The sequence below is a fragment of the Leucopleurus acutus genome (genome assembly GCF_964270905.1).
Source record: "Leucopleurus acutus genome assembly, chromosome: 1".
Lineage (NCBI taxonomy): Eukaryota > Metazoa > Chordata > Mammalia > Artiodactyla > Delphinidae > Leucopleurus > Leucopleurus acutus.
This window is the reverse complement of record NC_139142.1, coordinates 67,136,734-67,425,091: the sequence shown is the minus strand read 5'-3', so window position 1 is coordinate 67,425,091 and position 288,358 is coordinate 67,136,734. Positions and strand designations below refer to the sequence as shown.

Genomic DNA, 288,358 nt, shown 5'->3' with positions numbered 1-288,358 from the left:
ATCCCAACTGACAACAGAATAAAGCAAATTCTAAGTCAACTAAGCAAAAAAGTGTCACTGCAAACAGAAAGAACTTTGCAAACTGAAGCAACATTTCATATGGCTCCTGAACCTAAATTTCCAAAGTTTCAACAGGAAAAAAAAAATGTGCATGTATGTTGGGGGGCAAGTATTGAAAAATGAAACAACTTACTGTTTACAACATGATGTTACTATTTCACTGTGTGCATTAAGGTAAATTTACTATTGTAGGAAGTTCTTGCACAAGAGGATGAAAATTGCTCTAACTATTTAAGTAAGTTTTAGGAAATTACCAAAATTCCATTTATCTGACCTCTAGACTGCTCAGCTTACTGTCATTAGAATAATGAATAATTAGAATTTAGGAATTCTTTGATTATCTGATAGGATTTGCAAAACTTTTTTCTTTAGTGGAAACCTAATTACTAACAATAATTACTATTTATCTTTATCTGTCTTTAGCATTTTTACATTGTACATCTGTGAGAGGAAGTTCATAGAGAAGTGGAAGGGCATAGGTCCATGATAAGACGATTCATTGAGCTACACTGGGAATGGAGAATTTCAGAAGATTTCTTCTCAGACTGAAGTCCTTTGGGCAAACTCTCCCCTCAGTCAATTGTCAAGACATCATGGAAACTTTCCTGAGTCTTGAGTTGTCCCTGAGATTCTGGTTCTGGGAGAAATTTCCTCTCCAAACCTTTCCATCCACCAGGAGCTATATATAAGTTGAGTTTTCAGTTGAGGTAAAGGAAAAATTCAGCTTTTTCTGCCTTCCTGTGTAGGGAAAAAATCCAGTTCTTCTCTACTGTGTCTTTCTTTCCTGTGTGTTTCCTTTAATACTCACACAGAACACACACTTCTGATACTTCTGGTCAACAAATATGTGAAGGTTTTTCCCCACACCAAGCAATTCTCTGTGACACCAGCTGGATATCGTACAATTTAACTCAATTCTGACACTGTCCACTTGGATAGTGTCAGATCCCACAGGTTAAGTAAGAGCTCAGTCCTATAAGACTGCCCCTGCCCCATACACTCACATATACACTTCAGATACCAGTCACAAGCCCAGGTTGTCATCTTTGCTTCTGACCAACTGGCTATAGATCAGAGGTTTCAAAGACCCCCTCCTTGGGTTGGATTAATTTGCTAGAGTGGCTCACAGAACTCAGGGAAACACTTACTTATGTTTATCATTTTATTAAGGGATTTGATAACAGATACAGATGAACAGCCAGATGAAGAGATACATAGGGCAAGGTCTGGGAGGGTCCAAGTGCAAGAGTGTCTGTCCCTGAGGGGGTGGGGGTGTCACCCTCCCTGTGTGGATGTGTTCACCAACCTGGAAGCTCTCCAAACCCCATACTTTTGGTATTTATGGCAGCTTCATCACATAGACATGATCAATCACTAACTCCATTTTCAGCCCTTATCCTATCTCAAGAGAATGGGTGCAGGGCTGAAAATTCTAAGCTTCTAATCATGGCTTGGTCTTTTCAGTGACCCTACCTCATCCAGGAGCCATCCAGGAGCCCACTCAGAGTCATGTCATTAGAACAAAAGGCACTCCTATCACCCAGGAAATTACAAGGGTTTCAGGAGCTCTGTGTCAGGAACAGAGGTCAAAGAACAATATTAGAATAAGAGCTGCTCTTAGTGTTTTTATCATTTAGGAAATTAGAAGGATTTCAGGAGTTCTGTATGAGGAACCAGAGGCAGAGACCAATATATATTTTCTATTATCTCACAGTTGGAGACGGCCTGGCCATTAGCCTGGGAATCCAATTCACATAGTACATGAGCAGCAATTTTGACTGTTCCCAAACTCTCATGGATTAGTCTCAGTCTTAATCTATGTTCTCACCTGCTCTGAGCTGGACTCCTCCTTCTCACATGTATTTGTGCTACATCTCAAATTCTTCTACTTATGTTTCTAAGTAATATAGTTTCACCAGTATAGAATTTATAGTGACCACTTGGTGACCTTTAGATATGAATAAAATTGTTCATTTGAAGGGCCTCATAGAACCAAAAGGCAACAAAATACCAAAGTGCCAAAGGTCTCCATGTTTTCATTGGTATAAGGAAGGATTCTGAGGGAATTTAGATTCCAGAATTTATTTCAAGAATTTATTAAGAGATTCCTTGGCCAAGGCAAAAGAAAAATTTGAAAAAATTAAAACTAGCTGTCCTCAAGACATTCCAAATCTCAACTTGAAGTGATGACTTTTATCCCACTGGTCTTCCTTCATCCTGTGCTCCTGCATATATCATTCTGTCCCTATCTCTCTTTCTGACCTACTTCCCTTCCTGTCTGGTCAGCCAGTAACACCCAAATCTCAATTACCTCTTAAAACTAAACCTCCCTCAGAACAGGAAAATCCCTCAGGGTTGATTATATATTCTGCTAATATTTTAAATGGAGAGCCATTGTCAAAGACTTCCCAAAGCCTAGTCTAGATGGAGAGAAACATACAGAGGAATTTAGTGTAGTTTTGGGAATATAGACTTCCTAGCTCCTAGATCTGTAACAAGTGGCTCCTATATTTGTGAAAACCTCAGATGCACAGGATGGAAAAGGTAGAATGGGAAGACCCTGAGGGTAACTTAAGGACTCTAAACTTCTCAACTTCATAGATAACCCAAGAAGTTTAGAAAATCTGTAGATGTTAGAGAAGACTTTTTGGAGACTCTCAAAAGCATTACATGTAAAACTAGATTGGACTCTAATTCAGTCCTGTAAGCAAAGTAAGGGTGAGTCCATTGAAGAGTGCTGGTGTAACTCTCAAGAAGGTCCCTTGGTGGCACCAGATGTTCTCAATTTGAACCTTACAAAATTTTTCCATGAAATTATCCACCACAGTTAGGACAAAATTTACTGTGTAATTCAGCAGTTAATGATGGGGGCTGAGACTCAGCCAGATGGAGGTCTGACTTCCATGTCTGCCACTTATTAGAAGTGTGACTGGGGACAACATCTCACCTTTTCTCTCTGTCTTTCAAGACACTACTAAGACTCTGTCAAGGGAGTGATCACCCTTCCTACAGTAAACTCAGCTGTGTTTTATTAAGAGGCTATTTTGGTTGTATTTGAGGGGAGCTAACCTTCAAGTACCTTAAAGCTTTTTAGTTTGTTTTAGTAAAATAGAAGTATGATGACACAGCAGAAGATCCTGAGCCATGCCTAAGCATTAGATTGGTAATGTTCATGCATAAACAAGATAGATATAATTCAATTTAAAGCTAGAATTGAAAATTCCTCATTTAAAAAAAGAGTACGCAGTAGAATTAAATCAACATGTTTACCAATTGTCCCCCAGATAATATGGATATTGTATTCTAGAAGTAGTAATTTTAGATGCTAAGCAAAATTATTTTTAAGTGTGATGTAAAGGCTTCTCACTCATGAGTCAGCTCATGTAATTATTACAGGAAAGTAAATGGATGAATACATAAACAGCCACAATGAACTAAACACTACAGGTAGCATAACAATAGTGCTTCAATATCCTAAAGTAGACAGTATGTGAAAATAGACATTTCCTTTTATGTTGCCCACTTTTCTTTAGAAGATGCTTATTCACAAAAATTTTCTTGGAAAGTAAGTAGGAAATATTTTCTTTGATATTTGGACCAAGAGCTTCCAGTTCCTCTTGAGAAGTGAGCTAGTCACCAGTCAACCCTGGAAAAACTAAAGAAGCCAGAAGAATAGGAAAACTAGTAAAAATAAGAGGAAGAAAATGAAGCCATGAGAAATCCTAGGATAGACTGAAGGTAGTTGTCAACAGAGTAAGGAAAGGTGATGAGAGCCTGTGGCAGAAAGTGGCAAGGAGGCCCTGAAAGGAAAGGTTAGAATTAAGTATCAAACAAACTCAGCCAGGAAGAGGAACATGTATCCTAGAGGAAACTCACTGAGTACTCTAGTGAGGGAGAAAAGTCAGGGGTTTTAAATGCTAGGAAGGGGAGAGGGAAGACAGTTTATGGCTGTTAAGCTAATTAAGGATTGAAAAGAATCTCTGAGTCTGTAAACTGTAGGGGAGGAAAAACAACGTTTCCTCTACCCTTCTAATTTCTTGGCTGAGACATCGCTCCAAAATAAAAGAGAGATTAACAGGAGAGAGCCCACAGAAGTTTAATGCCAGGTATACCTCTGTATGTAGACACCCAGGAAAACTGAATAGCTCCCTGAAATGGCCCAAACCACCACCTTAAATACCTTCTTCAACTAAAGACAAAAGAAGATGTTGGGGGCGGGGGTGGAGGGGGAGGGAGGCTAGTTATGGGAGGTTACCAAGAAAAGCACAGTAAACAAGGGAGTGGTTGGTATGCATATTTAAGTCTCTGCCTTACCCATTGCTAAGAGTTTCTGGAAATGTAGTCATCCTCTTCTTCCTGGTAGGAAGATATTCTTACAAATAGGGACTTCCTTATGAATATAAATTTTCCCTCACAAAAGGGCAACTTCTACTCTGTTTTCAGAACTTTCCTATGTCTGCTGTTTTGTAAAAATAATCAGCTTAAAATAATCTTTATGCCAAAGAAGATATTTTGGAGTGGCATATTCTGTTCCCCTTCAATACAATTGATTAAATAAGCCCCACTGTTTATTAGGAAAGTGTCTTCAGTCAGACCTAGTCATGGGGGGAGGAGAGTGACACACAGTGTTCATGGTCCTTAATCAGATTCAGCTGGTTAGAACCAATCATAAAGAAACACAACAGTCAAATTAACAGGAGAAAAACAATTTAAATTATGTATGGGATCCTCACAAATATATGAGACCCCAAAAGTCAGCCAGGCAATGGAGCGCACACCATCCTGAGCTAAGAAAAGGGATAGAGGTCTAGGACTTCAAAGGGGAGGAAGGGAATTCACAGGAAGATGAGAAGAGGAAATGTTTGATTAAAAAGTTTGCCCTGCCTTGCAGATGAATCTCTCAAATGAAGGGTGACCTCTGCTCTCTTCCCGGCACAGACCCCCTTCCAATATAAATTTTCCTTACAAAAGGGTAACTTGACTCTGTTTTCAGAGATTCTCCTGTGTCTTCAATTTCTCAAAATAATCAGCTCAGAATAATTCTTATGCCGAAGAGGCATATTTTGGAGTGTCATATTCTACTCCCCTTCAGCTCAAAGGCCAGAATATCTAGACACCTAAGGAGATCAACCACTATAATAAAAGTCAACAAAGCGGAGATATTGGAACAGACATAACAAGAATATAAAATAAAGATAATAAATAGACTTAAAAAGATAAGGTTATAAAATAATATAAAAAGATAAGATTATAAATAATATAAAACAGAAACAAGAAGTTTTTTTTTTAAAAAACTGCACCAGTGCCTTAAAAGTGAACACTAGAGGTTTGCCAAAAATATGACCAACATTAGCTCCTTAAAGATCAATTCCATTTTAGGGAATACAGACATAGCACGTTATTTTACTTTTTATCTAGTCACACTGTGGTGTTATGGATAATTTAGTTGAGAGATAAAATTTTAAAACTACTAGAATTGTGGGTCACAGACAGGATTGAGAAATTCTGTTTAGATTATTTTTGCTTCCCACTCCTTCTATATCTTGGAGTGAAGGGAGGGAGGGAGGGAGGGAGGGAGGGAAGAAGAAAAGGGAAGGAAAGGAGGGAGGGAGGAAGGAAAGACAAAGAATGTCACCTGCCACTTCAGTAAACAAAGGATGTTGTGGCCATATAGCCATCAATCACTGCAGCCACCCCTGAAGGTGCACCCTGAGGGGAACTCAGGATGGAGAAAAACAGGATACTGGCCCTAGGTAGTTAAGGTGCATATCAAAGGAATACTTTCAATAAGCCCAGACTCTTGCATCTTCCCATACATAGAAAAATGCTTAAATTCATTAACTTGAGATGTCTGATTTTCTTTAATTAGCACTCATCTTTTGATGTTTGACTACCCGTTTTTTTTCTGTTTTTTTTTTTTTTTTTTTTTGCAAAAACTCCTATATATCCTTGTTCCTCCCTTATCTCTTTGGAACAGTCCCTCAGAGCTATCTGAGAGGCTGTATCGAAGGCTTACATTCTCAGTAAGTTTGCCGAATAACACATAATTCTCAACTTTTAGGTTGTGTTTTCTTTTTTTCAGTCAACAGAAGGAAGGGAGGGAGGGAAAAAAAAAGAAAAGTCTTGCTGACATCTATCTGAAAAATAGACCCGAGAATCAAAATATGTTTTCTGTATTTTCTATATTGAAAGCATATTGCTTTTATAAGAGAATGAAACTTTATTTTTAGAAAAGAATCAGTGTTTCTTCTTCCTTGGAAATGAGAGAGACCATTTAGTTGTAACAGTCCATTGATCACAGATTTTATCTAAACCTGCTGCCACTACAAATCAATGCTAAGTGAGCAATAGGTAATGTTTCCCCATGCCCATATTTGATTTCTACGATTACATTCATCTAAACCAATATTCACACACTGCAATGCACCAATGTAAGGAAGCCTTTGTTTTTTTGTTTTATTTTTTGAATTGAACTCTCAATTTGTGCTCCACTCTGCATAAATGATCCATAGGAAAACCACCCAACACTTTTATACATAATTTCCTTTAAAATGTGATTTGAAATGACTATAATTTTTATCAGTGGAAAATGCCAGTAGGATTGCATAAGGAAAATCCAGAGACATGTAACAAATCAAGAGTGTTAAGTAGGAAAAACTGTACGTGTAATGACTCTGAAATATGATACAAATAAAAACCTAATTCTGTTCAGGAATCTTTCTTTAAAGAACTTCTGATTCCCATACAAATAATTTGGATGATGATAAAGCAACACTAAACTCCTAACCTTCTCTTTCCATGCTCCAATCTGGGCCTCTTTCAGCGTTCCCCATCTTAGTGACTGACATCATCTCTTCAAGGATAGAAGTCATCTGTGACTCCCTCCTTCAGCCCCATATCCAATCCATCCTCAAGTCCTGTGGGTTTGCCTCTGGGATCTCTTTCAAATCTTCCATTATTGCCTCTCTCCACTGCCCCCATTCTAGAGCAAGCTGTTACCATCTCTGGCTTGGACTACTGCAGTAATCTAAATTGTCTCCTGGGATCCACTGGCTCATTCTTCAACCTATTCTCCAAAGTGCAATCAAAGAGGATTTTTTTCTGATTCCAGTCTGATATAACCCACCTCCCCTAATCTTGCTGTCAAAAATTGTGTTTAAAATAAACATTTAGGCTAAGAAATTAAAAGTTAAGTATTTCCTTTCCAGGCAAAAAACACCTTCAAGTTAAGAAATCCACTGGAAGGTGGAGTGGAATCAGAAGCACCATAAAGAACTCATGATGTTCATACTAATTAAGCATTGAAAACTAGCTCTCTGGATTGAATAAAATGAGTCTATAGGTCTTTAGGTAGTTGGTTAAAACAAATGAGTTCCATTCATTGTTTATTAATCAGGAAAGAGTCTTCTGTTAAGTCCAGAAAGGGTCTGATACCCTAGGGGTATCTCAAGTTCATGGCCTTTTCAGCTTCACCCAGTTAGAACAGCTATAATCAAACAGTCAGTTTTAATATCTCTCATGAAAGTATTGCTATTTGAGGAAAAAGTTCTTTTTATATTACTCCTTCATTCCCACTCCCAATATTTCAGTCTTCCCATTATTCTATAATTTGATCCTTTTTACTTCTCCAGCCTAATCATGATCCTCTTTAAGCCCTGATCACACTGGCCTTGTCTCCTCTGTTTCTCAAATACCTTGTGCTTCCTCTTTCTGTGCTGGTAAATACTGTTCCCACCATCCCAGTACCCTTTTAACTTAATTAATTTGGCATTCTTAAGATCTTGAGATCTTAAGATCTACGCTGAACTGTCATTTTCTTCCGGAAGTGTTCCCTGGCCCTCCAGTGCAGGTGAGACTCTTTCATTTCACACCTGCCAACAAAACTTGTTTTTTTTTCTTCAGGACATTTATCTCAGTTGATTTGATTCATAGGTTTAGTTCATTAATGTCTGTCTCCTCTCCTTGACTAAAAGTTACCTGACATCATAGACTGTATTTCCTTTTGCTCACCATTGTATCCACCAGTATCTTCAATATGCCAAACAGAATTGGTGCTTAAAAATTTAGTGCTCTATTTACAATAGCCAAGACATGAAAGCAACCTAAATGTCCATCGACAGATGAATGGATAAAGAAGATGTGGTATATATAATATATATATATATATATATATAATATAAAATGGATTAAAATTTAAGTCTTTAATCCATTTTGAATTTAATTTTATGCATGTGTGAGAGCATAGTCCAGTTTGATTCTTTTGCATGTAGCTGTCCAGTTTTTCCCAATACCATTTATTGAAGAGGCTGTCATTTCCCCATTGTATATTCTTGCCTCTGTTGTTCTAGATTAACTGACCATAAGTGTGGGTTCATTTCTGGGCTCTCCATTCTGTTCCATTGATCTATGTGTCTGTCTTTGTGCCAGTACCATACTGTTTTGATTACTGTAGTTTTGTAATATAGTTTGAAATCAGGGAACATGATTCCTCCAGATTTGTTCTTCTTTCTCAAGACTATTTTGGCTATTTGGGTTCTTTTATGTTTCCATATAAATTTTAGAATTATTTCTTCTAATTCTGTGAAGACTACCATTGGTATTTTGATAGTTTTTGCATTGAATTTGTAGATTGCCTTTGGTAGTATGGTCATTTTAACAGTATTAATTCTTCCAATCCATGAATACGGTATATTTTTCCATGTTTGTGTCCCCTTTGGTTTCTTTCATCAGTGTCTTATAGTTTTCTGAGTATAGGTCTTTTACCTCCTTAGTTAGATTTACTCCTAGGAATTTTTTTTTTAATGTGACTGTAAATGGGATTGTTTTCTTAATTTCCCCTTCTGATGGTTTGGTTTTAGTGTATAAAAATGCAACAGACTTCAGTATATTAATTTTGTTTCCTGAAACTGTATGAAATTAATTGATGAGCTCTAGTAGTTTTTTGATGATGTCCTTAGGATTTTCTATTTGTAGTATCATATCGTGTACAGTGACAGTTTTACTTCTACCTGTCCAATTTGGGTTCCTTTTATTTCTTTTCCTTGTTTGATTGTGGTGGCTAAGACTTCCAATATTAGTGGACATCCTTGTCTTGTTCCTGATCCCTTGACTTGTTCCTGATCTTAGAGGAAAATCTTTTAGCTTTTCACCCATGTGTATTATGTTAGCTCTGGGCTTGTTATATGTGACCTTTATTATGGTGAGGTATATTCCCTCTATACCCACTTTGGTGTATACCCAATGTGGTGTATCACATTGATTGATGGTTCAAATATTGAACCATCCTTGTATCCCTGGGGTAAATCCCATCTGATCATGGTGTATGATCATTTTAATGTATTGTTAGATTTGGTTTGCTAATATTTTGTTGAGGATTTTTGCATGTGTGTTCATCAGTGATACTGGCCTATAATTTTCTTTTTTGTGATATCTTTGTCTGGTTTTCTTTTTTGTGATATCTTTGTCTGGTATCAAGGTAATGCTGGCCTCATGGAATGAGTTTGGAAGTGTTCCTTCCTCTGCAATTTTTTTGGCATAGTTTGAGAAGGATAGTTATTAACTCTTCTCTAAATGTTTGGTAGAATTCACCTCTGAAGTCATCTGGTCCTGAACTTTTGTTTGTTGGGAGCTTTTTTATTATGATTCTATTTCATGACTGGTAATTGTTTCTGTTTCTTCCTGGCTTAGTTTTGGGAGATTGTACATTTTTAGAAAGTTGTCCATTTCTTCTAGGTTTTCCATTTTATTGACAAACAGTTGTTTGCAGTAATTTCTTATGATCCTTTGTATTTCTGTGGTGTTGGTTATAACACCTCCTTTTTCATTTCTGATTTTGTTGATTTGGGCTCTCTCTCTCTCTTTTGTTTTGATGAATATGGCTAAAGGTTTATCAATTTTTTTATGTTTTTAAGGAGCTATCTCTTAGTTTCATTGATTTTTTTTCTCGTTTTTTTTTGTCTGTATCACTTATTTCTGTTCTGATCTTTATAATTTCGTTTCTTCTACTAACTGTGGGTTCTGTTTGTTCTTTTTTTTTTCTAATTCCTTTAGGTGTAAAGTTACGTTGTTTATTTGAGATTTTTCTTGTTTCCTTAGGTAAGCACATATCACTATAAACTTCTCTCTTAGAACTGCTTTTGCTGTGTCCCATAGATTTTGGATTGTCATGTTTTCATTTTCATTTGTCTCCAGGTATTTTTTGATTTATTCTTTGATTTCTTCAGTGATCCATTGTTTGGTAGCATATTGTTTAGCCTCTGCATGTTTGTGTTTTCTGTAGTTTTGTCCTTGTGGTTGATCTGTAACGTTATAGCATTATAGTCAGAAAAGGTGCTCAATATGATTTCAGTTTTCTTAAATTTATTGGTACTTGTTTTGTGGTCTAGAATGTGGTCTATCCTGGAGACTGTTTCACGTGCACTTGAATGTGTATTCTTCTGCTTTTAGATGGAATGTTCTATAAATATATATCTATTAAGTCCATCTATTGTAATGTGTCATTAGGGATTGTGTTTCCTTATTGATTTTCTCTCTAGATGACCTGTCCATTAATGTAAGTGGGGTGTTAAAGTCCCCTGCTATTAGCGTGCTGCTGTCAATTTCTCTCTTTATATCTGTTAATATTTGCTTTATGTATTTAGGTGCTCCTATGTTGGGTGCACATATATATATACAACTGTAGTATCTTCTTCTTGGATTGATCACATGATCATTATGTAGTGTCCTTCTTTGTCTCTTGTTACTGTCTTTGTTTTAAAGTCTATTTTGTCTGATATAAGTATTGCTACTCTGGCTTTCTTCTTTTTTCCATTTGCATTTCCTTTGTCTTTAAATATGTTTTCTGCTTCTTTCTCTCTCTTCTTCTTCTTCTGGTGCCCCTGTAATGCAAATGTTAGTACTCTCTTTTTTTTTTTTTTGCGGTATGCGGGCCTCTCACTGTTGTGGCCTCTCCCATTGTGGAGCACAGGCACCAGAGGCACAGGCTCAGCAGCCATGGATCACGAGCCCAGCCGCTCCATGGCATGTGGGATCCTCCTGGACCGGGGCACGAACCCACGTCCCCTGCATCGGCAGGCGGACTCCCAACCACTGAACCACCAGGGAAGCCCAAATGTTAGTACTCTTGATGCTGTCGCAGAGGTCTCTTAAACTGTCCTCATTTTTTTAAATTCTTTTTTCTTTTCTCTGTTCAACTTAAGTGATTTTCATTACTCTGCCTTCTAGCTTGGTGATCCATTCCTTTGTATCATCTAATCTACTGTTGATTCCTTCTAGTGTATTTTTTTAATTTCAGTTATTGTATTCTTCATCTCTGTTTGGCTCTTTCTATTTTCTAACTTTTAAAAAAAATCTTCTAATTTCTCACTCTATTCATCCAATATTCTCCCAAGTTATTTGAACATCTTTATGATCATTACCTTGAACTCTTTATTGTGTAGATTGCTTATTTCCACTTCACTTAGTTCTTCTTCTGATGTTTTATCTTGTTCCTTCATTTTAAACATATTTCTCTGTCTCCTAATTTGCTGTTTTTATTCCTATGTATTTAGTAATTTAGTTATATTTCCCCTCCTTGGAGAAGTGGCTTGTTGTAGAAGATTTCCTATGTGTCCTAGCAGCACAATAGCCTCTGATCATCAAAGCTGTATGCTCTAGGGATGCCCCCTATGTGAGCTGCATGGGTCCTTCTTTTGTGGCAGGCTGAATACTGTGAGCGGTCTGGTATGCATGACTGGCCCCTGGTCTAATTGCTTGCCAGACCTTGCCTTGTGAGACAGCTGATGGCTGCTAGTGGGTGGGTCCAGGTCATGGGGTGGCTGGCTGTAGAGCCCAGAGGGGTCCCAGGACTAGCGTTGGCCCAATAGTAAGTGGGTCCAGGTTCTAGGGTGGGTGGTTGTCAGGGCAAGGGTCCTAGATCTAGTGTCAGCCTGCTGATGGGCAGGGCTTGTTCCTGACATGGCTGGCTGTGGGACCTGGGATGTCCCAAAGCTGGTGTCAGCCCACTGATCAGTGGGGCTGGATCTTGGGGGGGCTGGCTGAGGGGTCCAAAGTGTCTCAGAGCTGGTGTCAGCCTGCTGGTGGGCCCAAGGTTCCTGGGGCTAGTGCCTGCCCACAGGTGGGTAAGGCTGGTGCCTGGGCTACTGCCCACCCACTGGTGGATGGAGCTGGGTCCTGCCATCTCTGGCTGCAAGGCCCTAGGGGTCCCAGGACTAGTGCCAGCACACTTGTGTGTACAGGTGGGTCATGGTTCCTTTAGTGGGCAGGACTGCATCCCAGGGTGCTGTGGGCTCAGGGGGTGTTAAGGCAGCCAGCCTGCTGGTAGGTGGGGCTGTGTCCCCACCCAGCTAGTTGCTTGGATTGGCCTGAGGCATCCTAGTACTGGTGCAACAGGCTGGTAAGCAGGGCCGAATGCTGGCACTAATAAGCTAGAGGGACGATTCCAAAATGGTGCTTGCCAGGACCAGTGTCTTCATGATAGAACAAACTCCCCAAAACAGCTGCCACCAGTGTCTGTGTCCCTAGCTTGAGTTCCAGTTACCTCCAGGAGGCTCTCCAAGATCAGCAGGTGAGTCTGACCCAGGCTCTTTTCAAATTACTACTTCTGCCCTGGGTCCTGAAGCATGTGAGATTTTGTGTATACTCTTTAAGAGTGGAGACTCTAGGGACTTCCTTGGTGGTCCAGTGGTTAAGAATCCGCCTTCCAATGCAGGGGATGTGGGTTCAATCCCTGGTCGTGAAACTAAGATCCCACATGCCACGGGGCAACTAAGCCTGCACGCTCTAGAGCCCATGCACCACAACTAGAGAGCCCGCACGCTCTGGAGCCTGTGCGCCACAACAAGAGAGAAGACTGCGTGCCACAATGAAGAGCCTGCACACTACAACGAAAGATCCCACACGCTGCAACAAAGATCCCACATACCTCAACTAAGACCCGATGCAGCCAAATAAATAAATAAACAAATAAATATTTAAAAAGAGAAAGAAAAGAGTAGAGTCTCTATTTCCCATACCCTCTGGCTCTCCTGAAAGTAAGCGCCACGTCTTCTGGAGGATCATCTTTTCAGTGCAGGACCCCTGAGCTGGGGAGCCCGATGTGGGGTTTGGACCTCTTGTTCCTTGGGAAGAACATCTGCAATTGTAATTATCCTCCCGTTTGTGGATCAACTGCCTCAGGGTATGGGTCTTGACTATACTGTGTCTCTGCCCCTCCTATCCATCTCACTGTGGTTCCTTCTTTATATATTTAGTTGTAGAAGATCTTTTCTGCTAGATTCCAGTCTTTCTCATCAATTAGTTGCTCTGTAAATAGTTGTAATTTTGGTGTGCCTATGGGAAGAGGTGAGCTCAGGGTCTTCCTACTCTGACATCTTGGCTGCATCCCTTCATTTATTTTCCTAAAGCTGCCATTAACTTGGGATCTTAAGAAGTCGTTCTTAGACTATTCCACCACCTACACTACCTGATGTCATCTTTCCAAGTCCTGTTCCCAAGCACAGGGTGGTTATATTTAAGTCTAAGTATAGACTTAAGTCTAAGTACCAGCCTAAATTCCCAATTGTGTTATTTTTCATCAGTTGACTTCACAACTTTAGTGTTAATTAAATGTAGCTGTTTTTGTCCTTGTGCCTTTTGTTTCTAAAAGCTTTAGCTTTTTAAACTTATTTATTTATTTTTGGCTGCATTGGGTCTTTGTTGCTGTGCACGGGCTTTCTCTAGTTGCAGCGAGCAGGGGCTACTCTTTGTTGTGGAGTGCAGGCTTCTCACTGCGGTGGCTTCTTTTGTTGCGGAACATGGGCTCCAGGTGCATGGGCTTCAGTAATGTGGCACACAGGCTCAGTAGTTGTAGCTCATGGGCTAAGAGCACAGGCTCAGTAGTTGTGGTGCACAGGCTTAGTTGCTCCGTGGCATGTGGGATCTTCCCAGACCAGGGTTTGAACCCATGTCCCCTGCACTGGCAGACGGATTCTCAACCACTGCGCCACCAGGGAAGTCCCTAGTTTTTTGTGTTTCTTTTAAACCAAAGCAAGCCCATTCTCTAAAAACAGTTTTATGTAAATATGCTTTCATTAATGTAATGATTATCTGATACAAATGGACTTAAGAGGGAAAAAGGATGCCTGAAGGTTTATAAAGCACTAATAACACTAAAACAATTATAAAATAATTGAAGCTCAAAATTCTGTTTGAGTTTATGGAGTAGTTCTTTACAACCAGAATTGTGTTGTAACAGGAGGAAATTAAAGTATACACTTTATTAAGCTGTCATCTTCCAGTACTTACTATCATTATAGTTTGTCACATTTTAGAAACTGCATTATTGTTACACATGAGAAATTAAACTGAAGCTTATTCCAACTCCCTCCTAAATGACGTCTTAGTCCATTTGGGCTGCTATAACAAAATACCATGCTAGGTAGCTTATAAGCAACAGAAATTTATTTCTCGGTTCTGGAGAATGGAAGTCTGAAAACAGGTTGCTAGCATGGTCAAGTGAGGGCCCTATTCTGGGTTGCAGACTTCTTGTTTCCTTGCATGACTGAAGGGGCAAGGGAGCTCTATGAGGTCTCTCTTATAAGAGCACTGATCCAAGTCGTGAGAGCTCTACCCTAATGACCTAAGCATCTCCCAGAGTTCCCACCTCCTAATACCATCACACTGTGCATTAAGATTTCAACATATGAATAGGGAGAGGGACACAGATGTTGAGAACATAGCAGACAGTGAAGGAAAACAGCATGCAAAGACAAAGAGAAAAGATGAGATAGACAAGAGCTCGGAAGCTAGAAAGAAAATGGATGATGATACTGATTTAGCAGGCCAAAGACAGTATAAACTTAAGATTGGAGGAGTAAGCCCATAAGCAGCAAGTTGGTTCTGACTCTCCCTCAGAACCCCTGATAGGCTTGGGAATTAGAAGCACCTGGAACTTTGCAAGTGGTACAGTATAAGGCTAAGGACTAGAGAATCTGTTGAAGGATAAGTAGCAATGAGATTCCCAGATCTCCTCCCCAAGGAGCAAGATGAGTTCCTCTCTCCCACCCTGGCAGAAATTATTCTCTGGGGAAGTTAAAGCTAGAAAACTCCAGTCTTGGGTCATCAGAAACTGCTAAGGGCAGAGATGCCATAAGTAAATCAGAGAAATTAACTAAAAGTCCACACACAAAATTGTAAAACCCATAACTCCCCTCCCCCACTTGACTCCCAGAACATTGGCAGCAAACTTTATAGCCTCCACCACGAGAAATTGGAAGTGACCAGCCCTATAGAAACTGTCTCTTAAGGGCCCCTCAAAGAAAGGGTCAATGCACACCCTACTGTCTTACTCCAGTCAGCAAACACCAACAACAAAATTTAGAACATCCTGTCAACATTAGAGTGCATCCTTCTCATGTGGACAACCAAGGAGCATTTGTCCAAATTCTATGACTCTTTCAAGGCCCTCTCAAATGTTTTTTTCTCTTTCTCCATGAGGTTTTCCCTGAGCCATCAATTTAATGTGACATTAACTATAATCTACCTTGCTATGTAGTTATTCTGTTTCAACACTTCTCAGATGAGTGCAGGTACATGTCCCTATATCGTTACCTCCTAAACAGTAACTTAGATAGCCCTGTTTTCCTCAAACTTAACATGTCCAAAACTGAACCCATTATTCTGCCTTCCAAACCCAAGTTCCCTCTCTCACCAAGTGACACTTCCATCTACCCCATTACCCTTGTCAGAAACCTAGCCTCTCATCTACTTCTTCATAATCTTTCAACAAATTCTGCTCATTCTACTTTCTATATGTATCTCAAATACATCTCTCTATCTCCAGTCCCTTACTGAAAATACTTCAGTGGCTCCCCATCTCACTTAGAATAAAATCCGAACTTCTTAAAAAGCCTGATGATACCCTGCACAATCTGGTTTCTGCCTTGCTTTTCAGCTTCAAAGACCCCACACTCTCTTTAGAAACAGAAACTTTGCAAGACTTCTTCCCTCTACTCAGAATGTTTTCCCTCCTACTCCTCTGGCTAACTGCTACTCATCCCTTAAGTCTCAGAGAGGACTTGCCCCACCAGAGTATATCAGGTACACCTATTATCCTTTTGCACGGCACCCCATACTTTCTCTTTATAGCATTTATCTTTTGTAGCTAATATGTATACTGTAAGATTATTTATTTAATATCTACCTCATCTATGACTCTGCAAACTCCATGAAAGTAGGACTATAGGTGTTTTGCTTGTTATTGTATTCCCAGCACAGAGCATAGTCTATAATAGGCTCTCAAACATTTGTTGAATAAACAAGTGACTATTCATTGAATGAATTGATGATTTGTAATTTACTTGAAAGCCCAGTGCCTGGTGAGTACAGGAATGGAAAAAAATCATCAAGCAGGAGAGACTTTATCAAAATAGAATCTTTGCTGCATGGCAACAGAATGGATATGAAAAACAAAAGAAGAATGAAATATGGATCTTAGGTCCTCTGATGACTCAGATATAAGTGGGCTGGGGAAAGGACAGGGCCACTGAAATAAGTAGGAAAATTAGAAAGAGGTGTTGTTTGGATAAGGAGATAGTGAATTTAGACATGTTGAGTTAGAGGAGCTAATTTCATCTAGGTTGAAACTGTAAGCAAGTAATTAGCAATATAGATCTCTAACTCTGAAAAGAGTCTGAGATTAGAGATACATCCATTTTGGAGTCATTTTATTGGTGTCAAATACTCCATCTACAGTTCTTTCGAGCAGATATATACTCTCAGTGCATCCTGGACTTAACTTTTGTATATCTTCTCACACTTGCAGTAGCTTGTTCAGTGCTGGTCTTCCCCCCACTCAGCTATAAGTTCCATAAAGACAATATTGCTCTTTTCTTAGGAAAGACCCACTAGACTTCCAACAGTGTAGGGACTCTGGGAACAGAGTAATCGGGAAAGGCAGACCTCAAGTTGTTGAATGGAGAAATGCCCCTTTTCTCCAATGGCAGTGATGGCAACCACACTAGAAAAATTTCTGTCTCACAGTGGCCCAGCACTGTTCCACCAAAGCAATGAACAAATTATTTTAAAGAATTTAGTTGGCTTATAGACAGTTGTAATTAAAATTTGTGGTTCTCATTCGAGTAGCTTCTCTCTGCAACTTGCACTTACAACTGCAACATGCACTTCTACTAAATATCTACCTCAATCTACCCTAATATGAAATAGATTATCCCACTATCTCAGGTATGTTATGGATGTAAATTTGCCACTTTTGAAAGTGCTTTAAAGCTTTGAGATACAATCTGATGTGCAGAATCCTAGAAGGCTTAGACTTTGAAAATATCCACCCATAGAGGTCTGCTGAGATCTTCTCCCTCCATTTCTTACTTAAAAAGATTTATATCTTGTCAAGGTCATTAAAATTGGTTCTGAAATTCGAGTTGCAGACTATTTGATTGTGTTATATGGATACAGCTCAAAGAACTTCCACAGAAGTTCCCCAGGGGACAACAGACAGTCTTTATGATTAATACATCTGCTATTTACAGATAATATGGTAACACTGTGACCTTATTTTTTTTTTACGAACTTAAAAAAATATTAATTAGTGTATTTATTTTTGGCTACATTGGGTATTCGTTGCTGCACGCGGGCTCTCTCTAGCTGCGGCGGGCGGGGGCTACCCCTCGTCACAGCATGTGGGCTTGTCATTGCAGTGGCCTCTCTTGTTGCAGAACACGGGTTCCAGGCGTGCGGGCTTCAGTAGTTGTGGCTCGAGGGCTCAATAGTTGTGGCACGTGGGCGTAGCGGTCGTGGCACAGGGGCTCAGTTGCTCCGCGGCATGTGGAACCCTCCCGGACCAGAGCTCGAACCCGTGTCCCCTGCATTGGCAGGCGGACTCCCAACCACTGCGCCACTAGGGAAGTCCCGACCTTATTTTTAAATTATTTATTTTGATGAAAACATATCAACATTATCTCCCTTTATTAATGATTCTGCTCCTTGACTTCAATGAAATTCACTGAAACATGTGCTTGAAGCATACAGGCACTTAACAAGTATTTCCTAAAATGAACTGAGAAGTACTGTGTTACATCATTCCCCATTAATGGGAGATAAAGTAGTACGGAGCCTGCCTTTAAACAAAAATCCAAGATTCCTACCATTAACAGTAATACAGTGCCAATCTACTCCTCATTCTGTTTTACTTTTTGTGAAGTATACTATATTTTTAGGTGAAACCTAAAAATCAATGTTGAAAAACTAAATTATATGCCTACATTATATAAATTATTATATGCCTATTTATATAAATTATGTAATTGTTCATACGGTGGGTTATTACAGAATATTACCAATTCATTATTTACAATAAACTTCTTTTCCGAAGAGTTATATAAAACACACATGGAATTACTCCATCTTTAGTTTTTCCCCCCACAGTATAAATCATTTTTCTCTGCCTAAAATGTAACTATCTCTCTAGCAGGTTAATCCCAGGTGGTTTAGCAACTGCAATTACTACATTTAAATATTCCGCATATCTGTCAAGATTTAAAAGAATTCCGTGGTGTCAGTTTAAATATAAATATATATAATTCTAGTTAATCATCACTTAAGGCAGTTTTGAAAACCACGTTACTTACTGCTGCAAATTTCAATGTTATATTGTGTATGTTGTGCAGTTTGCTATATTGCAACTCTCTCTATTGATTTATTGGTTAAGAAAATGTCCATACTGATTCTGCCAGGCATAAGTGTTCTCTTTATACAGAAAATACATAGTTTCTCACCGAGGTAAACTTGTCAGACTCATTTCATCTAATCGTTGAAGAGAAAAGAACACCAGAAAAATCACTTTGTGCTTTACATAGTGCTCAGAGTGAGGTGGGAAATCTCATATAAATACAGTATTTCAAGAAAATGCTAGCAAAACATATTACAGGCTTTTCATTTGTTTCCTCTGCTTCTAAAGGAAAGCTTTATATTTACCAGTGACCATACTAAAGGTCAATAGCTTTCATTCTTCTTTTGCCTTTTAATGTAAGTGCAGATTTTGTGCATTTTGTAATTTCATCTTATACACAGCTTCAATGACCCTGCAATGAAAATCAAGCATTTTGATGGTATAGTAACTACAGCTACATAATTTTACACTGGGATGGGTTATAGGCTTGCTATATTTACCTTTAAGTTACATTTGTTCATGTGTCTGTATTTATTTATCCTACTTGAATAGCCCTTACGGTGAAGATAAAAGTGTAATTATTTTCACAACTATGAAAGATTCAGGGTGCCAGAACCTAATATCCTAGTGCCCAGCAACCAGTGAATAACACTTCAAGGCTTTTAATCTCCATGACAACCTACCTTGCGTTCTTCAATAAAATACCACTTTGCATGCATACAAACATATTCTTTATGCACACAGTCTACTTGTTAATAAATATCACCTGCATAAACACCAAAAAATAACCCTTCCTTTTAAATAACTCTGAGTTCTCCCTATAAAACTAATTAATTGAACTGAGAAAGAACTTAATTTATATCTTTACATCTATAGCACACCCACACAATAAGCCACCAAAAGATTTTCTGAAATAGATGTTGAAACTGATACCTTCTTCGATGTGAAATGCTACAGAGACACTACCCCCAGAAGCCTCTTGGGTGTTGTATCAGTAATACTTTCTTGTCGTGAGTAGGTAATTTCACTTTAGAGCTAGCTGTTGCTGATGTTCTAGCATGGGGAGAAATATGCTTCTATAGACTTAGGATTTTCTGTTTATTCTCTCAATTGTTAAAGACAACTCTTTAAATTTTAGGGTAAGACTGACAGGTTTGTTGATTGCTCTGGTTCTTTTTTTTTTTCTTTAATTGTTTTGGTTCTTGATGTCTCCTTTAGGGCACAGTTTTTGTTCACTTTGCTCCCTATTAGTTTTTTACAATCAAGAATAGATCAGGAAGAAGTGGAAGAGAAAACCTGAAACTTTCAAGGGGTGATTTCCTCTGCCCACGTTACTTAAAGGTGTCAGGGTGAAAGATAAAGTAGTATCTAAAATGAGATTTGAGTGTCTCTGTTGATTTGGTTTATCCACATCTCATTTTTCAACAGAAACAGAACTGGTTTATTGCATAAAACCTTACTTTTTAAAAAAAATTAGAATTCTAAGGAGGCTTCTGCAAAGATCTTTGAAATCAGAGAAACTGATACTCACAATGTGCAGGCCATTGAAAGTTCTGACCAAGATAGATCACAATTTTTTTTTTTTTTTTTTTTTTTTTTTTTTTGCTGTACATGGGCCTCTCACTGTTGTGGCCTCTCCCGTTGCGGAGCACAGGCTCCAGACGCGCGGGCTCAGCGGCCATGGCTCACGGGCCCAGCCGCTCTATGGCATGTGGGATCTTCCCGGACCGGGGCACGAACCCGTGTCCCCTGCATTGGCAGGCAGACTCCCAACCACTGCGCCACCAGGGAAGCCTGATAGATCACAATTTACTTTTTAGATGATGCTCTGCTTTCTTATGAAAATTATTTCTCCTTTCATGTCTCTGTTTCCTTTTTTAAATGGTTTCTTTACTCTCTTGCTTACTTAGCAGACTAAGGTGCTGTTAATTACTGTACAGATCATATAAAACTCTTAGTATATTCAGAAAAAATATTTTGAATATAATAACCCCTATCTAAAGAAAACACTTTAAAAGATACTATAGTCTCAGCTTCTCTAAACTAAGATGATGTGGAAGCAAAGTCTAACCATGGCTCCTCCTGTCTAGATAATTTCAAATAGGTTGTGCTCATCATGTCCATGAACCACTCATTTTGCCTTTACCTGCACAGGATGACATGTCTATTTTGCTGTCTTTTCTACCACAATGGCAGTATCTTCAGTATCCTGAAAGCTCACTCTACTCATTATCTCACTACTCATTATCTCCAACAGCCAGTGCAGAATCACAAAAGCAGTTATGCAAATACTCTAACAAACTCTAACAACCATTTTATTAAAATAAATCAATTCATTGTTTTCTTTGGATTTTACAAAACAACCAATTTCTGTAATATTTCTTGTTTTACAGTATAACTGGATTGTTTTTCCTGAATTGACTGATGATTTTGGCATATAAAAAGACTTTCAAGTGTAGGAATTATTATATGTTAATGGCAGACAACCAGGCCACCTGTTTTTTCAGGGTTCTGAGAGCTTAGACAAATAGGCACACTTTATAAAATATCATGAATCTAGTATTGTTGGGATTTGGGTAGGTCTCTAACAATGGTGGCTTTTTTGTTTACATGACAGCACCTTCAACTGGTCTTTGACCTCCTTGAGAGTCAGCACTGTGTCTTAGTTCAAAACAGTGTCTACCACGTGAACATATACATCACAAATGTCTGTTTAATCTAACCAGATTAAATTCCAAGTGAAATCATTTTCAAGCACAACATTCTCATCATTAGGTTCTGGCACATTTCTTGCTTGGTATTGAGTTAGAAGTCTGCATTTAGAATTAAAATTGGTCCACTTAAGCAATTTCCAATCGCTTTGATTAGTGCATTAAAGCTGAGTATCAACATTTCTATTTTTGTGTCTTTAAATATTGCTATGAATAGTAATAATGCATCCTCAGCAATAGTCTCTCTTTCCCTGACACTACCGTGGTGAGAAAAGCACTACATGGTAAGACCCAGTAACTCTGAGTGAGAAGAAAATACCAGTTCTCTCACTATTTTTAAGTGAATGTAATTCTTACAAAAATATGTCCACCAAAAAAAGGTTTTATAGGCACAAAAGCCTGAAAGAAACTACGAAAATACCATGTGATTTACCTTCTGCCTTCAGGAAAAACAAAACCAAAACCAAAAACCCAGCATTCTATTATCTGAAAAGTCGTCAAAGAAGGAGGCTATAGGTAATTAATTTCATCACACATTCTAGTGATTCGAAACACTAATATGTAACTCAAATTGCAAATAAAGCTAAAACATAAGCTTACCTTTCCTGGTTTAACCCTCACTAAAACTAGTAAGATTTCTTAGGTAAGGAACAAAATAATTCTGAGGTCTCTTTGTGGCTTTGTTTATAGTGAGCCAAAGAATTGAGAGCTGCAATTGCTCTTCTCATGCCAGAATTTGCTACCGAATCAGCCAGCAATTTAATGTTTTCATTTCCAGTGAGCCATTCACCAAGGTCACTTGAGATTGAGTTTTACCAAAATGAGTGATGTATAAAGGCAGCCCTGCCCCAACTCTTGAATCTCTATGGACTTTCTAGTTGTTGTTTATAGAACCAACTGACTACCCTTTCAGCTCATATGGAGATGCTGGTTGCCTGTACTGGTAAGTAGACTCTCTAAAGCTAAAGCCCTGATTTTTTTTTTTTTTTAATATTTTGGCCAAGCTGCTCGGCATGCTGGGATCTCAGTTCCTCGACCAGGGATCAAACCCGCGTCCCCTGCAGTGGAAGTGCGGAGTCTCAATCATTGGACCACCAGGGAAGTCCCAGGCCCTGGTTTTTAATGTTGCCAATTTTCATGATGTAAATGCGCCCACTACAGGCAGATTTCAAGCTACCAGCATGATATCACTGAACAGGAAGTTGAGAAGAGATGCACATAATCTGCTCCTTTGATCCAGGAAAAGCAGTTCCAGCACATCACAACTGGTTGCTGAGTATGTTTTAGGGATTTTTTTGGTCTGATTATAAAGATAATTGACACACAACATTGTAAAGCAATTATACTCCGATAAAAAAAAAAAAGCAAACAGAAGCTGTTGGAAAGGCCTATTTGCTTACAGAAATTTCCAGAGAGAAAAAAGTGAGGCCTTTGTTTGCTATTCTTTTCAAATACATACATCATTCGTCATTCAAACTCGGAATCAAATAGACACAAATATATTTTCAGATAAACCACCTCCTCTCCAAACTCTTGCTACTGGTACTATTAGAAAATCAGGAGTCAAACAGATTTGTATAACACAGTATCTCTCACTGTTCAACCTTGCTATTTAATCTCAGAAATTTAAACAATTCAGATAATGAAAAAAAAATTTAAAAATTAAAAAAATAAAGATAATTGGCATGCTAAATTGGAAATGATTAATAGTAAAAAGAAATGGAGGAAATAGCCTAGAATTCTAAAAGTCAGAGATACTAATTAGTATGGTATGTGGTACCAGCACCTACTACAAGTAACCCTTATGTGGAATTCTAGAATATCTGGGTTTATTTCAGTATACCTTTCTGGAAACCATAGAAATTTCAGTATATGTTCAAACTGGAGTCATTCCTAATGGGAACATCAGAAAAAGAAGGATTTGGAACTCAAAAGGAAAATTAAACATATTGGCTAAGAATTAGTACATGATTTAGCAATGAATTCTTAGCTAGCTAAAGCTGGAAGAAAATAAACTCAGAAATTAGAACTGTATTCCTGCATCTGTTAGCTCAAGGGAACTGAGGATGAAGGAAGAGCTGAAGGCATGTGCTTTGGCAAGATATCATTAAGCCAACCATCAGATAACCTTGTATATTGAGGAAGAGGTTTAAAAAATAACCAGCTAAGCTGAATTAATTAAATAATAATGGCCCAAAGATTTTTCCATCTCAAACATCCAAATAGCTATGGATCTCTTTTGGTGTCAACCAAAAACATGACCCTAGAAGTGGGAGTTGACAGTTCTGAGTCATAATATCACAAAGGCATTAAGCACCGAAAAATTTAATGCTGCTTATTATGCATATTATCTGCAACATAGTACTAATTTACACGTATTTTTAAAAGAACGTAGAAGGAAGGCGATCTGGAAGAGCAAGAATGGTAATAAAAACATTATTACAAATTCAAGATATGTAAAATGAAATTGATTTCCTTATTTATGGTACTTTTTAAAAATATTTTTAAAAATGAAATTCAGAAGCATTTACAGATGATTCTATGGCATAACCTATAATTAAGTTTCACTATGGAGATTTTCAAAAACTTAATTTTTATCGTTGAACATTGCTTTTACATATTTGCCTTAAAATATACTCTTTCTTTACTCATATGCTTTTATTAGTGAAGTGATTCATTGATTATAGAGTATCTCTCTAGATTTATATAGGTTGATCCTGGCCCATTTTTATAAATAAACATTATTATTGAAGTATAACATGCATAGAGAAGAGTATACAAATCACAAGTGTCAGTTCCATGATTTACCACAAAGTAAACATCCATATGAATGGCATCCAGATCAAGAAATGAGAAGTTTATTCAGCATTTCAGAAGTCCCCTTGGTTGCCCTCATCCAGCCCTATTCCCACCCTCTTCCCAAAAAATAATCACCATACAGACAACAAACATTATTTTTTCATGTTACTGGCTTTTCATTCAGTATTTTTTGTGAGGGACATCCATATTGTTGTACATAGAAAATTTTCATTTTCATTGCTGTGTAGTATTCCATTGAATACTCTTTCTATCACTGTTTTTACCCAACATATGTTTTATGCTTATAGGTTGCCTGGTATGTATTTTTTCCATCCTTTCCTTGCAATTTATTTCTGTCTTTTTCTAAAGGCTTATCTCTTATAGACAGTATATAATAGTATGTTGCTTTTTTTAACCAGTCTGACAATCTTGGCTTTTTAATTGGAGTATTTAGCCCAATAATGATATTTAATGCTAGACCTGAATCCAACAATATTTAGTATAATTATTCATATGCTTGAACTTAGATGGATCATTCTGCTATTTGTTTTCCAGATATAACTCTATTTCTAGGAATATGCATCTTTAACTCACCACATCCTATTTAGAGTCAATATTATACTATTTCATGTAAAATATGGGAATCTTGCAACAGTATATTTCCATTTGCCCTCTTATCCTTTGTGCTATAGTTGTTATAAAAGGCAATAATACAGAAAGCAATATTATAATTTTTGCTTTTAATGTCTTTTAAAATTTTTATTTATTTTTATTATTATTTTATTTTATTTTATTTTATTTTTTTGCAGTACGCAGGCCTCTCACTGTTGTGGCCTCTCCCATTGTGGAGCACAGGCTCCGGATGTGCAGGCTCAGAGGCCATGGCTCACGGGCCCGGCTGCTCCGTGGCATGTGGGATCTTCCTGGACCAGGGCACAAACCCATGTCCCCTGCATCGGCAGGCAGACTCTCAACCACTGAGCCACCAGTGAAGCCCTTAATGTCTTTTTTTAAAAAGAAAATACATGTAGCCTTTTATATATAGTCAAATATTTATCATTTCTAATGCTCTTCATCTGTTCCTGAACATACAAGTTACAATTGTGTCATTTCCCTTCAAGCTAAAGAACTTCCTTTAGCAGTGCTTATAATGCAGTCTTATGGTAGCAAATTCTCTGTTTTTGTTTATCTTCAAATGTCTTTATTTCACCTTCATTTTTGGTGGATAGTTTCTCTAGATTTAGAATTCTTAGCTGAGCCTTTTTCTTTTTCTTATTTCAGTGCTTTTAAGATGTTGTTCTATTGTCAGCTGACCTCAGTTGTTACAGATAAGAAGGTAATGAAGTAAGAATGCTTATTGTTGTAAAACATGCTTAATGTTGTTTCCCTGAATATAATATATTGTTTTTCTCTGGCTACCTTCAAGATTTCTCTTAATCTTTGGAGTTCATCAGTTTAACTATGATGTGCCTTGGTATGGTTTTCTTTGTAATAATTCTTTATGGGGCTTGTTGTCTCTTGGATCTGCATGTTCATGTTCATGTTTTTTTTAATTTTGTAAGTTTCAACCATTAAGTCTCCAAAGTGTTTTTTTGTTAGTGTTTTTTCTGATTCATTTTCAATTCTCACCTTCTGGGACTTCAATTCCACGTATACTAGACCTCTTGATCCTGTCCCACTCTCTCCGAGACTCTATTCATTTTCCTTTAATATTTTGTTTTCCCCTAATTGTTTCCAAATTAATAACTTCTATTGCTCTATCTTCAAGTTTACTTACTGTTTTTTTTCTGCTATCTCTAATATGTTGTTAATCTTATCCAGTGAATTTTTTATTTTAGTTAATGTATTTTTCAGTTCTATAATTTTTAATTTAGTTTTTTTTTTTTTTGGTTTCTAGCTCTCTGCTAAAATTTCCCATTGTTAATTCATAATATTTTCCTTTAAATTTGTATTTATTTATAATAGCAATTTTAAAATCTTTATTTTTTAAGTATCTGAATCATTTGGGGACTAGATTTTAATAAGTGCTTTTTGTCCTAACCATGGATCACATTTTCCTATATCTTTGCATATATTGTGTTTTTTATTGTATACTGGACATTATGACAGCCATGTTGTAAAGACTCTGGATTCAGTTATATTCCTCTGAAAAGTATTAATTTTGTTCTGACAGGTAGTTAACTTGGCTAGACTTAAAATCCAAACTGTATTTCCCTTATATGGGCAGCAACTAGAATCTCTTCCCAAGTCTTTTATCTTCCAGCTGTTGCTTTTTCACCAGGCTTACCAGGGTCTCTCTGAGGCAGGTACAGTTTAGTGGTCAAACAAGAGTTTGGGTGAAATTTATACACAGATTATGAGATTCATTTTCTCTGTAGCTCCCTCTCTTCCAGGATCTTCCCCCTGAATTTTCCAGCCTAGAACTCTATTCTTTTTTATCCCAAGCCAGTAACTTTCTGTTACCCAGAACCTGGTGCAGATTGGGATGTACTCTCAGGCAAAAAGGTGCATACTTACAAATCTCACTGATTGCAGTTCTATCTTTCAAGGATAGATGCCCTCTAGTATCTGAGTGCTTTGTTGTTCCCCAGTGCTTTCAAACAGTTAGGGGTTTTATTATATTATGTATATAGTATAATTGTTATCTGCAAGAAGGTTATTCTGGCTGAGTTACTCTGCCATTTCTAAAAGCCTACATCTAATATATTTTCTTACATTCTGTTTTTTTCAGTTAATATACAATTTGTCTTTTTGCAAGGCTATTTACGGTGTGATGTGCTTATATTCTCTGATAGGTATATTCATCATATCTGTCGGTTATTTGAATTCAGATCCTTTAATGTGATCTTCACGTAAGAAATGTGAAGCTCTCAAGTCATAACATTTTTCTCTAAAGTCAGCTCAGTCTGTAAAACCTGGTAAAGCATTATTAGAAGGTAAAAAAATCACTCATTTTATGTTATAAAGCCAAATTGAGTCTTTCAATGAATTCAACTTTTAGCAATATACTTTTTTGATTTAAAAAAATTTATTAAGGTATAGTTGATTTACAATGTTATATTAGATGTACAACATTGTGATTCAAAATTTTATAGGTTATACTCCATTTAAACTTATTATAAAATATTGGCTATATTCCAAATGCTGTACAATATATCCTTGTTGCTTATTTATTTTATACATAATTACTTTGTATCTGCTAATCCCCTACCCCTACCTTGCCCTTCCCCCATTCCCTCTCCCCAATGGTAACCACTAGTTCTCTTATCTATTAGTCTGTTTCTGTTTTGTTATATATAGTCTTTTGTTTTATTTTTTAGATTCCACACATAAGTGATAACCTACATTTTTTGTCTTTCTCTGTCTGACTTATTTCACTAAGCATAATACCCTCTAAGTTCATCCATGTTGTTGCAGATGGCACAATTTTATTCTTTTTTATAGCTGAGTAGTATTCCATTGTATGTATAAACTACACCTTCTTTATCCATTCATCTGTTGGTGGACATTTGGGTTGCTTCCATATCTTGGCTATTGTAAATAATACTGCTATGAACATTGGGGTGCATGTATCTTTTCAAATTAGTGTTTTCATTTTCATCAGATATATACCCAGGAGTGGAATTGCTGGGTCATTTGTTAGTTCTGTTTTGGTTTTTTTGAAGAATCTCCACACTGTTTTCTGCAGGGGCTGCACCAATTTACATTCCCACCATCAGTGTATGAGGGTTCCCTTTTCTCCACATCCTCACCAACTCTTGTTATTTGTGGTCTTTTTGATGATAACCATTCTGACAGGTATGAGGTGATATTGTTGTGGTTTTGATTTGCATTTCTCTGATTATTAGCAATGTTGAGCATCTTTTCATGTGCCTGTTGGACATTTGGGGTTTTTTTTGTTTTGTTCTAAGTAATTAATTTATTTTTTATTATTTATTTGGCAGTGTCAGGTCTTAGTTGCAGCACATGGGATCTTCATTGCAGCACGTGGGATCTTTCATTGCAGCATGCAGGCTCTTCATTGCAGCATACAGGCCTCTCTCTAGTTGTGGTGTGCAGGTTTAGTTGCCCCACGGCATGTGGGATCTTAGTTGTCTGACCAGGAATTGAACCTGCTTCCCTTAAATTGGTAGGTGGATTCTTAACCACTGGACCACCAGGGTAGTCCCCTGTTGGGCATTTGTGTGTCTTGTTTGTCTATTCAGGTCTTCTTTCCATTTTTTAATCAGGTTATTTGTTTTTTTGATATTGAATTATATGAGCTGTTTATGTCTTTTGAATATTAACCCATTATGAGTTGTATCATTTGCAAATGTTCTCCCCCATTCGGTAGGTTGTCTTTTCATTTTGTTGATGGTTTCCTTTGCTGTGCAATGCTTTGAAGTTTAATTAGGTCCCATTTTTGTTTATTTTTGTTTCTGTTTCCTTTGCCTTAAGAGATAGATCCAAAATAATATTGCTAAGATTTATGTGGTAGAGTGTTCTGCCTGTTTTTTTCTAGGATTTTATGGTTTCAGGTCTTACATTTAGGTCTTTAATCCATTTTGAGTTTATTTTTCTAAGATGTGAGATAATGTTCTAATCTCATTATTTTACATGTAGCCATCCAGTTTTTCCAGCACCTCTTGCTGAAGAGACTGTCTTTTCTCTATTGTATGTTCTTGCCTCCTTTGTTGTAGATTAATTAACCATAAGTGCATGAGTTTATTTCTGGACTGGGCTCTCTATTCTGTTCCACTGATGTATGTGTCTGTTTTTGTGCCAATACCATACTGTTTTGATGACTCTAGCTTTGTAGTATAGCCTGAAGTCAGGGTGCATACCTCCGGCTCTGTTTTTTCTTTTTCCTCAAGATCATTTTGGCTATTTGGGGTCTTAAATGTTTCCATACAAAGTAATATAATTTAATTATTTAATTCATTAAATAATAGTATGTTTATAGTCACAATCAGTAACTAAACCATTTCCTTGTTTTTCTCATTAAAATTTTTTTTCATTCCTCTGATTTTAAAAAATTGGTTTTTGTTCTTCTACTCCATAAATTTATGGAGAAGTGTTGTGTTTTTCTGCTTTACTTTTACAGTCCTCAGCCAGTTTGGGCTTAAAAACATTCAGTAGTGTTTTACAGTTTTTGTGGGAACAAGTTCACCTTTCCACAGATCACACTGAAGTTTGTTCAAGGAAGATTTAGCTAAAGTTTCTTCATTCAGTTATTCATCAAATGTTTATTATATTTAAGGCACTGTGTGAGGCACAAGGGATACTAGAATAAATAAGACACCATCCAGATCCTCCAAAGGCTCATAGTCTATTAGGAAAGATAGAGAAGTAATTTAAAATAGCAACAAATTAAAATGAGTGCTACTGGTGATAAATATAAGAAGAAATTATAAATTCACAGGAAGGATTTAATTAGGCTTAGAGTGATCTAGAAAGTCTACTTAAGGATCAACAATAGTACATGAGTTTGAAAGATGACTGTGCTTGCCAGAAGCAAGAGCTCAAGGAAAAAACATCACAGATCCAGGGCACTGCAAGTACTTTATCATAACGGAACACAGTAAGGAAGTGCAGACTAGCAGAAAATGAGACTAGAAGAGTAGATGGGGCCAAAAAAAAAATAATAATAATGCCCTTGTGAATTATACTTGATATACAAGTATTATCTCTGAATTTTATTCTGTGGATTATGGGAAGTCAGTGCAAAATTTTAAGCAGGAGTAATGATCATATCTGAGTTTTTGAAATATCATTCCGGCTGCAGAGAGGAGAAGGATTATGTCAGAGGTTGGCAAACTTTATCTATAGAGGGCCAGATCATAAATATTTTGGGCTTTGTGGGCCAGGCAGTCTCTGTCACAACTACTCAGCTGTGCTGCTGTAGCATAAAAACAACAGTAAACAACAGGTAAATAAATAAGGATAGCTGTGTTCCAATAAAATACTTTTTTCAAAAACGGGTAACAGACTGGATTTGGCCCATGAGCTATATAGTTTGCCAATCCGTGAATTAGATGATTTGTCCCAAAGCAACAAGATCAGTTAGGAAGTGATTGCAGTAATCCAAAGAGTGATAATGAGAGCTTGAACTGAAGCAGTGGATATGAAATTGCAGAGAAGGACGTGATTCCAGAAACATTAAGAAGATAGAAATGTCAGACTTGATAACAAATTGGATGTTGTGGCTGAGGGGGCAGAAGTCGGGGAGGACTCCAGAGTTTATAGTTTTAGTGATTGGAAAGATCATGTTGCCACCAATAAAAATGGAAAAAATAAAAGGTCAGGAGATTCAGTGATGCAAAGATTTCACCAGGTCATGAGTTATAGTTTTTTTAATTGTTGCAATACAATAAGTATTTTTAATCACAAAATATGTAATAAACATGTTTAATATAAAATTATATTTTTTCCACTTAATCTGTAGACTATTCTGTTCTAGGAAATTAAGTCTGCTCACTTAAGCTGTAAATGAACTCTCTCCCCAGTCCTGTATGACTTAGGTTCCCTTGATAAACAGAAAACTTTAGACTCTCTTGGCCTAACTTTTTCTTTTCATACTGTTTGAGATAAAGAATACTTCTAGCAGTTTCAAATCTACTAAAAACGTGTGAAAACACTTTCTCCTACACCTTGTAGGCCCTGTTTACACAAAATGCTGAATTGATGGACCATAAATCTCACCCAGTTGGCAGTTCCCAAGTTCCTATATAACACACTTGATCTCTATTGCTTTAGTATGAATGAGTATCAGATCATGTGAGAGGAGAATATGTGTGGTGTAAAAACTCAGAGGATAGGGGCTTCCCTGGTGGCACAGTGGGTAAGCATCCTCCTGCCAATGCAGGGAACATGGGTTTGATCCCTGGTCCGGGAAGATCCCACATGCTGCAGAGCAACTAAGCCTGTGCGCCAGAACTACTGAGCCTGCGCTCTTGAGCCTGTGCGCCACAACTACTGAAGCCCATGCACCCTAGAGCCCGCACACTGCAGCTACTGAGCCAATGTGCTGCAACTACTGAAGCCCGCGTACCTAGAACCCATGCTCTGCAACAAGAGAAGCCACGGCAATGAGAAGCTCACGCACCGCAACGAAGAGTAGCCCCAGCTCACCACAACTAGAGAAAGCCCACGCGCAGCAATGAAGACCCAATGCAGCCAAAAAAAGAAATACAAATTTTTTAAAAAATTGAAAATAGTACACTTGGTATTAAGAGGGATATGAAAATAAAGTAATAATAGTGTTTTAAAAAATAAATAAAAACACAGAGGATAAAACTCAGAAAGAAATAAAGCTCTGGAAAATAAATCATTACCCTATGTATCCTACTTATAGTGATTGTAATTTATAGAAGTCAGTTGTCAGTAACTATAAAGCCAGCTGGTATTATGTCCATCCTCGTTTCTTCTCTTGCTTTTCTTTTTTCTGTTCTCTGTTAGTTCTTTCTTATTTCTCTTTTGCCATACCTTTCTTCTCCTTTTCAAGTTTCACTCTCTCTCTTTTCATCTTCTCATCATCTTCCTTATTTCTAGTCCTATTTTTAGCTCCCTTTCTTCATCTAGTCAAACACATGTTTTTGTGAGGAACTATCACAACTTTTTTTAAAGTTAACCTTCATTAACTAAGCCTTCCTTTTAAACTGGAGAGAGACAAAGACAGATTGATGGAGAGAATTGTTTTCTGATTTTTTAAACCTAAACCATGCTATATAATGAGAATATACAAAAGAATACTACTTTAAGTCATTTTATGAGTAGTATATAAGGGATACATCCAGGGTTGGTGGTGCCTAAAGCTAAATAGTACAAAATTAAGTATGAGAGTAAATAATTACTTTTAACAAAAGCAATCAAAACAGACTGAAAAATTTTTAAAGATTACAAATACTATATACATCTCAAATACCAGAAAAATAATGTAATATTTTTGTGAATTAACTATGTGACACACCTCTATGATAATTTCCCACCCCCCATCCTTTGGCTTCATATTCTTCGACTCCTTCTTCAAATGGCAATGAGTTTACAATATTCCCTGTAGAAAGAATAATAGTCCAGCTACAAGTTTGTGCCCTAAAACAGGAACATGAAATAAGTCCTATCTCATGCAATTCCTATTAATAAAGAACAAAATGAGTAGTACATTTGCAACTGCCTCTGCTCCATTATCAAATACGTTCCTGACAAGAGAAAAACTCCATTTTGATTGGAGTCTGATTGGAGTGAGTAACAAATCCTATAACTTTTCACATATGATGATTGGAGGAATTTTCCTAAGATCAGTTCTAGTCGATACATTTCCAGCATACTTGTCCTCCACTACCCACATATTACTGGTGGAAGCCTTCCATGATAATTCCAAGCAGAGGGGAAATGTTGCAGGCTTAGAGAAAGGGCACGGAAGGACTCTGAACAGTGCTTACTCATCTAATTAATATTTCAAAGAAAGTTGATAGCAAGAAATTGTACTGTCCTGATGATTTACTGAAAATAGTTTACCAGGAGCAACACGCTACTGAGAATCTACTAAACTTCTCAAAAAGCAAACCATTTTCATTCTGAGGAAGGTTTTATTTTTTACATTTTTTTAGAAACTGCTTTTTTTCCATCAACCTATTTCCATTTTAAGAGTTTGTAGAAGAACAGCTTAAGACCACTCAGTGGCTATTACTACTCACTCAGTGGCCTGAGCAATGGGAGCTGCAGACCAGTCTTCAGTGGGGAACTGCTGAGTAGGCACAGAGGGCACCTGCACACCTTCAGACCAGTCTGCCACTTCAGGTTGGGCAGCAGTGAACTCAGGAGCTAGAGCGGTCCATTCACCCTGAAATTCCTCCTTGGTCACAGTCTTCTCAGCTGCCATCTGCTCTTCCTTTTCAATCTCTTCAGGATCTCTGTAGAAGTAGAGATCAGACATGACCTCCCATGGTTGTTCACAGAAGATGGTGCCACGCATGCGCAGAACTTCCCGGGCAAGCATCCACCACATCAAGCCCACTGAGTGAGCTCCCTTGTTGTTGCATGGGATGGCAATGTCCACATAACACAGAGGAGAGTCTGTGTTACACAGAGCAATGGTAGGCAGGTTAACGTAAGAGGCCTCTGTGAGAGGCTGGTGGTCAGCCCTGGGATCAGTAATCACCAGAAATCTTGGCTCCCGGAAGGCTTCCTGGATATGGTTCGTGAAGTTTCCAGGAGTGAAGCGGCCAGCAATAGGAGTGGCTCCAATGGCAGCAGCAAACTTCAGCGCAGCTCACTCACCAGTATTCCTGGAGGATACGACACTGACATCAGCTAGGTTTTCAATGGCAACAATGGCATGAGCTGCCAACAGAAGCTTCTCCCAGGTTCTCTTCAGATTTATGATGTAGATGCCATCACTTTTCCTTTTGTAGATGTACTGTTCCATTTGGAAGTCAAGGTTGGTGCTACCTAAGTGGGTTTCTGCTGCAAGGAATATGAAGACATCCTCCTCCTTCATTTGCAGGACATCAAGGGCTCCAAACATTGTGAACGTTTCCATTTAAGTTACGACGGGAATCCAGAACAATGCCGTATGGACCCCTGTCTGGGTAGTGGGGAAAGGAACAAGTTTTTGTTTTTAGTGGTGTTCTGATGTCAGCAAGATTTGGGAAAACAGTCTCCAGTAATTCCAGGTTAACAAACTTTGCCTATTTCCCCCCTTTCCTTTGAAAATCCTGCTGACAGGTAACAATTATCAATTAGTGCACACCAAACTCTAAATAACTGAGAAGAGCATTTCTCAGTCTGTGTTCCTTGGAACACTAGTTTCCAGCAATGTTAGTCGTGTTATATGAAATGCTGCACGCTCTCTCTTCTTTGAGTGTCAAGACATATTTGTATGTTAAAGACTCAGTGAATTTTGCATAGATAAACCTATTTAATATTGTTTAACGAAGTTTTTCCCAAATGTGTATGACTGTGGAATCACACACACACACACACACACACACACACACACACACACACACACTTACTTGTGGGGTTAGGGGGGCAGTTAGTGAAATAGCTAAAAGAGTATTCTGTAGTTTGGAAAATGCCCTCTCCCAAAGAAATCAAAACCAGAGCTAAAAGAATGAGACTTCAAGCCTAGAATTTTAGGCGAATGGAGACAGTAGGCATTTTATAGCTCCTAAAATCATATCAGTAGGCAGTCATTTGTCATTATTCAATATAAAAACCCTGATCAAGGCTATTGCTATGTCAGTAATTGTAAAAGGATATGTCCAGTAGTTCAGTCCATCTGATTTCCCAGGCCTTGTAAATATCTCCTTCAATGTGGTACACAGAAAAGCTGTAGCAGATTGGGCATATTTTGAGCCACAGGCAAAATATTCTAAGTTCAAGCATTTATTGAATTTTACTTGCCAGTTTTCATGGCATGTGTGATATTTTTAGCTGACTAGTGATAGTCATTCAATCCAACAATATTACGCATTTTATATGAGAAATGAGCTAGTATATTGACAAAGACTCTCTCCTTGACCAAACTTTAGTCAGGCTCCCCAGAACTCTCTTCTTATATAGGTCTAGACCTTTGGACTTCCCTGTCTATCTTTATATCACCCAATTTTAGCAAAAACCCTGTTTAGTCAGTTTTGCAGGAATCTCCACCCTCAATATCTGATCAAATTCCTTATTCTGCCATCTTCCCCCAGGGGATATCTGATCACCCTGGCCTACCTTCAGCAAGAATCCTATCAAGTCAGTTTAGCCAAAATTCTCCCTTACCTTGATGTTTCCTCTAAGTAATTTTCCATCTACTGACCCCCACCCTGCTCCTTGGTTATAAATCTCCACTTCCGCATATTGTTTTTAGAATTGAGCCCAGTTCTATATTGCGGTCTCTTTTCCCATATTGCAGTAGTTCCTGAATAAAATCTGTTTCTACTGCGTTAAGTACTCTCCATCTCTGGTTTTTCCTTGACAATATGCAAGATTGTAATCATTAATTTGCAGCAAAAAGTAAAGAACACTTGCATTAACTTGGGAAGGCCTTATTAAAAGTACTAGAGTATGTTGAAAAATTAGACTGACAGCTTTGAAACACAAAGTCCTCTGTTTATCCATAAAACAGCTATATGATTGCCACCAGCAATTCTAAGCTTCCTTTATGAGTGAACCTCTGTCTGCCCCTTTAGAGAGTGAGAAAAGGGCTCAGACTCCAGACCCGTTCAATTTTTGGCTCCTCTGCTCAGACTGCCAATTAGAGCATCTTGTGATATGGACATCTGTCCACTGGACTGAGACCAGCTCATTTCACAAAGCAGTTGTCAAATGATAGCAACTTTCTGTGACAACCTGTGTTGGATTCAGACCCATGCCCTTGGAGGTTATGTGGCTTCCTCTCTTATCTCTAAATCCTTTAAATGCCCAGAACTTAGGCACACTAATTTTCAAAGCTAACTAACTATAAAATCAGAGTCATCCTCATTTCCCTTAATTCATGGAAATTTTACTGGTGCTTGCATTTATTGTAGAAAAATGATCTCCTAAGCAAATTTTTATTCTTGAAAATCTTGGCATTATTTCAAGTCATTTTGAAAGAAATGTATATGTTTAACATTGTTTCAGTGAGTGCTTTTTGAGCACCTACTACCTGTTAGGCAGTGTGAAAATGCTACCAGTTTCCCTTTTTGTTCCTGAATATATCTACTGAATAGCTGAGAAATTCATTTTAGCTCTTCACTATGACTAGTTTTTTTGTTTTTCTTTTGTTTGTTTTTGTTTTTAATTTAGTACAGTGCAGGATAAGAGGAGCAAAAAGTTTTATAAGGGGAAAGGTAATGTTTGAAATTATATTAGTTTGAATTTAGTTTAGTTCCTCAACTATATATAATTACTTTGAAGAGGAAAAATCATAAGAATAACTTTATTGTTATATTTTTGCCAGTGGGTGTGTGAAGTGATTTAACTTACAGGTAATGATTATGTAATTGTATTGATACAGGGCATACAGCCTACCAAGCTTAGTGAGTCATCCAAACTGACAAGAGGAGGTGTAAAAATTCTGCCTGCTTCTTTTCTGTTTCATATCCCTGTCTTTACAAAGGAGAGAAGTCTTTCTCACAAGTGAGGGAGGGCAGTGGTAAGTGAGGCATCAAAGCTCCAAGATCACAGATATAAATGCATCAAGACAATGTGTCAATTTCTTGTGGTATAATTTAAAAATTAATTGGGTGGTGGTGAAACTACCCAGCCCAAATGATGACTGTGCTGTAAGAGATACAATTCAAATGGCTGTCAAAAGCTACCTACCATTCAGAAATGAAGTTCTAAACTTTACAGAGCGGAATTAAGAGATAAATTAATCTCACTGAACTGTTCCATGTTGTTTGTCCCTGTTTTACCTCTTTAGGACACATTTGTTGCATAAACCCAACCATTTATTTGGACAGGAAAAAGCAACACAAAATATGAAGGTCTAGTGATAGCACTGTATCCTGAGGTAATTAAAATTTCTATTTTTGCAGCCAATGGCCCCTGTAGCCATAGCTGATTAAAAGTACAAAAATTTAGATCTGGAGAATAATTGTGCCAAGGACAATGCTTGACCAAATGTAATTAGCTGAATTTAGATAAATTCTCAATCTGGCTTTCTCTAACTTGAATAGAAAAATCACACACTTCATTGAACATGAATAGATTTGAAAATGAACATTTGGATTATATGTGAGGATATTTTTCCCAGAACAATAGGCCCAAGATTTTTCGATATGCTAAGTGGAAACTCTCTGTTGACCCAAAGACTAGATCAGCCTTCTGTTTTTACTCTGTAGTTCTATTTGCTGATTTTTGTTAATATTTATCATAAGAGAAATAGGAGGCAAGGGAAAGCAGGAGAATAACAAATCCAGTTAAATCCTTACTCTTTGTTTTTTCAGTGCTTCTTGTTCTTTTTCCTAGAGAGAATTAGCGATAAATGGTATGGTATTATATTTGCTCAGATAGCAATACAAAAATGCCTATTTCCATCATTTTCAGTAATAGACTTTCAAGCTATATTTTCCTCAAACTTGATCCTCATTATTCCAGTAATATTTAAGCTATTAATTTCTCCAGAGAGTGCTTTTTGAAAATGGTAAATTATAAGACAAATCCCCAAATTACATTTTCTTTAATTTACAGTATTGTTCAAGCTCTACTGTTAGCATAAATGAATAGTCTGAGCTGCAGTCTGAAATAAAGCCTTGCACGTTAAACAGTTGGCTTGGAAACGGAAACATTAAGAATATGATTGAAATTTTTTACAGAAGATGAAATAACAGCATGCGTAAAAGCTCATTTATGATAATTCTAACATTTCTGCTAGAGTTATATAAAAGTAACAACATTTACCAAAAGAAAAAAAAAAAAGGAAGAAAGAAAGAAAGGTGAATGGTTTCACTTCTAACCAATTGCAGTGATATCAATTTTGCCCTTAGTGAAAAGTGATTTTCACAGTTATATACATTTCATTTTTTTCTAAGTTGTAAGTTTACCCTCTTGAAGGAAGAAAAAAGGCTTTTCAAAACAGAAGTCAATTGAAGCAAAAGTTGTCGTGTTTGATGTCTAAAATGCAGTCATATTACAAACACGCTAAAGTAGCAATAAATACAGTCAAAGAACATGTTACCCTGAAAGACATTGAGGTCTACAAAGGTCTAGAAACATCAGTAAATTTATCTTATTATAAAAAGACATTAATTATGCTAATGTGCAATGAAATCATGTGAAATTTCTCTCAGAATCTAAAGGTATATATATCTATCTATCTATATATCTATAGATAGATATATATATATAATTTTTTTTTAATTTTTATTTTTTGCAGTACGCGGGCCTCTCACTGTTGTGGCCTCTCCCGTTGCGGAGCACAGGCTCCGGACGCGCAGGCTCAGAAGCCATGGCTCATGGACCCAGCCTCTCCGCGGCATGTGGGATCTTCCCGGACCGGGGCGCGAACCCGTGTCCCCTGCACCGGCAGGCGGACTCTCAACCACTGCGCCACCAGGGAAGCCCTAAAGGTATATTTTAAATCACTTATTTAGGCAATCTCGTTTCACCCTAGTAGTTATATCTGTTTGCTTTATTTTTGTTTTTCCTTTGTTAGGGGTGGGGTCTTGAGAAAGGAAGATAGAAAATACTTTTTATAAAATTATGAAGAAAGCTGGTCTTTTTAAAGATATTGATAATCTGATGAATTGCCAATGATAACCATCTGAGGTCTAAGCAAGCATTTGTAATTCTTCAAGTGAAAAACTTTAAATTCACTCAGAGACTAAGAAAATCACTTCCTCCATCTAGTGGTAACTGATTGCAATTTCTCCCTAATTCTAAAACACATTTCAGCTTCTTAAAAATGTCATTTTGTTCTTATACCCATGCTTGTGTCAGATCATTGTATTTATGCGGAAAATTAAGCTAAATTTTGTTAGTTTTCTGAAAGACTTTACTACCGTCTGAAGAGATGTGGCATTACTATCTGCAATATTTCACCCTTAAGCCAAAATAAGTAAAGCATAGTCCCTGTTTACAATGTAGTCAGGGAGACCTGACATATATGTATAAAGCGGGGGGGGGGGGATGGATAAAAGAGAGCACTTACTAATTATCAAATGAGTGATAAAGGCAGATACTATTGTACAAGAACTCTGAGGAAGGTGTGGTTTTTGATGGTCACCATTGATTGGAAAAGGCTTTTCATCATGGGATGACGGAATACATGGAACTGAAATGGCCTTTAAAGAGATGGTAGGAATTACATAACCAGTTAATAGGCAAATTTTAAGGGTTTTGAACAGAAAACTGACATATTGAGCTTTGGGAAGATCCTCTGGCATTCGTGTGTAGGATAGTTTGATGTGGGCAGAGAACTTATTATATATATTTGAACCCATATTTTCCCCCAGCACAAGCAATACTAAGACATCTGCTGCCCTGGTTACATGGTACTTTGTTCCTCACCTCTCTGGGCATATAATACTTCCTTATGAGATGTTATAAGTCTAGAATTAGCTCTATGATAATTTAGACTCATATAAGTGTTCCCTTCAAAAAATATTCATAAGCATGTCTAAAATGTAGGTTTAGTAAGTATATCTTCCTCAACACTGATGTCCATTCCAACTGCATTTATATTTGGGATTCAGACCTCACAATGATAGTAGTAATCATTAAAATTTCCATTTGTTGAGGATAATATGCCAGGCACTAAGTTAGGTGCATTTGTTCAGTGAATACTTACTGAGTGCTTATTATGTGCCAGGTAGTTTGTTAGTAATTCTTAGGATAATCTAATGAGTTAGTTATATTCCTCCAATTTTACAGATGAGAAAACTAAAGATTAAAGGGGTTAAGTATCATTCCCATAGTTGATAGCTAGTATATCTTTGATTTCAACCCAGATCTCTCTGATTCAGTAAGATGTGTCAGAGGTGGAACTGAAGAAGTATTTGGCCAGGATGCAAGATTTCTGAATGTCTGTATCTCATTCTTTCATAGCAATACCTTTCTTTTCCCTCCCCTTCCCTCCATCCAAACTACCCTAGCCCCCTTGCAAGGGTTATAGACACAGAGTCCAAAGCCAGGTAAATGTGACTTCCTTATTACTATAAAACTTTTGTCCAAAGCCTCAGAGTATGAACTAAGCAGGAACCAGTAACCACATCCCTTTTCATAGCTTGGTGTTTCTCAAACTCTCTTCTCCTAAGAAACAGTTTAAAAGATGTTATTTCATTTGCCATATTAAAGTATCCTGTGACCAAAAATATCATGGAATTACTGAATTGTATATTTTCCTCTTGGTGTTTAAAAATACACATTAACAGATTAAGAACTGAGAAGTGCCACAGGAAAACAAAGATTGGGTAAGCCTGCTAGAGACAGTTTTTCTCAAATTTGTTTGACCAAGAATTCTCCTACCATAAAACTAATAACACACTGCAGAACAGTGTCCCATGGCCCAGCTATCACAATGACAGACTTAAGCAAGCTAAAAATATGCTAAAAATTAATCCCCTCCAATCTTCCACTGGAATTAATGTAGCTCCTTCAGCACCTATAAAATTGAATTTCTCTGACCCCAAACATTTCATGTGCTCACTTTTCGTAAATGCCAGTGATGCAGCATGGTGCATAAAGAATATGATTGCAAGCCTCACACTCACAAAAAAAATTACAAAACATACTTCCAGAATAAATATGACCACTGCTTCAGCAATTTACAGTGCAAGAATCAATTACTTTTAAATAGCATTCCCCAAACAAAACCAATGCAATCAAATCAGGAAATACTGAATTCTAGAACCATGTGATTCTTAACCAGCCATAAACTATAACAAAGAAAACAGAAGAGAGGAAAAGAAAAAAAGCTTCTTGGTTTCAGCTTCACTAGGATGCCAGTCAATCCATGTCACTTGTCTCAAGTCTCCCATCTGTGAACTTAAATTTCACTTGGGAGAAAGAGCCCATGAGGTTAACTCTGACCCTAGAATTCCATATCCTGAGGGGAAAGGGGAGCAGATGGGAAATGTATCATTTATGCACACTGCTGCACTGCTACTCTCAGAGAGTACTTGAAACACTCCTGTTTTCTTTCAAATTTTAGAAATTGCATTTTGGGCACTACCACTCATGAAGTCTTCTCTGAAGCCCCATTCTCCACCTACCATCTATCCTGTATTATCGAAAACCTCAAATTTTCTCTTTCTACCTCTCCTTGGTCCCTGCATTCCTAGCACCCGAGTCTGAATTGACAGTGGTCTCCCTCTAGGAAACAGCTTCTGTGCTTTCTTATGAGCAAAGAGCACCACATTTATATCATGCAGTTCACACAGTCCTAATCTCCCGTACTTCCTCCTGTGTTTCTTCTCCTCAGTGAGATCCCACAATATGATGGCCTAGGGCTGCCAAGATTCTGCTGCCCCTGCCTTCTCCTCTTAAATTCCTCAGGCCAGTCCTTCCATCTTCCTAGCAGAGGAAGCCCTTTTTTTCCCCCACATTTGCCCCAGCTGAAAAGAATCGTTCAACAGTTTTCTGAACTGGACCTGCTGGTGGTGATGCAGCTTAAAGGGTCTACTGATATATAATATCCATGTGCTCATAATACAACCTAGACCTGAATTGCTGTTTTCACCTGAAGTCCATAACAGAAGTCATCTGGAGAAAGCAGATAGATCCCCCAAAAATGAAAGAGAGAAACCTAAGACGAACTTCACGCTTTCAAGCTTATGAAAATATTTGTCAAGTTGCCTGGACAAACAAACATCTTTGTGGTGAGAAACTCTAGAAGGCATTTATCATGAGAGTATTTTTATTTACCATTACTTGGCAACTAATGAACAGTGCTTTGATTCTTATTTTGTAGGAAATACAAGAAGAGCTGATGAGGTTCTCAGCTTTAAAAGACATGGTCTCCCACCTTCCATAATTTATTTTGATACTTATATGTGTCCTACAGTATTTGCTGCTAACACTACATGATGAGTAGCAAGCTCGAAGTTACAATAAATTATGCATAATGTAGTCTCTTGGAAGGTCTATAAATACAGTGTGAAGTGTTCAGCTTGTTATTTGATGCAACATCTGAAATCAGATTGCTTTGATACAAATGTTTATCTCAATATTATAATTGTGGCATGAATTCTGAATTTATTTTGTTTGTAAAGAACATTTTATTAATTAGTTACACTAGTCTCAAGGGTATTCAATTTTTCTAAAGACATCAGTGTCAAAACTTCTGCAAATATAAAATAATAACTCATTTTTAAAAGAAGAGAAGTTTTATTAAGTGATTTTAAAAATACCATTTGGAGAATGTAAGTACTCCCAGGGGGTATATTTTCTAAACATTTCTAGGCATTGAGGAATTTACTAATTTTATTATTTATTGTTTCTCATTATCATCCCTTGTAATTTCTTTTGACAAAATCAGAGTACAAGGATCTTATCTTTGTGTTCAGTTGTTATGAACTAATGTATCTAAGAACTTTTCCTTTATGTTCTGATAAAATTATCTGTAATTCTTGCTTCTCTTCCATTCATATATATTGTCAAACTATTGATTGGGATGAATCTTTGTATAGGACAATATTACCTTCATTTGTTCCCATTTAAGGGTATGACTTTCAAGAATGAAATTGAACTTTATGTATGAAATTTATTTGAGACTGAATTTAAGGTAAGATTCTTTCAACAGATTTGGGTTTTCCTCTAAAAAATATCTGTGGGGACTATAACCTAGAAGCACTTGTAAAAAAAATTCTCACCTTGGATTTTGGGGGTGAGGGCACATAGATAGTAGGAATTCCTGCTCCACAACCCCACTCTCAAGATCCCTTGTGTCAGTTCAGGTCTTCCAAAAATCAAATGCCCAAACAGGATTAGACACATAAGAAATTTATGGGAAAAACAAACAAAAACGCCTGGGGGATGAGAACAGGGGTAAATAGGGAGAGCCTTCAGAACATATTATCAGAAGATTTCAGATTATAGTGTCATTCTGAGAAAGCCTTGGCCAAACCAATGGTGTGTCCCTGAGCAACAGTTGTCCTTAGAGGAGTCCCATGTTTGGCAGAAATAGCTCAGCTCTAGTACCGCTGCCAAGCTCAGTCACTGACTAAAAGCACCTCTTCGGGAGTGAGACCTCATCATATATGCCACAGTGGATCCAAAGGTACAGCAGGTGGAGGCTGTAAGTCAGCTAAGCACCCAAACAACAGATTCTCTTGAAGGGAGATCTGAGAGGTGCACCTCCACGGGCACCTCACAAGTGCCGGGGAGAGTATTTTTCTTATTTCATCATGATGGTGTCTCCTTAATTTGAATGGAAGAGCAACTATGCCACCTTCAGAAATTTTAGAGTTGTCCTCTCAGCATTATCATGGGAGCCCAATGAGGTCCCCATAACGGATGTGAAAAATCAAGAAATGAAACATAAACAGGAGCTGTCTTCAAAAGTCTGTGCTCAACCCGGAGGCCAGTTCATGATATTGGTGAAAGCAGGGGAAGACAGAGACAATGCTATAGGGCAGATGTAGGTGGTTACCACCACGTGCTAGGACACATGAAACAGCTAGGAATGATCATTGAACCAGGAAGGAACAATGTGAAGCTAGATTTCCAGCTAGTTAGATAAGCTCCAATTGTAAGTCTCTTGTTTGAATATTATTTTATGAACCAGGCTGTGGGCTAGGAAAACTTGGGCTACACATAGTTTTAAATGGAAACCTGTCATTTCCTCTTCAACGTCCCACTCAAGGACCTAGTATATAATACATAGAACTGAAGAGATTACATCACACACCCACACAAAACAAAGCATACAAAACGTATCCTGACCACTGTATCTTCTATCTCATTCAATGGCATAATCATCATAATCATTATTTAGTCACCCAGCTAGAAAACTAAGAAGTATCCTTCTCTCTTTCACTTTTACTTTGCATAATTTAATCAAGTTATCAAATCTTATTAATTCTGCCATAAAAACTCTTTTGTCTGCTCTCTCTTCCTCTTACACCTCTAATTACAACATTTTCCTGTGTAAAAACCTCATATAGCTCCATAATGCAGGTAGGACACACTTCAACATTCTTTATATGGCATGAAGAGTCACAACCCAACATAAACCTCACTTTTCTACATTGACCATCCAACACTCATCCTTCATTCATTTATTCAGCAAATATTTCTTAAGTGCCTACTCCGTACCAAGGATGTATATTAGCCGCAGAGTCATCTGAATTTTCCATTCTCTTAGTCATGGTCTTTCATGCTTCTATGTCATTGCACGTGATGTTTCTGATGCCCCTGACTTCACACTCTCAATCATTCAGGACCTAACTTAAATGCCACATCCTCTGTGAAGCTTTCCATGACTCCCTTATGGTATGTTACTCCCTCTTCTGTGCTTCTTTATATATTTGTATATAACTTAATACAACACTTATTACAATAGAATATTCAACTACACAATGTTTATTAAGTGTCAACTATGTTGCAGGAACAGTGTTAGACACTGATAATATGTGAGTGAGACATGGGCCCTTCTATTGAAGACCTCAGGATCTGTTTGTCTGTTTTTTCTTCATTTGACAATGAGCTCCAACAGGACTTACACTTCTTGGTTCCTGAAATATGACAAGGATTCAGCCATTTGTTGGGGAAACAAATTATCAAGTTTGGTTCTGATGCTTTTTTTTTTAACCTTATATTTCACATGCTTTTGTTCCAAAACTATGTTCTCTTAAAGCCAGGCAAAGAAACTTTGTCCTTTCAAGGCCTAGAGATATTATTTAGGACATCCAGTCTGCCAACTCAGTTTGCCTCAGAGTGTGATTTGACATTCTTCCTATCAAAAAGTGGTGACTAATTCTCCACCTCTTGAATATGGGCCGGCCTTACAAACTTGCTTCTAATGAATAGAAGGCAGCAGAAGGCATGCTGCCTGACTTCTGAGGCTAGGTTAGAAAAGGTGATATCGTTTCCACCTGGTTCATTCTTGGAACCCAGCCACCATTGGGATGCTGGCTCTTAGAACTAAGCCACCACTCTGTGAGGAAGCCAGGTAGCTACATGGAAAGATCACATGTAAGCATTCTGACCACAACTGCAGCCAAGGACCCTTGCTGACAGACAGCCTCAAATGCCAGATGTGAGTGACCCAGCCTTAGATGATTCCAGCCCTCTTAGGTGATGCCAAGGGAAGCAGAGAAGATCTGAACTGATGAGCCCTGCCAAAATGACAGGTTTGTGAGCAAAAACAAATGTCATTATTTTAAGGGCGATATTTATTAGGGTAGCAGTGGATAACTGTAATGACAAATAAATTGCAACCCAAATGCTAAGAGAAGCTCCTCAGAGAAGCTGCCAAATGGATACAAAGGCCACTTTGCAGAGCTGCAAACCCAGAAAGCTACAAAGTTTCATGGGTTCAGTTACTTTTTAAATATGCACTTGAATTATATTACCAGCAGAGCACAAGATACATAGCATTGATCTAAAGCTTTTCAATGTCATGTTATTTATCTTTGTAACAAGTCTCCCTGCTTCTTCTCTTGACCTCCATGCACTCTATTCTCAACACAGCAGCCAAAGTTTTATGTTTAAAACATTAGTCATATAATGTCCCTTTCCTGCTCCAAACCCTTCAGTAGCTTTCCATCTCACACAAAATAAAATTCATATCATTATTATAGCCAAAAAGTCTACATAATCTGACCCTCCAGCTACTTCATCTCCTCCAGCTCTGTCTCATTCACTCTATTTCAGCCAGTTGACACCCTTCCTATCCCTACAGCACACCAAGCACATTTCTGTCTCAGGGTATCATTCCCTCACTTTATTCGTATCTGTTTAAATGTCATTTTATTAGAGAGGACGTCAAGGATCTCTCAATTTAAAATAAAACTCCCTCCTTTCTGTTAATTTGCTTTGTTGTATTTTTCTTCACTGCACTTACCATTATCTGGCATATGACCTGTATATGTTTACTTGTTTATTTTGTGTCTCCTTCCACTAGAACATGAGCTCCATGAGAATAGGGACTTTGTTTACTACTCTGTCCTCAGGGCTTAGAACAATACCTGGCACTTAATAATCATTGTTGATTATATGAATGAATGAATATTTTTAAAGAGGAGAGCCAAGACACAAATGGCTTTGAATCATGAATTATTAGATTTTGCTCAGGCAAGATTCCATTTATGCTCAGATCATTAGTAAATGATGTTAGTCATATGACTTATATTTCTGTTTATAGAAACACAAGGACTTGTAAAGTGATTTTCCTAGGAAACATTGACTATGAATTACATATATGAGATGAAAAAAATCACATACCTAAAAGACATAGCTTGAAAAAGCTGAGGTGTAGAAAAATTAATTGGCACTATTTCAGAGGATATAATAGGAAATGTTTTTTCATTTATTTTATCTATCGTAAATTTGTTCAAAGATGCTTTAACTGTACTATAGTTAAAGGCTGAAGAGACACAAGTAATGGACAGTTCATGGAAACAACTTATAATGCTGTGATCATTGTTGACATTGTTTTACGCATTTCCAGAACTCTTCATCTCTGTGCATAGATCCAAATTTCCATCTGGTATCATGCTCATGTTCTTTCTGTCTGGGAGAAGTTCCTTTAACGTTTCTTTCTTTTTTTTTTTTTTTTTTTTTTTTTTTGCGGTACGCGGGCCTCTCACCGCTGCGGTCTCTCCCGCTGTGGAGCACAGGCTCCGGACGCGCAGGCTCAGCGGCCATGGCTCACGGGCCCAGCCGCTCCGCGGCATGTGGGATCCTCCCAGACCGGGGCACGAACCCGTGTCCCCTGCATCGGCAGGCGGACTCCCAACCACTGCGCCACCAGGGAAGCCCCCTTTAACGCTTCTTATAGTTAAAGTCTGAAAAAGTTTTGAAATATCTTTATTTCTTTTTCACTTTCGAAAAGGTTTTCATGGGTATAGAACTCTGGGTTGACTGTTTTTGTTTTTCTTTCAGTACTTAAAATATGTTGCTCCATTGACCTCTGGCATGTGTAGTTTCTGTGGAGAAGTAAAAAGACAGAAATAGATGTGTCATGCTTACAGTAAGCAAACAAACAAAAAAGCTATAGTGGCTATATTAATATATTTATAGCATACAGAGCAAACTTCAAAACAAAGATTACCAGAGATATAGAAGACTATATCTTAAAGATAAAAGGGTCAATCATAAAGATGATATAACAATCCTAAACATGTATGCTATACCTAGTAAAGAGTTTCGAAATAAATGAAGGAAAAACTGATAGACCAGCAAGGAGAAATAGATAAATTCACAATAACAGAGGTTTCAATACCCTAGTCTCAATAGAAAGTGTACACAGAAAATAAGTAAAGATATGGAAGACTTGAACAATATAATCAACTGACTTGACCTAATTGATTTTATAAAAACATTACCAAAGAACTGCAGAGTACATATTCTTTACAAGTACACATGGAACATTTATTAAGACAGACCAAATTCTGGGGCATGATAAAAATCTCAATGAATTTTAAATGATTCAAGTCATACAAAGTATATTCTCTGACCACAGTGGAATTTAATTAGAAATTAATAACAGATGGTACTTCCCTGGTGGTCCAGTAGTTAAGACTCTGTGCTCCCAGTGCAAGGGGCCTGGGTTCAATCCCTGGTTAGAGAACTAGATCCTGCATGCCACAACTAAGAGCCTGCAGGCTCCAACTAAAAGATCCCACAGGCCACAACTAAAGAGCCCACATGCTGCAACTAAAAAGGATACTGCATCCACAACAAAGATTCCACGTGCAGCAACAAAGATATCACGTACCACAACTAAGACCTAGCGCAGCCAAATAAATAAATAAATAAATAAATATTTCTTAAAAAAGAAATTAATAACAGAATAAGATTTCTGGAAACCCCCCAAATATTGAAAATTAAATAGCATAATTCTAAATAACCCATGGTCAAAGGATAAATCAAAAAAGAAATTAGAAAATATTTTGAATTGAATGAAAATGAAAACATACGTATCAAATTTTGTGGGAAGCCATTAAAACAGTACATGGGGAGACGTTTATAAAACTAAACAACCATGTTAAAAAAAGAGAAATGTCTCAAATGGCCTCAATATCTACCTTAAGAAGCTAAAAAGGGAGATCAAAGAAACACAAAGTAAGCAGAAGAAAGGAAATAATAAAGAAAAGAGCTGAAATTAATGAAATAATAACAGAAAAACAATGGAGAATGAAACAAAAAATGATTATTTAAGAAGATCAATAAAATTAACAAACCTCTAGCAAGACTGACAAATAGAAGAAAGAACATACATTTTACCAGTATCAGGATTATCTTTATGTTACATCACTAAAGATACTACATATATGTAAAGAAATGTTATGAACAACACTATGAAATAAATTTGACAATTTAGACAAAATGGACAAATTCCTTGAAAAATACAAACTACCAAAACTTATTCAAGAAGAGATAAATAGCCCCAAATTATCCCATATTTATTAAAGAAACTGAATTTGAGGTTGAAAATCTTCCCAGAAACAAAACTTCAAAGCCCATCACTGGTAAATTCTATCAAATATTTTAGAAGAATTAATACCAATTCTATAAAAACTTTCATAAAATTGAAAAGAAGGGCGTATTCCAGAATCATTCTATCAGAGGCCAACATTACCCTGATGCCAAATCTAACAAAGACATTACAAGGAAAGGAAACTGAAAAGGCCAATATGCCTCATGACCATAGATGTAAAAATTCTAAATAAAATTTTAGCAAATTAAATTAAACAATATATAAAAGAATTATTCAAGTAAGGTTTTTCCTAGGAATGCAATGTTGTTTTAACATTCAAAAATCAATCTAATTCAGTATATTAATAAATTTAAGAAGAAAACCATTCTGTCATCTAAAGAGATCATGAGGAGGCATTTGATGAAATCAAACATACATTCCTGAGCAAAACTATCAGTGAGGGCTTCCCTGGTGGCGCAGTGGTTGAGAGTCCGCCTGCCGATGCAGGGGACACGGCTTCGTGCCCCGGTCCGCGAGGATCCCACATGCCGCGGAGCGGCTGGGCCTGTGAGCCGTGGCCGCCGAGCCTACATGTCCAGAGCCTGTGCTCTTCAATAGGAGAGGCCGCAGCAGTGAGAGGCCCGCGTCCCACAAAAAAAAAAAAAACCTAACAGCAAATTAGGAATAAAGGAGAACTTCCATAACCTGATAAAAAGCATCTACCAAAAAAAGGTCATCTAACATCATATTTAATGGTGAGAGACTGAATGCTTTTTGCAGGATACAAAATTGATACATAAAAAAAATTATATCTCTAAACACTAGAAATAAACAATTGGAAATTAAAATAAAAACAATACCATTTATACTAACACCAAAAAATATGAAATACTAAGGGGAAAATCTGAAAAGAAGTGCAAAACTTGTACACTGAAAACTATAAAACGTTGTGAGATGTATTTAGTATCTAACACCCACATATGTAGAGATATCTACAGTGTTCTGTGTTCATAGTCAGAAGACTCAATATTGTTAATATGTCTACTCTCCTCAGTTTGATCTATAAATTTAATGCAATCTCAACCAAAATTCCAACAGGCTTTTTTTGTAGCTACTAGCAAGCTTATTCTAAAATTCATGTGGAGGGACTTCCCTGGTGGTCCAGTGATAAAGAGTCCTTCCAATGCAGGGAACGGGGGTTAAATCCCTGGTCTGGGAACTAAGATCCCACACGCCACGGGCAACTAAGCCCGCATGCCACAACTACTGAGCTCGGGCGCCTCAATGAGAGAGTCCGCATGCCGCAAGACCACAGAGCCCACGGCCTCTGCACACTGCACGCCACAACTACAGAGCCCACGAGCCCTGGAGCCCACGTGCCACAACTAAAGAGAGAAAACTCGCACACCACACCTAGAAAGAAACCTGCGCACCACAACAAAGAGCCCACGCTGCAACGAAAGATCCCACACGCCTCAATGAAGACCTGATGCAGCCAAAAAAATAGAGAAAATTAATTAATTACAATTAAATTAAATTAATGTGGAAATGAAAAGATCAAGCAAGAATGGCCAAAACAACTTTGTGAAAAAAAGAACAAAGTTGGAGAACCAAAGCTGCAGTAATAAAGAGAGTATGGTACTGACATCAAAATAGATCAATGGAATGGAATACAGAGTCCAGAATTAGAACCATATATGTATTGAAAACTGATTTTTGACAAAGCTACAAAGGCAATTCTGTGGAGAAAGGATAGTCTTTTACTGGAACAATTGAATATCAATATACAAAAAAATGAAATTCAGTTCATATTTCTCACCATATATAAAAGCTAGCTAGGGCTTCCCTGGTGGCGCAGTGGTTGAGAGTCTGCCTGCCAATGCAGGGGACATGGGTTCATGCCCCGGTCCAGGAGGATCCCACATGCCGCGGAGTGGCTGGACCCGTGAGCCATGGCCGCTGAGCCTGTGCGTCCGGAGCCTGTGCTCTGCAACAAGAGAGGCCACAACAGTGAGAGGCCCACGTACCGCAAAAAAAAAAAAAAAAAAAAAGCTAGCTAAAAAATGGATTACAGAAAAAATGTAAAACCTAAAACTATAAAATTTCTAGAAGAAAACATCGAAAAGAAGTTAGTGACCTTGGGTTAGACAAAGATTACTTTGATACAACACCAAAAGCACAATCTACAAAAAAAAAAAATTGATGAAGTGGACAAGATCAAATTTTAGAATTCTGCTTTTCAAAAGACACTGCTAGGACTTCCCTGGTGGTACAGTGTTTAAGAATCCGCCTGCCAAAGCAAGGGACACGGATTGGAGCCCTGGTCCAGGAAGATCACACCTGCCGCAGAGTAACTAAGTCCGTGTGCCACAACTACTGAGCCTGTGCTCTAGAGCACACAAGCCACAACTACTGAAGCCCGAGTGCCACAACTGCTGAAGCCCACGTGCCCATGCCCTGCAACAGGAGAGACCACCGCAATGAGAAGCCCGCGCACCGCAAGGAAAATTAGCCCCCGCTCGCTGCAGCTAGAGAAAGCCCACGCGCAGCAACGAAGACCCAACACAGCCAAAAAATAAATAAATAATAATGAAGTTAGAAAAAAAAAATGAAGCTTAGAAGCATAGCATTAAAAAAAAAAAAGGCACTGCTAAGGGACTTCCCTGGTGGTCCAGTGGTTAAGACTCGACGCTTCCAGTGCAGGGAGCGTGGGTTTGATCCCTGGTCAGGAAACTAAGATCCCACATGCCACATGGCACAGTGAAAAAATAAAAACAGAAAAACAAAAATAAAATAAAAAGACATTGCTAAGAGAATTAAAAGGCAAGTTATATCCTGGGAGAAAATATTTGAAAATTATACATCTGATAAATATAAGTTCAGAATATATAAAGAGCTCTTAAAACTCAGCAATAAGAAAATAAGCAACTCAATAAAAATGGATGAAAGATTTGAGCATATGCTTAATCAAAGGAAGAACATACATGGAAAGATGATCCACATTATTAGTTATTAGAAGTGAAGTTCAATACCACAATGAGATGCCATTACACACCTATTAGAATGACTAAGCTTTTAAAAGACTGGAGTAATTGGAGCTTTCAGTCTACACACCTACTATAATAGGTAATATTTAAAAGCTTGATCATACCACGTGTTGATAAAAATATGGAAGAACTGAAACTCTCATACATTGCTGATGAAATGTAAAAAAATACTGCCATTTTTCAAAATTTAAAAAGTTAAACATACACCTACAATATCCTAGGTATTTATTTTACAGAATGAAATCTTCTGTCCATACTCGTGACTTGCACATAAATGTTATAGCAACTATATTTCTAATAGCCAAAAACTGGAAAAACATAAATGCCTGTCAGTAGGGTAAATTGTATATACAGCGGAATATGCAAAAACAAAAGAAAACAAAAAAAATAAACCGTGGATGCATCTCCAAATAATTATGCTGAGTGAAAGAAACCATACAAAAAAAGAGTGCATACTCTATGAATCCATTCTTATAAAATTCTAGAAAACATAAAAAATCTGTAGTGACAGGAAGCAGATCTTCAGTGCGTTGAGACAGGGTAGGACAGTAGAACAGGGAGGAACAGAAGGGAGGGATTACAAAAGGGTATAAGAGGAAACTTTGGGGATGGTGGATATGCCCCTGCTGTGTTAATACCTTGATTGTGGTGATGGTTTCACAAGTGTATATATAATATGTACAGTTTATTGTATGTCAATTATACCTCAATAAAGCTGTTAAAAATGGATTTAACAAGACAAATAATAGCTTGGATTTTTTTTTAAATTTTCCAGATTTACTGAAATATAACTGACAGAAAATGCTTGCATGTTATTTAAAGAAATACTCTTTTAAAATGTATTTTAGTTACATATAGTTGATTTACAATGTTGTGTTAATTTCTAATGTACAGCAAAGTTATTCAGATATACATATATATTTTTTTCATATTCTTTTCCATTATGATTTATCACAGGATATTGAATATATTTCCCTGTGCTATACAGTAAGACCTTGTTGTTTATCCATCCTTATATAATAATGTGCCTCTGCTAACCCCAAACTCCCACTCCATCCCTCCTCCATCTACATTCCCCCTTGGCAACCACAAGTCTGTTCTCTATGTCTGTGAGTCTGTTTCTGTTTCATGGTAAGTTCATTTGTGTCATATTTTAGATTCTACATATAAGTGATATAATATGGTATTTGTCTTTCTCTTTCTGACTTACTTTACTTAGAATGATAATCTCTAGGTCCATCCATGTTGCTGCAAATGGCATTATTTCATTCTTTTTTATGGTTGAGTAGTATTCCATTGTATATATATACCACATCTTGTTTATCCATTCATCTGTTGATATACATTTAGGTTGTTTCCATGTCTTGGCTATTGTAAATAGTGCTGCTATGAACATTAGGGTGCATGTATCTTTTCAAAGTAGTTTTCTCTGGATATATGCTCAGGAGTGGAATTGCAGAATCATATGGAAACTCTATTTTTAGTTTTTTGAGGAACCTCCATACTGTTCTCCATAGTGGCTGCACCAATTTACATTCCCACCAGTAGTGTAGGAGGGTTTCCTTTTCTCCACACCCTCTCCAGCATTTGTTATTTGTGAACTTTTTAATCATGGCCATTCTGACCAGTGTGAGGTGGTGCCTCATTGTAGTTTTGATTTGCATTTCTCTAATAATCAGTGATGTTAAGCATCTTTTCATGTGCCTTTTAGTCATCTGTGTATTTTATTTAGAGATATGTCTATTTAGGTCTTCTTCCCATTTTTCCATTGGGTTGTTTGTTTTTTTGTTATTGAGTTGTATAAGCTGTTTGTATATTTTGGAAATTAAGCCCTTGTCAGTCACATCATTTGCAAATATTTTCTCCCAGTTTGTAGATTGTCTTTTCATTTTTTATAGTTTCCTTTGCTGTACAAGAGCTTGTAAGTTTGATTAGGTCCCATTTGTTTATTTTTGCTTTTACTTCTATTGCTTTGTGAGACTGACCTAAGAAAATATTGATACATTTTATGTCAGAGAATGTTTTGCCTATGTTCTCTTCTAAGAGTTTTATGGTGTCATGTCTTATATTTAAGTCTTTAAGCCATTCTGAGTTTATTTTTGTGTATGGTGTGAGAGTGCATTCTAAAGTCATTGATTTATATGCGGTTGTCCAAATTTTCCAACATCACTTGCTGAAGAGACTGTCTTTTCTCCATTGTATATTCCTGCCTCCTTTGTTGGAGATTAATTGACTGTAGGTGTGGGGGTTTACTTCTGGGTGCTCTATTCTGTTCCACTGATCCATATGTCTGTTTTTGTGCCAATATCACACTGTTTTGGTTACTGTAGCGTTATATTATGGTCTGAAGTCTGGGAAGGTTATGCCTCTTGCTTTGTTCTTTTTCCTCAGGTTTTCCTTAGCAATTCTGGGTCTTTTATGGTTCCATATAAATTTTAGGATTATTTGTTCCAGTTCTGTGAAAAATGTCATAGGTAATTTGATAGGGATCACATTAAGTCTGTAGATTGCTTTGGGTAGTATGGCCATTTTAACAGTATTAATTCTTCCAATCCAAGGTCATGGGATATCTTTCCATTTCTTTGAATCATCATCAATTTCTTTTATTAACATTTTCTAGTTCTCAGCATATAAGTCCTTTACCACCTTTGTCAGTTTTATTCCTATATATTTTTTGATGTGATTTTAAAAGGGGTTTGTTTTTTTTTTTACATTCCCTTTCTGATATTTCATTGTTAGTGTAAAGACATGCAACTGATTTCTATACGTTAATCTTGTATCCTGCGACTTTGCTGAATTTGTTTATCAGTTCTAGTAGATTTTGTGTGGAGTCTTTAGGGTTTTCTATATGTAGTATCATGTCAACTGCATATGACAATTTTATCTCTTCCCTTCCAATTTGGATCTTTTATTTTAAAGAAATATTTTTTAAAAGGATTTTAAAGGGATTGAAGATGGAATTTCTGAAATTAAGGTAATTAAAATGTGTTTGACAAAATAATAGTTATAAATATATGTTTATTATGTAATATAAATATTTATATAAATATATGTATAGATATAATATAAATGTTTATTGTATTCTATTATTTGTTTATTTTAAATTTTATGATTTATTTCTTTTCATTATATTGCCAGCCCACTAACAGAAAATCATGAACATTAATAATTAAAAGTTTATCTTTGATTTCTTCCTTTCAGTCATGCCAAAATAATAACTTTACACATTTAAAAATGTTTGTTGTAATGAGCAATATATTTCAAGGAGGTTATAATATGTTTTCTTTAGCAGTTATCTCTTAGTCCTAAATCATTTCAGTTGACAATGTGCTAGAAACACTTGTGCTATGTGAGGTCAAGGGCTATGGCCTATTTCAGTTACACCTATTAGGTAGAATGAGATTGAGAAATGGCAAGAGTCCAGGCCCTCAAACACCCTACTCCCGTTATGTCACAGCTGCACTTCATTGCCAAACTCCCCAGGGATGAATATGCAGAGAGGATGATACCAGGCAAATATATACTTTTTGCTCCATGAGCCTTTTGCTACAAACTCAAAGTCCTCAGTTGAGATGGGCATGCCCCACTGATGTCTTCCTTTGCCTAGGCTAGAAGCAGACTGTTTGACATTGTGATTTATAGTAAGAAATATATATAGATATATATATATATTTGGTGTTCCTCCTGTTTCTTGCATAGAGCTCCTAAAATCCTTAGAGTTCTCTAAGTGATGAAAGCTAAAAGGTATCTTTTGTTATCTTAAAGAGGTGACTTTCAGACCCCCACCTAAGGATGAGGACTGACTGCCAGGAAATCCAAGTATATGATTAGCGGAAAGGGGAGAGGCACTGGAGATTGAATGGATTGATGCCTATGTAAAAAAAGCATCCATAAAAACCCAAAATGATAAGGTTTGGACAGCTTTCCAGTTGGTGAACACAGAGATTCCCAGAGAGTGGCACCTGGGGAAGCATGGAAGTTCTGAGCCCTTTTCCTCATACCTTGCCTTATGCATATCTTCGATCTGGCTGTTCCTGAGTTACCACCTTTTATATAAAACAATAATCTAGTGAGTAAACAGGTGCCCTGAGTTCTGTGAGCCACAGGAACCTCTGATTTATAACCAGCTGGGCAGAAGCACAGGTGAAAACCTGGACTTGGAACTAGTGTCTGAAGTTGGTGGAGGAGGACAGTATTAAGGAACTGAGCCCTTAATCTGTGGAAACCAATGCTCTCTTCACGTAGATAGTGTCAGAATTGAATTGAATTGCAGGACACCCACCTGGATCTGAGAGTTGCTTGGTAGTGTTGGAAACCACCACCACCACATACACACGCACATTGGAATTGGGTCCAGAACCTTTAGACCCCTTTGGACATCCTTTATGTCTCATTTTACATCCTCCTGGCTCACTTTTTGGTTCCAAAACTGTTGCCACAACAAACTGTAGGAAGGCGTAGCCTGGCAGCTCCTTGTCTGGGCTGCAGCAAGGGTCTCTTTCTTTCTATGAGACTTTTCTTCTGTCACCACGTAGGATGCCTTTGGAAGCCCTCTCAGCCATTCTGGCACACCTGAAAGAACCCTTGATAAATAGGAGGACAGGAGTTTGAGAATAAATACCCTCCTCTTCTATCTCTCCAGCAGGTAATTTTAAGGCACATTCTCCACAGTTCTTATCTCACCTGCCACATGATGGAGAGAGAAAAATCTCAGAGAAACTACAGCTCAGGAAAAACTTAGGTGGAGTAAGAAATGAAGTTGAGGAAGAGGAGAAGAGCCTGGCATTCTCTCTAGGCTACACACAAACTTTACACATCTTCATAACCCTCCAATGTTCAGCTGAATGCAGCTGGTTAATAGCTGTGTTGAAAAAATGAGTATGTGTACTACAGTAGGGGAAAAGTAAAGAAATACTTTTCTGGCATATATTTGACTAAATTCCTATGGATAATATAATGTATTAGCACTAGAAAAATCAGCTTTAAAATTTTCATTTAAAATCAGGAGCCTTAAAATCCTGCAGCCTGTGAAAGGAAAATCACATTCACAGAAAAATAGATAAGATGAAAAGGGAGAGGGCTATGTACCAGATGAAGGACCAATATAAAACCCCAGAAAAACAACTAAATGAAGTGGAGATAGGCAACCTTCTGGAAAAAGAATTCAGAAAAATGATAGTGAAGATGATCCAGGACCTCAGAAAAAGAATGGAGACAAAGATCGAGAAGATGCAAGAAATGTTTAACAAAGACCTAGAAGAATTAAAGAACAAACAAACAGAGATGAACAATACAATAACTGAAATGAAAACTACACTAGAAGGAATCAATAGCAGAATAACTGAGGCAGAAGAACGGATAAGTGACATGGAAGACAGAATGGTGGAATTCACTGCTGCGGAACAGAATAAAGAAAAAAGAATGAAAAGAAATGAAGACAGCCTAAGAGACCTCTGGGACAACATTAAACACAACAACATTCACATTATAGCGGTCCCAGAAGGAGAAGAGAGAGAGAAAGGACCCAAGAAAATATTTGAAGAGATTATAGTCAAAAACTTCCCTAACATGGGAAAGGAAATAGCCACACAAGTCCAGGAAGCGCAGTGGGTCCCATACAGGATAAACCCAAGGAGAAACACGCCAAGACACATAGTAATCAAATTGGCAAAAAGTAAAGACAAAGACAAATTATTAAGGGAAAAACGACAAATAACATACATGGGAACTCCCATAAGGTTAACAGCTGATTTCTCAGCAGAAACTCTACAAGCCAGAAGGGAGTGGCATGATATACTTAAAGTGATGAAAGGGAAGGACCTACAACCAAGATTGCTCTATCCCGCAAGCATCTCGTTCAGATTCGATGAAAAAATCAAAAGCTATACAGACAGGCAAAAGCTAAGAGAATTCAGTGCCACCAAACCAGCTCTACAACAAATGCTAAAAGAGCTTCTGTAAGTGGGAAACACGAGAGAAGAAAAGGACCTACAAAAACAAACCCAAAACAGTTAAGAAAATGGTAATAGGAACATACATATTGATAATTACCTTAAATGTGAATGGATTAAATGCTCCACCAAAAGACACAGGCTTGCTGAATGGATACAAAAACAAGACCCATCTATATGATGTCTATAAGAGACACACTTCAGACCTAGGGACACATACAGACTGAAAGTGAGGGGATGGAAAAAGATATTCCATGCAAATGGAAATCAAAAGAAAGCTGGAGTAGCAATACTCATATCAGATAAAATAGACTTTAAAATAAAGAATGTTACAAGAGACAAGGAAGGACACTACATAATGATCAAGGGATCAATCCAAGAAGAAGATATAACAATTATAATTATATATGCACCCAACAGAGGAGCACCTCAATACATAAGGCAACTGCTAACAGCTGTAAAAGAGGAAATTGACAGTAACACATTAACAGTGGGGGACTTTAACACCTCACTTACACCAATGGACAGATCATCCAAACAGAAAATTAATAAGGAAACACAAGCTTTATATGACACAATAGACCAGATAGATTTCATTGATATTTATAGGACATTCCATCCAAAAACAGCAGATTACACTTTCTTCTCAAGTGCACATGGAATATTCTCCAGGATAGATCACATCTTAGGTCACAAATCAATCCTCAGTAAATTTAAGAAAATTGAAATCATATCAAGCATCTTTTCTGACCACAACACTATGAGATTAGAAATGAATTACAGGGAAAAAAATGTAAAAAACACAAACACATGGAGGGTAAACAATACGGTATTAAATAACCAAGAGATCACTGAAGATATCAAAGAGGAAATCAAAAAATACCTAGAGACAAATGACAATGAAAACATGATGATCCAAAACCTATGGGATGCAACAAAAGAGGGACATTTATATCTATACAAGCCTACCTCAAGAAACAAGAAAAGTCTCAAATAAACAATCTAACCTTACACCTAAAGGAACTAGAGAAAGAAGAACAAACAAAACCCAAAGTTAGCATAAAGAAAGAAATCATAAAGATCAGAGCAGAAATAAATGAAACAGAAACAAAGCAAACAATAGCAAAGATCAATGAAACTAAAAGCTGGTTCATTGAGAAGACAAACAAAATTGATAAACCATTAGCCAGACTCATCAGGAAAAAGAGGGAGAGGATTCAAATCAATAAAATTAGAAATGAAAAAGGAGAAGTTACAACAGACACCACAGAAATACAGAACATCCTAAGAGACTACTACAAGCAACTCTATGCCAATAAAATGGACAACCTGGAGGAAATGAACAAATTCTTACAAAGGTATAACCTTCCAAGACTGAACCAGGAAGAAATAGAAAATATGAACAGATCAATCACAAGTAATGAAATTGAAACTGTGATTAAAAATCTTCCAACATGGACTTCCCTGGTGGCACACTGGTTAAGAATCCTCCTATCAATGCAGGGGACAAGGGTTCGAGCCCTGGTGCAGGAAGATCCCACATGCCGCAGAGCAACTAAGCACATGTGCCACGACTACGGAGCCTGCGCTCTAGAGCCTGCGAGCCACAACTACTGAGCCCTCATGCCACAACTACTGAAGCCCACGCACCTAGAGCCCATGTGCCACAACAAGAGAAGCCACTGCAATGAGAAGCCCACACACCACAATGAAGAATAGCCCTCGCTCACCACAACTAAAGAAAGCCTGCGCGCAGCAATGAAAACCCAACGCAGCCAAAAATAAACAAATAAATAAATTTATTAAAAAAAAATCTTCCAACAAACAAAAGTCCAGGACCAGATGGCTTCACAGGGGAATTCTATCAAACATTTAGAGAAGAGCTAACACCCATCCTTCTCAAACTCTTACAGAAAATTGAGGAGGAAGACACACTCCCAAACTCATTCTATGAGGCCACCATCACCTTGATACCAAAACCAGACAAAGATACTACAAATAAAGAAAATTACAGACCAATATCACTGATGAATATAGAAGCAAAAATCCTCAACAAAATACTAGCAAACAGAATCCAACAACACATTAAAAGGATCATACACCATGATCAAGTGGGATTTAGCCCAGGGATGCAAGGATTCTTCAATATACACAAATCAATCAGTGCGATACACCATATTAACAAATTGAAGAATAAAAACCATATGATCATCTCAATAGATGCAGAAAAAGCTTTTGACAAAATTCAACACCCATTTATGATAAAAACCCTACAGAAAGTGGGCATAGAGGGAACCTACCTCAACATAATAAAGGCCATATAAAAGAAACCCACAGCAAACATCATTCTCAATGGTGAAAAACTGAAAGCATTTCCTCTAAGATCAGGAACAAGACAAGGATGTCCACTCTCACCACCATTATTCAACATAGTTTTGGAAGTCCTAGCCATGGCAACCAGAGAAGAAAAAGAAATAAAAGGAATACAGATTGGAAGAGAAGCAGTAAACCTGTCAGTTTGCAGATGACATGATACTCTACATAGAGAATCCTAAAGATGCCACCAAAAAACTACTAGAGATAATCAATGAATTTGGTAAAGGTGCAGGATACAAAATTAATGCACAGAAATCTCTTGCATTCCTATACACTAATGATGAAAAATATGAAAGAGAAATTAAGGAAACACTCCCATTTACCATTGCAACAAAAAAAATAAAATACCTAGGAATAAACCTACCTAGGGAGACAAAAGACCTGTATGCAGAAAACTATAAGACACTGATGAAAGAAATTAAAGGTGATACCAACAGATGGAGAGATATACCATGTTCTTAGATTGGAAGAATCAATATTGTGAAAATGACTATACTACCCAAAGCAATCTACAGATTCAGTGAAATCCCTATCAAATTACCAATGGCATTTTTTACGGAGCTAGAACAAAAAAATCTTAAAATTTGTATGGAAACACAAAAGACCCCAAATAGCCAATGTGGTCTTGAGGGAAAAAAATGGAGTGGAGGAATCAGACTCCCTGACTTCAGACTATACTACAAAGCTACAGTAATCAAGACAATATGGCACTGGCACAAAAAACAGAAACATAGATCAATAGAACAAGATAGAAAGCCCAGAGATAAACCCACGCACCTATGGTCAACTAATCTATGACAAAGGAGACAAGGATATACGATGGAGAAAAGACAGTCTCTTCAATAAGTGGTGCTGGGAAAACTGGACAACTGCATGTAAAAGACTGAAATTAGAACACTTCCTAACACCATACACAAAAATAAACTCAAAATGGATTAGAGTCCTAAAAGTAAGGTCGGACACTATAAAACTCTTAGAGGAAAACATAGGAAGAAGATGAACACTCTTTGACATAAATCACAGCCAGATCTTTTTTGATCCACCTCCTCAAGTAATGGAAGTAAAAACAAAAATAAATAAATGGGACCTAATGAAACTTAAAAGCTTTTACACAGCAAAGGAAACCATAAACAAGATGAAAAGACAACCTCAGAATGGGAGAAAGTATTTGCAAACGAATCAATGGACAAAGGATTAATCTCCAAAATATATAAACAGCTCATGCAGCTCAATATTAAAAAAACAAACAGCCTAATCTAAAAATGGGCAGAAGACCTAAATAGACACTTCTCCAAAGAAGACATACGGATGGCCAAGAAGCACATGAAAAGCTGCTCAACATCACTAATTATTAGAGAAATGCAAATCAAAACTACAGTGAGTTATCACCTCATACCAGTTAGAATGGGCATCATCAGAAAATCCACAAACAACAAATGCTGGAGAGGGTGTGGAGAAAAGGGAACCCTCTGGCATTGTTGGTGGGAATGTAAATTGATACAGCCACTATGGGGAACAGTATGGAGGTTCCTTAAAAAACTAAAAATAGAATTACCATATGAGCCAGCAATCCCACTACTGGGCATATACCCAGAGAAAACCATAATTCAAAAAGACACATGCACCCCAATGTTCATTGCAGCACTATTTACAATAGCCAGCTCATGGAAGCAACCTAAATGCCCATCGACAGACAAATGGATAAAAACGATGTGGTACATATATACAGTGGAATATTACTCAGCCATAAAAAAGAATGAAATTGGGTCATTTGTTTAGACGTGGATGGATCTGGAGAGTGTCATACAGAGTGAAGTAAGTCAGAAAGAGAAAAACAAATTTCATATATTAACGCATATATGTGGAACCTAGAAAATGGTACAGATGAACCAGTTTGCAGGGCAGAAATTGAGACACAGATGTAGAGAACAAACGTATGGACACCAAGGGGGGAAAGTGGCAGGGGGGTGTGAGGGGTGGTGGTGTGATGAATTGGACGATTGGGATTGACGTGTATACACTGATGTGTATAAAATTGATGACTAATAAGAACCTGCTGTATTAAAATTTTTTTAATAAAAAAATATTAGGAACCTTAGATGCAAGAGGGAGGAGATATGGGGATGTATGTATATGTATAACTGATTCACTTTGTTATACAGCAGAAACTAACACACCATTGTAAAGCAATTGTACTACAATAAAGATGTTAAAATAATAATAAATATATGGGAGCAGATATTCAAGGAAAAAAAATTAGGAGCCTTGAAAAACACCATGTGTAGTATTTGGCTTCTGATCAGAATTTTTATTGGAATAGGCCTATTATTCTACAATGAAAATTTTTACTTACATCTTCTTTTTGCAAACAAAACGCTAGCAAGAGTTAGCATGGGTTGATTGGAGGCAAGAGAAGGAAAGCAGGAGGGAACCTGAATAAATGCTGGCAAGGACTTCCCTCCTGCTGATTTTACTATTTTCAAAAGGCAGATGAGGAAGTATGGAATTTATTTAGTGGAATGTTTGATAGTTTTTAAAGAGCTTACTTTCAGTTTAAAAACATTGACCAGGGCTATTGACATTAATTTACTTGAATAGATAGAAACATACTGAAACTTTTATTCCAGAATGTTATAAACAATAAATTTCATGTATATTTATTGCAAAATCTACCAAATTGTAATTCTTTACAGTGTATTGTTCACCTAAATTTTCACTGTCATAAAGTCATAGCACATTAAGAGTCTGGAATGCCTGGTATAAATATTTACTAAATGAATTAGAATCAGGAGTAGTTTCCCAACCATTCTGACTCCCTCCAATTCCACCAGGGCTTCTCCATCTATACCATCACACCCAGAGGGACTCTAGGAGGTAAAGGACCCCATCTTCCAATACAGGAAGGAGCTTACTGGTGTTTTGTTAACAAGAGGTAAGTGTTCATTCAATGCATTAAATTGGATCCTCAACAAAGTCTCAGGGCAGAAGTAGGTGTCCTGAGGAGGTGGCAAGGGGCCTTGGAAGGGATCAAGTATATCTATATATTTTAGTCTCTTATTTTTGATTTGGCACTAATTATGTACGTCTATCCTTTCAGGACCCTAATATTTTATTCTTAAGAGACGTAGCTGAAGTCTTAAAAATAATAAAACTTGCATTGATTTCTGCTATTACAGTTTTAGTTTTCCCCCAAGGTAATAAAGATAACACTGTCAACTAGATAGAGAACAAGTTGGGAAGTTCAAGAAAGAAAGAAAAGCACACGGAAAGAATGGATAGGTCAGAGAATCATAAAATCTTAGTGTTGGAAGATGCTGTACAATAGTGGTTCCTAACTACTGGTCAGTGGGCCAATGCAGAAGAGTGAGAGAGTTTTTACCAACCTTTGGTTAATGAGAGAGAGAGGGAAAGAAACAGAAGGAGAGCATAAAGAGGCGTCTCTATTTAGAAGGTTTCTTTTCAGGAAATCACAATATCTTAAAAAATGGATTATAGTGATTTTTGAGCAAATCTGTAAATATACTGTCATTACACTGTTTACCTAACATGAGTAAATTTTACAGCATATGAATTACTTTTAAAAATAAAGATAATTTTAAAAGTTAAAATAAAAAGAAGCAAAGACTGATAAATTCAAGAGTTTGCTAAGCACTGACAAAGTAGAGAAATGCATTGTTCTGCTGTCTGGAGAGATGAGTGGATTTTGAAGAGTTAATTTAGGTTTTTAGAGACATATTGACTAATAAAGAGACCCCCACTTGCACTAGCTTTGCTGGAATGCTCTTCCCATTCTTCCACCCACCCCCACCTCCATCTTCACAAGGCTGGCTCTTCTTTATCATTTCTATCTCTGGTTTAATATCACCTTTTCATAAAAGTCTTCTCTGACTGCTTAAACCAGACTAGCTACCCATTCATTCTCTATCACATACTATATTTTAATTCTTGCACTGCTGTTTTAACTATCTAATGCATTTGTGATTTTAAAAGATATCTATTGGTTTTAAAAATTGAAACCGTATACAGCCATAAGTTACCATCTACATAAATATGACTTTACTATTCTGCCGTCTTCACTAACAAAACTTTGTTCCTCCATCTTCATTGACATGGTTTATTTTTTCAGGAAACTCTTATCCAAAAAGATAAAAGTTACAAAGAATATTTGTATAGTGGCTTTATTGAGATATAATTTACATACCATAAAATTCACCCTTGCTAGATCTATAATGCAGTAGCAGTTATATTTATAGACTTGTACAAAAATCACAATCTAATTTTAGGATGTTTTGGTCACTCCAGAAAGAAACCTTGTGCCCAGTCAATCTCCCTCTCCTCGTGACAGCCTTAGGCAACCACTAATCACTTTCTGTCTCTATAGATTGACCTATTCTGGACATTTCATGTAAATGGATTCATATAGTATATGATCTTTCGTGTCTACCTTCTTTCATTAAAGATAATGTCTTTGAGGCTCATCCATGTTGCAGCATGTATCAGTGCTTCATTCCTTTTAATTGCTAAATAGTATTCTTTGCGTGGATATACTAAATTTTGTTTATCCATTCACCAGCTGATGGACATTTGTATTGTTTTTACCTTTTCGCTATTATGAATAATATTGCTATGAACATTTGTGTAAAAGTTTCTATGTGAGCATATAATCTCACTTCTCTTACAGAAATTCCTAGTAGAATTGTCAGTAACTCTGTTTAACACTGTAGGAAACTGCCAAACTGTTTTCCATAAAGCTGCACCATTTTACATTCCCACCAGCAATGCATGAGAGTTCTCATTTCTCCACGTTTGCCAACACTTGTTATTTTCTATTTGTTTGTTTGTTTGTTTCATTATCACTATTCTAGTGGCTATATTTCTTGTGGTATCTTTTGTGGTTTTAATCAACATTTCCCTGCTCCCTGATATTGAGCATTCTTTCATGAGCTTAATGGCCATTTGTGTATCTTCTTTGGAGAACTGTTTGTTCAAATCTTTTGTCCATCTTTTAGTTGGTTTGTCTTTTTATTGTTGAGTTATAAGTTCTTAATATATTCTGGATACAAGTCCCTTATCAAATTATATGATTTATAAATATTTTATTCTAGTTTGTGGGCTTGTCTTTTACCTTTCTTGTGGTATTCTTTGAAGTGCAAATGTTTTTAATAATGATGAAGTTCAGTTTATCAAATTTTTCTTTTATCACTTGTGCTTTGATGTTGAATCTAAGAAATCATTGCCTAACCTAGGTAATTTTATAAGTTTAAATTTCTAATTATTTGTTGCTAGTATATAAAAATACAATTCATTTTTGTGTACGGATCTTATGTGCAAAGATCTTGTTAAATTCATGTATTAGCTCTAGTTGCTTATTTATAGATGCCTTCAGAACTTTAGGCAATCATGTCATCTGCAAACAAAGTTTTACTTCTTTCTTTTCTATCTAAATGCCTTTTATTTTTCTTTAAAGCCCTTCTTCTTAATATTAGTTTTTGTGCGTTTAGTCACTTGGTATGAATCTAACACCTGGCTGCAATTTACTCGTGAATTGACTAAAGTATACAATCTTCCTGACTCTTAGGTTTGTACGCATTTTCCTTTGCGAGACACTCAGCTTTCCTTGGCACCAGTTTATTGTAATGAATCAGTTGGTTTCCTGGGCAACTGGACTCAATCATTATGTGAATATTTACATGGTAAACAACATAATAGGCCAGACAGCCATAAATCTAAAATCCCCCATCATACTGTCCCTATGATAGGAATGGAGTTTTGTATCTTTGCTGAAACAATTGGGGTGCTTTCATAGGAGTTAGCTTTTGTAGTCAATTGTTTACAGAAAAAGAACTTCAAAGAGCTCTAGGAGCAAGGAGTCTACTACCTCTTTTTTGCTTTAGATCTATCTCAGCATCTTAGCACTACAAAACAAATAGCATTGCTTGGTACCAGACCATGAGTGATGCCAAAATGTTACCACAGTATTTGACAGTTCTTCTGGGTATTTTGCCAGAAGACAGATCATCAAGTGGCCCTCAATGACTGGTATAGGGTTTGTGGTACAGAAGCCTATGGGCTTTTACCTAATAAATGGACAGGCATTGTACCTTGGTAAAATGATGTCAGACATCATTTGGGGTTCATTTTAGACATCAATACTGCCTCTTGGAAAAGGAAATCTTTAGATAACAATTAAATGAAGAGAAAAACTGGGGCTTAATTTGAGATCCAAACCCTATCTAATCAAGAGGAATTCTGGACTGCTTTCTTTTCACCTCAATTCTCTTGAATATGTGCTTTAAAAAAGGCCAGAGAATTGGGAGGATTTTACATGCTATGAGTTGGAGAATAGTGAAAGTATTAGACAATGCCATCTGGACTATTGAACTCCTCACTTGAGAGGTTCATAAAATTGGACAGGCAGTACTTCAGAATAGAGCCACACAGATATGATATTGGCTTCTCAAGGGGAAACAAGTGCTGTTTCAAGGGAAGAATGTTGTGCTTACATGCTTACAGATATCTCTTGAATCTTTAATATTACAAAAATGATCAAGGAAATAAACGTACAAATCTGTGATATCTTCACATTAGGGATGAGATCTAGTCTCTTGGGTTAACTGTGGCACTTTTGATTCTTGATGAGAAGTGGACTTCAAGCACTGATCATGTGTTTGTCCGTGATGTAGAGTTCATATGTGTTGTCTGCAATGTGTTAAATGATGCTGCATAGCCAATGTGTCATCAAATGATTCAATAAATAATCATGCTAAAACAAAACAAAAACAACAGGGAACCCAGGTATTTATGGAGATTGAAAAACCAAAATCACACCAGAAACCTAATTTGCATGCATGACACCTCAAATAGAGTGGAAAGTGTGGACTGATATGTCCCCAAATGTGAATGCTCTTCCCTTCAGCTTAGACTGAAAATGACCACAAGGGGGGGATATTGAGAGCAGGAACCGTCTACCCAGCTTACTGTCTACATTAATATGACTTCACTAATATAACTTAACTTTTCCACTGTCTTCTTCAACTTGATTTTACAATTTCAGGCATCTCTTGCCCAGGAAGACAAATATTACAAATGACTTTAATTTTGTTTCAGAAACTTGCCAGAAAAATACATCTAAGTGAAATCAAACTCGTCAAATTTTCAGTAAATAGCATCAAATAACTATTAACCCACCAAATCTATTTGAAACCCTTGCTTCAACATCATCGCCTTGCTTTATCCACCAGTCTTAAACTGTTACATTATGATCCTTACCGAATCTTAACCAAGTCTCCTCATCTCCATTAAAAGACCTCCTTTTTTGTTGTTTTAATATTTATTTATTTATTTATTTATTTGGCTGTGCCAGGTCTCAGTTGCAGCATGCAGGATCTTCCTTGCGGCGTGCGGAATCTTTTAGTTGCGGCACGTGTAATCTAGTTCCCTGACCAGGTATCAAACCTGGGGCCCCTGCGTTGGGAGCACGGAGTCTTAACTGCTGGACCACCAGGGAAGTCTGAAAGACCTCCTTTAACACATCTCTAAAACCTCTTGCTCTCTTCCTGTGGAGATGGAATGAAGACTCAGTCAAGGTTGTGCCCTCCCTTACTATGGTAAAAATAAATCCAGTTTTGTCCTATCAACTAGTTGTTTTGCAATATTTGAGGAGAGCCTTTCAACAGTTTGAGCATAGTCTTTCTCTTTCACTATTATGTATCCATGGCAGTAGAGGCCTTGCCTTGCTTGTTCATTCTGAACCTACAATGCCTAGAATAGGCCCAGCAAATAGGGGAGCTGACTACTGTATACATTGTTCATTTATATACTCATATTACTGTACTTGGGAATTAATGGGAATTTTTTAGAATAGTGTTTACTATACTTAATCTTAACCTTCTGTGCTAAATTTAAAACCTAATTCTCTTATAAAATATGATTTCACCAGATTGAATTTCTGCTAAATGATAAGCATATCGAAGTGTGGTCTTCTTAATTCTTTACAACTTTTTTGATGGTAAAATACCCTATATTTTGTAAAAAATATGCTCCTGATAATGATGGAAGAAGTTTCTTAATGTTCTTACTTGGTGTTATAGGTGGAATCATATGCCCCCGAGAATGATGTGTTGGGGTCCTAACTCCCCATACCTCAGAATGTGACTTCATTTGGAGCTAGGGTCTTTACAGAGGTAATCAAATTAAAATGAGATCATTCGTGTGGGGCCAGATCCAACATACCAAGTGTCCTTATAAAAAGGGGAAATTTGGACACAAACAAGCACACAGGGAGAATGCCATTTGAAGATGAAGCAGAGGTGCTTTCACAAACCAAGGAATGCAAAGAGAGCCAACAAATCACCAGAAAAAGGGGTATAGTCATAGAAAAGATTCTTCCTCACAGCCCTCAGAAGAAACCAACTCTGGCAACACCTTGATTTCAGATTTCTAGCTACCAGAACTGTAAGACAATTAATTTCTGTCATCTGAGCCACTCAGTGTATGGTACTTTGTGAACCGCAGCCCTAGGAAACTCATAACACTTGGAAAAATAAGGAGTGTTGGCTCTCAAAATTTGGGAAAGACTTACTGCTTCTTTTTAGCTTATGTTTATTGGCCCTAAAAATCGAAAGCCTAGAAATTATGCTTTAGATATTATGTAATTCTTCAGCTCTCAAACTTTTTAGATTTCTTTTTGCTTTCGTAAACTGGGGGCCCCAAAAGTTTTTTGCTTATGTGGTTTACACCTAATGACATTTACCATATTAGAAATTTTAAAATGGGTATTTAATTCATTTAATAATAGTAGTAAACCCATTACATTAATATAAATATTTTTATCTTCCAGAACAAAAATAATTTAGTGAGAAGCATGACATTGTTTTATATTTATGCATTAATGTATGACTTAATAAAAATAATTAGATCCTTATATCAGTTATTGCATTCAATCTGTCACAATATTACACCACAGGTAGCCTCCAGAAAACTCGACTGTACACTTATGACAAAATTCAAGTGAAAAGAAGCAAAAAGTCTTAGCATTATTATGTAAATGGTTTGATCTCATGGACCACATTTTAAGAATTGCTCTAACCTGGTACTGAAATCTTCTCTGTACTAATATTAATAATGCTTTTACCTATATATAGATTGCTATTTATATACCTCATGGTAATCACAAACCAAAAATCTGCAATAGATACAAGCACAAAAAAGAGAAAGGAATCCAAACATAACACTAATGATAGTCATGAAATTGCGAGGGAAGAGAACAAAAGAAGAAAGGAGCAAAAAAGGACTACAAAAACAATTAACAAAATGGCAATAAGTTTATACCTATCAATAATTACTTTAATTGTAAATGGATTAATGCTCCAATCAAAAGCACAGAGTGGCTGAATGGATACAAAAACAAGATCTATATACATGCTGCCTACAAGAAGCTCACTTCAAATCTAAAGACACACACAGACTGAAAATGAGGGGATGGAATAAGGTTTTCCATGAAAATGGAAACAAAAGAAAGCCACAGTAGCAATACTTATACAGACAAAACAGACTTTAAAACAAAGACTGTAACAAGAGACAAAGAAGGGCATTACATAATGATCAAGGGATCAATACAAGAAGAAGATATAACAATTGTAAATATATATGCACCCAACATAGGAGCACCTAAATGCACAAAGCAAATATTAACAGACATAAAGGGAGAAATTGACAGTAACACAATAATATTAGGGTACTTTAACATCCAAGGCAATCTACAGATTCAGTGTAATCCTTATCAAAATACCAATGGCATTTTTCACAGAAGTAGAACAAATAATTCTAAAATTTGTATGGAAACAAAAGACCCTGAATAGCCAAAACAATCTTGAGAAAGAAGAACACAACTGGAGGCATCTTGCTTCCTGATTTCAAACTAGACTACAAAGCTACAGTAATCAAAACAGTATGGTACTGACACCAAAACAGACACATAGACCAGTAGAACAGAATAGAGAGCCCAGAAATAAACCCACTTGCTATGGTCAGTTAACCTACAACAAAGAAAGCAAAAATATAGAATGGGGAAATATAGTCCCTTCAATAAGTAGCACTGGGAAAACTGGACAGCTACATGTAAAAGAATGAGATTAGAACATTTTCTCACACCATTTGCAAATATAAACTCAAAATGGATTAAAGACCTAAATGTAAGACTGGAAACCATAAAATTCCTGGAAGAAAATATAGGCATAACACTCTGACATAAATCATAGCAATATTTTTGGGTCTGTCTCCTAAGGCAAAGGAAACAAAAACAAAAATAAACAAATGGGACCTAATTAAACATAAAAGCTTTTGCTCAACAAAGGAAACAAATGAAAAGACAACCTACTGAATGGGAGAAAATATTTGCAAATGATATGACCAATAAAGGGCTAATATCCAAAATATATAAACAACTCATACAACTCAATATAAAAAAATTAAACAACCTGATTTAAATATGGGTAGAAGACCTGAATAGACAAAGAGGACATACAAACGGCCAATAGGCACACGCAATGATGCACAACATCTCTATCATCAGAGAAGTGCAATCAAAACCACAAAGAGGGGCTTCCCTGGTGGCGCAGTGGTTGGCAGTCCTCCTGCCGATGCAGGGGACGCAGGTTCATGCCCCAGTCCGGGAGGATCCCACATGCTGCGGAGCAGCTGGGCCCGTGGGCCATGGCCGCTGAGCCTGCGCGTCCGGAGCCTGTACTCCGCGGCGGGAGAGGCCACAACAGTGAGAGGCTCACGTACCGCAGAAAAAAAAAAAAAAAAAACCACAAAGAGATATCACCTCACATCTGTCAGAATGGCTATCATCAAAAAGACCACAAATAATAAATGTTGGCGAGGATATGTAGAAACGGGAAACCTCTTACACTGTTGGTGGGAATGTAAACTGTTTCAGCCCCTATGGAAACCATATGGGGGTTCCTCAAAAAACTAAAACAGAACTACTCAGGATGTATGGATCAAAATATTGTGAAGGAAAAAGAGCAGGCTTTATATACAAACAAGCTGGAATTAAAATATCAGTTCTGCCTACTGTGGCCTTGGGCAAATTACTTAGTCAAATTAAATCCTGGTTTCATCACCTATTATATTAGTCAGGATTATGTAAATCAACTTTTGGATAGTTTTAGCACAGTGTTTGGAATACAGAGAGTATTGAACAAATGTTAGTTCCCTTTCTCTTTTCCAATTTCCTTTTGTTAGTTTACATTTACAAGAAATCTGATTGCCATTTATGATCACTGTCCACATACTGAAATTTAATATCTGTTACTGTACAAATATCAAAGAAGACACAAGCCACTTCTGAGATACTAGAGTTGCAAACTGAAATTAGTGAAAAGAGGAGGACGTAGCGAACATAACATGACTCCCCCAAATTCTCACTATCTACTTGAGCTGCAGATATAGCTTGTTAAAGCTAATCTATTATTAGCTCTGTATATGAACGTGGTTAAAATTTTCAGGTTAGCTGCAAAGGTGGAAAGTAGAGAGTGAGTCACTGAGGAATTTACTGTAGGCACTGAAGGGAAGAAGAAAGGAGTGAGGCTAAGATCCACTTGGGAGGAGAGTCCTGGGTGACTCTAAAGTGGACCACCAGCCAAAAGGAACTGGACGTGGAATGCCACATGCCACCAAGGGGAGAAGGAAGGGTAAGTTGACTGTATGTTTTGCCTAATCATAATTATCATTAAAAATATTCTCTCATTTAAAGTTCACAACATTGCTCATAAAAAAGAATGAAATAATGCCATTTGCAACAACATGGATGGAACTAGAGATTATCACACTAAGTGAAGTAGGTCAGACAAAGACAAATATCATATGATATAGCTTATATGTGGAATCTAAAATATGATACAAATAAACTTATTTACAAAACAGAAACAGACTGACAAACATAGAATACAAATTTACAGTTACCAAAGGGAAAAGGTGGGGGAGGGATAAATTAGAAGTTTGGGATTAAAATATACACACTACTATATATAGAATCGATAACCAGTAAGGACCTACTGTATAGCACAGGGAACTATACTCAGTATTTTGTAATAACCTGTAAGGGAAAAGAATCTGAAAAGGAATATATATACGTGTGTGTGTGTATGTACGTATAACTGAATCACTGTGCTGTACACCTGAAACTAACACGATATTGTAAATCAACTGTATTTCAATAAAAATTTAAAAAAATAAAGTTCACAACAAAACTGTGATTATGATTTACATTTTTTTTAACCAATAGTGATGCTCAGAGGGTCAGGTTGGGTTCTTCATACTTAGCTTGCAGGTAATACTGTTAGCATTTAAATCCCAGCCTGTCTAGATCTAAAGTCCAGGCTCTTAACATTGTACTCTGGTGTCCTTGAAGAATTTTCCCTAAAGAACAGCCATAAAGGTCTAAGCCAAACTTTAAGCAATTGCCTGCTTCCTAAATGGTAATTCTATGTCCTGGACTTTTGTGAGAATTTGGTCTTTTTCCACCTTCATCAGGATATGCTGGTGAGAATCGGGCTCATTATAACTGAATCACTTTATCGCCACACTTGAGAAGTCATTTTCCTAGAGTATTCTGGCAGGGATTAAAAAATCAAACTACACAAAATAAACTGAAAACAATTTTGATTGCCAGCAATTGTATTCAAGAATTTTTAAGATTCACTTGAAACATGTTGTTCATGACTTGATTTTTTTTCTGGGTGGCATTACCAACGTGTATGCTTACATTTGGAGTTACTCTTAACTGGAAAGAGGCTCTGATTTCTGTGTAAACACTTCAGGCCAAAAGACAGCAATTAAGAAAAGCAATCCGGACAATCATTTGTTTGAAACACCAACGTGGAGAGGAGGAAAGTTAAAATAAACATATCATACCTTAGACCTATATTGGAACACCATGTTTCATATTGGCTACAGGCAATCTTTGAGCCCTTTTTGCTAAAAATCATGTAGTTACCCAGCAGGAACGGTATCATTCCAAACACTGCTGTTAATAAACCTGCTTATTATCCAAACAACCCTGAAACAAGAGACCTGAAATTGATGTTTTGGGTGGTGCTTCCTGCTGCCAGGAGGTGGTGTGTTTGATTTAAAAGACACTGAACCAGGGTTAGATTAAAAATTTAGATCAAAACATTCATGTGAATGGGACATTGAGAAAAAGAATTCTGTTTGGTAGCAAACAACAACCCACGTTTCCTAAAATCTTTTTTTTTTTTTTTTTTTTGCGGTATGCGGACCTCTCGCTGCTGTGGCCTCTCCCGTCGCGGAGCACAGGTTCTGGACGCGCAAGCCCAGCAGCCATGGCTCACAGGCCCAGCCGCTCCACGACATGCGGCATCCTCCCAGCCCGGGGCACGAACCCGCATCCCCTGCATTGGCAGGCGGACCCTCAACCACTGCGCCACCAGGGAAGCCCCCTAAAATCTATTTTGATTCAAGTTCAAAATTGATGTAAAAATACTGGTCAGGCAAACTAATATAAGGAACATTTTAGTATACACTGTGAAAACTCCATTCAGAAATTTATTAACACTGCTGATAGCATAGAATATGCTTGACAAATACTTCTTGATCATGGAGCCATACACTAATAATGGTCATATGCTTATTTTGTACAGTATTCTCATTATGACCTGTTCACGAGGTGATCAGTTACATCGACTAATTTGCTTTGCAACCGTGGGATGAAAGCTCTGTAGCACTAATGCCATAATTATAGATGTTAAATATATTCCAAAGTATTCAAATACTTTGCTGAGAAATAGAGAAGAAAGCTTAAGGAATAGACAAGGAGAGTGAGAATAGAGAGGGTAAGAAAAAAATTCATTAGAGGAGGAAGTGAAAAAAACAAATCTGAGGTAAATATGGAAGCAGTGACAAGATCATGGTAGAGTAGGAATAATTAAAGTTGGGGGAAAGATAATTACTTCTATTTCATGCTTTCAAATGTTTGTTAGAAGTTGGTGAAATAGAATTTTGGGAACAGAGTCCCATGGTAGCCTGTATTCTTAGAAGGGAAAAATTGTGACATATTTTAAACTGTGCTGACCAGTATGGTAGCCATTACCCATGTGTGGCTAATGAACACTTGAAATATGGCTAGTACAAATTGAGATGGGCTATAAATGTAAAATATATACCAATTTCAAGACTTAGTACAAAAAAATGTAAAATGTCTCAATAATCTATTTGATTGCATGTTAAAATGATAACATTATAGACATATTGGGTTAAATAAAATATATTACTTCAATTAACTTCACCTATTTCTTTCAATTTTTTTAAATATGACTACTAGAAAATTGCAAACTATATATGTGGCTAACACTCGTATTGGGCAGTGATGGTCTAAAGAATTGCTGAGGAGAGACTAGATGGACTCTATTCTAGAGCTCCTGAAAGGAGAAACAGTCACCTTGCCTACCTATTGTTTTTACCCCTGTCCTTTAGATGTTTTAGCACCATTGCACATAGTAGACTAGTAAGTGGAACAGAGAAAAACTGGCATGTAAGGGACAGGAGTAGGAGGGAGTAGGGAAGCTATTTGTTGCTCCCCTTGCATAGCCTCCAAAAGAAGTACTTTTTTGTAAGGCAGTATATTGACATTAGACTTAAGTCTATAATGATATATTAAAAGATATTGAAGAAAGATGTGTGAAAGCAAAAGTGGGAAACATAAAAGTGTTTTTACAAGTTTGCTCACTTCCTCAACATCTACCAACAGTCCCCTCCCTGGCCCCCTCCCCCCTCCCAACACACACCCACATTCCATTTCTAGGTCAAGTATCATGAGAACCTGACTAGGCTGCTAATTAGACTTTTTGAATGCTCCCTTTTATTTTATTTTATTTTATTTATTTATTTATTTATTTATTTTTTCCGGACGCGCAGGCTCAGTGGCCATGGCTCACGGGCCCAGCCGCTTTGCGGTATGTGGGATCTTAAGATCTTAAAAGTTCTTAAGTCTGGATTTACTCAGGCTCCTTGAAATAGTCAGTGGGTATTTATTGCAGATCTTCTTTGTTCATGAAATACTGTCACATTACTTGAATACTGATTGTATTCAAATTCACCTGCACTCATTCTCAGTAAAAAAGGGAATAACAGTTTAAATATGCAAATAACTTGATATTCCATTCAATAAACACTAGCCCTAGGCAATTTATACATTAAGCCTGACCAGTCCTAGGAGAAAAATATGTCAATGACTTTAAGGCGCTCTCTATTGCTGAGGAGAAATTAATCTCATTAGACTGATTGATGGCAGGGCTGCTGGGTGATGATAACTTTGTCAACATTTTGGTGGAAGAAACTAAAGAATTCATTAAGGGTCCTAAAGAAGGACTGACTAAAAAAAAAAGAGGACAAACATTAAAAAAAAACCAAAACAAAACCTGCTTATATAGTCATATTTTAAAAATCATATACCTAGGCCTTCCCTGGTGGCGCAGTGGTTAAGAATCCGCCTGCCAAGGCAGGGCACATGGGTTCGAGCCCTGGGCAGGGAAGATCCCACATGCCGTGGAGCAACGAAGCCCGTGTGCCACAACTACTGAGTCTGTGCTCTAGAGCCCGCGAGCCACAATTTCTGAGCCCACGTGTCACAACTACTGAAGCCAGCGCGCCTAGAGCCCGTGCTCCACAACAAGAGAAGCCACCGCATGAGAAGCCCGCGCACCACAATGAAGAGTAGCCTCCGCTTGCCGCAACCAGGGGAAAGCCCGTGCGCAGCAACAAAGACCCAACACAGCCAAAAATAAAATAAATAAAAATTTAAAAAAAATCATGTATCTATCTATTCTATCTATATATACTATACATATTTTTATGATTGTTTGGGGAGTTTTTCAAGGGCAATTTGAGTACATTTAACTTTTTTTTTTTTTTTGGCTGCACTGTGCAGCTAGCAGGATGTTAGTTCCCCGACCAGGGATTGAACCCTGGCCATGGCAGTGAAAGCTCCCAGTCTGGACCACTAGGGAATTCCCTGCGTACATTTAACTTTTTATTGTTTTGTTTTGTTTTTGCAGTACGCGCGCCTCTCACTGTTGTGGCCTCTCCCGTTGCGGAGCACAGGCTCCGGATGCGCAGGCTCATTGGCCACGGCTCACGGGCCCAGCCGCTTGGCGGCATGTGGGATCCTCCTGGACCGGGGCACGAAGCCGTGTCCCCTGTATCGGCAGGCGGACTCTCAACCACTGCGCCACCAAGGAAGCCCACATTTAACTTTTGCTTGCAGATTAACTTGAGAATTTAATTCCTGTGAAGGATGGAACTTAATGGAACTTAAGAATTATGAAAAATATAGGAAAATATATGACATAGTTTCTGCCTTCAAGGAACTTGAAACAGCAATATATTTAATGGGGCAGTATTAAAAATGTGGGACATTAAATAATACAGCATATTATGAATGACAAAATGTGTGGTCAAACCATTACTATATAACTGCTGAATGAATTGATGAATGAATGAATGGACACAGATTATTCAAACATTATACATTTCCACATTTATTAAACCTGATTCTTCATCTAGAATATACTCAATTTCTAGCAGTCTTTTAAAAGCAATTAAAATTGCAAGAGTAAAACATGCTTATTTTAAAAATTCAGCTGGTTATAAAGCAAAAGTTTCTTCCCATCCCCATTCACCAATCTGACTCCCACAGGTAACATTTTACAGTTTATGTATCCAAATTTTGTATGCCATACACATACACATACTTTAAAAGGATGCTATATATATATATATATATATATATGTATGTATAGTCTTTCTGAAGCTGATTTTCAATTGAGTACCTACTGATCTACATCATTATTTTTAGTGCCTGCAGTGTCAGTATATCAGCTACTAAATTATCATAACTTACAGTATTTAATCATTTCCTTATTGGTAAACACGTAGGTTATTTTCTACTTTCCACTGTTAAAAACAGTACATCACTTAATAGCTTTACACACCCTTATGTCAGATTATCTATAAAATAAATTCCCAGAAATCTAGTGAATCTTTCAAATTTCCCTTTGATAGAGTCTGAAGATGTTGTGTTATGGCTTGGTTTGAACTGATCAGTTTAGGTCAATCAATGCTTTTAGATGTGAGGATGATCTGGTGGTAACGTCAAGATCAGGGTTAGAGAGGTTTTTTTGTTCGTTTGTTTTTGCCTAACAACATGTTGTCCTTCCTTTCCTTTCTGTAGACTTTTCGGATCAAGGATACATTGTGTGGTCCTTGGCAAAGGAAAATGACACTGTTGTCCCAAGAATCTCATAGGACAACCACATAGTAATCTTGTAAAATGGTCTGTCAGAGGGGGAAAAAAATTTTGCCGCTTTCTAACACATATCCTCAAAAATGTTATTTGGGACCAGGAACTTTTCCGACCACTCCATTTTCAATCTGTTGCTGGAATAAGGTGATTGGCGCACTTGGCTTTTTGTTTCCCTCAAACGGGGGAAGGAAAGAGGTTAAAAGTCCTGACTGTGCCGCGACAGGTCTCTGGAGACCCAAAGAAACCCCGTACTAAGTATGCGGAGGGTTCGTTTCTTCCTTCCGGCTGTAGCTCGTGTTTAGGCGACGGCGGAGGGGTAAAAACGTCCGCGCTCGGTTAGTGCTTTTATTTTCTCCTTTCCTGGAAGTGAAGAAAATTCAGCATGTCTCGATCCATTTAAGAAACAAGAGGAGCCTCTCACGAGCCACCCGGCAGCAACACCAACCCCGCTCCCGCATTTCTCTCTGGACCTAAGTAGGGAGAGAGACAAAAGAAACAGAACGGAAAAAGACCGAGCAGAGAGGAGACCCCGCGGAATAAAAGCGCGGGGGTGCCTCTCCCTTCCCCAACTCCCGCGTCGCCGCGGGCCCCGCCTTTCAGGGGGCGGAGCTGAGCCCTCCTTCCGGGTTGCAGGCGGAAGTGGACGAATTTGAATTGTGTGGGCCGTTGGATGGGGCAGTTCCCGGATGGCGTGTGGCGCAGCGCGAGAAGGGAAAAGTGACACAGCCGCTCTGGAACTTCTGCCCAGCGCGCCTCGGTGAGTGGATGGCGGACGGGAAGGAACTGAGTATTCCAGGGGGAGAAGCGGAACTGTCGGATGGCACAGGGGGTCGGGAGGCGGCACAGTATAGCGGGGGCCTCGGAGTGCCTTTGGGGGTGTCGGGTGGGGGGGCCGGACGTGGGGACTTTGAGAAGTCGGGGCAGACGGTTGGTGCATACATGCCAACCCTATAGAGTACTGACGATTCAGAAGCCAGACCGCCCCCGAGATTAAACGTTCTTTAATCTCTGACTTTCTGGTAATCGCAGTTCAGTATTCACGCTAATTCGTTTCGAACGCTGAAGCTTCAAAAGTAGTTATTGAGAAACCTTTACCGTAAGCAAAAGAATCTTTCTTTATTAAAGATGGAAGGTTGGGGGCAGGTTTAGAATGAAGAGATGCTCTGTAGGGATCCGAGTTCCTCCTAAGAGGAGTAGTCTTTATTACTCTGGACCGCAGGGAATTGACAGTCTTTGAAATGCCTGGTGGGGATTTAAACTGAAATCTGAGTATCCTTTGTGTTCAAAACCCGGGTATTTTTCTTTCACGGTTGTCATTTTTCAGGTAACGCAAAAATCCGAGACTCTTGCTCATTTAAACTGGACATGTTGTAACAGCGGTGATTAACAGGGGTCTTAGTTTGCTAACAATAGGGATGAGGTTTAGTGCCACAGACCTGCCTTTTCACCCCCTTCATTCATTGTTCAACTGGGTTATTGGGGAGTCATTTTGAAGGTACTCTACTAATGTTTCCAGCATTGGGTTTTCTCTGTTTCGGTTTTTTGTTTTGTTTTTAATGACTAACTACCTCAGATGTCAAACTCTAACCTTCTAACAAAGTCCTGCGTTCTGGAATAATTTAAATGTGTACCCTACATGTAAACTATAAGTGAGCATTTAAGTGTGTAGAAATTTTATATCTTGCCTTATTGAAAACTTGCAGAGTAATTTTGTTGCTTTATAGGATCAAATATTTTATGCTTCTTTTAAGATTTTAACACCAGGGTATCTTACCATATAAATGTATAAATTTCTTTTTAAAAGTAGGACTTAATAATATTCAGAATAAAGATTCCTTCATCCATGCTGACTACTCCTACTCTCCCATCCCTGGTAATGAACTTTTGTTTCGTTATTAGCCAGGAAAAATAAATTTAAATATTCAGTAGTTATCGTTAAAAATTTAAACATTTTGTGTAGGACTGCAGTAAAGATATAAGCTATACTTTGTTAAGCTTTGCTTATTCAAACCTTAAGGTTCTGTTTATTTCATATAAGCTACCAGCAAATGGTAATTTCCAAAAAAAGTTAGTCTCTACATTTTAATCTGTTCCTTTTCCTTACCTGGACTCTTTGGATTTTTGCTCTATCTACCTAAGTCAGTGAGTTTCAACTTTTATTGTGCACACATTACCTTGTAGGGTTTGTCAAGTGCTGATTCCTGTATTTCCGGTCTCAGAGATTCTGATCCCATAGGTCTGGAGGATGGAGTTCTGTAAATTTAACTTGAAGGTTAGAAAACTTGACCAGAATTTTTAAAACACTGACTTGATCTTTCCTAGAGAGGCATTGTAATATGTTGGTTAAGGGCATGAAACTGGACCGAGATTGCTTGCATTTGAATTTCATCTCCATGACTTGGTAGTTGCCTGACCCTAAGGAAGCTGCTTAACCTTTCAATGCTTCAGATTCCCTCAACTATAGTGGAGATAATAACAATACCTATCTTGTAGGGCTGTTGGGAGAATCAAATGAATCAGTACTTATTAAAATCTTAGAATAGAGTGTGACACATAGTAAATGATACATGTATCTCCTATTATATTGAGTAAGCATTGTGCAGTATTTACATACATTATCTCATTAATCTTCACAAATAACACTGAGATATGTACTGGAATTTTCACATAAGAAAACTGAGGCTAAGAGGGGTTCTGTAAATTTGTTCTCACACAGCTAGTAAAATGTTTGAACTGGGGTCAAAAACTAGATTTAGTTAGAAAATTTATAACTCTTACTGATTGATTGATTGTAATGCTTCCTGCCTCTATCTGCAATCTCTCCTTCCAAATATTTCTCTATAAAAATCTGATAGCTTCCCATTGTCTACCATATATATTTCAAATTTTTTAGCTTTTCCTTTTTTTTTTCTTTTTTACAAAGCTCTTCTCAATCTGGTTCCACCCTCTGTTTTTAAGAATCATCTTCACGGGGGCTTCCCTGGTGGTGCAGTGGTTGAGAGTCTGCCTGCCGATGCAGGGGACACGGGTTCGTGCCCCGGTCCGGGAAGATCCCACATGCCGCGGAGCAGCTAGGCCCCTGAGCCATGTCCGCTGAGCCTGCGCGTCCGGAGCCTGTGCTCCGCAATGGGAGAGGCCACAGCAGTGAGAGGCCCGCGTACCGCAAAAAAAAAAAAAAAGAATCATCTTCATAATTTTCCACCATTTTTTTCCAACCTGTGATGTTCTGTCATACTACCACAATTCTCCAAATCTATCCTCTGTCATGTTTATGCATATTTAGCCATTGACCTTTTTTATTTCTCCTTAAAATTTTATCCAGTGGGTTTCACATACTTTCCTAGACTTCCCCCAGTAGAGTGCTTCTTCCTCAGTGCAGTTTAGTTGTAAACAAAATAGCACTAGACTGAGTGCTCCCATCTTCTTTGTCTCTGTATCTGCAATTCTAGGTGCAGAACAGTAATTAAGTATCCTTACAGTCTGAAACTGTGTGTGTTCAGGGAGTGTAACAGTTTTAACACATTGTATCTTATTAAGCTGAAAAAGTTAAAAATTAAAAGATGACAATATAATTCTGTGTAGGTTAGTAGAGGGATTTTAGTGATAGCACATAGTTTGTAAATTTCTCAACTATGGAAAAATAAGTATTGAAATTGTAGGCTCAGAAGACATGTCATATGGGAAAAAATTTAGAGCAGTATTTACTAATATTCACAGAACTCCAAAGGCTTTATACATATTTGTCACTTCACCTTTACAGCCGTTTTATTATTATCCCTATATTAAGGTGAAGAAACTGAAGCACTGAAAGATTTAGTAACTCTAAAAAAAAGCTTTTTTTTGTCTGTTTGTTTTTGGGGTTTTTTGCATTTAATTTCCTGTGCAGGATTTTTTTTATTATTATAAGAATGATATATGTTAAGTGTAATTTAAGAATTAACTTTATAACAGAGAATTAGCCTCATTTGTCCATGAGTGTTCACTTCTACAGTAATTCAATTCTCTCTCTCTCTATATATATATATATATTTTTTGTTGTTGTTTGTTTGTTTGTTTTGGCCACGCCACACAGCATGTGGGATCTTAGTTCCCTGACCAGGGGTCGAACCCGCACCCCCTGCAGTGGAAGTACGGAGTCTTAACCACTGGACTGTCAGGGAAGTCCCAACATTAATTCAATTCTAAATTAAGGAAATACTGGGAAATTAAAACCAGAAAAGTTTGCCTTTCCTTTTCAGTTTGAACAGTTAAGACGGTTACCTGACCTCCTTGCCCACAACCTTTTCTTTAAAAACCTGCCAACGTTGTAGGCACATCATTCTAAGGACCAGTGGGCAGTGGGTAAGGGGTTGGACTAAGGAGCAGATGATCCTAATATGCTCTCATCCCACATACCTTCTCCAGCCAAAGTAGCACCATGTATTTGAATCAGAGCTGAATATCTGATGCAGGCTAAACCATTCACATTGTTTCTTCTTGAATTTGGAATTGTGATACCAAGAAACTATTGGTAACCAAGCTGGAAAGGTCTTTATGTGCTGAGATGACAACGGAATGATGAAGAAACATGAATAGTGGGCATAGGGAGCCAATATATAGAGAGGGAGGGAGGGAAAACCTATTTCTGGAGGACTAGCTATAAAGTAAGTCAATATAAACTTATAACTTGCTTTTCCTTTTTCTTAAGACTATATTTTTATTTTTTATTTTTTAAGACAAAACATATAACTTTTGAATATTTTTTTATAAACACATTTTACATGAAGCAAAAAAGTTTAGGGCTTCCCTGGTGGCGCAGTGGTTGAAAGTCCGCCTGCCGATGCAGGGGACACGGGTTCGTGCCCTGGTTCGGGAAGATCCCACAGGCCGCGGAGCGGCTGGGCCTGTGAGCCATGGCCGCTGAGCCTGCGCGTCTGGAGCCTGTGCTCCGCAACGGGAGAGGCCACAACAGTGAGAGGCCCACGTACCGAAAAAAAAAAAAAAAGATGGACAGAAAAGTTTATTCATAACTGTATTAACTAATTAGGGTTTTCAACTTTTTTTTTTAAATTAATATTTATTGGAGGGCTTCCCTGGTGGCGCAGTGGTTGAGAGTCCGCCTGCCGATGCAGGGGACACGGGTTCGTGCCCCGGTTCGGGAAGATCCCACATGCCGCGGAGCGGCTGGACCTGTGAGCCATGGCCGCTGAGCCTGCGCGTCCGGAGCTTGTGCTCCGCAACGGGAGGGGCCACAACAGCGAGAGCCCCACGTACCACAAAAAAATATATATATATTGGAGTATAGTTGCTTTATAATGTGTGCTAGCTTCTGCCATACAACAAAGTGAATCAGCTATATATACGTATATCCCCTCTTTTTTGGAGTTCCTTCCCATTTAGGTCTCCACAGAGCATTGAGTAGAGTTCCCTGAGCTGTACAGTGGGTTCTCATTAGTTATCTATTTTATACATAGTATCAATAGTGTATTTATCGCAATCCCGATGTCCCAATTCATCCCACCCCCTTTCTTTCCCCCCTTGGTGTCCATATGTTTGTCCTCTACATCTTTGTCTCCATTTCTGCTTTGCTAATAAGAAGGAGTATATTTTTAAAGGAGCAGTTTTAGGTTCACAGCAAAATTGAGGGGAAGATGGTAGAGATTTCCCGTGTACCCCACCCCCACACATGCATAACCTCTCCCATTATCAACATCCCACGCTAGGGTGGTACATTTGTTATAACTGATGAGCTTACATTGACACAAGGTAATCACTCAAAGTCTATAGTTTAAATTCTAGTTCACTCTGGGTGTTATACATTCTATGGGTTTGGACAAATGAATGATGACATATATCTATTATTATGGTATCATACACAGTATTTTCACTGTTCTAAAAATCGTATGTGCTTCACCTACTAATCCCTCCTTTGCCCTTTGTAACCACTGATCTTTTTACTGTCTCCATAGTTTTGCCTCTTCCAGAATATCATATAGGTGGAATCATACAGTATGTAGCCTTTTCATATTGGCTTCTTTAACTTAGTAATATATGCATTTAGGTTTCCTCCTTGTCTTTTCATGGCTTGATAGCTTTTTTTTTTCTTAGCACTGAATAATATTTCATTGTCTGGGTGTACCATAGTTTGTTTATCTGTTCATCTACTGAAGGACATCTTAGGTGCTTCCAGGTTTTGGCAATTATGAATAAAGATGCTGTAAACATGTGTGAAGGTTTTGATGTGGACATAAGTTTTTACCGCCTTTGGGTAAACACCAAGGTGCCTGATTGCGTAACTGAGGTAAATCCTGCTTGGTCGTGGTATATAATTCTTTTTATACATTGTTGAATTTGATTTGCTAATATTTTATTGTGGCATCTATGTTCCTGAGAGATATGATCTGTGATTTTTTTTTTTTTTCTTGTGATGTTTTTGTCCGGTTTTGGTATTAGGGGAATGCTGGCCTAATGGAATGAGTTAGGAAGTAGTCCCTCTCCTTCTATCTTCTAAAGAGGTCATAGAGAATTGGTGTAATTTCTTCCTTAAATGTTTGGTAGAATTTTCCAGTGAACCCATCTGGGCCTAGTGCTCTCTGTTTTGAAAGATTATTAATTATTGATTCAGTTTCTTTGATGCAGATATATTCAGATTGTTTATTTTCATTGTGTGAATTTTGGCAAAAAATGTGTCTTTCAAGGAATTGGTCCATTTTATCTAGATTATCAAATTTGTGGGCGGGGAGTTGTTCACAGTATTCCTTTATTATACTTTTTGTTGTTTTCTTTGGCCATGCTGCGCAGTTTATGGGATCTTAGTTCCCCAACCAGGGATGGAACCGGTGGCCCTGCAGTGGAAGCACGGAGTCCTAACTACTGGACCGCCAGGGAATTCCCTCCTTTATTATACTTTTAATATCCATAGGATCTGTAGTGATATCACTTTTTTCAAATTAATTTCTTTTGGAGTATAGTTGATTTACAATGTTGTGTTAGTTTCTGCTGTACAGCAAAGTGGATAAGTTATACATATATCCACTCTTTTTTAGATTCTATTCCCATGTAGGTCATTACAGAGTACCGAGTAGAGTTCCCTGTGCTATACAGTAGGTTCTTATTATCTATTTTATATGTAGAAGTGGGTATATGTCAATCCCAATCTCCCAATTTATCCCTTCCCCCCTTCCCCCTTGGTAACCATCTGTTTGTTTTCTACATTTGTGATTCTATTTCTTTTTTGTAAATAGGTTCATTCGTACCATTTTTTTAGATTCCACATGTAAGCGAGTGATATCATTTTTTTTGTTTCTGATATTCAGAAGTTGTGTCCTCATTTTTTCTTAGCTTGGCTGGAGGTTTACTGATCTTTCTATAGAACCAGCATTTGGTCTTGTTGATTTTTCTCTATTGATTTCTTATTTTCATTTTCATTGACTTCTGCTCTAATTCTTTTTACTTCTTTTCTTCTTAATTTGGATTTAATTTGCTCTTCTTTTTCTAGTTTCCTAAGGTAGAAACTTAGCTGATTGATTTCTTTTTTTTTTTTTTTTTTTTGCGGTACGCGGGCCTCTCACTGTTGTGGCCTCTCCCATTGCAGAGCACAGGCTCCGGACGCGCAGGCTCAGCGGCCATGGCTCACGGGCCCAGCCGCTCCGCGGCATGTGGGATCTTCCCGGATCGGGGCACGAACCCATGTCCCCTGTATCGGCAGGCGGACTCTCAACCACTGCGCCACCAGGGAAGCCCTAAATCTGTCTTTTAATTGGTGCATTTAGACCATTGACGTTCAAAATGATTATTGATATAGTTAGATTAATAACTACCATATTTGTTACTGTTTTCTATTTGTTACCCTTGTTCTTTGTTCCTATATCTGTCTCTACTCTTTTTCTGTCTTTCATAATTTTTTTTTAAACAGGATCTGTCTTTTCATTTATTTATTTTTATTTATTTATTTATTTTTGGCTGCATTGGGTCTTCGTTGTGGCATGTGGGATCTTTGTTGCAGCATGCAGGATCTTTTTTTTTTTTTTTTTTGCGGTATGCAGGCCTCTCACTGCTGTGGCCTCTCCCATGGCAGAGCACAGGCTCCGGACACGCAGGCCCAGCGGCCATGGCTCACGGGACCAGCCGCTCTGTGGCATGTGGGATCTTCCCGGACCGGGGCACGAACCCGTGTCCCCTGCATCGGCAGGCGGACTCTCAACCACTGCGCCACCAGGGAAGCCCAAGAATCTTTTTTTGTTGTTGCGGCACGTGGGCTCTTCGTTGCAGTGTGTGGGCTTCTCTCTAGTTGTGGCCTGTGGGTTTTCTCTCTCTAGTTGTGGTGCACGGGCTCCAGAGCGTGTGGGTTCTATAGGTTGCGGTACGTGGGCTCTCTAGTTGAGGTGCGCATGCTCAGTAGTTGTGGTGTGCATGGGCTTAGTTGCCCCGCGGCATGTGGGATCTTAGTTCCCCGACAAGGGATCGAACCTGTGTCCCCTGCATTTGAAGGCGGATTCTTTACCACTGGACAACCAGGGAAGTCCCTGCTTTTTGTGATTTTAACTGAGCATTTTATATGATTTTCTCTCCTTAAGATATCAGTTATACTCTTTTAACTTTTTTTAGTGGTTGCCCTAGAGTTTGCAGTACACAACTAATACATAATCAAATACATTGGTGCTATTGTTATTTTGAATAGACTCTTAACTCATTATTAAGAATAAAAAAAAACCAGTTTATTTTACCTTTACTTATTCTTTGCCTGATACTTTATGTAGATCTGAATTTCTGATCTATATCATTTTTTTCCTCTCTCAAGAACATTTAACATTTCTCGCAAGGCAGGTCTACTGGCAAAATATTCCATCAGTTTTTGTTTGAGGAAGTCTTTATTTCTCTTACATTTCTGAAAGGTAATTTCACAGGATACAGAACTCTGGGTTGGTTTTTCTCCTCCCTCCCACCCCCCAATGCTTTAAATATTTCACTCCACTCTCTTTTTGCTTGCATTGTTTCTGAGAAGTTGGATATAATTCCTGCCTTTGTTCCTCTATAGGTAAGATTTTTTTTTCCCCTGTAGCTTTTTTCAGGATTTTTTTCTTTACCATTGATTTTCTGTAGTTTGAAATGATAGACCTAGGTGTAGTTTTTTGGCAGTTATCCTGCTTGGTTTTCTGGAACTTTCTGGATCTGTGGTTTGGTGCCTGACATTAATTTGTTATTGTTTCAAATATTTCTCCTGTTCCTTTCTCTCTTCTGGTATTCCTAGAACACTTTTGTTACACTGTCTGTGGTTGTCTTACAGTCCTTGGATATTCTGTTGTTTTTTTCAGTTTTTGTCCTCTTTGCTTTTTAGTTTTCAAAGTTTCTGTCGAGTTATCTTTAAGTTCAGAGGTCTCTCCTCAGCCTTGTCCCATCTACTAGTAATCCTATCAAACAATTCTTCATTTCCATTAGTATTTTTGATCTCTAGCATTTCTTTCTTAGAATTTCCATTTCTCTGCTTACATTGCCTGTCTGGTCTTGTGTATTGTCTACTTTATCCATTAGTGCCCTTAGCATATTAATCATAATTTCAAATTCCTGTTCTGATAAATCCAACATCCCTGCCATGTTTGGTTCTGATGTTTGCTCTGCCTTTTCAAATTGTGCTTTTTGCTCTTTGATATGTCTTGTAGGTTTTTTCTTGATAGCCAGACATGAGGTACTGAGTAAAAGGAATTGTTGTAAATAAGCCATTAGTACCACGGTGGTAAGGTGTGGAAGAAGGGGAAGTGTTTTATAGTCCTGTGATTTAAGTCTCAGTCTTTTTGTGAGCCTATGCCTCTGGACTTTGAAGTTTACAAGTATCTCAGCTTTTTTCTCCCCTCTTATGTGGGATGGCTACATTATGCTGGAGTTGGGTGTTTCCTTTTCCTGGGTCATTCAGGCTCTGATAATACCCCAGCAGCTTAGGCTCTGGTTAACTAGTTTCTCTTGAGGGCAGGCCTTATTAAGAAGAACAGAGTGCTTTGATGTATTTCAAAATGGCACCTTTTCCCCTCCCCTTGCCAAAATCACAAGGGGATTTTTCTCTGATATTTACTGTGGACCCTCGTTGAGTTCCTGGTGATAAATCTCACAGTATTGTGAGAGGCCCCATGATTGGATGCCCCTTGAGTTTTTAACTCTCAAAGTTTTCCACACTGAGCCTCCAGCAATCAATTAGTCAATTATAGTTCAGGTTTTCCCACTGCAGTGCTGGATCCAACAGCAGTTTCAGCTGGTAACTGCTCAGGTAAGCTGTGACTCCCTGTATTCACCTTTCTCTTCAGTCTTGGAGGCAGTGGCTTGCTGTGTCCTCCCTTCTTACAGATCCAAGAAGTGTTGTTGGTTTTTCAGTCTTTTCAGCTCTTGCTGTTAGGATGGAGGGGTGACTTACAAGCTTCTTACCTGGTGCTTTTCCTTTTAATTTAAATAAATATTTTTATTTTTTAATGGTGGTTGTTAACTTTTAAACATCTGTCTGGTAATATAATAGTATAGAATAAAATTAACCCATTTTAAGAGTATATAGTTCAGTGGGTTTTAGTAATTGTATTTCATTATATGAATATTTCACAATTTGTTTTATCAGTTGTCTGTTGATGGGCATTTAGGTTGTTTATGTTTTTGGCTATTACAGGTAAAGCAACTATGGACATTTGTGTACAGTGAACATATGCCTTTATTTCTCTTGGTTGCATCATATGGTAGATGTCCATTTAACTTTTTTATTGTAATAAAATTCACATTCATAAAATTAACCATTTTGAAGTATACAATTCAGTGCCATTTAGTACATTCACAGTGTTGGGCTCACCTCTATCTAGTTCCAAAACATTTTCATCACCCCAAAAGGAAAACTCATACCCATTAGGCAGTCACTTCGCATTTCCCATTTCACCATCCCTAGAAACCACAAATCTGCTTTATGTCTCTATGGATTTACCTATTCTAGATATTTCATATAAGTGTGATTATAAAATATCTGACCTTTGTTTCTGGCTTCTTTTACTTAGTATGTTTTTAGGTTCATCCATGTTGTCGCGTAAATCAGTACTACATATTTTTTAATAGCAGAATAATATTCTATTGTATGGATATACCACATTTTGTATATCTGTTAATCAGTTGACAGATGAGTTGTATCAGTTTTTTAACTATTGTGAATATGCTGTTATGAACATCTTTGTACAAGTTTTTGTTTGAATACCTGTTTTCAAATCTTTTCAGTAAGTACAGGTTTCCGCAGCCATCTGAAAGTAGAACATTCCTGTGGAACCTTTTGTAGGCTGAAATGGCATAGAGTGAAGAAGTAATTATCTTTTTTTATAAAGGTGAAAATCTTTTTTTTGATTTCTTTGGTTAGCAAAAACAGGTATTAACATAGGCCTTTTGTAAAAGTGAAGTGGCATAAAGGGAGCTTTCGACAAGTGGGGAATACCTGTACTTAGTGTGATTGTTGGGTGATGTGGCAACTCTCTGATGTGTTGAGCAACTGCCAAACTGTTGGTCCATAGTAGCTGTACCATTTTACGTTCCCATTAGCAATGTATGAGGGTTCCAATTTCTCCATATCCTTTGCAGTGCTTATTTTCCTTTTTTAAAAAAATTATCATCACCTTAGCAGGCATCAAGTGGTATTCTCATTGTTGTTTTCATTTGCATATCCCTCAGGAGTAATGATGTTGAGCATTTTTTCATGTGCTTGTTGACCATTTAAATATTTTCTTTGGAGAAATGTCTATTCAGATCCTTTCCCTATTTTTAAGTTCTGTTATTTGTCTTTTTGTTGTTGAATTCTAATAGTTTCTTACATATTCTGGATATTAGATCCTTATCAAGTATATGATTTTCAAATATTTTCTTCCATTTTGGGGATTGTGTTTTCACTGTCTTGATTACGTAGTCCAGCTTATTTATTTATTTATTTATTTGCTGCTATGATTTTGGTGTCATACATAAGGAACTGTTGCCAAATCCAGGGTCATGAAGATTTACATAATACTATGTTTTCTTTTAAGATTTTTATAGTTTGGACTCTTACATACTAAATCTTGGATCCATTTTGAGTTAATTTTTGTATCTAGTGTGAGGTAGAGGTCCAACTTTATTCCTTTACTTGAGGCTGCCCACTTGTCACAGCACCATTTGTTGAGGAGACTCTTCTTTCTCCATTGAATGGTTTTGACATCCTTGTTGAAAATTAATTGATCGTATATGTATGCGTTTATTTCTTGACTCGTAAGTTTTTCTCTGTGTTTTTCCTTATGCCAGTCCCATCCCACCTTTTTTAAATTACTGTAGTTTTGTAGTAAGTTTTCAAATGGGAAGTATGATTCATTCAACTTTTTCTTCTTACATTGTTTTGACTATTCAAGGTCTCTTGTAATTTCTTATGAACTTTAGGATCAGGTTTTCCATTTCTACAAAAATGGCCATTGGATTTTGATAAGGATTACATTGAATCTGTAGATTGCTTTGGGGAGTATGGCCATCTTAACAATATTAAGTCTTTCAACCATGAACGGAGTTCTTTCCATTTATTTGGGTTCTTTAATTTCTTTTTGCAATATTTAATGGCTTTCAGTGTACAAATTCTTGCACCTCTTTGTTACATCTATTCCTAAGTAGTTCATTCTTTTTGATGGTATTGTAAACGAAATGGATTTCTTAATTTTCTTTATGGATTGTTCTTTGCTATCATGTAGAAATTTGTCTGATTTTTTGTGTGTTGACCTTGCATCCTGCCACTTTGCTGAATTTGTTTATTAACTCACAGTGTTTTATGAATTCATTAGGATTTCCTGCATATAAGATCATGGCTTCTGCAAGAAGAGCTGCTTCTTGCTTTAAGTTTGGATGCCTTTTATTTCTTTTCTTGCCTAATTGTTCTGGCTAGAACTTCAAGTACAATGTTGAATAGATATGGTGAGAGTGAACATCATTGTTTTGCTCTGGATCTTAATGTGGAAAGTTTTCAGTTTTTCACCATTGAGTTTGATGTTAGCTGGGTTTTTCAAAGATGCTCTTTATCATGCTGGGGAAGTTGCCTTCTATTCCTTCTATTCCTAGTATTTTTTATCATGAAAGAGTGTTGGATTTTGTCAAATGACTAGTCTAGCTAAAGGTTTGTCAATTTAGTTCATCTTTTTAAGGAACCAACTTTTGATTTTACTCTCTTGTTTTTCTTTTCTTTACATTTATCTCCACTCTAATCTTTATGAATTCCTTCCTTCTACTAGGTTTGGTTTTAGTTTGCTCTTCTTTTTCTAGCTCCTTGAGGTATAAAGTTAAGTTATTGATTTGGGATCTTCTATTTCAGTGTCTACATTACAGATATAAATTTCCCTCTGATCACTTTTCGCTGTATACTGTAGATTTTTAGTATGTTATGTTCTCATTTTCATTGGTCTCTAAGTATTTTCTAATTTCCCTGTGGTTTTTTCTTCCCTCTTTTTCTTGTTTAAGATTGTGTTGTTTAATCCCTACATTTTTTTTTTAATCCCTACATTTTTGAGAATTTTTCAGTGTTCCTTCTTTCATTTGCTTGTTGGCCATGTCCTATTTCTTTTCTGAAGTGTATGTTCAACTCCCAAGCTCATTTTTTGAGGCCAACATTACCCTGATACCAAAGCCAGCTAAAGACACTACAAGAAAAGAAAACTATAGGCCAATATCCCTGATGAGTATAGATGCAGAAATTCTCAGCAAAACACTAGCAAACTAAATTCAGCAGCACATTAGAAGGATTATACATCATGATCAACCAGGATTTATCCCTGTGTGCACACTAATGGAAGGAGAAATAAAAATCAAAGTCATCTCAAAAGGTGCAGGAAAAACGTTTAACAAAATTTAACATCGCTTCATGATAAAAATTCTCAACCAATTGGGTATAGAAGGGATGTACCTCAACATTATAAGGGCCGTACATGACAAGCCCACAGCTAACATCATACTCAACAGTAAAAGGTTGAAAACTTTTCCTGTAAGATCAGGAACAAGATAGGGTACCCACTCTCTCCACTCCTATTCAGTATAGTACTGGAAGTCCTAGCCAGGGCAGCCAGGCAAGAAAAAGGCATCCATGTCGGAAAAGAGGAAGTAAAAATGTCTGTTTGCAGATGACATGACCTTATTTATTGAAAATCCTAAGGATCCTACGAAAAAAACTGTTAGAACAGCCACCCAGCTAGAATGAGAGGGAGTTTGGCTTACTTTATTGTGTTAGTTATCTATTGCTGTGTAACAAATCACTCCAAAACTTGGTGCCTTAAAACAACAGACATTTATTATCTGACAGTTTCTGTGGGTCAGAAATTCGGGAGCAGCTTAGCTGTGTGGTTCTGCCTTGGGGTGTCCCATGAAGTTGCTCTCAGGCTGTCAGCCAGGCTGCAGTCTTATGAAGGCCTGAGTGGGGTTGGACAATTTACTTCTAAAACAGCTCACTCGTGTGACATGGGTAAATGCCTCAGTTCTTTGCCAAGTAGACATCTCCAAGGAGAACCTTAAAAGAAAGCCTTTATGATGTGGCAGCCAGCTTCCACCAGTGCAGGTGATCATGACAGAGAGCAAGGAGGAAGTTATAATGCCTTTTATGACCTAGTTACACTTTATCATTTCTGCCAGGCTTTTTGGTGGAAGTTACTAAGCACAGCCACAGTCAAGGCGAAGGAAATCAGGCTCCACCTTTTGAAGGGGGAGGAGTATCAAACTGAGTGTCACTGACCAAGTGGAGGTAAGCAGTGCAAGAGACTCAGAATACCTCTTGATAGTGGCTTCCTGGAGCTTTCTTCATTGAATTATTAATGATTTCTCAAGGAAGAGGGGAATGCTTTGATATTATTTCTAAGACCAAGACTGTTGTTAAGACTTGGGCTGTTATTGAGATATATACTTACCTAGCATTGTTTTCCTTCTTCCACTTAGGAAGTCTTAAAATTCATGTACTGGAAAGAAAAAAAATGATAAAATCCAACTAAAAATATGTGAATTTTTTTTTCCTGAAGTTTTGTTTTGGAGACTCTTGATTGAAATAAAGAAATTCATCACCAGGATTTAGCAACAGAAGTTTTATTTCAGATGCTGTGGATTAGTAAGAAAGCTGATGTGAACCAGTCAAAAATATGAATTTTGTAATATCTTTAGAACATTATCTGATTCGGGGATAACTTTTTTTTCCTTTTAATTAATTAATTTAATTTATTTATTTTTGGCTGCTATGGGTCTTTGTTGCTGTGCGCAGGCTTTCTCTAGTTGTGGAGAGCGGGGGCTACTCTTCATTGTGGTGTGCGGGCTTCTCATTGCGGTGGCTTCTCTTGTTGCGGAGTATGGGCTCTAGGTGCGTGGGCTCCGTAGTTGTGGCTCTCAGGCTCTAGAGCACAGACTCAGTAGTTGTGGTGCACAGGCTTAGTTGCTCCAGGGTATGTGGGATCTTCCCAGACAAGGACTTGAACCCACGTCCCCTGCATTGGCAGGTGGACTCCTAACCACTACACTACCAGGGAAGCCCTCAAGGGTAACTTTTAATTTGATGTAATCTTTTTTAAAAAAATTAATTTATTTATATTTTTGGCTGCGTTGGGTTTTTGTTGCGGTGCGTGGGCTTCTCACTGTGGTGGCCTCCTCCACTGTGGAGCACAGGCTCCAGGCGCATGGGCTTCAGTAGTTGCAGCACGCAGGCCCAGCAGCTGTGGCTCGCGGGCTCCAGAGCGCAGGCTGAGCAGCTGTAGCACATGGGCCCAGCCGCTCCGTGGCATGTGGGATCCTTCCGGACTAGGGCCTGAACCCGAGTCCCCTGCACTGGCAGGGGGACTCCCAACCACTGCGCCACCAGGGAAGTCCCTAATTTGATATAATCTTAAACTTAGAAAAAAGTTATATGAATAGTGAAAGGAACTCCTATATACCCTTTAAACAGGTTCACCGATTATTTATGTTTTGTGACATTTGCCGTATTCTTTCACCTCTCCTAGCCTAGTCAGCCTAAAACCACCGGGGATAAATCTGTAATCTGATAAAGTTAGGTTTGTTGACTCATTGCAGTGAGAGAGGTCCCTGACCCGAGGAACCACAAGGCTTCGCACCGAGCAAAGGGTAAAATAGATTTCTTAAAACATGTTGGAGAAGGGTGGCATTGATGTGAAATTTAAATGAAGTAGTGTTTTAATGGGGTCAAAGCGAAGCCAAGGCTGTGTGTGAAAGAGGCAACATCAGATCTGAGCTACGAAGTGGGCCTAGGGTGTTTCCTTGAAAACTACAAAAGGAAGAGGAGGAATGTTGTGTTCAGAAAGCTCTTATCTGTAGTTCTGTACCTCCCTTAGAAACTGAGATTTCTTCTCTCTATCAAAGTTGCTTACTTACATCCTCTTAGCAAATGTAGGATATTTCAGAAAGTTTACTTAAGTCACTTCCAGTCTTCTTCCCACTTGAGAGACAAGCACTGTTCTAATATTTTTCATGATGGATTAGTTTTGCCTATCCTAGAACTTCATATGAATGGAATGATGTGGATAAGAAGAGTGTACAGTTTCTTTCACTTAGCATATTTATAAGATTCATCTGTCTTGTTGCATCTTGCAGCACTTGTTACCTTTTCATTGCTAAGTAGTATTGCATTTTATTAATATACTTCAGTTTGTTTATCCATTTTCCTGTTGATGGACTTCTAAGCTTCCAGTTTTAGAGTATCATGAAGGTGGCTACTATGAACTTTTTTGTATAAAGTTTTTTGTCTATATATTTTTTAATTTTTCTTGGATGTATACCTGGGTGTGAAATTCCTACATCAAAGGCTAGGTTCATGGGCATATATGTTTAACTTCTATGAAACTACTAAAACTTTTCAAAATGATTATTCCATTTTGATTATTGTTGATTATTCACATCAACAGTTAATGAGAGTTCCCCAGTTGCTTCATATCCTGTCCAATGTTCCGTGTTGATAGTCTTTTTAATCTTAGCCATTATTATAGGTATAAAATAGTCTTTCATAGTCTTTCATTTTTATCATCCTAATTACTAATGATGTTGAACATCTTTTCATTTGTTTATTGGCCATTTGTATATCTTCCTTTATGAAGTGTCTGTTCATGTCTTTTGCCCATTTCTTTAAATGTTTGCTTTATATTATTGTAAAAGTTCTTTATGTATTCTGGGTATAAGTCTTTGTCAGACACATCTTTTACAAATATTTTCTCCCAGTGTGTGGCATACATAATTCACTTTTTTTTTTTTTACATCTTTATTGGAGTATAATTGCATTACAATGGTGTGTTAGTTTCTGCTTTATAACAAAGTGAATAAGTTATACATATACATATGTTCCCATATCTCTTCCCTCTTGCGTCTCCCTCCCTCCCACCCTCCCTATCCCACCCCTCCTGGCGGTCACAAAGCTCGGAGCTTATCTCCCTGTGCTATGCGGCTGCTTCCCACTAGCTATCTACCTTACGTTTGGTGGTGTATATATGTCCATGCCTCTCTCTTGCTTTGTCACAGCTTACCCTTATCCCTCTCCGTATCCTCAAGTCCATTCTTTAATAGGTCTGTGTCTTTATTCCTGTCTTACCCCTAGGTTCTTCATGACATATTTTTTTTTCTTAGATTCCATATATATGTTAGCATACGGTATTTGTCTTTCTCTTTCTGACTTACTTCACTCTGTATGACAGACTCTAGGTCTATCCACCTCATTACAAATAGCTCAATTTCGTTTCTTTTTATGGCTGAGTAATATTCCATTGTATATATGTGCCACATCTTCTTCATACATTCATCCGATAATGGACACTTAGGTTGTTTCCATCTCTGGGCAATTGTAAATAGAGCTGCAATGAACATTTTGGTACATGACTCTTTTTGAATTATGGTTTTCTCAGGGTATATGCCCAGTAGTGGGATTGCTGGGTCATATGGTAATTCTCTTTGTAGTTTTTTAAGGAACCTCCATACTATTCTCCACAGTGGCTGTATCAATTTACATTCCCGCCAACAGTGCAAGAGTGTTCCCTTTTCTCCACACCCTCTCCAGCATCTATTGTTTCTAGATTTTTTGATGATGGCCATTCTGACTGGTGTGAGATGATATCTCATTATAATTTTGATTTGCATTTCTCTAATGATTAATGAACTTGAGCATTCTTTCATGTGTTTGTTGGCAGTCTGTATATCTTCTTTGGAGAAATGTCTATTTAGGTCTTCAGCCCATTTTTGGATTGGGTTGTTTGTTTTTTTGTTATTGAGCTGCATGAGCTGCTTGTAAATTTTGAATATTGATCCTTTGTCAGTTGCTTCATTTGCAAATATTTTCTCCCATTCTGAGGGTTGTATTTTGGTCTTGTTTATGGTTTCTTTTGCTGTGCAAAAGCTTTGAAGTTTCATTAGGTCCCATTTGTTTATTTTTGTTTTTATTTCCATTTCTCTAGGAGGTGGGTCAAAAAGGATCTTGCTGTGATTTATGTCATAGAGTGTTCTGCCTATGTTTTCCTCTAAGAGTTTGATAGTTTCTGGCCTTACATTTAGGTCTTTAATCTATTTTGAGCTTATTTTTGTGTATGGTGTTAGGGAGTGTTCTAATCTCATACGTTTACATGTACCTGTCCAGTTTTCCCAGCACCACTTATTGAAGAGGCTGTCCTTTCTCCACTGTACATTCCTGCCTCCTTTATCAAAGATAAGGTGACCATATGTGCGTGGGTTTATATCTGGGCTTACTATCCTGTTCCATAGATCTATCTTTCTGGTTTTGTGCCTGTACCATACTGTCTTGATTACTGTAGCTTTGTAGTATAGTCTGAAGTCAGGGAGCCAGATTCCTCCAGCTCCGTTTTTCGTTCTCAAGATTGCTTTGGCTATTTGGGGTCTTTTGTGTTTCCATACAAATTGTGAAATTTTTTGTTCTAGTTCTGTGAAAAATACCAGTGGTAGTTTGACAGGGATTGCATTGAATCTGTAGATTGCTTTGGGTAGTAGTGTCATTTTCACAATGTTGATTCTTCCAGTCCAAGAACATGGTATATCTCTCCATCTATTTGTATCATCTTTAATTTCTTTCATCAGGGTCTTATAATTTTCTGCATACAGGTCTTTTGTCACCTTAGGGGGGTTTATTCCTAGATATTTTATTATTTTTGTTGCAATGGTAAATAGGAGTTTTTTCTTGATTTCACATTCAGATTTTTCATCATTAGTGTATAGGAATGCCATAGATTTCTGTGCATGAATTTTGTATCCTGCTACTTTACCAAATTCATTGATTAGCTCTAGTAGTTTTCTGGTAGCATCTGTAGGATTCTCTATGTATAGTATCGTGTCATCTGCAAACTGTGACAGCTTTACTTCTTCTTTTCCGATTTGGATTCCTTTTATTTCCTCTTCTTCTCTGATTTCTGTGGCTAAAACTTCCAAAACTATGTTGTATAAGAGTGGTGAGAGTGGGCAACCTCTTGTTCCTGATCTTAGTAGAAATGGTTTCAGTTTTTCACCATTGAGGACAATGTTGGCTGTGGGTTTTGTCATATATGGCCTTTATTATGTTGAGGAAAGTTCCCTCTATGCTTACTTTCTGCAGGGTTTTTATCATAAATGGGTGTTGAATTTTGTCAAAAGCTTTCTCTGCATCTATTGAGATGATCATATGGTTTTTCTCCTTCAATTTGTTAATATGGTTTATCACATTGATTGTTTTGCATATATTGAAGAATCCTTGCATTCCTGGAATAAACCCCACTTGATCATGGTGTATGATCCTTTTAATGTGCTGTTGGATTCTGTCTGCTAGTATTTTGTTGAGGATTTTTGCATCTATGTTCATCAGTGATATTGACCTGTAGTTTTCTTTCTTAGTGACATCTTTGTCTGGTTTTGGTATCAGGGTGATGGTGGCCTCGTAGAATGAGTTTGGGAGTGTTCCTCCCTCTGCTATATTTTGGAAGAGTTTGAGAAGGATAGGTGTTAGTTCTTCTATAAATGTTTGATAGAATTCGCCTGTGAAGCCATCTGGTCCTGAGCTTTTGTTTGTTGGAAGATTTTTAGTCACAGTTTCAATTCAGTGCTTGTGATTGGTCTGTTCATATATTCTATTTTTTCCTGATTCAGTCTTGGCAGGTTGTGCATTTCTAAGAATTTGTCCATTTCTTCCAGGTTGTCCATTTTATTGGCATAGAGTTGCTTGTAGTAATCTCTCAGGATCTTTCGTATTTCTGCAGTGTCAGTTGTTACTTCTCCTTTTTCATTTCTAATTCTATTGATTTGAGTCTTCTCCCTTTTTTTCTTGATGAGTCTGGCTAATGGTTTATCAAGTTTGTTTATCTTCTCAAAGAACCAGATTTTAGTTTTATTGATCTTTGCTATCGTTTCCTTCATTTCTTTTTCATTTATTTCTGATCTGATTTTTATGATTTCTTTCCTTCTGCTAACTTTGGGGTTTTTTTGTTCTTCTTTCTCTAATTGTTTTAGGTGCAAGGTTAGGTTGTTTATTCGAGTTGTTTCCTGTTTCGTAAGATAGGATTGTATTGCTATAAACTTCCCTATTAGAACGGCTTTTCCTGCATCCCATAGATTTTGGGTCGTCGTGTCTCCATTGTCATTTGTTTCTAGGTATTTTTTGATTTCCTCTTTGATTTCTTCAGTGATCACTTCGTTATTAAGTAGTGTATTGTTTAGCCTCCATGTGTTTGTATTTTTTACAGATCTTTTCCTGTAATTGATATCTAGTCTCATAGTGTTGTGGTCAGAAAAGATACTTGAAACAATTTCAATTTTCTTACATTTACCAAGGCTTGACTTGTGACCCAAGATATGATCTGTCCTGGAGAATGTTCCATGAGCACTTGAGAAAAATGTGTATTCTGTTGTTTTTGGATGGAATGCCCTATAAATATCAATTAAGTCCATCTTGTGTAATGTATCATTTAAAGCTTGTGTTTCCTTATTTATATGGTATCTTTTGATGAGTGGAAGCTTTTAGTTTTGATGAAGTATAATGCATTACTTTTTCTTTTAAAACTTTTATAGTTTTAGCTTTTGCAGTAAGGTCTGTGATTCACTTGAAATTAATTTTTATTTATGGTGTAAAATGTGAATCTCAAGGTTCATTTGTTTTCCATTTGGAGATCCATTTTTTCCAGCATCATTTGTTGAAAAGACTTTTCTTTTTCTCACTGAATTGCTTTGGTACCTTTGTTAAAAATCAAGTGACTGGAAAAGTCTGGGTCTGTTTCTAGGCTCTTTATTTTTGTTCCATTGGTCTATGTGGAATACTGTATATTAGTACACTTTGCAAAACTATATAGAATACTTATTAGATTGGTACAAATAGGAAAAACCTTTTCCGTTCATGTTTTGATAGCACTGGAGAGCGTTCGTATGATCATCCTGTAGCCGGTGATATTTGGAGCCTTTTCAGCATGGTACTTTATATATTCCTATGTTACTTTTTTTGTGACATGCGAGATTGATGTTCACTTTTATTCTCTTCTGTTGTAAAGATGAGAAAGCACTTGTGTAGTACGGAGTTCTGAGGCTAGTAAGTAAGAAACTTCAGGTACCTTTCTTTAAATAGCATAGGTGTCTATACATATATTATAAAGATCTAGACAGAACTTCATTTCACTGTGCAACCAAGAGAGATGCCTTGGGTCCTTGTATCGATAGTTTGAAGGGAAAGAGGAGGAGAAGACAGAGCCCCATAGAAATTGTGATTTCCTTATAAAGCAAAATTAGTCTATAACCGTGTAAGTTACCTATATTTTGGAACTCAATCATTATTCTGAATTACAGTAAACTTAAAAGTAAGCAGTAGTTGCAATTCATCCGCACAGCGGAGAGGGGTAAGAAATTAGAAGCTGGAGAGATTGGATCTCAAATACAAATCTGTGTTGTTGGGATACTAACTAAATATTATTTATAAGTTAAAATGTTTATGTTTACTCTAGGTGAAGGACTGTTATCGTGTGTTTATGGAATTTTCTTCAATAGATTTGTGAAACTGCTAGAAATTAGAAAGTGTAGGTCTCTGTTCCTGGTATGTCCTGCAGTCCTGGCTCCTTTCCAATATAAATGCCAATAGTCATCTTAGTCTTTTTGATAACTAAAAAACATTCCCTCCAATTTCAACACTGTCCCCAGCATTTACCACCCTTGTTGAGAATTACTGGTCTTAGATTTGGAAAGGTGAGGAAATTAAGTACTAGAGTAAGAAATGATGCAACGTATTTGTAATCATACACTGCCTAAATCTAATTAAAATGGATAATGTGAGAATTTTAAAATTAAAATGGCTGATTGTATATTCCTATTTTTCCTAGTAAAATGAATGAAAGTAAAACTGGAGGCTTACAGAATCCCAGTAAGTAACCATATTTAAAATATTTTCAAATTTATTTTAAAATGTTAAGATATTTTACTCTTGCTTTTTTATTACAATAAATCTTTTTAGACTGGTACTCAAACAATAGGAATGAATTTCCTGATATTCTTAGTTCATGTTTCTGTATACTAAAATAAAATGTTATGTGTATTCATTTCAACAAAAATCTGCTAGAAAAGGATAATTTGCTGAATATTATTTGTATTCTCTATGTGTATTTATCAAGTATGGTTTGTATCTGAATAAAACAGTATTATTTAATAAATATGATTTTTTTACCTTTTTGTGTGATTTTTTTCTTCTTACAAAAGATAAAATGCAGATGAGAACAGTTTAAACAACATATGAAAGTTTAACATGAAAAGGAAAACTTGCCTGTTAGCGCTCACAGCAGTCTTCTCAAACAGATGTAGACCTTTGCTTTTAGTTGTTTTCATTTATTAGTTATAAAGAGTACATATTGATTAGCTACTATGGAAGATAGAAATTTTAAATTGTTACTTTATACTCCTTTGCCACTACTTCTCCCTGATCTACCCTTTATAAAATTTATTTTTTGATTCCCTCTCAAAGTATTACACTTAAAACTCTGTATCTTGACTCTCACTTATAGAGTATCTGATAACTCCATATCATGTTGGATATGGAAATTTGTGCTCTTAAACCTCCTCTACTTTGCTTTCCTGCTTTTACCTACAGACTTCTATCAACTGTGCTAATAGTTCTGAAACTTAGTAATTCATGGACTACCTTCACATATTTGCCAAATGGAAATACTACCTATTACTGTTATTTACTTAGTATTTTTCTTAAGATTGACTCAGTTTTTTACTTACATGAATGTGTTCATTTTATTATTGTAACATAACCAGTATCATTTGCTGGAGTATAATAGAAGATGGTCTTAATAAATATAATGAAGTCAGAACAATTTTACTGAATTTTAAACATTAAAATTAAACAACAGCAAAGTACAAATAAAAGAAATAAATAAAGTACAAATAAAATAAATAAATAAATAAATAAAAGGTAACCTACTTATAAAAATGCATGCCTGAAACCTAGTCTGTTCTGTGTCCAAGGGTCTCGGTACTGGGCAAAGGGAGGAGGAGAACAGATGGAAAGCACAGGTCCACAGCATATAGCAGATGTAGCTCCATCCAGCATTCACCTTAAGGACTCCTCTTACATAATCTCAGCTAATTCCTTGTATTCCTCTTCCTCTTCATAGCTGCATGCACACTTACAGCTGAAAGTATAGGCACTGGGGATGAAGAAGTTAAGGCAGGAGCTGCTGGTGTAAGAGGTCCAATGAGCAAATGGCAATTTGCTGCAATTGATGTGGTCAGGTACTCTGTATGGGGGAGGAAGGGGATCCGAAACCTTTTAAAAGATTGAGGGAAGGGCCTTTCAGTTACTGCTTATTAAGCTGGAGTGAGGGAGGACAAATATGGGGGGATGTTTCACAATACTAAGTATTAGCTCACGCTGTTTCTTTCCAGTCCTGCAGTCTATTTTCTGAGTAGCCTATTAACAGATACAGTATATTTTCAACACATAACATCCATTCTTGATTACATGTATTAGTTAAGGTAAATATGATTAGCTGCTGCAATAGGTAAACCCTGAAGTTTTAATGGTTAATACAGTAAACGTTTATTACTTGGTCAAGTTACAGTTTAACGTGGATTGGTTAGGGGAGATTGGACAGATAGGGAGTTTCTGCTCCATGCAGTCACTTAGATTCATGTTCATTTCATCTTTTATTGGTTTGCCGCCTTGAGATGCTCAGAGTCTTTGCAGCTAGTGATTTTCTTATTGTTTTATTAGTATGGTATTAGAAATTTGCTGAACAGGTAAATATCATAAGATAGAAAGGATTGGTAATTATAGTACTAACATTCAGTTCTATCTGTGTGCCATACCCTTTTAATTATATTGCTGTATACTCTCTCATTTAATCCTCATTAAGGCATAGTTTGAGGTAGGTGCTGCTGTTGTCCTTATTTTTTTTTTTGCGGTACGTGGGCCTCTCACTGTTGTGGCCTCTCCCATTGCGGAGCACAGGCTCCGGACGCGCAGGCTCAGCGGCCATGGCTCACGGGCCCAGCCACTCCGCGGCATGTGGGTTCTTCCCAGACCGGAGCACGAACCCGTGTCCCCTGCATCGGCAGGCGGACTCTCAACCACTGCGCCACCAGGGAAGCCCGTATTATTTTTAAGATGAGGAACTGGAACGATAAAGTGTTTATGTGACTTGTTCAAGGTTACACAGCAAGAGTGTGGAGCCGAGTCTTAACTCAGATCTCCCTGACTCTACAATTTGCCTTAAAAATTTTTTTTTATTATTGTGGTAAAATACATATAACATATCAATAGAATTCATCATCTTAACTATTTTGAAGGGTACAATTTGATGGCACTTCATACATTCACAGTGTTGTGCAACCGTTACCACTATCTAGTTCCAAAACATTATCATCCCCCCAAAAGAAAACTCTGTCCATTAGGCAATCACTTCTCATTTCCCCTGTCCTCAACCCGTGGAGACTACCAGCCTGCTTTTTGTCTGTCTCTGTGGATTTACCTATTTTGGATAATGCAATCTATTGTATAAATGGAATCATATAATATGTGACCTTTTGTGCTTGTATTCTTAGATTTAGCATAATGTTTCTAGGCTCATCCGTGTTGTAGCATGTATCGGTATTTCATTGCTTTTTATAGCTGAAAGATACTCCATTGTATGGATATGGTATATTTTGTTTACCCATTCATCCATCCATTGATGGAAATTTGATTTGTTTTCCTTTTTGGCTATTGTGAACAGTGCTACTGTGAACATTAGTGTACAAGTATTTGAACATCTGTTTTTAATTCTTTGGTATTATATATACTCAGGAATGGAATTGTTATATCACATGGTAACTGTGTTTAACTTTTTGAGGAACTGCTGACTATTTTCCAAAGTGGCTGTACCATTTTACATTTCAGCTAGCAGTATATGAGGGTTCTGATTTCACCAGCTCCTTGCCAGCATTTGTTATTATCTGACATTTTTATTGTAGCCATCTTAGTGGGTGTGAAGTGGTGTCTCATTGTGGGATTTGCATTTCCCTGATGACTGATGATATTAAGCATCTTTTAATGTGCTTATTGGCTATTTTATATCTTCCTTGGAGAAATGTTTATTCAGATCCTTTGTCCCGTTTTAAAATTGAATTGTGTGTTTATTGTTGGGTTGTAATACTTACATATTCTGGACACTAGACCCTTAAAAGGTATATGATTTCCAAGTATATTTAACCATTCTGTAGATTATCTTTTCACTTTGTTGATAGTGTTCTTTGATGCACAAAAATTTTAAACTTTGATGAAGTCCAATTTATCTATTATTACTTTTGCTTTTGGTGTCATGTGATATCTGAAAAACCATTCCCAAACCAGTGTTTTGAAGATTTACCCCTGCATTTTCTTCTAAGAAAGAGTTTTATAGTTTTGGCTCTTACGTTTAAGTCTTTGATCTATTTTGAATTAATTTTTGTATAAGGTATGAGATAGGGATTTAATTTATTATCTTGCATGTGGCTATCCAATTGTCCCAGCCCCATTTGTTAAAGAGTCTATTCTTTACCCATGGAATGATCTTGGAATACTTGTTCAAAATTAATTGACCATAGATGTATGGTCATTCTGGATTCTTTTCCATTGATCTATATGTCTAGCTGTATGTCATTACCACACTTTTGATTTTTGTAGCTTTGTTATAAGTTTTGAGTCTTCTCTCTTTGTCTAGCTGAAGGTTTGCCAGTTTTGTTGACCTTTTCAAAGAACCAACTTTGTTTATATTTATTCTGTTGTTTTCCTAATCTCTATGTCATTTATCTCTATTCTAATCTCTATTATTTCCTTTCTTCTGCTAGATTTGGGTTTAGTTTGTTCTTTTTCTGGTTCTTTAAGGTTAAAATAAAGTCATTGATTTGGGATCTTTCCTTTTTCATATAGGCTTGCTATATGAGTCTACAAGCCTAAAGATCAGCCAGAGGTGAAAGCTTGGAGTTTCTAGGGTCATTTCTGAGTATGCATCCAGTCCTGGGCATGTGGTGTCCTAGATTCCCTGGTATATTTGGGAGCTTTTCAAAGCCCTTATTTTCCCATGTATCTTCCTTTTCCAGACTCTTCTTTCCTAGCCTTTTTGGTCTGTGACCTGCTTACCCTGTGTGTTATTCTTTGCTTCAAGCTGCTGCCTCTAGTATATTTGTCTTAAATGTTTTTGACAGTCAGACTCCAGCCCTGAGAAATTTCTGAGGCAGGTGAAACAAGGGCAGGCATCTGAGCCGGTCCCTTGGGGAGCCACCATACAGGTCAGAACACACATTTCTTTGACAAGGTCCATATTACCTCCTCTTAGACAATCCACACCAGGAACATGGCCCTAAGGAACAATACACATTGAACATAGGCCTAAGGCCATTGCCCAGCTGGAGAGTGGGGGATGGTTGGCAGGTAAGTTAAAATGCCACAAATCTCTCATCAAATTTTGGCAGCTTGTTTCTTTATGAAGCATTCTTCTGATTATTTTAAGTTTTTAAATCAGATTTCAGATTTTCTGAAAAGTTGATTCTGATGGTTTTGGCAGCATAACCAAATGCACAACCAGCATTTGGCAGGTTTTATTGCTTTAGAGAGATGGAGTTTCAGAGATGGAGTTTCAGAGTTTCCTAATCTGTTGTTTTCAATGAGTTGCCATTTAAACAACACACTGGGATTCATCATTAAAGATTAATGAAAAAAATGTAAAGTCACATTATTGTTTTAGAAGTACGTACTGGAAGTTTTAATTTACTGATAACAATATAAAGTGATTTGCTCTCTCAAAAAGAATTGAACACATCAATTGAGAGAAGCACCAATTCCATAGGGTTTTTTTTTGTTTTTGTTTAAAATTTTTTTATATCTATTACTTTTTTCACTGTTAGCTTGTGTTTTCTGTCGAAAAAATGATGACTGTCCTATTAAATATGGAGAAAAGAAAACTAATGAGAAATGGAATCTCACTGTACATTACTATTGTTTGGTGAGTATAATTTTTAATTAAATCCTAGCAATCTGATATTCTTCTAAAGAAGAGAATTCGATCCTGATGGCTGGTTTCTGAGAAATGGATAAGTCATTTAACTTTTCTGGATCTCCTTTTGCTTATATGTAAAAATAAGATTTTTCATTTATCAAATTCTAAGATTCTGAAATTACTTGGTACGTAGAAATACCTGTCATCATTACCTGCTTATTTTTGTCTAACCCTTTAGGGCCTCAGTGGAAAAAACGAGAAAATGGTTAGGTCTCTAAGGGAGTTGTTCATTTTAGTACTTTGTTTTCATTGTTGCTAGTGATAAGTCTCAGAAAAGACTTGTTTGAAGGTTTAAGAAGTAAAAGAAAAGTATTTTATTTCACAGAGAACCTGGAAAGAAAAGTTCTGACTAAAGGTAATAAATACTTGTGTAAAAGGAAATAGGTTAATTTATGTGTCACTCAGAAGAAAGAAAAAATGTCATATTGAGAATTAGTCTCTCATTTGTTCCGCATTCCCTCCACCAGCTTCTCACCTCACTGAATCTGCCTTAAGATATTAGTGGCACCATCACTGCCTTAGCATGCTAAGGTTGCATGAGCACATGCAGCATTTCTTGGCACTTGTATTAGTTATATATTGCTGCTTAACTATTTATCCTGAAATTTAGCAGCTTAAGCAACATTTATTGTCTCAAATGGTTTCTTTTTTTAAATTAATTTTTATTGGAGTATACTTGATTTACAATGTTGTGTTAGTTTCTGCTGTACAGCAAAGTGAATCAGTTATACAGTGAATACATATATTCACTCTTTTTTAGATTCTTTTCCCATATAGGTCATTACAGATTATTGAGTAGAGTTCTCTGTGCTATGTGGTAGGTTCTTATTATCTATTTTATATATGGTAGTGTGTATGTGTCAATCCCAATCTCCCAATTTATCCCTCCCTCCCCCCCACTTCCCCCTTGGTAACCATAAGTTTGTTTTCTACATCTGTGACTATTTCTGTTCTCAAATGGTTTCTGAAGGACAGGAATCTGGTATTGGGTGAGCTGGGTGGTTCTGGCTCAGGGTCTCTCATGAGGATGCAATTGAGATGTCAGCCATGGTTCAGTCATCTGAAAGCTTGACTGGGCTGGAGTATCCATCTCCAATGGCTCACTCACGTGGCTTTTGGCCTCAGTTCCTCCTAACTGTTGGCAGAAGGTCTCAGTTCCGTACTTCCTGGGCTATAGGGCTGCTCACAGCATGGCATCTGCCTTCTCCCAGAGGAAGTGATAAAAGAGAGAGACAGAGGGATAGATACACACCAAGATGGAACCGTATGACCTAGTTTTTACAGTTGCATACCACTGTTACTTTTGCTTTATTCTGTTAGAGGTGAGTCGTTAATTCTAGCCCACAGTTAAGGGGAAGGAATTAGTTCCCACCACTTTAAGGAAGGAGTATCAACAAATTTGTGGACATATTTTTATACCCACAACAGCATCCATGTTAAAACTCTTTAGATGCTTCCTTGAGAAATCATCTAACATAAATTCTTGGTGTTTCTCTAAAATTTGTAGACTGGTCTAGGAACCTACCTACTTTGTACCAAGATTTAAGGGACCATGAAGTTGACATTCCAAACATATTTGTAAGTTAGAGCCTTATAGTTTGCATCACAAAAGAAAACGTTTTCATTTTTCTAAAGAGTGTGTTTTACTTTTTATGTAGTAGAGTTAAGACAACTATTTTATTAGTCAGTGGGTTATTTTTTCATAATTCTTAAGTAACATATCACTTTTGGGTTTTTTTAAGGATATATTATACTGATTAAAATAAAACTCTGATCGCAAATCTGAAGTATGTTGGAGTTATTTAATATGCTTAAGTTGGTCATATCAAAATTTCCCTTATATTCTTTATTTTATTAATGAGTATAGTAATCCTGAAACATACTGACCCTAGGCTCAACACTTAAAAGATTCTGTTTCATTGTGAACACGAAAGTATAGTAATGTTATAAATGGTAATGGAATGTTAGAGCTGAAAGAGACTTGGAAACAACCTAGTCTATTGTTTTTATTTTTGTGTTTAATGTCAGAAACATTAAATCACTTGCCTAGGCTTTCAGAAAGTTGGACACAGAGCCTGGTTTGCAAAGTCAGGATTTCTTATTCACAGTCTCATGCTTTTTCTTGATTCATGTTCCTTTAACATATTTAAATTAAAGTTAAAACAGATTTTTAAAAATTCATTTGCATTAACTACAATTCAGTAGATTCCCTATAAATATGTCTTCTATGATTCAGAATCCAGCGAGATTTAAAGTTAACCTAAAATATCACTGATAATTATCTCCATAGTATTCATTATTATTACATATACGCCTTTAGGTATATGCCACTTTTTTTTCCCCTAAAGCTTGATTATAAGTGTTTTTTGTTGTTTTTCTTCCTTTCTTTTTCTGTTATTTTCTGTAATACTTTTTAGAAACCAGTTTGGTTACATGAACTGTTAATATACAGTATCTTCCAAATCAAAGAACGTGCGTAGCCTATTACTTTGACCATGAAAAATAACTATTATAGGTAAGAGATACTTAAAATTTGAATTGTTTTATGCCCATTTTTTATTGGAATATTATAGGTATATATTTTTTATTCCAAACCAGTTTCTTAGAGTTTATTTTCTAATTGAGAATATATTCATAGTTGATGTCAAGTGGAATTTGGCAGAGGGGTAAAGAAGAAGAAGGAGTTTATGGTTTTCTAATAGAAGATATCAGGAAAGAAGTGACTAGGGCTTCGAAACTGGTAAGTAAATTATTTTACTCATTACACCTAATACCATAAATATTGTCAATACTAAGGAAGTCTATTCTATCACTTTCTCTACTAGAAATCTGTAAGATATTGTTTTTATGTTCCAATGCTTATTTTTGTCAAATACAGTAAATTTTAGAAGAACATTTTGCTAAACCAACCCTGGATAAGATATGTGACGATACTGATTTCACTTCCTTATCTTCTTCTGACTTACCCATCATTTCATCCACTCTTACCATCAGAATTATGACCATACTTCCACTCAGCTGTTCTTCAGACCTCCAATCCTGAGGCAACCCAACTATTAACTTTCATTCTTATACCTCATTTGTTGGGTTGGAATGAAAGATTGACATGGAAATTACACAACTATACAGACTAATTTATGATCTCCACATCTCTTGTGGCTCTTCTGTGACATGGTGTTCTTGTGTTCCATGCCTTTTGTTCTCCAAGATAGATATTCTAAACCTTAACTCCTTATTCATTCAGTTATAATTTGTGAATCTTTTGTGTGATAGCTTACTATATTATGTGCAATGAACAGACTGTAGGCCTCCATGTGGCCTGAGTAGAAATAATGAGAGTTAAGAGAATGAGAAGATTGGAAGTACAGGGGTTTCTGTTCAGAGAATGTGATAATGGAATTGATGATTTCCATGGTGGAGCAGTTTGGGGTGATGAGAGGATTCTTCATTACACTGGAGTGGTGATGAAGTGCATTGACACATTTTAGTTGAGGAAGTCAAAGAAAGGTTGTCCCATCAGTGCAGAAGTCATTTAGAATGACAGCAAGAATTAAAATACAGAGAAAGGTGCCAAAGTCTGGAGGTAGAGAACTGACCAGGAAATTATTAGATGGCAGAGAGTAGATGTCATTAGTTTCAAAGTACCATATCTTTTTAAGTCTGATAAAGTAGTGGCCTACAATCTGCCACACAGAACTAAAATAATGTTCTGCTTGTCCTTCCTGACTCTATCCATATCCCACTCCCACTCCTTGCCAAGTCTGGAAATTAAGGAGGCTGGAAAAATAAGCAGCTTCATTCAAGAGATTCTATAAGGGAAGCATGCAGAGACCTTTCTTTTAGTTGAGACAAAGAAATGGAAGCAATTATTTTTAAAGATGTTGAAGATGCAGAGGAGCTAATGGTAAAATAGAGGTTCTAAGGTACAAGGGAAAACCTTGGGAAAAAGGTTAACAGTGGCATTTATCTAACGGCCATGTGGAAGTAATAGTATCAAAATTTCTCAATCTTCTGGTGATAGTGAACTTGTCATGAAACATGACCTGTATAGGTCCCCTTGCAGTTTGGAAATGTTTTCTTAAGACATCTGTAACCTCTCTGAGTATATTGTGAACCTTTGAGAATATCTTGATACTGAAGAGGTGTCTCTATTTGTGACCTTACAGTAGAATTCCATACGTCAGTTTACAGGGAGAACCTCAGGTTGGCAAAGTATACAACCTGGTGTTGTTTGACGGGTCAGCAGTATAATCTCTCCATCAGTGGCCATTATAGTTGTCATCTCAAGGGTTCCAAGATATTTTAGGTACTGTTCTGTATTTTACTAATGATTGATTCATCTAATAGTCTTTCTGTTTATATACCACCGTTATATTTAAGTTAGTGGCAGTGGTATTGTATTTGTTTGCTAGGGCTGCTGTAATAGATTACCACAAACTGGGTTGCTTGAAACAGAAATTTATTCTCTCACAATTCTGGAGACTGAACGTTCCAAATCAAGCTGTTAAAGGGATTGATTCTTTCTGGAAGCTCTGAGGGATAATCTGTTCCATGCTTCTCTTCGAACTTCTGTTGCCTGCTTGGCAACCTTTGGCATTCCTTGGTTTGTGGCAGCATAACTCCAATCTCTGCTTCCAGCAGAAGGACACCAGCCTTTTGATTGAGGGACCACTCTAAATCCAAGATGAACTCATCTTGAAATCTTTAGCTTTCAAGATACTTGTAAGCTAAAGATAGCTTTGTAGATACTTGTAAATCAAGTATCTACAAAGACCTTGTTTCCAAATAAGGTCACATTCAAAGGTACCAGGAATTAGGACTTGAACATATCTTTTGAGGGAATCACTACTTAACCTACTGTGGGTATCTAATACTTTTTCATTTGGTTAGGATAGAGTGATCCTAGCCAATATTTTACAGATTGGTTTTTAGTATTGTTTTGCTGTTGTCCTTAATAAATATTTCCTAACTATGTGTTTTCTATTGAAATTTGAATGACACTTTCATGTATAACCATTATGTTTACAAACCCTTCCGTTTAAAATATTTTAGCAGATACGAAGGAAATGAAACTTCTCCGGTTAGAGGTGTTTCCTTTACCAGAAATTGTTATGGGAGTGAATCTTTAGTCCCTTTAGATTGTTTCTGGGTAGAACAGGTTTTTTCAGGAAATTTCTTTAATATACTATCTTCACAGCTGTTGTATGATGAAAATAATTTTCAGACTCTCCACAAAGAATATTCATTTATACCTCGGTCTTATCTATAGTACTCAAGTTTTGTACGTGTTATAACTCCTATTTTTATACTTTCTTTTAGAAATGCTGTATTTGCAAGAAAACCGGTGCTTCAATTGGATGTGTCACACCCCGATGTAAACGAAGTTATCATTTCCCATGCGGACTTCAGAGAGAATGTATTTTCCAGTTCACTGGCAATTTTGCGTGAGTTAATTAACTGTTGAATATGAAAGAAAATGTAAAAGAAAAATGGAAAGTGGATCTCCCAATTATATAATTCCTTTGTCAGATTTCTTTTCAAAGCTGCATTGAGGTTATATGTATACTTTAGATATGTGTGTGTGGGTGTGTGTACATATATATATATAATTTCTCTCCCCTTCATGATCATTTCTATTTGCAGAGTCTGGAGAATTGCAATATCTGTAATGGGCTTAATGATTAATATTCATCTCTAGCTTTCAGCTCTAGAATATAATATGGAACTGTTAATATAGTCAGTGAAAATTTCCAGCTTACATAATTCTAGATTTTATGTCATTCTTTAGATTTAATAGTTTACTTTTTTTTCACAGGGATATATGTGTTTCTCATTGAGTAAAGTGAAGGCATGTAAATTTGGTGGAGTCCAAAAAATAAATATTATGCCCTGGGATGCCCCTAAAAATATTTGCTTCTTGACTTTAGCTCTAAACATCAAGATTTTATGAATTTTGGTATTTGGTATCATGAGTGTTTTATTTCTTTTAGTCTTTGTGCTCTTGACCTATTTAATGGATTGTTTTCTATGAGAATTGCAGTTTAGAAAATACAAATGGAAATACATTTAGTGGGTTAAGATTAAGTTATTATTTGCATTTTATTTGTTATATTATTAATATATTATTTTTAAGTTTAAGTTCCTTCCTTTGATTTTGTGCAAGGTTGAGTACGATGGTGTGTATACTCTGTTGCTAACAGTATTACGTAGGATTCTCAACATAATATTAGTTACTGAAATTCTGTGAAGTAAATCTCACCAGCAAAAGGTTCACATTTTGAAAATTCAGCTCTCCTTAGTTATAGATTATGAGACTGATTTATAGTGCCGTTGTTCCAGTCTGTTGTAGGTTAATTACGAGAGAGACGAATGAATTTTCTCTTATAAATATGAATTGTAAAGCTAGTCTAGTTGTGCTGTATAATTTATTAGATGTTTTAAAATAATATACATTTTTAGGTCATTTTGTTGGAACCATCGACCTGTTCAGATAATTACATCTAATAATTATAGAGACTCCTTACCATGCACCATTTGCTTGGAATTTATTGAGCCTATTCCAACTTACAGCATATTACGAAGTCCTTGTTGTAAGAATGCTTGGTTCCATAGAGACTGTTTACAGGTAAGATGTTTTGTCAGCTTTTTCTGGTATAAAATTTGTTGCTTGCTAATTTGAATTTTAAATTAGAAAAAATTGATGTGTATTTTAGCTCTTACTACTTGTAACTTTTTAAAACAGCTTTATTGAATCAAATTTTACATATAAAATTCACCCTATTGAAGTGTACAATTAATGTTTGTTTGTTTTTTTTTTTTTGCGGTACGCGGGCCTCTCACTGCTGTGGCCTCTCCCGCCGCGGAGCAACAGGCTCCGGACGCGCAGGCTCAGTGGCCAATGGCCCACGGGCGCAGCCGCTCCGCGGCACGCGGGACCCTCCCGGTCCGGGGCACAAGCCTGTGTCCCCTGCATTGGCAGGCGGACTCCCAACCACTGCACCACCAGGGAAGCCCTACAATTAATGTTTTAATAAAAGTTTAGATACTACCTTTTAATGTATATTTACACTTTTAAAATTTTGTTGCTTTTACCCAAGGATTTTGTTTGTATTTCACAATGAATAATACACAAATTTTAATTCCCAAGTTCATTTATATATTTAAGCTTAGAAAACAAGATATGTGAAATAATTAACTGTAAGCTAATTTAATGTTAAGAGGTCTATTTTTTTTAGCTGTAGTAAACACTATCATAACTTTTTGACAGTAAACTGATTACTATCTAATGAATTGATATTAATATTAGTTCTTTGAGAGCCACCTTGTATGTCAAACCTGACGACAAGTTTTCAAGTAAATGAAATATCATAAAACACACATTAAACAATTTAGTTTCTTCAGAAGATAATTTAAAATTTTTAAAAGATCCCAGTTATTAATAATGTCCAATATATAGTATAAATGTGTGAAAGTGCCAATTGTTAGACAGTTATAGTTGATAGAATGCCAAGTGACACAGGGTTTACTTAAGTTTATACTGTTTTTTAAAGCTTGGCTTTTATTATTGTTTAGTAAAATGAAATGTTATTATTGATTACAAATTAACTACAAAAGTTCCTTTTTTTAAGTTAGGAGATGTAAATCCTCTTATATTTCAACAAAATCTTAAAAGTACTAACAGTAGTCAAAGTAGTAAAGCTTGATTACTTCCTGTTTTTTTTTGTATGAGCCTTGAACTCTTATTCTTAGTATTAGTTAGTTATTATTAGTTATCAGTTAAAAGTAGCAGGATGGAGCCTATTTTGTTGGGTAAATATTAGAAATCTTGTTCATTCTTACAAAGAAGTGTTTGTAAAGGGATCTAGAGTGCAGTTCATAAACATCATGAAGTGCTATCTTTACCTATTGAGGAAGAAGTTCACATTATGTGAGAATCTTTAAAAGGTAATTTATCTTAATTCAGGGTTTGTATTTGAATGAATTGAATGTAATTGCTGCCAAATGTATCATCTTGTTAACTTTGTATAATTTGTAATAGTATGTTATTTTTCAGGACAAATAAGATTTGCCTCATTATGCATTAATAATGAAACAGAGAGAGGTTCTCAAATTTGACCTAGTATTCATAGGACTTTTTGTGAACTCCGAAAATACCACGTTTCTAATTCTGTCATTAAAAACTAGAAGTAGTACTACTAACAAAAATGTAGGTCTACTTTATGCAGATATAAGGTCATGGCCCCATGGACACCTGTCTGTGATATAAATATTAACAAGCAAGCAATTATTGGTTAGAGCACACCAGGACAGAGCTCATTCTTGAGTCATTGTTCCTTAAAGGAACTCCAGTGGCTTTTCCAGTCTGATACAAGTCTTAACTGAAATAGTAAATGGAGTCTACCCTGTTCAGGTAGCTATAATAATACCCAAATAATTTTTTTTAATCTCTGAACTCCATTAATATAAAAGAGTTGAAGGAAGAACAAACCTATGCGGTAGGATGAGAATTGTATGTGGTTAAGCAAATTTCATTTGTGACCACTACAAATGCTATATACATTGGGATTTTGTGAGGAGAGACTATAGATTAATATCAAAGAAATTGACTTTTCACTCTGTATGCAGAGAATTGTCACTATTCTTGTTCAGTTTGGATTTCTCACATCATTGCTGTGGTCTTGTTGGTATCTTTCATATGTCCTATGCTGTTTTTCTTTTCTCCATGCTAGACAGTTCTTGTATCATATCCTATACTTAGTAAGATCTTGGTATCTGTGTACAATTGCTCAAAGATCCTTTAGGTTCAGCAGAGATTTCATTAACTTGTTGCTTCCCTCTCACATGTTGTGTGTGTGCTACCTGCTAGTTGTTTGAACCTGGATTCCTCTTTGTCCACTTCTTTCTTCACCATCCACAAATCATTCTCCAAGTCTGTCAGATCTGCTTAATATTTTTGGTGTATCCTTTTTTGTTGTTACCCTCTACCTTAAAATAAACCCTTTGTGATTTCACTTCAGACACTTTTTTTTTTTAACTAGACTTTTGCCGGAGGCCACTAACTCCTGCATGCCTTATTCTCTGTCAATTCTTCACACTACTGACTTTGATTTACCTGTCTATTTTAATTACTTAGTTCAGTATGATCAGCGTGTAATTTCTAAGTATATTATTATTATTTCCCCAATCACATGTACTCTTTTGCTATTCCCTCTCCTTGTATTGTCTTTTGTCCTATTTTCCTGGCACACCCCTACTTCTTTCATACTTAACTTTGACCGTACCATCCCTGTGACATTTTTGTCAGGCTCTTACATAAACTTCAGTACTTTTTCCTTTCTCTTCCGTATATACTTTTTATTTATTTGTTTAGTTATTTTTAAATAAATTTATTTATTTATTTTTGGCTGCGTTGGATCTTCATTGCTGCGCACGGGCTTTCTCTGGTTGCAGTGAGCAGGGGCTACTCTTCTTTGCAGTGCGTGGACTTCTCATTGCGGTGGCTTCTCTTGTTGCAGAGCATGGGCTCTAGGCGCACAGGCTTCTGTAGTTGTGGCACACGGGCTCAGTAGTTGTGACTCGTGGGCTCTAGAGCACAGGCTCAGTAGTTGTAGCGCACGGGCTTAGTTGTTCTGCGGCATGTGGGATCTTCCCGGACCAGGGCTTGAACCCGTTTTCCCTGCATTGGCAGGCGGATTCTTAACCCCTGCGCCACCAGGGAAGTCCTAAAAGTATTTTTTAAAAAGTATCTATGGAAGAGAGGGAAGATCCCACATGCCGCGGAGCAACTAAGCCCATGTGCCACAGCTACTCAAGCCCGCATGCCTAGAGCCCATGCTCCGCAACAAAGAGTAGCCCCCACTCGCTGTAACTAGAGAAAGCCTGCATGCAGCAGCGAAGACCCAATGCAGCCATAAATAAATAAATGTATTAAAAAATAATAATACTTTTATAGTATATGCCTACTCACAAGAATTCCTTGAAATAGGATCTAAGTCATTTTATGTTTCTATTTTTGGTACTAGCATAGTGTTTGGCGCCTATGTAGTAGGGATTAAATATTTATTAAATGAGTGTGTGCTACTAGCTTTTTAAACTGGTGATTGGCTACGCTTTCTCTCTCTTTCTGCTGCTTCTGTATTTTTATTTGCTGAAGCAGTGAGAATAGGTTTTATGCTTCTCCCCCTTAGGAAGAAAACTTACAGAGATTGAGTTAAAAACAGAACCAACGATGCTTTATATGTAACATTTATTTAAACATCCTTCCTAGATGGAGTAACTGAAGATGTTTACTGTTTTATTCACAGAGAGTGATGGACAACACAATATTTGGGAACAGAAATGACATTAGATACAAAGGGTTGAGAAACACATATTGGTGATAGATGTAAAGAACAGTCAATTCATTAGCTTAATTTTTTTTCCCATTGGGAGAAATATCCCCAAGTTTTAGCAGTAGGGTAACTTAGTTTATCAAAGTTTATGAACCAAAAACATAAAAAATAAGTTTCCATAATATATATGTGAAAAGTAGCACACATGTTCTATTAGCTATCTTATTCATAACCTGATAACCTGTTAAATTATTAATCATATATTTTCTATTTTCCACTATAGGTTCAAGCAATAAATGCAGGAATGTTTTTCTTTAGGTGCACAGTATGCAATAATAGTGATATATTTCAGAAAGAGATGTTGAGAATGGGAATTCATATTCCTGAAAAGTGAGTAACATTTAGCCTTTTGATGAAAAGATGTTTTAAATATAGGATTTAATAACGATGGAAATAATCATTGATGTCTGATTAATTACTCATGGACAAGCAGCCATTCAAACAGGGAAATGTAAAACCGTCCCCACCACCTTTCCTCCTCCTCCCCAGATTGCTAGTTCTTGAGAACCAGGTCCTGACCTAAATGTCTCATTAGTTGTTTATAGTCTCTTAATAATTGTACACCTCACTTGTGTACAATATTGATTGATTGATTGATACACAAGTATAATAGGCTTCAAAATGATATGTATAAATTATTTGAGAGAATCAAGATGTGGTTTAAAATGTATAAGAATTTTCTTAATACTTAAAGGTGAGGAATCCAGAAATATGGTACTAAACTTGAAATTCAAAAAACTGGAAGTGAAATATTAGGAAAAATGTAAGTTTCAGAAAATTTCTACTTAATTTTTCATTTAGCATTTGAAATTCACTGTGAGACTAATTAACTGTAGGATAAAATGACACTAAGGGATTTATATATTGAAGTGAATGATTAATCGTAAAAAGAACGTTTCATCCTTGTTCCTAAGTTTGTGAAGAGTTTATAGTTTTAGATTCATTATCAGTCCTTTTATGTAACATTTTAGGCCAAAGTATATTTTATATCTTGCTTCATTTACAGAGATGCATCTTGGGAATTAGAGGAAAATGCTTATCAAGAGCTTCTGCAGCACTATGAGCATTGTGATGTCCGAAGATGTCGTTGCAAAGAAGGGCGAGACTATAATGTGCCTGACAGGTATATGGGGAAGTTCAGTTGTGCTTAGTGTCCTTTTTTCTTTAACATCTTTATTGGAGTATAATTGCTTTACAATGGTGTGTTAGTTTCTGCTTTATAACAAAGTGAATCAGTTATACATATACATATGTTCCCATATCTCTTCCCTCTTGCGTCTCCCTCTCTCCCACCCTCCCTATCCCACCCCTCTAGGTGGTCACAAAGCACTGAGCTGATCTCTCTGTGCTATGCGGCTGCTTCCCACTAGCTATCTAGCTTCCCACTAGCTATTTTATGTTTGGTAGTGTGTATATGTCCATGCCACTCTCTCACTTTGTCACAGCTTACCCTTCCACCTCCCCATATCCTCAAGTCCATTCTCTAGGTCTGTGTCTTTATTCCCATCTTACCCCTAGGTTCTTCATGACATTTTCTTTTTTTCTTAGATTCCATATATATGTGTTAGCATATGGTATTTGTCTTTCTCTTTCTGACTTACTTCACTCTGTATGACACACTCTAGATCTATCCACCTCATTACAAATAGCGCAATTTCGTTTCTTTTTATGGATGAGTAATATTCCATTGTATATATGTGCCACATGTTCTTTATACATTCATCCGATGATGGACACTTAGGTTGCATCCATCTCCTGGCTATTGTAAATAGAGCTGCAATGAACATTTTGCTACATGACTTTTTTTGAACTATGGTTTTCTCAGGGTATATGCCCAGTAGTGGGATTGCTGGGTCATATGGTAGTTCTATTTGTAGTTTTTTAAGGAACCTCCATACTGTTCTCCATAGTGGCTGTACCAATTCACATTACCACCAGCAGTGCAAGAGTGTTCCCTTTTCTCCACACCCTCTCCATCATTTATTGTTTCTAGATGTGTTTTTTTGTTTTGTTTTGTTTTTTGGTACACGGGCCTCTCACCGTTGTGGCCTCTCCCGTTGCAGAGCACAGACTCGGGACACGCAGGCTCAGCGGCCATGGCTCACGGGCCCAGCCGCTCTGCAGCATGTGGGATCTTCCCAGACCGGGGCATGAACCCGTGTCCCCTGCATTTGGCAGGTGGACTCTCAACCACTGTGCCACCAGGGAAGCCCTGTTTCTAGATGTTTTGATGATGGCCATTCTGACTGGTGTGAGATGATATCTCATTGTAGTTTTGATTTGCATTTCTCTAGTGATTAATGATGTTGAGCATTCTTTCATGTGTTTGTTGGCAATCTGTATATCTTCTTTGGAGAAATGTCTGTGTAGGTCTTCTGCCCATTTTTGGATTGGGTTGTTTGTTTTTTTGTTATTGAGCTGCTTGTAAATTTTGGAGATTAATTGTTTGTCAGTTGCTTCATTTGCAAATATTTTCTCCCATTCTGAGGGCTGTCTTTTGGTCTTGTTTATGGTTTCCTTTGCTGTGCAAAAGCTTTTAAGGTTCATTAGGTCCCATTTGTTTATTTTTATTTCCATTTCTTTAGGAGGTGGGTCAAAAAGGATCTTGCTGTGATTTATGTCATAGAGTGTTCTGCCTATGTTTTCCTCTAAGAGTTTGATAGCTTCTGGCCTTACATTTAGGTCTTCAATCCATTTTGAGCTTATTTTTGTGTATGGTGTTAGGGAGTGTTCTAATCTCATACTTTTACATGTACCTGTCCAGTTTTCCCAGCACCACTTATTGAAGAGGCTGTCCTTTCTCCACTGTACATTCCTGCCTCCTTTATCAAAGATAAGGTGACCATATGTGCGTGGGTTTATATCTGGGCTTTCTATCCTGTTCATTGATCTTTCTGTTTTTGTGCCAGTACCATACTGTCATGATTACTGTAGCTTTGTAGTATAGACTGAAGTCAGGGAGCCTGATTCCTCCAGCTCCGTTTTTCGTTTTCAAGATTGCTTTGGCTATTTGGGGTCTTTTGTGTTTCCATACAAATTGTGAAATTTTTTGTTCTAGTTCTGTGAAAAATACCAGTGGTAGTTTAACAGGGATTGCATTGAATCTGTAGATTGCGGAGTAGAGTCATTTTCACAATGTTGATTCTTCCAGTCCAAGAACATGGTATATCTCTCCATCTATTTGTATCATCTTTAATTTCTTTCATCAGGGTCTTATAATTTTCTGCATACAGGTCTTTTGTCACCTTAGGGGGGTTTATTCCTAGATATTTTATTATTTTTGTTGCAATGGTAAATAGGAGTTTTTTCTTGATTTCACTTTCAGATTTTTCATCATTAGCGTATAGGAATGCCATAGATTTCTGTGCATTGATTTTGTATCCTGCTACTTTACCAAATTCATTGATTAGCTCTAGTAGTTTTCTGGTAGCATCTGTAGGATTCTCTATGTATAGTATCATGTCATCTGCAAACTGTGACAGCTTTACTTCTTCTTTTCCGATTTGGATTCCTTTTTTCTCCTTTTCTTCTCTGATTTCTGTGGCTAAAACTTCCAAAACTATGTTGAATAAGAGTGGTGAGAGTGGGCAACCTTGTCTTGTTCCTGATCTTAGTGGAAATGGTTTCAGATTTTCACCATTGAGGAAGATGTTGGCTGTGGGTTTGTCATATATGGCCTTTATTATGTTGAGGAAAGTTCCCTCTATGCCTACTTTCTGCAGGGTTTTTATCATAAATGGGTGTTGAATTTTGTCGAAAGCTTTCTCTGCATCTATTGATATGATCATATGTTTTTTCTCCTTCAATTTGTTAATATGGTTTATCACATTGATTGTTTTGCGTATATTGAAGAATCCTTGCATTCCTGGAATAAACCCCACTTGATCATGGTGTATGATCCTTTTAATGTGCTGTTGGATTCTGTCTGCTAGTATTTTGTTGAGGATTTTTGCATCTATGTTCATCAGTGATATTGGCCTGTAGTTTTCTTTCTTAGTGACATCTTTGTCTGGTTTTGGTATCAGGGTGATGGTGGCCTCGTAGAATGAGTTTGGGAGTGTTCCTCCCTCTGCTATATTTTGGAAGAGTTTGAGAAGGATAGGTGTTAGCTCTTCTCTAAATGTTTGATAGAATTCGCCTGTGAAGCCATCTGGTCCTGAGCTTTTGTTTGTTGGAAGATTTTTAATCACAATTTCAATTTCAGTGCTTGTGATTGGTCTGTTAATATTTTCTATTTCTTCCTGTTTTAGTCTTGGCAGGTTGTGCATTTCTAAGAATTTGTCCATTTCTTCCAGGTTGTCTGTTTTATTGGCATAGAGTTGCTTCTAGTAATCTCTCATGATCTTTTGTATTTCTACTGGTGTCCTTTTTTAAACCTTCAGCTTGAGAAAGTAGGTTTTCTATTTAGTGAAATGTACTTTTGCTCTTAGGATGTTAGAAATTTTAACTTGAGATGAGGTATATTTATTAAATGCATATTTATATCTGTTTACAGAAATTATTGCAGTTGGCATAATTGGAACTTCTGTGGTGTGTTTTCCTGAGGCTCTGTTTTCTAGATCTCTACTGTGGTAGCCAGTAACCACAGGTGGCTATTGAGCACTTGAAATGTGGCTATTCCAAATTGAGAGGTGTCGTACGTGTAAAATACACACCGAAGACTTATATGTATCTTAGTTTACTAGGACTGCCATAACAAAATACCACAAACCAGGTGGCTTAAACAACAGAAATTTTTCTTCTCAGAAACCTAGAGGCCAGACGTCCAAGATAAAGGCATTGGCAGGTTTGATTTCTCTTGAAGCCTCTCTTCTTGGCTTGCACATGGCTCCCTTCCAGCTGTGTCCTTCTGTCTGTGCCTTAATCTTTTTTTCTTATTAGGATACCAGTCATATTGGATTAGGACCCACGCATATGGCCTCAGTTTATCTTAATTATCGCTTTAAAGGCCCTATCTCCAACTACAGTCACCTTGTGAAGTACTGGGTGTTAGGTCTTCAACATATGAATTCTGGGCGTGACAGAATTCAGCCCATAACAGTAAGAAAAAAAGACCTTAAAATATCTTGTTAATAATTTTTTAAATTGATTACCTGCCAAACAAAATGACTATATTTTGGAAATACTCAAATTTATTTCACCTGTTCCTTTTACCTTTTAAAATCTGGTTACTAGGAAAGTTTAAATTACGTAAATGATTTACATTATATTTCTATTGGATGACACTGTTCTAGAGGTTAAGAAACTAGGTTAATCTATCAGCGTTTGTTTTGGATCACTATAAGAAGGATTTGGCATTTGAAATTTATTGATTACTCATTTGTAATATCCGTAGATGTTGACTATAATGTTAACAATCGTTTTTTGCCTTCTCTGTACTCTATACTGTGTGGGGTATTAGAAATCAAGAGTATCTTTATTTTTTAAGATGCAGGATAAAAAGTAACAAATCTAATTTTGTTGAAATTTTGATAAATTTTTATCCCTGTTATGTAGTCTTAATTAATATGACAAACTTAAAGTGCTGAGCAGAATATTGGGAGCCTTATCTCTTATGGAAAGTGATTTGGCTAGGTGAGCTACAACTTATTTTGGAAGACTCAGCTGAAGTCTTGCAAGCTTTGGAAAGTTTCCCCTAAGAAGCTCTTACTATTCCTGATTCCCTGTTCTGGGCTGGATTTTCCCTTCATTGTGCTTGTTACAATAGAGTTGACAATATTTAAATTTGTCTTTGCCATTAGACTAAAGATTCATTAAGGGTGGAGGTCTCATTGAAGATGTCAAGTAATGTGTATTCTTGCCTAAGTTACTTGATCTGGTGACCCTGATTATTCATCTGTAAATACTAATAATACCCTGCTCAAGGGTTGTGCTGAGGTAGAGATGAAATTAATGTATATAAAGTGCTTTGTAGACAGTAAAGCACTTTACAGTTCTAAGAAGCAATATATTCATTAATAATGATATTTTCTAAATTCATTTTAGGCTATTTTGATTAACTAATATACATATTCCTTGTATACCTCTGGTCACCTAATCATTTGCTACCAAACTCCCTTTTCTTTTTGACAGCTACTTTGCCTTTTCTCCCAGGACACAGAATCCTGCTATCTGAATGCTTTCTTTGCAGTTTCACTCCCTCTCATCCTAGTGATAGGAAGGTAATTTGCTGAAAGGCAGCATGGTGGAGTGGTTAGGAGCATGGGTCTGAAGCCAGGTAAACTGGATTGGAAGCCCCACTCTGAGACTTACTAACAGTGTGAACTTGTTTGGGCAAGCAATTTACCCCTCTATGCTTTGGTTTCCTCTTCTTCAAAATGGAGGTAACTGGTTTTTCCAACCTTCTGAAATTTTTCCAACCTTCTGAAACTTTACATGTAAAGAGTGAGAACTGGGCCTGGTGTATAAGCACTCGTTAGCTGTCATCTTTCTTCCTCTTCATCATCAGTTGGCAGAACTATCTGGGGAAGAGAGGGAGACACAGAGAGGACATACCACTACACACCCATGTCCACACAGAGGGAGATTCGCCCACACCTACAAGAGGTGAAGTTACGCAGCTAAGTCTCTTATCACCCACATATCCACACACTCAGGGAGTATATCCATTTCTGTACAGACGGACGTATTCATAACCAAACAAAGAGGAGGCTGCACGCTATAACCCACACCCGTACAGAAAATGTGAATGCTGACTGGTACATGTCACACAACACAGTGGGGAAACATTGGGAGTGGGGGATTGAGGGGAAAAGATGAGAGAGAATATGAATGCGGATCAGGTAGTAAGTCTGGATCCTGTTGAGCTGCACAGTACTTGGGGTGTCTGAGCAAGCTTATTATAGGAAATAATTCCTCACCTTGAATGGGAAAGATAGTATTTTAGGTAAGATAATGTATTTACTGAATGCTTCTTCCATATCAGACATACTTTGGGTATATGTGCATGTACATGCTGATATTTAGTTTAGTATTTTAAGATAGAGAATGTTTAAAGGAGGAAGTTACAAACATAATAAATGAAATGGGGGGGGAAACAACTTTAGGAAAAAGTAATGCAGTATCAAAGCAGATAATTTATTTTCCTTCCTTGAGTAAAAGGGTTGGCTGTGTGTGTGAGGTGGACAGTGAGGTGTGCAGTGGTGCTGATGGTCGGAATTAGACTAAGTTAATACCACATGGAAATAATCTGCTTCTCTTTATGTCCTCAGCAAATGGGAAATAAAGCGCTGTCAGTGTTGTGGTTCTCGCGGAACACATCTAGCCTGTTCCTCACTACAATCATGGGAACAAAATTGGGAATGTTTGGAATGTAGAGGTATTCTTTACAATTCAGGTAATATTTTGTGATTTTGAATAAAGATGTTTTTATTTAAATGTATATTATTCAAAAGTTTCTACCTATATTCCTATTATACTAACATTGGGTTTTAAATCTGTAGGCGATTTCCAAAAAGCCAAAAAACACACATTACCCAACACTAATGTGGGAATAACTGATTGTTTGTTGGAGGAATCTTCACCTAAATTACCCAGACAGTCTCCTGGAGCCCAGCGTGAAGACCTGCTGAGGTGTGTATTTTGGAGAAAAATATAAAACTCTGTTTTGAGAAAATTAGAACGGGAAGTAGCTATATACATTTAGAGTATTAGCTGTTCTCAGAGTAGTTTGGAAGGGTATTTTTCAAACTGCAGTCCCTAATTTGATGTAGAAAGAGGATCCTTGGACATTGCCCCTAACAGGATTATTTTGAGTACATTAATTCCAATTACAGATGGAGAAACTGAGGCAGGGAATAATTGAGTTAGTCCAGATAATTGTCTGGAGGTCTTGTTAGGGCACTGGTTGCCTGGCCTCATGCTCAGAGGTTCTGATTCTGTTTATCTGCTGCGGGGCTTAAGAAGCTGCGTTTCTAACAAGTTTCCAGGTGCGGCAGCTGCTGCTGTTGCTGGTCTGGGGCCACACTTTGAGAATTAATAGTGTAAACTGAAAAGTACTATTTAAAGGAGTGTGAATTCTGCTTAAAATATGTAATCTCTTAAAAATATAGTTCTCTCATACAGTGAGCAGAGATTACATTTGCTCTATCTTTAAAGGATCTAGTGAACATGAAATAAGATGCAGTTAAAAGCAGAAACTAACACACCATTGTAAAGCAATTATACTCCAATAAAGATGTTAGAAAAAAAAAAAAGATGCAGTTAAGCAAGTATGTCCAGGGAGGTAAGAGTTTGAGCTTTTGACTCTTACACCTAAATCCAGTGAATTGTATAACATTAGATGATTTTAATTTGGTAAAAGATTGGTTAGAGGGAATCAAGAATTTAGAACTAAGGTTATCAAATAACTTTTTTGTTCCACTGGCGGCCATTGTTTGCTTTTGGGTGGGAGTTGGGGAAGAACTTCTTTCTATTCTTTTTTATTTGGCTGTGTAACTGCTGTGACACATAAAGTACTTTAGAGTACTTACCTCTATGTTTAAATTCATGTTTTATAGGCAAGGCAGCAAATTTAGAAGAGATATTTCAACTCTAATAATAGAGCTAGGATTCCAAATTAAAAAAAAAGCTAAAAGATTATTTATCAACAAAGCCAATATCTGGAATAGTGCCTTAGATGGATTCAGAAATCACAACTTTAATCCTTCATATACAATTGAAATAGCATATGTTAATGAAAATGATCATTTTGGAAAAGAGCAGCCTGGATCAAAACAAGAATTCCTAAGTCTCTTAATGCAGCAACTTGAGAACTCACCATTGTTTGAAGGGTCCTTGTCAAAGAACTTGTCTCTCAATTCTCAAGGTAACTATTTTCTTTATTATTGTACATACTGAATATACCATGTATTAAGAAAGAGATAGCAGGTTAGAATTGATACTCAATACCTGTCAAAATGTATAATCACTTCGTTACTAAAATAATGATAGAATCACAGAAAAGGGGGGAAGTGATGTTTTTTAAAATAAATTTTGTAGTGAAACATTTTTTATTTTAGAATATCCTTAATTTCTTTATAGCAAAATCCTACTTAAAGTGATTCTGTAATTAAGTATAACTTCTTAAAAATGTACTTAATTTTAATTCATTTGAATAGAGTGGCCAAATTGGATGAAAGAGTTTTTGAGCTCTTCTTGTTCATATATTTGAAATTTGCAGTTGGCATGTTTCTTCACAACCTAGGATTTTTATAACATAATTTTTTGGTTCACATATAACAGATTTTTAGCATACTTTTGCTTTCAAGAGTTTTTTTTATTTATTTAACAGAATTATATATATGATACTTTTCTGTCTTTACTTCTGGTAAGGAATTAATGTGATTAAAACAGGCATCTCAAAACACTGGTTAATTCTAGCATTCTTTTTTTAGGAGCTTTTATAACTGCTTTTGCTGTAATAGGAATTTGAGAGAGAGTGAGAAGACATATCATCCCATTTGACTTCCTTCTATGTTTTCTTTAGAACTTCCTCATCATTGCCTGAAGTACCATTGAAATAATTGAGAAACTACCAAGGATCATTAGTACTATGTATAGTACACACAGTTTAATTCTACACTCCCTTTAAAAAAAAACAAAAACGCTCCAAGTAATCAGTATGTTATTAATTCATGGCAGTTTTGGTACAGTGGAGAGAGTACATGGAATTTAAGTCACAAAATCTGAGTTCAGTTTGTACACATCTACTTCAGTAGCTTTATTTCCCTAGATTAATTGCATAGCCCCTCTGGATCTCAGTTTCTTCATCTGTAAGATGTGACTACTAATATGTAGTATATAAGGTTATTGTTGAGGAGATTTTATTATTATTTCAGGTATTGTTAATGTTACTTATTAATGAATTACTTTTAATTTTTAGAAAAAATAAAGGAAAATTTACATAATATCTTTTTGAGTTATCGAAGTAGCTAAAACATTTTTAATGACACGTTGAAAAATATTGTGATGATATGGTAAGATAGCATATAGTGTTGAGAGTTAATTTGTACCATTTTGTATATCAACAACCTTAAAATTGTTCATATCCTTTGAACCACTAATACCGTATGTAGGAATCTATCCTAATAATCAAAGATATATAAACAAGAATGTGTAAATAGATGTTGACTGTAACATTGTGTCTCATGTAGTTGAAACTGGGCTAGCCAGTAATAAGGGGGTGGTTTACATTGCAGCACATCTGTAAATTAGTTTGAATGCATTCATTAACTGTATATTTGAATAATTTCAAGTAATATTTTAAAAATTTATAATACAGTAAGTGGAAAAAGACAGAAGTCAAGCTATTTATGTATATATTTATATGCACATGAGACATATTATAAATACACCAAAGTGTGTACACTGGTTATTATGGTGGTAGGATTATAGATGATTTTATAAAAAGACTTTCTGTATTTACATATTTTTCTATAATAGATTGTTACTTTGAATTCAGAAAAAAAATTTGTAAAATTGTATATTTTGGTTGAAATTTATATTTTATACATTATTATACCTTCTATGAATTAGGTTATTTTACATTTGTCTAAAGCTTGGATTTTAAAATTTATTATATATGTATTAATTACATATTATGGTTATATAATAATAAAAGAAGTGTATTTGATATATTTTATCTGTATTTACAGCTCTGAAAGAGAATCTTTACTATGAAGCTGGCAAAATGCTTGCCATTTCTTTGGTTCATGGTGGTCCTTCACCTGGTTTCTTTTCTAAAACCTTATTTAACTGCCTTGTTTATGGACCAGAAAGTACCCAACCAATTTTAGACGATGTCTCAGACTTTGATGTGGCACAGATTATAATCAGGGTAAGAAATGTACCTGTTTGTTCAGATGTAGACTATGTTCTAGGTGTATTTGAATATAAATGATGGATCTGCAATAGAATAATACTCTTTGTGGAGTAGTTAAGGGGTGTCATTATTTTTGTTTACCAACAAAGTTAACAACCATTTAATAGACAGATGTAAAGGGCAGGCAGCTAGATATCAAAGTGCCATGTTTAATGTTGATAAAACCAGTTGGATAATGTGACTTAGATCTGTGGTCAGAATGGCTTGCTAACACTCCTCAGAACTAGGTGGATTTATCTGCCCTGCCAGGGACAACATAAGGCAGGTTCCTTGTTGCATGCTCAAGAGCAAATGAAAGTGCACTTTCCTATCGTCAGGTGGAGCTGAAGAAAGGATGGTTACCAGCAGAAAATTTATCCTTCCTCCTACAGGGAGATATGAGTGATGGGTGGAGAGAAAGACCAGGCTGAATTTCTTCTCTGTGGAAACAGTTGGGGAGACTCAGTGTTCCTCTCCTCAAAATAGTTACCATGGGCTTCCCTGGTGGCGCAGTGGTTGAGAGTCCGCCTGCCGATGCAGGGGACACGGGTTCGTGCCCCGGGTCCGGGAAGATCCCACATGCCGCAGAGCGGCTGGGCCCGTGAGCCGTGGCCGCTGAGCCTGCGCGTCCGGAGTCTGTGCTCCGCAATGGGAGAGGCCACAACAGTGAGAGGCCCGCGTACCGCAAAAAAAAAAAAAAAGTTACCATTTATTAAGCCCTGTACTACACATGTTATCCGTACAAACTCAGTTTTCTTATCATAAGTAACATTGCCCAAGTGTTACTGATTTAGAAAGTAATGAAACAGTTGAGACAATGAAATCCAATTCAATTTTTCTTCCCTTAACTTGTCCCATACTTAAGCCTACTCTATTCATTGTCTCAGTTAATAGGCAGTATAGTTTAATGGTTAAAAACAAATGCTCAGAAGTCAGATTTTAGTTTGAAATAACTGATATAAGCTATGTGACCTTGGGCATGTTGGGTTAATCTTGTTAAACCTCAAGTTTCTAAACCAGAAAGTAAGAAACCTGGAAATGTGTATTTTGCCCAAGACTCCTCATTCTAAAATGGTATTTTAAACTGACCCTTTAACCCTTCAATTTATTTTTTCTTTTCTCCTCTTTATGAGAAAAAATGTACTTTAACTTCATTGTTTCCACTTCCTTTTTCCTACTCATTTAACTTACAGTCAGACTTCTGTTCCCACCACTACTCTTCTGAGTTAGCTAGTTCATTGCTGATATGCAGGGATCTAAATCTCCACATGCAAAGGCCTTTCTTTTCTAATTCCTCATCTCCTCTGACTTCTGGACCACCACTGTATTTGAATTCATCTCTATTGTTTTCTTTAATATCTACTCCCTCCTACTTTTGACTATTACTGTCTTTTTTAATGCTTCTTCTTCCTACCCCTAAAACTTAGGTAATTTTCAGTATTGTCTTAACAGTCCTCCTTCTGTACTATTTGGAAAGAGTCTCCTCATCTATAACCTTTCTGATGATTTCCAGACCTGTATTTTTGAGCCCCTAGATGTTTATATCCAGGTAAGATCTGGGTCTTCCTACCAAATTGAGCACAGCATGTTTAGGACAGAAATAATTTTTTTCCCAGAATTTGGTTTTTTGCCTGATTTTCCTTTTCGTTTCAAGAGATTTCTTATTTCCAAGTTATTCTGGAGACAGGGTTGTTTTCATTCTTCCATGCTCCATTTATCAGTTTGTGTCAAGTCATCTGTCTCTAACAGTGGCCTTTCCTTCTTATTTCTAGTATGCTTACTATACCAAACTCGGGTTATATCTAAGTTTAAACAATTAAGATACTATTCTAATCATCTTCTTCAGGATGATTCTTTCACAAGTACAGGTTTGACCACATTGCTTTCTTCCTCAGGAATCCTAATGGATTCTCATTGCCTGTTGAATGGAGTTCGAGTTCTTCATTAGGGCACTTGGAGCTCTCCTCATGGCTTTACTAACTCCAGACTCCTAGCCAGTGTTCCTTCACTGATTTAGTCAACAGATACCTATATCTACAAGGTGCTATGTACGCCATATGGTTTTTTGTTTGTTTTTATTATTTATTTGGTTCTGCCAGGTCTTAGTTGTGGCAGGTGGGCTCCTTAGTTGCAGCTGGTGGGCTCCTTAGTTGTGGCATGTGAACTCTTAGTTGCGACATGCATGTGGGATCTAGTTCCCTGACCAGGGATCGAACCCGGACCCCCTGCACTGGGAACGCGGAATCTTAACTACTGTGCCACCAGGGAAGTCCCTGTATCCCATACTGTTTTATCACTGAAGATAAAGTAGTGAACCAAACAAAGCCCCTGCCTTCTTGGAATTTACATATTAGAGGAACGACAAGATAAATAAATATATAATATACTGTCATGTAGTAAAATATATTATAAAAATAGAACAGAATAAGAGGAAGGATATTTTTTCCAAGATAATGCTTGGGGTATAGTAAGTTAAAGCATAGGCTAAGCTTCTGTAACAAAGAGACCCAAAAGACAATGGCTCAAAAAAGGCAGATATTTATTTTTTTCTAAACTCTAGATTTTAGAGTAGGAGTTGGCAAACTATAGCTGTAGGCCAAATCTTGCCTGCTGCCTTTTTAAAGTTTTATTGGAACACAAACACACCCATTTGTTATGTGTCTGTGACTGCTTTTACACTACAGTGGTGGAGTTTAGTAGTTGTGACAAGCACCATATGGCCCACAAAGCATAAAATGCTATCTGGCCTTTACAGAAATGGCTCCTGTTTTAAGGTACAATTGTGATACACCAAGTCACCCAGAGAATTGGATTCCTTCCTCTTGTTGTGTAATCATTTAGGATATTGTCTTCATAGCTGAAGCTTGCTGTACAGGGAGAAAGTGGAAGTAGACTGCAGGGAAATTTGACACATTTTCACTCATGTCCCATTGGACAGCTCTTAGTCACATAAGGCCACACTAGCTTTAAGGTAAGTTTGGCTATATGCCTAGCTAAAACTTAGGGTGATGGGTTTGGGAGGATGAGAACATATACGCAACTATTAGAGTGTGAAGGTAGTTTGAACAAGGTAGTCAGGAAAAACTTCTGAGGTCACAGGAGAGATCTGAAATAAATAAGGGAATCATGTAAATACCTGGAAGAAGAGTTTTTTGGAAGAAAGAAATAGCAAGGAGATTTTCCATTCAAATGGACTTTGCCTCCTAATTTTATCTTTCTCCCTCTGTAACTTTGTTCAAGAGCTAACTTATGTGAAAGTGTCTGGCACATAAATGGTTAAGTATATCTTTGTTTATGTTGTTCCCTCAAATACTCTTGAGTGTATCCATTTTTTTAAATCTCAGCTATTCTTTCTTCCATGAAATCTCTGCAGGTCCTCTTTCTTGCCTCTCTAGTGCTATGTAACTGTTCTATATCAGTTACCACCTTTTATGGAAGTAATTTCCTATATTAAAGTGGCATTATAGTCTAGATTTCTTAAAACCTAGGTTTTGGCAGAAATATACAGTATTTATTAAACTGGATTATCAGACATTTATTCTAGGAAAATAATTCTTAGTATACTTTCACTTCACCCAGGTGTACTCAAGAATTGAGTATAAAGTAATGTGTCATTTGAAATATAAATATCTTTCACAAGTAAATGAGTAAACTGGGTTATTTTCTTCTTCATTACAGATAAATACTGCAGCAACTGTGGCTGACTTAAACTCTTTACTAAATGAATATTATAACTACCTAGAGCTTATTGGATGCCTAAGACTTATAACATCATTAAGTGATAAATATAGGTTGGCAAAAGACATACTTGTTTATCATGTAATTAAGAGAGTCCAAGCACCTTTTGAAAGGTAAGTTGTTCATATGTTAAGGATTCTCTCAAATTACATGTTTAAAGTGGTTAATTGTCTTACAATGTGAGATATATTTGATAAAATGTAAATGCTATTTTAAACTAATGCTTTCAAACTAACCTCTTAAGGATGAATACTGTTCTTACATTCTACACAGAATTGCTTAAATGTGTACTGTTTAGGTAGGAAAAGTAATCGTTATCTCAATTTATAATTAATTTTTCTAAATAAAAATTATTTTTATGTTCTCACACGCTGCTGTTCTTTTAATAGTGGGAAACCTAAAATATATATGAAAGTAGGCAGAGTGATACACCATGTAATCACCACCCAGATCTAACAGTTATCAACCAACCAGTGGCCAGTCTCGTTTAGCTAGCCTTCCCTTGTTACTGACTCCAGTTTTATTTTCAAGCAAATTTTAAAATTTCAGTATCATTAATCTATGTATTTAATGTATTCAAAACTGTTATAGTTGGCTATCCTTAATGAAGTTAAGATTGTCTCATCTTTAACCAGTATAAACCTCTTTATGTTGTTTCTTTTGAGTTCTTTTGATGTTGACCCTTAATGGTCTTTGATAGCCTTCTTGCTATATGGTATGACAAGGTGTTCCATGCTCCTTTTGTACATTCTGGCCTAATGAGCTTTGTTTCTTTGAATGGGAAATGGATTGCAAATCCACAATCTGGATGCTAGGGATGCTTGTTTTTGCCACGTTGGTCATAGTTTCTAGGCCTTTTCAGTGGACTAAAAGAAGAAATATAGGGGTTTTTTGTTGGGTTTTTTTTTTGATTTTTTTAAGATAAAATACATCATAGGTTTCTACTGATACTTCAGATTCACTACTACAAGATTTTTGACTTTTCCTTTGTCCCATGTTCATAATCCCAGTTCTCAAAGACATTGATGAATTAGAGCATGAAGTAATTCCTTGATTTAATCCACATTTAGTAAATAATAGTCACAGAATGATAATGCCAACATTATCATCAGTAACATAACATTATTGAAAATAGGTTAAACTTGTTTTTCTATTTCTTTTTGTTCTAGGGCTATGCAGTCAAATTACTGTGTTTTAAAGTCATTTGGCATAGTTATTTTCTTTGTTGTTATATTACTAACTGGGTATACATTTTATTTTCATTTTTTATCTTATTTTTTCTTTTTATTGACTTTTATTAAAGTTTGATTTTATTTTAAAATTATATAAAATGTTTGCATGATTCCAAAGTCAAATCTATAATGACAGTACATTGAAAGGACTCAGCTCTGTCATACAAATTATATTAAGATAAGGATAGCTTTCATCCTTATCACACCTACCTTCCATCCCCTATGAAGTAATTATTTTAGTGGCTTTTACTATTTATCCTTCGATTATTTTTTTTAACTGATAGCAGATAAATATATGAGTATATGTGTGTGTGTATATTCATTTCTTTTATTAGATAAATAGTAACATACCATCCACCCTTTTTCCTCCTCATTTTTTACTTGACAGTATATGGTCCTCATTCCTTTTTTAGAGCTCTACAGAACTTAAGCACTCTTCCAAATTAAAATTTAATATGATATCATAAGCTTAAACAGTTGTAAAGGATATAATTTCCAATATATATATATTTTTAAAATAAATTTATTTATTTATTTATTTTTGGCTGCATTGGGTCCTCATTGCTGCACGCGGGCTTTCTCTGGCTGTGGCAAACGGGGGCTACTCTTCGTTGCAGTGTGCGGGCCTGTCATTGCGGTGGCTTCTTTTGTTGTGGAGCATGGGCTCTAGGCGCGCGGGCCTCAGCGGTTGCTGTGCACGGACTCGGCAGTTGTAGCTCGCGGGCTCTAGAACACAGGCTCAGCAGTTGTAGCACACAGGCCCAGCTACTCCACAGCAATGTGGGATCTTCCCAGACCAGGGCTCGAACCCATGTCCCCTGCATTGGCAGGTGGACTCTTAACCACTGAGCCACGAGGGAAGCCCTCCAATGTATTTTTAATACTGTAATTAAAGTAACACTGTTACATAACTGTTTAAAATGTATCCAGTGTCACTGACTATAAGACTCTTACATAGCAAAATTTTCTTACAGTTAGAATTACCATTCATAATTATGATTAATACATAGAATAATCCAAATATATTATAAATTTTGATAGTTATTTAAAAACTTATTTGAAATGTATCTCTTAATGACATAGATGTACAAAATATTTTTTTTCCCAAGGAATTCATATGTCTACAGATGGATTTTTTCTCATTGCTAAGTTAGATAATTCATTGCTGTTTGTTTATTTTGTGTGTGTGTGTGTGTGTGTGTTTATAGGTATGAGTAGTCTAGTTGTCAGGAAAGGCTTCCCAATCTGTATAAGTGGTGTTTAAATTAAACCCTGATTTATAAATAGGAGTTAGGCAGATCAAGATGAAGAGGGCAAGAGAAAAGAAGCTGAAGACTGATCCCTCCTTTTATGTGAAAGATAAATCATATAGCAAAAAACAATATTTTAAAGCTCAAGAGTCCTGTAGATGTCAGAAATAACAAGGAAATCAAAAGCCATAGTACCTCTTTATTCCTGCCCTGCAACTAGGTTCATCATGGGGTAGGAGGGCGAAGTTGGGGGGAAGTGAGAGTAGCATCAACATATATACACTACCAAATGTAAAATAATTGGCTGGTGGGAAGCTGCAGCATAGTACAGGGAGATTGGCTCAGTGCTTTGCGATGACCTAGAGGGGTGGGATAAGGAGGATGGGAGGGGGGCTCAAGAGGGAGAGGATATGGGGACATGTGTATGCACATGGCTGATTCACTTTGTTGTGTAACAGAAACTAACACAGTATTGTGAAGTAATTATGCTCCAGTAAAGATCTATTAAAAACAAAAAAGCCATGGTACCCTAAATGTCATATGAAATCAGAACCCTCAGTTTGCCCCAAACTTGGGTTTGGCATTCTGAATGGACCCCAATCTGAACCAAAGACATTAACAAAGTAATTGGTCTTAGGATTCATAGTACTTACAGAGTGCCAGGCAAAAGCAAATACGTAACAGTGTTTAGGGAAATTTCTACAGCCTGAGCCTGATGGGAATGCTAAAGTTACATTGCTAAAGAAGAGGAGGTTCCAATAAAAGACAAAACACAACCATCCTACACAGCAAGTATTGGGAATAGCACATCAAGGATTTAAATAACAGGACAAACTGAGACATAAAAAGTTATTACAGTGATTTAAAAGAAAAAAAAAACCCAAACATAAAATGTGAAATGAATCAAATAGTGCTTCTAAGTTGAAAAATGATCATAGACTTCCAGTTGTGGATAACGTGGAATAGACACTCTTCTCTCTATCCTTCCTGATAAGCACAGTTAAAAACCCTGAACAGTGTTTATAAAACAAACTTAAGAAGACTTTTGAGAGGTAGAGAGATGAAAGCAGACCAGCTGGGTATCTCAGCAAGGACACAGCTGAGAGAAGTCTAGACATTCTTATTTGAAGGAAAACTAAACGATTTGTCACCAGCAGATCTACCCTAAAAGAATGCCTGTGGGAATTTTTTGAAATAGAAAGCAAATTATTAAAGGTAGAATCTTGTAACATCAGGAAGGAAGAAAGAATAATGAAAAGAATAAAAGCATGTCTCCTCTTGTGTCTACTAAATTATGTTTGATGGCTGAGGCAAAAATTATAACATTCTCTAATGTGGTTCATAATGTATATAAAAGAAATACTTAGGAAATTATAAACAGCAAAAGGCAAAGGGACATGAAGGGAAGTAATGTTTCTATACTTGAACTGATAAAATGTTGGCAGCAGTAAATTATTACATTTTTTTAAAAATCTGCACATAGAAATACACTCAAAACACTATAGATAAAAATGGAATCCAAAAAAATAAGCAACCAACAGAAAAACAAGGAAAATGAAACAGAAACAAAAATGATCATGGAAATGAAACTTGGTGGTTGTTAAATGCTAGGCCATTGAAGAGAAAAAGAGAGAAAAGGACTGAAACAAGAAATGTCATGAAAGTTAGAATAAGAGCACCCACACATATATTTGACAAAAGAGACAGAGGCTGGGCAATATTATAGAAAATGCTGCTTGAGAAGTTCTTCAGGTTCACAGGGCTTAACATGCTGAAGTGTAGTGTACTTTGTGATGAAATTGTGTTCTGAGCAAAAAGACATTATTGTAAAAATGAGCATCAATTATATTGGACGCCTTTTTTTCAGTGACATCAACGTTGAAAACAGACAGCCAAGATAGTAACTTCACAGAGCTAGTTACGTTATCATTCAAGAGAGAGGAGGAAATAAAGACATTTTGAGACAGGTTTACTTCTTTCCTGGAGAGATTAATAAAATACCTACTTAAGGAAGAAAGAAATTGAACCCAGAAGGAAAAAGTAAGATACAAGCACCAGGAGTAAGCAAAGAAATGAAAAAACCTGAATAAATAAAAACAAGCATTGGCCATTTAAAAGACAACTAAATTTTGGTAAGAAATGGTTAAAATAATTAAAATACTAGCTAAAGGTTCATCTGTAAGAAGAGAATGGACATTGTATTTATTGTTTTAAGGAACTTGTATTCTTGAGGTAGTAGTGGGGAAGCATTAATTACCTTAAGATTGTTAAGCCAAGTATGTATATTTTAAGGGAAAACTCTAAAATAACAGGAATAGAGTGTGTAACTTCCAAACCAGTTTGATGGGGGTGGGGATAGAAATAAAGAAAACATATTTAATCATATAGTGAACAGAAAAAGAGGGATGAAAACAAGCAAGGGAAAACACATGCTCAAAGAAAACATAAGATAGAAAACATATAGGTAATTATATTACATGTAAATAGCTTATATTCGTATTTAAAAAACAGAGGATCTTAAATTGCATTGCAAATAAATGACTTTAAAGCAAAAAAAGAGAGAAAGAAATTCTAATAATCTTTTTAAAAAGCCTTGTCCTTAAATGACCCTAATAGTGTTAAAAAGAACAAATTCTTTAGGATTCAGCAGTCTTGAATATATTTGTATCTAGCAACATGGCCTCAAAATTTACTAACAGTTCTGAGGACTGTTTATGAAAGGAAGCAAGGCAGGTAGAACATCAAAAAAAAAAATCTTGCTTTAGTGCACTCCACTAATAGATTAAAAGAGAAAAATCAAACAATCTTCATACAGTTATACATGCAAAAAAAGCAATTGGTACATTTAAGCATTTATACATAATTTTAAGCTAACAATTTGAAATATCCTTATAAAGATTAGCTAGTAAAGATTCAGCAAACATTATCCTTAATGAAGTGTGATAGACGTTCCTCTTAAGGCCATGACAAGCCTGGGATACATATAATTACCCCCTTCATTTCTACAATATGCTGGAGGTCCTAGTAGAGCAACAAGACTAAATGAATAAGTGAATGTTATTAAGGATTGGAAGAATTAAAATTATCATTGGTAGTCTAGATGACTGTCCAACTAAAATAATCTTAGAACTGCTTCTGTAAAGAGTGTAGCAAGGTTACAAGAGGTAAAGGACACTAACAGGGAGGTGTGCAAGTGAGAAGGAATGGTAACGAAAGAAATTTGTTAATTTTAGAGTAAACACTGATTGTACAAAAAATTAATGTTTACTTTGGGGATTTATGATACAAGGTGGAACAAAATGTTTAAGTAGCATAGGAAGAGAGAGCTACCAGAGTTGCAAGTGTTCTAAGGTCTTTGTATTGTTCAGGAAGAGGGTAAATACCTGATTCACTTTAGATTTCAAATATGCCGATTAAAATTTTGAGGTAACCATTTAAAAAATACGAATTAGTATAACTTTTTAAATAGAAGGTAAATTGGAATTTTGTTTTAAAAATACAAAAATCGGCAGGAAGGAATAAAAAATTTTTTTGTAATTCAGTACAGTTGCCCAAAATAAAGTGACAGAACTAGTTTCCTAAATGTAGTAATAACTATTACTATATAACAATTAGAAAAAATTACTCTCAAAAAAGCAAATTGCAGAAAAATAAGTATACAGTATGGTACCATTATTGGAAAGTTTCAAAACAAGCAAACCAATGCTAGTTATTTTTTAGAGATACATATATAGTGAAACTAAAATGAAATGCAGGCTATAGTAAAAATTTCAGAATAGGTAAATAGCAGTTTCAGATACTTTTCTTTGTAAAAGGAGAGAAGGGAAACTGATGAATGGGCAGATTTACTTGAGTGAATAGAATATTTTCTTAAAAATAATCTGAGCAAACATAAAATGTTAATGTCTTTCAAAATCAAGTTACAGTCATGGTTTTCTGTTATTTCCTGGATTTTTATATAAGCTTGAAATATTTCATTTTAATTAAAAGTAAAATTATAAAGGTGAACCTAAGTTTGGCTGAAATTTGCTTCAAAGGTAGGTGTAAGGTGAAAGTTAAAAGCAAGCAAGAAAGGCAGCAATTGTATTGTGGAGGACCTTAAAGGCCATGTTAAGGAGTTTGGACTTTATTTCATGTGCAGAGTGTGTATTATTAGTTTCCTATGGCAGTTGTAAAAAATTATCACAAACTGAGTGGCTCAAAACAAAAGAAATTTATTCTCCCATATTTTTGGAGGCTAGAAGTCCAAAGTCTCGGTGTTGGCAGGGCTTCATTCTTTCTGGAAATTTAGGAAGAGAATCCATTCTTTGCTTCTTTTAGCTTCTGGTGGCTTGTGGTTGCATAACTCCAATCTCTGAATCTATATCACATGGCCTTTTCCTCTCTATCTTTTATAAAGACAGTTGTCATTGGATTTAGGGTGAGCCCAGATAACCTAGGTAGAATGATTTCAAGATCGTTAACTTAATTACATCTGCCTGGACCCTTTTTCCAACTAAGATCACATTCACAGGTTCCAGGGAATAGGATGTGGACATATCTTTTGGGGGCCTCCATCCAACATACCTAAGGATGAATGACAGTATGGGGGTTTACATGGAAAATCAACTTGGAAGCTTACATACCTGGTACAACAGTTCCACTGGTATATGGAGAAATGAGCAGATAAAAGGGATTTCAAAAAAGGAAATTCATAGGATTTGTAATTAGGAGTGGCAGAGGGAAGAGTTAAGAATGACTTTCAGATTTAGCTGTACTAATAGGGTGAATAATGGAGGCATTTGTTGTCACATACGGTTCTGATTTTGGTAGTAAGATAATTAGCTTTCTTTTGGACTTAATAGGTTTGGGTGCTTGGAATATGTGGTACCCAGCAGTCTGTTGGGTATATATTCTGGGCTGAAATAATAGATTTTATAGTTAATGAACATAAACCTGCTTAAATAAAGCCATGGGATATGGTAAGAAAAAAGAGAAATTTGCCTTGTTACAGATCCATGAGGGACAAACAGTAGCATTTAAGGCAAAGCAAAGAAAGAATAAGCTTTGTAAGAGACTCGGAAGGTTTGGCCAGAGATATAAGGGGAAACCAGGAGACTGATCCCATACATCATTCATGCACTTAGGGCAGTTATTCCTGAGATGTAGAAAGGAGTGGAGGGAAAGTGAATAGGAAATTAAGAAAAGGAGACAGTAAATGTAGGTAAGTCTTTCACATAGGTTGTCTCAAAGGAAAGCAGATGGGATTGAGTGAATTTTTTCCCTTATTCAAAGATGGGAAAGATAAGCATATTTTTGTGCTCTTGAGGAAGAGCTAATAGAAGGGAAGATGAGTCAGTGTAGCAGGGTACCTGAGGACGTGGATAGGGAATCCAGAGCCACAGTTAGGGTCAGTCTGGTAGGCAAAAATGGTATCTTCTTCATTCTTTGCTTATTAGTGAGAATGTGCATTTTTAAAAATTCATTTGTTACTTGTATTTTCTTAATGATGCATTCATATTTTGTATTTCCTATTGAGTTCTTTTAGAAAATGATTTGTATTTTTGTTATATTAGAGAAATTAGTGTTCTATCATGTATCAATATTTTCCCACTTTGTTTTGTCTTTGTTAATTTCTTTTTAGCAATACATAAGTTTAAAATTTTTATGTGGCTCAAGTTTATGATTCTTTTTCTTTGCAGTCTTTCATTTTATACTAACTAGCTTTGAAGTGTAAAATTTTAGATATCTACTTTTTTCCTCTTAATAAAAAATTGTTAGCTTAATTTTAAAACTATTCCATAAAGCCAAATAATGTAGGCATGGAAAATATTCATTTTATATTAATACATTTGCTTGTTATTGATTTGAAAATACCATATCACATAAAGTGTATCCATATTTTTCTTTGTTTTTCCTCACCTTTTTTTTCCCACATCTTTTTTTTTCCACACATATATGTGATAGTAAATTAGCTAGAAATGTTCATTCCAAACACATGTGTATGAATGTTGGCTCATTGTTTTTCTTCTCTTAAGTTTTAAACAGGGTCTGAGAACTCTTGGTGTTTTGGAGAAAATTCAGACTTATCCAGAAGCATTTTGTAACATCTTCTGTCATAAACCTGAGAATCTTTCCACAAAAATTCTTAGTGATCTTTTTACAGTACACACATTATCTGACGTACAGGCTTTGGGGTTTTGGAACAGTTACTTACAGGCTGTTGAGGGTATGTAGATGTTTTATTTTTATTTAACTGTCGTAGAAATTTTGTTTTGGGATATTTATTTCTTTGAGTTTTGCTTTTTATAGTAAGACTTTACTCTAACTACTTATTTACAAAACTTGTTTCAAAACAAGTTTATATGACTGAGTTGAAAGTGATAGGAAAGGTTACATAGTAAAGTTATATTTTTCGGTTGTTTTCCTCTAGGTAATTTGAAGTGAGAGGCATTCTTCCTAGAAAACTTTAAATATACGGGTGATTGCCACAGCACAGGATAGTCTCAAAGCTAGTCATTTACTTCACCTTTTTAAATTTTAAGTTAAATTGAATTATTCCTCATCCATTGGTCAGAGCATGGTAATGATATTTATCATTGAGCCTTAGCAATGTAAATTCATTCTGTTTAATACGGTGTAAAACAATTTAACTTTTAGTTGAAAATTTTTTAGCTAGGTTGTTTGGATGTTTTATACCATCTTAGTTTTTCCTTTGTTGAAATAGTTTATCAAATAGCAATGGTCTAGAATTGGTTTAAAATTGTTTGTAGGATCATATCCCCGAAAGATCAAGTTTCAAAACCTACTGAACCTCTTGGACTATATGATAATTTTATATTAAGGAAGACATTTAAATATACAGTGAGTAGGTCAACCAAATTATTGTATGAGTCCTACTTTGAAATTCAAATAAACATGTATTCAATATACCATTTTCCTATTACTACACTTAGTGATTTAGTTTTCCTCTTATGCATCTCTGTTAATGTGGGTGTCTCTGCTTTTCAACATGTCTAGTCTAGTTGGGGAAGAGTGTATGATGGTAGCAATATATAACATGGATTTTTTTTCTTTTTTTCCTTTCTTGGTATTCTTTTCAGATGGTAAATCTACAGTAACAATGGAAGACATCCTTATTTTTGCTACTGGTTGCAGTTCCATTCCACCTGCTGGATTTAAACCCACTCCATCAATTGAGTGCCTTCATATGGATTTTCCTGTTGGAAACAAGTGTAATAACTGCTTAGCTCTTCCTATCACCAGTACCTATAAAGAATTTCAAGAAAATATGGACTTTGCCATAAAAAACACTCTAAGATTGGAAAAGGAAGAAAATTCTCACTTCATTGGACATTAACTGTTTTGAACAAAGAGATGCTTCTTTAAAAGCTGCTGTTGATACTTTTTGTTTCAGAAATCTGTCCGTCATCACTTTTGAGCAAACTTGGCCCAATAAAATATATGATATGAACATAAAGGAATATTTTGGCCACTTAAGCTAAAAAGTTTTTTTGTTAAGGTGTACCAAAGTTGATACTTTTCTATTTTCTTAATATACATGCTTCATAAACCTCAATACAAATACTTTTAGAATGGCTGTACAGACTTTCTTCAACTATAGTAGCATGCTATATATAATAAGAAAACTTGTACTCACTGTTTTTGTAAATTAGGATTAGCTATAGGATGCCACAGTGATTTTTCTAGTTTTATGCAATTTTCAAATTATTACTTATTTTATTTTAAAGCATTAAATAGGAAAGCTAAATGATAAATCTTGTTATATAAATCAAAGTCATATTTTGGGGGGTGTGTTATATGTATCCTTTTCTAGGATGGCACTAAATTAGTTAAAAATGTTTTTAGATTATTAAGTTATGTTAAAATAGATCCACACTGCAATTAGATTATGCCTAAAGGGAAGTATTATATTAAAAAGCAGAATTGCACAAATATTCTAGAATCTATGGACATTCCATAGTCTTAAAACACTTCTGAGGTGGATTAAAATACAGTTGAAAATCCCTAAGTAAGTGTCTTCTTTAAAGCCTTTGGCTTTAATCATAGGACTTTTTTTTTTTCCTGTATCCCATGTGTGGTATTAGACCACATTATGTCTGATCCACATTTTAGGTTATCTGAATAGAATGATCTGTGTGGATTGCCATTTGATAGGTTTGGCTATTTGACAGTTATTTTTTATCAAGATGGTTGTATGAAAGGTAAGCTGGCACCATTGCATTATATAGTTATCTTCTTTGCTTTTGAAAGGTACCTGTTATATAAACAATGTAGAAATGTGTAAGAAAGAATTACAAATAGAATGAAAAACCCACTCTAATCTCAACCATGCAGAATTAACTTATCCTTCTATAAACTCTTCCATTTCCTTTTTTAAACTTTATTAATGCTACTAAAAGTCAAAGAATACCTAGAAGTAACAAGAGATTATGTAATAACAATTTGAAGATACCTGATCCCATAGTTGTGTCACCATATTTGTACTCTTGCAAAAGAAGAAACTGGAAAAGTCTAATGTTCCTAATCTGTTATCAAATATAAATGGGTTTTTCACCAGAATAAATCGTATGAGAGGTAAAATGCTTGGTTTTAAGTACATTTTTCTTGCTACATAAAGCAGGTATCAGCCATATTCTCATCCTCTCCAAGAAGCATCCTTAAATTATTGATATTTTTAAAGACAAATGACAGGATTGGTTTGATACTGGTAATAAATCTGTTATTAATACCAAAGGAAAACTAAAACATAATCCTAGTAAAATTTTGTTACATTTTCTAACAGACCCAGCAAATTAAAGTTTAACTTTAACATGAAGGTTTTAAAACATTAAACAAGGCATTTCTTTGTCTTGTGTTGAATTCTGTTAAATTATCAAAAGTAATTAAAGGAGCAATTATCAAAAAAGAGGTTTAACCTCACCATACAGCTTTTATTCCAAATGTGTTGATAAACTGGATATTTTATTTCTTAACCTACCTAGTTTTTATAAAATTTTAAAAGCCATTAAACCAATACAAACCAGAAAACCTAATTAAAGCTATTTTCTGGTTATTTGTAGTTTGAATTCATTTAATTACAGTGGTAATTAAAGCTGTTAAAACTCACATGCTTTTTGGGTGGGGAGGGCTGGTGGGGAGGCAGTGTGCTTGGGTTAGCTACAATTAAAAACAGTGTTTCAATTCTTCTTTTATGTGTAGACAGGGCCTTAGGGATAAAGTGATGTAAATAACTTAGTATATTCACGTTTTAAAGTGAAGTATAAATATTCATATTGCAAAATATTTTCTGGCTTTAAGGATGTTCCATCAGTATGATTTTAGATTAATCTTTACAGTCAAGATATGTCAGAGAAACCTGACATAGGTTATTTTCTGCATTGTTACTATGTCAAATGGTTGGTGTTATGTTTGTTCTTTTTCTGTTCATTGTTATAGCCAATGCATAGTTCCTACTGACATTGATTTTAAAAAGGAATTATGCTATAAACCTTTATAAATGTGTATATGTATTTCTTAAATATTTCAATTGTCTAAATGACATATATTTCAAGTTTGTTTTCTGTTACTCCCATTATCAAGAAAAAGCATAAATTCGCCTTGTATGCATCTACTGTTAATGGTTAGGTTAGTTTTATATTCATTTTTTTTAATAATTTTAAATTTTAAATTTTTTGGTGTGAGAACTTCATCTGAAGGCATTTATACAATTCTCTACTATTCTTGTACTTAGTCATTTTACTATTTTAGTATTTAAGGTAAAGATTCTTTAAAATATCAGAAACTAACTCATGACTTTATACTTTGTAATATTTAATTTCCGTATTATAAATTAGTCATTATTTGTTTGGGTGATGTAAAAAGCTTTCATTTGATTACTAACTTGAGAATTTACTTTGGCTTCTGCTTTATTCCAAACTTATAATTTTTTCCCCTAATTATATGGAAGCTCTTGGAACTTTTGTACTCAATGCTAAATGTGCAGTAAAGGAGAATGTAATATAATAGGTAAGTTTTCTCCGTGACTTTGCCTTTTACATTCAGTCATTATAAGAAAATGATTAGAACAAGATTCTATTTATAAGTGTGTAATTCTTATATATAGTGCTTATCACAGGTTTGTTGCTAATTTTACAATAAGCTATTAAACTAGTTTTATGCTCTACATGATGCAATGTAAAGCATAAAAACACATTGATGGATTACTTGAATGTGTATTACATATAGTTTAGGAAAATTTGCATTGCTTTGAAGAAATCCTATTTTAAAGTTCTCATTTTGACTGTTATCTTTTCAAATTGCCAAACATATTCCAATATCTACTGTATGCCAGGTATTATGTTAGGTGATAGTTTATGTCAGCCTAGTTTCCCTTTTTTTAAAAACTTCAGATACAACAAAAAAAAATGACACTTATAATGAAGTTTTCTAAATAAATGTGTTTCTGCTACTAAATGTGAAGTGCTTATATAAACTAAATCAAGTAACTTGTTAGGATTTAACAAGGTTAAGATTCTGACAATACTGTGTAGATAATAGATCCTTTCCCCATTTGAGAGATCCTGCAAGCAATTATAGGCTGACAGGTAGGAACCTCTCTTGAATGAGCTGTTCTGAGGTATTCTCTGTTAAAACTATCTATCCCCTAATGTAAAATAATAGTTTGCCAGAATAATTACATTATTTTAGCCCAACATCTGGATAGGTAGAGTCAGTTAAACCTCTAAAAAAGTTAGGCTAACTAACACTCTAACAGCCATAGTTTAATTCTTTCCTTATTCTAAAAACACATTACAAATACCTTACTCAGTCTTAGCATTACAGGGACTGTTTGTTTACTGCCACTGTTCTGTGGGACATATATTTCCTATACATTTGTTTGCCCACACTGTGTGCACTCCTTGGTCAGGACAGTTTTTATCATTTCAAATGTATATACTGTACACAAATGTTAGACATGCCTTAGTGTTCTGTGTCATATGAGTCATATATTTTGGGAGGTCTATGCTGGAGCTCTGAAATGGTTAGGTAGATTTGCATTTGAAAGTAGAAGTAAACAAATGAACAAGATTGGGCTCTCAGATGTTGACAGTGGGAAAGCCTGTTTATTTTATATTCCATGAAGACAAAAAATTAAGTAGAACTTTCCCATAGGGCAGGAACTGTCATTTCTGTTTAATCGCAACACACCTAGTTCATTGGTGATTCCAGTTTTCTTTTTTTTATTCCACATATAGGAAGCAGTAAAAAATCAGCTATAAGATGAGTATGGTCTGAGGATCTAATATATAACGTGACTGTAGTTAACTGTACTGTATAATTGAAATATGCTAAGAGAGTAGAACTCAAAAGTTTTCACCAAAAAATAAATATATATGTGAGATGATAGATGTGGTAAATAAGTGGGGGGAATTCTTTCACAATGTATACATATATATCATATCATCACAATGTACGTTTCAGATATGTTGCCAAATTTATCAATTATACCCTCAAAAAAGGTGAAAAAAATTTACACAAGGAAAAAAAAGAATGTAGGTCCAGTTCTAGGGTGTTCCCTAATGGCATTAAGAATGAGATCACCTGTCAGGTTTCATAAAAATAAACTTTTGTGTTTTGTTTAAAAAATTTGCTCTTTATGTAATCGTTGGGGTAACTTAATTTCTCATAAATTCGAAAAGTTAAGTTTTCAAACCAGTTTTTGAGGCACAGGGTCTCTAATTTCATTTCAGAATTTGGTGAAGCTTCAGAATGAACATATTCAATAACTAATGCAATATCCTAAGTGAACTCTGTTGACCATACGGGAAATGAGTTGTGTCCATTTTTGACATCCAGTAAAAAAATCTATGGATTAAATTAGAAATCATTAATATTGGATACATTTTGTCATCATATGGCTTTAAGTGTACATTAAGACACCTGCACTATCCACTTACACCCCCTGCCAAAGTAATGTTTTGTGATTTTGCAGTTACTAAAAGGAGGAAAATACGAACTGCCATTTTGCGCCTTCCTGGCTTCTGTGTCCATGTAGGCAAAACAACCCCATGCAGCTAGACCATTTTGCCTAACAGATGAGATTAAGAAACCTGCCTGATTAGAGCAATGTTCCGAAGCTGCCTGTTTCCCAGAAAAGGAGCAAACGGGAGACCCCTCCTGCTGCACTGGGGAAACAGAAAAGGGAGCTAGCATTGAAGTGCCAATTTTGTTCCAGGAGCTTCATTTACTTTAGTCCTGTGATCCTTAAGCTCCTAGATTATTATCACCACAAGAGATCTGTAGACGACCAAACTAACAGTTCAGTATTTAGGTTCTTAGCACTACAACACGCTCCTGCCCTAAAGAGCTCACTTTAAAGCAGCTACCCTTTGAGAAGCTGTGGCTTGATTAGACAGGATAAAAATTCCTACTATTACGCCGCTGGAAAGTAAACACTGCCAGGTGTTCGGATATTATTCCCACGTTGGGTCTCTAAGTTTTGTGGAGAGAGCTGAGAGAATGGGAGGGTCACCCTGGAGGAGGCGGGATTCGGCTTTCTATGGTCCCGCCCCTCCGATCTTTGCTTCCGGGGCGGTCGGGGCGGCCACGTCATGATCGGGCTCCGCTCTCCAGCCGGGCAGTGTATGGTGGGAGCCAAGATGGCGGCGGCCGCAGCAGCGAGTATTCGAGAGAGACAAACAGGTACCGGCTTATTCCCTTCTCTTCCCTGCGGTTTTGTGCTTGCCGTGAGGACATATTCCTCTTCTTGTCGCCCTCACTCGGTCGCGGTGCGTGCAGTTCGGAGGCGGACCTCCAATAGCTTAATCCCGTTCTCAGACCATCGAGAGACCTTCCCCTTTTGAGTTTTTAGGGAAGAGATGCCATTAGCTTGAGAACTCGGCTCTCAGATGTGCCGGAGAAGGGGCTTCAGGGGTGAGCGGGTTGCTGCGGTCCTGCTCTTGTCTCTTTCCTACTGGGCCTCAAAAGGCCATGGCGACCAGATCTGACACCTGGCATTTCCAGCCCTTGCCACTTACGAGGTCTTCGGGTTTGTTTCTGCGCGTGGTTAAGTTCTCTCCCATTTTAATGTTGAGAGTTTCATTTTCCGGCACTTACACCACAGTTACAAATTTAGATGCTCTTTTCAGAGCAGATTACATTCTGCCATTTCTCTCCTGTGGACCAGTCTTTGGGGGTACCTGAAGAGAAACGCCTTGTGATAAAGATTTCCGTCTTCAGCATGCGGGAATGGGATATAAGAATGGCAAAACGAATGAATTAATACCTTTCCCATTTTAATTATTTGGCAAATTAGTATTTTTAAACTACGCCTTATTAGTTTCATGTTTAACAGAGCATGGTTATATAGCTTCCATTTATACCGTGAAGTATGGTTTTAAAAAATACATATTCTTTCCCTTGAGCTTTGATATTTTTTCCACCTTAGATAATTTTAGTTTTGCCTTATTTTTTGGAAACTTCTGATGGCAACTTGGTTTATACCTGTTAGCTAATTGTCTTGAAAGTTGGCATACTGTTAATTCTGAGAAGCTAATAGAGATAAGCCATTAAGAATTTGCATATTTGGAAGTTCTGTCTCTTTTAATTATGTTCTTTTGCATATAAATCGGAATAGGAATATAACTCGTTATAATTAATATGACCTACAGAAAGGATTTTGGCTGTACTTGATTCTTTCCTTTGCAATTCAAAGAAAAATTAATGATAGACTTCAATCTACTAACGACACAGTGCATAATGAGTTGTGTTCTGCATTTCCCCAATAGATAATGTAGTGTAAGCTATCAGATGAAGTCAGGTGTAACTTAAATATATGAAAGTCCAAATAAAATTTGGGAAATAACTGCCATTCATTTTATCTGTGTAAGCAAATAGAAGCCCCACTTGTCTTTGCAGTATGGTTCTGACAGCTTAATGAACCTCAATGAATTAGGTCATACTACATATTAAAATAAAAAATAACATGTTAAGGGAGACTCTGTACCAATACAAAGGAGCTTTCTGAAAAATGAAATTTGGATGGTAATTTTTATATGCAGAAACTTTGTAGAATGTTAAAGTCTAGTAGTATAATATGGATTTCTGCAGAAATAAACTTCATTGTAGCAAGATTTCACATCATTACTCCATAGGTTATGCCAGGTTTATCAAATTAGTACTCCAGTTGAGTTCTGTCTTACTTTGAGAGAAAGGTAAACTATGTGCTATAGTAGGACAAGTAAACATTTCCCTGATGCCTATTGAGAATGTTTTGGGAAATAAATCACAATTGAGTCTTAGAACATGTACTTTATTAACAAATCCGTTGTGTCAGAATCCCTGTTAACAAGTTAGCCAAGGCTCAGAAATGGGGAAATTCACCAAGATGGAGCTGAGAAGGCAAACGTGGGAATATCTGCTGATATGGGCTTCTTTCAGTTAGCGAAGCTCTGGAGAGCACCATGTACCTGGAACTCATATGCACCACAGGCTGTGATTCTTCCTAGGTGTGCTCTGTGAACTATTGTAATATCTGTGAGCTTCTGAAGTAGGTCTAAATTATGGGCAATGTGTGTGTAATATATATATATATATATATATATATATATATTTCTTTTTTTTTTTTTTTTTTTTTTGCGGTACGCGGGCCTCTCACTGTTGTGGCCTCTCCCGTTGCGGAGCACAGGCTCTGGACGCGCAGGCTCAGCGGCCATGGCTCACGGGCCCAGCCGCTCCGCGGCATGTGGGATCTTCCCGGACTCAGGCACGAATCCATGTCCCCTGCATCGGCAGGCGGACTCTCAACCACTGCGCCACCAGGGAAGCCCTGGGCGATGTATATAATTGGCTGGACATTAGGTACTAACATTTTACCAACAAATCACCTCCGTATCTCTATGCATATATAAATATATTACTGATGTGCAATCTCTTATTATTTTAATCTGCTTCAAGAAATAAGCATTTAATAGAAGTTTTTCTAGTGAGTGAATATGCTGTAAATTGATACGCAGGTGATTTGAGTATTATAATCTTCTCTGGTAGGTGTTTAGCTTGTAGATTATTCTGTATTACTTAATAAAACCTAATCCAAATGCTTTTTAAAAATCAACCAAGGGGGCTTCCCTGGTGGCGCAGTGGTTGGGAGTCCGCCTGCCAATGCAGGGGACACGGGTTCGTGCCCCGGTCCGAGAGGATCCCACATGCCGCGGAGCGGCTGGGCCCGTGAGCCATGGCTGCTGAGCCTGCGCGTCCGGAGCCTGTGCTCCGCAACGGGAGAGACCACAGCAGTGAGAGGCCCGCGTAACGCAAAAAACAACAACAACAACAAAAAAACAACCAAGTAGATTTTAGGATTACCAATCATTTAAACATTTAATCAGATAACTACTACCCTCCCTTGAATATTTGGCCATCTCAACTTCACATAAAAGTGTATCAAGATTTTTATTTCCCTTAGAAAATATTTCTGAGTCTTCTGTAACACATGAACAGATGAGCAGTAAAAACCACAAAATACTATAAGACATAGAGCGTAACTGCTATGATTATAGAATTGTGTATTTTTTAAGCAGGAGTTATCAGTTACGTACCACATCTATAGGAAAGTCTCACTAGTGAATCTGACAGGATAATTGGCCGTAGAATACACTCCAGGATAACTAAAAAATAGATCTGCTGTATTTAGGTTTTAAACCATTTAAATATGAACCAATTAAATATATCATAGAGGATTTTTGTTTTTAGAAAAACTTATCTTAATCTATGCTTTCAGCCACACAGTAAATAGACAACAGCACCAGTTATCTATCGAGGCCACTGCAAGGTCGTGATTGACGATTTCTTTTTGCATCTATATAAAACGTAGTGTGGTATCATCAGGAGACATGGAAAAGGCTTCTTCCTGAACATTTTTCACATTTTAATCTGGGCAAAAATGCTTAAATTAGAAAATCTCCCAGACAATATCCCTTTAGTTGTTGATGAAACTGTCTTACAAAGTCTGACCCTACTTCTACATATGCATTAATATTGATTAATCAGTTTTACTAGAGTGATTTGTGCATTTTGTTTTGAGGTAATAAGTAATAAGTGTGGTGGAAAAGTGAAATCCTAAAAACATTGGTAATATTTAATAAGACTGTTTTCATTTCCAGTGGCTTTGAAACGTATGTTGAATTTTAATGTGCCTCATATTAAAAACAGCACTGGAGAACCAGTATGGAAGGTAAGAGACTTTATGTTAATGGGGATTATTTTCTTTCTCTCGGCCCTTATTGGTGGTGATTAGAGGGAATTTCTTGTTAATACTGAACAGTAGCACATTTTAGTTGTAATGCCTGAATATTTTACTTTTACTTAGCATGACTTATTAATGTGAATCTTTTTTTTTTAAACTGAAGTATAGTTGATGTACAATATTGTGTTCGTTTCAGGTGTACAGCAAAGTGATTCAGTTATACATATAGAATTTTTTCAGATTATTTTCCATTATAGGTTATTACAAGATATTGAATGTATTTCCATACGTTATATAGTAAATGCTTGTTGTGTATCTGTTTTACATACAGTAGTTTGTTAATCTGTACTCCTGATTTATCCCTCACCCCCTTCCCTTTCCCATTTGGTAACCATAAGTTTGTTTCCTATGTCTGTGAGTCTGTTTCTATTTTTTATATAGATTCATTTCTATTATTTTTTAGATTCCACATATAAGTGATATAATATTTGTCTTTCTCTCTCTGACTTACTTAACTCAGTGTGATATTCTCTAGGTCCATCCATCTTGCTGCAAATAGCAATATTTCATTCTTTTTTATGACTGACTGATATTCCATTGTATATATATACCACATTCTCTTTTTTTTTTCCCAGTATTGGGAAAAATTTTATTTTATTTTGAATTTAATTTTATTTATTTGTTTTTTATATAGCAGGTTCTTATTAGTTCTCTGTTTTATACATATTAGTGTATATATGTCAATCCCAATCTTCCAATTCATCCCGCCACCACAACCACCCCCCTCCCCACCCCGCTTTCCCCCCTTGGTGTCCATACGTTGGTTCTCTACATCTGTGTCTCTATTTCTGCCTTGCAGACCGGTTCAACGGTGCTATTTTTCTAGATTCCATATATATGCGTTAATATACGGTATTTGTTTTTCCCTTTCTGTCTTGCTTCACTCCCTGTGACACTCTCTAGGTCCATCCACGTCTCTACAAATGACCCAATTTCATTCCTTTTTATGGCTGAGTAATATTCCATTGTATATACGTACCACATCTGCTTTATCCATTCGTCTGTCAATGGGCATTTAGGTTGCTTCCATGACCTGGGTGTTGTAAATAGTGCTGCAATGAACATTGGGGTACATGACTCTTTTTGAATTATGGTTTTCTCTGGGTATATGCCCAGTAGTGGGATTGCTGGGTCATATGGTAATTCTGCTTTTAGTTTTTTAAGGCTGTCCTCCATAGGGGCTGTATCAGTTTACATTCCCACCAACAGTGCAAGAGGGTTCCCTTTTCTCCACACCCTCTCCAGCATTTGTTGTTTGTAGATTTTCTGATGATGCCCTTTCTAACGGGTGTGAGGTGATAACTCGTTGTAGTTTTGATTTGCATTTCTCTAATAATTAGTGATGTTGCGCAGCTTTTCATGTGCCTGTGGCCATTTGTATGTCTTCTTTGGAGAATTGTCTATTAAGGTCTTCTGCCCATTCTTTGATTGGGTTGTTTGTTTTTTATATTGAGCTGCATGAGCTGTTTATATAGTTTGGAGATTAATCCTTTGTCCATTAATTCGTTTACAAATATTTTCTCCCATTCTGAGGGCTGTCTTTTGTCTTACTTATAGTTTCCTTTGCTGTGCAAAAGTTTTTAAGTTTCATTAGGTCCCATTTGTTTATTTTTGTTTTTATTTCCATTACTCTAGGAGGGGGGTCAAAAGGTTCTTGCTGTGATTTATGTCAGAGAGTGTTCTTCGTATGTTTTCCTCTAAGAGTTTTATGGTGTCCAGTCTTACATTTAGGTCTTTAATCCATTTTGAGTTTATTTTTGTATATGGTGTTAGGGAGTGTTCTAATTTCATTTTACATGAAGCTGTCCAGTTTTCCCAGCACCACTTATTGAAGAGACTGTCTTTTCTCCACTGTATATTCTTGCCTCCTTTATCACAGCTTAATTGACCATAGGTGCATGGGTTTATTTCTGGGCTTTCTATCCTGTTCCATTGATCTATATTTCTTTTCTTTGTGCCAGTACCATACTGTCTTGATGACTGTAGCTTTGTGGTATAGTCTGAAGTCAGGGAGCCTGATTCCTCCAGCTCCGTTTTTTCCCCTCAAGTCTGCATTGGCTATTCAGGGTCTTTTGTGTCTCCATACAAATTTTAACACTTTTTGTTTTAGTTCTTTAAAAAATGCCATTGGTAATTTGATAGGGATTGCATTGAATCTAGACTGCTTTGGGTAGTAAAGTCTTTTTCACAATGTTGATTCTTCCAATCCAAGAACATGGTATATCTGTCCATCTGTTTGTGTCATCTTTGATTTCTCTCATCAGTGTCTTATAGTTTTCTGAGTACAGGTCTTTTACCTCCTTAGATAGGTTTATTCCTAGGTATTTTATTCTTTTTGTTACAGTGGTGAATGGGATCTTTTCCTTAATTTCTATTTCTGATCTTTTGTTGTTAGTGTATAGTAATGCAAGAGATTTCTGTGCATTAATTTTGTATCCTGCAACTTTACCAGATTCATTGATTAGCTCTATTAGTTTTCTGGTGGCATCTTTAGGATTATCTATGTGTCGTATCATGTCATCTGCAAACAGTGACAGTTTTACTTTTTCTTTTCCAACTTGTATTCCTTTTATTTCTTTTTCTTCTCTGATTGCCATGGCTAGGACTTCCAAAACTATGTTGAATAATGGTGGCAAGAGTGGACATCCTTGTCTATTTCCTGATCTTAGAGGAAATGCTTTCAGTTTTTCATCATTGAGAATGATATTTGCTGTGGGTTTGTCACATATGGCTTCTATTATGTTGAGGTAGCTTCCCTCTATGCCCACTTTCTGGAGAGTTTTTATCAGAAATGGGTGTTGATTTTTGTCAAAAGCTTTTTCTGCATCTATTGAGAAGACCACATGGTTTTTATTCTTCAGTTTGTTAATATGGTGTATCACATTGATTGATTTGCATATGTTGAAGAATCCTTGCATCCCTGGGCTAATCCTATTTGATCATGGTGTATGATCCTTTTAATGTGTTTTTGGATTTTGTTTGCTAGTATTTTGTTGAGAATTTTTGCGTCTATATTCATCACTGATATTGGTCTGTAATTTTCTTTTTTTATGTTATCTTAGTCTGGTTTTGCTATCAGGGTGATGATGGCCTCATAGAATGAGTTTCATAGTGTTCCTTCCTCTGCAGTTTTTTGAAGAGTTTGAGAAGGATAGGTGTTAGCTCTTCTCTAAATGTTTGATAGAATTCCCCTGTGAAGCCATCTGGTCCTGGACTTTTGTTTGTTGGAAGATTTTTAATCACAGTTTCAATTTCATTACTTGTGATTGGTCTGTTCATGTTTTCTATTTCTTCCTGCTTCGGTCTTGGAAGGTTACCTTTCTAAGAATTGGGCCATTTCTTTCAGGTTGTCCATTTTATTGGCATAGAGTTCCTTGTAGTAGTCTCCTACGATGCTTTGTATTTCTCCGGTGTCCATTTTAATTTCTCCCTTTTCATTTCTAATTTTATTGATTTGAGTCCTCTCTCTCTTTTTCTTGATGAGTTTGGCTAAAGGTTTATCAATTTTGTTTATCTTCTCAAAGAACCAGCTTTTAATTTTATTGATCTTTGATATTGTTTTCTTTGTGCCTATTCCATTTATTTCTGCTTTGATCTTTATGATTTCTTTCCTTCTACTAACTTTTGGTTTTGTTTGTTCTTTCTCTAGTTCCTTTAGGTGTAAGGTTAGATTGTTTATTTGAGATTTTTCTTGTTTCTTGAGGTAGGATTGTATTGCTATAAACTTCCCTCTTAGAACTGCTCTTGCTACTTCCCATAGGTTTTGGATCGTCATGTTTTTGCTGTCATTCGTCTCTAGGTATTTCTTGATTTCCTCTTTGATTTCTTCAGTGATATCTTGGTTATTTAGTAATGTATTGTTTAGCCTCCATGTGTTTTTGATTTTTACGGGGTTTTTTTTTCCCCTGTAATTCATTTCTAATCTCATAGCATTGTGGTCAGAAAAGATGCTTAATATGATTTCAGTTTTCTTAAATTTACCAAGGCTTGACTTGTGAACCAAGATGTGATCTATCCTGGAGAATGTTCCATGTGCACTTGAGAAGAAAGTGTAGTCTGCTGTTTTCTGATGGAATGTCCTACAGATATCAATTAAATCTATGTGGTCTATTGTGTTATTTAAAGCTTTGTGTTTCCTTATTAATTTTCTGTCTGGATGATCTGTTCATTGGTGTAAGTGAGGTGTTGAAGTCCCCCACTATTATTGTGTTACTGTTGATTTCCTCTTGTATAGCTGTTAGCATTTGCCTTATGTATTGAGGTGCTCCTATGTTGGGTGCATATGTATTTCTAATTGTTATCTCTTCTTGATCCCTTGATCATTATGTAGTATCCTTCCTTGTCTCTTGTAACTTTTTTTTTTTTTTTTTTTTGCGGTACGTGGGCCTCTCACTGTTGTTGCCTCTCCTGTTGCGGAGCACAGGCTCCGGACGCGCAGGCTCAGCTGCCATGGCTCATGGACCCAGCTGCTCTGCGGCATGTGGGATCTTCTCGGACCGGGGCACGAACCCGTGTCCCTGCATCGGCAGGCGGACTCTGAACCACTGCCCCACCAGGGAAGCCCCAACATTCTCTATTTTAAAGTCTATTTTGTCTGATATGAGTATTGCTACTCTAGCTTTCTTTTGATCTCCATTTTTACGGGATATCATTTTCCATCCCCTCACTTTCAGTCTATATGTGTCCCTAGGTCTGAAGTGGGTCTCTTGTAGATAGCATACATATGGGTCTTGTTTTTGTATCCATTCAGCAAACCTGTGTCTTTTGGTTCGAATATTTAATCCATTCACATTTAAGGTAATTATCGATACATATGTTCCTATTACTCTTCTCTTAATTGTTTTGGGTTTTTTTGTAGGTCCTTTTCTTCTCTTGTGTTTCCGACTCAGAGAAGTTCCTTTAGCATTTGTTGTAGAGCTGGTTTTGTGGTGCTGAATTCTCGTAGGTTTTGCTTGTCTGTAGAGCTTTTTTTTTTTAACATCTTTATTGGCGTATAATTGCTTTACAATGATGTGTTAGTTTCTGCTTTATAACAAAGTGAATCAGTTATACATATACATATGTTCCCATATCTCTTCCCTCTTGCGTCTCCCTCCCTCCCACCCTCCCTATCCCACCCCTCCAGGCGGTCACAAAGCACTGAGCCAATATCCCTGTGCCATGTGGCTGCTTCCCACTAGCTATCTACCTTACGTTTGTTAGTGTATATATGTCCATGCCTCTCTCTCGCCCTGTCACAGCTTCCCTGGTGGCACAGTGGTTGGGAGTCCGCCTGCCAATGCAGGGGACGCGGGTTTGAGCCCCGGTCCGGGAGGATCCCACATGCCGCGGGGCGGCTGGGCCCATGAGCGATGGCCGTGTAGAGCTTTTGATTTCTCCTTCGAATCTGAATGAGATCCTTGCTGGGTTGAGTAATCTTGGTTGTAGGTTCTTCCCTTTCATCAATTTAAATATATCGTGCCACTCCCTTCTGGCTTGTAGAATTTCTGCTGAGAAATCAGCTGTTAACCTTATGGGAGTTCCCTTGTATGTTATTTGTCATTTTTCCCTTGTTGCTTTCAATAATTTTTCTTTGCCTTTAATTTTTGCCAATTTGATTACTATGTGTCTCAGCATGTTTCTTCTTGGGTTTATCCTGCCTGGGACTCTCTGTGCTTCCTGGACTTGGGTGGCTATTTCCTTTCCCATGTTAGGGAATGTTTTTGACTATAATCTCTTCAAATATTTTCTCGGCTCCTTTCTCTCTCTCTTCTCCTTCTGGAACCCCTATAATGTGAATGTTGTTGTGTTCAATGTTGTCCCAGAGGTCTCTTATGCTGTCTTCATTTCTTTTCATTCTTTTTCTTAATTTTGTTCTGTGGCTGTGAATTCCACCATTCTTTCAGGTCACTTATCCATTCTTCTGCCTCAGTTATTCTGCTTGATTCCTTCTAGTGTATTTTTCATTTCAATTATCATATTGTTCATCTCTGTTTGTTTGTTCTTTAATTCTTCTAGGTCTTTGTTAAACATTTTTTGCATCATCTTGATCTTTGCCTCCATTCTTTTTCCGAGGTCCTAGATCATCTTCACTATCATTCTGAATTCTTTTTCTGGCAGGTTGCCTATCTCCACTTCATTTATTGTTTTTCTGGGGTTTTATCTTTTTCCTTCATCTGGTACATAGCCCTCTGCCTTTTCATTTTGTCTGTCTTTCTGTGAATGTGGTTTTTGTTCCATAGGCTGCAGGATTGTAGTTCTTCTTGTTTCTCCTCATACCACATCCTCTTAAACCAGTCATCTGTTTATGGGCACTTGGGTTTTTTCCACATCTTGGCTATTGTAAATAGTGCTGCTATGAACATTGGGGTACATATATCTTTTCAAATTAGAGTTTTCATCTTTTCCAGATATATGCCCAGGAGTGGGAATCCTGGATCATATTGTAGCTCTATTTTTAGTTTTTTAAGGAACCTCTGTACTGTTTTCCATAGTGGCTGTACCAGTTTACATTACCACCAGCAGTGTAAGAGGGTTCCGTTTTCTCCACACTCTCTGCAGCATTTATTTGTCGATTTTATGATGATAGGCATTCTGACCAATGTGAGGCGATACTCATTGTAGTTTTGATATGCATTTCTCTAATGATTAGTGGTGTTGAGCATCTTTTCATGTGCCTGTTTGCCATCTGTATGTCTTCTTTGGAGGATGTCTATTTAGATCTTTTGCCCATTTTTTGATTGAGTTGTTGGTGTTTTTGATATTGAGTTGTATAAGCTGTTAGTATATTTTGGATATTAACCCATTGTTGGTCGCATTATTTGCAAATATTTTCTCTCATAACGTTTTTCACAGAACTAATAATCCTAAAATTTATATGGAACCACAAAAGACCCAGAATTGCCAAAGCAATCCTGAGAAGAAAGAACAGAGCTGGAGGTGTAACCCTCCCAGACTTCAGACAATACTACAAAGTTACAGTAATCTAACAGCATGGTATTGGCACAAAAACAGACAAATAGATCAGTGGATCAGAATAGAGAGCCCAGAAAGAGACCCACACACCTACGGTCAATTAATCTGTGACAAAGGAGGCAAGAACATACAATGGAGAAAAGACAGTGTCTTCAACAAGTGATGGACAGGTACATGTAAATCAGTGAAATTATAACATTCCCTCATACCATATACAAAAATAAGTTCAAAATGGTTTAAAGACCTAAATGTAAGACATGACACCATAAAACTCCTAGAAGAGAATATGGGCAAAACATTCTCTGACATAAATCATAGCAGTATTTTCTTATCAATCTCCCAAGGCAAAGGAAATTAAAAAATTACCAAATAGGACCTAATCAAACTTAAAAACTTTTGCACAGCCAAGGAAACCATCAACAAAATGAAAAGACAACCTGCAGAATGGGAGAAAATATGAATCCTCTTTGATAAATATTTTATGGAATGACACAGGCAGTGATAATAATATTCATCTAGCGAATTCAGCTGATTTCTTAGGTGGGGCCTCACTGATAGGTCTTTACTCCAGTTGAAGTTTTGTTCCTTAACTTTACAAATCCAGAATTTTGATCTTGCAAGCTTTCTTAAGGTTACTCAGACTTAGGGATACTGGTCCATTTTAACCAACTAATGAGAGAGTGATCTGTAACCCAGAATGCCATTTCATTAATTTATGATATATAAAACTGTCAGTAAAAATGTTAATTGGACCAGAAAGCAATCTATAATCTTTTTCCTTTGAGAAATGCTGGAGAATCTTTTAAAATTCCTATTCTTTGAGCTCCTTCATTCTAAACCTCATGCTCACTGTTTCTTTTTCTTCAAAGAGATTATAATACAGTTGATTAGGTCTAAACTTGTTAGATTATAGTCAGTTTATACTTCTCTCTTTGTAAGAATCAAGAACAGACCAACTTGGTTACAGTTTGGGATGTTTTGAAAACTCTCATGAGTCCTGGTAAGTCCTTTGGGTTAACTCTAAAGGTGATTAAAGTCATCTGAAAAATGATTTATAATTTAAGCTTTAGTGTGTCCCCTCATTTTCCTCTTCCTTCCTGTTTATTTGTAGTCATCTTCTTATTGCCCTTTGCATAAGCTATACTTGTTTATTCTTTCTAGTGCCTATGTTCAGCATTTGAATTAAATAACTTGAGAATTTCTGTGGTGTAGATTTGTGTCATCTTTCCCTACCCATCACTTCTCTATCACAAGATTAATAATACAGATATATTGAGGTGTAAGGAAAGAAGATTTTTGAAGGATATAACATCCAGCCTTTTGTAACTGGAGCAGGAAGATTTTTAGCTTTTCTAAAGGAAATGCTGGCATTCAAACAAACCATGTTTTTGTATGACAGCATGTTTCATCCTCTCATTAGCAATTTCTTACTCCATTAAGAATTATTGATGTAGTAGTGGAAAACACCTATTAGTTGAAGTGTCTCTTTTATTTGCCTTAACTCTAAAACTAATTCTGAGTTAGAAGACCCAGTTGGAATACTTACTACTCATCAGAGGTGTCAGTTTTAACACTTTCACAATGTGAGGAAATGCATGAGATGCCTAAATTACTAAATTTTCTTTACAGTCTTGGAACTTGTTAAGCATTAGTTTTGAGAGTGACTAATTTTTACTTCTCTTTTTAGAAAGGATATATGTGAATGGGATAGGGGAGTGTAAGTGAGTCTGCTGTATGTTCCAAGTCCTTTATTATAACCCGGGATAGGGGAGTGTAAGTGAGTCTGCTATATGTTCCAAGTCCTTTATTATAACCTAAGATGAAGATTTTATAGTCTCTGGTATGTTTTTTAACTTAGAAAAAGTATTTTATAAGAAAAAATTTATGTAGTAATTTATTTTAGCCCAAGTAATAATGCTTTTAAGAATGGCTTACTAGATGAATGGACATTTTGGTAAATAATTATGGAAAATATTAAATTGAGGTAAGTATAAGAATTCAGTATATTAAAATAAAATGTATTTGAACATTATCTTAATATTGGGTTCTCTGTTGACTGTTCACTGATAGTAATGTTTAAACAAACGCATGACTTTTGTTTTGCTTCTGCTAGGTGCTCATTTATGACAGATTTGGCCAAGATATCATCTCTCCTCTGCTATCTGTGAAGGAGCTGAGAGACATGGGAATCACTCTGCATCTGTGAGTTTTAACGTGTTTCTAGTAATGGCATCTGTTTTCAAATACATTGTTTTCTTTTGTTTTAATCAATTTATTTGTGTCTTATTTATTTTTGGCTGCATTGGGTCTTTGTTGCTGTGCACGGGCTTTCTTTAGTTCTGGCAAGCGGGGGCTACTCTTTGTTGCAGCTCACGGGCTTCTCACTGCGTTGGCTTTTCTTGTTGCGAAGCACAGGCTCTAGGCGCGTGGCTTTCAGTAGTTGTGGCGCATGGACTCTAGAGCGCAGGCTCAGTAGTTGTGACGCACGGGCTTAGTTGCTCTGAGGCATGTGGGATCTTCCCGGACCAGGGCTCGAACCCATGTCCCCTGCATTGGCAGGCGGATTCTTAAGTATTACGCCACCAGGGAAGTCCCTCAAATACATTTTTCAAAATGTCTTTAGCCACCCTGAAATCAAATTACTAAGGGACATTTATCAAGAAAATAGTATTAGGTTATAGTACTTGCATATAGAGAACATTTTTTCCATTATCTTGTTTTATTCAACCCTTTATTTCTGAAGTTAAAAATAATCCTCAGTCATAGAATTTAAAATTTCATAATTTAAATTTTCTCTTTTGTGTCTTTTCCTACATACTGGTTTACTCTCTTATGTAAAGGAAAAGAACTGGTTGTTTCAAGGTCTCTTTCAGCTCTGAAAATTTTTTATTTCTTTAATTCAAATACACTTTTTAAAAAGAGGAATATCTAAATTAGTATATCATTAATATGAAAAATTTAAGTAACTAGGAAGTAATGACTTAATCACCATAGGGAGCTATCTATGTTGTCTTCCTAACTACTAAATTTATTTGATTATGTTCCTTATGATATGTCTGATGAATAAAACAAATTGCATTACTTTGTAGACTTGGCCTAATAGAACAATAGAACATTTAAAGAGGGGCTGTATACATGAATAGCTACTAATACTTTTATGTACTGAAGGAGTCCAGTTTTACAGTGTTCTAACTTAGTTGCATTTTGTTCTTTGATGATGTTATAATCAGTTTTCATTCTGTGATATTTTAATATATTGAATTATAGTGTGCTCTTTTATTGGGAATGTGGTTTTAGATTTCCAGTGAGTAGGGTATCAGAATCTTGTTAAACTCTTAAATTTTATATTGAATATTTGTTTTAAATTAATAGAATATTGCATTAATTCTAAAATATACTTTTTAATTTAGTATTTCTGAAATTAAGGTCTATCTCCTTAATAATGCCATGACATAGTTTAATTGGCAGCATTTTCTGCCTGTTTTAATAATATGTTTTAAAATTGATAGCACCTTAGGTTTGATGAAACGTGGTATTTGGCAGGTTCTTCCTCTCGTTTTTATGTCAGACTTAATCTACACATTTGTTGGTGGTGACATGTTAATGCTTATGACCTAAACTGGAGTTACCCTTGATGCCATCCTTGAAAATGATGGTTTATTATAAACATTGGTTACTATTGCTACCTTACTCTTTAACTCCTTTATTTTATTTTACTAATAAAAAGACTAAAGTTTGTAGAGTTCGAGTGATTGTCCCATGATTGTACAGGTAATTAATAACAGAGTCGTGGCCAGATTGCTTGACCACTGTTTCTGGGCTGTTTGTCTACTGAACCATAGTGGCTCAGAAACAGTGACTAATAAAAGTGAGGCCTCAGTACTTCCTTAAGGAGTGACAAGGTATTCTGCCAGTTTGAGAGTTGTGCATTCTTGCTGCCCACCTGTTGCTATTGCCATCAGAGCATGAAAGGATTACACAGCTATTCTGGTAAATTCCTGTGCACCGTGCCTCTGACTATTCTTCCTTTTTTGCTGGAGAATACTTCATCAGTTACTTTATATTCTGCAAGCTGGTTTAGGCTGATTTGTAGGAAACAATAATTACAGGTTTCCAGAACATGAGATGGTGGTTGTAGCCCTTTAGGTAGTTGGACAGCCAGTGTAAGAAGACAACAAACAATGGCTGCCAGCACATTATAATCCTTCTGGTGTTAGCAGCAGCCAAACAGAGGGAAAAAAGTTATCAAATGCAGACTCACTGGCAGCATGTGCCTCTTTGACTCTCTCCTTTATAAGGATGACTGAAATAATTGTATGTATAGAAGGATGTATGTAGATTGTTTATGGAATATTGCGTATAGAAGGATGACTAGAATATTGTAGAAATAGAACATTTCTCATATTTCCTGATATAAGCATGGTGAAATCTTACAATGGAGCATAAAGATATTTTCTCAGTTGATATTGGGATATTTGAATGAATATACTTTCTGAATTGTAAAAGAGAAAACTATCAAGTGGTACAATCAATAAGATGCTTAGCCGATCCCTTATGCATTCTCTTATGAAGCAACAGGTAGAACAATATAGATGGTCTTAAAGTTTTAAGGAAGCATTCATATACCTTTCATTTAAAAAATATATTTTATTTTATTTATGGTTAAATATTTTCATTGCTTCTAAAGATAGTTCCAGCTTTCTGTTTTCCCTCTCAGAGAACTGTACTTTCCTCCCACTTACCTCCCCCCCACCATATTTCTATGAAAAATGGGAATAAAATTGATTTTGAATGTGCTTTAGTTCTCATTCAAGGAGAATATTGGTAGAAGAGACTGACCATAAGAGGTATGAGAAATAAGGTGATTGGAGTAGAGGAAATGAAGACTGAGATTAGGATCTTACTAATAAATAATATTAACATTGATATAAGGAGAAAGCTGGGTTAAATAATTAATTGCAGCAAGAACTTTTAGAGTACTGGTCACTGTCCTTGAACTGGTGAACTAGTTTGAGAAATACTATAAAATTTTTAGCTATCTTTTTAGATAAGTGACTAAGAAAAAAGTGAGTTTTATATTCTTTATGTGTCCTAGGCTTTTGCACTCTGATCGAGATCCTATTCCAGATGTTCCTGCAGTGTACTTCGTAATGCCAACTGAAGAAAATATTGACAGAATGTGTCAGGTAATATGAGTTCTTATTTTCCTTATTCTTGAAGGTGGAAACAGATTTTTTTTCAAAAAAAAAAAAAATCTTAGATGTCCAGTGTGAAAAATCAGAAATTTTCTTAACCCAATTTCCCACTTCGATTTTTTTTTTTTTTTTTTTGGTGGTACGCGGGCCTCTCACTGTTGTGGCCTCTCCCGTTGTGGAGCACAGGCTCCGGACGCACAGGCTCAGCGGCCATGGCTCACGGGCCCAGCCGCTCCGCGGCATGTGGGATCTTCCCGGACCAGGGCACAAACCTGTGTCCCCTGCATCGGCAGGCGGACTCTCAACCACTGCGCCACCAGGGAAGCCCTCCCACTTCGATTTTTGAGACTATCTTTGAATTTTAAATAGACTGAAAGATTTAAAATTTTTTGGCTGAGGAAGCATTATTTTGATTGAGACTGAGTCTGGCTTTAAAAAACAGAAAACCTAACTATATGAGCTTTTAAAAATACGGTTTTATTTTTCTAAGATAATAGAAAGTCTGAATAGGAAGTCCAGCTTGGTATAGCAGCTCTTTAAAGTAATCAAAGATCCAAGCCCCCTCTGTCTTTTTGAGCTGTCATCTTTAGTTTGTTGTTGTTCACTGTCTTGCTCCTTGCTTCACGGATGCAAGATGGCAGCTGCAACTTTAGACATCACAATATATGTTCAGGGTAAGAAGAAGGGAGAAATTAACTATGCCAGTCCTGACTGTTGATTTTGGTCAGGAAAGCTAAGCTTTCCCAGAAGCTCCCAGAAGACTTTCATTTATGTCTCACTGGATAGAATTAGCGTCAGGGGAGGCCACAAAAGTTAATATTTAGATGAGTGTATTGTCACCCCCAAATAAAATCTGTATTCTTTTAGCAAGGAAGAAGGGGAAAATAGATATTGGATAGGTAGCTAACGGTGTCTGCTGTTAAGTCACAAGCATCTTTACTTGTTATTGACCGTTGAATCAAATTACTTTGTTTGTTAGTGAAGGTCACATATTTTGTGTCCTATAGAGCTAATAATGCCCAGCTTTCTCTTTTACCCTGCATAAACCCAACAACTATGCCATTTTTAAAAGAAGTACGATTTACCAATCCCTTCTTCTTTCCTTGTTTTAAAACATCTTTATTGACATATAATTTACATACCGTACAGTTTACCCAAAGTGTACAAAGTATGCAATTCATTGGTTTTTAGTATATTCGCACAAGTGTGCAACTATCACCATAATGAATTAAAGAGCATTTTCATCACCTTAACTATTACATCCCCAACCCCTGAACCCCCATCCCTAAGGTACTATTTGTTTCTGTATATTTGCCTGTTCAGCATATTGCATATGAATGGAATCATATACATGGTCTGTTGTATCTGGCTTCTTTTTCTTAGCATAATGTTTTCAAAATTCATCCATACTGTAGATGTTATCAGTACTTCTTTGCTTTTTATTGCTAAATAATATTCCATTGTATGGATATACCAAATTTTGTTTATCCATTTATCATTTGGGTTGTTTCCACCTTTTGGCTGTTGTAAGTAATGCTACTATAAACATTTGTGTACAAATTTCTGTGTAGGCATATGTTTTCATTTCTCCTGTGTTCATGAATACCTAGGAATGGAATTGCTACATTAAATGATAACACCATGGTTAACCTTTTGAGGAATTGCCAGACTATTTTCCGAGGTGGTTGCATCATTTTGTATTCCCTCCAGCAGTGTTTGAGTGTTCCAGTTCCTCCAGATCCTTGCCAATACTTCTTATTATCTGACATTTTGATTTTAGTCATCCTACTGGGTGTAAAATGGTATCTCGCTGTGGTTTTGATTTGCATTCCCTGATGACTAATGATATTAAGCATCTTTTCATGTGTTTATTGGCAGTTTGTATCTTTGGAGAAATGTCAATTCAGATCCCTTGTCCAGTTTTAAATTGGGTTGTCTTTTTATTGTTGTTAGAGTACTTTATATATTTTGAATACTGGACCTTTATCAAGTATATTATTTGCAGATGTTTTCTCCCATCCTGTGGGTTATCTTTTCACTTTCTTAATAGTATCCTGTGGAGTACAAAAATTTTTAATTTTGGTTTTAAACTTAATTTCATTTTTTCTTTAGTTGCCTGTGCTTTTGGTGTCATATTTAAGAAACCATTGCCAGCTCATAATTGCTACTGAACTTGTATTGAAAATACAAATAAATGTGTATTTCTTAGAAAAAGAAAAAGAAACCATTGCTAAATCTCTGTTTTATTTGAAGATTTTTATAGTTTGGGGGCTTGTATTTAGGTATTTGATAGTTTTTGAGTTAATTTTTATATGTGCTATAAGGTAGGTATCCAACTTCATTCTTTTGCATGTGGCTATCCAGTTCTCCCAGCATCCTTTTTTTTTTTTTTTTTTTTGATGTTGGGGGTAGGAGTTTGTTAATTAATTTATTTATTTTTGCTGTGTTGGGTCTTCGTTTCTGTGCGAGGGCTTTCTCTAGTTGTGGCAAGCAGGGACCACTCTTCATCGCGGTATACGGGCCACTCTTCATCGCGGTGCATGGGCCTCTCACTATCGCGGCCTCTCTTGTTGCGGAGCACAGGCTCCAGACGTGCAGGCTCAGTACTTGTGGCTCACAGGCCTAGTTGCTCCGCGGCATGTGGGATCCTCCCAGACCAGGGCTCGAACCTGTCTCCCCTGCATTAGCAGGCAGACTCTCAACCACTGTGCCCCCAGGGAAGCCCCTCCCAGCATCCTTTTTTGAAGAGACTGTTCTTTCCCCAATGAACAGTCTTGGCAGCTTTGTCGGAAATTAATTAAGAATAGATAAATTGGTTTATTTCTGGACTGTCAGTTCTTTTCCATTGATTTCTGTGTCTGTCCTTATGCCAGTACCACCCTGTCTTGCTTTGTGGCAAGTTTTTTATTTTTTTGTTTTTGTTTTTTTTAGTGTGAGAGAAAACAGATGGAAATAGAAAATCAGAGGTTAAGAAATAACCCTATACTCTTAAACTTGAATTGGAAATATCAGTATCAACTCATGATATATTATCTCCTTAAAAAAAAAAAAAAAGGATTTCCTTACTCTGCCCACTGAAAAAGCATAGAAACAGTGACTAACCCATGAGCAGTGCACGTGCTAGCACATAGACTGCTGTTGACCTGAGACAAAAACACTGCCAAATATTTCTCCAGCAAAGATGGGTTTATTCAGTATTAGCAGAGAATTGCAATTTGGGGTCTGCAACCATGCCAAACCACATGCAAGTCCCGGCATGGCAAAGGAAGGAGAACACTTATATAGAGAGGAAAAGGACTTGTCAAAGCACCTGGCCAGTAAGATGGGTACTTCAGAGTTCTAGAGGAGTTCCCCAGGTAAGGATAACCTTTTCTAAAAAGACTTTAGCCACAAAAGAGGTAGTCTGTCTTCAAGAAAAGTCATCAGTCCAGTGTGAAAATATACAGACCATAACTAAAACAAAGAGCTCATGGCTTTGCATTGGCTGAGTCCTTGCCAGGCAAGGAGTCTTTCTTCTTCCTGTTAGGTTCTATCATCAGAGGGTGTGAGAGCTCACCCTTCTGGTCTCCCAACTCTATTTAATTGAGATTTTTGTTTATTAATGTATTACATTTTCCTTTTTTTAAATTAAATTAATTTTTTATACAGCAGGTTCTTATTAGTTATGTATTTTATACATATTAGTTTATATATGTCAATCCCAATCTCCCAATTCATCCCACCAGCACCACCCCCCACCCCACCCCCACTTGCCCCGCTTGGTGTCCAAAAGTTCTCTACATCTGTGTCTCTTACTTCTGCCTTGCAAACCGAATCATCTGTACCATTTTTCTAGATTCCACATATATGTGTTAATGTATGATATTTGTTTTTCTCTTTCTGGCTTACTTCACTCTATATGATGGTCTATAGGTCCATCCAAGTCTCTACAAATGACCCAATTTCGTTCCTTTTTATGGCTGAGTAATATTCCATTGTATATATGTACCACATCTGCTTTATCCATTCGTCTGTCAGTGGGCATTTAGGTTGCTTCCATGACCTGGGTATTGTAAATAGTGCTGCAGTGAACGTTGGGGTGCATGTGTCTTTTTGAATTATGGTTTTATCTGAGTATATGCCCAGTAGTGGGATTGCTGGGTCATATGGTAATTCTGTTTTTAGTTTTTTAAGGCTGTTCTCTATAGGGGCTGTATCAGTTTACATTCCTGCCAACAGTGCAAGAGGGTTCCCTTTTCTCCACACCCTCTCCAGCATTTGTTGTTTGTAGATTTTCTGATGATTCCCATTCTAACCGGTGTGAGGTGATACCTCATTGTAGTTTTGATTTGCACTTCTCTAATAATTAGTGATGTTGCACAGCTTTTCATGTGCCTGTGGCCATTTGTATGTCTTCTTTGGAGAATTGTCTATTTAGGTCTTCTGCCCATTTTTGGATTGGGTTGTTTGTTTTTTTCATATTGAGCTGCATGAGCTGTTTATATATTTCAGACATAACCCTTTGTCCATTGATTTGTTTGCAAATATTTTCTCCCATTCTGAGGGCTGTCTTTTTGTCTTATTTGTAGTTTCCATTGCTGTGCAAAAGCTTTTAAGTTTCATTAGGTCCCATTTGTTTATTTTTGTTTTTATTTCTATTACTCTAGGAGGTGGGTAAAAAAGATCTTGCTCTGATTTATGTCAGAGAGTGTTCTTCCTATGTTTTCCTCTGAGAGTTTTAGAGTGTCCAGTCTTAATTTAGGTCTTTAATCCAGTTTGAGTTTATTTTTGTGTATGGTGTTAGGGGGTGTTCTAATTTCATTCTTTTACATGTAGCTGTCCAGTTTTCCCAGCACCGCTTATTGAAGAGACTGTCTTTTCTCCACTGTATATTCTTACCTCATTTATCACAGCTTAATTGACCATAGGTGTGTGGATTTATCTCTGGGCTTTCTATCCTGTTCCATTGATCTATATTTCTGTTTTTGTGCCAGTATCATACTGTCTTGATGACTGTAGCTATGTGGTATAGTCTGAAGTCAGGGAGCCTGATTCCTCCAGCTATGTTTTTTTCCCTCATGATTGCGTTGGCTATTCAGGGTCTTTTGTGTCTCCATACAAATTTTAACATTTTTTGTTCTAGTTCTGTAAAACATGCCATTGGTAATTTGATAGGGATTGCATTGAATCTGTAGATTGCTTTGGGTAATATAGTCATTTTCACAATGTTGATTCTTCCAATCCAAGAACATGGTATATCTGTCCATCTGTTTGTGTCATCTTTGATTTCTTTCATCAGTGTCTTATAGTTTTCTGAGTACAGGTCTTTTAGGTAGGTTTATTCCTAGGTATTTTATTCTTCTTGTTACAGTGGTGAATGGGATTGTTTCCTTAATTTCTCTTTCTGATCTTTCGTTGTTAGTGTATAGCAATGCAAGAGATTTCTGTGCATTAATTTTGTATCCTGCAGCTTTACCAAATTCACTGATTAACTCTATTAGTTTTCTGGTGGCATCTTTAGGATTATCTATGTGTAGTGTCATGTCATCTGCAAACAGTGACAGTTTTACTTCTTCTTTTCCAATTTGTATTCCTTTTATTTCTTTTTCTTCTCTGATTGCCATGGCTAGGACTTCCAAAACTATGTTGAATAATGGCGGTGAGAGTGGACATCCTTGTCTATTTCCTGATCTTAGAGGAAATGCTTTCAGTTTTTCACCATTGAGAATGATGTTTGCTGTGGGTTTGTTGTATATGGCCTTTATTATGTTGAGGTAGGTTCCCTCTATGCTCACTTTCTGGAGAGTTTTTATCATAAATGGGTGTTGAATTTTGTCAAAAGCTTTTTCTGCATAAGTTGAGAGGATCACATGGTTTTTATTCTTCAGTTTGTTAATATGGTGTATCACATTGATTGATTTGCGTATGTTGAATCCTTGCATCCCTGGGCTAAATCCCACTTAATAATGGTGTATGATCCTTTTAATGTGTTGTTGGATTCTGTTTGCTAGTATTTTGTTGAGGATTTTTGCGTCTATATTCATCACTGATATTGGTCTGTAATTTTCTTTTTTTGTGGTATCTTTGTCTGGTTTTGATATCAGGGTGATGATGGCCTTGTAGAATGAGTTTGGGAGTGTTCCTTCCTCTGCAACTTTTTTGAAGAGTTTGAGAAGGATAGGTGTTAGCTCTTCTCTAAATGTTTGATAGAATTCCCCTGTGAAGCCATCTGGTCCTGGACTTTAGTTTGTTGGAAGATTTTTAATCACAGTTTCAATTTCATTACTTGTGATTGGACTGTTCATGTTTTCTGTTTCTTCCTGGTTCAGTCTTGCAAGCTTATACCTTTCTAAGAATTTGGCCATTTCTTCTAGGTTGTCCATTTTATTGGCATAGAGATCCTTGTAGTAGTCTCTTATGATGCTTTGTATTTCTCCGGTGTCTGTTGTAACTTCTCCCTTTTCATTTCTAATTTTATTGATATGAGTCCTCTCCCTCTTTTTCTTGATGACTGGCTAAAGGTTATCAATTTTGTTTATCTTCTCAAAGAACCAGCTTTTAGTTTTATTGATCTTTGCTATTGTTTTCCTTGTTTCTATTCCATTTATATCTGCTTTAATCTTTGATTTCTTTCCTTCTACTAACTTTTGGTTTTGTTTGTTCTTCTTTCTCTAGTTCCTTTAGGTGTAAGGTTAGGTTGTTTATTTGAGATTTTTCTTGTTTCTTGAGGTAGGATTGTATTGCTATAAACTTCCCTCTTAGAACTGCTCTTGCTACATCCCATAAGTTTTAGATCGTCATGTTTTCATTGTCATTTTTCTCTAGGTTTTTTGATTTCCTCTTTGATTTCTTTAGTGATCTCTTGGTTTTTTAGTAATGTGCTGTTTAGCCTACATGTGTTTCTGTTTTTTATGTGGTTTTTCCCTTGTAATTTATTTCTAATCTCATAGCGTTGTGGTCAGAAAAGATGCTTGATATGATTTCAATTTTCTTAAATTTACTGAAGCTTGATTTGTGACCCAAGATGTGATCTATCTTGGAGAATGTTCCGTGTGCACTTGAGAAGAAGTGTAATCTGCTGTTTTCGGCTGGAATATCCTACAGATATCGATTAAATCTATGTGGTCTATTGTGTTATTTAAAGCTTGTTTTTCCTTATTAATTTTCTGTCTGGGTGATCTGTTCATTGGTGTAAGTGAGGTGTTAAAGTCCCCCACTATTATTCTGTTACTGTTGATTTCCTCTTTTATAGCTGTTAGCAGTTGCCTTATGTATTGAGGTTCTCGTGTGTTGGGTGCATATGTATTTCTAATTGTTATTTCTTCTTGATCCCTTGATCATTATGTAGTATCCTTCCTTGTCTCTTGTAACATTCTCTATTTTAAAGCTATTTTGTCTGATATGAGTATTGCTACTCCAGCTTTCTTTTGATTTCCATTTGCATGGAATATCTTTTTCAGTCCCCTCACTTTCAGTCTATATGTGTCGATAGATCTGAAGTGGGTCTCTTGTACATAGCATATATATGGATCTTGTTTTTGATTCCATTCAGTGAGCCTGTGTCTTTTGGTTGGAGCATTTAATCTATTCACATTTAAGGTCATTATCGCTACGTATGTTCCTTTTACCATTTTCTTAATTGTTTTGGGTTTCTTTTCGTAGGTCCTTTTCTTCTCTTGTGTTTCCCACTCAGAGAAGTTCCTTTAGCATTTGTTGTAGAGCTGGTTTGTGGTGCTGAATTCTCTTATGTTTTGCTTGTCTGTAAAGCTTTTGATTTCTTCATCGAATCTGAATGCAATCCTTGCCAGGTAGAGTAATCTTGGTTGTAGATTTTTCCCTTTCATCACTTTAAATATATTGTGCCACTCCCTTCTGGCTTGTAGAGTTTCTGCTGAGAAATCAGCTCTTAACCTTATGGGAGTTCCCTTGTATGTTATTTGTCGTTTTTCCCTTGTTGCTTTCAATAATTTTTCTTTGTCTTTCATTTTTGTCAATTTCATTAGTACGTGTCTCAGAGTTTATCCTCCCTGGGACTCACTGCGCTTGGGTTTATCCTGCCTGGGACTCTCTGTGCTTCCTGGACTTGGGTGGCTATTTTCTTTCCCATGTTAGGGAAGCTTTTGACTATAATCTCTTCAAATATTTTCTCAGGTCGTTTCTCTCTTTTCCTACTGGGACCCCTATAATGCGAATGTTGTTGGGTTTAATATTGTTCCAGAGGTCTCTTAGGCTGTCTTCATTTCTTTTCATTCTTTTTTCTTAATTGTATTCCGTGGCAGTGAATTCCACCATTCTGTCCTCCAGGTCACTTATCCGTTCTTCTGCCTCAGTTATTCTGCTATTGATTCCTTCTAGTGTAGTTTTCATTTCAGTTATTGTATTGTTCATCTCTGTTTGTTCTTTAATTCTTCTAGGTCTTTGTTAAACATTTCTTGCATCTTCTCGATCTTTGCCTCCATTTTTTTCCGAGGTCCTGGATCATCTTCACTATCATTATTTTGAATTCTTTTTCTGGAAGTTTGCCTATCTCCACTTCATTTAGTTGTTTTTCTGGGGTTTTATCTTGTTCCGTCATCTGGTACATAGTGCTCTGCCTTTTCATCTTGTCTGTCTTTCTGTGAAAGTGGTTTTTGTTCCACAGGCTGCAGGATTGTAGTTCTTGCTTCTGCTGTCTGCCCTCTGGTGGATGTCGCCATCTAAGAGGCTTGTGTGAGTTTCCTGGTGGGAGGAACTGGTGGTGGGTAGAGCTGGCTGTTGCTCTGGTGGGCAGAGCTCAGTAAAACTTTAATCCACTTGACTGCAGATGGGTGGGGCTGGGTTCCCTCCCTGTTGGTTTTTTGGCCTGATGCAACCCAACACTGGAGCCTACCTGGGCTCTTTGGTGGGGCTAATGACAGACTGTGGGAGGGCTCATGCCAAGGAGTACTTCCCAGAACTTCTGCCAGTGTCCTTGTCCCCATGGTGAGCCACAGCCACTGCCCGCCTCTGCAGGAGACCCTCCAACACTAGCAGGTAGGTCTGGTTCAGTCTCCTCTGCGGTCACGGCTCCTTCCCCTGGGTCCCAGTGCGCACACTACTTTGTGTGTGCCTTCCAAGAGTGGAGTCTCTGTTTCCCCCAGTCCTGTCGAAGTCCTGCAGTACAATCCCACTAGCCTTCAAAGTCTGATTCTCTAGGAATTCCTCCTCCCGTTGCCGGACCCCCAGGTTGGGAACCTGACATGGGGCTCAGAACCTTCACTCCAGTGGGTGGACTTCTGTGGTATAAGTGTTCTCCAGTCTCTGAGTCACCCACCCAGCAGGTATGGGATTTGATTTTACTGTGATTGTGCCCCTCCTACCGTTCCATTGTGGCTTCTCCTTTGTCTTTGGATGTGGGGTATCTTTTTTGGTGAGTTCCAGTATCTTCCTATTGATGATTGTCCACCATCTTAACAGTATTAAATTTTCTGATCCGTGAGCATGGGATATCTTTCTATTTATTTCAGTCTTCTAATAATATTTTGTACTGTGCAGAATGTAAGTTTTACACTTCTTTTGCTAAATTTATTCCTTTGTATCTTTTTAATGCTATTGTGAATGGAATCGTTTTCTTAATTTCATTTTTAGGGTTACTCATTGCAAGTGTGTAGATACCCAGTTGACTTTTATGTATTGATCTTACATCCTGCAACATTGCTCAACTTCTTTTGAAATGTCTCCTGCATTCTTTGATCACTTCCTTACTTTTTTCCATAATAAGATATTCCAGTATCATCTTGTACTTTCTCTGTCCAAGTCCAAGATTCAGCCATTTGTCTAAGGAGCCCTGTTGCTTTTTGTGGAGAATGGTGTTTAGAAATCAGTGTCTGAGCATTAGGTACTCATTGCTGCTAGGATGTCACAGTTCTTGGGTCCTCTGAATGGACAGAACTAAGAAATACATGTATATCAATATTTATACCAATATTTAATGCTATAAATCTTCCAGCTTATCTCTCTATTTAGACAAAGATAGATAACCTCTGAAATTGTTTCAATTCAGAAATACAGGATTCATTCTAACTTTTCCTTCTCCCTTTACAAATTTATAATTTCTTTCGCTGACAGTGAGAAACATGGCTCCCAACATCCTCAACATAATTACTTATTTATCAATTCTCAATTCCTTAACCAATCTCCCAGTCTTTGTTGAAACAATGCTCTGCTCAGCCACCTTCCTCACACAGGCTTCAGACCCCCAGTTTTTCACATTTCAGCATCTTTGAAATCATATGTATCGTAAAATTGATGGTGTGTTATAGAATTTTATTGACAACATTCATTCTTCCTTAGTGCTACATAAAATAGCAGTGCCTGTTATAATGACTTCATATTAGATTTGAAGAAATATGCTTATTTAGATATCTATTTGCCTAGAGTCTAAGAAGCTAAGTAAATTTGATTTAAGAATTAACATAAGTTTAAATGACACTGTTTTTGGGTGATTGAGAAGGAATAGTTCTAGAATTTGTCATTTGAATTATAACATGTCTGTGTACAGTGAAGGAAATATTTGTTGTATCATCACATGACTACAAACAGTATAAGGTAGTGTCTGCCCAATATAATAAGCATTTAAGCTATATAAGAGAGCCACTTCTGGATTTTTTTTTAACATCTTTATTGGAGTATACTTACTTTACAATGGTGTGTTAGTTTCTGCTTTATAACAAAGTGAATCAGTTATACATATACATATGTTCCCATATCTCTTCCCTCTTGCATCTCCCTCCCTCCCACCCTGCCTATCGCACCCCTCTAGGTGGTCACAAAGCACCGAGCTGATCTCCCTGTGCCATGCGGCTGCTTCCCACTAGCTATCTATTTTACCTTTGGTAGTGTATATATGTCCATGACACTCTCTCACTTTGTCACAGCTTACCCTTCCTCCACCCCATATCCTCAAGTCCATTCTCTAGTAGGTCTGTGTCTTTGTTCCCGTCTTACCCCTAGGTTCTTCATGACCTTTTTTTTTCCCCTTAGATTCCATATATATGTGTTAGCATACAGTATTTGTTTTTCTCTTTCTGACTTACTTCACTCTGTATGGCAGACTCTAGGTCCATCCACCTCACTACAAATAACTCAATTTCATTTATTTTTTATGGGTGAGTAATATCCCGTTGTATATATGTGCCACATCTTCTTTATCCATTCATCCGATGATGGACACTTAGGTTGCTTCCACCGCCTCGCTATTGTAAATAGAGCTGCAGTGAACATTTTAGTACATGACTCTTTTTGAATTATGGTTTTCTCAGGGTATATGCCCAGTAGTGGGATTGCTGGGTCGTACGGTAGTTCTATTTGTAGTTTTTTAAAGAACCTCCATACTGTTCTCCATAGTGGCTGTATCAATTTACATTCCCACCAGCAGTGCAAGAGTGTTTGCTTTTCTCCAAAGTCTCTCCAGCATTTATTGTTTGTAGATTTTTTGATGATGGCCATTCTGACTGGTGAGATGATATCTCATTGTAGTTTTGATTTGCATTTCTCTAATGATTAATGATTTTGAGCATTCTTTCATGTGTTTGTTGGCAATCTGTATATCTTCTTTGGAGAAATGTCTATTTAGGTCTTCTGCCCATTTTTGGATTGGGTTGGTTTTTTTTTTGTTGTTATTCAGCTGCATGAGCTGCTTGTAAATTTTGGAGATTAATTGTTTGTCACTTGCTTCATTTGAAAATCTTTTCTCCCATTCTGAGGGTTGTCTTTTGGCTTGTTCATGGTTTCCTTTGCTGTGCAAAAGCTTTTAAGGTTCATTAGGTCCCATTTGTTTATTTTTGTTTTTATTTCCATTTCTCTAGGAGGTAGGTCGAAAAGGATCTTGCTGTGATTTATGTCATAGAGTGTTCTGCCTATGTTTTCCTCTAAGAGTTTGATAGTTTCTGGCCTTACATTTAGACCTGTAATCCATTTGGAGCTTATTTTTGTGTATGGTGTTAGGGAGGGTTCTAATCTCATACTTTTACATGTACCTGTCCAGTTTTCCCAGCACCACTTATTGAAGAGGCTGTCTTTTCTCCACTGTATATTCTTGCCTCGTTTATCAAATAAGGTGACCATATGTGCATGGGTTTATCTCTGGGCTTTCTATCCTGTTCCATTGATCTATATTTCTGTTTTTGTGCCGGTACCATACTGTCTTAATTACTGTAGCTTTGTAGTATAGTCTGAAGTCAGGGAGCCAGATTCCTCCAGCTCCATTTTTCTTACTCAAGATTGCTTTGGCTTTTTGGGTTCTTTTGTTTTTCCATACAAATTGTGAAATTTTTTGTTCTAGTTCTGTGAAAAATGCCAGTGGTAGTTTGATAGGGATTGCATTGAATCTGTAGATTGCTTTGGGTAGTAGAGTCATTTACACAGTGTTGATTCTTCCAGTCCAAGAACATGGTATATCTCTCCATCTATTTTTATCATCTTTAATTTCTTTCATCAGTGTCTTATAATTTTCTGCATACAGGTCTTTTGTCTCCTTAGGTAGGTTTATTCCTAGATATTTTATTCTTTTTGTTCAATGGTAAATGGGAGTGCTTTCTTAATTTCATTTTCAGATTTTTCATCATTAGTGTATAGGAATGCCAGAGATTTCTGTGCATTAATTTTGTATCCTGCTACTTCACCAAATTCATTGATTAGCTCTAGTAGTTTTCTGGTAGCATCTTTGGGATTCTCTATGTATAGTATCATGTCATCTGCAAACAGTGACAGCTTTACTTCTTCTTTTCCAATTTGGATTCCTTTTATTTCTTTTTCTTCTCTGATTGCTATGGCTAAAATTTCCAAAACTATGTTGAATAATAGTGGTGACAGTGGGCAACCTTGTCTTGTTCCTGATCATAGTGGAAATGGTTTCAGTTTTTCACCATTGAGGACGATGTTCGCTGTGGGTTTGTCATATATGGCCTTTATTTTGTTGAGGAAAGTTCCCTCTATGCCTACTTTCTGCAGGGTTTTTATCATAAGTGGGTGTTGAATTTTGTCAAAAGCTTTCTCTGCATCTATTGAGATGATCATATGGTTTTTCTCCTTCAATTTGTTAATATGGTATATCACGTTGATTGATTTGAATATATTGAAGAATCCTTGCATTCCTGGAATAAACCCCACTTGATCATGGTGTATGATCCTTTTAATGTGCTGTTGGATTCTGTTTGCTAGTATTTTGTTGAGGATTTTTGCGTCTGTGTTCATCAGTGATATTGGCCTGTAGTTTTCTTTCTTTGTGACATCTTTGGTTTTCATATCGGGGTAATTAATGGTGGCCTCATAGAATGAGTTTGGTAGTGTTCCTCCCTCTCCTATATTTTGGAAGAATTTGAGAAGGATAGGTGTTAACTCCTGTCTAAATGTTTGATAGAATTCGCCTGTGAAGCCATCTGGTCCTGGACTTTTGTTTGTTGGAAGATTTTTAATCACAGTTTCAATTTCAGTGCTTGTGATTGGTCTGTTCATATTTTCTATTTCTTCCTGGTTCAGTCTTGGTAGGTTGTGCATTTCTAAGAATTTGTCCATTTCTTCCAAGTTGTCCATTTTATTAGCATAGATTTGCTTGTAGTAATCTCTCATGATCTTTTGTATTTCTGCAGTGTCTGTTGTTACTCCTCCTTTTTAATTTCTAATTCTATTGATTTGAATCTTCTCCCTTTTTTGCTTGATGAGTCTGGCTAATGGTTTATCAGTTCTGTTTATCTTTTCAAAGAACCAGATTTTAGTTTTATTGATCTTTGCTATCGTTTCCTTCATTTCTTTTCATTTATTTCTGATCTGAATTTTATGATTTGTTTCCTTCTGCTAACTTTGGGGTTTTTTTGTTCTTCTTTCTCTAATTGCTTTAGGTGCAAGGTTAGGTTGTTTATTTGAGATGTTTCCTGTTTCTAAGGGTAGGATTGTATTGCTATAAACTTCCCTCTTAGAACTGCTTTTCCTGCATCCTGCAGGAATGGGTTGTCGTGTCTCCACTGTCATTTGTTTCTAGGTATGTTTTGTTTTGTTTTGTTTTGTTTTTTGCAATACGCGGGCCTCTCACTGTTGTGGCCTCTCTCGTTGCGGAGCACAGGCTCCGGACGTACAGGCTTAGTGGCCGTGGCTCACGGGCCCAGCTGCTCCGCAGCATGTGGGATCTTCCCAGACCAGGGCACAAATCCGTGTCCCCTGCATCGGCAGGCGGACTCTCAACCACTGTGCTACCAGGGCAGCCCTGTTTCTAGGTATTTTTTTGATTTCCTCTTTGATTTCTTCAGTGATCACTTTGTTATTAAGTAATGTATTGTTTAGCCTCCATGTTTTTGTATTTTTTACAGATCTTCTCCTGTAATTGATATCTAGTCTCATAGTGTTGTTGTGGAAAAGACACTTGATACAATTTCAATTTTCTTAAATTTATCAAGGCTTGATTTGTGACCCAAGATATGATCTATCCTGGAGAATGTTCCATGAGCACTTGAGAAAAATGTGTATTCTGTTGTTTTTGGATGGCATGTCCTATAAATGTCAATTAAGTTCATCTTGTTTAATGTATCATTTAAAGCTTGTGTTTCCTTATTTATTTTCATTTTGGATGATCTGTCCATTGGTGAAAGCAGGGTGTTAAAAGTCCCCTACTATGAATATGTTTCTGTTGATTTCCCGTTTTATGGCTGTTAGTATTTGCCTTATGTATTGTGGTGTTCCTATGTTGGGTGCATAAATATTTACAATTGTTATATCTTCTTCTTGGATCGATCCCTTGATCATTATGTAGTGTCCTTCTTTGTCTCTTGTAATAGTCTTTATTTTAAAGTCTATTTTGTCTGGTATGAGAATTGCTACTCCCGCTTTCTTTTGATTTCCGTTTGCTTGGAGTATCTTTTTCCATCCCCTCACTTTCAGTCTGTGTGTGTCCCTACGTCTGAAGTGGGTCTCTTGTAGATAGCATATATATGGGTCTTGTTTTTGTATCCATTCAGCCAGTCTGTGTGTTTTGGTGGGAGCATTTTATCCATTTACATTTAAGGTAATTATTGATATATATGTTCCTATTCCCATTTTCTTAATTGTTTTGGGTTTGTTATTGTAGGTCTTTTCCTTCTCTTGTGTTTCTTGCCTAGAGAAGTTCCTTTAGCATTTGTTGTAAAGCTGGTTTGGTGGTGCTGAACTCTCTCAGCTTTTGATTGTCTGTAAAGATTTTAATTTCTCCATCAAATCTGAATGAGATCCTTGGTGGGTAGAGTAATCTTGGTTGTAGGTTTTTTTCCTTCATCACTTTAAATATGTCCTGCCACTCCCTTCTGGCTTGTAGAGTTTCTGCTGATAGATCAGCTGTTAACCTTATGGGTATTCCCTTGTGTGTTATTTTTCCCTTGCTGCTTTTAATATGTTTTCTTTGTATTTAATTTTTGACAGTTTGATTAATATCTGTCTTGGCGTGTTTCTCCTTAGATTTATCCTGTATGGGACTCTCTGTGCTTCCTGGACTTGATTAACTATTTCCTTTCCCATATTAGGGAAGGTTTCAACTATAATCTCTTCAAATATTTTCTCAGTCCCTTTCTTTTTCTCTTCTTCTTCTGAGACCCCTATAATTCGAATGTTGGTGCATTTAATGTTGTCCCAGAGGTCTCTGAAACTGTCCTCAGTTCTTTTCATTCTTTTTTCTTTATTCTGCTCTGCAGTAGTTATTTCCACTATTTTATCTTCCAGGTCAGTTATCTGTTCTTTTGCCTCAGTTTTTCTGCTATTAATCCCTTCTAGAGTATTTTTAATTTCATTTATTGTGTTGTTCATCGTTGCTTGTTTCCTTTTTAGTTCTTCTAGGTCCTTGTTAAATGTTTTTTGCATTTTCTCTATTCTATTTCCAAGATTTTGGATCATCTTTACTATCATTATTCTGAATTCTTTTTCAGGTCGACTGCCTAGTTCCTCTTCATTTGTTAGGTCTGGTGGGTTTTTATCTTGCTCCTTCATGTGCTGTGTGTTTTTCTGTCTTCTCATTTTGCTGAACTTACTGTGTTTGGGGTCTCCTTTTTGCAGGCTGCAGGTTCGTCGTTCCCGTTGTTTTTGGTGTCTGTCCCCAGTGTCTAAAGTTGGTTCAGTGGGTTGGGTAGGCTTCCTGGTGGAGGGGACTAGTGCCTGTGTTCTGGTGGATGAGGCTGGATCTTGTCTTTCTGTTGGGGAGGTCCATGTCTGGTGGTGTGTTTTGGGGTGTCTGTAACCTTATTATTATTTTAGGCAGCCTGTCTGCTAATGGGTGGGGTTGTGTTCCTGTGTTGCTAGTTGTTTGGCATAGGGTGTCCAGCACTGTAGCTTGCTGGTCATTGAGTGAAGCAGGGTGTTGGTGTTGAGATGGAGATCTCTGGGAGATTTTTGCCATTTTATATTACATGGAGCTGGGAGGTCTCTTGTGGACCAGTGTCCTGAAGTTGGGTCTCCCACCTCAGAGGTGCAGCACTGACTCCTGGCTGCAGCACCAAAAGCCTTTCATCCACACAGCTCAGAATAAGAGGGAGAAAAAGTAGAAAGAAAGAAAGAAAGGGTAGGAGGGAGGGAGGAGATAAAATAAGATAAAGATAAAATAAAGTTATTAAAATAAAAAATAATTAAGAAAAAAATTTTCCTTTTAAATAGAAAAACAAAGCAAAAAACAACAACAAAAAGGACCGATAGAACCCTAGGACAAATGGTGAAAGCAAAGCTATACAGACAGAATCTCACACAGACACATATACACTCAGAAAAAGAGGAAAAGGGGAAAAAATAATATATCTTGCTCTCAAAGTGCACCGCCTCAATTTGGGATAATTTGTTGTCTATTCAGGCATTCCACAGATGCAGGGTACATGAAGTTGATTGTGGAGATTTAATCCGCTGCTCCTGAGTCTGCTGGGAGAAATTTTCTCTTCTTTGTTCGCACAGCTCCCGGGGTTCAAATTTGGATTTGGCCCCGCCTCTGTGTGTAGGTCGCCGGAGGGCGTCTGTTCTTAGCTGAGACAGGACAGGGTTAAAGGAGCCACTGATTCAGGGGCTCTGGCTGACTCAGGCCGGTGGGAGGGAGGGGCACGGTGTGCGGGGCGAGCCTGCGGCGGCAGAGGCCAGCATGACGTTGCAGCAGCCTGAGGCGTGCCATGTGTTCTCCCGGGGAAGTTGTCCCTGGATTCCGGGACCCTGGCAGTGGTGGACTGCACAGGCTCCTGGGAGGGGAGGTGTGGATAGTGACCTGTGCTCGCACACAGGCTTCTTGGTGGTGGCAGCAGCGGCCTTAGCGTCTCATGCCCGTCTCTGGGGTCTGTGCTGATAGCCACAGCTTGCGCCCGTCTCTGGAGCTCCTTTAAGCGGCGCTCTTAATCCCCTCTCCTCGTGCACCAGGAAACAAAGAGGGAAGAAAATGTCTCTTGCCTCTTCGGCAGGTTCTGACTTTTACCCCGGACTCCCTCCCGCTAGCCGTGGTGCACTAACCCCTTCAGGCTGTGGTCACGCCGCCAGTCCTCTCCCTGCGATCCCACCAAAGCCGAGCCTCAGCTCCCAGCCCCGCCCACCCCGGCGGGTGAGCAGACAAGCCTCTCGGGCTGGTGAGTGCTGGTCAGCACCGATCCTTTGTGCGGGAATCTCCCCGCTTTGCCCTCCGCACGCCTGTTGCTGTGCTCTCCTCCGCGGCTCCGAAGCTTCCCCCCTCCGCCACCCGCAGTCTCCGCCCGCAAAGGGGCTTCCTACTGTGTGGAAACCTTTCCTTCTTCACAGCTCTCTCCCACTGGTGCAGGTCCCGTCCCTATTCCTTTGTCTGTGTTTATTCTTTTTTTCTTTTGCCCTATCCAGGTACGTGGGGAGTTTCTTGCCTTTTGGGAGGTCTGAGGTCTTCTGCCAGCGTTCAGTGGTTGTTCTGTAGGAGTTGTTCCACGTGTAGATGTATTTCTGATGTGTCTGTGGGGAGGAAGGTGATCTCCATGTCTTACTCTTCCGCCATCTTTCCCCCTCCTGGATTTTTTTAAGAAGTATGCTAATATACAAGTATGCTAATTCAAAGCAGTTTTGTACACTACTGTAATTAATAGGATTTTATTGATAATATAATTATAGTATCATAACTTTAATTATTAAAATACATGTTAATTATATCTGGTAACCAAGTAACCAGTACCTCTTCATAACTTTATTCTCCTGGGATACTTTTTTGTATCATTTGTATAACCTGTCTTTTAAATATGCATATTATCCTCTAAAACCTTGCTCTTATTGCATCTAAAAGATTTGCATTGGTCATTATCCTTTATACTATCCTATAAGAATGAAGTATTCATTGTATTCATAGGATCTTCGAAATCAACTCTATGAATCATATTATTTAAATTTTATTTCTGCTATTTCAAGAAGTAAACTGGAAGATATTGCAAATGCAGCATTAGCAGCTAGTGCAGTAACACAAGTAGCCAAGGTAAGAGGTTTTGGTTGGCTGATAACATTTTGTTAAATGTAAAATTCAGTAATATTCTGAAACCTATAAATAGACATTGGTGTCTAATTTACAAAGGACTGGAACTACCTAAGAAATATTTAGACCCAATACTTCTAGAAAGAGTTCTGATAGTGTAAATTATCTTCAACTTGGACTAGGCAAAATAAACCAAACTAAAGGAACTTATTACTCAGTTAATTTGAAAGACAAAAATAAGAAGCTGAAGCAATTTTTGTTTTGGGCTGGGATTTGTATAATTTTTTTAGCTCAGCTTAGAAATAGTTTGACAGTTGTATTGTCATAAATTATACCCAGAATATTTTGGCATTGTTTTATCAGTGATCACTATAGTCACCATACTATCTTCAGATATTTTTTTAGTTAGGAGAGAGAATCCAAGGGGGCTATATTGCATATTATAAGGAAGAAGGCCAGCAATTCTATATCATAGTCACTTTTAGTCATGTTTGGCTTAATTATAAATAAATCTATAAAATATATTCTTGGTTGTAGCCCTGTTTTGCCCTTTGTTTCTTGAATTTGGACAAGATATAACTGAAAATTCTACAGAATGATATAGGGCGAATAAAAGACTAAACAACCATGCATTTAATTCCCATTCTTTCATTCTAATAGATTTTTCATTCTTAGATTTAGATAGTCCACTACTACTTCTGATTAGTTTTTAAGGCTTACGTCTTATTCTTTCTCTTCCAAAATTTATCATTAGTTTTACATGAAATAATATGAACAGTTTTCGATTTAACTACGTTTAACATATCTCAGATAGTTTCCTTCATTTTTCTCCTGATTTACACTTCTAAAGAACTAGTGTAACTTTTCCCCACCTATAAATATAGTTCACAGTGTAAAAACAGTTACTATGACTTTCTTAGAGAAATATGATTAAAATGAATATAAAAATTAAAATTGTGGTTTTTCTTCATATTTGATATCCATTTCCATCCCAACCACAATTTGTTTTAAAATTTTATATCTTCTTAAATTTTGTTTTCTGAAACTGTTACTCTCCTTGATAATTTATTGCCCAGAGTCTTGTTTTTTTAATTGCTTTTTAATGTTACTTTCTCATTCTTGTCCAATTTGCCAATCTACATGCTACATGGTATAACTTTTAGTTATTGAATATAATTAAATTTTATTCATTTTATCATTAGTAGATTAAATCAAACTAAAAGTGCATTCAATATTGTAAAATTGATTTGAAAACCTTTTCTTTTGTTTCTAGGTTTTCGATCAGTATCTCAATTTTATTACTTTGGAAGATGATATGTTTGTATTATGTAATCAAAATAAGGAGCTTGTTTCATATCGTGGTATGTAAAAATAGGAATTTTATAATTCTTTGTTAACAAAATGAACAGTGTACTGTAGAAAAACAATAGTAAACATGTTTAGTGCACTCCAGAACCAGCTTTGTTTACAGCCCATAAAGAAAACAAATCTCAGACTTGAGTTCTGTCACATGTAGACAACACTTATTAAATCTGTTTTGTAAGCTCAATGAAGGACCAATTATCTGACCTTTTAGTTACCCCACAGCAACTTGCACGAGTGGTTCACTCATGGTGTGTAAGACAGTATTTTAGTAGTAAGATTCAGTTAATCTTTTAGTACTTTGATTCTTGGACAAGAACAAGTTTACTTTGCTTCTCTGTGCTTTAGTTTCCAAATCTGTAAAACGGGAATAATAATACTATCTACCTCAGAGTTTTTAATGGGAGTTAAATGCATTCGTGTATGTAAAATGCTTGGAAAAGTTACTGGCATATCGTAAGCACTCAGAAACGGTTGGTTAATGTTGCTATTTGTCAAGATCAGACAACAACAAAGAGTCAGCAGCTACTAATGTCCTATTATGGAATGAAGTATTGATATAAGTACCATTCTCAAGTATAGGTTGTTAGACACCCTTGATTCTTACACCCTGTTCATGCAGTGGTAGGTTTGAGTATTGGTATTTGATCAAATGCTATCTAACCACCTCTGAAGTTTGTATTCCTAGCTTTGATAAACTGACCATTCCTTGGATGTAGATTAAACTTAACCGATGCACACGCATACACACAGTTAACAGACACACATGCATACACACACACACATGCACACAGGAACATGGACACCCACACCATGTTTTATTGTCTATGCTGATTCTTTTTCTTTGTAAAAACACTTAACATGAGATCTACTCTCTTAACATTTTTAAGTATATAATACAGTATTGTTGATTTAGGTACCATGTTGTATGGCAGATCTCTAGAACTTATTCATCTTGCCTAACTGAAACTTTGTGCCCATTGATTAGTTAATGTCAAATATTTTAAAGAAAATTGCAGACTACAAAAGATGTAATTAGCCAATTCATAGAAATAATTATTAATTTGATACCTAAGTATTGAGATGTTTGGGGATGACTAGAGTTTCAGAGGTTCTAAAGTAGGGGCCTCCCATGGGGGCATTTGGAAATGTGTAAGGACATTTTTGATTGTCACAATTAGCACTAGCAGTTAGTGAGCAGGGACTAGGGATGCTAAATCTTCTGCAGTGTGTAAACCATACTCACATAGAAAATCGTTCTGCTCAAAATACTAGTGGTATTCTATCATAACACACTGGACCAGGTGGTAAGCTCCCAAGAGAAGAGAGCATGAATCTTTTGGTTTCACTGAGCTCCATAGTATGCCTTCTTGCTGAAATTAAGCAACATCTCTAAATGGGTGTAAGTATTTGCTGAATTGCCCATGTAAGAGATTTTTGACAGTACTGTAGTTATTTACAGAAGTCTGTTTACATTTAATTGACCTTTAACTTAATTAGCTACTTAAGATACATGTTTAAAACCTAGTTTCCCTTAAGCCTTTAAACTAAACTTGTAAATTTTGTTTTTAAGTCTGTTTATTTGAAAACAAGGACCTTTACTTTTTCTTTGATTAACTCAGATTGAACTGACTAAATTATAATCAGTCTCATTTAACAAACTTAGTCAACAAACTTAGTTTGTTAAATTTCCTTAAACAGTTTAAGTTGCGTTTATAAGTTCAGCCTATTCATTTTTTAATTATTTGTTTTTTAATTGATGTATAGTCAATGTACAATATTATGTAAGTTACAGGTGTATAATATAGTGATTCACAATTCTTAAAGGTTGTATTCCATTTATAGTTATTATAAAATATTGGCTGTGTTCCCTATGCTGTACAATGTATTCTTGTAGCTTATTTTATACATAATAATTTGCACCTCTTAATCCCTACCCCTAGGTTGTCCCCTCTTCCCTCTCCCCACTGGTAACCACTTATTTGTTATCTATAGCTGTGAGTCTGCTTCTCTTCTGTTACATTCACTAGTTTGTTACATTTTTTAGATTCCACTTATAAGTGATACCATGCAGTATTTGTCTTTCTGTCTGACTTATTTCACCTAACATAATACTCTGCAAGTCCATCCATGTTGCTGCAAACAGCAAAATTTCATGATTTTTTATGGCTGAGTAGTTTTAAGTACTTTAAATACCAGACCAGGCAACTTTATAAATCTAACAAACAAAATCTGCCCAAATATTTAAATAATTATTAAAAATAATTAAATTTATAGGGAATCTAAATTCATTAAACATTCAAGTGTTTATAAATTTGTTTTATTATATCTCTCAACTTAAAAATCACAAGTCTGAAATTAATAATTATTGAATTAAAAGTATAAATTTAATTTATTAATTTTAAAGTATAATCACATGCTTAATCGCCCAGATTCTCAATAATATAATTATAGTATAATAATAGTAGTAGATTGCCCTATACACATTTTACAATATAAGCTCATTTACTCCTCAGAATAACTTAATGAAGTAGGAATTAATATTATTTCTGTTTTCTAGATGAAAAAACTGAGGCACAGATACTAAGTAACTTGATAAGGAAATGGCAAAACCGGGTTACTAAATCCAGGCACTCACTCCAGAGTTAGTGCTCTTAATTATTATGTAATTATGTGGCAAATCCTCTCAAACATTGCAAGTGCTTTAATTAATAATCTTAAACAGATTATTCAAAACATAAATCAACCATATTGATACCATGGATTCAATTTTTATCACCTGTTTTCCACGGATTGGGAATTTATCCAATAAAGGACGTGGAGATGTCACCTTAGTTAGACTTAGGCTAATGTCTCAGACAAACCAAGTTGTTTTTGAAAGTGAGTTGAAGTTAGTGATGGACAGTGTTTTGACTGTTGAGGTCAGTTGTTTCAGAGGTGTGGGACTGAAGGGTATGGACCTGAAGGGTGGAGGCTTCATATAGATTTTACCTGAACCAGTGATTGGCAGAATGAGCTGAGTATTTCACTGGATTGGTATCCCCTGAATTTACATAATTCACGTTGTATCCTTATGCCATTTCTGTCATCTGATTTGGATAGATGGCAGTCTGAAGTACTGAATAGCAGCATGTTTCCTCATCCAGATTATGGTTAAAGTCTTTGTTATTTTTATGTTCTCTGCATGTACCATACTTTCTTTGAACACTCTGTTGTATCCAGTTGGATTCTGATTTCCTCTTATGCTGATCACAAGTTATATTGAATTTTATATTTGTTTTCACATTCAAGATGCTAGGAAATTAAACGTATTATATAGATAATATTTTAGTCCAGCCAGTCTTTTAACAAATAGTTACTGAGCATCTACTTGTCAGACACTGAGCCTAGGTACTCTGAGAGATAGGAAGATGAATAAGGCAAGGTCTTTGTCAAGAAAAGTCTTCACACCAATGTTTCTTAAAGTGTAGCCCCAACAACCTGTTTTTCAAATGTGGAAGCCATCGTGTAGTAGAGCAGCCAGGATAGCAAAGTCACTGGTTGTCAACCTAGTGAGTAGGCTTGCCACCTCTCCATTTATTCTTCCCTCCTGGCTAGGGACCATTATTACTCTTACCTTTTAAAAACATTTGACATGTTGGTTCTTAAAGTTCCAAGAAAGAAATGGGACAGAAAAGAAAAAAATGTGTAGCCCCAAGTATCACCTGAGGTGTTTGTCAGAATTGCAGATTACCTAGAATTATCCCAAATCTATTGAATTGAATCCCTGAGGGAAAGGGCTAATAGTCTTTCATTTTTAATAGCTTCCAGAGAAACTTCTTTCTCTTCTCTCCTATTCTTAGAATGAGTCTTCTGTCCACTGGAGTTTGAGAATCACTTAAGTACAGTCTAGTAGATCAGAAAAGAAATTTATATGATTTGTTATAATACAAAGAAAATGTATGTGATGTTGGTCTTGCCGTAATTGATTTATTGATACATTGTCCTTTTCTGGCAGTATTTGGATAGTAAGATCAGTAGTTTCTTGAGGCCATTTAATGTTTGTGAATAAAATTATGGAAGTCGATATTTCCTATTTGCTCTGGCAAAAATTTTGTATAATTTATGTGGTGGGTTTTTTCTTATTATTACTGCTCTAATATTGATACTACTCATTACTACTACTGATATTGAGGTGGTATTTTTTTTGAAGTATAATTTTTGTGGATACTTGTTCACTTAAAATTTAAAGCATAAAAAATTTTACTTCTTTAACTATTACAAGTATTATCAAACTGAATATTGATAGGTATTGAGTAATAATTTGAATAAAAATAAGGGATAAATTTTGGTCACTTTCTTCTCTTTTATCTATGTCATTTTAGCCATTAACAGACCAGATATCACAGACACAGAAATGGAAACTGTTATGGACACTATTGTTGACAGCCTCTTTTGCTTTTTTGTTACACTGGGTAAGTTTTCAAACCTTTGTTTATTTCTTGAAAGTAAGTTATTTAACAGCTCATTTTAACTTGTTACACTGCAATATGATCCCTTATTATCTATCTGGATCTCTACAATCCCTCTCTCCAGAGTTGAGATAAAATACACATTCTGTACTATATAAAACCACAATTCTTCTAATAATTTGATGAAGTTAGCATTTAGCAGCTCTCTTGAGTTGTCACCTTAGATGTCTTTGGTAATTGTAACTTCCTAATATATTGTTTGAATGTTTGCTGGTGGCTTCATCTATGTGCCTGCTAATTTTCTTTTAATAGTTCATTTTGAAAAATTTCAAATGCACTTCTAATTAGAGAGATATATGCCTGGTAAGTATTAAGGCAAACTCCCAAGGCTCCAGGAAACAGTAACTTTACGTAAAACACTTATCCAACATACTCTCAAAATTTTAAACATTTCTTTGGAGTATCTAAATTTACTTACAGCTACATTGTGTTTAATGTCTAATGTATGATTTTATTCATTACTATTAATAATGGATATGTTTAGAAATCCTCTAATTGCGATTTTAATTTGGCAGACACTGAAAACTTTTCAGTTAAAATGATCCTCACACTACATTAATAAAATTTCTCTCTTTTTCACAAATGAGAAAATTGAGAGATACATGCATAGTTTAGGATATAGACAAAAGCTTGAGGAGAATTTGCATACAGATTTTGCGGGTCCCTCCTTTCAGGGATTTTTCCCTTTAATTTCCAGCCCTGAACTCCAGGCTTTGATTTCCCAGCTCAGTGAGTCTTCTGTTTTCTGCTTGAGCTCTTTCTCCTCTGTGCCATGCAAACTGGAAAGTACCCTCAAGAGGAAAGCTGGTTAAAAGTATCTCTCACTGTTCAAGTATTTCTCTTCTTTCAAGAGTTTTACCCTCCTCCACTTTCTGCTTGCTTTCGATTGCTCTCAGTACCTTCAAATGGAGTTGTTGTTGGGTTGTTTGTTAAAGAACACACATGTATACCACTTTTAGTCATTAAACGGACATAATTAATCTTTCTATTTTTGCACACAGTCTCCAGAATTTTGCTGAATGCTAGAGTTATTGTGGACATTAAGGTTATTTTTGCTTGATGATAACTATATTTTCAAGGTTAAGGTAGATTGAAAAAGAGGTGTACAGACCACTGAAGTGTTAGAGCCACTTTTATTATGTAGAGTATCAGAAAGTGATTTTTCTTAAAGGAAAAGTTGAAATTACTGCCAACCTGACATAGAAAGATATCAATAATAAATTAAGTGGAAAAAAAGCAAATTTAAGGATGGTATGCAAAATATCCTATTTTTGTTTTTTATGCACTCCACACACACACTTATTTAGACTATATGTAGAATATAACCTGGAAACATTCATATCTAATTCTTAATGGGGTTATTTTGGGATGCTTGAATCAAGAGGATTAACTTTGTACATTTCTAATATTATTTGGATTTTCTTAGGACAGACATGTATAGCTTGCCATCAGAAGAAAACAAAGTTTTAAAAAATGTACTAATATTTCACGTTTTTACTTTTACAAGTGACTGAGCATGCTTTGTATAGAATCTAAAATGTAAGAATTTCAGCATATAAGTATTACAATGTTCTTTGTTTTATGAGATTTTCAGTGCAGTTTAATTTTTTTTTCTCGTTTTAGGATTTCAGCCTTCAATAAAACTTGGAATAATAGAGAGAAATTAAGAAGTCTAAAATGAGTTGATTTGATAATAAACTGAGGCCAACTTTTAGGAGCATTTTACATTGTGCAAAGAATGTGTTTTCTATTGATATTATCTTTTAAATTAGTCAAAGTGCTGATTTAGTCAGTCCATTGAAAAAATATGGTCACACTGATTGACCCACACAATATAAAAATCATGTTTTTCTGACTCCCTTCATGTTGTCTTTATAAATGGTAAGGTCTGTTTCTGAAACCTTGCTTTTATTTTCAAGATTATAAATCCTTTTATGTTTGTAGCCTGAAATTGTATATATCTATTGTATGTTATTATTTGAGGCTGATGTATTTTATAAGTATCCATTTTAATTATTAAGAGCTGAAATCATTGCTAACATCTGTTGTTAAAATAGGTGCTGTCCCTATAATCAGATGTTCAAGAGGAACAGCAGCAGAAATGGTAGCAGTGGTGAGTTCATGCAAATATCCATTGGGGATAAATAATGTGTCAGTTGTTTTCCCTAAATACCTCAAGTATTTTTGTTAATATTAAGTATGTATACAGTTGTTATGGGTTATATATTAAGTGCCAAAGGCAAATATATTTATTTTATAACATTGTGATTACACCAAAAATAAAAAGTAATCATTGTGATCATGTGATGGAGTAAAATGATCTATTCCAATGTGAATGTGCTATTCCAGCCCTGTTTCTTTTTTACTCAAATAAATATTCCTCATTTAGCTTTGTCTCTCTAAGTAGTATTTTACACTTATTTGATTCCTCAAATCATTTAATATTTAACTTCATTTAGCAAACATTTATTAACAATTATAATCATTTTTAACATGATGAAGTGTATTTTGCTTTCCCATAATACTGGAGTAGAACATTCTGTGTAAAATGAGCATTCAAAAATTTGCTTTAAAGATTAAAAAATAAGATATTAGAGAAATTACAGAGTTACTGAAAAGAAGGTAAATGGTATGGGAAGATGGAGGAAGATACACTAACATTTTTGAGTTTTAGTAGCCCAAATGAGTCATTGACAGATAGAGGGCTAGTTTCTTTCACATATTCCATTTCTATTCTGGAGCCTCTGGCAACCACCACTATTGAGATAGCTTCCTCGGTGCAGCAAGTTTTGCTTTGGGAGAGAGTGTGGGTTATTACTGCAAAACATTTCCCATACCTAAAGTAAAAATAGTCAACAAAAAGTGATTATTAGTGAAATCAGCTCTGAGTCACAATAGAAAAAGCATTGGTCTTTTCAAGTCCAAGTTAGGATAATATTGAATAGTAAAGAAGCTAAAATGTGAGAATTGCTGTTTTGTAAAGGAATTCTAAATTTCTTAGTTCCAAAATTAAGAATACAATGTGTATTACCCTATGCAAAGTTGTCTGAAACTGTTCTTCAAGAGTTAATGTAGCACAGGGAACTCTACTCAATATTCTGTGATAACCTATATAAGAAAAGAATCTAAAAAAAGATGAATATATGTATATGTATAACTGAATCACTTTGCTGTACACCTGAAACTAACACAGCATTGTAAATCAACTATGCTTCAATAAAATTAAATTTTTTTTAAAGAGTTAATGTAAAATTTCATTTTTCAGAAACTAGATAAGAAACTTCGGGAAAATCTGAGAGATGCAAGAAACAGTCTTTTTACAGGTGACACACTTGGAGCTGGCCAGTTCAGGTATTATGTTAGTTAATACACCTTATATGCTTGAAAATGAAACATTTGTAGAGTTTTTTGGGTTGTTTTTCCTTGTCTGATAGAATACCCTTATACTGGAAAGTCTAGATCAGGGTTTTGATTCAAATCGTTCTTAAAAATACAAATGGAATATTTTATTTAATTTACCTTCTTTTGTTAGAATTTTTTGTTTTTCATTTTTATCATCTGTAGGATAAATTTTTCTGTCTATATGGCTTTTTTTTTTTTTTGCGGTACGCGGGCCTCTCACTGTTGCGGCCTCTCCCATTGCGGAGCACAGGCTCTGGATGCGCAGGCTCAGCGGCCATGGCTCACGGGCCCAGCCGCTCCGCGGCATGTGGGATCATCCCAGACCGAGGCACGAACCCGCGTCCTCTGCATCAGCAGGCGGACTCTCAACCACTGCGCCACCAGGGAAGCCCTGTTTATACGGCTTTTGCAGTAAGAAGCCACTTCCTTTTAATTATCATTAAGCCTCTTGGTAATGAAAAAAAGTAAGTTGAATAACTTGTGATGCCTATGTCTATTTCTACCTGTCTATTAACTGGTTTCCATTTTTACTTTAAAATACCGGCAAAGTATTTGTGTCTTTTTTACCATGTCTAGTATAAATAGATAATGCCAAAGTTACTGACTGCTCAATTATTATTGAATAGAAATTTTTTTTTAAAAACTGTCCATTATAGTGTATTTAACTTTTGTTTATTAAAAATAATGGACAGGGCTTCCCTGGTGGTGCAGTGGTTGAGAGTCCACCTGCCGATGCAGGGGACGCGGGTTCATGCCCCGCTCCGGGAAGATCCCACATGCCATGGAGTGGCTGGGCCCGTGAGCCATAGCCGCTGAGCCTGCACGTCCAGAGCCTGTGCTCCACAATGGGAGAGGCCACAACAGTGAGAGGCCCGCATACCACACGCACACACACACACACACACACACACACACACACACACACACACACAAAAATAATAATAATAATGGACAGTATTGGGGTGAGGAAGTAAAGAAACCCACACCAATGGCTGAAAATTATTTCAAGGGGAATAGGCAGTATTTTGGAAAATTAATTATTATCCCTAGTTTTAGGTGAATTAATAAATAAAGCCTGTGAAAATAAACTGATACTCAGTATAACTGCCTTCCAGGAATTATACTCTTATGGTAACCTTTCATAGACTTCATTTTAAGTCAATTTGATGGCTCTTACAGTTTTATATACTATTCCTATAATTTGCAGTTGATACTAACATTGTGTTTCAATTGCTCGTTCAACTGTTTCACCTCCCATGTTACTTTAAACTGTTTTGCAATTTCATCGCTGGTCTAAATATTCTTCTAAATAATGATATTTCTTATTAAGTAGAGCAGAGATATCAAATTCTCATCTGATTTTTTTTTCAACAGAGCAACCACTATGTCATACCTTACTGAACAGTTCCTTTTTTATTGTGCTCTTGTATAAGCCTTAGAAACCAATATAAAGGCACTGTTTTATTTAGATAAATTTTTTTTTAGTGTATTCACATGATCATAATATAGTTGTCTTAGTTTGTTGTATGCATTTCTAAATTATTTGAATTAGGGGTCAGCAGCCTTGTCAGACTATTTATTGTTAAATGTATTTGAATCCAGTTGTAGGCTAATGATTCTCAACGAGAATTTGGTAATGTCTAGAGACATGTCAGTTGTCACAACTGGGTAGTTGCTACTGGAATCTAATGGGGTGCATTATGGGATGCTGCTACACATCCTACACTTCACAGGACAACTTCCCATAATAAGAAATTATCCAGCCACAGATGTCAGTAGTGCTGAGTTAAGAAACCCTGCCGTAGGCTATCCTCCCTACCTTCCACCTAGCTCTGGAATAATGAACGATGGTAGGTGGTGGTAAGCGTGCCACTCCTACCTTTTTATCGCCAAGTCTTATAATTAATGCAGTTGGGAGTTCACTGTCTTACACCCAGTAGGGTGTAATGAGTTACTGAAATTGTCAGAGGTCTTTCAGGAGAAAATACATATAGTAAATAAAATCAGGTAGCAATGCCTATTGAAAATTGACATGTACTCTTGATGCAGTAGTGCCTCTAAAGTGAAATCTCTATGCCTTTTGGAGACACATGGTAACCAGATGACTTTGTGCCTCAATTTGCTTTAAATGTAGTTTATTTCATATCTAAATGATAGTGATGGAGTTAAACAATATATGACATGTCTGGTAAGTGAGTAATTATATAATTAGTTACTGTTGTAGTATAATGTTTTGGTTTCATATATTATAATGGGATAGGGTTTTGTGAGCCTCTTCTCTTGAGTCTGCTTTTTTGAATTTGTGTTTTCAGGAAAAAATTGGAATTTGTAATTTATGAAACGATTGAACATTTGTATAAATTTGTAAGGTCCTACTCTCTGTAATTGTTTTCCCTGAACCTGGCAATGGGTTTTCTTTTTTTCCTTTTATTCAAAAATGTAAAATATAAATCTGAGCAAAAGCAACTTATTCTTACTTTGATAACTATAAAAATTATTCTGTAGGGCTTCCCTGGTGGCGCAGTGGTTGAGAGTCCGCCTGCTGATGCAGGGGACACGGGTTCGTGCCCCGGTCCGGGAAGATCCCACATGCCGCGGAGCGGCTAGGCCCGTGAGCCACAGCCGCTGAGCCTGCGCGTCTGGAGCCTGTGCTCCGCAAGAGGAGAGGCCACAACAGTGAGAGGCCCACATACCGCTAAAAAAAAAAAAAAAAAAAAAAATTATTCTGTAGAAGTATTTGTATAGATTTTTTCCTTTAAGGAAGTTCCCTAAGTAAGACGTATAATCTAGCATCATACACAGGCTCTAGGTAGTACAAAGCATTGCTTTACTTGATTGTACTAGAAAATTTTTTAGAAAGCAAAGTATTATGGAATATCAATATTAGTATACTTATTGTTCATATGAAAATGACATATACTGAAAGAGTAGAAGAATGTAGATGTATACACAGGTATTAAGAGTTACATAACTTTTTTTTTAATATATTTACAGCTTCCAAAGGCCTTTATTAGTCCTTGTTGACAGAAACATAGATTTGGCAACTCCTTTACACCATACTTGGACATATCAAGCCTTGGTGCATGATGTACTGGTAAGAGGCTAAATATACCACTTTTTGCTAAAATGTGGTAACATACAATGGTCTTAATTTAAAATTAACATCATGGCTACAGAAATACAGATGAGAAGGATGGAGCTGAGAAACAGAAACAAAAAAGGTGATGGAATTTGGTATCACTAGATGTGGATGCTGGAGAATAGTGAAGCCTTGAGGTTTAAAGTTCCAAATTTATGGTCTTTAAATTACAGGATAAATCAGTAGTATTGTTGGAATGATGGGGAACAAAAGAATGGAGGAAAATGAGTGGCTGGTTTTTTTTTAAATTTTTCATACTGAGTAAGTAAATAAATTTGTTCTCCTTGGGGAGAAAAGATGTAATTTCTCCTTTTTTTCCTGGGAATCTGTTAAGCCTCATTTTATGGTAAAAATAAATAGTATTTTTTATATTACATCATATGTTTTTTGAAGTAATTCCACATAGGTAATTTCATGCTTAAAACTAAAATCTGTTTTATCCATGCATATATTGATCTACTAAACATTGTAAATAGCATGTGATATACACAGATAAATAAAAACAGCCCCAATCTTCAAAGGCAATGGAAAGAAAAGATGTATACAAATAATTTCTATAAGACACTATGTAAAAGGGCCAGAATAGTCCCCATTTGTAAGATAGAAAAATTGAGACACAGAAGTTAAAGGATATGAACGTAAATTACTGGCTTTGCCAAGACCAGCACTCTAATTTACTAAATCTTAGCCCAAGCCTCTAGGGATTATAGTATATAATAGCATCATTATTGCAAAGATTGCCTGAAATGTCATACAGAAAGGAAATGAAAGACATGCAATAGATGGTTTTGTTTTAATGGTTTATTTCTTTAAAACACAGACTCTAACTGTAAAGTATCCTTTAATAAATCAGATTTTAGGATTACTGATGGAAATTGGCAGTTCTGCACACTTCTCTATCCGAGAGTCCTCTGTGATTCTGGACTCGAAGATAAGTGTCAATGATAGTAGTCAACTCTGATTCAGTAGAGAGAGTGAGAAGAATCAAAGGGACACTGGAGAGTGAGAAGAATCAAAGGGACAATGGATCCAACCCTGAGTAACAGAACATGGAAAGTAGTTTTCATAGGTCAATAGAGGCTGAAGAACCACTATTGGAGTGCCTACTCTTTGACAGAACATTCTAGACCCTGGTTTTAGCAATAAATAAAGCAAATGAAAATATTCCTTTCTTCCTGTATCTTACATTCTAGTAGGAGAGACAGGCAATAAATAAAATAAAATATGTAATATTTCGTAAAGTGAAAAATACTCTGGAGAAAAGTAAAGTAAGTAATGGTGAACAGGATTGCAGTTTTAAAATAGGGAAGACCTCACTGAAAAAGAGACATTTGAGAAAGATCTAATGGAGAGAAGGTAGTGAATTATGTAGCTATTTGGGAGAATAGCATTCCAGGCAGAAGGATGCCTGATATTTTTAAAAGATGGCAAGGCAGCCAAAGTGGCCAGAGCAAGTAAGGCAGGGAAAAGTAGCAGGAGATGAAGTTAAATAGAACACGGGATGCAATGTAGCATAGGACATTAAAGGCCACTGTAAGGATATTGATTTTTAATTTGAGGGAAGCAGAGAGCCTCACATAGTTTTGAGTAAAGGAATGACTTCTGATACACATTTTAAGAGTATCATCCTAGCTACTGTATTGAAAAAGACTCTTTGGAGGCATAGGAAGAGTCAAGGAGACCAGTTAGGAGTTGCAGTTATCTTAGCAAGAGATGATGGTGTTTTACACCAGGATGGAAATGGTGAGGGTTGTGATAATCTATTGAATGTAGGGTATAGGATTGACTGATGAATTGGATGTGAGATGTAAGAGAGAGGAGCCAAAGATGACTCCAAAGTTTTGGCTTTTGCAAATGGACGGATGTTCTTTATTGAGATGGGAAAGACGTGGGAGAAGCAGTTTTCGGGGGAAAACCAGAGGTTGAGTTTTGGACGTGTTAAATGTGAGATGCCCATTAAGATATTCAAGTATAGATATCATTAGATAGTTAGATATATGAGCCTGGAGTTAAGGAGAAACATCTAGTCTAGAGAAATAAATTTAGAAGTAGTTCATATATAGATGGTATTTAAAGCCAAGAGGTAAGATGAGATCACCAAGGGAGTGAGTATAGATAGAAGAGAGAAGAGGTCTGAGAACTGCTCTCTGAGGAATTTCACCATTTAGATATTGAGGTAGTGAGTAGGAATGAACAATATAATATAGGAAGTAGCAGCCAGTGAGGTATGAGAACTAGATCTGTGTTGTTTTGGAAGCCAGTGAATTAAATGTTTCAAACAGGAGGCAGTAATTAACTTGTACAAATGCTGAGGACTAAGAAGTCACCATTGCATGTGGCAGTGTCACGGTTATTAGTGAATTTCGTAAGAGTGGATTCTGATCACTCTGATACCAAAACCAGACAAAGATGTCACAAAGAAAGAAAACTACAGGCCAATATCACTGATGAACATAGAAGCAAAAATCCTCAACAAAATACTAGCAAACAGAATCCAACTACACATTAAAAGGATCATACACCATGATCAAGTGGGGTTTATCCCAGGAATGCAAGGATTCTTTGATATACGCAAATCAATCAACGGGATACTCCATATTAACAAATTGAAAGTGAAAAATCATATTATCATCTCAATAGATGCAGAGAATGCTTTCGACAAAATTCAACACCTATTTATGATAAAAACCCTGCAGAAAGTAGGCATAGAGGGAACTTTCCTCAACATAATAAAGGCCATATATGACAAACCCACAGCCAACATTGTCCTCAATGGTGAAAAACTGAAATCAATTCCACTAAGATGAGGAACAAGCCAAGGTTGCCCACTCTCACCACTATTATTCAACATAGTTTTGGAAGTTTTCGCCATAGCAATCAGAGAAGAAAAAGAAATAAAAGCAATCCAAATTGGAAAAGAAGAAGTAAAGCTGTCACTATTTGCAGATGACATGATACTATACATAGAGAATCCTACAGATGCTACCAGCAAACTACTAGAGCTAATCAATGAATTTGGTAAAGTAGCAGGATACAAAATTAATGCACAGAAATCTCTTGCATTCCTACACACTAATGATGAAAAATCTGAAAGTGAAATTAAGAAAACACTCCCATTTACCATTGCAACAAAAAGAATAAAATATCTAGGAATAAACCCCCCTAAGGTGACAAAAGACCTGTATGCAGAAAATTATAAGACACTGATGAAAGAAATTAAAGATGATACAAATAGATAGAGAGATATACCATGTTCTTGGGTTGGAAGAATCAACTTTGTGAAAATGACTCTACTCCCCAAAGCAATCTACAGATTCAATGCAATCCCTGTCAAACTACCACTGGCAATTTTCACAGAACTAGAACAAAAAATTTCACAATTTGTATGGAAACACAAAAGACCCCGAATAGCCAAAGCAATCTTGAGAACGAAAAATGGAGATGGAGGAATCAGGCTCCCTGACTTCAGATTATACTACAAAGCTACAATAATCAAGAGAGTATGATACTGGCACAAAAACAGAAATATAGATCAATGGAACAGGATAGAAAGCACAGAGATAAACCCACGCACATATGGTCACCTTATCTTTGATAAAGGAGGCAAGAATATGCAGTGGAGAAAAGACAGCCTCTTCAATAAGTGGTGCTGGGAAAACTGGACAGCTACATGTAAAAGAATGAAATTAGAACCCTCCCTAACACCATACACAAAAATAAGCTCAAAATGGATTAAAAACCTAAATGTAAGACCAGGCACCATCAAACTCTTAGAGGAAAACATAGGCAGAACACTCTATGACATAAATCACAGCAAGATCCTTTTTGACCCACCTCCTAGAGAAATGGAAATAAAAACAAAAATAAACAAATGGGACCTAATGAAACTTTAAAGCTTTTGCACAGTAAAGGAAACCATAAACAAGCCGAAAAGACAGCCCTCAGAATGGGAGAAAATATTTGCAAATGAAGCAACTGACAAAGGATTAATTTCCAAAGCATACAAGCAACTCATGCAGCTCAATATCAAAAAAACAAACAACCCAATCCAAAAATGGGTAGAAGACCTAAATAGACATTTCTCCAAAGAAGATATACGGATTGCCAGCAAACACATGAAAGAATGCTCAAAATCATTAATCATTAGAGAAATGCAAATCAAAACTACAATGAGATATCATCTCACACCGGTCAGAATGGCCATCATGAAAAAATCTACAAACAATAAATGCTGGAGAGGGTGTGGAGAAAAGGGAACCCTCTTGCACTGTTTGTGGGAATGTAAATTGATACAGCCACTATGGAGAACAGTTGGAGGTTCCTTAAAAAACTAAATATGGAACTACCATAGGACCCAGCAATCCCACTATTGGGCATATACCCTGAGAAAACCATAATTCAGAAAGATTCATGTACCAAAATGTTCATTGCAGCTCTATTACAATAGCCAGGACATGGAAGCAGCCTAAGTGTCCATCAGCAGATGAATGGATAAAGAAGATGTGTCATATATATATAATGGAATATTACTCAGCCATAAAAAGGAACGAAACTGAGTTATTTGTAGTGAGGTGGATGGACCTAGAGACTGTCATACAGAGTAAGTCAGAAAGACAAAAACAAATACCATATGCTAACACATATATATATGGAATCTAAAAAAAAAAAAGGGTCAGAAGAACCTAGGGGCAAGACGGGAATAAAGATGCAGACCTACTAGAGAATAGACTAGAGGATATGGGAGGAGGAAGGGTAAGCTGTGACAAAGTAAGAGAGTGGCGTGGCCATATATTCACTTCCAAACGTAAAATAGATAGCTAGTGGGAAGCAGCCGCATAGCACAGGGAGATCAGCTCGGTGCTTTGTGACCACCTAGAGGGGTGGGATAGGGAGGATGGGAGGGAGATGTAAGAGGGAAGAGATTTGGGGACATATGTATAACTGATTCACTTTGTTATAAAGCAGAAACTGACACACCATTGTAAAGCAATTATACTCTAATAAAGATGTTAATAAATAAATAAATAAATAAAAGTCATGTACCAAAATGTTTGTTGCAGCTCTATTTACCATAGCTAGGACATGGAAGCAACCTAAGTGTCCATCAACATATGAATGGGTAAAGAAGATGTGGCACATATATACAATGGAATATTACTCATAGAAAAAGGAACAAAACTGAGTTATTTGTTGTGAGGTGGATGGACCTAGAGACTGTCATACAGAGTGAAGTAAGTCAGAAAAAGAAAAACAAATACCATATACTAGCACATATATATGGAATCTAAAAAAAAAAAGAAAAAATGGTCAGAAGAACCGAGGGGCAGTATGGGAATAAAGACGCAGACCTACTAGAGATGGACTTGAGATATGGGGAGGGGGAAGGGTAAGCTGGGACAAAGTGAAACAGTGGCATGGACATATATACACTACCAAACGTAAAATAGATAGCTAGTGGGAAGCAGCCGCATAGCACAGGGAGATCAGCTCCGTGCTTTGTGACCACCTGGAGGGGTGGGATAGGGAGAGTGGGAGAGAGGGAGATGCAACAGGGAAGAGATATGGGGGCATATGTATATGTATAAGTGATTCACTGTGTTATAAAGCAGAAACTGACACACCATTGTAAAGCAATTGTACTCTAATAAAGATGTTAAAAAAAAGTGGCTTCTGTAGTGTAGGGGTTAAACACTGAATTAGGTATAAGATAGATTGGAAGACGTGGCATAGGTGAGAGAATATAGACAAACCTTGAAAGAGTTTTGCTGTATAGGAGAGCTGAGAAAAGGGGTGACTGCTGGAAGGGGATGTGAAATCAAAAAAAGATTTTTAAATGAGAGAAAGTACAGCATGTTTGTGTATTCCCTATTGGAGAATGATCGAAAGAGAAGAGTTGGTTGTGGAGATAAGAGTGTCCTGCAGGTCTGTATGAGGCATTAGTGACCAGGATGACTACAGACCAGGATTTCTCAACCTTGGCATTATTGACATTTTGGGCCTGATAATTCTTTGCTGTAGGGGGCTGTCCTGTGTATTGTAGGATGTTTAGCAGCATCCCTGACCTCTACTCTCTAGATACCAGTAGCAACCCTTAGTTCTGGACCACCAAAATGTCTTCATTGTCAAATATTCCCATGGGGTAGAGAGGGGTAAAATTGTCTCTGATTAAGAATTACGGTTATAGGCTAATGATGGGAGTTTCAAAGCTGGAGTTGTTTTAGGGAAGAGGACAAGTGAAGAGTCTGGGAGTAACAAGGAAGACACCCAGCCCAATCCTGGGTCCAGTGGTTTGAGATGTGTGTAAAAAAAAAAAAAAAAAAAACAAGAGGTTGTGGTCTGAGAAGGCTACAGGAGATAGCCAGTTGGTGTTCAACTAGAGCAAGAAAGTGTTCAGTGGAAGTTGAGAGCAGATGTTCAGAATAGGAGATTTTGCTGAGTACGAGTTCGAGAGGGTAGGCAGAATGGTTTCAGGAATCCAGTAAGAAAGAGAGATGGAATCTGAAAAGGGGTGGCATGATGAGTTAGTTTTGATAGTCTCAAATTAGATTTGGTTGGTGGGTCCCTGCCTGTTGGGTGGGAGCAAGGGTCTTAGTAAGAGCATACAGATCAGGGGTCACCTCTTCACTCCTGCCAGTGGTGTGTGGAGGCCATATAGCGCATCGAGATACCGGGATCCTTTCTAATTCCTAAACTTGAAGAGTTCCTAGAGGAAATTAAAGTACATGATGCTTTGAGTGCAGGCGATAAGATGTGTGTACAGGTAATTGCAATGTAAAGGAATATGCTGAGTCCCCATTGTCAGAAGAGAAATTGGGAAACACAAGTTATGGCAGACATTCCCCAAAACTAGACAAGGCTAATACTGATTTTGAGGTTTTTACTATTGCAGAGTGAAATGAGAATAATAAGGAATATGAATGAGTTTTTACAACTGACCTTGTATCCTTATGAGATATACTAATTTTTATTTTCTACTATTTGAAGTTAAAATATTATTTTAAAAATACAAGACAGTAAAAGTATATGGTAGGGGTTTGGGGGGCTTTGTTCTAATCTTCTTCACTTCCCAGAATAAAAAGTTGGAAACCATGTGTTTCCAAGGAATTCAATTCAACAAATATTTATTAAGTGCCTCCTCTGTACCAGGCACTGCTGGTCACTGGGATACAAGGTAAACAAAGGAGACATGATCCCTGCTTGCATGGAGGTTACAATAGTGGATTCCTGTGGACATTTGGGTTATTGTTTTTTTTATTTTTTGTTATAAATAATAGAGCAATGCACATCTCTAGTTAACTTTCTTAGGCGAGGTTCTCAGATTCCATATTACCCTTTAAGCCATCTTTTCGCAGTAACATTATTATTAAAATATTTAGGTCTTGTGAAAATAGTCTCTGAGAAAATTGGTTATAACAACCTATACAGCTTATATTGAGTTAATCCTGCTCATTAATTTTAATACACTTTCTAGATGTGAAAAAACTACAACTGAGATATCATAACCAACTGTAAGCAAGCCATTTTTTGTTGATTGTTAAAACTGCAGCTATTTTCTTGTGAAAATAGTCTCTGAGAAAATTGGTTATAACAACCTATACAGCTTATATTGAGTTAATCCTGCTCATTAATTTTAATACACTTTCTAGATGTGAAAAAACTACAACTGAGATATCATAACCAACTGTAAGCAAGCCATTTTTTGTTGATTGTTAAAACTGCAGCTTTTGAGGTTTCTTCCGAGCTTTCAAAATTCTTAATAGTTATACCCTCCACCTCCACAAGATGGAGTAAAAGTTGTAGATGGGAGTTTCAAGTTTAAGTTGAAATTGGAGCTTGCTTTTTATATTAAATATCTTTGCCTGAAAATCCAGAACATTGATAATATTTATATATCAGGCCCTGGAAACTGCTGTGAAAATTCACACAGCCTCTCTGTGTGTCAGAAAGGTGATTGTTGTCCTTTAACATGGCAGATACACTCTTCTGATGAAAAACTTTGCAGTGTCCCTTTCCTTTTCTCAGGATATAAGAAGCAAAATTAGTAATCAGAAAGTCATGATTCCTTTCTGTCGTGTCTTGGTTGCAGGGGCTGTGGATTTGATTGTTCAACTGCAATGAGTAGTTTTAGGCAAAGGGTGGACATTATTTCATTGCCGTGTCTTGTCCTTTAGTTGGCCTTTGTTTTTCTGAATCTTAGGTGCCCTTGTTTGTGCCTTTGGCCCTCTGCTACTGACTCTCATTATTTAAAATATTAAATCAGAATTTGTACTAATTACATAAGGACTTTAGTAAAGTTTATTTTGTTCTTGCCACTCAAGAAGAGAAAAGGAAGTCATTTCCAAGTTAATATATACTTTTAAAAGGTTATTAGAAAAACATTTTAGAAGAACTCGTTTTCTTAAAGATATATGACATTTCTGCATTTGGTTGATTGTATCTTTGTGGGGTACAATTTGACATTATTTCTCTTTTTCCAGTATTTCCTGTAAACTGATAGATCTAGCGACTTAATTAGATTTGGCGCAATTCCTTGCCAAAATAAACGTTACTTTTACTTTGCTTGGCTTTTTTTCTCATGTGAATATAAATCTTAGCTCTGCATAAATAGGTGTTAACCTATATTACCCAAATGTAACTTTGTTAATATTAGCTCTGTCTGCCTCCCCTGGTCTGCTTTAACTCATGGAAGGAAAACAAGACTGCTGAAGACTTACCCATGTTTTCCCAGTGGGATTTACTTATATCTGGTGATTTGGCACACCGTTGTCCAGTTTTCTAAGTCAGGAAAGTGTGAATATCAGTGGAAATAGATTAGACTTTACCATGTGAAAACTAATTCTGTTGTCTTCTATACCCATGTCTTCAGTTCCTTTAACATGATTGAGTACAGCACAGAATGTTCTGATTTCCCAATTTTCAAGACTGAAATTATTTTTCCTTATTTGCCTGGGTATTAGTGCAAACAAGGGGAATGTTTCTTGCCGCTATTATGTTATTTCTGAAAAATCTTAACATCTTTGATTCCTTTATCATTTTGTGTTTTAAGTATTCCATCAATACTTAGGTATTAACATGCTGTCCTATTTTTAGAGCAGTAATTTTGCTAACAAGTTACTTGTGTTTTGAATGAGCTGTGTGTCATCACCACGGAAATCGTACTTCACTAGAAATTCTGGTTAATAAAGCTTAACTATTTAAAAATGTTTCTTTTCTTCAGTATCTTTGTTTTGTTAGATAACTTTTAAAAACAAAGGTTCTTCTCAGATGTAGCTGTTAACACCTGTTTATTGTACTTTCTTCCTATATGGATGATTTGCTGTGCCAAGGTGAGGTTAAGGTATGGGATGGGAAAAGGGATTAAATAGGGTTATATTATGTTATGTTTATCCTATGATAATATAAGGAGCCCATAGGAAAGACATAATACTGACAGGTTGAAATACAATATAGTACACTCTTCTTTGTCAAGAGGCTTGTTACTCTACTGGCATTTAGACATCTATATATTTTGCACTCTTTTTTTTTATGTCATGGGGGAAAATGACAAGGAAGTAAGCTATTGTAAAGGATTTATTTGAGAAAGTTACAGGGTATGGTCTAAGGATCCAATCTCAGTATTAATGACCTTTTCCTGTCAAGAGGAAATTAAATTATATTCGGTACATTTAATTTGCTAAGACCTAGAAGTTTAATCATTAAGAACTTATATCTTTGAACGAAGATGATTGTATCACAGTCATGCTAGATAATTTCTCCATATAATTTCTTTTGCTCATCATTCATTTGCTTATTGATATCCATATTTTATCTCTAGCTCACTATTCTTCAGAGTAGAGTTGAACCATAAAATACTGCTATTACATAAAGGAACCCACAAGTCTAATGCAAGAAGGATGGAGAAAGAATAGAAAAGATAGCTCACTTTTGTTTTTTTGTATGTTTGTTTTTTGAGAAAGGGCAAAAAAAATCAAGCCTCACGTGAGTAAAATTATGTCTACGCAGAAAAGCTTAGCAGCTATTAGTATGACTGGCTCTTAGCATTTATTTGAAAGGGAGTGCTATTATTATTGTAGCTTCTGTTGTAATTTTTTTTTAATGCAATCCATCAAGTAACAGGTCAGACTGTTAAGACTCTCTAAGAGTTTAAAAATTACATTTAAGGTTATGTTTGTTACTGGAAACAATTAAGCATCAAGAGACGTGGTCAAATAAATGTAGCCAAATATTTGTCTACTATGTAGACATGATAAAAATGAGGTAGATATGCATATTCAAATACAGGAAGAGCTCAAAATATTGATACATTATTAAATGAGAAGATTAAAGTACAAAGTATGTATAATGTAATCCCATTCTTTAAAATTTAAAGGATATGTTTGCTGACATATACAAAAATATTTTTCTAGAAGGATACACAAGAACCTAAACATGGTTTTATGGGCTTTCTGAAATTGTAATCATATGTATCTACTACTAAATTAAAATACATAAACAATTAAAGATACCTTTATGTAACGAAACATTGGAAGGAGGTCTTTTAGTTTCAGATCTGTATTTTGTCCTTGGAAATAGTAGAAAAGACAGTAAGAATCTGTGTTATATTTCTTATTGTAGGCAATGTTCTTAAATTCAGAAAACTGTTATTTAAAACAGAATTACTTTTTCCTAGGATTTCCACTTGAACAGAGTTAATTTGGAAGAGTCTTCAGGAGTGGAGAATTCCCCAGCTGGTGCTAGACCAAAGAGAAAAAACAAGAAGTCTTATGATTTAACTCCAGTTGATAAATTTTGGCAGAAACATAAAGGAAGGTAAATAAGAAAAACAATAAGTAAAAGATTCACCCCCTAAAAAGATATGCAGATGTCATATGACTTAATGGGTTTATAAAAAAAAAATCAAAACAGGTCACAGTGGTTCATCTACACCATGAATAAGAACTGTAATTAAATAGTCTATGGAGCTCTGTCTTTATTGTTTAATTTCCTAGTTCTTATGTTGCTTTTGTTAGTTGTTTTGTGGGAGCCACTTCCCTTTTCAGTAAGTTCACACCATATGATTTTATAGATTTTACAGATAGTCTTTCTCAATTTCATTTCTATCCCCATTGACCCTCTGCAGCACCATTTCTACCTTTCATTAAAATTGGTTTTTGTGATAGGGAAACATGAAAGTGTGATTTTCCTTTTTTGTTCCATGTTTGCCTTCATACAAACCCAATTTTAGATATCTGTGGAGAAAATACCTAAGCCTGAAAACAAGATTTATTCAAAGTACATTAGAAATAATAGGTAAAAAAATTTTAACAATTTGCCATGTGATTTATTATAGGTAGATATGCAGATCCCATGTGTTGCTATGACCCCTTAAAGTTGAGGTATTTCATGAGCTTAGTAACTGCTATAAAAGTTGTCTAGTTGTCTAGATAGGGAGGGTGGGAGGGAGATGCAAGAGGGAAGGGATATGGGGATATATGTATACATATAGCTGATTCACTATGTTATGCAGCAGAAACTAACACAACATTGTAAAGCAACTATACTCCAGTATGGCTAGAGGAATCATTCTAAAAAACAAACAAAAAAATCATTCCTCTGAGAGAAAAAGAATGTTCCTCATCAACAATTATGGAAATACAATGTTATTTATTATAATCTGGACTATTTCAACAGTTACTGTATCTATCTGTCTATATATATATATGTATATCTCCCTGATATGGCTGTTCATTTTGGTCTCATTTATGTTTAAAGAGAAGTAGGATATAGACTTGGTTCAATACAATTGGTTTTTTTGTATGCTTTATCTTTTTTTATTTATAACCTTTTTTTTTAAACACTGGAAAATCACATTGCTATAACAAAGAATTGTAGTTTCTCTGCAATGAAAAGTCACTATCTTTCTCTCTCTGACTAATGCAATTTTGGGTACTGTTATAATTTATTTTAAATTATTTTCTTCTCTTTGGAATCCTATATATAGTCTACATTTCCTTTTAGAATGGTAAAGTATAAGAATTTACATTATTTATAGAGGATGCAAGATATTTTAAAGTTAATTTTAAATTTCACATTCCCTAATAGAGAAACAAAAGCTTAAGAAAACAATTTCTTTATTCATATATGGAAATTTTGAATATTTTCTTTAGACCATATGTTTAGGAACAACTTAAGAGGTCAGTTGAATAGTAAGAACTTTAATTTTTTGTTTGTTAGGTAGGAATAGCCCTCACTCTGAATGTCATGCTACAATAGCAATGGGGCACAGATGCTGGGAGACAGCGTAGAGTTAAACAAGCTACTTAAATCTCTCTGAGCTTCATTTTCCTCATCAGTGAAATGTGGGATGATACTTCTACCTATTGTCCTATTTCAGGTTGTTGTGAAGATTGACATAATGTAAAGTAACTTGCCCCAAATCATCCAGCTTTCATTGGTAAAACCAGGTATAAAAACCAGTTCTGGCAGATTCTAAAGTCCCTGGTCTTAGCTGGCAGTAGTGTATATGTACCCCACCAAGACTGTGGTCAGAATTAAATGAGACAATAGAGACAGATTCTTAGCATAGTGTTTGTCATACAGTCAGCACTCAATAAATACAAGCAGTTATTATCGTCTGTTAGCCCTGAGACCTAAAGACACTAGAGATTTTAAGGATCATTTAGTTCAACAGCACATTTTACCTGCTCACTGCTGTTTTCTGACCACATAGACTCTGCTGGACCTCCGTTAGGGCCTGCAGTTGTCATGTAAAACTGGACTGTGTTTCTCAAAATCCTTTCAGGAGCTTTTGTCATTTCTGTGCTGATCATTAGTGAAGTGTTATCAAGTGTCAGCGTGGAGGAAGGGGGACGTGACCATTTCTTTCTTAAAGGAGAAGAAGCTGGCCTCCCCTAAGGCTGTAGATGAAAAATACTCAAGTTATAGCACAGGGAGATCAGCTCGGTGCTTTGTGACCACCTAGAGGGGTGGGATAGGGAGGGTGGGAGGGAGATGCAAGAGGGAAGGGATATGGGGATATATGTATACATATAGCTGATTCACTATGTTATGCAGCAGAAACTAACACAACATTGTAAAGCAACTATACTCCAGTAAAAATTAATAAAAACAAAACAAACAAACAAAAACTGGGCCCATGTTCTATTTTTACCAATGGTGGTCTAGATATTGAATTTACAGAATTAAAAGATTTTTTTCACAGTTACAGTTTTTTTCACAGCATGTAATATTTTTTAGTACATCTTTGTAGTTACATGGACCCTTTGACACTATATGTTAATTTGCCTGGTAATATTTAATTGATGTTTGATATACTGTGGTTTCTCTTACTTTGTTTTTCAGTCACTTAAATATCTTTTTATTTTTTCTAATAGTGTATAGGTGAAGAGAAAATGATAGTTAATGAAAAGAATAGAAATAAAATTTAAATTTGTTTATATATATATTACGCATTTTAAAGAAATAGTATTTACAATGTAAATAGATATCACAAGGATATATAGTAGTATTTATCCTAAATGTTTTCTGCCTGTGTTATATATAATGTACATTCAAATTTAAATGAAAACATTTGAAATAATAATAAATCCTCATTGTATATATTTCAAAATTCACACAAAAATCAATCTTCTAATCTCATACTTATAGTTCCTCTTGTGCAATACTGTTTCAGTCCATTCCCAGAAGTTGCAGAATCAGTTCAGCAAGAACTAGAGTCTTACAGAGCACAGGAAGATGAGGTTAAACGACTTAAAAGCATTATGGTAAGATTCTGTTTACTTTCTTGGAAATACAGGGAAGCAGAAGGACATCTGGAGGAGGAAAGAGGTTAACTTTTTTTCCTTACAAAAATTCAAGGCCATTCATTGCTTTAATAACAAAAAAATATATTCCCAACTTACATAAAAGATCTTTTTTAAAAAGAAATCTAAGTTCTAAGGAGAACTTAAATAATATGAATTTATGATTTGAAAAAATATATAATGTGAGTATATTTTAGAGATATATGTTCCAGTGCTGCTCATTTTACTATATTTTTGATCTAGCTTCAAATTTCAGCTGTACTGTTTATTACTGTGTGACCTGTGGCAAGTCTCTGGGCCTACTTCTCTTTTCTTTTTTCTTTTTTTTAATAAATTTATTTATTTTTGGCTGTGCATGGGCTTTCTCTAGTTATGGCGAGCAGGAACTACTCTGTTGCGGCGCACGGGCTTCTCATTGTGGTGGCTTCTTTTGTTATGGAACACGGGCTCTAGGTGCATGGGCTTCAGTAGTCATGGCACGTGGGTTCAGTAGTTGTGGCTCGTGGGCTCTAGAGCGCAGGCTCAGTAGTTGTGGCGCATGGGCTTAGTTGCTCCGCGGCATGTGGGATCTTCCTGGACCAGGGCTTGAACCCGTGTCCCCTGCATAGGCAGGTGGATTCTTAACCACTGTGCCACCAGGGAAGTCTCTGGGCCTATTTCTTTATCTGAAAATGCCAGCTGGTCCTTTTTTTAGTCATCCAACCATTCATTAGATTGGTGGTGACTAGAACTTTTCTGTAACTGTCAAAAATGCAGATGCTTGCTCCTTAGAAGGGAAGAATTATTATCCTGGGTGACCAGAATCTTACTGTTTATCAGTGATCTTAGGAATATATTGATTTTCATGCTTGGGCTTGGGATTTCTGAGTAGTTACTGGGACCTTTTTTTCCTTCCAGGGACTAGAAGGGGAAGATGAAGGAGCCATAAGTATGCTGTCTGACAATACTGCTAAGTTAACATCAGCCGTTAGGTAAGTAGGCAGTTTATCCTCTTTGAAATCTTTCTGTTGATAAGAATTTATTTTGGAGGTTAAAAAATTGATTAATATTTTTCATGATAGGAAATAATAGTAATAGCATATACCTTTAGACTAAAGAACTAAATTGTGTTTTTAATATGTTCAAGCTGATTTAAGTTCCCTCCTTTTCATATAGCAGATCATTTGTTCCTTTTACTAGTTAGAATTGTATAATGGGGGTAATTTTGCCACCGAGATAGTATCGCTGATAAAGTAAGGTGAGTTATTGTTAATTTTATCATTGCTGCTATTACTTTATTAGCTAAAGTTTAAGCAGTATCTTTTTCATACTTTAAATGCCATCAAGGAGAGAGAGTTTCGTGTTTTAGAAATTTCACATTAATCTGATTTTATTCTAAACCTCCAAATTTTGGAATCAGAAAGTTAAATGGTAGAATAATGATATTTGGGAGGCAGGTTATTTTAAAATAAGAAGCATTTCAACTGTATTAAAGTGGTAAATACTGTATGTGTTCAAGCCTAGAGATTAAGTTCAGTTGATAGTTTAACATGTAATTTTGTCCCTGTTTTACTGTTCCAAGTATCCTCAGAGGAAGCAACCAGGTGTGTGTTTTATTAAAATTTATGTCATTTCCTTAGAGAATTTAATGGTTAATTTTCAATTTTTTGATACTTGTAGTTCTTTGCCAGAACTCCTTGAAAAAAAAAGACTTATTGATCTCCATACAAATGTTGCCACTGCTGTTTTAGAACATATAAAGGTAAATTTAGCTTTTCCTTCCCCACAATATAGCTACTATTTTTGTAGGGTTTTAGACTTTGTAAGATTCTTTCATATTCATTGTCTTGTTGAGCCCTCACTGTAATGTTAAGAGATACAATTATTGAAGGCAGCATTATTACCTTCATTTTTGCAAATGAGGAAACCCATCCAGGAAGATCAGTGATTTGTCCAAGGTTACATGTTCAGTAAAGAGAAGTTAGCATCTGTGATATTTTTATTACGTTTTATTGTATTACTTTGTTAATAGTAGACCTGTATCTAAACATCGGTAATACAGATTTAGACAGCCCTTTTACTATAGTACTATCTAAAATATCTATTAATAACATCACTTCATTATGTAACTTGGTTCTGAACTTTTTAGTTTTAGATTAGTCTGTTAGCATTATTGCTTCTTACTGTTACCTGCTATACTGTGATTTTGAAACAAATGTATTGGATATTCTGTATGTTGTTATCATAGTTCTTTTTTCTCATTACTTCATTCATGGTAACTCTGTATCAGCTGGACTTAATCCATTCTTCAGTATTCTACTGTCATTTATTCTCTGGACATGGAACTGAATTCCAGTGACAGATTGATGATATACTAGAATGTGGCTATTACTGACCCCTACTTTCCATTTGAGATGATACATTTGAAAAAGCAATGTAAAAAAGCTGAATATGCTTGCTTCCTGTCCAAAGTATTGATAACAACTTGGATTTATGGAAAAGGGGATTAAACATTTTTCTTTCTTAATGATTTTAAAAGCCTTAGAGCATTAGAAAGGAGCTAATATAGATAGATAATGGACATTGTACAGCATAGAATTTAAACCTGCATAATTTCTGTTAAGCTGACAGCCCGATTTTTTTTCCCCCCACATCTTGATAGTGATGCTTGCTATTTTCATGTACCTACAGGAATAGAAACATAATTGAGCAGTCTATAGATGATTTCTGCTGCTGATATTTTCACTTCCATATGTTGCATCTCTGTAAAGTGGGAAAATGCTGATCAAATTTTTTTACCTGAGATCATTGTCTCCTGTGGAGATAATATATATAACCGGTAAAATGCAACAAAGAGCTATATTGAGAATTTACTTCACTAGGAGAGTAAAGGCTTTGCTTACAAGGCTAAATATGAAGACTGTGAATCTAATATAAAAAGTTAAACAAAAATGTATTGCATTAAAACAAAATATAGGTTCTGCTTTACATCTACTGAACTATAATTATGTAATCAAGATCTTATGATCCATTAAACAAATGTTTCTTGATTACATGCTGTTTATGACAGTTGTTAATAGTCCTGTATGTACCTTGAGATTTAAACTGTTCCATGGATTTTTTTGACATATAGTTTTTTCATTAATTTTTTTCATTATTAAATGTTTATTAATACTTATATTTTACTTTCTGACTTCAGTTCTCACAGTTGTAAAACCAGGAAAGTGCCAAGCTTAGCTTCTACTTCCAGACTGAATTGTGTAACCCAAAGTAACTAATTATCATACCAATGGAAAGTGCACAGTTTCATCTTATTCATAAAACTTTACAAACAGTATCCTGCCACAAATTTATATGAATATACTCTAGGTCAGAGACTAGAGCTTATGGTTTGAGAAAATTCTGGTTAAAGTAATTTACTTACTCAATTATGTTAAGTGGCTCTGTAGGTGTTGTGCTGGGCCCTAGAGATTCTGTAATAAACAGGACAGACAAGTTCTTTGTTCTCTTGGAGCTAATATAGTAGTGACAACAAACAAAGTAAGCAAATTAGAAAACAGGATAATGTCAGGCGTTTAGGTGATATGAAAACACCAAATTAGGGTGATGTGATATGATAGACACTGGCTCAGAGGGCTGTTCTAGAGTAAGTGAAATCACCATCAAAGGAAATCACCTTTGATAAGGTGATGTTTTAATTGAGACCCAAATCACATGAAGGAGCCAGTTAGTGAAAATTTCAGGGCCACGTTTTCCAGGCAGAGGGACTAATATGTGCTGCAAAGGCCTTAAGGCAGGAACAAATTGCTTTGAAGACCTAGAAGAAGTCTAATGTACTTATAGTGAGGAGAGAAAGAGTGATAGACTATGGGGTCAAGAGAAATAGGGATTTAAGTATGAAGAGGTTAATGCCATGATCTGATTTATGTTTTAACAAGAGAATGGTCTGAGCTGTGTGAGGGATGGGTGAGTTCTGGAAGTAAGTGGAGAACTGGAAGATGGCTATTATACGTGACTAGGTGAAAAATGGTGTTTTTTAAGGCATAAATTAAATGCTTATTTATGATTGTATATGAGTTTTTGAGAATCACTTTGTCCTAATAGATGCCGTCTGTCTGAGATACTTTAATAAGCCACCATGCCTGACCCAAAAATTCTGCTTTAAGACCTGGTTGCTTGGCTCTCTTTATAAGGGAACTTGTTTCTTCCAGGGCTGCTAATTGTCTGGCAGAGCATCTTATGCTAAGAAACTAATTTGTTATTCAGGGTGTTAAATACTTGTATATAAAATCTACATATTTTGGAATAATTTTTGTGCTGTAACTCAAGGAAGACACCATATTCCTAGTAGGATCTGATATAAAGAAACTATAAATGATATTATATATAAGGTCATTCACTTGCAGAGGGAAAATAATGTCATGTATAGAACACAGTATTCCTCATTGGATCATTCTAGGAAACCCAATTAATAGTAGAAGATTTTTTTAAATCATAGATAAAGGAGCATATTTATTTTAAATATTTACATATAAATTATAGTTGTATTTAATAAGCCACATACTCTGAGTTATTCTGATATAAGAAATTCTATTAGGGCTTCCCTGGTGGCGCAGTGGTTAGGAATCCGCCTGCCAATACAGGGGACACAGGTTCGAGCCCTGGTCCGGGAAGATCCCACATGCTGTGGAGCAACTAAACCCATGCGCCACAACTACTGATCCTGCTCTCTAGAGCCCGTGAGCCACAGCTACTGAGCCCGCACGCCTAGATCCCATGCTGTGCAACAAGAGAAGCCACCCAGTGAGAAGCCTGCGCACCACAACAAAGAGTAGCCCCTGCTCACTGCAACTGGAGAAAAGCCCGCGGGCAGCAACAAAAGACCCAATGCAGCCAAAAATTAAATAAATAAATAATAATAAAGAAATTTTATTAGTATAGAAAAATTGGGATGTCTTCTGTGAAGAGTCCTGTTTTAATGTTAACCATCTTTCTTAAGTTATTCTCCCTTGTCAAAACTAGCACATAAATGCTATTGTTTCCATTTTTTCTCATTACTTCTAGTTATAAAATTTTTTCTTACGGTTTTTCATAATTATTAAATTTCCAGTTTTAAAATATTTACTTTTAAGTGGCATGTTTATTTGTGCCATTATTATGTTACACCATCTGCCCCTGGCTATATAATGTTAATGATAATTAAAGAAGTATTTTTCTCCATTATCTCTTTTTTTTATTTTTAATTTTTATTGGAGTATAGTTGCTTAACAATGTTGTGTTAGTTTCTTGCTGTACAGCAAAGTGAATCAGTCATATGTATACATATATCCCCTCTTTTTTGGTTTTCCTTCCCATTTAGGTCACTACAGAGCATTGAGTAAAGTTCCCTGTGCTATACAGTATGTTCTCATTAGTTATCTATTTTATACATAGTATCAATAGTGTATATATGTCAATCCCAATCTCCCAATTCATCCCACCCCCCCCATCATCTCTTACTCTTTTCATTAGAATTTGTTGACCACCTGAGCTTTATTTACTTCTTTGTAAACATTTATTCACCTGAGTAGTAAATACTTATTATTAGCAAGAATATTATGACTTTTAATGCAGAGATCTTAGAACACTTCTCTTGGTATTTGTCTTTATTGCAATTTTGCATTTTCTTTTGGGGTGTTTAGATCATAGCTGCTTCTTACATTTCTTTAGATGGTTTTCTGAAGCAGAATACTAGAAGAGAAGTCCTGGCAGTTATCCAGTAGTTGATGTTTCAGTGGAAAGATAGAAGGAGCACAGCAGTTTGTAACAAGTTTGGCAAATATTATCATGTAAATGTATTGATATTCTAAGGATTTTAGTGGCTTGGGTAGTTAACATTGGTCTAATAGATTAAATTGTTGAATCCTCATTTGTTTAAAGTAAACCTTATCTTTTGCAACCTCTTTAGCAATTTTTTCATTTCTAATACAAATAAGATTTTCCCCCACTTGCTGGTTATTACAGAATGGATTCTGAGATTACTTAAATAATTTGTAGACAAATTTTAATTTATTTTAATTATTGTTGTCTCACCTGCATAATCACACTGAATTAATTACTCTCTAGCTTCAGAAACCTAAGAAAAGGAAAAGTTACCTAGCTGTAAGTCACAGTAGATGAGAGAGAAATGGCATTATATGCTCTTTCCCCTAATGCTCTTACATCTGAATGCTCCTTCCTAAGGTAGCCGGCAAAGAATTAGCTGTTAATAAGCTGTTGTGGATCAAGGCTTCATTGGTGCTGAATCTTAATTTTTGTTCCTCTTGTGGAGAAAGTTAAGAGGTACTGAATTAGATCTAAACACATCATCTGGTCAAGCAAACATGTACTGCCTTAGGTCTACACTCTGAACAAGGTTTAGCCCTTGCTAGCGATGCTAGCTTTTAACTGGAGCCCCTCCTTCAGGGGACTAATTTTTCTTTGGTTCAACTTCAGTATCTTTCTTAGGGGAAAATAAGCTTTCAAAATAAAGTAGAAACTGAACTGATCTTCACTAGTCAACACATCAAATTAGCTGATGCTCTTTATTCCCTTGGTAAAACAGTGGTTGCTGGCCACATTATTGACATGCTGACATTTGACAGCTAGTATGTTTGTAAGTTGAATTTTTTGCTTACCAAAAAGTTATTTGTATTTGATTCCAATCTGTTTATGTCAATGGTATGAGTAGGAAAAGAGGATTGTTTCTATAAAACTAAGTTACATGCCTTAGACTCAATGAAGATGGTGATTTAATTATTGCTTAACTTAGTAGCAGGTAAAAAAAAAAACACAGAAAACCTATAAGACATTAGAAAATCTTGAAAAACACTAAAATTGCTTTGTAAATGTTTATAAATTTTTTAATTTCACTTCAAAGAAACAAACTAGAAGTTGTAGGTGATCCCTTATAGGTATGCATTATGCAAGAAAGAAAAAAATTTCAGTCAGTGCACCTCGGTACTCAAGGGAAAGGTCTTGGATCTATGTCAAGATTGACAGACAATTATACATTTTAGACCTTAAGTTAAAAGGTAGTGTTTAAAATGTTTATATACAACACAGGTCCTTTTTATTCTTTACATTAACTGACTTTGATTAACTGATCACTACTCTCCTGATCACAGTAGGGAAGAAATTTTACTGTAGTATAAATCAGAACATTTCTCTGGCTGGATTTTGACTGATCTCTTTTAAATGATCTCTTGTCCAGTACACATACCAAGTGAATGTTCATATGACCTTGGTGTCTTTTCTTCAAAGCAGGGAAAAATATATCTTGTAGCAGGAAGTCCCCAATGGACATACTGTCACTATCTTCTACCTCTTTTCATCCCAATTATTATTAGTCACTATAAGAACTTAAAGTTTTCTTTACTCCAAGTATGACCAAAGACAGCTCTTGAATGAGTGAAATATCCTTCAGTTTCTTACTCACTATGAATTTCTGGAGGCTACTTCCACATTCCTCAGAAAACAAAGTATGAAATTACCTTTTCCTAGCTTTTTGCTCTCACTTTTCTGTCATCTGTTTTCATGAAGATGAAGCATTGTCATTTAGCAAGACTCAGTTTAATAGATTCGTAAACGTTAAATTCATAAAAATAAAGACTTCTCAAAACTCAATAAAGGGGGCTTCCCTGGTGGCACAGTGGTTGAGAGTCCACCTGCCGATGCAGGGGACACGGGTTCGTGCCCCGGTCCGGGAAGATCCCACATGCCACGGAGCGGCTGGGCCCGTGAGCCATGGCCGCTGAGCCTGTGTGTCCGGAGCCTGTGCTCCACAACGGGAGAGGCCACAACAGTGAGAGGCCCGCGTACCGCAAAAAAAAAAAAAAAAAAAAACAATAAAAGGAAAATGAACAACCCAATTTTTAAAAGGGTAAAAGATTTGAATAAAGATTTGACTAAAAAAGATACACGGGTGACAAATAAGTTCAGTGTCAACAATCATTAGAAAAATACAACTAAAACCATAGTGAGATACCTCTATACATCTATTAAAATGTCTAAAATTTAAAATACTGATCCTGCCAACATCTGGCAAGGATGCAGAAGAACTAGAACTCTCATATATTGCTGGTAGGAATGTAAAATGGTACACCCACTTTGGAAAACAGTATCTCTGTTCCTTAAAATGTTAAACACAAACCCATTATATGCTCCAGCCATTCTACTCTTAGGTGTTTACTGAAGATAAATGAAAGCATATACGTTCATTGTACATGAATATTTATAGCAGCTCTTTGTCATAGCCCAAAACTGGAAACAACCCAAATGTCTATCAACAGGTGAATTGAATGAACAAATTATGGTATATCTATACAATGGGATATTCTACAATTAAAAGTAAGGTACTATTAATACATACAGTATGTATTATTGGATGAATCTCATAGTAATTGCACTGAGTGAAAGATGAATCGATGAATCTCAGAGTAATTACAGTGAGTGAAAGAAGCCACACACACACAAAAAATACATAATCTATAATTGCATTTACATAAAATTCATTAAAATGCAAGCTAATCTATAGTGACAGAAAGCAGGACATAGAGAATTGTGTTGGAGGGCCAAAAGGAAAGAAGTACATTGAGAAAATTTCCTTGGGTGATGAATGATATGTTCAGTGTTTGGATTGTGTTCATGGTTTCATGGGTATATACATATGTTAAAACTTAACAAATTCTGTGTATTGTATGTCATTATACCTCAATAAAAGTGAAAAATTCAAACAAAGCTTAGTGGTCATCTATTTCAGGTCTTTTACAGATAAGAAAACAGATTTTAATTAAGTCATTGAGAAAGCCAAAGACTAATTTTGGTAATGTGGATTTTTGGCATTGTGTTTTAAGTGCCATAGAATATTAAGAAACAGAATATGCTACATAATTTGTGAGTGGGTAAACCTGGGAGTTTTTTACAGACTTTTCCCTTATAGGAATATGCGGTAGGTTAAATGCAGAGAGTAGAAGCAGAGTTGAGATGAACAGTCAAATGTTTAAAATAAAAGGAGAGGACAGATGCATTCCTTACTTTTTTAAATAGATTTCTCACATTTTATTTATTTATTTATACCTTGACTTGTTCTACAGAATTTGAGGTCACTTACAATGACAACACATAGACTAGCAGAATAGAGAATAATTCATGAGCACCAGGGATGTACAAATCAAAGTAGAAAGTAAAAAAATCAAACATAGCCCTTATAATTCCTCAGTCCTGTAGCACCCATTTTCCAAAGTCCTTCACGAACCTCCTGTGGAACTAGGATTTTCAAGATAGAAGGAACCGTGGGACAGAGTTTTTAGTAGATTCCACAAATTAGTGAGGTTTCTTCCTTGGTGAAATAAGGTTAAAAATAAAATTTACTGTATCCCCCTCTTGGAGATTCATAATGCAGTATAATATACACATTTTATTTTATTTTTTAAAATTTATTTATTTTTGGCTGCATTGGGTCTTCGTTGCTGCACGCGAGCTTTCTCTAGTTGCGGCAAGCGGGGGCTACTCTTCATTGCATAGCATGGGCTTCTTATTGTGGTGGCTTCTCTTGTTGCGCAGCATGGGCTCTAGACGCGCGGACTTCAGTAGTTGTGGCTCACGGGCTCTAGAGCACAGGCTCAGTAGTTACGGCACGTCGGCTTAGTTGCTCCACGGCACGTAGGATCTTCCCAGACCAGGGCTCAAGCCTGTGTCCCCTGCATTGGCAGGTGGATTCTTAACCACTGCGCCACCAGGGAAGCCCAATATATGCATTTTAAAAACTTATTTAGCCAATATTTCTCAAACTCCGTTGACTTTGGAACACCTCTAGGGATTATTTCTTATAACCAACTCTGAGAACTAGCATTCTGCAGAACATGTTTTGTGAAATATTCTTCATTTAATCAGTGAAGGAAATAAGAAAAGAAAAGGTTAAATGTTCCCTAGTTAATGGCAGAGTTGGAACTCAAACCTGGAACTTTTTGTATTTTGTCTTGTTATCTCTTTACCATACCATTTATCATTGTTATTCAGTTTCAGTCTGGTTCAGTTTATCAAGTAAAGTCAACAAATGTTTCATTTAAAGAAATACCTTAAAGAATTTTGCATTCTTTTACCTGACTCCTTCTGATACTGCCATTTTTGCTTTCTTTTCTCTATACTTATTGATCACCTACAATGTACAGTTCTGTAGATGGTTCTTTTTTAATCGAGTGAAAATATTTACACCCTGATTGTTATGTGAGTACTAGAGTACCTTTAAAAAACATGTATTTTAAGATACTATGTAAATGAACGTGTTTTTACTACAGTGCCTTATAGAGTGCTTTACACTTCACAAATATTTTATTATCAAATGTAGCATCCTCAGATTATGATTGTTGGCTGAAAAATATGAACATATGATGTATTTTTTTCCTTTTAAAGAGAACAAACTTCTTTTGTGCACTTGTATATCAGATAATTTAACATAATAGATATGTTCTCTCATTCTGCAGAGGAAAACGAATCTCAGAGGTACTGAGTACATGACTTGAGACCAACTGCCAGCGCCTGAACTTGAACTTTGGCTTTTGACTTTTAAATCCCCTGTCTACCGTGCTGTAGTTCCTTAAAACATAATCACCAAAAATGTAATGAGAATGGTTTTGCTCTTTTATAATCCCTTTAGAGTAACCATGGGTTCAAAAGTAATGTAAACAAGCAAAAATTAGAAGTAGGGAACCCCAGTTGTCTTATTAAAATATTTGACCATTCAATGTGTTTATTCATTCATTTTAAAAATACTCAGTTGGCCTAGTCTTTTATGTCCATGAATGCTTAAATAGGAAATGAAAATTTAGTGAACTTTTAAATTGTTTCATAAAACAAGTATACTTTTTAAAATAACGGATTTGTTTTAAAGGTCAGTTATGTTGAAATACCAATAAATACCTCAAGAAAAATTCCATGCTAGGGTTACTTATTGACTAGTAGCGAACATGAATACATACAAATATATGTATGTATTATATACTTTGTGTATTCACTGTCAATGTAAGTCTACACTCCTAAAGCTATCTTTGTTTTGAAGCACATGCAAAATCATATCTCTGTTGTTTTCCTTTGGTTTGAGTTATTTTATATAATATCTATGGAGAAGTAAAAGTGAAAGGTGTTATTATTCAAAGCTACACAAATCTTCCCAAGGTATTGTAAACGCTCTTTATTAAATGTGCCCCTTTCTTTTGTTTTACATTAGATGCATGTCTTTTTTGGCTTTAGTTTTTTTTTAATTAATAGACTATTTTTTTAGAGCAGTTTTATGTTTGCAGGAAAATGAGTGAAAAGTACAGAGGATTTCCATGTATCTTCTTACCCACCTGTCCCCAGTTTCCCCTGTTATTAATCTCTTGCATTAATGTGGTACATTTGTTACAATTGATAAGCCAATATTAATACATTATTAATACCAACTAAAGTCTGTAGTTACATTAGGGTTCACTCTTTGTGTTGTACATTCCGTGGGTTTTGACAAATGTATAATGACATGTATCCATCATTACAATATCATACTGTTCAACTGCTCTAAAATCACCTGTGCTCCACCTGTGTATCCATTCTTCCCTCCCCCCAAATCCCTGACAACCACTGGTTTTTTACTGTCTCCACAGTATTGTTTTCCAAAATATCAGATAGTTGGAATCATACAGTATGTAACTTTTTCAGAGTAGTTTCTTTTATTTAGTAAAATGCATTTAAGACCCTTCTGTGTCTTTTCATGACTTAATAGCTCATTTCTTTTTATTGCTAATTAATATTCCATTGTCTGGATGTACCATAGTTTATTTATTCATTCAGTTATTGAAGGACATCTTGGTTGCTCCCAACTCTTGGCATTTTTGAATAAAGCTACTATAAACATCCATGTGATGGTTTTGGGGTGGACATAAGTTTTCAGCTCCTTCCGGTAAATATCTAAGAGCATGATTGCTGGATCATATGGCCAGAGTATGTTTAGAATTGTAAAAAACTGCCAACTGCCAAACTGTCTTCCAAGGTGGCTGTACCATTTTGCATTCCCATCAGCAGTGAATGAGAGCTTCTGTTGCTTCATATCTTCACCAGCATCTGGTGTTGCCAGTGTTGGATTTTAGTCATTCTGATAGGTATGTAGTATGTCTTTTTTTTATATATGATGTCCTGTTTTTTGTACATACTTTATTTTTATTGAAGTATAGTTGATTTATATACAATGTCATTTTAGTTTCATGTGTACAGCACAGTGATTCAGTTATATACACACTGTTTTTCAGATTCTTTTCCGTTATAGGTTATTACATGTACATACTTTTATTATTTACTTAATTTTATTTATTTATTTATTTTATTTTTGGCCGCTCCGCAGCAGCATGCAGAATCTTAGTTCCCCGACCAGGGATCGAACCCACGCCCCGTGCATTGGAAGGGTGGGGTCTTAACCACTGGACTGCCAGGGAAGTCCCAAGTGTGTCTTATTTTAATTTGCATTTTTCTGATGTCATACAGTGTGAAGCATCTTTTCATACACTTACTTGCCATCTGCCTATCTTCTTTCGTGAAACGTCTGTTCAGGTCTTTGGCCCATTTTTAAATTGTATTTTGTTTTCTTAGTGCTGAATTTTAAGAGTTCTTTGTATTTGTTGGGGGGGCGATTAGAATCCCTTAATGGATGTGTCTTTGCAGTTATCTTATCCCAGTCTATGGCTTGTCTTCTCATTCTCCTGGTAATATCTTTCACAGAACAGAGGCCTCTAATTTTAATCAAATCCATCTTTTTAATTATTTCTTTCATGGATCGTGCCTTTGGTGTTCTATCTAAAAAGTCATCACTATACCCAGGTCATCTAAATTTTCTCCTGGTATCTTTTAGGAGTCTTAGTTTTGCATTTACATTTAGGCCTGTGATCCATTTTGAGTCAATTTTTCTGAAAGGTGTTGGGTATGTCATTTTTTTTTGCATGTGGATGTCCAGTTGTTCCTTCACCATTTGTTGAAAAGACTTTCCTCCTCCATTGAATTGCATTTGCGCTTCTGTCAAAGATTAGTCAACTGTATTTGTGTGAGTCTGTTTCTGTAGTATCATTGATATATTCGTCTGGGTTTTTTTCACAAACACCACACTGTCTTAATTATTGCAACTTTTAAGTTAAGTATTAAAATCAGGTGTTGTCAGTCCTCCATCCTTTTTTTTTTCCTCCTTCAATAATGTGTTGACTATTCTGGGTCTTTCCTGTCTCCATATAAACCTTAGAATGAGTTTGTCAATATCCACCAAATAACCTGCTGAGATTTTGACTGGAATTGTGTTGAATCTATAGATCAAGTGGGAAGAACTGATATCTTGACAATAATGAGTCTGCCTATTCATAAATAAGAACTATCTCTTCATTTATTTTTTAAGTACTAATGAAAATGGTATTTCCTTTAATATCAAAGTTCAATTGTCCATTGCTAGTATATTGGAAACCGGTTGACTTTTGTATATTAACCTTGTGTCCTACAATCTTGCTATAATCACTTATTAGTTCCAGGAGATTTTTTGGTGTTTCTTTGGGATTTTCTACATAGACAGTAGTGTCATCTGCAAACAAAGACAGCTTTATTCTTCCTTCCGAATCTGTATGCTTTTTATTTCCTTTTCTTGTTTATTGCATTAGCTAGGACTTCTAGTAAAAGGTTGAGTAGGAGTGTGAGAGGGAACATCTTTACCTTGTTCCTGATCTTAGCAAGAAAACATCTAGTTTGTTTGCATTCTATTTTCTGGAAGAGATTGTAGAGATTTGGAATGATTTCTTTCTTAAATATTTGGTAGAATTCACTAGTAACTCACCTAGACCTGATGCTTTCTATTTTGGAAAGCTATTCATTATTGATCAATTTCTTTAATAATATAGGCCTATTCATTCCATAAGTGAGTTTTGATAGATTGTGTCTTTCAAGGAATTGGTTCATTTCATCTAGGTTATCAAGTTTATGGGCACAGAGTTGTTTAAAATATTTTTATTATCCTTTTAATGTCATGGGATCAGTAATGATGGCCCCTCTTTCATTTCTGATACTATTTATGTCTTCTCTTCTTTATTCTTAGTTAACCTGGCTAGAAGTTTACCAATTTGATTGATCATTTCAAAGAACCAGCTTTTGGTTCCAGTGATTTTTCTCTGGTGATTTCTTGTTTTTAATTTCATTGATTTCTGCTCTGATTTTTATCATTTCTTTTCTTCTGTTTACTTGGATTTAATTTGCTGTTCTTTTCCTGGGTATATCTTTTGAGAGTTCAACACATTAGTGAGATAAAACTAAATGCTTCTGAGAGTTATGATAAAATAAGACATAATAGTTTACAGGTGCCATATAAACCTCTGTTTTCTCCAGAGATATTATAGATAAAGCACTTTTTTGTATTTCATTATAATAAGGTTGCTAATATTAGTATTTTAATATTTGTCATCTATAAAGATCATTTCATATACATTTAAAATTTCTTATTACATAGATCATTTTTGTTAGAATTTAAATTTTTTAGTAGGAGTCAATATATAAGATAAATTTATAGATTAAATAAACTTGTTTTCTTATTCTAAAACAGATTTAAGTCAGCTTCCACGAATAGCACATACAGCAAAAATCATGAAGTAGAAACTCACAATAGTTTCTATATAGTTATAATTGTAATTCTCAAATTTGGCTTTGAATTTTCTGGCAACCACAGTAAAGAGATACAATTAAATTCTTGAAAATTTTCTCAGAAAGAATTTGTTTTTTATTCTAAGCAAAGTGTTCCTTAATATTATGTTACAAAAGACATTGTTCATATTGGGCATTATCTAGAGTACATTTAGTGATGTAACAATGCAATATTTTAATATCAGTTACTGTCATGGATTTTACATGGCAACTTAATGAACGTTAAGGGCATATTAAAATATAATTCATTGAGGGCAGTTTTATGAGTGACCAATGTAATAAAGTCTAAGTTTATACCATTCTAGTGTTTTTTTCCTTACACTAAGAATAGAATTTTTAGTATCTAAAATGGAAATATTTTGCATTCTTTAAATAATATAATAATATCACTTTTTTAAATTGGCTGGATTTAGATAGCAGAGAAGTTGAGGTTACACCTTCTGATTTGGGCCCGGAATGCTAGAAAGTCAGTGTTCTTGGCAGAGAGAAAAATGCATATATTTGGAAATGAGATAACTAGTAAGGTTGATAACCTATTGTAGAAATTGAAGATCCTAATCAGGTTCCTCACCTTGACAGTATACTGTCCCATCTCTGCACAGAAGTGAGGTAGAAGTATAATGATGAATTTTATTCAAGATTTCTAAGTCACTGTGGCATATGAGCAAATGCTCCAGAATAAATATTTTCATAGCCAGCTGTGCTACAGAACACCTTAAATATTTTCATGGAACATCCAGTTTTAGTGCAACATAATTTTTCACATTAGCAAACCCATATAAATCCACTGGCATGAAATGCAGCAAAAAATACACCTAAATAACTAAAAATATATTAACATGCTATTGTGTTATATTATGAAAGGCAATTGAGTTTTAGAGAATTCCAGTCATCTTGCGGGGCACAAGCCATAAAGTAATGAACAAATAGCTTAGTGTAATCTAGACTTTATACCCTAGTGACATACAGACCACAGACTATTATAATACAGCATACAGAGGCCACTCACCTGGAGGAAGAATTATCCAAAACAGCCTTGAATGATGATAGGAACTGCACATTTAAAAAAGAAAGTAGAAACAAGAAAAGGCTAGAGTATAAAGGATCTTCAACTTAAGATTAGGTTATATCCTAAAAGTATAGTTCTAAGTTCATTTTAGCTTAAGGATATACTTTCCTATAGACATTAACATGGCAGATAGGTCCCTGTCCTACAAACCCTATTTAATTCATAATCTGGAATGTTTCAAATGTTGTGTTGCAGCAAAGAAGAGTTTATCATCCCCTCTCTCTCCTGTAAGAAGTACTGGTAGAAGAATATTGGGATTCTTAGTAGTGAAAGGAAGCAATAACTGTCTAATCCCTTCTTGTCTTTGCTTTTACTGCTGACTAGGGAATAGAACTGGCGCTTGGAGAAGAAGGAAGGCCAAGAAATACCACTCTAGTCTTTGTCATCACCTCAGTCTATGACTGAGGCTGTAGCTAGCAGTGAATAGGGAGTCCCAGAATGGTGGTGCCTGTAGCTAGGATAAACAGAGGAATGGTAAAAGAGAAGGAAAAAAATCCCCCACAGTTGTAGGAAGGAAAAAGGAATTCCTTTCATGTCCTGTATGGGTCATCAATAAATCTTCCTACGTAATGGGTTCTCAAAAGGCAAGAAATGCATACTACTTACACATCCCGAATGACTTGAGGGTTTTTAGAAGTGTCCCTTCTTTTGTTCTTTTTAAACCCAGTAGACTATTGGCTGTCACCAGTCAAAAAATGCCATACCCACAGACATATACATAACACTTTACACTTTATTTCAAATTAACAAAATTATAAACACAGTTACAGGTAAATGACAATTCAGTACATTTAGTTGGATAATATATATAAAATGCATATATGTGAGGTTAATTTGATGTGAATGTTGACACGGTGCACTGAGAAATGAAAAACATCACGCTGATTGTCCACTGATAACTCTGAAATTGGGAGAAAAACACTAGAATTTTTTTTTTTTAAATCAGATTCTTCTCTTAGCTCTTCTAAAGGGATTTTTAGGAAATTCATAGCTCTCAGAGTTTATATTCACTAGATATAATTTGTATTCCATATATAGTCCTTTATTTTTCTGTAATATTCCCTTTTTGATAATTTATTCTTGATATTTATTGAAGCTACCAAAAATCTGTTTATTATCTTGACCTTGTTATTTTGTTTTATATTTTTAATTTGTCTATTTTCCATGTAACTCTTGTTATCCAATTTTTGTCCTCCTTTGAATCCATATTGTAGAAGAATAATCAATCTTTGGGACAGAAGTTGTTTCTCTTAGTATTTTCCCTTATTTCAAGAAAGTGAAAAAGGACCGACCTATAGATATTATGTCTCTGGACAAAGTAACCTTTTACCACATATATGTAAATTATGTGTATTACCAAAAAACCCCAAATATATACTAATTGACACATATACTTTCTTCCATAAAGCATATACAAAGGAAGCAATAAGTTGTTCTTGAGGAAAATGTAATTTTCCCTACTCTTTATCTGTGGTGTACATTGGAGTCTGACCTGGATTTGAATCTCAACTCTCTACTACTTCTACTCTGGTAACCTTGAATAAATTTATGTTTCTTTGTGTCTGTTTCTTCATCTTTAAAACGGGACTAATAATTCCTAGCTCATAGTGTTATCTGGAGAATTAAATGATATAGTCTAAGTTTGTAGTTTTTAAACACTGTTTTCTGGTACCCTAGAGCTCAATAGAGACATTTAATGGGTCACTTGTATCTTTATGTTTAGGGTTCTACAGAAGATTTGGTTTGAGAAAGAGGGTCCTGAGGTTCTCTGTTTAAAAACATTTGAGGGCTTCCCTGGTGGCACAGTGGTTGAGAGTCTGCCTGCCGATGCAGGGGACATGGGTTCGTGCCCCGGTCCGGGAAGATCCCACATGCCACGGAGCGACTAGGCCCGTGAGCCATGGCCGCTGAGCCTGTGCATCCAGAGCCTGTGCTCCACAACGGGAGAGGCCACAACAGTGAGAGGCCCGCGTACCGCAAAAAAAAAAAAAAAAAAAAATGTTTGAAAGCCATAGCTGTAAGTAAAGTGCCTTGCACATAATAGATACTGAACAGATACTAGTTCTTTCATGCAGGTTAGAAAATCTCCACTCCTTTCTCTCCCACATGAGGCTCCCTTCCAATCAGTATATTGAAATGCTATGTTGTTTTTCTTTAACTCCTTTATTGAGATATAATTCACATACCATACAATTCACCTATTTAAAGTGTACAATTTAGTGGTTTTTAGTATATTCACAGAGTTATGCAGCCATAATCACAATGCAATTTTAGAACATTATCATCACCTTCAAAAGAAACTCTACCCATTAGCAGTCGAATTAACTTGTTTTTGAATTGTTTCCATTGTTAATTAGAAGTTAAACTAGGGGTAAGTTAACACATCAAGAAGAGCAAAATGAATCTAATGTCTGTACCTCCATAAGTCAGTGAACCATGTTTCTTCATTGATTTATGTAGGTACAGACATTAGATTCCATTATGGCATTTAGCCTACTTAATTTTATATATTAAGTTACTAAAGACTTGATTCTTTACAGTTTTCACTTCTAGAAGTTCATTTATCTACTTTTATAACTTTTAAAGATGACTACTTGATCTGTATATCCTGCTCTTAGCTTAGACATTCAACAAATATTTTATCAAGTACTTGTTATGAGCCAGGTGCTGTGTTAGACTCCTAGGGTTAAACAATTAATTAGACACACTTTAAGGAGTTCACAGTTTTAGAAGGGTAACAGGTAAACCAAAGACAGTAATGTGGTGTGATTATTATTATGGAGAAGTGTACAGAGTGCTGTCAGTACACACTTAAGGGATTAATAAATTCTTCCAGTGAAGAAGATTGGGGGAGGGGCAGGAAAGGGAAAGAACAGAGACTGAAGAGTTACAGAGACACTGCAAAGAGGCTGGACCTTGAAAAATGAGTAGAATTCACTGGGCAGGTGATGGAGGAGAAATACATTCTAAAAAAGCTAAGAGTATATAACCCAAGCCTAATCCTTGAGGATTAAAAGCATACATTACGTTTATTGAAAGTCAGTGAGTTAATTGATGTGACTAGAGGGAACTGAACCTAGTGAATAGTGATAAAACAGAAAAGTTGGCTGGAGCAGATTATGAGGGCCCGAAAGTCAGCCTAACACCTTATTTTATCACCTTCCCCCTTCCATTCCTAGCTTTACTCTACAGATAATTAGCCTTTCCCAATCTAATATTTATGTTAACATAGTTCCTACTACTATTATCCTAGTTCCCCAGGAGTTATCTTTGACTTTTTTCACTAGCTTCCTTCCCATATACATTCTCATGTTAATTATTAAGTATCTGTCTCTTCCTTTCCATTCACACAGTCACCACCATTTTCTCTTTCCTAGGATCTCCTTTCTATTTCTTTTGTTCATTTTTGATATTACATTTTTCCATTCCTAGGACTTTACCTCTCATCTACTTTGTTATTCAAAGTAGCTTTATACAGTAGTTAAAATGGTTCCTGTATCAGGGAATCTGAAGAATATGAAGAGCCATTTATAAAAAGGAAAACTCTGACAGAGTTTATTAACTCTTATCTAGACTTCACTAATAAGGAAGTTCTCCATGTACTGGTTATATCGAGTGAAAACAAGGGACAGAAGAGTATAGTATATTACCTTTTGTGGCAGAAAGCAGAGGGATCTTAGGGTATAGATACTATTTGCATAGAGAAAGTGAAAAACTATAGGAGAAATAAAGAATATCCAAAGAAGCAGGTGGAAATTGGGTGGAAAAGGACAGGAGTGAAGACAGGTCTTAATGTATTTACCTTTTCATGTTGTTTGGATTTTCAAACAGAATATTTCATCTGTTTAAAGCTCTGGCCTTGTGTGCCACTGCAGGGGAGTGGGATTGAGGGACTCTGGTTGATTGCCTGTTGCCTCATATATGAAATCACTCCTGAGTCTGCCACTCAGATCTGTCCACTCTGATTATGCCTTGGTATGATCCCTTTAACTGAAATGAACTCTGTCTATCCATGTCCCCAAACCACTTTCAAAACAATTCAGAACTCATCGCTTCCTTCTCCACAATTGGTTAATTATTTCATTCTATCATCTGAACTTAATATATTTATTTATATTCTATATTTACATTTTGGTTCTTTGTTGGTATCTCATAAGTATTCTCATTTATTTCATGAATGGTTTCTACTTAGATTGGTAATACCTTCAGTAGTAAAGCATGTTCTTTTCTCTCTTGTCTTATTTGAAGCATAATTTAATAGATACTCGGTAATTTTTATTTACCTCAGATTATCCTAACATGTTAATTTCATTTGGATAATTTTAATCAATGAATTTTAAATTATAAAAGCTGCCATACAGAAAAACTAAGTTTGACTACTTTTCCATTATCTAAACTTCAAAGTATTAAGTAGGAAAATATTTTATTTAAAAACCATTGAAAATAATTAGGGTAACTTTCTGGTTAAGATGAAAATATCTGAATTTAGTCACTAAAAAAGTAAACGTAACACGACCACTTGATATTAATTTGCATGGAATACAGTGTTATTTGTATGCTAGTTACTAATTAATACAATAATTGAGATTTGTGTGGTTTTTTGTCTTTGCTAATATATGACATGCAGAGTTAATTCTGAATTTATAAGTAAAATATAAATATAATAGTCAATCTATCTTTTTTTAATATTAACAATGTCAAAAGTAAGAAACTTTAAATTCTACTAGGAAATGAACATTTGTTTTTCAAATTGATCATAGAAACTTGTAAGCTGAGGGTCCTTTAGTATGTTTTTATTACTTGATGTATTCTAATCAGACACTTATTTTGAAACAGGCAAGAAAATTGGATGTATATTTTGAATATGAAGAAAAAATAATGAGCAAAACTACTCTGGATAAATCGCTTCTAGATATAATATCAGACCCTGATGGTATGTACCATGAATTTGAGGTTAATGTAAGTTTTACTTCTGATGAATCCAGCATTTTCAATTTGAGTAAAATCTGAATAGAATCATTGTTTTTCTCACAATCTTTGCTATTAATGAGATAATTAAATGAGCTATTTCCTGTTGAGAAATTTGTAGCATAGCAGTTACTAAGGTAGAAAAATGATTTACATTTTATTTTATTGAACTTTTCTTTGATGGTATGTAAGTGCTTTTTTGGGGGGAGGGAGGTATTTAAGAACTTATTATATTCATTTGTTTAAAGTGATACATTTAAAGCTCAATTTCTGCTGGCTCCAGGAAGACTTGAAGGTAAAATATTCAAAGCCAGCATCTCTAAGTGATGCAGTTTCTAATTACTTTGGTTTCACCCTAAAGAGTTTCCTAAAACGATGTATCTAAAACTGAATTTTGTTTTAAATATTTAGGGAATTCACTTTTTTTTAAACACCTTTATTGGAGTATAATTGCTTTACAATGGTGTGTTAGTTTCTGCTTTATAACAAAATGAATCAGCTATACATATACATATATCCCCATATCTCCTCCCCCTTGCGTCTCCCTCCCACCTTCCCTATCCCACCCCTCTAGGTGGTCACAAAGCACCGAGCTGATCTCCCTGTGCTATGCGGCTGCTTCCCAATAACTATCTACTTTACATTGGTTAGTATACATAAGTCCGTACCACTCTCTCACTTTCTCCCAGCTTACCCTTCCCCCACCCCGTGCCCTCAAGTCCATTCTCTACGTCTGCGTCTTTATTCCTGTCCTGCCTCTAGGTTCTTCAGAACGTTTTTTTTTTTTTAGATTCCATATATATGTGTTAGCATACAGTATTTATTTTTCTCTTTCTGACTTACTTCACTCTGTATGACAGTCTCTAGGTCCCTCCACCTCACTACAGATAACTCAGTTTCATTTCTTTTTATGGCTAATATTCCATTGTGTATATGTGCCACATCTTCTTTATCCATTCATCTGTTGATGGACACTTAGGTTGCTTCCACGTCCTGGCTATTGTAAGTAGAGCTGGAATGAACATGGTGGTACATGACTTTTTTTTTTTTTTCATATATGGCCTTTATTATGTTGAGGTAATTTCCCTCTATGCCCACTTTCTGGAGAGTTTTTATCATAAATGGGTGTTGAATTTTGTCAAAAGCTTTTTCTGCATCTATTGAGGTGATCATATGGTTTTTCTTCCTCAATTTGTTAATATGGTGTATCACATTGATGATTTGCGTATATTGAAGAATCTTTGCATCCCTGGGATAAATCCCACTTGATCATGGTGTATGATCCTTTTAATGTGTTGTTGGATTCTGTTTGCTAGTATTTTGTTGAGGATTTTTGCATCTATATTCATCAGTGATATTGGTCTGTAATTTTCTTTTTTTGTAGTATCTTTGTCTGGTTTTGGTATCAGGGTGATGGTGGCCTTGTAGAATGAGTTTGGGAGTGTTCCTTCCTCTGCAATTTTTTGGAAGAGTGTGAGAAGGATGGGTGTTAGCTCTTCTCTAAATATTTGATAGAATTCACCTGTGAAGCCATTTGGCTTTTGTTTCTTGGATGATTTCTTGCATCTTCTTGATCTTTGCCTCCATTCTTTTTCTGAGGTCCTGGATCATCTTCACTGTCATTATTCTGAATTCTTTTTCTGGAAGATTGCCTATCTCCATTTCATTTAGTTGTTTTTCTGGTGTTTTATCTTGTTCCTTCATCTGGTACATAGCCCTCTGCCTTTTCATCTTGCCTATCTTTCTGTGAATGTGGTTTTTGTTCCACAGGCTGCAGGATTGTAGTTCTTCTTGCTTCTGCTGTCTGCCCTCTGGTGGATGAGGATATATAAGAGGCTTGTCCATGACTCTTTTTGAATTATGGTTTTCCCAGGGTATGTGTCCAGTAGTGGGATTGCTGGGTCGTATAGTAGTTCTGTTTTTAGTTTTTTAAGGAACCACCATACTGTTCTCCATAGTGGCTGTATCAATTTACATTCCCACCAACAGTGCAAGAGGGTTCCCTTTTTTCCACACCCTCTCCAGCATTTATTGTTTGTAGATTTTTTGATCATGGCCATTCTGACTGGTGTGAGGTGATACCTCATTGTAGTTTTGACTTTCATTTCTCTAATGATTAGTAATGTTAAGCAGCCTTTCATGTGTTTGTTGGCAATCTGTATATCTTCTTTGGAGAAATGTCTATGTAGGTCTTCTGCCCGTTTTTGGATTGGGTTGTTTGTGTTTTTGATATTGACCTGCTTGTAAATTTTGGAGATTAATCCTTTGTCAGTTGCTTCAATTGCAAATATTTTCTCCCATTCTGAGGGTTGTCTTTTGGTCTTGTTTATGGTTTCCTTTGCTGTGCAAAAGGTTTTAAGGTTCATTAGGTCCCATTTGGTTTTTTTTTTTTTTTTTTATTTCCATTCTTCTAGGAGGTGGGTCTAAAAAGATCTTGCTGTGATTTATCTCATAGAGTGTTCTGCCTATGTTTTTTTCTCTAGGAGTTTTATAGTATCTGGTCTTACATTTAGGATTTTAATCCATTTTAAGTTTATTTTTGTGTATGGTGTTAGGGAGTGTTCTAACTTCATTTTTTTACATGTAGCTGTCCAGGTTTCCCAGCACCACTTATTGAAGATGCTGTCTTTTCTCCATTGTATATTCTTGCCTCCTTTATCAAAAATAAGGTGACCAGGGCTTCCCTGATGGCACAGTGGTTGAGAGTCCGCCTGCCGATGCAGGGGACATGGGTTCGTGCCCCAGTCTGGGAAGATCCCACATGCCACGGAGCGGCTAGGCCCATGAGCCATGGCCACTGAGCCTGTGCGTCTGGAGCCTGTGGTCCGCAACAGGAGAGGCCACAACAGTGAGAGGCCCGCATACTGCAAAAAAAAAAAAGAAACAGAAGGTGACCATAGGAGCGTGGGTTTATCTCTGTGCTTTCTATCCTGTTCCATTGATCTATATTTCTGTTTTTGTGCCAGTACCATATTGTCTTGATTACTGTACCTTTGTATTGTAGTCTGAAGTCTGGGAGCCTGATTCCTCCAGCTCTGTTTTTCTTTCTCAAGATTGCTTTGGCTATTCAGGGTCTTTTGTGTTTCCAAACAAATTGTGCAACTTTTTGTTGTAGTTCTGTGAAAAATGCCATTGGTAGTTTAATAGGGATTGCATTGAATCTGTAGATTGCTGTGGGTAGTACACTCATTTTCACAATGTTGATTCTTCCAATCCAAGAACATGGTATATCTTTCTCTCTGTTTGTATCATCTTTAATTTCTTTCATCAGTGTCTCATAGTTTTCTGCATACAGGTCTTTTGTCTCCTTAAGTAGGTTTATTCCTGAGTGTTTTATTCTTTTTGTTGCAGTGGTAAATGAGAGTGTTTCCTTAATTTCTCTTTCAGATTTTTCATCACTGGTGTGTGGGAATGCAAGAGATTTCTGTGCATTAATTTTGTATCCTGCTACTTTACCAAATTCATTGGTGACCTCTAGTAGTTTTTTGGTAGCATCTTTAGGATTCTCTATGCATAGTATCATGTCATCTGTAAACAGTGACAGCTTTACTTCTTCTTTTCCAATTTGGATTCCTTTTTTTTCTTTTTCTTCTCTGATTGCCGTGGCTAAAACTTCCAAAACTATGTTGAATAATAGTGGTGAGAGTGGACAACCATGTTTTGTTCCTGATCTTAGAGGAAATGGTTTCAATTTTTCATCACTGCGAGCGATGTTGGCTGTCCGTTTGTCATATATGGCCTTTATTATGTTGAGGTAATTTCCCTCTATGCCTACTACCTGGAGGGTTTTTATCATAAATGGGTGTTGAATTTTGTTGAAAGCTTTTTCTGCATCTATTGAGATGATCATATGGTTTTTATTCTTCAATTTGTTATTATGGTATATCACATTGATTGATTTGTGTATATTGAAGACTCCTTGCATTCCTGGGATAAACCCCACTTGATCATGGTATATGATCCTGTTAATGTGCTGTTGGATTCTGTCTGCTAGTATTTTGTCGAGGATTTTTGCATCTATGTTCATCAGTGATATTGGCCTGTAGTTTTCTTTCTTTGTGACATCTTTGTCTGGTTTTGGTATCAGCATTATGGTGACCTTGTAGAGTGAGTTTGGGAGTGTTCCTCCCTCTGCTGTATTTTGGAAGAGTTTGAGAAGGATAGGTGTTAGCTCTTCTCTAAATGTTTGATAGAATTTGCCTGTGAATCCATCTGGTCCTGGGCTTTTGTTTTTTGGAAGATATTTAATCACAGTCTCAATTTCAGTGCTTGTGATTGGTCTGTTTACATTTTCTACTTCTTCCTGGTTCAGTCTTGGAAGGTTGTGTTTTTCTAAGAATTTGTCCATTTTTCCACGTTGTTCATTTTATTGGCATAGAGTTGCTTGTAGTAATCTCTTGTGATCCTTTGTATTTCTGCAATGTCAGTTGTTACCTCTCCTTTTTCATTTCTAACTGTACTGATTTGAGTCCTCTCCCTTTTTTTCTTGATGAGTCTGGCTAATGGTTTGTCAACTTTATCTTCTCAAAGACCCAGCTTTTAGTTTTATTGATCTTTGCTATCGTTTCCTTCATTTCTTTTTCATTTATTTCTGATCTCATCTTTATGATTTCTTTCCTTCTGCTAACTTTGGGTTTTTTTTGTTCTTCTTTCTCTAATTGCTTTAGGTGTAAGTTTAGGTTGTTTATTCGAGATGTTTCTTGTTTCTTGAGGTAGGATTGTATTGCTATAAACTTCCCTCTTAGAACTGCTTTTGCTGCATCCCATAGATTTTGGATCATTGTGTTTTCATTGTCTTTTGTTTCTAGGTATTTTTTGATTTCCTCTTTGATTTCTTCAGTGATCTCTTGGTTATTTACTAATGTATTGTTTAGCCTGATGTGTTTATGTTTTTTACAGTTTTTTTCCTGTAATTGATATCTAGTCTCATAGCATTGTGGTCGGAAAAGATACTTGAGACAATTTCAGTTTTCTTAAATTTACCAAGCCTTGATTTGTGACCCAAGATATGATCTATCCTGGAGAATGTTCCATGAGCACTTGAGAAGAAAGTGTATTGTGTTTTTTTGGATGGAATGTCCTATAAATATCAATGAAGTCCATTTTGTTTAATGTATCATTTAAAGCTTGTGTTTCCTTATTTATTTTCATTTTGGATGATCTGTCCATTGGAGAAAGTGGGGTGTTAAAGTCCCCTACTGTGATTGTGTTACTGTTGATTTCCCCTTTTATGGATATTAGCATTTGCCTTAGGTAGGTTCTCCTATGGTTCTCCTATGTTGGGTGCATAAATATTTCCAATTCTTATATCTTCTTCTTGGATTGATCCCTTGATCATTATATAGTGTCCTTCTTTGTCTCTTCTAATAGTCTTTATTTTAAAGTCTATTTTTTCTAATATGAGAATTATTACTCCAGCTTTCTTTTGATTTCCATTTGCATGGAATATCTTTTTCCATCCCCTCACTTTCAGTCTGTATGTGTCCCTAGGTCTGAAGTGGGTCACTTGTAGACAGCATATATACGGGTCTTGTTTTTGTATCCATTCTGCCAGTTGTATCTTTTGTTTGGAGCATTTAATCTATTTACATTTAAGGTAGTTATCAATATTTATGTTCCTATTACCATTTTCTTAATTGTTTTGGGTTTGTTTTTGTATGTCTTTTCCTTCCCTTATGTTTCTTGCCTAGAGAAGTTCCTTTAGCATTTGTTGTACAGCTGGTTTGGTGGTGCAGATTTCTCTTATCTTTTGCTTGTCTGTAAAGGTTTTAATTTCCCCGTTGCATCTGAATGAGATCCTTGCTTGGTAGAGTAATCTTGGTTGTAGATTTTTCCCATTCTTTGCTTTAAATATGTCCTGCCACTCCCTTCTGGCTTGCAGAGTTTCTGCTGAAAGTTCAGCTGTTAACCTTATGGGGATTCCCTTGTGTGTTATTTGTTGCTTTTCCCTTGCTGCTTTTAATATTTTTCTTTGTACTTAATTTTTGATAGTTTGACTAATATGTGCCTTAGCCTGTTTCTCCTTGGATTTATCCTCTATCAGACTCTCTGTGCTTCCTGGACTTCATTGACTATTTACTTTCCCATATTAGGGAAGTTTTCAGCTATAATCTCTTCAAATATTGTCTTAGTCCCTTTGTTTTTCTTTTCTTCTTCTGGGACCCCTATAATTCGAATGTTGGTGCATTTAATATTGTCCCAGAGGTCTCTGAGAGTGTCCTCAATTCTTTTCATTCTTTTTTCTTTATTCTGCTTTGCAGTAGTTATTTCCACTATTTTGTCTTCCAGGTCACTTATCCGTTCTTCTGCCTCAGTTATTCTGCTATTGATTCCTTCTAGAGAATTTTTAATTGTATTTGTTGTGTTGTTCATCATTGTTTGTTTGCGCTTTAGTTTTTCCAGGTCCTTGTTAAACGTTTCTTGTAATTTCTCCATTCTATTTCTGAGATTTTGGATCATCTTTACAGTCATTATTCTGAATTCTTTTTCATGTAGACTGCCTATTTCCTCTTCATTTGTTTGGTGTGGTGGGTTTTTACCTTGCTCCTTCATCTGCTGTGTGTTTCTCTGTCTTCTCATTTTGCTTAGCTTACTGTGTTTGGGGTCTCCTTTTCGCAGGCTGTAGGTTCGTAGTTCCCGTTTTTTTGGTGTCTGCCCCCAGTGTCTAAAGTTGGTTCAGTGGGTTGTGTAGCCTTCCTGGTGGAGAGGACTAGTGCCTGTGTTCTGGTGGATGAAGCTGGATCTTGTCTTTCTAGTCAGCAGGACCACGTCCGGTGATGTGTTTTGGGGTGTCTATGACCTTATTATGATTTTAGGCAGCCTCTCTGCTAATGGATGGGGTTGTGTTCCTGTCTTGCTAGTTGCTTGGCACAGGGTGTCCAGCACTGTAGCTTGCTGGTTGTTGAATGGAGCTGGGTCTTTGCGTTGAGATAGAGATCTCTGGGAGAGCTTTCGCTGTTTGATATTACGTGGAGCTGAGAGGTCTCTGGTGGACCAGTGTCCTGAACTCAGCTCTCCCACCTCAGAGGCACAGGCCTGACACCCCACCAGAGCACCAAGACCCTGTCAGCCACACGGCATGTGGCAGGCAAAGTAATGGTCCCCCAAAGACACAGACATCCACATCCCTGGAACCGCCTGGCTGGTGTGCGGCCATGGGGACCTGGAGCTGCCGGAGGGACAGGGCGGTTGCCTGAGGTGCACAGGGTGACCTAGTGTCCTCGGGGTCAGAGCCGGGCCATCTGCACCACCCGCACCGCCCAGCACGCCAGGGATTCCACCTGGGCTTGACAGGCGTCTGCACCCGGATTCACGTCTGAGGCCCCTGGGAATTCACTTTTAGAGAAACTCTGTAGACAATCCCTTTATATTTATCTAAATATATGTTTGTTAGATTTTCTTAAAACAAGATATAACTATTTGTACTTAGGAAATATAATCTAATCATTGTTTTCAATCATAATGATCATAAGATCTTCACAGGATTTTAGCCACTAAAATTCTCTAAACTTTACAGGCTTAATAATTTCAGAAGAGTTTTCAATTCAAATCTCAGCTCTTTTGAAAAATGAATAAAAAGCATATAAGCTCTTTAGCTTATATTTTACATACAAGCTCTTCGAGTAAATAATAGTGTTTTTTGAGTTATAGTTTTGGTGTGACTTTTAGATTTTATATCACGTTGGAAAGTAAGTTTAAAATTTTTTTTTACTTGTTTGTAATTAAAGGGTTCTATTCATAAAAACTTCTGAGAAGGCATAGTATTTCTCACACTTTTAAAAAGTTAGATTTGTGGGAAGAACATAACATTTTGAAGATATGTGTACTTTACAGTTAAAAATATGAAAGATACATATAAGTTCATCACTTCCGAGCTAGTCCTTGTTATTTACAATAAGTTTTGAGTAAAGTTGAAGCAATTAAGTGTGTTGATTAAAAAAAGCAATGAGAACCTTTCTTTTTCCTTTCCCTTACTTTCTCAAACCATTTATTATTAAAGATATTAAGTAGAGCAGAGCAAGGTAGGCATTCATGCAAAGTAGCAGTGTAGTACCACTTCAGCCCAGAACAAGATGTCAGAACCTGAGCAGGATGAGAAGGGCATCCACATATCCGGTAGAGGGAGGGTTGGTAATCCAGCATGAAGTGTCAAAGTCCAAGTGAAGTGAGTGGAGTGTCCACATGTAGGAGCAGTTATAAGGGTATAAGAGTCCTATCAGATTAAGGGGGGTGACCCTGCATAGGACAAACCAAACATTGGCTCAGGTGGGGTGAGAATTATAGCCAGGCATGTGGGTGGGTCCATTGTAGAGAATCAGAGCCCAAGTGGAGGAGATAATGTCCATGCAGGCAGGGGGACAGTGGCAGAGATAAGATATTTGTTACATACAGGGGTCTGGATAAATAAGTAAATATATCGGGTAATAAAAAGGGAGCCAGGTTTCCCACTGTCAGAAATGGAAGTTATAACTATGGAAATGAAGAAAACTACAATGAACCCTAGTAATATTGGATTGGAATTGGAGGTGCTGATGTAGACTTGGTGTTTTTGTTAAATACTTGCCAAATAGAGAAATAAATATAGATATGCGTGTGTGTGTGTGTGTGTACACATATATATGTATTCCCTAACTCTGCCAACTGAGCAGGGCTAGGAGTAACAGTTCCCCAGTAGTAAAAATTTTAGCCTTATATATTCCACTTTCCACTAGGACTCATTGGAGTATGGTTGATTCCAGGGAGAGAAAGTACAAAATGAGCCTGAAACATTTTCTTGGGTCAGAAAGCAAGAAAAGTACTTAAAACATGATAGAACATGTCCAAAGGACCCAGACGTCAGCTTGAAGAGGCTATGCTCTGTGCTGCGGATATTAAAAGCACCAGCAGGAACCCACAGGCCCCTAAAACTCTGAGGGAGGGGAACCTGTCTCTCGTATCTTAGGAGCCATTGTTCCAAGAGCCTACAGCAAGCCCCGTTCCTCTTTTTCTTTTTGTCCTCTAACTGCTTCGTCATAATTGCAGGAAATACACGATGGAGCAGGGTACCTAAAGCCAAAGCTTTCTGGCTGGAGCACTAAAAAGGGAAGGCCAAGGAAACTGGAAAGTACCAGGGAGATTGCAAAAGGAAGGAGCTCAGGAAAGCAACCCCATAAAGTTGTTTATGAATTCCTGGGCTCACCTCTGAGTTGTACGTGCATGAATCTGATCCTAAACAGCATTCCAAAGACTGAGAGGTGAAGGACTAGATGACCTCCAAGTTCCCGTACTGGCTGCTGGGCAGTGGGACAGATCCCAGTAGCACTGCAAACATTTTAAAAATAGAATCCATGATGGAAACGGCTCACAGAGGCTGGTAGGAGCTTTGGCCTGAACCCGTTGAGGCTAATTACCTGCTAAAACAAAAATATCAGCTTTCTCCTAGTATTTAAACAAAACCCTGAATCCAGTAACCTACTTCAGTATATCTAAAATACAATATTTATTTGTAAGCATGAGAATGTTGGAGAACCTGTCATTGATCTTTATTACCAGTCTTTGTCATATTTAGGGAGTAAGGATAATTTGAAGATAGAAAATCAATGGGTTATCCGTCAATATGTTTTGAAAAAATTATTCTTGTTTTTATTCCATAATAAAGTATAACAATTCTGAGTTCTTACGTATTGGGACACACTTTGAAGTGAGAATACATATTGGTATTTGTTGAATAGTGAAACTGAGTTACCCACGACCAGTGCCTATCACTTTGCATCGAAGTACACCCAGTACTGAGGGGAAAATAAAAGGATTCTCTGGACAGTCTCGGGCTTTGCATAATAGAAGTAGTAGCTCAAAAGACGCACTGCAAGCAAGAAATTTCTCTGAAATCTTTTGTTTTGTCTTAAAATTTCAGGCAGGTATAATCTGCATAATACAATGGTGTTTATTATACTATAGACATATGGTTTTTCCAAATCTTCATAGACCCTTCAGAAAGGGGAGAAATGTATATTTAGTGGCTCCAATTTCAAAAGTATGACCTTAGGCTCAGTTAAATGATTTTAGCCAGCAGGTTTTCATAACCCAGTACCTAACGGGACCATGCAACTGGTTTCCCAGGATAGTCCCATTTATATACCAGTTGTCCTTACATACTTATTACTAGCATCCCCCTTTTTATCTCAAAAGTGTACTATTTTAGAATTGTATGATTATCCTACCTATTCCTTTTTGAGTTTAGATCTGAAACATAAATCACAACACTATAGACAGTTTGGAAGATAGAATAGAGATGCTTCCATAGCTTATCCCTGTAATCCCATAGTATTTAATCTTTTTCCGTATCTGTGTTTTACATGGTTGTAATTTAGTGCCTATAACGTTAAATCATTTGAATCAAGAACCTTAGTTTGTCTTGTCACATTTATGTATGCCTTGAGATTATAGTGTTGACTATAATACATAACAACCAGAATTATGAAAGTCTTTTTTTCCTTATCTATTTTCCCCTTTGTAGCAGGAACTCCAGAAGATAAAATGAGGCTGTTTCTTATCTATTACATAAGTGCACAGCAAGCACCTTCTGAGGTATGTCCTCTGTATGCAGTTACTGGGAGGAAGGGAGAATACTCGCTTGTTTCAGAAAATAGAAGTAAAAATCACTGTAACCAAGTAATTACTTCATTCCTTCCTTTAAAAGAAAAACAATTTCGTAAGGCTAGTTCTATTTACCGCTGAATATTATAGCAGTATTTATTGTCACCAAGAGAACTATTCACTCATGAAATATCTCACCACTTTTAAGTTGTTAGAATATGAACTGAATTCATGACCAAAATTCTTATTTCTGGAAAATAACTATTCTAAACTAAGTTAACCAAGTTTGCTCTGCCTTTTGAAAGATTGATCTTATCATTTCTCATGATGTGATGATCCTAGAAGTTCCATTTCTTTGAGCTATAGCCACTAATACTTATTTTCCTTACAAGGAATTTCGCTTTAACCTAAAGTAAAAGTTTGGTAATATTTTGCTGTTGTTTTAAAACTAATGTCGAGGGACTTCCCTGGTGGCGTAGTGGTTAAGAATCCGCCTGCCAGTGCAGGGGGATATGGGTTTGATTCCTGGCCCAGGAAGATCCCACGTGCCGCAGAGCAACTAAGCCCGTGCGCCACAACTACTGAGCCTATGCTCTAGAGCCCGCGAGCCACAACTACTGAGCCCTCAACTACTGAAGCCTGTGAGCCTATAGCCTGTGCTCCACAACAAGAGAAGCCACCACAGTGAGAAGCGCCCGCACCGCAATGAAGAGTAGCCCCCCTCACCACAACTAGAGAAAGCCCACGTGCAGCAACGAAGACCCAACACAGCCAAAAATAAACAAACAAATTAAAAAAAAAAAAAAAAACCTAATGTCCATTATAGAATATAGAGAAGTCACTTGGAGGAAAATATCTAAATTTCCAAAAGTTATATAAATATGGTATCAATAATTTCCTAAGATTAAACTTCAGATTCACATCTATCATTTGATCCATATAAAAATAAAGTTGAGAGACTGTATTGCAGTAAAAAAGCTACTTTTTATATCAGAATAAATTTCTAAGAATGATTGGAAAATCTATCTTCCTTTCTAGATTTTTTTCTCACTGGAAGAGTAGATTGTGGGATATTTTGTTGTTTTCTTTTTCTTTAATAAGCCATCAATTGCTTTTGAGGAAAAAAATTTTTTTAAGTATGTAGAGGTAATACTGTGAAGGAAAACAGTGATTTTGCTATCAGTCTTGTTGCTGGGTTAGAGACCTGTTAACTCTTTCTAATGTTAACTTCGTATAATTTTACTGGATGAGCAACTAGCATAAGGAACTTGGGAATGACGCCTAGAATGAGATGGCTGTTGTAAACTCCTTTCCTTTGCTGGTAGCAATTATTTTTCTAATGTCAGTAGATTGTAAGGCTTCTTTTTGTTTGGCATGTTAAAACAGCAAAGTAAACCCAATATTTGCTTTAGATCAATTCTGCTTTATCCTAAGAATACATTTCTTGACTTTTATTTTAATTCAGTAAGGAAGTTCAGTAGTCCCCCCTTATCCAAGGGAGATATGTTCCAGGACCCCCAGTGGATGCCTGAAACCATGGAGAGTACCAAACTTCCCCCCCCCACTACCATATATACTGTTTTTTTCTATACATACATACATACATACCTATGATAAAGTTTAATTTATAAATTAGGCACAGTAAGAGATTAACAACAACTAATAATAAATTAGAATAATTATAAAAATATGCTATAATAAAAGTTATGTGAATGTGGACTCTCTCTCTCAAAATATATTGTACTGTAGTCATCCTTCCTATGATGATGATGTGAGCTCATAAAATGCCTGCATGATGAGACGAAATGAGGTGAATGACACAGGCATGGTGATGTAGCATTAGGCTACTATTGACCTTCTGACTGAAGGAGAATCATCTACTTCAGATGATCCTGTGTCATCAAGCCATGATGGTGTCGATTGTTAGATGTCAGGAGCAGATGATGTCAATGGTTGGGGCAGGACTGATCAGGAAAGCACAAGTTTTCATCACACTACTCAAAACGGCACACAATATGAATTGTTTATTTCTGGGAATTTCCATTTAGTATTTTCAGACCTCAGTTGACCACAGCAACTGAAACCATGGAAAGCAAAACTGCTGAAGGGAGGGGATTACTGTATAGTTTTCTTTCTAGAAACATCTCTGTCATTAATGGGGGTGTTCCTTTAAGGGATTCTAATAGCCTATTTATATTTTCTTAGGAATATATGATTTTAAAACTTAATGCAGTTTCCCTTAATTTGACCACATTATTTTATTTCATTTATTTTTGGTAAGAATTATGTCTTTTCATAAGTTTAAGTGGTCATTAAGTGGCTTGACGCAAATTTTGACTACTGATGTAATAGCCCCTAAAATGCAAAGTAGTGAACATCTCTGATTTGATGGTGAGCTTAAAATTTTCTTTCTTTTAAATTTTTATAATGGAGTCACTGTGATGATAGGCTCCCGTGACATATCCGAATTCAACTAGACTTTACTCATCAGGAAATAAAAAAAGAATAAGAAAGAAAACTATTTAAAAAGTGTAGGACACCTGCTGTTCAGTTAATAAATTTGGACCTCTGCAGTGAATAAGAGATGGGATAACCTGAATCTGCAGGTCCCCTAAGTCAACGTCATTCCCCTCATGTTTTCAATTTTGGAATATTCTTGATCAAGCCAGATCTTTCATTTAATGCTTATCCTAAGGACAAGCAATCTGTGTCAACAGTGGAGGAAAAACTGTGTTGGGCTTACTGAGGGATGACAAAATACTGTACTTTATAGGTGATTTGGGAGCCTATCAAAGGTAATTTTCATTATATGTGATTTTTATCTCATGCTCATTTGAGTACTCCCTTAAGATACCACTCCACTCTACTTAGGTGCTCATGCCTTTAGTCTAACTTTCTGATTAATCCAATGATAACAAACAAAATGGTCTCTTTCATGAAAGTAAAAGTTTTTGTCATATGATTCTTTTCTTATTTCAGGCTGATTTGGAGCAATACAAAAAAGCTTTAACTGATGCTGGATGCAACCTTAATCCCTTACAGTATATCAAACAGTGGAAGTAAGTTTTATTTTATTCTTCAGTTCTTACCATTTAAGAGAGTACAATGGAAGTTGAGTTCCCAAGAAAATGGGAATGTTACTAAGAAAACTGAACAGTGCCTTGGTATTTTTTTTTTATTCAATGGCATAAATATTTCCTTATCTCCCCCACCCTTTCCACAACTTTATATAAAATAGTGATGCCTTTCTTTCCTAGACATATTTTTTCCTATATTTTCTTCAAAGATGTGAGATGAGAAAGTCAAAGACTGAAATGTTGTGGGTCAACTGTCTCAAAAACATTTTTTAAATGTTTTAATTTCACTAATAATCAGAGAAATGCAGATTAATATAATGCAAAGATTTCGAAAATATTGTGCCAAGGATCCAGGAAAATTAACTGATGCATTTATACTCTACTATTAGAAATATAAATTGTCAAAATTTTGCTGGCTAGTATAAAAAGTTTTTTAAAAGAATAGCTTTGACCTAGCACTTCTCTTAAGAATTAATCTCGAAGAAGAAATTGGGGTTGTAAAATCTTAGAAGCGATTGTAATAATCAAATTTTGAAAATCAACCTGAATGTCAAGGATTGAAATTATGTCATTTCCACAGGAATGCAACTGAGTCATTAAAAATGTTGTGGACGACTTACTCTAATGACCATTGAGAAATGGCCATGTTATGTTACAAAGTGAAATATAGTTTACTGTTCAATGATTTGTTTGATAAATAACTTCCTTTGTCTCAGTGACTAGGGACTCTTCTAGACATTAAGAATACAATAGTGGAGGGCTTCCCTGGTGGCGCAGTGGTTGAGAGTCCGCCTGCCAATGCAGGGGACACTGGTTCGTGCCCCGGTCTGGGAAAAAAAAAAAAAAGAAAACAATAGTGGGGCTTCCCTGGTGTCGCAGTGGTTAAGAATCCGCCTGCCAATGCATGGGACACGGGTTCGAGCCCTGGCCCGGGAAGATCCCACATGCTGCGGAGCAACTAAGCCCATGCGCCACAACTACTGAGCCTGCGCCCTAGAGCTCATGTGCCACAACTACTGAGCCCACGTGCCACAACTATTGAAGCCTGTGTGCCTAGAGCCCGTGCTCTGCAACAAGAGAAGCCACTGCAATGAGCAGCCCGTGCCCCGCAACAAAGAGTATCCCCTGCTCGCCACAACCAGAGAAAGCCCATGCACAGCAACAAAGACCCAACGCAGCCAAAAATAAAAATAAATAAATAAAATTTATTTTAAAAAGAATACAATAGTAAACATGGTATGGAAGGCTCCTACTTTCACTGAATTTACATTTGTGTTGAGGGAACAATAAGTCAACAAATAAGCAAACAAATGAACAGAGTTCTGTTAAACCATATTCACCATATTAAGTGATATAAAGAAAATAAAACTAAGTGATAAGATCTTAATTTGTTGAGGTATTAGCTAAATTTGTTGAGGAGATCAGGATAAGCCTCTGGGTAGGTAACACTTGAGCCAAAACTTAGATGACATTTTTTACATTACGATCCCTATTATCTAACCATTTATCCATCCATTTGTGTGTGTGTGTGTGTATGGACATACACATATATACATATAACTGCATAGCTAAAATTCTGTTCACTTAAATGCTAATAGTGGGTAACTCTGAGTAGTAGAATTTTTTTCCTTTTGGGTTCTTTATTTCCAAATTTTCTACAACAGTATATTCAGATTATTTCTTAAAATAATTTTTTTTTAAGACTAGAGGATGGAATATGCTTCTGATCTCAAGTGTATCAAAAAAATATGCATAGAAGAGAAATATACCAAGTTGTTAACAGGTATATCGCTGAGTTATGAGTTTATGATTGCATTTTATTATCATATTTCTGTTTGGTTTTTTTCCAATTTGCTTTTATTTCACTGTTTTCTTTTTTTTGGAATTTTATTTTTTATACAGCGGGTCCTTATTAGTTATCTATTTTTTACATATTAGTATATATATGTCAATCCCAATCTCCCAATTCATCCCACCACCACCACAACCCCCCTCCACTTTCCCCCTTTGGTGTCCATACGTTTGTTCTCTACATCTGTGTCTCTGTTTCTACCCTGCAAACGAGTTCATCTGTACCATTTTTCTAGGTTCCATATATGCATTAATACACGATATTTGTTTTTCTCTTTCTGACTTCACTCTGTATGACAGTCTCTAGATCCATCCACGTCTCTGCAAATAACTCAATTTCGTTCCTTTTTATGGCTGAGTAATATTACATTGTATATATGAACCACATCTTTATCCATTCGTCTGTCAGTGGACATGTAGGTTGCTTCCATGACCTGGCTATTGTAAATAGTGCTGCAATGAACATTGGGGTGCATGTGTCTTTTTGAATTATGATTTTATCTGGGTATATGCCCAGTAGTGGGATTGCTGGGCCATATGGTAATTCTATTTTTATTTTTTTTATTTATTTATTTTTGCTTTTTTTTTTTTCTTTTTGCGGTACGCGGGCCTCTCACTGTTGTGGCCTCTCCTGTTGCGGAGCACAGGCTCCGGACGTGCAGGCTCAACGGCCATGGCTCACGCTCCTAGCCACTCCGTGACATGTGGGATCTTCCTGGACCGGGGCACGAACCTGTGTCCCCTGCATCAGCAGGCAGACTCTCAACCACTGCGCCCCCAGGGAAGCCCCTATTTTTAGTTTTTTAAGGAACCTCCATACTGTTCTCCATAGTGGCTGTATCAATTTACATTCCCACCAACAGTGCAGTAGGGTTCCCTTTTCTCCACACCCTCTCCAGCATTTATTGTTTGTAGACTTTTTGATGATGGCCATTCTAACTGGTGTGAGGTGGTACCTCATTGTAGTTTTGATTTGCATTTCTCTAATAGTGATGTTGACCAGCTTTTCATGTGCTTCCGGCAATCTCTATGTCTTCTCTGGAGAAATGTCTATTTAGGTCTTCTGCCCATTTTTTGATTGGGTTGTTTGTTTTTTTTAATATTGAGCTGCATGAGCTGTTTATATATTTTAGAGATTAATCCATTGTCTGTTGATTCTTTTGCAAATATTTTCTCCCATTCTGAGGGTTGTCTTTTCGTCTTGTTTGTAGTTTCCTTTGCAAAAGCTTTTAAGTTTCATTAGGTCCCATTTTTTAATTTTTGTTTTTATTTCCATTACTCTAGGAGATGGATCTGAAAAGATCTTGCTGTGATTTATGTCAAAGAGTGTTCTTCTTCCTATGTTTTCCTCTAAGAGTTTTATAGTGTCCGGTCTTATATTTAGGTCTCTAATCATTTTGAGTTTATTTTTGTGTATGGTGTTAGGGAGTGTTCTAATTTCATTATTTTACATGTAGCTGTCCATTTTTCCCAGCACCACTTATTGAAGAGACTGTCTTTTCTACATTGTATATCCTTGCCTCCTTTGTCATAGATTAGTTGACCATAGGTGCATGGGTTTACCTCTGGGCTTTCCATCCTGTTGCATTGATCTATATTTCTGTTTTTGTGCCAGTACCATATTGTCTTGATTACTGTAGCTTTGTAGTATAGTCTGAAGTCAGGGAGTCGGATTTCTCCAGCTCCGTTTTTTTCCCTCAGGACTGCTTTGGCTATTCGGGGTCTTTTGTGTCTCCATACAAATTTTAAGATTTTTTGTTCTAGTTCTGTAAAAAATGCCACTGGTAATTTGATAGGGACTGCTTTGAATCTGTAGATTGCTTTAGGTAGTATAGTCATTTTCACAGTATTGATTATTCTAATCCAAGAACATGGTATATCTCCATCTGTTTGTGTCATCTTTCATTTCTTTCATCAGTGTCTTATGGTCTTCTGAGTACAGGTCTTTTACCTCCTTAGGTAGGTTTATTCCTAGGTATTTTATTCTTTTTTTTGCAGTGGTAAATGGGATTATTTCCTTATTTCTCTTTATGATCTTTCATTGTTAGTGCATAGGAATGCAAGAGATTTCTGTGCATTAATTTTGTATCCTGCAACTTTACCAAATTCATTGATTAGCTCCCGTAGTTTTCTTGTGCCATCTTTAGGATTCTCTATGTATAGTATCATGTCATCTGCAAACAGTGACAGTTTTACTTCTTCTTTTCCAATTTATATTCCTTTTATTTCTTTTTCTTCTTTGATTGCCATGGCTAAAACTTCCTAAATTATGTTGAATAATAGTGGTGAGAGTGGGCACCCTTGTCTTGTTCCTGATCTTAGAGGAAATGCTTTCAGTTTCTCACCATTGAGAATGATGTTGGCTGTGGGTTTGTCATATATGGCTTTTATTATGTTGAGGTAGATTCCCTCTATGTCCACTTTCTGGAGAGCTTTTATCATAAATCAGTGTTGAATTTTGTCAAAAGCTTTTCTGCATCTCTTGAGATCATATGGCTTTTCTCCTTCAATTTATTAATATGTTGTATCACATTGATTGATTTGCATATATTGAAGAATCCTTGCATCCTTGGAATAAATCCCACTTGACCATGGTGTATCATCCTTTTAATGTGTTGTTGGATTCTGTTTGCAAGTATTTTGTTGAGGATTTTTGCGTCTATATTCATCAGTGATATAGGTCTGTAATTTTCTTTTTTGTAGTATCTTTGTCTGGTTTTGGTATCAGGTTGATGGTGGCCTCATAGAATGAGTTTGGAAGTGTTCCCTCCTCTGCAATTTTTGGAAAGTTTGAGAAGGATGGGTGTTAGCTCTTCTCTAAATGTTTGATAGAATTCCCTGTGAAGCCATCTGGTCCTGGACTTTCGTTTGTTGGAAAATTTTTAATCACACTTTCAATTTCATTACTTGTGATTGGTCTGTTCATATTTTCTATTTCTTCCTGGTTCAGTCTTGGAAGGTTATACCTTTCTAAGAATTTGTCCATTTCTTCCAGGTTGTCCATTTTATTGTAATAGACTTGCTTGTAGTAGTCTCTTATGATGCTTTGTATTTCTGCAGTGTCCATTGTAACTTCTCCTTTTTCATTTCTAATTTTATTGATTTGAGTCCTCTCCCTCTTTTTCTTGATGAGTGGCTAAAGGTTTATCAATTTTGTTTATCTTCTTAAACAACCAGCTTTTAGTTTTATTGATTTTTGCTCTTGTTTTCTTTGTTTCTATTTCTTTGTTTCTATTTATTTCTGCTCTGATCTTTATGATTTCTTTCCTTCTACTAACTTTGGGTTTTGTTTGTTCTTCCTCTAGTTCCTTTAAGTATAAGGTTAGATTATTTATTTGAGATTTTTCTTGTTTTTTGAGGTAGGCTTGTATTGCTATAAACTTCCCTCTTAGAACTGCTTTTGTTGCAGTCCATAGGTTTTTCATCATCGTGTTTTTGTTGTAATTTGTCTCTAGGTATTTTTTGATTTCCTTTTTGATATCTTCAGTGATCTCCTGGTTATTTAATAGCATACTGTTTAGCCTCCATGTGTTTGTGTTTTTTATGGTTTTTTCCCTGTAATTGATTTCTAATCTCATAGCATTGTGGTCAGAAAAGATCCTTTATATGATTTCAATTTTCTTATATTTACCAAGGCTTGATTTGTGACCCAAGAGGTTATCTATCTTGTCGAATGTTCCATGTGCCCTTGAGAAGAAAGTGTAATCTGCTGTTTTTGGATGGAATGTTCTATAAATATCAATTAAATCTATCTGGTCTATTGTGTCATTTAAAGCTTGTGTTTCCTTATTAATTTTCTGTCTGGATGATCTGTCCATTGGTGTAAGTGAGCTATTAAAGTCCCCCACTATTATTGTGTTACTATCAGTTTCCTCTTTTATAGCTGTCAGCAGTTGTCTTATGTATTGAGGTGCTCCTGTGTTGGGTGCATGTATATTTATAATTGTTATATCTTCTTCTTGGATTGATCCCTTGATCACTATGTAGTGTCCTTCTTTGCTCTTGTAATAGTCTTTATTTTAAAGTCTATTTTGTCTGATATGAGAATTGCTACTCCAGCTTTCTTTTGATTTCCATTTGCATAGAATATCTTTTTCTATTCCCTCACTTTCAGTCTGTTATGTGTCCCTAGGTCTGAAGTGGGTCTCTTGTAGATAGCATATATATGGGTCTTGTTTCTGTATCCATTCAGCGAGCCTGTGTCTTTTGGTTGGAGCATTTAATCCATTCACGTTTAAGGTAATTATCAATATGTATGTTCCTATTACCATTTTCTTAATTGTTATGGGTTTTTTTTGGTAGGTTCTTTTCTTCGCTTGTGTTTCCCACTTAGAGAAGTTCCTTCATCATTTGTTATAGAGCTGGTTTGGTGGTGCAGAATTCTCTTACCTTTTGCTTGTCTATAAAGCTTTTGATTTCTCCGTTGAATCTGAATGAGATCCTTGCTGGGTAGAGTAATCTTGGTTGTAGGTTCTTCCCTTTCATCACTTTAAATATATCATGCTACTCCCTTCTTGCTTGTAGAGTTTCTGCTGAGAAAGGGAGTTCCCTTGTATGTTATTTGTCATTTTTCCCTTGTTGCTTTCAATAATTTTTCTTTGTCTTTAATTTTTGTCAATTTGATTACTGTGTGTCTCGGCATGTTTCTCCTTGGGTTTATCCTGTATGGGACTCTCTGTGCTTCCTGGACTTGGGTGGCTATTTCCTTTCCCATGTTACGGAAGTTTTTGACTATAATCTCTTCAAATATTTTCTCGGGTCCTTTCTCTCTTCTCCTTCTGGGACCCCTATAATATGAAAGTTGTTACGTTTAATGTTGTACCAGAGGTCTCTTAGGCTGTCTTCATTTCTTTTCATTCTTTTTTCTTTATTGTCTTCCACAGCAGTGAATTCCACCATTCTGTCTTCCAGGTCACTTATCTGTTCTTCTGCCTCAGTTATTCTACTATTGATTCCTTCTAGTGTATTTTTCATTTCAGTTATTTTGTTGTTCATCTCTGTTTGTTTTTTAATTCTTCTAGGTCTTTGTTCTTTAATTCTTCTAGGTCTTTGTTAAACATTTCTTGCATCTTCTTGATCTTTGCCTCCATTCTTTTCCTGAGGTCCTGGATCATCTTCACTATCATTTATTCTGAATTTTTTTTCTGGAAGGTTGCCTATCTCCACTTCATTTAGTTGTTTTTCTGGGGTTTTATCTTGTTCTTTCATCTGGTACATAGTCCTCTGTGTTTTCATTTTGTCTGTCTTTCTGTGAATGTGGTTTTCATTCCACAGGCTGCAGAATTGTAGTTCTTCTTGCTTCTGCTGTCTGCCCTCTTCACTGTGTTCTTACGATAAGAAAAAAGTAGACAACAAACCTTAGTTTAACAAAAGAAACCGAAAACTGTCTTTTCTAATTTTTATAACATATACACTTAAATATTTGGCTGTGTCGTATATGTCATTGTGTTTTACATTATGACTTATGTGGAACTCCCTAATCAAATATTTGGTGTTAAAAGAGGAAAGGCAGTCTTGGGCATTATTTTACATGGTTACAAAGTATTCAATATATAATTTCTAATTTGTAACATTCTTTCTAATTATAAGGGTTATATCAGTTTATTGAAGAAAATTTTAGGAAACTCAGAAAGGTATAAGGAAAGTAAAAATTTACCTGTAGTCTCCCCATTCAGAGTCTACCATAAACCGTATTGTTTATCCTTCTATATGCATATTACATATTTATATTTTTAATCAGGAAATTATTGTTATAGATGCAGTTTGTATTCTAGAGTTCCAATTCCTTTCATTATGCCAGTTTTTCATCATCTTAAATACAGCTGACCCTAGAACAACTTGGGGGTTAGGGATGCCAACCCTCTGCACAGTTACAAATTAAAGTATTACTTTACAGTTGTCTGGCCCTCTGTATCCCTGGTTCCACATACATGGATTCAACCAACCACAGATCATGTAGTACTGTAGTATTTATTGATACAAATATGAGTATAAGTGGACCTGCATAGTTCAAACCCATGTTGCTCAAGGTTCCAGCTGTAGTCTCCAATGGTAGTATTTAGTGTTTCCATGATATTCAGCCATATAAATGTAATATTCTTTATTTAACCCTTTATTACTTAGAGATAGTTAGATACATATTATTTATATTTAGATACTGCTATTTCTGGTGAAAAATAAATTTTTGTTAAAGACAAAAATTCCAGCCTACTGCTGAAAACAGCTGATTCAAATCCTCCTTTCAGAACAAAATTGTGATTTTTGTGTTTGGGATTTCTCTAATGGTATCAGCAAATATTGTCCAGGTTGAAATAGAATATTTAAGCATTTCATCTTCCACATCTTAGTGATTCCCATTCTTTTTTTACTCTCATAATGTTTTCTTGTATTTAGGTAGGGTTTTTTTCCATTTACAAAAGCATTTGGAATGATAAGGAATTATAAAAGAATATTGATTCACATAAAAATGTTTATGGCATGCTATTATTAAAATGTTATAGAACAGTATGTACAATATGATACTAATTTTGTTTTTAAAGTATATATGTTGTGTATGCATATGTTTAAAGATTAGAAGAATATATGCCGAAATCCTAACAGTGGTTACTTCTTAGTGGTAGGGTTCTTCTGGGAGCATTCTGTTTTCTGGATTCTCTACAGTGAACATATTCCCAGAAGGAAAATATTTTTTAAAACATAGCTAAGTGCCATATTTTTGCAGAGCCGTCAAGAATTCTATAGTTTAGTTAAAGACATTCTAGACATTCATTTAGAAAGATTTGAAAATAAATGACTATATGCAATTCAGTATAAAAGTGTATATGTAACTATAAGGAAATATCATTGAGCAGTAGAATTAGAATAGTGTTAATGAAGAAAGTGGTGATTTTGAGCTGAATCTTAAAAGGAAATGTACAGTTTTTTATTGGAGAAGACAGTGAGTTTATACCCTCAAAGGACAGCATCCCAAAGGCATGTGTCTGGGAATGAGAGAATATAGAATGTGGAGAATAGTAAAGAGACTAAACTTAATCAGTATGTGATTGTTCTTTTAAAACAGAAAGTCTCTGTTTCATGTTAATGATCAGATATTTAAAAAACAAAAGAGAAATCCTGAAGTTTGGAGAACTAATGCATTTGTGTTTTTTAAAGAATTTCACTGTTTTAGTACCAGTTGCTCTCTACTTGAACATTATTTTTCATGGTTACAAATTATATAGTCAATGTTTGTATAATTGTTTCAGTGTTAATTTTACTGAAACACTGTATTAGTTGAAAAATTTCTTTTCAAAAACTGCATAGTAAAACTTATGGTTAGTCAGTAGATATTTTAATGCCATGATACTAAATGTTAGCTCAAATAATCAGTGTTTAAATACAACTTTCTTATGTCATAGAGCTTTTGCCAAGATGGCTTCAGCTCCTACCAGCTATGGCAACACTACCACTAAACCAATGGGGTAAGTATTTTTAATAATTCTGATTGAATAAGTCTGGTACTCCAGACCATAATTGGACTTTTGTGCCTTAAAAACACAGTGTGACACTTTGGATACAGAAAGTTTTCATTGTGATACAGAACAAATGTCAGCATGCCTTTAGCTTCCATAGGTAGTTTAAATTCTGTATTTTACCTGGTATGGCTTTGTATGCTTCCTTGTTCTTAAAACATTATGTTTGGGCTTCCCTGGTGGCGCACTGGTTGAGAGTCTGCCTGCCGATGCAGGGGACATGGGTTTGTGCCCCAGTCCGGGAAGGTCCCACATGCCGCGTGAGCCATGGCCGTGAGCTAGGCTAGGCCCGTGAGCCATGGCCGCTGAGCCTGCGCGTCCGGAGCCTGTGCTCCACAATGGGAGAGGCCACAACAGTGAGAGGCCCGCGTACCAAAGAAAAGAAAAAAAAATTATGTTTTTCATTTTCAGAAGATACATGAAGTTTAAAAACTGTTTTTATATCGATGTTGATAATATAGACTTGAAGCTAGACACTCAAGACCTAGCTTCAAGATGGAACTAGGCATACTGCTAAATGATAGAGAGGAAATCCTCAGGGCTGGGTATGACTTCTGACTTCAGAAAATCCTGTATAGTATGTGTGGTTTTCAGGGGAGCTAAACAAAGTGATTCTAACTGCTGTTTTCCATACCATACTAGCTTAAAAATTCCTAGCTTATTTTTTGGAGCTTAGAACAAAAGCATGAAACTGGAGGAAAACCGGTTTACCTACCCCGAGCTGCCAGTTTTAATGAAACAGTTTCCAAAGAGTAAAAGTACTTGGCCTAAGGCAGGGCCTTGTAAGCGCTTGGCAAAATGAATCCATTTGGCCTCACCTTCAGACAGTGCTGTGCAGGTGAGCCCACTAACTCCCTGAGAGTTACCTGGTACCTGGGAATTGCCTCAGAACTGTCCACTCCAACAGAGATTACTTTCTTTTGTTTTTGTTAAAGAAATGATTTCCATCCTGTCCATCTCTTCATTTCAGAGGGAAGTAGGACAAGATAGGAAAAATGAAAATATATTTGGAAAATTACTTGCATTTACATGCATTTAATGAAACAGACTTTCCAGTTCTTTGTCTTAAAATCTTGCTGAATCTTAAAAGCCTATTAGATTTCTTATGGATTTTGTAGTTGAGGATTTTAATAAAATGTGTTATAAGAATACCTTGGATGATTTGAAGGCTTTCCTTAGCCTTCTTTTTTTTTTAATTAATTTTTATTGGAATATAGTGCTTTACAATGTGTTAGTTTCTGCTGTGCAGCAAAGTGAATCAATTATACATATACATATATCCTCTCTTTTTTGGATCTCCTTCCAATTTAGGTCACCACAGAGCATTGAGTAGAGTTCCCTGTGCTAAACAGTAGGTTCTCGTTAGTATCTCCCTAGCCTTCTAATATCAAAATGCAAGATTACCATTCTGTCCCACAAAGCATCCTTTGATTCCATGTGAGAGACTTTTTGAACCACAAATATAAAACCAATATGGCAAGTCATTTGTGTTATTTTTGTTGTTAAAAATTCAGACACTAAACAGTCTTCTGAGTTGAGGTAGAATTCATCAAGTATGTTGTGCTTCACATTTTTATATGATAGGTTTTGTGTATGAGGGGAGAAAGTATACAATTGCAGGATTAGGTCTAGCAGCTATGATATAGAGAACACAGTAACTTTTGACCTATTCGTAATACTTATAGACATATATGTTTTGAATATGTCAGTGTGTTTTGAACTCCTAAAGTGAGTCATCTGAATTACTATCTTTTTTTTAATTGAAGTATCGTTGATTTACAATGCTGTGTTAATTTTTGCTGTACAGCAAAGTGATTCAGTTATACATACATACACATTTTTTAATATTCTAGATTACTGTCTTTAATTTATTGTTTTAACATTAAGACAATCAGGAAAGCAAGGAATTCTCTTCAGTTAATAATTTGCTTAAATACTATAGCTAAGGCTTAGCAATTAAAATGTTTATATTGAGGGCAGCTCTCAATTTTTATATTTTATTAATATCGACTAGTCAGAAAGTTTTATTACTATTTTATTGTTAAATAAAATTGTGGCAGTGATGTCCATGGAAGCAGAAATTCTCAGGTCACTTCTGTTTAGTAAAAACAAAGGTGGTAGGCACAGAGAGCATCAGCATATATTGTGTAATCAGACAAGTATTCTGTCTGTAACTGGAGAGATAATTTGTACTTAGTGCAGTCCTCTTCTTTTGCACCTAGTCTCTTATCACGAGTCATGAATACAGGATCACAATTTGTGATGGAAGGAGTGAAGAACCTGGTATTGAAACAGCAAGTAAGTACAATTGTTAGAAAACACACTGGTAACTTTTGAATATAAATGTTGGCAGGTTGATTGCTCAGATAGAGCAGCTTCTACATATATTCAAGTACAAATATTAGGAATAAAATAAAATCACGGAGTCCTTTACTGGTATATTTAAGAATGTGAGGGTGTTTTACAGGTATAGTTCACAACTCTGTAATTTTATGCTTTTTTTTTTTTAATTTGCTAATTGGACTTTACTGACATTTTGATTTCCTTTAACTATTATCAGGTTTGTGAAAGTATATTAATTGAAAAAAATGAACTTAACCTTAGAATAATGAACTGTCACAAAAATGCATATCATTTAAGTTTTAACATATATTAGGAGAATATTAATAAACCAATAGCCTTAATAGTTTAAAAGCCTGTGTAAATTAAAATAAAAATATTTTAAGTAGAATATATGTTTTGAAATAATGTAACTATAGCTTGATTTCATACTTCATTTTGGAATAACAGTCTTAGTTTTAAACATAAGACTTTTTTTAATGACTTTTGTATTTTTGTTGTTTTCCTGTTATTCTTATATATAGATATTTCTGCTTCAGAGTCATCATTAATTGATTTGGTTTCAAACTGGACTTGTTTTTAACTTTTTTTATGGAAATTTTCAAATACACGTTAGTATGTCAAATACTCCTGAGCCCTTCACCAAGCTTCAATACTCAACATCGTGCCATTCTTGTTTCATCTTCCCCACTTATATTTTTTTATTTGATTTATTTTTAACTGGGATATTTTAAGGCAAATCTGAGATATAATATTTCACACATAAATACTACAGTTTGTAGTGAGAAGGATTTTAAAGGCCAAATTAAGAAAAGAAACAGAGTTAATTGTCTGTTATTCAGATCTGAATATTGTTTACTTACTTGTTTTCAGAATAAACTAGATCTTTTGTTTCTCTGAACTTCTTCCACACCTTTTATCTTTCTTATGATGTTTACCTGTGGTATTTTGTATTAACATTATTTATACTTTACTTCTTTTTTATTGAGATACAATTGATATATATTGTTTTACTTATTGATGGCAAAGAATTTTTTTCCCCATCTTTGAATTTTCCATAGCAGTTTGCAGAAAGTAGGTATTCAATTTTTGTTTGAATAAGTGAATAAGATTTTATTGTAAAAAAACATGTAGTGTTAATAAAGAACAGTGAAAAATCCTAATTTGCTGTCTTTAACTAAAAGGCTGATTACTTCCTAACTTTCCTTCAGAGAGATTCCAGATTGCTTTATTTCCTAAGTACTTGGGAAGAATTTTTAGCTTCATTATCACTCTTAGGAATTATTTTCAGTCCTTCCCATTCTGTCTCTCTTCTGGTAAGAGGCTACTACTAAATACTTAATCCACTTTTTTACTGGTTCACGGTACTTTCCTGAGTCAGTTTATCTTTACTCTCTTAGACTACTGAAGGTGAAGAGACATAAAAATAGGAGGTTGGGCACATTAGTGACCAACATACTGTACTTACAGTTTAACCTAGCACCTGTTAAAGAAAAAATTACTCATGACACTCATTAAAGTACAGTAAGGCAGACTTTATTCAGGGGGACCATTGAGAAAGATGTTGGGACCATCACAATGGAGTTTTGAAGTCTGGGAGAGAGATTGGGCTTAAGTACAAATACAAAAGTGGGAATTTATAGCCAAGGAGCAGGGTGTAGGGAATCAGTGGTTGGAAAATTACCAAGAGGAAATATCAGGGATAAAGGGGGATCCTGGCTAAACCAACCTAACAGGATTCTTGCTGAAGGCAGGCTAGTGTGATTGGACATCACCTGGGAGGTAGTAGAAGGTGAGGAACCCGATGAGATACCGAGGGTGGTTAGATACCGAGGATGGAGGTGCTGGCTATAAACTGACTTTAGCAGGATTCTTTCTAAAATTGGACAATGCAGAGATGGACACAGAAGTCCACAGGTCGAGGCCCAGTTGAAAAAGTTCAAAGAGCCTGAGTAGAACCTCGTCTAGGAGAGAACCTTTGTCATAGCACTCTATTTATTATCAACTATGGACAAGATGATTTCATATGTGAGACAAAGGGGGAACAACCAGTTTCTAAGACTACGTCTGCCTTTTGCTAGATAGACTGGCTATTGTATAACTACGTATAGTTAAATTTAGTTTTAAGGAAAAGTACATATTTTACTTAACATGTCACTGTTAGAAGGAAATCCCAGTAGTAAGATTCCCTAAACAAAGGAATCCTTGTCACAAATAACTGATAGCATTGAGCAATTACAGGCTTTAATCTTTATTTATTTATGACTGCGTTGGGTTTCCGTTGCTGCGTGCAGGCTTTCTCTAGTTGTGGCGAGCGGGGGCTACTCTTTGTTGTGGTGTGCGGGCTCCTTATTGCGGTAACTTCTCTTTGTTGCAGAGCACGGGCTCTAGGCACACGGGCTTCAGTAGTCGTGGCTCAGTAGTTGTGGCACAAAGGCCCTAGAGCACAGGCCCAGTAGTTGTGGCGCATGGGCTTAGTTGCTCCACGGCATGTGGGATCTTCCCGGACCAGAGCTCGAACCCGTGTCCCCTGCATTAGCAGGCGGATTCTTAACCACTGTGCCACCAGGGAAGTCCTTGTAATCTTTTAAATGATCAAATTTACTTTTTGAACTTATTACCTTAGCATCACATGATATACATCCCCAAATGATGCCTGTAAGAAGGGTCTAAAGTGATCGACTTAAATATTTTATTGTGCTAACACAACAGTGTGTTTTATTTAAAGTTAAGTTTATAAAATATAAAAACAGATTATCCTCTGTGACCTCAAATCCTTTTGCTTTTCTTAACATTGCAAATAACATACTGCTTTGATATAGGCAGTTTCTCACTTACAGAAGTAAAATTTGAAATGACTGGTGGTTACCTCTTTCTATATCACATTTCTATCACCACTGCTAAGAGAGCCAGGCCAGTTTTTTAAATAGATGTTAATAAGACTTTTTAGGAAATATTTATTGATTTGGGGGACACTGGTTATTGATTGGGGGATAGTGGTTCATTATATATTGTGAAGTAAAAATAAAAGTCATTATAAAACAGTAAATTCAATATGATCTTTTTGTTTTTGTTTAAAAAAAGAAAAAAAATAGAAGATACTCAAGGATATATAACTAGGTTTTAAATGTTAGTTTTTCTAGGTGAGAGTATTCACCTCTGATTAATTCCATATGATAAATTATTAGACTTCAATTATGGAATCAAAAGAGTGAACACTTCTAATTGTTCTTAGTAAATGTTACCAAATTGCTGTCCAGAAAAGTTGTACCAATTTGCAGTGATTTACAGCACCTGTTTCTCTATATCCCGCCCAAACTTGGACCTGTGTGTATGTGTATGTGTGTAATCTTTGTAAATTTAATACTTTTAAAAAGTCTCTTGTTCTAGAAATATTTAAACTCATAGAAAGCCATTTTTAAAGTTACACAGTCCTAACGTTCTAAAATTTAGAGGAATTGCTACAGGTAGATACAGGGTAGGTTGGGAACTGAAAAAAATGTCAGAGAAGAGACTGGAAAAGATGAATTCTTTGTTTCACACTTGTAAAATTCTGTTTAATTTATGCCTCTTAAGTCTCTAAGTATTTGTTTCGATTTTTTATCTGAATAAACATTTTAAGCTATAAAAACATTAGATAGAATAGGATGTCTTGTCATGTCCAGTTTTCTAGGTCACTTATAAGAGCTTTTTATACTTTTTTGTTTCTTGGGCAGCATAAGTTTTATGTATCACAAGTATTAGCTATCACATAAAACCATTTGAATGATATTCGCAGATTTGAAATATGTGAGGATAATTGTACAAGAACGTGATGATGAATAATGTAGTACTAAGTTGCATAATTTAAAAGTCTTCTATTTCACTTTCTTTGGCTTGTTTGCTTAAATAATCACTCTTTTAAAAATGAATTAACAACAAATAAATTGCAAGCAGTGGAATTCAGTAGATTAAAAAAGACTTAAAAGATATATCACCTAATTGCAATGTATAACCCTTATTAACATTATAATTTGAACAGTGAAACTGTAAGAAATAAATTTATGGAGCAGGAAAATTTTGATACTGACTAGATATTGAGCTGTATTAAAAATATTTGCTGATTATTTTAGGTGTGATAGTAGTGTTATAGGGGGTTTTTTTTCTTTTAGGAGTTCTTATATTGTGGAGATATATATACTGAAATATTTATTGCTAAAATGATTTGATACTGGGAACTTGTTTTAAAACAGCCTAGGGAGTGGGGAGTGAGAGTATAGATAAAATAAGAATTTGCCATGAGTTGATAATTGTTGAACCTGAATGATGGAAATTGATGTGTTTTACTGGGTCCAGGTAATCCTGTTTCTTGATTTTATTGCCATTAATATGCTATGGTTTTGGGAAAAAATACCGCTTTATATATTTTATTCTTTCCTCATCTGTAAGATGTGGATGTTGGATTCACTCTGTAGATCCCTTCTGATTTATAATTTTTAAATTTTGGAAATAGATGATCCATCCTATTCCCCTTCCTCCTATCTGCTTCACTGACAACTTTCCAATATCCGCATACTCCATCTTATTCTTTACTTGGCTAATACAGTCTTCCAGATAAGTATTCTCTTCAAGAAAGTACACATACTGCTTTTCATTCTTTAGGACTTTGATAATCAAGACAGCAGCGACTCTTGTCCCAACTTCACTACCTAGTTCATCATCAGAGTATCATCCCAAATCCAAGGCTACCCAGGGTGGGGCAGGGGCGGCGGGGGGGCGGGGGGGAGTTGGAAATAGTCACCATAGACCAGATGGCAATACAGGGCAACAAGTGGCTAATCCTAGGAGAATTAGAGGGGAAAAATGTTTTTAACTGTTTTGGATATAGGGCTGTATTATGTTTTTTAGATTGTTTTTTAATTTCTTTGCATATTTTATTTTAATTTTGTTTTTAAGCAATTATGCCATCAGAGACAAAAATTAACATTGTTTTTATTTAAACTTTTCCAGTGACTAAAATCATAAAACGTGACTATGGTCATAAAACTATTAAGGATTTTTAGAAATTAATTTCTTACTGTATTTTTTTTTCTCCCAGTAATATTTCTAGTTCATATATTTGAAATTTGAACATCTTGGAAATAGTGATCCTTAATTTAGGATATTCACATGTATGGGATTCTGTCTCTCAAATCTAAATAGATATAGAGGCTTTCTACTAATAAAAATTTAGTTAGTAACCTAGACAATAATATTTTTCATTTTATTTCTGAAACAGTTTCTAAAAACAATGAAATATATGCTTGGGAATTTTTAAAATAATGGGCTTTCATTTGATTAAATTTCATTTATACCTCTGTTATTGAGGTACACAATTTTTTTGTGTCTTTAAAGATGAGTGAACAGACCATTTGTTGAGTGAAGAAAATTGTATGGTTTTGTTCTGCTGTTTTCTCTCTGTTAGCTGCCACAGTTCAGTTTTTTCAATTAGTAGAACTTAGTTATCTTAGATATAAATTATTATCAATATAAAATTCATTTTAAAATGATTAACTTAAGTCTTCATATAGGCCAGATAGAGCATTAGTTGATGACAGAGCTCTCAGAAGTTGTTTCCTGAAGTACTCTTTCTTAGACCTTTAAAGACATTATGTATTTCCTTTATCATTCTCTACACTGCGAGTTTTCCTTAATGTGTGGCAGTGTGTGAATTTATGTGTGGTGTGGCAGTGGTAGATGACTCTTTTGGTGTTATCTGTAAAGACCAAACAAAAACATAAAGAATCGTCTCTGGGCTCTTAAACTTCTGAACTGTACTGCTAGAAAGAAATTTTTCTTGTGTTATTTAATGACCTATTCACTAGCAGGCTTATCTTCAGACACAGCAGAGATATGAAATGCCAAGTAAAATTTAACTGTACCTTTTAGAAAAATCTTATTTTTATACTAAATGAAATATTCAAATTTCCAGTTATTTTCACAAATACAATAAAAGTAATATGACTCATATGGCTTTATCAATTATATAAAATCTTTTCTGAACTTTTCTCCATTGCACATATCTAATACCATAGTACAATTCAGAGAGTTAAACGGAGAATTCAAAGTAAATAGAGGGGCTTCCCTGGTGACGCCGTGGTTTAGAGTCCGCCTGCCGATGCAGGGGATACGGGTTCGTGCCCCGGTCCGGAAAGATTCCCACATGCCGCGGAGCGGCTAGGCCCGTGAGCCATGGCCGCTGAGCCTGCGCGTCCAGAGCCTGTGCTCCGCAACGGGAGAGGCCACAACAGTGAGAGGGCCGCGTACCGCAAAAAAAAAAAAAAAAAAAAAAAAAATGTAAATAGAGAAATGGATATAAAATTAATTTTAGTAAAATGTTATAATTTATAATGTTGCCTTGCTCCAGAATTCTTTTTATTGTTCCTGTTACGTTGCAAAGTACTTCATCTTTTGTTGGTGTTACTTAGAACAAATTTGTAACTGTAGTTTTTTCTTTTGAAAGCATTTTTACCAGTTATTATTACCAGTTATTATTTTACCCAGTTATTCTTTAGAGAAAGTTATGGTTTAGACTTACATTCTTAAGTGAACAAACTCAAGTTTATTTGAAACAAAACTTAAAAGGTAAAATTTTGAGCTCTCTTTTTCAAATTCTAAATAGAATTCAGGAAGTACATTCAGTCAGCTTGAACATTTGGTGCTTGTGTTTATATTAAGAAGTTCCTGGCCAACAAAAATATCAGAGAATAATGAAATAACTTTAATTTTACTTGCCTAAGATTATCTTGAAAGATTTTTACTTGCCGATCTAGAGAAAGGAAAAGGAAAAAGAAATGCGTGTTTTCTGCCTGGGCAAAGCAGCATTTTCCTTACTGATGGTCCATTTTAGTAACAATAAAATGTTTTATGACCTACAGAAAGTAAAACTTGTAAAATAGTAATGTGTTATCTACAGTTATTTGAATAATGAGATTTAATGTTGCCTCTGTTGTATGAAATCTCTAAGATACAAAACTATTCTTTCCAGAATATTCTGTACAGTTCACAAAGGAAATATCAGTTCAAAGTGGGCAGAATACCATCCCAGTAGGAAGGTACTTTGAATAGGCATAATAGTCACTTAGTAAATTTTCTGTACCCAATGTGTTGTTACATTCAAAATAATGGTTAAAATGGTCAGATTGAAACATAGCAATAGTATTTCATATCCCCATGCATGTAAGCATGTCAAGGGGCAATCTTCTGTCAACACCAGTGTTATACATTTTATGTTCAAAGTGGAATGTGTTTTGTAAGAAGATAATATAGTATGTCATTGAAAATTTGGAATTTATCCCAGGCAAAATTAAAGTGGTCAGTAAAGTTGTGTGTGCATCCATTTCCCCATTTTTTCAAAGAACACAAGTATCTTATTGGCTAGAAGAATATACATTAGAAATGAAAAAACTCTGTTAGGTCATTTAATCTCATATATTTCTGCAAACTTAAAGTACTATTTTTTAAATAAATCTGCAGAAAGGAAATGAAAAAAAGGGGGTGGGGATTCTTACTCAATTAAAAGCTTACAATTACGGGTGTTAAAAAGCAGACATCCAACAAAGTAAAAAGCCCAAATATGTATTTGTACTAAAACCTGGATACACCTACACATTTTTAAAAATTACGTTTTTTCTATGGAACCTTGAATAATGCCAAGGGTGTTTACAACTATGACACCATTCACAGAATACTTAATCTTAGAATGTGTTTAATTGAAAGGTAAGCATACTGAACTATAGAATGATCAGGTTGTTTTGCTACTAGAGAAGAATTTTGGTTTGTTATTTCTTCTAATATTTAACAAAATACTCACTGATCTCTTCCACAGAATCTACCTGTTACTCGTATTTTAGACAATCTCATGGAGATGAAGTCAAACCCTGTGAGTAGCATATAACACTGTACTTGTAAGTTCTTGAACATACCAGACTATATACAAAAAGTGATAAACTCAGAGTTTGTTGTGGGCTTAATCACAGCAGACTACATGCTGGAAAGGAAAGAGTCCATGTTCTCAAACAGCCTTTTTTAGCCATTCCCATTTAGCCACAGATAAATGGGAATTGGTTTCTCAGCTGCTACATCACTCTGGCCAGCTTTCATCCAAAGTAAATATAGATTATATCCTATATATGTCCTAAGGAGCAAGTTTCTATAAATAAAAAAGAACTAGTGAGCATCAGTTGGTGTACTATAAAGAGTACCAGATCAGTTTAATTTTATGAAATTAAATTAGGAGAGGAGTGCATAGTAAAACTTTTAAGTGCATGTATTCAGATGGCACCAAGTTCTTTGGGGCTGAAAGGTAAATTGAGAGAGAAATTGTTTGATGAAGAGATAAATGGGTAAATAAATATGAGCATTTACTTAAAGAATGGGTTTTCAAGCTATCTGTTTATAATTCAAGAAAGGAATGCAAAAATCATCACAATCTGTTTCATAAAAGAGCCCATCCTGTTACTGTGGCAACTAGAAATAGAGTGGTTATCTGGAATAGAGAAAAGCCTCATGATCAAAACCCTCATTTGGGTTGATCTGAATCACTATAGACTTGGCATCAAGACTTAGGATACCAGGCTGAGAGAGAGAGTGAGAACAGAATCTTCAGTTAAATATGTCATTATTTTGTAATTGTTAAAACATTATTATAACATTAAAGGAAATTAACAAAAACAAATTTTAAAATCTGTCCATGTGAAAACAAAGATATAGTGTTATAAAAAAGCCCAAAAAGGGGCAATTACAGTTATGAAAGGAATGAGAGAATTGTCTATAATGATAAGCTAAAAAGGATTGGATTCTTCTATCTGGGAATCAATATAGAGAAAGTGGTATACAATGTAGTAAAAATAGATTTATTACTACATCCTAGAATATATGAAGAAGGAATGCTTCTTGAAAAGCCTGAGAGAAGTATGATTTATGATTAATTGTCTTATAGACTACTACTTCATAATAGGCAGTAAATTTCTGGAAGATATTACCCCAAACAATAATAAAGATTAAAAATATAAACAAATGCAAAACTTTAGACACCATATCCACAAGGGGTTAGGCAAGTTCAGGATATTTTGTTGCTGTCCCTAATCTAGAAGTTGAGATGATGGATAAGGACAGTAATAATGATAATAGCTAACATTTATTGTGCATTTCTTTAGCCAGGAACCAGTCAAAACATTTTTCATATAGCTCATTTAATCCTCATTCGAACCTTCTAAGAAAAATACTATTTTTTTAAATTATTCTCATTTTATAGATGAAGAAACTGTGGCACAATTAACTTGCCCAAGGACACACAGCTAATAAATGGCAGAGCTGAACAGGCCACATTTTTCACCACTGTGCTATATTGATTAGGGCAAGAGCCATGCTCTTCGTAGAATCATAGAACTTTAGAGTTTAATGAAACTGTAGAATCTTAACTGTGAAGGAGAGGAAACCAAGAGATATTGTGATGTTTCCCAAGGCACACTATTTTTAATAACAGAATTGGAACCAAAAACCCACTACTTCTGAATTCCTGCCTACTACTCATTCCAACATATACACACCTTCCACATATCTGTCATAGACATACAGATGGCTAAATTATGGGTCTTATGTTTCTCCAAGTTCTGTAAGTTCATTTATCAGTTCTATTGACTTTGACTTTATAACTGAAGGCACATTACTACAGACAGATATTTTTTAATTAATTAGAAAAAGTAAAATTTTTCAGCTTTTAAAGCATTTTTTCATCCATCTGCTAGGTGAGACAGATGCCTGCTCCCTCTCTTATCCCTGTCTTGTTCCCATATTGACAAATTGATTTGGAGGCTTTGAAGAGATTAACAAAGTGTACTAAGTTAGACCTGACTAGTCATCTTGAATATATCGTATCTCAAAGGCTTTAAGATGCTATAACCTAATTCTAGATGAATTCTTATCACTAACGTTTATTAAGTGTTCTTTGATTTGTCTTGATTGGATATAATGAAAGAAAGGGATTAGGCAAGATACCAGGTAAATTTCATCTTGCCTTGTACATCTGGCTAGTAGTGGTTTCCTAGAGCAAAGTGTTGAAGGATTATGGCACTGCCTTTGGGTTCAGGGAGAGTTCTGTGATTGATTAGCATCGTCCACCATTGAATGCAGGACTAGGTAGTGGCAACAATGCATGGTTTGTCATTGATCACGTTTGGGTAGGTTCATCCAGAAAAGAACCAGATAATGTTTCAGAAAAGAATGAGTTCCTTTGGCTGATTGTACCATGGAGGGCAAAGGAGGCAGAGATTAGGAAGTGACTACATTATAAACAGTAAAGCAGTACTTTCCAGCTCCTTTAATATCAAGAAGCTAGTTTCCAATGTAGTATGGAGGTCAGCAACCCCTTATCCACAACTTCTGAAGTCCAAAGAGTTCTGAAAACTAAGAGATTTTATATAACTCATTTGGTGGCAAAACCTAACCTTAATTCAAGTTGAGGTTCTTCGTACTTTTGATTTATCCTACTTTATGTTAATATTCATCTGTTTAGCTCCAGAAATATTAACATGTTAGATGATGGGGTGCTGCCCTCTAGGAATATTATATATAGTTTATGCATGATATTATCTGTATGCAATTTTTTAAATTCAAAATTCCAAAATACATCTAACTACAGAGGTTTCAATTATGAGAGATTGTGAACCTGTATTAGGTATTCTGGACATTCAGTAAAATCATAGACATATAATAATAATATAATAAATTCTAAAAGCAAGAATATTTAAGTATATTAGGTTATAAAACAGGTATATTATTTTTCTTAGTTACTTTTTTTTGAAGTATAGTTGATTTTACAGTGTTGTGTTAGTTTCAGGTATACAGCAAAGTGATTCAGTTATATATATATATTCTTTTTCAGATTCTTTTCCCTTATAGCTTATTGCAGAATATTGAATATAGTTCTCTGTGCTATACAGTAGGTCCTTGTTGGTTATCTATTTTATATATAGTAGTATTCTTTTGTTAATTCTAAACTCCTAATTTATACCTCCGCCCCTTCCCCCCCTTGGTAACCATAAATTTGTTTTCTATGTCAAAACAGGTATATTTTTGAGAAGCAATATGCATAGTGGTTAAGAGCTGGGGCATTGAAACTAGACTACCTGGGTTCAAATCCTGGAGTTCCCACACTTACTTGTCATGTGACTTTAGGAAAGTTAAAATAACTTCTCCGTACCCCAACTTGCCCATCTGAAAAATAGGGATAATAATAACTACCTCATAGGTGATAGGGGATTATGTAATTTTACTTAGAACAACGTTTAACACATAGTAATTGCTTGGTAAATGTTGATGGTGCTTACCCACTCTACCAAATTAATAGATTCATTAGTAGATTCATCAAGTATTCTTAAAATAAGCCAAACTTGAACTTTCTAAAGAAAAATTCCATAGTCATGGTAGAGTTCTCTTTTTTTTTTTAATAGGAAACTGATGACTATAGATATTTTGATCCCAAAATGCTGCGGGGCAATGACAGGTAAGCAGCTCTTGTCTTGTATAATTTGTTGTAGGTTTCCCCACCCCCACCAAGAACGGAAATAACTTTACTGATTTTTTGTTATACATCAGTAACTGCTTATTATTAAAAATTCAAACTATATAGAAAACTGGTAAGTAAACTGTATGTATAATCTCTTTACCCAGAAGTAATCACTGGTAATTATACCTAACACTTTGATGCTTTTCCTTCCAAGTGTAACATGCAAAAAAAATACATTTAGATGTTTGTTGTTTTTAATGAAATGATGAGGGTATTACAAACTATGTGTGGGTGAAGAGAATTTGGATAATCTGTGTGTTTTTAAATGAATATTCTTACTGGACCAAATGAAAAGATGGGAGCTTTATGTTGGATACCAGTTGTTGGCTTTTTATTTAACTGGTCCATAAAATCTAAGCCCCTGGGAATCATTGCTGTGAATACTTCCTTATAGCAATGAAACATTCTGCAAATAATTTATATACTTTATGACAAACATGGTATGGTAAGGTATTTGTTAACTTTATTTTGGATATTATTTTTTAAGGTTTAATCCATGGTGGTATGAAGAATAGCCTACAAGATACAGAAAAAGAATAGGCAGAATTAGGAGGGAAAAAACCTTCCTGGAGGGATGGCCTTTAGCACCAAAACTTGGGTGAAGCTTCTTTATTGCCTATACCCTATGTTTGGGATCTTTAGAACTTTGTCTTTGCTCTATCCCAAGCTTTCACATCTTTGTAGGTAGTCAGAACAGATAATCTAGTCACTAGAAAGTTGATTATTAGATTGTTTTGGTAACCTAAAAGATTATTCTTTTTTGTGAACTTATCAGAAACACTACCAAAGTTACAAAAGAAGCTGCTGGTAGCAACTGCAGCTGGCAAGAAAGAATTTGACAAAGAATAAATTATAGAAGGGAGAGAATGAGGAGTGACAACTAATGGGTATGGGGCTTCTTTGGCGGGTGATTAAAATGTTCTGAAATTAGACAGTGGTGATGGTTGTACAACTCTGCAAATATTCTAAAAACCAGATTGTACACTTTAAAATGGTGGATTTGCAACTCTTGATGTTCTCGAGCTTACAATTTTTCCTTCCTTGTGTTTGCATCAGTAGATATATTTTGCATTTTAGAAACTTCTGAGAAATTCTTTCCATCTTCCCTATAGTTTATGCATGATAATGAGGAGGAATATTAGCATTGATAAGACAGTGAAACACAGTTTCATTTTTTAATAGACTCAGCCTTCTCTTGAGCTGTCTCATCACAATTAGATCTTGGTTTTTAATAACTAGTAATGCTGTGCTATTTAAGTCTCACATCTCATCTCATGTCTACTCTTAGAGGAACTTAAAGCACTCTAGAAGGAAGTTTGTGAGGCATTTCTGTCAGGGCAGCTACTGGCTCCTTCTATGGAATATTGACACAGGCCACAGAAATGAGGAAAAGATGGAACTGTGGAATCAGCCTGTGAATAATTGAGAGGTTATAATAGCTCTCTCCCCTTGGTTGAGATTTTCAAAAATGGCTTGTGAGGAAAACCTAAGTTATCTTTGTAAAGCCTATTTTAGCACTCAAAACAAATATATATTTGACTCACAAAAGCTTTGAAAATTGTGTTTATTAAAAGATCTCTTTGACACCAAGAAAGTATTTTTGAAATATATTACAAATATATAAATATGTAATTAATATATAAATATTAAAAAGCTATAGCAAAATACACATCCCTTCTTCCATCCCCTCTTTGCCTCCTAAATTGTTATCCTTCCCATACATGTGTTTGCATAGTTTTTTCACAAATGTAGATACCCACAAACTGTAATCTGTTGAGTATGGTAAAAATTTTACATAATTTACCACTAAAGTATATATTTTATTAATTCACCTTATACCCAGATTTCCACTCCTCGTGGGAACTGTTGCTCAGTCTTTCCTTTTCCCTCTCAGTCTTCTCCTAGAATTTTATTTTGAAGTCAACAAGTTGTCCCATTCCCTTTTAGACACTGAGATATGTACTTCATCTAGCTGTTCCTCTGAATCCCACTTCACTACCTGGCTCAAAGAAGGTGAAGGAAGAAGAATTGTAAATACATAGCTAATAGTGCGTGCGTGTGTCTGTGTGTTTCCCATGCCTATTTTATCCTTAAGTGAAGCTTTGGGTGAAATTTTCGTGTGTGTTTTTTGTTGTTGTTCTTACAGCTCAGTTCCAAGGAACAAAAATCCATTTCAAGAGGTAAGTTCATATAAAAATCCTCTGTCCCTGAAATGGAAGGATGAAAGGTAACCAAGCAGTCTTGAAGAATATCTTTGTCCTAAACATAGCTTTATGATGATTACTGTATGGCAGTCTTGATAAATCCAATTCCATGTACCTAAGATTCTTTATAAATGACAAATTCAAAAATAACTTTTGGAAAAAGCCCTTTGGATTTATTTGGTATTGTTTAATTGAAGGATGAAGTTTATTTTCCTCAGAATTGTTTCTGAAAAATCTCCACTTCATTTTACTACTCGATAGAAATTAGAAATTTATAGACTTTTCTAAGAAATAAATTTCTTTATAATTGAAGTAGCATCAGGCACTTAGGTAAAAAAATACTAGCCAGCAAGGGATCACATCCTAAGTTGTGGAATGGGCTCCAGACTATACCCCATGTTTGAGAGTTAAAATACTGTTTTAACTATTTCTTTTAACTTACCTATTTTTATTCTGTTTGCATTTTTAGGCAATTGTTTTTGTGGTGGGAGGAGGCAACTACATTGAATATCAAAATCTTGTTGACTACATAAAGGTACATTTGACCTTTATATTCTTTTATCATTTGAGGTTTCACAGTTGTTCCATGTCTTTAACATACTAACATTCTCTGGTGACTCCCCTGATTCTTACATAACCCCTTTTCTAGAGGTAGTTTAAAAATCCAGCAGATAGGGAAAAATGCCCATATGTTCATTGTTTTCCTGTCACATTTCTGGCCTAAAATTTTACTTGATTTGGAAAATAATGTACCTTATTGATGTAATGTACTTTGCAGCTATCTTATTTTGACTTTAAATGTTTAGATACCTCAAATAAGCCCCTGTTCTAAAAATGTCTCCCTTTGTGAGATGATTTACCGAACCCCATTTACCTGAATAATAAGCACTTTTCTCTCATCTTATTGACCTAAGTCAGCAACATACTTCGAACAAACTTGGAATGTCTGCTTTTTCAGCAAACAGGTGCTTTAGAGGTAGCACGTTAGAAGTGGTGTGCTATTCAAAACTGACAGCAGCAGGGAGTGACAGACAACTAAGCAAAAGAATATGAAGGGAAGGGTGTAACTTGAAGAGCAAAAACACCATTTAAAATGTAGAGGCAACAGAACTAGTGATTGTTGCAATGACATTTTGTAATCTTCATTTAATTCACTTAATATTGAATAATGATTATTCCTTATGTCCTGTATTACATAAGACTTCAATAAAGGTAGAGGTTTTGGTACAGCAGTAGAAAAAAATACATAGGCAGATGTCACAGAGCTTCAAAACCACCAGGTACCTCCAAGGATCCTAGCTCAGTTGCACATAACATGCTTCAGAATGTGAACCACCACTAAGATCTATACCTTGGTCTCAGGGGAGCATCCATCTTATACTAGGAGAGGTCTTTTATACCCCTCTCTGTTCATATAGCCAGAATCGGGCTGCATGACTAGGCTCAAAGGCAAAAACCAAGGGAACATAACAGAAACCAGGTGTAAACCATCAATCTGTACAATTTTTAAACAGTGCTGACAAACTAGTGCAAGTTGTCCCTTGGTCTACCTGTGAACCTTGGGCAGGACTATATTAATCTATTTCATTCAGATTTGGCCAAGGGTCAACAACATGATTGGTTCCAGGTGTGTTCCCAAGGATAAACACAAGGTTACAACAGACCAGCTGAAATTAATCCTGTACTTATACCCCATCCTTGGTTAAGCTTTCTTAATTACATTTGTCAGCATTCTTTCTGCTTTTTTCTTTTACATTATAGGACAGAAAAACAGGAAGGATAAAAACCAAAATACTAACAAATACTAACCATTTGTTATACCTGAAATGCAGGTATAACTTTAAAGAAACATTGCAGTTTACCAGATATTCCAGTGCAAACTTGTTTTTAATCATGTATAGGCCTCACAACTCTTACCTCTCTCCACCACAGAAATTTTAATTTTGTGAAATGTATTAATAAGTTGAATCAATGTAACAATTAATTGTTTATTAACTAAGTCTAGTTCTTTCTCTGATCAATCACCTCCATCAGAACAACATCAGGGTTATCAGTGGTAGATATGTAAGCCCACCAAGTTATTCTTTACTTGGTTTCAGGTTACAAAATATTTTTTTTACCTTGATTATTACCCTCCACCCACCAAAACATGGTGTATAGGTAGTAGGGCACATGATACTATGACTCATCAGGCATGTAACAGGTATTTTATGTCCCTGTATCCAGGCGCCTTTCTTAACAGATCATCACTCAGGTTCATATTTACACAGTGGTCTTTGGCTCTTTTGTTGAACAGATTCTTTTGTACGCCTTTGAGCAGCAACAGTATCCTAATTTTGCCTCCCAAAAGGGGTCCTCTGAAATATATAAAACCTGTAAAATGAGAATACGTAAAACAAAAGGAAGCATTAGAATTATTCTAGGTGTTTATCCCCTAGATGTTATTGGCATCATCAAAACATAGCACGTGAATAAGCCCAGATTAAATCGTTCATAAACCTCCCAGAACCCGTCTTGGACCTTCAGCTTCAAATAAAGGAGGCTATTTCTGCAGGTGTTATGGGCATCTATAAATATAGGTAAGAGTATTATTCTCTTGCTCTCAGCCTCTTGCAAGGTACCAAGATAATATTAGCTTTTTTTTTCTTTTTTTGGTATTATTTACTTATTGGTTACATTCCTGAGAATCAAGACTTCTCCATCGTCCATGTGTCATTAATTCTTACCCAGAATTTTGCCCTTGGTTTAGAAGACGATCAGATTCAGCAAGACGCCTGATCCATAGAGCTGGCAACAGTATGAGATTGGCCAGTACTTTCCCCTTTCTTCATTCCCAGTCATAGGAGGCAGGTTGGATAAGTGCGAGTTTATAGGACTGTGTTATCCACTGGTTAGTACAGATGCAGAAACTATTAATCCCAGTTTACACAGATGAAAAGAAGAAACATCCCATTCTATCATTCCTCAGACAGATTTAGAGGTATTGTCTTGATGTCTTGTTTGCAGTTAATCCTTTCTTCAGACCTTATAAATGTGATTCATGTCCCTGTACTACAGGATCAGGCAGAGAAAAAGAAACATTTTTAGAAATGCAGGAGAAATTTTTAGTGGCTTCTGTGTTACTACCCCACTTCCTCCCTCCCCTGTTTCTCCTACAGTATCTCAACAACCTCTTCGCTGTTGATTCCCCCTTTAATTAAATGCCTGTTATGTTTTAACACACATTCTGTCATGCAAGCCACTCTTTCTGTCTCTTATTAGAAAGAGATGTGCCTAATTTAGAAAGTAGATGTTTCAAATGTCAGTTTCAGTTTTCAGTCAGTCCACTACTTTGTGTTTGGTAAGGTATATGATGTCGGTCTACTGTGTATGCTTCTTAGCATGCTGTTGAACTGCACCTGCAGCAAAATGGGTTTCTTTGTCAAGTGATGTATATAAAGGAAGTCCAAATTGAAACAGTTTCTGCTGTGATGTTAAAGGTGTTAAAGGTATTTGCTTTAGTCACCAGGTGTGTAAGTCCAAATCCAAAATGAGTGTCTATTCTGGGTAAAACCTATTGCTGTCCGCCTGGAACCATAGGTAATAGGCCAGTGTAATTCTATGTAAACATGTATTTGGAATTGCTGGGTCATAATAACTGTGTTTAACCATGTGAGGAACTGCCAGATTGTTTCCAAAAATAATGTAAAATGCACCATTTTACATTCCTACCAGCAGTGTATGAGGGTTCTGATTTCTCCACATCATTGCCAGGACTTATCTGACTTTTTGATTTCGGCTGTACTAGTGGGTGTGAAGTGGTGTCTCATTGTGGTTTTCATTGCATTTCCATGATGACTTAAATGATGTCAAGCATCTTTTCATGTGTTTATTGGCCATTTATATATCTTCTTTGGAGAAATGTTTATTGAGATCCTTTGCCCATTTTTTAATTGGGTTATTTTGCCTTTTTACTACTGACTTGTAAGAGTTCTTTATATAATCTAGATACAAGTCCCTTATCTTGATATATGATGGCAAATATTTTCTCCCATTCTTTGATCTTTTCACCTTCTACCTGGTGTCCTTTAAAGTACAAACCTTCATTTTTTTCTTTTGTTGCGTGTGCTTTTGGTGTCATATGTAAGAACTCTTTGCCAAAGCCAAGGTCATGAAAATTTACTCCTGTGTTTTCTTCTATAGGTTTTATAGTTTTTGCTCTTACATTTAGGTCTTTGATCCATTTTGAGTTAATTTTTGTATATAGAAAAAAGTCCAGTTCATTCTTTTACATATGGCTATCCAGGTTGTCCTAGCACCATTTATTGAAAAGACTATTTTTCCCCGCTGAGTGGTCTTGTAATAGAGGGAGGCAGTATGCAGCCCTTAGCATGGAGCCTTTGCTGGGTTCTGTTACTGGGCAACCCATTACCAGGCAACAGTTACTGAGAGACCACTAACTAGAGCCGGGGTTAGGAGGTCCCGCTCAGTCATTGGTCGGCAGAGTGGTGGTCAGGCGGAGCGAGGTAAGAGGCAGATCCTGGCCTCCTCCCTGGGGCCCTCCAGCTCACCTAGCCTCAGGCCAGTGGATGAGCTGGAGGGCCCCAGGGAACAGGCTGGGGGCTGTGTCCTGCAGGGCTCTAGAGCCCTCGCCAAGGCCACCCACTGGCCAGGCACAGGCCTTGAGGCGGCGGTGAACCTCTCCCCCATCCCTACCTCCATGACCTGATGGCGGTGGCAGTCTGCATGGGACACAGTCTGCGGGACTTGGCCCCCACCATATGGGCGGCCTGAGGAGCCTGAGGGCCAGTTGAGTCCTGGGTGCCTGGCTCCCTCAGTGATGACAGCTGGGCAGGGTCTGGGGACCTGGCCCTGAGGGAGCCACCAACTGAGATCTGCCTCCTCTTAGCCAGGACCTGGACCTTGGAAGGTGAAAGCTGTACCTTGGGACCTTGCCCTTTCTTGTCAGAACAGAGAATAACATTTGTTTGGTGGAGATTTACAGGAACATGGTTACCTAACCATGACCTGACCTCAAGAACAAAGGCTCTGACACCAAGACGTTTGCAACAACTAACCAAGTCCTCCCTCACTTCTCCTATAAAAAGGTCTTCGCTGAAAGCTTTCAGGGAGTTTGGGGTTTTAAAGGCATGAGCCACCCATCTCCTTGCATGGCCCTGCAATAAACCTTTCTCTGTTCCAAACTTCAACGTTTTGGTATTGTTTGGCCTCACTGTGCGTCAGGCACATGGACTTGTGGTTTGGTAACAGTCTTGGCAGGCTTGTTGAAAATCAGTTGACCATACATGTATGGGTTTATTTCTGGACTCTCAACTCTATCCCATTGATCCATAGGTCTGTCCTTGAGCTGGTACTACACTGTAGTGAGTTTTGAAATCAGGATGTATGAGTCTTCCTACTTTATCCTTTTTCAAGATTGTTTTGGATTTTCTGGGTTCCCTGCAATTCCGTATGAATTTGAGGATCAGCTGTTAATGGCAGTTGGATTCTGATAGGGATTGCATTGAATCTGTAGATAAGATGAAAATACTCCCCAAAACTTAACACTATTAAGTCTTCTAATCCACGACGTGGAATGTTTTTCCGTTTATTTAGATCTTTTTCTTTCAACATTTTTTGGTTCCTTTGCAGTTTGTTATTTTCAGAGTTTAAGCTTTGTATTTCTTTGAGGTTTACTCCTATGTATTTTTTATGCTATTATGGATGGAATTGTTTTCATTTCATTTTTGCAACTGTATAGAAATCTGATTGTTATATATTGATCTTGTGTCCGGCAACCCTATTGAACTCATTTATTAGTTCTGATGGTTTGTGGGTTTTTTTGGATTTTTAGGATTTTCTATATACAAGATCATGTTATCTCTGAATAGAATTAGTTTAACTTCTTCCTTAACCTATCTGGAATGTTGTTCTTGCCTAACTACCCTGGCTAGACTAGACCCTCCAGTACAATATTTAAGAGTCTGGAGCAGACCTCTTTATCTTCTTCCTGATCTTAGGGACAAAGCATCCAATCTTTCACCATTAAGTTTGCTGTTACCTATGGGTTTTTCATACAGCCATTAATGTGTAGTAGCTGCTAAGCCATGTAGTTTAATTATCCTGAGAATTCTTTGTTTTTTAATCCCGTTTGGTCTTACTGTTTCCTTTGTTCTGAGTCATCTTCATCTTCATCTTCTTCCTATCATTCAGCCCCATTCAGGGGAAACTGAGCTAGTAGGTCTATGACAGCCTCCCTCATGACATCGGAAACCCATGTTAGTGCAACCTGGTAGTATGAAACAAAACTTACGGCTTATGCCTACAAGAGACTTGTAATTGAGAATGTATCTAACATGGCACTTGATTTATACCAGTTCACATAACAACGGGCAAGTGCCATTTTTGTTGGGAAGGCAAAGAAAATACTATAATGATTCTATGTGATTTATTTAGTAATCATGTTAGTCTAACTTACAATGTAACTGCTATTTGGTATAACACTGATGTATTTGATAAAAATTAAATGGATTGATTTTTCACAAGACATTTGATAATACTGATATCAATGACCAAATGTATTGGGAATTTTACTTAAAGCCACCACAAGTTGTTCTTTTGATGGAAGGTGATTGGCTAGAGAATTAACTAGATTTAGTTAATAATTAATTGTTACATTGAATCAAGGTATTAGTACATTAGTTCAATTTTTAATGGAAGGAAGAAATATCAAATTTGTGCATAATTAAGAATAAATTTACACTGAAATATTACTAAACTGAGGTGTTAAAGATTAAAGCTATACCTACCTTACTGGATGATCAAAAGATTAGAATTTTTGTGTTTGTTTTTGTATTCTATAAATGCTATAAAAGATGAAAAATGATGACAAATAATTAGAATTAAGCAAGCTTGTCAAGGGTGGAGAGGGAATGTACTTATATAAGCACAAGATTAATCTCAGCTAGTTAATATAACCTGTGCTAATGTTAGGCCAACCCTGAATGAAATGTATTAACTAGTGTTTAAAATAGGCCTGTGCTAGGGTCCAAGCTAGACTAGGGGGCAACTTGCACTAGCTTGTCAACATTCTTTAATGGAAAATGTAAAGATTGATTTGCACCTGGTTTCTGTCATGTTTTCTTGTTTCTGCTGTTAAGCCTATTCACGCAGCCTGATTCTGGCTATGTGATCAGAGAGGTATAAAAAACCCTTCCTTGGACAAGACTGGGGCTCCACTGAGACCAGGGTATCTCCACTGTATCTTGGTGGTTCACAGCTGAAAATGAAATGTGTCATATTACTGAGATGGGAGCTGTGCCTAGAAGTTTTGGACCCCTCTAATGTTTCCCTATGTACTGTGACCTCTACCCTTTTGTGAGTATAGCCTCAAGAATCCCAATTATATGACCCTATTTTATGGCTGCACATACCATCTCAATTTGAAGAAAAGGAGAGTGAGGTGTGACTCTCGTTTTACTTGTTCTCAGAGAAGGTCAGCTAGAACATTTATTCAGCCAGCGATGTTATTCGGCTCATACATCACAGAGAAATGTCCTTATCTTGTATTACAAAGCTGTAATTCTTTTTGTTCCTGATTAATTAATCATATTTGCTTTGTTATGGAATAAACTTTTTACTTTACAAAAAAAATCTTAACAAATTTACATTCAAGTTCACAATACATGTAAGAATTTCAGCATTAAGAACTTACCAAAATTCTCCAATCAAAAAGTTTGACTGCTTGTAATTGGGTTCCAACATTCTGTCAAAATTCAGAATGAAATTCATAGAGTTACAGAATGGAATAGGGTATATTAAGACATAAATACTGTATTATCACAAATGAGTCTGAAATGACAGTCCCTGCTACTCACACCATATCCTACTTGCAGCGTAACAAAACTTGAAGAATGTTTTCTTCAAGTAGTTACAGATCTTACATTGGAAGAATGTTGGCCTAAGATTTTATAAATAATTGTGGCTCCCATGAAATGTGTCAGTAATCACATTCCTTCTATTTTCAGTGTAAATGGCACTAGAAGTGTACCTACCACCTATATTTTGAAGAAAAAAAAAAACTATGCCCATCTCACTCCTTTATTCCATGTAATTTTAGGATAGACATGTGTACACTAAAATCCAATACTCCCCCCCCAAAAAATTAAAACTTTTAAGAATAACCAAAAGTCTTATTAGGTTTAACCCCTCTTCTTGGGAATATTGAAAATATTACTTGTTACTTGTATCTGAGTTCTGTATCTGATTTTTTTACAGGGGAAACAAGGCAAGCACATCTTATATGGCTGCAGTGAACTTTTTAATGCTACACAGTTCATAAAACAGGTAAAGTGTACTTTTTAGTTTGTTAACATACCCTAAGTTGCTGTTGATATTTTTCAGAAGAGAGCAAGATAATCATGTTCATCTGAACCAGCTGAAACTAAAAGCCATAGAGCTAAAAGAATGTAAGGTTGTACCATGGACAACTATAAAGGAAACTCTTATAAGTAACATTATTTCCATTATCCCAAATCTATGAAAAGGTAAATTTAATTCAGAAAATTTTTAATTGGAGTAGTGTTACTCACTTAGGCTAAATTCATTTCAGCATTTCCTTGACATATTGTCCACATTTCTGACTTTGCCTAGCTGAGAAATTAAGTAACCTTATTAAGGGGTTGTATGTGCTCAGTTGATACAGCAGAATTACATTCACCTTGAAAGTTAATGACAGCAGTAGCTGAGGTGTACAGAGTCTTTACATTCTTTTACTATTGTTTCCATGACTGTTCTCAGTAATTACATTAACTTCAACTTTTTAAAGCTTAAACTACCTGAAAGGCTCAATAGGCTGACCAATAATATCCATTCACCCTTACCTTGGCTGCCATAAAAATCATAACTGTACCCTGTGCTCGTTTTTAGCAGCTCTTCCTAGCATCTTTTTCTAGCACAAGTTTCTTACCCACATTATATGGTTCTTGTATTTTTAACCTTAATGAGGTGGCCCAGTGGTATTGTGAGAATTTCAGACATACAGAAAAACTGAAGAGAATTTGCACTGAACATGTGCATACTCCCCATTAACATTTTATTGTACTTGCTTTATAAGATACCTGTCCATCTTTCCATTCTTCATTCTATTCCTTGCTCCACCTGTATTAATTTCAAAGTAAATTGTAGCTATCAGTACACTTCCCCCTTAATACTTCATTGCCAATATCATTAACTAGATTTCATTATTTGTTTAGTTTGTTGTTGTTGTTGTTTTACCTTTGGAGATAAAATTTACAATAGTGAAATACACGTATCTTAAGTGTACATTCCTAACTTTGTCAGATGTTTCATTCACCTGAGTATAACCCAAACCCCTATCAAGATACAGAACCATTACACCACAGAGTTCCTTTATGGCCTTTGCCAGTCAATCCTTGCTCCTAGTCAAAGCCTGCTCCCAAAACACTGTCTTGATGTTTTTCCACCATAGATTAGTCTTGTCTATTTTAGAACATCATGTAAATGGAATTTTTCTTTGTTAGATTAACTAGAAGACTCTCAATTTTATTAATTCTTTTAATGAAGCATATGATGTTAATGCTAATTTTCTCTATTTGTTTTCTTCTTTTTAACCTTTGAATTTTATTTTATTTTTTTTGAATTTTATTTTTTTTTACACTGGAGGTTCTTATTACTTATCTATTTTATACTCTATTTGTTTTCTGTTCCTTGGTTTCTACTTTTTATTATTTCCTTTGTGTTGATTACTTTGGGTTTACATTGTTCTTCTTTTACTAGCTTCTGATATTGGATAATCATTAAGTCATTAACTTTAGCTTTTCTTTTCTAAAATAAACATTGAAAATCATAAAATTTAAACTCTTGCCAAACACTGCTTTAGCCACATTCTACAAATGTTGATGTTATGTTTTTATTACCATTGTTGGAAATATTTTTAATTTACCTGGTAGTTTATTCTTTAGCCCATGTATAGAGATCTGTTGTTGTTTCAAGTATTTGTGGGTTTCTAGATATCTTACTCTTACTGAGTTCTAATTTAATTCCCTTTTTGTCATAGAACATTCTATACATAAGTTCATTATTGCAGAATTTATTTAAATTCCTTTTCTGGCCCAACATATGGTCTATCTTGTTAAGCACTCCATATGCACCTAAAAAAGAACATGCATTATGCAGAAATTGAAGGAAGGGTTCTATAAACATTAATTTGGTCAAGGTAGTTGATAACATTACTTAGATCCTCTATGTCTTTATTTTTATTTTTTTTTTGGTCTAGTTCTATCAGGTATTGAAAGATTGGTATTAAAATCTCTGACTGTGATTGTGGAATTGTCTTTTCCTTTAGTTCTGTCAATTTCTGCTTTTTGTGTTTTTAAGTTCTGTTATTAGGTACATACAGACTTATTATTGTATATTCCTGATGAATGGATTCTTTTATATGCAGTATTCCTCTACATATCTGGTAATGCTCTTTGTCTTGAGGTCTGCTTTATCTGACATTAATATAACCACCCTAGCATTCTTACACTTAGTTTGCATCTTATAACTTCTCCGTCTGTTTACTTTCAACTTGTCTATGCATTTATATTTAAAGCATATATCTTGTAGGTAGAATATAAGTGGATCTTGTGTTGTTTTTTTTTAAACCATTATACAGTCTCTTTTAATTGGAGTCTATTGGTCTATTAACATCTAATGTAATTATTAATATGATTAGATTTAGGTCTAGCACTTTACTGATTCCTCTTTCCTACCTTTCTTTGTATTATTTGAACACTTTTTAAAATTCCACTTTAATTCATCCACAGATTTTTTTTTTTTAGCTATATCTCTGCATTACAAATTTAGGGTTGCTCTGTTATGCCACTTGCGTTAAATGTAGAAACCTTGCAACCATACATACCCTCAACATTTATGCTGTGATTGTCATATTTTACATCTACATACATCATTAACCTCACAAGACAGTGGACAGTGTTACCATTTGTGCTTCAGTCATGTTTATAACAAAGACATAAATCTTTGCATTTATATGGATGTAAATTCCAGTGCTCTTCATCCCTACTTATAGCTTCTCTTTTTTTTTTTTTTTTTTGGCTGCATTGGGTCTGCATTGCTGTATGTGGGCTTTCTCTCGTTGCTGTGAGTGGGGTCTACTCATTGTTGCGATGCACGGAAATTCTCATTGCAGTGGCTTCTCTTGTTGCAGAACACGGGTTCTAGGTGCGTGGGCTTCAGTAGTTCTGGCACGCAGGATGTAGTGCATAGGCTCAGTAGTTGTGGTGCACGGGCTTAGTTGCTCTGCAGCATGTAGGATGTTCCTGGACCAGGGCTTGAACCTGTGTCCCCTATATTGGCAGGCAGATTCTTAACCACTGTGCCACCAGGGAAGTCCCCCTACTTATAGATTTTAATTTCCATCTGTTGACTGAAAAACTTTTAGCATTCACTGTAGCTCTGGTATGCTAGCAGTGAGTTCTCTTAATTTTTTATTAGATGAAAATGTCTTTATTTCACCTTTATTCTTAAATAATTATATATATATATACACACACACACACACACACCTGTACATATATACATATATATAAATATTTTTTCTGGATACAAAGTTCTGGTAGACAGTTTTTCAGCACTTTAAAGATGTCAGTCCACTGTCTTCTGTCTTTCATTGTTTCTTATAGGAAGTCAGCAGCCATTCAGATCAGTGTAAATTTTTTTTTAACATCTTTATTGGAGTATAATTGCTTTATAACAAAGTGAATCAGTTATAATATACCTATATCCCAGTATCTCTTCCGTCTTGCGTGTCCCTCCCTCCCACCCCTCTAGGTGGTCACAAAGCACCTAGCTGATCTCCCTGTGCTATGAGGCTTCTTCCCACTAGCTATCTATTTTACGTTTGGTAGTGTATATATGTCCATGCCACTCTCTCACTTTGTCACAGCTTACCCTTCCCCTTCCCCATATCCTTAAGTCCATACTCTAGTAGGTCCGTGTCTTTATTCCAATCTTGCCCCTAGTTCTTCATGACCTTTTTTTTTGATTCCATATATATGTGTTAGCATACAGTATTTGTTTTTCTCTTTCTGACTTACTTCACTCTGTATGACAGACTCTAGGTCCAACCACCTCACTACAAATAACTCAATTTCTTTCTTTTTATGGCTAAATAATATTCCATAGTATATATGTGCCACATCTTCTTTATCCATTCATCTGTTGGTGGTCACTTAGGTTGCTTCCATGTCCTGGCTATTGTAAATAGAGCTGCAGTGAACATTTTGGTACATGACTCTTTTTGAAGAGTTTTCTCAGGGTCAGATCAGTGTAAATTTATATGTAATGCGTAATCTTTCTCTGGTGCTTTCAAGATTTTATCATTATCTTTGGTTTTCAGCAATTTAATTATAATGTATCTATGCATGACTTCTGTGTATCTTGCTTGGGGATCACTGAGCTTCCTGAGTCTATAAATTTATACCTTCACCAAATTTAGGGAATTTTCAGCTGTTAGTTCTTCAAGAATTTTTATGCCCACTTTTGTCTCTCCTTTTGGGACTCCATTTACATTTATGTTTAACTGTTTATAGTGTCCCACAAATCCCTGAGGATTCTGTTCTTTAACGTCTATAAGTTGCTCTGTCTTCAGATTCAATAAGTCTTTCTTTTGCTATCTCCATTCTGCTGTTTGATGTATTTACCAGTTCTTTAATTTTCACTTGGATTTTTTTAAAATGTAGTTCATATTTTTATGTTGAGATTTCCTTTTTTCATTCATTGTGAGCCTATTTTTCATTATTTCATTGAAGATATTGTCCTAGCTGCTTTTAAAACGTGGTCTACTATGGGCCCACCCTTGGGGTCCAGTGGTTAGGACACTGCACTTCCAATGCAAGGGGCACAGGTTCGATCCCTGGTCAGGGAAGTAGGATCCCATATGCCATGCGGCATGGCCAAAAAAAACCCCTGGTCTATTAATTACTACACATGGATCATCTCACTGTTGGTTTCCATTGTCTTTCCCCCTAGAGAATGGCTCCATTTTCCTGTTTCTTCATATATTTACTAATTTTAGATTGTATCCTTTACATTTTGAATGTTGTATTTTGGAAACTGAATTCTATTTCTCTGAAGAGTATTGGTCAGACCCAAAGTTCAAACTCTGTCTCTTGGGCAGCAGTTCAAATCTCACCTGTTTGTTAGTCTGTACAGTCTGTTGCCCCCAAACTCTTTCCTCTGGTTTTTCAGTCCAGAAAGACTGCAGGTTTTCTGTCAGTTTTAGCTGCCAGTATAGCACCAACTGTGGCCTGCCTTCAGGCTAAGAGCCACAGAACCAGAGAACTCAGTCCGGGCTATTCCCTCCTTCCAAGTGTTGATTCTGTTCCAGAAGCCACCTGCTTTCAGTTGCTCCCCATTGCCTACAGGTGGTTGGTTTTTGTATTTGTTTAAAGTTTATAATTTCTATCTCTCTGTCATAGACTTGGTGCAATAGTTTACCCAGCCTTCCAGAATTGAAAGCCTTTTCCCTTCCTTTTAATGATCTTTAGAAATATATTAAATATATTTCTAAGTTCTTTTAGAAATAATATAGAAAAGTGAACTGTCAGCAGTAAAGTCACACATGATGTTGTTTTTCTTTACATTTTCATAGTGAATTAATATTAATTTTTTATTCTTAGATTTTTGTTTTCCATTACTTGAATTTACTCCTATATAATGTTTACACATCTTTTTGCCATGACAGGTTTTAAATATCTACGAATCTTAAACATTTGAGTTAGTGGTGAATATTGAATGAAAATGTATTATTCTAGAAATGCAGTGCATGAAATAGAAAGCCTGGATTTTACCATGATAAAAGTGTGCATTTAAGGTGTTTACAAATATAATTCAAGCCCAAGTTTCTTTTGTGATTAAAAACAGTAATATTTATGATTTTATGTTTTGTTTTAGCTGTCACAACTTGGACAAAAATAACACAGAAGAACCTTAACATGAGAATCTATTTAGAATTTGGATAAATGTAAAAAGTCAAAAGAGCCAGATGTTTCCTTTCTTCATATCAATGTCCTAACAGTGAAACTTAGAATTATTTGTTAATTTTTAAGGAAATTCTATACTTAATATAATGTGTACTGATTAAAACAATAAAGCATTTCAGAAATAAATTTTAACATTGTACATTATCTCTCCTGTTATGTTTGACAAATGAGAAAGAAAGTACTTTGGAAGGAAGGAAAGCTCTGTCTGAATATAATGTTAAAATATTAATATAATAACCAATATATTATGATTGAAGCTAGTAAAAGTTTAAGAATGTAATATACAAGTGTTATTTCATTGGTTCATGAATCTCCTACATCTCCTAAATTGTATGCATTTTAATTGTAAAATTACCTTCCCATCGTTTGTTTCCCATGTTGCCTCTAGATTTTATAGCCACTTTAATGTCGCTTCTCTGTCTGGCACAGCTACGTACATTTTATCACATAAAATCCCTCCTTTATATAATGTCAAAAGTCAAATATTAACAACATCTGGAACAGACAAATACAAAACATTTATCCTGTAAAGTTCTAAATAATATGTAAAAGTAAGTGTTAAATTTGATTCTAACCTTCCTATCTGCCTGCCACACAGCACTAAAAAGGAATGTTGATCAGTCATATATCTCAAGGCAGTCATATAAAACCAAACCAATCGCTCCAGAGAAAAGAACTGTTCCTATTATAAAGGCCAGGGAGCTTTTCCTCCTAATGAGCCTCATCAAGAGAAATCTGTAGTGTTACAGACAACATCCTGATAATAGATAAAACAACAGATTAATTAACAGAACCACTTCTTTCCACACCCCCACCTACCATGAGTCAATGCTATTGTACCAAAGCACAGGTCAAGAAAAATAATTCTAGGTGGGTAGTGGTTGGCTAATGTGACTTATTCCTGGGATGAAATTTAAAGCATGTTTGGACTGCTATAACAAATTACCATAGGCTGGGTGGCTTATACAACAAAGTACTTCTCACAATTCTGGATGCTGGGAATTCTAAGATCAAGGTACCAGCAGATCCACTGTCTGGTGAGAACCTTCTTCCTGATTTGCAGACAGCCATGTGTCCTCACATGGTGGAGAGTACAGAGCAAGCTCTGGTCCCTCCATCCCCTTTTAAAGGCACTAATCCCATTGTGGGGACTCCACCCCATGACCTCATCCAAACCCAGTTACCTCCCAAAGACCCTACCTCCAAATACCATTACACTGGGGAAAAGACAGTCTCTTCAATAAATGGTGCTGGGAAAACTGGACAGCTACATGTAAAAGAATGAAATTAGAACATTCTTTAACACCATACACAAAAACAAACTCAAAATGGATTAAAGACCTAAATGTAAGACCTAATACTATAAAGCTCTTAGAGGAAAACATAGGCAGAACAATTTTTGACATAAATGGCACAATATCTTTTTTCATCTGTCTCCTAGAGCAATGGAGATAAAGACAAAAATAAACAAATGGGACCTAATTAAACTCAAAAGCTTTTTTGCACACAAAGGAAACCATAAAAAAAATGAAAAGACAACCCACAGAATGGGAGAAAATATTCGCAAACATTGTTACCGAGAAGAGATTCATTTCCAAAATTTACAGACAGCTCATTCATCTCAATATCAAAAAAACAAACAACCCAATCAGAAAGTGGACAGAGACCTGAATAGACATTTCTCCAAAGAAAACATACAGGTGACCAACAGGCACATGAGAAGATGCTCAACATTGCTGATTATTAAAGAAATGCAAATCAAAACTACAATGAGACATCACCTCACACCAGTCAGAATGGCCATCATCAAAAAGTCTACAAACAATAAATGCTGGAGTGGGTGTGGAGGAAAGGGAACATAAATGTCCCTAAGTGCAACCTAAATGTCCATCAACAGAGGAATGGATAAGGAAGATGTGGTACATACATACAATGGAATATTATTCAGCCATTAAAAATAATGAAATAATGCCATACTGCCATTCACAGCAACATGAATAGACCTGGAGATTATCATAATAGGTGAAGTAAATCAGAGAAAGACAAATATTATATGATATTGCTTATATGGGAAAGCTAAAAAAAAAATTATACAAATGAACTTATTTACAAAACAGAAACAGACTCACAGACTTAGAAAACAAACTTATGGTTACCAAAGGGGAAAGGTGGCGGGGGAGGGATAAATTGGGAGTTTGGGATTGACATATACACAGTACTACATTTAAAATAGACAACAAACAAGGACTATGTAGCACAGGGAACTCTGCTCAATATTCTGTAACAACCTAAATGGGAAAAGAATTTGAAAAAGAATAGATATGTGTATATGTATAACAGAATCACTTTGCTGTACACCTGAAACTAACACAACATTGTAAATCAACTGTACTCCAATACAAAACAAAGATAAATACCATTACATCGGTGATTAAGACTTCAGCATTTGAATTTGTGGGAGACACATTCAGTCCATAGCACTACATCTGTCAAAGTGGCTGGCACTCAGGGCTTCAGGAGAGACCATTATGCAAAGACAATAAGGTTAATCAAGGTGATAAGCTACAGAGGAGAAAAAGCAGTGTCCCTGTCTCCTTAGAAATGGAGAAGTCAGAATCTAAATAAATGTGCAGAATGCTCTTTTCTTGTTACCTTTGCATTTTAAAATGAGGGTCAGAATGGCCATCATTAAAACGTCTACAATTGAATGCTGGAGAGGGTGTGGAGAAAAGGAAACCCTCCTACACTGTCGGTGGGAATATAAGTTGGTACAACCATTATGGAAAACATTATGGAGGTTCCTCAGAAAACTAAAAATATTGAATACAATTACCATATGATCCAGCAATCCCACTCCTGGGAGTATACCTGGAAAAAACTCTAAACTACATGCAAAAGAATGAAATTAGAACACTTCTTAACAACATACACAAAAATAAACTCAAAATGGATTAAAGACCTAAATGTAAGGCCAAACACCATAAAACTCTTAGAGGAAAACAGAGGCACAACACTATATGACAAATCACAGCAAGATCTTTTTTGACCCACCTCCTAGAGTAATGGAAATAAAAAATAAATGAATGGGACCTAATGAAACTTAAAAGCTTTTGCAAAGGAAACCATAAACAAGATGAAAAGACAACCCTCAGAATGGGAGAAAATATTTGCAAATGAAGCAACTGACAAAGAATTAATCTCCAAAATATACAAGCAGCTCATGCAGCTCAATATCAAAAAAAAAAAAAAATAACCCAATCCAAAAATGGGTGGAAGACCTAAATAGACAGTTCTCCAAAGAAGACATAAAGATTGCCAACACATGAAAAGATGCTCAGCATCACTAATCATTAGAGAAATGCAAATCAAAAGTACAATGAGGGATCCCTCACACTGGTCAGAATGGCCATCATCAAAACATCTACAAACAATAAATGCTGGAGAGGGTGTGGAGAAAAGGGAACCCTCTTGCACTGTTGGTGGGAATGTAAATTGATACAGCCACTATGGAGAACAGTATGAAGGTTCCTTAAAAATCTAAAAATACAACTACCATATGACCCAGCAATCCTACTACTGGGCATATACCCTGAGAAAAACATAATTCAAAAAGATACATGTACCACAATGTTCACTGCAGCACTATTTACAATAGCCAGGACATGGAAGCAACCTAGATGTCCATTGACAGATGAATGGATAAAGAAGAAGTGGGGCTTCCCTGGTGGTGCAGTGGTTGAGAGTCCGCCTGCCGATGCAGGGGACACGGGTTCGTGCCCCAGTCTGGAAGGATCCCACGTGCCGCGGAGCGGCTGGGCCCATGAGCCAAGGCCGCTGAGCCTGCACGTCTGGAGCCTGTGCTCTGCAACGGGAGAGGCCACAACAGTGAGAGGCCTGCATACCACAAAAAAAAAAAAAGAAGTGGCTCATATATACAGTGGAATATTACTCATCCATAAAAAGGAATGAAATTGAGTTACTTGTAGTGAGGTGGATGGACCTAGAGTCTGTCATACAGAGTGAAGTAAGAAAGAAAAAAACAAATACTGTATGCTAACACACATATATGGAATCTAAAAAAATGGTACTGATGAACCTAGTGGCAGGGCAGGAATAAAAACAGACGTAGAGAAGGGGCTTGAGGACATGGGGAAGGGGAAGCTGGGACAAAGTGAGAGAGTAGCATTGACATATATGTCAAATATAATATGGATGGCTAGTGGGAAGCTGTTGCATAGCACAGGGAGATCAGCTCGATGCTTTGTGACCACCTAGAGGGGTGGGATAGGGAGGGTGGGAGGGAGGCTCAAGAGAGGGGATATGGGGATATATGTATACATATAGCTGATTCATTTTGTTGTATGGCAGAAACTAACACAACATTGTAAAGCAATTATACTCCCATAAAGATTAAAAAAACTAAACAACAACAAAAAAACATAATCCACTGTTTGAAGCAAATATAAAACAGTATATTAAAAATAAGCAAAAAGATACATGCACCTCTGTGTTCATAGTAGCACTAGCCACAATAGCCAAAACATGGAAACAACCTAAAGTCCATCAACTGATGAATGGATAAAGATGTGGTACATATACACAATGGCCATTAAAAAAGAATGAAATAATGTCCTTTGCAGCAACATGGATGCAGCTAGGGATTATCACACTAAGTGACGTAAGTCAGAAAGAGAAAGACAAATACCATACGATATCACTTATATGTGGAATCTAAAATATGGCACAATGAACCTATCTATGAAACAGAAACAGACTCACAGACATAGAGAACAGAATTGTGGTTGCCAAGGGGGAGTGGGGGAGGGAGAGGGATGGACTGGGAGTTTGGGGTTGGTAGATGCAAGCTATTACATTTAGAATGGGTAAACAGCAAGGTCCTAATGTATAGCACAGGGAACTATATTCAATATCCTATGATAAACCATAATGGAAAAGAATATAAAAATATATAAGTATGTGTATAACTGAGTCACTTTGCTGTACAGCAGAGATTACCACAACACTGTAAATCAACTCTACTTCAATTTTTAAAATTGAAGAAAAAAATGAGTTAGGAAAATAGTCTTGTCAATGAATGTAAAATAATTTCTTTCAAGCTTGCCTTAAATTCATATAAAATATCCTGATACAGAAACCTTTTTGTGGGACTATAAAGGTTTTGGGCCTTTTAAAGAAATCTCTGGGGAAACTTTGGCCTTTCTCAAACTATCCAAGCTTAGTCCCATCTGTCCTGGTGTGCATTACCTAGCATGGTCATCCACAATATTGCCAGGGTCACAGTTGCTGGTATCTTGGGCTAGGGAGCCCAGCAAGTCTGAACCAGCAAGGCCAGAGCTTGACTGATTCAGAAACCAGTTTCATCTGTCTCCACAAGGGTTATTCTCTTCAGAGGAATTGATTCCTGCCCCGAGAAAGCTCAGATGAGAGGCAAAGATCAATAGGAAAGGGAACTGCTCTGCCAGGTGATTTACAAAAGTTGCATGCATCAATTAATCCTCACAACAGCATTGTCAAGTAGGTGGTACAGCTCCAATTTTATAGATGGAAACAAAACTCAGAGGGTTAGATACCCTGCTCAAAGTCATGGCTGGTACATGGTGGAGCCAAAGACAGCACGCACATCTCTCTGCTCCAAGTCCCACTGCTGAAAATCTCCTGGCTGAGGAAGCAGGAAGCTTGGAGTCTTGCCAAGCCACTCCTCACCGATCAACCTGAGTCAGTCACTTTACCCCTCTTTTTCCTCCTGTGCATAATGAGTGGTACAGAGCAGGGGCATCTAACATGGGACCCTCCAGGCAATGCAGCTCACCTGAACCAGCCAGCTCAGGATATTCAACAAAACAAACACCTTACCGATGAGCTCACACACAGGAACTGGCAGGCTCAGTTGCCTGTCTGAAAGAATTTGAGTAGTTTGGCATAAACATGGGAAAGGTCAGATGGGGCTCTACAGTGAAAGGGAAAGGCAAAATTATGAAGGACTGAGAGGAAATTCAAGTCAAGACGGAAGTTTGCCCTGAAACGGAAGCTTCTGTTTCCTCACCATTGGGTACTTTGTGCTGAGACAAACTGTAAGACAGACCCCATTGCAGTGTGATCTAAACTGTGAATTTTCAACTCATGCTCTTAAAATTCACAATTTTTAGGTAATATTCAAAAGAAGGTGAATAGAAGTTGTGTGAAGACTTTTAAACTTACTTAAATAGACCCAGATCATCGCACCATAGACATTTGAAGAAATTTTTTCACGATTTTTTAAGATTGCAAAGCACAGAGCAACCTGACTCCAGGGGCTGATGAGACTGTACTGAGGTGATATGTGACTAAAGAAAACTGGAAACTGAATTTCTGATTTGTTATAGTGACCACATCAAAATAGACATAGACTTAGCAGAGAGAACTAGGGACTATTCAACTTCGCTTTGTTGAATTGCCCTGGGTTCAACAGAATCATAAATCTCAAAATTTTATATCCAGCGTTATTTACAATAGCCAAGACAAGGAAGCAACCCAAGTGTCCATCAACAGGCGAATGGACAAAGAAGATGTGGTACATATATACAATGGAATATTACCCAGCCATAAAAAAGGATGGAATTTTGCCATTTGCAGCAACAGGGATGGACTTGAAGGTTATTATGCTAAGTGAAATAAGTCAGACTGAGCAAGACAATACAGTATGATATCACTTATATGTGGAATCTAAAAATACAACAAACTAGTGAATATAACAAAAAAGTAACAGACTCACAGATATAGAGAACAAACCAGTGGTTACCAGTGGGGAGTGTGAAGGGGAGAGGGGCAATATAGGGGTAGGGGATTAAGAGGTACAAACTATTAAACTATTATGCATAAAATAAGCTACATGGATATATTATACAATGCAGGGAATATAGCAAATATTTTATAATAACTATAATGGAGTATAACCTTTAGAAATTGTGAAGCACTATACTGTACACGTGTAACATATAATATTATACATCAACTATACTTCAATTTTAAAAAGTTTTAAAAAGTTTATATCCAAAGAAGTTTCTGGATGTTGATGAGTGTGTACCAGGCTTTAAATGTTTGTAGCTGCTTTTATCATGGAAACCTCAGGATGATTCTAAATTATCAATCATCCACCCCATCAATGTGGCTCAGTTTCAAGAGGAACAGCAGATTTTGCTAAAAGAAAGCTCTATGTATGAAGATGACACAGTATCCTAAGAATCCAGAGACAGCTACATCAACTCCAGGACTCTCCTGAAGGACCATGGCTAAGTGGCTGTAATAACATGTTGACTTTTCTGCCAGTATCCTTTTCCCTGATTTTTGTCACCCCAATCTTTTCTTCCTCTTCTTTCACCATGTGACTCAGGTGGAGCTGACACCATTCCTGACAAGTAAATGGTTAAGGGATAGATAAGTAAACAAATCCAGCCAAGGAGAGGCAATTAGATTCCTGCTGAGACAAAGCAGGGCCACTCTCTTTTCTGCTGGACTTAAACTGGAGGGCCTTAAATATGAGGTTGTCGATATTACCACAAGATGCATGAGAATGAAACCAATGCAGAGCCCCGAGATGTCCTAATGACATCATTTGAACCCGCTGGGTTCAAATCTGAGTGTTGGAGCCAGAGGCAGACACAGTAAAATGCAACGGATGATTGCAACATCCTTTGAAAGCCAAAGAAATGTAAACCAGACAAAACATAAGAAACAGTGATTTTTCAGACAATGGATGTCAGGAAGCACAGGACAGGGATCCCTAAGAGAAGAAAACAAACAAGATGAGCCCTACAATTGCACCAGCTTACTTCCTGGAGAGACTTTTTTCAGGGTGCAGCACAGGCAGAGCTGGTCCAGAGGAGACAGAGTTGGACATCTGGGAAGGTTGAGGCAGCTTGAGGTCATAGGGTAGAATAATGGAAAGAAGAAAGCTACACAGGTAGAGAGTTCTAGAGGTCTTCAGAGGGTCAGATGAATACTGATCAGTACCTGTGTGTGAAGAAACTACCCAAGGTAGGGAAAGAACTACCTAAAAGAGTTATACAGGGAGCAGGAACAATTGTCTTTGCTCATGTGGGGTCAGAAATAGTATCTGTTCCCATCAACCAATTACCTCATAAATCATGCAGGGATTGGCAAAGTACTCAAAAGGGTTTTGCCTCAGTAGTGGGGAAAATTAGCCTGACTAAATGCTATTGTGGTCCCATCTAACAAACCTTAAAAGCAAGATTCAAAAGGATTGTGTCTAAGTAACTTAACCTTGTGCAAAAAAGCTCAAGAATTGAGAAATACAAACATATCTAAGCCACCAACAAGATAAAAGTTACAGCATCTAATAAATCATACTAATGTTTTCTTAGGTCAGTCTACCAAAGCAATAGAAATAAAAGCAAAAATAAACAAATGGGACCTAATCAAACTTATAAGCTTTTGCACAGCAAAGGAAAGCATAAAAAAATGAAAAGAACCTACGGACTGGGAGAAAATAGTTGCAAATGATGTGACCAATAAGGAGTTAATTTCCAAAATATACCAACACCTCATACAACTCAACAACAAAAAACAAACAACCCAATCAAAAAATGGGGAGACGACCTAAATAGACATTTCTCCAAAGAAGACATACAGATGGCCAACAGGAATATGAAAAGATGCTCAACATCACTAATTATTAATGAAAATCAAAACTACAGTGAGGTATCACCTAACACCTGTCAGAATGGCCATTATTAAAGAGTCTAAAAATAATAAATGCTGGAGAGGGTGAGGAGAAAAGGGAACCCTCCTACACTGTTGGTGAGAATGTAAATTGGTGCAGACACTATGGAGAACAGTATGGAGGTTCCTCAAAAAACTAAAAATAGAGTTGCCATATGATCCAGCAATCCCACTCCTGGGCATATATCTGAAGAACACTCTAACTTGAAAAGATACATGCACCCCAATGTTCATAGCAGCACTATTACAATAGCCAAGACATGGAAACAACCTAAATGTCCATCAACAGATGAATGGATAAAGAAGATGTGGTGCATATATACAATGGCTTACTACTCAGCCATAAAAAAGAAGAAATAATGCCATTTGCAGCAACATGGATGAACCTAGAGATTATCATACCAAGCAAAGTAAGACAGAGAAAGACAAATATCATATGATATCACTTATATGTGGAATCTAAAATATGACACGAATGAGCTTATCTACGAAACAGACTCACAGACATAGAAGAACAGACTTGCAGTTGCCAAGAGGGAGGGGAGTGGGGAAAGGTTGGATTGGGCGTTTGGGACTAGCAGATGCAAGCTACTGCATATAGAATAGATAAACAACAAGGTCCTATTGTATAGCATGGGGAACTATATTCAATATCCTGTAATAAACCATAATGGAAAAGAATATGAAAAAGAATATATATATATATATATATATGTATAACTGAATCACTTTGCTGTACACCAGAAA

At 36.3% G+C, this 288,358-nt stretch overlaps 2 protein-coding genes and 1 pseudogene across 5 annotated transcripts; 2 read left to right on the top strand and 1 right to left on the bottom strand.

Moving 5' to 3' along the window:
- Positions 1-32,905: 32,905 nt before the first annotated feature.
- Positions 32,906-33,739, bottom strand: LOC309972216 (small ribosomal subunit protein uS2-like; annotated as a pseudogene). Its single transcript has one exon. The product of its transcript is annotated as a small ribosomal subunit protein uS2-like (transcript).
- Positions 33,740-77,652: 43,913 nt separating this feature from the next.
- On the top strand, positions 77,653-141,055 carry G2E3 (G2/M-phase specific E3 ubiquitin protein ligase). The gene is given in 16 exon segments (XM_082854012.1): positions 77,653-77,728; positions 99,264-99,304; positions 104,305-104,402; positions 107,095-107,196; positions 109,776-109,900; positions 110,916-111,081; positions 115,071-115,177; positions 115,854-115,970; positions 122,059-122,183; positions 122,290-122,419; positions 123,346-123,653; positions 125,482-125,663; positions 129,366-129,538; positions 137,925-138,115; positions 138,990-139,241; positions 139,244-141,055. Coding segments are annotated over 16 exon segments (2,220 nt in total). The 5' UTR covers positions 77,653-77,657; the 3' UTR covers positions 139,276-141,055.
- Positions 141,056-144,533: 3,478 nt separating this feature from the next.
- Positions 144,534-278,992, top strand: SCFD1 (sec1 family domain containing 1; the record flags this gene model as incomplete). Of its 3 annotated transcripts, XM_082854025.1 has the most annotated exons (25): positions 144,534-144,591; positions 148,047-148,117; positions 157,257-157,345; positions 160,239-160,329; positions 178,619-178,741; positions 180,012-180,099; positions 184,465-184,554; positions 186,669-186,724; positions 187,877-187,962; positions 191,008-191,107; positions 201,822-201,961; positions 204,825-204,915; positions 205,852-205,925; positions 206,614-206,695; positions 225,551-225,647; positions 236,178-236,248; positions 239,237-239,316; positions 248,583-248,645; positions 250,919-250,994; positions 258,883-258,936; positions 262,508-262,560; positions 264,770-264,803; positions 265,297-265,362; positions 273,084-273,152; positions 278,784-278,992. In XM_082854025.1, 25 exons carry the CDS (start codon positions 144,534-144,536, stop codon positions 278,805-278,807), a joined length of 1,926 nt encoding a protein of 641 aa, XP_082710151.1. In that variant the 3' UTR covers positions 278,808-278,992. The 3 variants fall into 3 exon arrangements, 2 of the variants coding, with proteins under 2 accessions (XP_082710151.1, XP_082710152.1); XM_082854026.1 differs by lacking the exons at positions 264,770-264,803; positions 265,297-265,362; positions 273,084-273,152; positions 278,784-278,992 and adding an exon at positions 264,571-264,751; XR_014326722.1 differs by lacking the exons at positions 236,178-236,248; positions 239,237-239,316; positions 262,508-262,560; ... (2 more) ...; positions 273,084-273,152; positions 278,784-278,992 and having other exon boundaries at positions 258,883-258,937.
- Positions 278,993-288,358: the final 9,366 nt, after the last annotated feature.